The sequence below is a fragment of the Xenopus laevis genome, chromosome 4L, assembly GCF_017654675.1.
Source record: "Xenopus laevis strain J_2021 chromosome 4L, Xenopus_laevis_v10.1, whole genome shotgun sequence".
Lineage (NCBI taxonomy): Eukaryota > Metazoa > Chordata > Amphibia > Anura > Pipidae > Xenopus > Xenopus laevis.
In genome coordinates, this window is record NC_054377.1 from 4,828,563 (window position 1) to 5,116,920 (window position 288,358).

The window sequence follows — 288,358 nt, forward strand, 5'->3', positions numbered from 1 at the left end:
TCCCCAAGTAGAAGAAGGCGACAGTCGGTTTCTTGCCAATGAAGTCCTACAGGAGGTAAGTTATATATTATATTGTTATAAGTTATATTATATATTCATGTTTTTTTACATTAGTCAGTGTGGTGTGAGCTGCTCATTGACATGTGCCCTCCTGCTGTTTTATCAGGACTACACCCACTTGGCTAAAGCCGATATATTTGCCCTGGCGCTGACAGTTTGGTGTGCGGCCGGAGCTGAGCCCTTTCCTACCAACGGAGACCAGTGGCACGAGATCAGACAGGGCAAGTTGCCCCGGGTGCCACAGTTACTCTCTCAGGAGTTTGTGGACTTAATCAAGGTGAGGCATATTCCTTTATTATATATAGATAGATAATTAGATCGAGGGCGAGAGAGCGCGGGCGAGAGAGCGCGGGCGAGAGAGCGCGGGCGAGAGAGCGCGGGGGCGGCGAGCGCGGGGAGCGCGGGCGAGAGCGCGGGCGAGAGCGCGGGCGAGAGCGCGGGAGAGAGCGCGGGCGAGAGAGCGCGGGCGAGAGAGCGCGGGCGAGAGAGCGCGGGCGAGAGAGCGCGGGCGAGAGAGCGCGGGCGAGAGCGCGGGCGCGAGTGCAAGAGAGAGAGCGAGAGCGCAAGAGAGAGCGCGCGAGCGCAAGAGAGAGCGCGCGAGCGCAAGAGAGAGCGCGCGAGCGCAAGAGAGAGCGCGCGAGCGCAAGAGAGAGCGCGCGAGCGCAAGAGAGAGCGCGCGAGCGCAAGAGAGAGCGCGCGAGCGCAAGAGAGAGCGCGCGAGCGCAAGAGAGAGCGCGCGAGCGCAAGAGAGAGCGCGCGAGCGCAAGAGAGAGCGCGCGAGCGCAAGAGAGAGCGCGCGAGCGCAAGAGAGAGCGCGCGAGCGCAAGAGAGAGCGCGCGAGCGCAAGAGAGAGAGAGAGCGCGAGCGCAAGAGAGAGAGAGCGCGAGCGCAAGAGAGAGAGAGAGCGAGAGCGCAAGAGAGAGCGAGCGAGAGCGCAAGAGAGAGCGCGAGAGCGAGAGCGCAAGAGAGAGAGCGAGAGAGCGCAAGAGAGAGAGCGCAAGAGAGAGAGCGCAAGAGAGAGAGCGCAAGAGAGAGAGCGCAAGAGAGAGAGCGCGAGCGCAAGAGAGAGAGCGCGAGCGCAAGAGAGAGAGCGCGAGCGCAAGAGAGAGAGCGCGAGCGCAAGAGAGAGAGCGCGAGCGCAAGAGAGAGAGCGCGAGCGCAAGAGAGAGAGCGCGAGCGCAAGAGAGAGAGCGCAAGAGAGAGAGCGCGAGCGCAAGAGAGAGAGCGCGAGCGCAAGAGAGAGAGCGAGAGAGAGAGCGAGTGCAAGAGAGAGCGAGCGGGATGATTAGGGGGATGATAGACTGAGGGATGATTGATATAGATGATGGCGATATATCTAACCCCCAGCGGGGGCTTGTGGATATGATAGAGACCCAAGGACGACTCCCTCATCCCTTTATTTTCTGCCGACAGCTTATGATTTCGCCTGACTCAGAGAAAAGGCCCTCGTCCATGGCCCTGGTCAAGCATTCCGTTCTCCTATCCGCTTCTCGCAAGAACGCCGAGCAGCTGCGCATCGAACTCAACGCCGAGAAGTTTAAGAACGCACTTCTGCAGAAGTAAGTAATGGCTTCACTATAACAGTTTATTTCCTGCCTCTTGTATATTAAATTGCTAGTACAGGATCCGTTATCAGGGAACCTGTTATCCAGAAAGCTCTCTCTTCCATAGACTCCATTATAATCAAATCCAAATGATTTTAAAGTGATTTCCTTTTTCTGTGTAATAATAAAACAGTCGCTTGTACTTGATCCCAACTAAGATATAATTAATCCTTATTGGAAGCAGAACCAGCCTATTGGGGTTATTTAATGTTTACATGATTTTCTAGTAGAATTAAGGTATGAAGATCCAAATTACAGAAAGATCCCTTATACGGAAAACCCCAGCCCCCGAGCGTTCTGGATAACAGGTCCCATACCTGTATTTGTATAGACTCAATGGGGCTCGTTTATTTACACTGGGCCAACTTGCACCTGGGCGGTAACCTATAGCAACCAACCGGTGACTGACGTTTTTTCAGCTACCTGCAGGTTGGACTATGAACGAAACGCTTTGATTGGTTGCTGGTGGTTACTGCCCACTGTTCATTAATGAACCCCAGGAAGTTAAAGGGTTGGTTCACCGTTTAATATTGTTATAGAATGACCAACTTCAATTGGTCTTATTTTTTTTTTTTTTCTATTGTTAGTTGCCTTCTCTTTCCAGCTTTCAGATGGGGGTCACTGACCCCATGTCATAACAAATGCTCTGTAAGGCTACAAATGTATTGTTACTTTTTATTACTCACCTTTCTATTCAGGCCTCTCCTATTCATATTCCAGTCTCTTATTCAAATCAGTGTATGGTTGTTAGGCGAATTTGGATCCTAGCAACCAGCCTGCTGAAACTGCAAACTGGAGAGCTGCTGAATAAAAAGCTAAATAAGTCAAAAACCACAAATAATAAAAAATGAAAACCAGTTGCAAATTGTTTCGGAATATCCCTCTCTGTCATACTAATGGTTAATAAAGGGGAACACCACCTTTAAGGTAGAACCTTCCCTCCGCTTGTAGCCCGTCTAATGATCCAATTCTTCTTCTTTAGGGAACTGAAGAAAGCACAAATAGCCAAAGCAGCGGCAGAGGAAAGAGCCCTCTTCCCCGACCGAATAGCGACCCGATCCACGACCCAGAGCAACCGCACGACCCGCCTCATCGGGAAGAAGATGAACCGATCCGTCAGCCTCACTATATACTGACATTTAGTACTGACATTTAGTACCTGATAGTCGCGTTCACCTTGTTCCGCTTGGATCCATTCGAGCAGCTTTAGTTTCACAGACACTGCGTTAGTAGGTGTTAAAGCTCCGACGTCCCCCTGGTGGGAAATTTTGGATACTTCCGCTACTGAATTATGGTCCTGGAATAATGGAACCCGATCAATAACCGTCGAACCAAATGGAGCGGAGGGAGTAGTTGACCTTTTAGGCTTTTCTATGTCCAATTAGGACCCGCGTTGTAGCCTCTATGGTGGTAAATTTAGTCTAATCAAGACACGTGGTAGAAGGATTTAGGGGGGGCGCTAGGAATTAGTTTTTTAGTTCCCCTCCTCTACATACACTGGTGTAACCCCATGAGCTCCAGCACCGCCCCAAGCTCTGCTTCAGCCCCGTTTCTATTAAACATCTCCATTACTGTAATCGTTTACAGCTTTTTAGTTCCGAATTTACTTAATGCAGAATTCTTTCTTTTCTTTTGTAAATGTGTAAAATAGACGCGCCGGCGTGGGGGGAGGGTTGGGTCGCCAGTTTAGAATTAATGGCCGCCGGCGCCTGGAAATCGTACATTTTATTGTGAATTTTATTCAACTTTGAGCACTTTGTTGGCATCGGGCAATGTACGGGCAGAGTCTGTACCCGCCACCTGAAATTTGCTGCTATTAGTTAGTTTTTTTTGTTTCTCCCCTCCCCCCTCTTAATTTCTGTATAATTTGTAGCATTAAACAATCATTGTTGTACTTTGCCCCTCCCCCCGATGGTTGTAATTATGTCCATAACTCCCATGATGCAACAGGAAAATTTGCACCTTCTCACCCTCCCCCCCCAGCACCCGTTGTACAGATCATTCATGTCCCGTGTGTTCCTTTTATTTGTATGTAGAAATACATAATGTGACTAAATGCCAAAACCTTGCAGAGCAGCCGCCTCCCCTTCTGCACCCCAAATCCACCTGAATAGGAATCTTGTGCCATAATTGCACTAGAGACCCCCCAACTTTGTAAATTCTTTGTTCAGATCTCTCTCAATTAGGGATGTACTGAATCCAGAGGGGCGGGGCTTAACTACTAGCAGCCGCTCACCCATTGGCTGATTGATGAAAGCCGATTGGCTGTCTCAGTTCCTGCTACCATTCAGCAACTGTCAGTTTATTATATTAACATATAATTAATATACGAGCAACTGGGGACGCAGTTTGTTGCCGATCAAGTTTGTGGGTTCTGTACACAATGTTTGTTCACAAGATGATCTTTATTCTATATATATGAGAAAAACAAGCTGCGCCTCTTTGTAAATTCAGTTGTGAGTTTGTAATGGTTGGTTTTGTCTCTAAAACCCTGTAAATAAATTTCATGTGCCTTCCTCTTTCTTAAGAATCGTTTCCTTTTGTCTAATTGGGGGGAAGCAGGTGGTACAGACCCCGACAGATCAATAGATCTAATGATGGGAAATTGTACCTCTTACGGACAAAAGGGGATTAAAATGATCCTCAAGGGACTCCCTTTCATCTTCACTTTGATAAATTGCTTTTGGAATTCGAGATACAAGGCTGTTTGGTTATACAGGTAAAGGATCCGTTATCCAGAAAGCTCCCAATTATGGGAAGGTCTGCCATAGACTATACAGTCTTCCTTTCTGTAATAAAAGTGCCTTGTACTTGATCCTAAGTAAGATATAGATATACTTATTAATTAAAGGATAAGTAAACATTTAAAATAAGTCAGTATAAAATTAATGAGGGGGCTATTCTAAGCACTTCTCATTTACATTCATTTCATTCCAAGATATTAAGGGATACATGTGCTGTTAATATGAATGAATTTTGTTACAACAGCGCCACCTGCTGGTCATTTTCTCATCAGTCTGACCAGCAAGTAGTCAAGGAAGTTGTCAGGAGAAAGAAAGAGGCTGATGTTCTTCTGCTTAGGAATAAAATTAGAAACCTTTCTCACATCTTTCCTAAGCAGAAGAACATCAGCCTCTTTCTTCTCCTGACAACTTCCTTGACTACTTGCTGGTCAGACTGGTCAGAAACTGACCAGCAGGTGGCGCTGTTGTAACACAATTCATTCATATTAACAGCACATGTATCCCTTGAAATTAAAAAAGAATAATGAATGTAAAGTGCTTAGAATAGCCCCCTCATCAATTTTACATTCACTTATTTTAACGGTTTACTTATCCTTTAAACCCGATGTGATTGCTTTGCCTCCAGTGTTTACTTTAATTTTTTTAGTAGTCTTTAGGTATGGAAATCCAAATTACAGAAAGATCACTTAACCGGAAAATAAAATTCCCAGGTCCTCGGCTTTCTAGATAACAAGTCTCCTAATTGTATTCAAAATTCCTAAAGTCGCCACAAGGTGGTGCTCATACTTGTGTTATTCACCATAACTGCAATGAGAAGCAATAGGACTGATACAATGAGGTTACTTATCACATCTTCTGCCTTTTATCTACTGTACTGGTGACTTGGGGAGTCATAGCCAAGATTTGCAATATCCCTGAAATTATGTCGGGGGGAATTCTCATTTGTACCCCTGGAACTATAGCAGGGTGACTGTTAACCCAATGTTTCTATGTATCTGTAACCTTGTTATGAGCTAAGGGGGCCCAGTCTGAAGGTCAGTTAGGGGGAGATTTGGGGTGAGTGTTTATTTGTACCCTGGGTACCCCTGGAACTATAGCAGGGTGACTGTTACCCCAATGTTTCTATATATCTGTAACCTTGTTATGAGCTAAGGGGGCCCAGTCTGAAGGCCAGTTAGGGGGAGATTTGGGGTGAGTGTTTATTTGTACCCTGGGTACCCCTGGAACTATAGCAGGGTGACTGTTACCCCAATGTTTCTATATATCTGTAACCTTGTTATGAGCTAAGGGGGCCCAGTCTGAAGGCCAGTTAGGGGGGAGATTTGGGGTGAGTGTTTATTTGTACCCTGGGTACCCCTGGAACTATAGCAGGGTGACACCCCAATGTTTCTATATATCTGTAACCTTGTTATGAGCTAAAGGGGCCCAGTCTGAAGGTCAGTTAGGGGGAGATTTGGGGTGAGTGTTTTTGTGTCCTGGGTACCCCTGGAACTATAGCAGGGTGACACCCCAATGTTTCTATATATGTTACGTTATGAGCTGTATGGGGATATAAACATGGGGTTCATTAGCCCCTATAACCTTTGGCCCAGCCCCTAAATCTTGTAGCTTAAAATTGCTTTAATTTTCTACTAAGTCATGAGCCACATGATTCAAAAACAGCAGAACAGATTTCGGGGTTGGAATTTACTCCTCACTACTATATACGGCTACTGATCTTTTTACCCCCCACCTGTTGAGATGGGGAGCGTTGGGGGGGGGGGGGCCGGGTCCCACGGGGGGTTCTGGCGGGAGAACTGTGGGTGGCCCATTACTAAGAGCAGATCATGTGACATCCTCGACCGCAGTCTCAGAGGGAAGTGAAACCGCTATTCACTAAGAGCTGCACAAGTGAGTGTGAGTAATCTCTGCAGGAATTCACTAATTGGCACAATCACCCGTATGGGAAATCCTTATAGGGATGGGTTCATCTTTAATTTAACTTTTAGTATGTTATAGAACGGCTCGTTCTAAGCAACTTTTCAATTGGTCTTCATTATTTTTTTATAGTTTTACAATTATTTGCGTTCTGACTCTTTCCAGCATTCAAATGGGGGGTCGGTGACCCCATCTAAGTAACAAATGCTCCGTAAGGCTACACATTTATTGTTATTTGCTACTTTTTTTATTCCTCATCTTTCTATTCCGGCCTCTCCTATTCATATTCCAGTCTCTTATTCAAATCAATGCATGGTTGCTAGGGGAATTAGGACCCTAGCAACCAGACGGCAGAAATTGCAAATTGGAGAGCTTCCGAATAAAAAGCTAAATAACTCAAAAACCACATATAATAAAAAATGAAAACCAATTGCAAATTGTCTCAGAATATCCCTCACTACATCATACTAACAGTTAATTTAAAGGTGAACTACCCCTTTAAAGAGAAAGTATTTGTTTTACACTTTCTGATTTCTATTTATTCTCAATTTCATTGATGTAACAGTCAGTAGTAGCCGCCCTTTGCGTTTGCCCTTGTCCAGCAGGCAACACTGAATACAAATAAATTAAAGAATGGACAGTGTTACTTCCCCTTTAAGTACTCCTCGTGCTCTTGATGTTCAGCTCATTTTTGTCTCGACTCTCTGCTTGTTTGGCGCCAATCGGCAACTGCCATTTAAAGTGATAGAAACCTCCTTATATACTGTATATAAATTAATTGTACTGAGGGGTCCGGTCCCTATCAACCATATAACAGCGGTGGCCCCGTGTAACCACTACACAGGTTTGGAGGTTTCTTTCAGGTTCTTTTTGACAGAGAGAGAAGGTGCTAAGTTTTGTCTGGCAGCAAATCTGAGACATGAGCTGGGCAGGAAGCAGCTTTGGGGAATGAAAATGTGAGGTTAAAATTGTAACTGCTCAGAGGTGTTAGTGGTTGTGCAGAAACATTATATTTATATTTATGGGAGGAGGTGACATTGATTCCCTTAGACAGTACAGTATGAGGGTATAGCTTATTGTGTGCCCAGAACATTCCTTCTCTGTATATTTGTATTTATACATATGGGAGGAGGAGGTGCCATATTGATTCCCTTAGACAGTACAGTATGAGGGTACAGCTTATTGTGTGCCCAGAACATTCCTTCTCTGTATATTTGTATTTATACATATGGGAGGAGGGAGGTGCCATATTGATTCCCTTAGACAGTACAGTATGAGGGTATAGCTTATTGTGTGCCCAGAACATTCCTTCTCTGTATATTTGTATTTATACATATGGGAGGAGGAGGTGCCATATTGATTCCCTTAGACAGTACAGTATGAGGGTATAGCTTATTGTGTGCCCAGAACATTCCTTCTCTGTATATTTGTATTTATACATATGGGAGGAGGGAGGTGCCATATTTATTCCCTTAGACAGTACAGTATGAGGGTATAGCTTATTGTGTGCCCAGAACATTCCTTCTCTGTATATTTGTATTTATACATATGGGAGGAGGAGGTGCCATATTGATTCCCTTAGACAGTACAGTATGAAGGTATAGCTTATTGTGTGCCCAGAACATTCCTTCTCTGTATATTTGTATTTATACATATGGGAGGAGGGAGGTGCCATATTGATTCCCTTAGACAGTACAGTATGAGGGTATAGCTTATTGTGTGCCCAGAACATTCCTTCTCTGTATATTTATATTTATACATATGGGAGGAGGGAGGTGCCATATGATTCCCTTAGACAGTACAGTATGAGGGTATAGCTTATTGTGTGCCCAGAACATTCCTTCTCTGTATATTTATATTTATACATATGGGAGGGAGATTGAAAGGAAGCCATGATGCTCTGTCTCCGTCTCTCTGGGACCATTTCCCACCCCTTTAGGCCCAGAGAGTCATGCAGCCCCTCCCTCGCCTGGTCCCGTTCAGAAATGATGCATTCTGGGACTTGAAGTCCTTGTTCTTTGCATAGTGGGTGATGGGACAGATTGTTTGAAAAGCAGAGCAACTTCAGTCATGGGTGCAAAGCAAGTGAGAAATAAATGTTTTGCAATGGGGCTCTTTAATGCTCAAGAGAACTCAATGTACCAAGGAATCCACTTAATGCAAATCTTACTTTATTAGAGAGGTATGGCTGAAAAACCTTGGGTTGCAAAGGCTTCTGGGAATTGTAGTTCAGAAGAGCAGGGGGTGGCTAAGAATGCTGGGAATTGTACCTCTGCAGCTGCTGGCAGGTAGGTGAGTAATTACAGGCTAGGGATTGTGGGAGTTGTAGTTCAGTATCAGTTGGATGCTGCATGAGAAGCATTGGAGTGTGAGCTCATGAGCAGCTGGCTGAGGATGCTGGGTAATGTAGTGTTGCTACAGTGTAACTCTCTCTAGTGATTCTGTGTTACTTGGTTTCTTTTGTTGCATTTCCCGGTTACACTGAGCCGACAGGGAGCACCTTCACCCCATGATCAGTGAGAGGCACCCAGGGGTGGGCAGGTCAGAGGAAGGAACCTCATCACATGGTCAGTGGGAGGGGACAGAGCTCAGGGGGTGTCAGGGTACAATCAGGAACTTTGTCTATTTGGAGTCATGGCGCTGAAAGAGGAACTGCTCAAGCCCATCTGGCACTCCTTCACTGCCCTCGATGTGGATAAGAGCGGAAAAGTCTCCAAATCTCAACTCAAAGTAAGTCCCCTCCCCCCAGGGCAACTCCCAGCCACCTCCTTACTCTACTCTGCTGTGCTCTCTACTCATGGCACCTGCTCCTCTGTAACTTCTGCACCTCTGTGGCCAGGCAAGGGTTAAGGAATTTCTACAAAAAGTTACGGCACTGGCTCAGCCAATCAGTGAGCGTCTCATGTCCCATGTTATTCACTGTCCCTTCCTTGAGACTCTTATCTACTATATCCACCATCTCTCCCTACTATACCTGCTATCCCACAGTCACACTCCCTTCCCAGAGACTATTATCCACTGTTACTATAGGCACCATCTCTCCCTACTATACCTGCTATCCCACAGTCACACTCCCTTCCCACAGACTATTATCCACTGTTACTATAGGCACATCTCTCCCTACTATACCTGCTATCCCACAGTTACATTCCCTTCCCAGAGACTATTATCCACTGTTACTATAGACACCATCTCTCCCTACTATACCTGCTATCCCACAGTCACACTCCCTTCCCAGAGACTATTATCCACTGTTACTATAGGCACCATCTCTCCCTACTATACCTGCTATCCCACAGTCACACTCCCTTCACAGAGACTATTATCCACTGTTACTATAGACACCATCTCTCCCTACTATACCTGCTATCCCACAGTCACACTCCCTTCCCAGAGACTATTATCCACTGTTACTATAGACACCATCTCTCCCTACTATACCTGCTATCCAACAGTCACACTCCCTTCCCAGAGACTATTATCCCACTGTTACTATAGACACCATCTCTCCCTACTATACCTGCTATCCCACAGTCACACTCCCTTCCCAGAGACTATTATCCACTGTTACTATAGGCACCATCTCTCCCTACTATACCTGCTATCCCACAGTCACACTCCCTTCCCACAGACTATTATCCACTGTTACTATAGGCACCATCTCTCCCTACTATACCTGCTATCCCACAGTCACACTCCCTTCCCAGAGACTATTATCCCACTGTTACTATAGGCACCATCTCTCCCTACTATACCTGCTATCCCACAGTCACACTCCCTTCCCAGAGACTATTATCCCACTGTTACTATAGGCACCATCTCTCCCTACTATACCTGCTATCCCACAGTCACACTCCCTTCCCAGAGACTATTATCCCACTGTTACTATAGGCACCATCTCTCCCTACTATACCTGCTATCCCACAGTCACACTCCCTTCCCAGAGACTATTATCCCACTGTTACTATAGACACCATCTCTCCCTACTATACCTGCTATCCCACAGTCACACTCCCTTCCCAGAGACTATTATCCACTGTTACTATAGGCACCATCTCTCCCTACTATACCTGCTATCCCACAGTCACACTCCCTTCCCAGAGACTATTATCCACTGTTACTATAGACACCATCTCTCCCTACTATACCTGCTATCCCACAGTTACACTCCCTTCCCAGAGACTATTATCCACTGTTACTATAGGCACCATCTCTCCCTACTATACCTGCTATCCCACAGTCACACTCCCTTCCCAGAGACTATTATCCCACTGTTACTATAGGCACCATCTCTCCCTACTATACCTGCTATCCCACAGTCACACTCCCTTCCCAGAGACTATTATCCACTGTTACTATAGGCACCATCTCTCCCTACTATACCTGCTATCCCACAGTCACACTCCCTTCCCAGAGACTATTATCCCACTGTTACTATAGGCACCATCTCTCCCTACTATACCTGCTATCCCACAGTCACACTCCCTTCCCAGAGACTATTATCCCACTGTTACTATAGACACCATCTCTCCCTACTATACCTGCTATCCCACAGTCACACTCCCTTCCCAGAGACTATTATCCACTGTTACTATAGGCACCATCTCTCCCTACTATACCTGCTATCCCACAGTCACACTCCCTTCCCAGAGACTATTATCCACTGTTACTATAGGCACCATCTCTCCCTACTATACCTGCTATCCCACAGTTACACTCCCTTCCCAGAGACTATTATCCACTGTTACTATAGGCACCATCTCTCCCTACTATACCTGCTATCCCACAGTCACACTCCCTTCCCAGAGACTATTATCCACTGTTACTATAGGCACCATCTCTCCCTACTATACCTGCTATCCCACAGCCAATGTCCCTTGTTACCCTCAGTCTAAGGGTAGTTGAATTTTAAAGGACTGCAGTATAAATACCTTTTTTGCAGCTCTGACTCCCTAAGGGTGGCTGGGAGTTAAACTCCCTGTAGCTCTGCCTTCCCAGTGTCCTCCTTTCTTCACTTCCAGATCAGGACAGAGAAGGAAATGGGTAAAGAACCCCCAAATCCAGCAAAATCCCAGTTTTGGAGTGGGGGGGGGTCTGATTTACAGGTGCTACATAATAATTCCCAAACCTCTATAGTCAATTTCATTCGCCCTACCAGACGCTAAAGTCTCTTAGACTCCTATTGTTTAGATACTAATGGTTGAGGCTTGAGAATTTACACAAAGTTTAATAGGGAACTATTTAATTCTGGGGTCAGAGATAAAGGGGAAGGATCCCTGGGGCAGGGAAGCAGTTGAGTTGTGATTGAGTAACACAAGTGTCATTTTGTTGTGTTTCCTCCTTTCCACAACAACATGATCTTCTATGGGAGACAACACCGCCCCTTTAAGACCAACTCCGCACTGTGTGAGCGACTGACTCTCATTGTAGCTTTGGGGCTGGACACTGGTTCTGGTGAACTTGCAGATTCCATTGTGACTTATTTTGTTCCTGATACCGACAGTATAAAGACTTGTGTGTCCTACAGGGGGTTAAACCATTGCATAATCGCAACTGCCAGCGTGTAGAGAGAGGGTTAATCTATGGTACAGTCTTAAGTGCATTGCTTAACCCCAAGTGTCCCTGCTGACTGTACATTACACAGTTTTACCTGCCCTAGGGTACATTGCACAGCCCTCATAGTCCCTGCAGAACATCACACAGCCCTCATAGTCCCTGCAGAACATCACACAGCCCTCATAGTCCCTGCAGAACATCACACAGCCCTCATAGTCCCTGCAGAACATCACACAGCCCTCATAGTCCCTGCAGAACACTGCACAGCCCTCATAGTCCCTGCAGAACATTGCACAGCCCTCATAGTCCCTGCAGAACATTGCACAGCCCTCATAGTCCCTGCAGAACATTGCACAGCCCTCATAGTCCCTGCAGAACATTGCACAGCCCTCATAGTCCCTGCAGAACATTGCACAGCCCTCATAGTCCCTGCAGAACATTGCACAGCCCTCATAGTCCCTGCAGAACATTGCACAGCCCTCATAGTCCCTGCAGAACATTGCACAGCCCTCATAGTCCCTGCAGAACATCGCACAGCCCTCATAGTCCCTGCAGAACATCACACAGCCCTCATAGTCCCTGCAGAACATTGCACAGCCCTCATTGTCCCTGCAGAACATTGCACAGCCCTCATAGTCCCTGCAGAACATTGCACAGCCCTCATAGTCCCTGCAGAACATTGCGCAGCCCTCATAGTCCCTGCAGAACATCACACAGCCCTCATAGTCCCTGCAGAACATCGCACAGCCCTCATAGTCCCTGCAGAACATCACACAGCCCTCATAGTCCCTGCAGAACATCACACAGCCCTCTTAGTCCCTGCAGAACATTGCACAGCCCTCATAGTCCCTGCAGAACATTGCACAGACCTCATAGTCCCTGCAGAACATTGCACAGCCCTCATAGTCCCTGCAGAACATCACACAGCCCTCATAGTCCCTGCAGAACATTGCACAGCCCTCATAGTCCCTGCAGAACATTGCACAGCCCTCATAGTCCCTGCAGAACATTGCACAGCCCTCAGTGTCCCTGCAGAACATTGCACAGCCCTCATAGTCCCTGCAGAACATTGCACAGCCCTCACTGTCCCTGCAGAACATTGCACAGCCCTCTTAGTCCCTGCAGAACATTGCAGAGCCTTTGGTGCACTTTTATTACAATACACAGTCTGCTTTTGTATAACCTGTGTGAGCCTTTAAATGAGCCAATCAGGGGGCAGCGTGAGTGACCGGTTATAGTTACACTATGATGCAATGATGCAGCATCTGCCCCTTGTTTCGGTAATCAGCCATCGACAATCGCTCGCAGCAGGAAACCGGTTATTTTGTCATTGATTCACAGAGGAAATTGTGCAACGTTAGCAAACCGGTCACTGGATTGTAATCACCAGTATATAATATTTTTATTCTGGTGATTAACATGTCCCTGACTCTGTGTGTGTGTGTGTGTGTGTGTGTGTGTATATATATATATATATATATAGCAACAAACATATAAATATACAATTTTATTTCGGCTTCTGTACCATTGCAGAAAAAGGGGAAAGCCATGGAATGAGATGCGACCAATCGGCTGTCTGGTTTCATGATACTAACTGCTGATTGGTTGCTAAGGGTTTGCATTCACAAGGCAAAGAACAAGCGAGCTGCTGATTGGTTGTTGTGGGTAATTGTACCATTCTGAATCAGAATCTGGTTAATGCACTTGTAGTAGACAGAATAGTAACTAATTGCTGAAGATATTGCTGATATGCTCCAGTCTTGCGTCAGGATGATGTCATGAAGGTGATGTAATAACTGAACTGGTTTTATTACATTAACACTCCCTCCTCCAAGGTATTGACTTTCGGCCGAATCCAAAATAGTGGATTCGATGGATCCCTACTGTATTTATTGCCCTATGGCCCCCCCGGCAGGATTCAGATTCAGTCGAATCCTTCTGCCCGGCCGAACCGAATCTAAATCCTAATTTGCATATGCAAATTCGGATTCAGTATTCGGCCGAATCATTCACGGAGGATTCGGGCGTTCGGTAGTGGATTCGGTGGATCCCTACTGTATTTACTGCCCTATGGCACCCCCAGCGCTGCACAGTATAGGAGATAGCTGTGATTATTTGGGGTTCATTCTGCCCCTCTGCAGCAGAAGTAAAGGCTCTTCAGGCAGGGGAAGAGTTAAGAGGAGACACAATATGAACATTCCGTGTTTCTGGGTGTTTCCTGCAGATGAATGGGACCTGTGTGTGTATTTCTGGAAAACTATTTGCTGTTTTTGTTGGTTTTCAGCCCAAATCCTCCGCATTCATAAAAAATAAAAATATGATTGTTAAGCTGATTTCTAGCAGGAATTGCCCCTCCTCTCACTACGACAACCAACATCTGTCCCGAAATAAGCAGAGATTTCACCACCTCTTAATTCTGCTTTTAGGGTTAGTTGCCCTTTAAATCCAGTTCTGCTTCTCTGGCTAATTACCAGTGGGTTCCATGTTGATAATCTCATCGTTACGCTCGGCTGATTATGCTGAATAGCCCGTCGTCGCTCGCTGGGAGGTATATCAATAATGAGCAGCGCAGGAACGGCCGGGGGTGGGGTGCTACAGAATAACTGGGTGCCCAATGCTCAGCTTGACAATATACATCACCATGTGACCCTTTGCTATTTGTTTCCATTTTTTATTATTTGTGGTTTTTGAGTTATTTCACTTTTTATTCAGCAGCTCTCCAGTTTGCAATTTCTGCTGCCTGGTTACTAGGGACCAAATTCCCCTAGCAACCATGCATTGATTTGAATAAGAGACTGGAATATGAATAGGAGAGGCCGGAATAGAAAGATGAGTAATAAAAAGTAGCAATAACAATAAATGTGTAGCCTTACAGAGCATTTGTTTTTTTAGATGGGGTCAGTGACCCCCCCCCATTGAAAGCTGGAAAGAGTCAGAAGGCAAATAATTCATAAACTATAAAAAAGAAAAAATGAAGACCTATTGAAAAGTTGCTTAGCATGGGGCATTCTGTAACATACTAAGGGCAAAGACACATGCAAAAATTCGGGGAGATTTAGTCGCTTCGGCGACTAATCTCTCCGAAAAGCCTTCCCGACGGCTAGAATCTAAATCGCCAGCGGGATGGCACTCGAAGCGCTTCATTTTCCAAAGTGGCCTGAAGTTTCCTCGCGAGGAACGAAAGGGGAGTTTGATTCTAGCCGGTGGGAAGGCTTTTCAGGGAGATTAGTCGCCCGAAGAAGAGGCGATTTGACGCCGGACAACTAAATCTCCCCGAATGTTCACGTGTGTCTCTGCCCTTAGTATGTTACAGAATACCCCCATTTAAGCAACTTTTCAATTGGTCTTCATTTTTTCTTTTCTTTTTGTTATAGTTTTTGAATTATTTGCCTTCTTCTTTTGACTCTTTCCAGCTTTCAAATGGGGGTCACTGACCCCAGCTAAAAAAAACAAATGCTCTGTAAGGCTACAAATGGATTGTTATTGCTTCTTTTTATTCCTCCTCTTTCTATTCAGGCCTCTCCTATTTATATTCCTGTCTCTTATTCAAATCAATGCATGGTTGCTAGGGGAATTTGAATCATAGCAACCAGACGGCTGAAATTGCAAATGGCAGAGCTGCTGAAGCGAATTAACTCAAAAACCGGCGATTCGGTCAACTAAATCTCCCAGAATCTCGGAGTGTGTCTCTGCTCTAAGAGTTAACTTAAAGGTCCTACTCCCTGCAGCCTGTTTAGTTAATCTGCCCAGTCGGACTCTGATGTCCTATAAAGAGGAAGATAAAATAATTCAAAAACTATAAAGAAAAAGAAATTGAAGACCAATTGAAAAGCTGCTTAGAATTAGCCATTGTATAACATACTAAAGGTAAACCATCCCTTTTAACAGAACAAACGAAGGGTCCTGTTCCGACTCTTGAAACAATGTAGCAGCAGTCGGACTGGGGAATGTTGAACCTGTTACACCAACACTGCAGCTGAATTTTTGGCTGACTCCGCCCACCTGTATTTACAAACATCGTTGCCCATTCCCCATAAGGAGTGGCATCCAGATTTATTCTATTACAATTGCTACTGAGTGTGGCTTTATACATAACAAACCCTCTCTCTGTTCTCTGCTTCTGCCTCTTGATACAAAGTAGCACAATTCGGCCTCGCGTGTTTCTTCTCAGGCCTGTCAATCAGCTGCCTCTGCTACATTCTTTCAATAGTCGCGTCAAGGCAATGGCCGCACAGACAGACAGTGACGGACGCATACAATGACACATAACTATAAACCCGGTGAGGATTGGGAATAAATTGATATTAGGAAGCTGCTTAGAATGGCCTTTCTTTCATTAGCCATAACTTGTATTTTTGGGTTTGTTTCCCCTTTAAATTCTAAGCATTCGGCTACCAGAGACCAGTTGGCTATCAGTAGCCAGAGCCGACGTGTGTCTGTGACATCAGAGCTGGGTCTGACCCGGGCTGACTGGTCGGGGAGATTTACGAGAAATGTGACCGTGCGAGTTTAGTGAATTCACCCGGCGCTGGAGATGTTATTTTAGCTTTGAATAGAGGGGTGCAACGGGGAGTTGCCGACCCGGGACTGGGTTCCTGTTTCCGGAACCTCACAATATGCACTTTTCCCGTCCATTCATTCCCAATTCTCACTGCTTATAAAGTTATGGGCTGATTTTCTACCAAAAAGCACTGCTGCACTGCTGGTTCTGACTCACTGCCCACCAACTATTCAACCGGCTCATGTTGCTTTACAGACTTCCAAATGAAAGTGATGATGTTTTTTTCCCCCTTTCTCCCCATGTGTGATTTGCATTCGGGGTAAGGGTTTGCATGGGTGTTAGTGCTTAGGGCAGCTGCCGAGCAGTGATGAGCTCTAACACCCAATTGCATAAAATGAGTCTGAAAATGGCCGGTGTGCCAGGGACATATATTAATATAGACTTGATCGGAGTAAACTGCGAGTAAGGAGGCAAGAATGAGCACCCTGATTGGGGAGGCTTAACCTGCTCTTCTACAGGGGGGGAATGAAAGAAGATTGAGTGGTGGGACCCTATGCTCAGTGGGTGGAACCATACTGGATCCTGTTAAAGGACAACTAAACCATAAATTACAAATATTAATTTAGACTTGATCGGAGTAAACTGCGAGTAAAGAGGCAAAAATGAGCACCCTGATTGGGGGAGACTTAACCTGCTCCTCTACAGGGGGGGGGATAATAGAAGTTTGAGTTGTGGACCCTATGCTCAGTGGGTGGAACCATACTGGATCCTGTTTAAAGGACAACAAAACCATAAATTACTTGGGGACACCAAAAGGAACTAGGCTGGTGCACTGCTTCTATAAAAAAAAACAATCAGCTTGGGGTACGGCGATGGGGACCAGATTGCCACAGTTTTCTTCCATCTCCACGGAAATCCTTGTGGGGGCTTGGGCTGAGCATGTGGCCAGTATAATAAGTATTTGCAGTCAGATACTACAGTGCAGGCACCTGGCCCAAGGAGACCCTTGGAGATAATAGAGACCCCTTGTTCCCCATCGCAACAGCCATTTTAGAGAAATGGGATCATGTTCCCAACCTCTTTCCTGGAGACTCCCAATCCTGGGGCACCTCCCTGTGAATCCTTTGCACCCCCTGTATATCCCATAGGATTGACTTGGACAAGGGGTGGAACTTGATAGACATGGGCCTTATTTCCGCCTCCGCTACTCTGTAGCACGTTTAGATCTCAGCTTATTCTCAGGCTTCTTATCTCTATCACGAGACTTTCTTCTCTTCTCATGACCGAGGGAAGAATAGTTCAAACCTTGTTAGATTGGTCCCTGCCTTGTGATTGGTCGGTGCCGTGGAATGTTACTTCGTTATTCTTATTATTATCAAGAGGAGTTGTGTTATTAGTGGCACCCCCCTCCCCAATGATTCTGTGGGGGTCCCCCATGCACCCAAACAGCAGATAATAATCTTTTATTTGGTAGAACGTAGCCTTTATTCATGCTGCCTGCCGGGGCCCAACATTCATGTTTCTATAGAAGGGAATGTACTGAGTTACCCCTAGTGCTGACCTTGTATTTATCACATATTGTTATTATTGGAGAATGTAGAGGCCTGGGGACGGGCTATTTATGAAAACTGTTTTATTCCCTAAGTTTAGAGGGGCCCTAGTGGGGCCCATAACCACTGCCTGCTGCCCCTGTTTAGTTTCTCGTTCCCCACCTCCCGGCTGATTATTTCAGCTCCATGTATTTTCCTAGAGCACCCACTTGTGCCGGGCACCCAGGGTTGGGCAGACTTGAGGAAGGACTTGAGGAAGGACTTGAGGAAGGACTTGAGGAAGGAGTCCAGATATAGGTGGGAGGGGACAAAGCTCAGGGGACTGGCAGGAATAAATTTGGGATCTTTGTGCATTTGGAGGAGAGTCATGGCACTGAGAGAGGAGCTGCTCAAGCCCATCTGGCACGCCTTCTCCGCCCTGGAAGTGGGCACAACTGAGTGCGTCTCCAAATCTCAACTCAAAGTAAGTGCCACGTCTACGTCCCCCGGGGGTATCTGTGTTGGTACTTACCCGTGCCCACCTGTTTGTATTAAGGCACCATATTGGGAGTCCACCAAACGTTCACTCTTTGGTGGGGGTGACAGTTCACAAGGATAAGGGGTGAATCTGTGCCGCGCTCTGGAATATGTTTGTGCTTTCCTATTCTCGGAATGTTTGGCACAGGCATGGGGTGTGTTAGCCTTAGGGTCAGGGCACACTGGCAGATTCGGGGAGATTAGTCACCCGTCGACAAATCTCCTCTTCTTCGGGGCGACTAATCTCCCCCCGAACTGCCTGTGTGCCCTGACCCTTAAACTGGCAATTACATCTGCCCTCTGCCTTCATGGATTGTCTAAATAGTTGCACTGATTCCATTTCTGTCTGTAATAATAGGTCTTGTAATTAATACTAATTAACTCGACATGTTTATATTTATGTGTTTCTTTAATCTTTATTGTTCCCTCTAAATCACCCCCACCACCCAAATAGCAACTACCCTGAAAGATCTCCTGTTCTACATTGTCCCCCAAAAGGGCTCTAAGGCAAGGAAATAAGGCTGAAAACCCAATGTACTACATTCTCCTTCTTCCGCACCCTGCTATAATTTCAGGGCTACCCAGGTCACAAATAAGCACTCACCCCAAATCTCCCCCTAATTGGCCTTCAAGCTTGACCCCCTTAGCTCATAACAAGGTTACAGATATATAGAAACATTGGGGTAACAGTCACCCTGCTATAGTTCCAGGGGTACCCAGGGTACAAATAAGCACTCACCCCAAATCTCCCCCTAACTGACCTTCAGACTGGCCCCCCTTAGCTCATAACAAGGTTACAGATATATAGAAACATTGGGGTAACAGTCACCCTGCTATAGTTCCAGGGGTACCCAGGGTACAAATAAGCACTGACCCCAAATCTCCCCCTAACTGGCCTTCAGACTGGGCCCCCTTAGCTCATAACAAGGTTACAGATATATAGAAACATTGGGGTAACAGTCACCCTGCTATAGTTCCAGGGGTACCCAGGGTACAAATAAGCACTCACCCCAAATCTCCCCCTAACTGACCTTCAGACTGGCCCCCCTTAGCTCATAACAAGGTTACAGATATATAGAAACATTGGGGTGTCACCCTGCTATAGTTCCAGGGGTACCCAGGGTACAAATAAACACTCACCCCAAATCTCCCCCTAACTGACCTTCAGGCTGGGCCCCCTTAGCTCATAACAAGGTTACAGATATATAGAAACATTGGGGTGTCACCCTGCTATAGTTCCAGGGGTACCCAGGACACAAATAAGCATCACCCCAAATCTCCCCCTAACTGGCCTTCAGTCTCTCTCAGCAGTTGCTGTAGTGGCAGATACAGTAGATCATTTCAGGAAGGGTCGGATGCCTATTTAGCAAGTGAGGCAACACAAGGCTGCTGGAATTAGTAAGATACAATGTTGGAGCCTGGCAGAAATATTTTTTCATTTCATGAGCAAATTGGAGAGTCAGGGACTTTTGTTCCTTGTGAATCATCTAGAAGCGGAGAGAAGCGTTGACCTTGCTGAATATCTTTCTGCAACTCAGCGGGTTTGTATCTTGGTTGTTTCTCCCACGATTGAACACAACAAATATATGATAAATACGGCTCTATAATCTCTCATATGTGCACACGTAAAGGCTGAGGGGGTCAGTGGTCCCTCTTACATAATTACATAGTTAAATTGGGTTGAAAAAAGATCAAATTCCACCAAATTCAACCTGGAAAAAAAAGGAGAAAAGGCACAGGTTACATAGCAGGTAACAGATAAACTCTGTAGAATATAATGGTGTTTTACTGAGCTTATCTGTTATCTACTATGCATGCTGTGCCATTTAGCCCGATTCCAATTTGAATAGAGGCCCCCATAGCTACAGAGCAGCTTTTTATATATATAAATTATAGGAGTGATTTTTAACCAGTGCAAAAAAGCAGTACACTATATTTTAAGTACTTTGATACACTTTTATTTTTGGTGTTACTGTTCCTTTAAGTATATGTGTAACTCATATCTATGTTATTTCTACCTTGAGTCTATAAATATTGAGCCGCTTTTGCCTATTTGCTGCCCATTTTTTCCAATTTTATCCAAATCTCTCTGCAAAGTGGCAGCATTCTGCATGGAACTTATAAAAGTTGAGAATCTCGGCTTTTTCCCTGTTCTCATCAACCAATTGATCTCCCTCTCATATTAAGGGTCCCACATCTTCTGGATTAATTTTGTTTTTAACTATTTACACTATTAAATAATAATTTTGGATTCATTTTACACCTTAATGCAATTCCCTTTTCCATCTCTATTCTTGCATTTTTGCTGCTTTATTGGTCCCTTTGTACCTGGTAAAAGTCCCAGATAACTTGAATGTCATTAAAACAAGTTTTTAATTACCAATCTTAACAGCAACCCTTATATCTCTTGTAGGGAGTAAGAAATACAAAAAGGGGTGACCTTGTGGGGCAGAAGCTTCTCCAGGATGCACCCCCTCTCCCCACTGCTTGTGCTGGAGGCCTATTTAGCATGCATTTAAAGGGGAACTACACTTTATATTTTATCTGTCAATTTCAGATTTGTGAATAGGAACAGAGCTATCAAACCCAGTCAGTGACAGATTTTATTTGCACAGGGAACTGATAGGGTTAATTAAGCACACAGTCACACGGGGGCGGAGCTTTCTGCATCACTGGAGAGTCAAGTGATCTCCTGAAACCAATGCAAAACTTGGCTGTTCCATTCACTGGGTTTAGTGCTCAGTTAAATGAATATAATGCACACGTGGAAGGCTGGCAAATCCACCAACCGCCTCCCAATACCCCAAATCTGCTCCCGAGCCAAAAGTGCAGAAATAATCAGCAGACACTGCTTTCAATAGTGATCTTATGTTAAAGGGGTAGTTCACCTTTAAGTTAACTGTTAAGGTTAGTTCACACAAGGAGATTCGGGGGGGGGATTTTGTCGCCTGGCGACTAATCGCCTCGTCTTCTGAGCGACAATCTCCCCGAACTGCCTCAGCGTGTTTTCACATAGTTTATAATGAAAAGTCGCTTGCGCTAAAGCACACGCGGCGATGCGTTTTCCATAGTCGCCTGAAGTTGCCTCGTGAGGCGATTAGTCGCCAGGCGACAACATCTCCCGAATCTCCTCGTGTGAACTAACCCTTTGTATGTTACAGAATGGCCATTTCTAAGCAACTTTCCAGTTGGTCTCCGTTACTTATTTTTTTATAGTTTCTGAATTATTTGCTGTCATCTTCTGACTCTTTCCAGCTTATAAATGGGGGTCACTGACCCCATCTAAAAAACAAATACTCTGTAAGGCTACAAATGTATTGTTATTGTTACTTTTTATTCCTCCTCTTTCTATTCAGGCCTCTCCTATTCATATTCCAGTCTCTTATTCAAATCACTTCATGGTTGCTAGGGGAATTTGGACACTAGCAACCAGATGGCTGAAACTGCAAACTGGAGAGCTGCTGAATAAAAAGCTAAATAAGTCAAAAACCACAAATAATAAAAAATGAAAACCAATTGCAAATTGTCTCAGAATATCCCTCTCTACATCATACTAACAGTTCATGTAAAGGTGAAAAACCCCTTTAATATTAAAGATGAATAACGTAATTGTTACTGGTCGGCTATTGACAGTGTTCACCCGGGTGTTACTGGGAATTTCCTTCCCCCGGGGGGGGACAGACTTATTCACATTTCCGACAGTAACATCAGATCTACATTTTGTCATTTCTTTTTAAATGATACAAATGTTCTACTTCCCCTTTTCAAAGAGTTTCTGGTTATTTACTGCTAAATGGTTAAAAGGAAAAGCTTGACTTAAAGCTCAGGGCAGATTTAGCCTGATATTGTTATTATTTCCCTAATCCTTTACCTGCCCATCTGTAAGTGTGCCAATCAGTGGGTGTAAAGTCACTGTAACCAACTCTTTTCTGTTCAGCAGGAACAGTCCCTAAGTTTGCTCATAGTCTGTACAGAGAGATCCCATAAAACTATAGCAGCATAGGTATTCCCTGTACTAAGCACAATTCAGCAGGAACAGTCCCCTAAGTTTGCTCATAGTCTGTACAGAGAGATCCCATAAAACTATGGCAGCATAGGTATTCCCTGTACTAAGCACAATTCAGCAGGAACAGTCCCCTAAGTTTGCTCATAGTCTGTACAGAGAGATCCCATAAAACTATGGCAGCATAGGGTATTCCCTGTACTAAGCATAATTCAGCAGGAACAGTCCCTAAGTTTGCTCATAGTCTGTACAGAGAGATCCCATAAAACTATGGCAGCATAGGTATTCCCCTATACTAAGCACAATTCAGCAGGAACAGCCCCTAAATTTGCTCATAGTCTGTACAGAGAGATCCCATAAAACTATAGCAGCATAGGTATTCCCTGTACTAAGCACAATTCAGCAGGAACAGTCCCCTAAATTTGCTCATAGTCTGTACAGAGAGATCCCATAAAACTATAGCAGCATAGGTATTCCCTGTACTAAGCACAATTCAGCAGGAACAGCCCCTAAGTTTGCTCATAGTCTGTACAGAGAGATCCCATAAAACTATGGCAGCATAGGGTATTCCCTGTACTAAGCACAATTCAGCAGGAACAGTCCCTAAGTTTGCTCATAGTCTGTACAGAGAGATCCCATAAAACTATGGCAGCATAGGTATTCCCTGTACTAAGCACAATTCAGCAGGAACAGTCCCCTAAGTTTGCTCATAGTCTGTACAGAGAGATCCCATAAAACTATGGCAGCATAGGTATTCCCTGTACTAAGCACAATTCAGCAGGAACAGTCCCCTAAGTTTGCTCATAGTCTGTACAGAGAGATCCCATAAAACTATGGCAGCATAGGGTATTCCCTGTACTAAGCACAATTCAGCAGGAACAGTCCCTAAGTTTGCTCATAGTCTGTACAGAGAGATCCCATAAAACTATGGCAGCATAGGTATTCCCTGTACTAAGCACAATTCAGCAGGAACAGTCCCCTAAGTTTGCTCATAGTCTGTACAGAGAGATCCCATAAAACTATGGCAGCATAGGTATTCCCCTATACTAAGCACAATTCAGCAGGAACAGCCCCTAAATTTGCTCATAGTCTGTACAGAGAGATCCCATAAAACTATGGCAGCATAGGTATCCCCTGTACTAAGCACAATTCAGCAGGAACAGCCCCTAAGTTTGCTCATAGTCTGTACAGAGAGATCCCATAAACTATGGCAGCCAGGGCCGCCATCAGGGGGGGACAGGGGGGACAAGCGTACCGGGCCCGGGCATGAAGGGGGGGCCCGGCAGCGCTGCATTTTTTGAAGATCCGGGCCCCCCTTACGAGCGCCCGAGCCGTACATCTGCCTCTTGCGTTGCCGAATGCGGAAGTGCCGAAAAGCCGAAGCCGATGCGCCGAAAAGACCCGAAGTCACGGAAAAAGCCGAAGTCCCGAAGCGCCGAAAAGACCCGAAGTACCGAAGCGCCGAAAAGACCCGAAGTCACGAAAACAGCCGAAGCCGAAGTCCTGAAGCAGCGCAAAGACCCGAAGTCACGAAAACAGCCGAAATTGAAGTCCTGAAGCTGTGAAAAGACCCGAAGTCACGAAAGGAGGCGAAGTTGAAGTACTGAAGCCATGAGTTCAATTCTACTGAACACCAGTTTGTGTTTTTTTTTTTTTTTAATCCTCTGGCCACCAATGTATTATTTTAATATTCTATAGGCCCCTGCCACCGATCTTTTTTTTAAAACATTTTTTTTTGGGGCCCCAATTTTTTTTTTAACTCGTACGGGGCCCCTTGCCACCATTGTTTTTTTTGTTTTTTTTTTAAAAAAAATATATATTTTTTTGGCGGCCCCAATTTTTTTAACTTGTAAGGGGGCCCCTTACAAAATTTGTTTTGGGGTCCCAATTTGTTTTTAACTGATAAGGGGGCCCCTGCCGCCAATGGTTTTTTTTTTCAAAAAAAAAAATTATTTATTTTTCAAATTTTTTTTTGGGGCCCCAATTTGTTTTTAACTTATAAGGGGGCCCCTGCCACCAATGTTTGTTTTTTTTTTGTTTTTTTTTACATTTTTTTTTTGTTGGGGCCCCAAGTTTTTTTTAACTTATAAGGGGGCCCCTGCCACCAATGTTTTTTTTTACGGGGGCCCTGATCATCAATAGATTTTTACAACTTGTGTGGGGGGCTTACTTTTTTAGCGCTGATGTCTGTGTGGTCTTTTAACTGCGATGTGGAGTGGGCGGGATATGGGGTGGAGCTTGGTCGTCAGTGTGGGCGGGGCCCAGGGGGCCCCAAAAATTTTGTTGTACGGGGCCCCGTGATTTCTAATGGCGGCCCTGATGGCAGCATAGGTATTCCCTGTACTAAGCACAATTCAGCAGGAACAGTCCCTAAGTTTGCTCATAGTCTGTACAGAGAGATCCCATAAAACTATGGCAGCATAGGTATTCCTCTGTACTAAGCACAATTCAGCAGGAACAGTCCCTAAGTTTGCTCATAGTCTGTACAGAGAGATCCCATAAAACTATGGCAGCATAGGTATTCCCTGTACTAAGCACAATTCAGCAGGAACAGTCCCCTAAGTTTGCTCATAGTCTGTACAGAGAGATCCCATAAAACTATGGCAGCATAGGTATTCCCTGTACTAAGCACAATTCAGCAGGAACAGCCCCTAAGTTTGCTCATAGTCTGTACAGAGAGATCCCATAAAACTATGGCAGCATAGGTATTCCCTGTACTAAGCACAATTCAGCAGAAACAGTCCCTAAGTTTGCTCATAGTCTGTACAGAGAGATCCCATAAAACTATGGCAGTATAGGTATTCCCTGTACTAAGCACAATTCAGCAATTATTTGTATTTACTGATGAAACCGACTTATTTATTGTTCCCCAGGTTCTGTCCCACAATCTCTGCACGTTACTTAATGTCCCACATGATCCGGTGGCCTTGGAGGAACATTTTGGAGACAATGACTTGGGTCCGGTGTCCAATCAGGGCTACATGCCTTATCTCAACAAATTCATCCTGGACAAGGTAAGTAAATATCATCCCAGCACAGGTTCCCAGAGATGGTGGGGGAGATGCCGGGGGCAGGGTGGGGGTGAAAGGGGCTTCTGCTTGTTTCAAGGGGAAACACAAAGTACAGGTTAATGGTACCAATATATATTAACATGATGCCACTGCTTAAAGGGGGTTGTTCACCTTTAAATAAACTGTTAGTATAACGTAGAGAGGGATATTCTGAGACACTTTGAAATTGGTTTTAATTTTTTATTATTTGTGGTTTTTGACTTATTTAGATTTTTATTCGGAAGCTCTTCAGTTTGTAATTTCAGCCATCTGGTTGCTAGGGTCCAAATTCCCCTAGCAACCATGCACTGATTTAAATAAGAGACTGGAATATGAATAGGAGAGGCCTGAATAGAAAGAGGAGGAATAAAAAGTAGCAATAACAATACATTTGTAGCCTTACAGAGCATTTGTTTTTTTTTTAGATGGAGTCAGTGACCCCCTATTTGAAAGCTGGAAAGATTTAAAAAAAGAAAGCAAATAATTCAAAAAACTATAAAAATAAATAAATAAAGAAGACCAATTGAAAAGTTGCTTAGAATTAGCCATTCTATAATACAACTTAAAGGTGAGCCAGCCGTTTAAGGCAAAGGTTAAACTCATTTCAGCAGTTCCCCTTTGTGGCTGCACTAAGCCTATACCATATAATGCCTCTCACTGCACAAGGTGACGTCACAACGGGGTAGGCAGCGGCAATGGGTTTATAGCGACGGCCCGACTGGGCGAGATAGAATCTCCTCTCCTCCTTTGTTTGGAAGCTGGAGCCGATCCTTAGTTGCACTTAGCGAAACCTCCCTTTAACCCTTCTCACCCCCTTCTCTGCACATCAGGGTGGAAATTATTAGCCGGTGGCAGAACAATGGGATTGTGACGTCGTCTGGGAAATGCACAATAGCTGCTCTCCAGGGGAGATAAACTTGGCTCTGTGTAGGGATACTCCTATTACTGTGCTTATAAAAAGCAGCTCATTGTTGGGAAAGTGATCCGGCCTTCCTTATGTGCAGAGTGGGGGGCAAACGTCACCCCTCTGATCATTTTCCTTTGCGTTCTCTCATGTGGTTGTGTAATATAATGTGTGCTTTCCTATACATTCCCATACTGTACAATTGAGGCCTATCATTCACCTCCGTCCCTGCTGTAGAAGAGCTTGCAATCTAATACCCCAGCCTCAGGGACACCCATTGCTTTACAAGTTGTCTTTGGACTGGGGAAGGTACAGGGGGTTTGTACAGGGCCCCAACTGTGTAAGAGGCACCCAAGTGCGACCCTACTGGAGACCTCCATATGGTAAGTGACCCCTACACAATTGGCTCAGATAGTGGCCTGGTCAAACCTGAACCCAGAACCCTAGCTCTGCAGGGCTGAATAAAGAAGAGTGTTGGACTGGCCTCCTCAAGCACTTCACTAGCCGCTGGGCCTGGTGGTGGTTGCAGTTGCCATTAGCCCTTTCTGTTATAACAATCGTAGTTGTCTATAACACTTGTCACTGTAGTAATTGCTGTGAGACGGGCTCTGCTTGTCAGGTTCTTTGGTGGACCTGGTCCAAACTTGGTGGAGAATGCGGGTTCTTCGCATGACAAAATGTCACCGCTGATACTATTGGTGGGTGATTCCTATTCTCTGGGGCAAGTAGCAGTACAGATAAAAGCCATAGGCATTATTGTCCTCATCACTAGGAAGGGAGGTGTGTCCCAGAGAATAACTTCCCCCAGTGCAGTTCATTTAGTTTTGGGACTGGAGTTTGCAAGGTGGCCCTTTGGCTTTAAAACTCAGTCTTCCCATTCATTCTGCTTCACGTAGGATTTCCAGATTATTTTTGTCGTACATTCATTGCTCCAAAAATATCCCCAGGAACCTTCCTGTCACATGTGTGTCAGGCCACAGCCCAGGAACGTCTGAGCTTGGAAGCTTTAAATAACAAGCCATGAATCACTGTGGTTATGGCCTAAACTGGTGATCAAAAGATACTAAGTGGCAAAAATATGGGGGCACCTGTCTGGCCAACATCTCATCAGCCCCTACTCTTCTGGGGAGGTTCCTACTAGATGTTGGAACATTGTTGCTGGGAGTTGTTTCCATTCAGCCACAAGAGCATTAGTGAGGTTGGGCACTGATGTTGGGGATCAGGCTCACAGTCGGGGTTCCAATTCATCCCGTAGGGGTTCAGTTGGATTGCCCCACTTTGATGCTATAACTGCCCCTACTCTTGTGGGAGGTCCCATTAGATGTTGGAATATTGTTGCTGGGAGTTGCTTCCATTCAGACACAAGAGCATTAGTGAGGTTGGACACTGATGTTGGGGATCAGGCTCACAGTCGGGGTTCTAATTCATCCCAGAGGGATTCAGTTGGGTTGCCCCCCCTTTGATGCTATAACTGCCCCTACTTTTCTGGGAGGTCCCACTAGATGTTGGATCATTGTTGCTTTGAGTTGATGCTGGGAGTTGCTTCCATTCAGACACAAGAGCTTTAGTGAGGTTGGGCACTGATGTTGGGGATCAGGCTCACAGTCGGGGTTCCAATTCATCCCACAGGGGTTTAGTTGGGTTGCCCCTCCCTTTGGTGCTGTAACTGCCCCATCTCTTCTGGGTAGGTTCCCACTAGATGTTAGAACATTGCTGCTGGGAGTTGTTGCTGGGAGTTGCTTCCATTTAGCCACAAGAGCATTAGTGAGGTTGGGCACTGATTTTGGGGATCAGGCCTGGCTCACATTTGGGGTTCCAGTTGATCCCCTAGGGGTTCCGTTGGGTTGAGATCAGGGCTCTGTGCAGTTGGTCATAATAGAGGCTAAAGGTTTTAGAAGAAAGAGGTTCTACAGAAGCCGACTACTGAAGAGCATCAGATCTGTGCAAAGACCTAAGGACTTAAGAGCAGAAGAGGTTCTGCAGGAGCTGAGGCTCTAAGATGTTGCAGGCTGTGTTGTGTTATTCCCTCGCCAATACTGACTGTGAGAACATCTCAGTGGTCCGGTAGACTTCATTGACTTGCTAGTCACAGTCCAACTCAGCTGCCCGGCCGCATGAACCAAATTAGCATGACAAGGGGAACGTGGAGCTGCTCCGCTGGGGCTTTTTGAGGAACATCTCAGCCAACGTTGCTAAGAAGGTTCCCCCTGTGTTGCAGTTGCAAATAAATGATTGATTTAGGAAGAGGGGAAGTTCCTTTTCCTTTTACAAAGAGCCTGTTGTTTAGCCGCCCTCCCTCCGTGCCCATTGGCGCTTCTCCCAGATTTACAAATTTGCAGGAAAAGATGAAAAAATGTCCTTTGCATTCTGTGTGTTTCCAGTTATTCCTTCATTTATACCCCTGCCCTCTCTTCTTCTTTCCAGGGGGTGACACTCAGCTGTACAGTTATAGTCAGGGCAGATGTAATGGCAAATACTGAACCCCCTTCAGTTACAATACAGGACACCCCTGACTTCCTATAGTCACTGTCACTATAATTTACTAACGAGATCATCGTTACCCACTCATTTGTGCCCTTTGTGGCTAGTGGGAAATATCTCAGTTCTGACTAATAATGAGCTCAGTGTGTTGCACCCAAATAGAAATACACGTAGCAAATATAAATGTTATTATATTTATAGTAGTGCCCTGGGTACCCCTGGAACTATAGCAAGGTGACACCCCAATGTTTCTATATATCTGTAACCTTGTTATGAGCTAAGGGGGCACAGTCTGAAGGTCAGTTAGGGGGAGATTTGGGGTGAGTGATTATTTGTACCCTGGGTACCCCTGGAACTATAGCAGGGTGACTGTTACCCCAATGTTTCTATATATCTGTAACCTTGTTATGAGCTAAGGGGGCCCAGCCTGAAGGTCAGTTAGGGGGAGATTTGGGGTGAGTGTTTATTTGTACCCTGGGTACCCCTGGAACTATAGCAGGGTGACACCCCAATGTTTCTATATATCTGTAACCTTGTTATGAGCTAAGGGGGCCCAGTCTGAAGGTCAGTTAGGGGGAGATTTGGGGTGAGTGTTTATTTGAACCCTGGGTACCCCTGGAACTATAGCAGGGTGACACCCCAATGTTTCTATATATCTGTAACCTTGTTATGAGCTAAGGGGGCCCAGCCTGAAGGTCAGTTAGGGGGAGATTTGGGGTGAGTGTTTATTTGTACCCTGGGTACCCCTGGAACTATAGCAGGGTGACTGTTACCCCAATGTTTCTTTATATCTGTAACCTTGTTATGAGCTAAGGGGCCCAGTCTGAAGGCCAGTTAGGGGGAGATTTGGGGTGACTGTTTATTTGTACCCTGGGTACCCCTTGAACTATAGAAGGGTGACACCCCAATGTTTCTATACATCTGTAACCTTGTTATGAGCTAAGGGGGTCCAGTCTGAAGGTCAGTTAGGGGGAGATTTGGGGTGAGTGTTTATTTGTGCCCTGGGTACCCCTGGAACTATAGCAGGGTGACACCCCAATGTTTCTATATATCTGTAACCTTGTTATGAGCTAAGGGGGCCCATTCTGAAGGTCAGTTAGGGGGAGATTTGGGGTGAGTGTTTATTTGAACCCTGGGTACCCCTGGAACTATAGCAGGGTGACTGTTACCCCAATGTTTCTTTATATCTGTAACCTTGTTATGAGCTAAGGGGCCCAGTCTGAAGGCCAGTTAGGGGGAGATTTGGGGTGACTGTTTATTTGTACCCTGGGTACCCCTGGAACTATAGCAGGGTGACACCCCAATGTTTCTATATATCTGTAACCTTGTTATGAGCTAAGGGGGCCCAGTCTGAAGGTCAGTTAGGGGGAGATTTGGGGTGAGTGTTTATTTGTACCCTGGGTACCCCTGGAACTATAGCAGGGTGACACCCCAATGTTTCTATATATCTGTAACCTTGTTATGAGCTAAGGGGGCCCAGTCTGAAGGCCAGTTAGGGGGATATTTGGGGTGAGTGCTTATTTGTGCCCTTTTCTTGCAGAGCTAATGGGCTGATAACAATGAGGGGGGGGGGCTGCTGCAGATCTCCCAGCATGCCCCACTAAACATGTCAATAACTCAGATTTTCATTCATTTCCCCATTATGAAGGTTCAAGAAGGTTTCAACAAAGTGGAATTTAATAGGATGTGCTGGACCCTGTGCGCAAGGAAACACCTGCCCAACTCTCCTCTGTGTATCAGTGATGACAGCGCATTCAAAGTATGGACCATATTCAACTACTTGTCCGAAGAGAAATACCCGCTGGTCATTGTGCCCGAGGAGGTAAAGTACAGACAGGAGCTGCCATACTGTTTAACATCCCTGCACTTCATCTGGTCATTGTGAGCCTGAAACACACACGGCCTGTGTTTTCTCCTTTGTCGGCAGAGCAAAGTGATTTCATTGTGACATCAGTACATGTTGCAAGTCAGAGACTCGTGGGGTTTAAGCTCTGCAAGTCTCTACAAGTGCTCTGCAGCGTTGCCATGTGGCTGCCCCCGATAATTGTCTGCTGGAATGTCCAGTGGAACAGCGCGGGGCTGAATCTCTGTCTATCACGGGATAATGAAATAAAAAGCACAGAGTTTGTCCAGAGCTACTAACCCATAGTAACCAATCAGTAACCGCTATCTGCTGATTGGTTGTTATGGGTTACTAGACCAGTAGTAACATTGCACCTTTTAATACATTACTCACTATAAATAGTGTTGCCCTGCAGGTGGCACAAGAGGGACGGCTACACTGTAAAGCTGGCCATAGACGCAAAGATCTGATCGTACGAATCGTACGATTTTCAGTGGGAGACTGTCACCAGCTTTGGTTGGACATAGATATCGTACGATTGCTGTCAGGGGCAGAACATCGGCTGATCTGTTCTTTAACTAATCTGACTGGTAAGACTTTGATCTGAATGGTTAGTGGCGGGTCGGAAGATGGGAAAGTCCGATCGTACGATGATTCATACGATCGGATCTTTGCGTCTATGGCCAGCTTTACTCTCAGGAGCCCAACAAGCCCAACATTAAGACTTCCGGCAGCCTCATATTCTCACCCCATACCCAGGCCAAGAAGCTGCTGTAATGGCCAAACCTGGGCTGAGTACTGGGATAAGTGGTGTTGCCTTGCAGAGAGTTTAGGGGCAGGAGGCAGAGAGTTAAGGAAAAGGTGGCAGAGAATGAAGGGGAAGGTGGCAGAGAGTTAAGTGGAAGGTAACAGAGTTTAGGAGAAAGAGGCAGTGAGTTGAGAAGAAGGTGGCAGAGAGTTAAGGGGAAGTTGGCAGAGAGTTAAGGGGCAGAGAATTAAGGGCAGAAGATAGAGAGTTTAGGAGAAGGTGGCAGAGAGTTTAGGAGAAGGTGGCAGAGAGTTTAGGAGAAGGTGGCCGAGAGTTTAGGAGAATGTGGCAGAGAGTTAAGGGGCAGAGAATTAAGGGCAGAAGATAGAGAGTTTAGGAGAAGGTGGCAGAGAGTTGAGAAGAAGGTGGCAGAGAGTTTAGGAGAAGGTGGCCGAGAGTTAAGGGGCAGAGAATTAAGGGCAGAAGATAGAGAGTTTAGGAGAAGGAGGCAGAGAATTCAGGGGAAGGAGGCAGAGAATTCAGGCTAAGGTGGCAGAGAATTAAGGGGCAGAAGAAAGAGAGTTTAGGGGCAGGAGGCAGAGAATTAAGGGGCAGGAGGCAGAGAGCTGAGAGTTCAGGGGAAGCTGGTGTGTTACTAGTAATGGAATTAGAAAAATCTTGACTGAGGTGGAATCACATTGACGACCACAAACAGAGCTGAGCTGAGTTGGCATCTCACTTCCCCTTTAGATCGTTCTTTGAAATCTCCATTTCTTCTATAACAGGAGCAATTTGGTTGGCCTCTTACACCCCCATGATGTTTATTATCTCCCCCCCTACTCCTCCAGGCTCCCTATACTGTAAGTGAATGAAAACCCTCTCACCTACTGGTGGTTATTAGAGGAATCCTGTCTGACAGCAGGTGAAATAACCTGGGGAAATCCCTGTGTTGCCGATGGGAGAAAATAAATAAAAGATGTTTGGGGAGTTGGAGTCTGAGGTTTAATAGAATAAATATTGGTTTCAACTCAGGTTCCTCCGTCTGTTCTTTATTCTCCATTATAGTTAGAAAGAAGGACAACAGTTTCCTTTTCTAGTAAATACAAAGCAAAAGACTATGATCATTATAAGGCAGCATTTAGTGTGCCAGGAGTCGTAACTGACAGTGTCTAAAAAGCTTCTACTGGTGCAAATAAAGGACGAGATCCTTATCTGCCACTTCATCTGGTTTCTCTCTACAATGAACTGCCGTTTCCAGACACTTCCGTTTCTTATGGTTTCAGCAGTTTGTATAAAGTTCATGTTATTGTAAAGAAAGGGAGTGATTATGGGTCTGGCAGCCTTTAAACAGCAGGGGGCAGTGTCACAGCTGGAGGGCAGCAGGGTGGGCAGCCATTATCAATGGTCATTTCTGCCCAAGGTTCTAAATCTGATGGTCAGGGCATGCGCCATGTCTTTATGCAAAGGCAGAGTTCCCCTTTAAATGATTTCAGGTGGAACAAAGACTAAATGGCGCCCGTTGATGTTGCAGATCGAGTATTTGCTGAAGAAGCTGACGGAGGCCATGGGAGGAGGTTGGCAGCAGGCCCTGTTCGAGGACTACAAGGTGGCGCTGGATAAGAAGCAAAACGGCCTCTCGGTCTGGGAACTGATTGAACTCATTGGCAGGGGCCAGTTCAGCAAAGGCATGGACCACGCCACCGTATCCATGGCCATCAACGAAGTCTTTAACGAGCTCATTTTGGACATTCTGAAGCAGGTAAGCACATCATTTCCATTGGTCCTGTTTGATACTTGGGGCTTGGACTTTTACCTCCTTATAGTTGGAGTCACTGAACCTTAGTTATTAGAAATACATGGACCCCCCATGAAGGAGCCCTGTAGGGGCAACAAGTTTTGTTCAAGCTGATGATTGGCCTGGAATGCCATGTAAAACCTCATTGGCTTATCCACAGCACAATAAAAGGTGGCGCTGTTCTATTATAGACTTATGGGAACTGTCCAGCTTCTATAGATGGTGGAAAGGAGGTACTGCAGCCTCTCTTCGCAATCTGGTCCCTCCCCAACATCAACTGCATCTACCTTGGACCTTCCAATTGACCGGAAGATGTCTATTGTAGAAGAACAGGCTATCATTTGGATTTTGGCCCAACACACCACCACTTGGCCTGTACTGAGCCAGTACCAGAGCCAACCAGCCTACAAGTGTCTCTTAGGGTTGCCACCTGGCCGGTAAAAATTGTGGTTGATCTTAATGTTATTAATAGGGAATAAAGATAAATATATAGGAAGGCCAGTGATCCCAATGTTATTAATAGGGAATAAAGATAAATATATAGGAAGGCCAGTGATCCCAATGTTATTAATAGGGAATAAAGATAAATATATAGGAAGGTCGGTGATCCCAATGTTATTAATAGGGAATAAAGATAAATATATAGGAAGGTCAGTGATCCCAATGTTATTAATAGGGAATAAAGATAAATATATAGGAAGGTCAGTGATCCCAATGTTATTAATAGGGAATAAAGATAAATATATAGGAAGGTTAGTGATCCCAATGTTATTAATAGGGAATAAAGATAAATATATAGGAAGGTCAGTGATCCCAATGTTATTAATAGGGAATAAAGATAAATATATAGGAATGCCGGTATTTTTTTCCAGAAAAACTGGCAACCCTAGTGTCCCTATGAATAAATGGCACTGCCCATAATCATCATCATCATTATCTCTATGTAAATAAACAATGTTAAGCTTTGGAATCCGCAGATTGAGTCCTCAGCGGAGCTCACAATAGGGAATGTGTGTGTTGCACGGGGCACTACAAGGCTTTGTGCAATGTATTTACATGTTATTGAAATCAAATAAAGCCCCAAACTAAACAAACATTCTGCAGCGGGGTGGGGCCTCATTAGCCGACTCTTAAAGGAGAACCTAAGCCAAAGGAAAAATGCAGAAGGAGCTTCTTCATGAAGCCATGAACCATGTGTGGTTTCTCTTGCATAGCTTGGGCGGGAGTAGTCTTCCCTTTGAATGGGGGATTTTTAAGGCTTCATAGAAACTCTGGATATTCTTCACAGATAAATTCAATTTTAAGCTGAGGGTTAAGTGGCCCTTGAAGTGCAGATAACTCATGAAAACTGAGTACTTTCCACCTACCGGGATTGTGCAACGGTTACTGGACTTGTATCAATGCTCCTTGTCTGGGGAAGTTGGGAGGAAGATAAGAGAACAAATGGATAGACATCTTCCATGGGTTTGTCACCACAGCTGAAGGCAAATGGAAGGGCGTCTTCCATGATTTTATTTCCATCTTGTTTTTTTTCTTTTCAGGGATATTTGTTAAAAAAAGGGCACAAAAGGAAGAACTGGAACGAGCGCTGGTTCGTGCTGAAGCCAAACATAGTAACGTATTACTGCAGCGAGGATCTGAAGGATAAAAAAGGAGAAATTATTCTGGACCAAAATTGCTGCGTGGAGGTAACACACTGATCACAGAGGAGCAAGACTTGTAATAAAGGCACCTGATTGGCTGACGGGCTGTAAGGCTGGTGGCTTATCAATGGCATATTCTTTATATTTTGCCCCACCTACTGTTGATTTGCGCTATTGCTATCATCAGTCTTTACTGGTGCCATCTTGTCCTACTGTCTCCATCTTGTCCTACTGTCTTAATCTTGTCTTACTGTCTTCATTTTGCCCTACTTTCTCAATCTTCTAATACTGTCTCCATCTTCTCCTACTATCTCCATCTTTTCCTACTGTCTCAATCTTGCCCTACTGTCTTCATCTTGTCCTACTGACTCCATCTTGCTCTACTGTCTCCATCTTGCTCTACTGTCTCAATCTTGCCCTACTGTCTCCATCTTGCCCTACTGTCTTCATCTTGTCCTACTGTCTCCATCTTGCTCTACTGTCTCCATCTTGCTCTACTGTCTTCATCTTGACCTACTGTCTCCTTCCTTGCCCTACTCTCTCCATCTTCTAATACTGTGTCCATCTTGTCCTGCTGTCTCAATCTTGCCCTACTGTCTCCATCTTGTCCTACTGTCTCCATCTTGCCCTACTGTCTCCATCTTGTCCTACTGTATCCATCTTGTCCTACTGTCTCCATCTTGCTCTATTGTCTTCATCTTGACCTACTGTCTCCATCTTGCCCTACTCTCTCCATCTTCTAATACTGTGTCCATCTTGTCCTGCTGTCTCCATCTTGCCCTACTGTCTCCATCTTGTCCTACTGTATCCATCTTGTCCTACTGTCTCCATCTTGCCCTACTGTCTCCATCTTGTCCTACTGTATCCATCTTGTCCTACTGTCTCCATCTTGTCCTACTGTCTCCATCTTGCCCTACTGTCTCCATCTTGTCCTACTGTATCCATCTTGTCCTACTGTCTCCATCTTGCCCTACTGTCTCCATCTTGTCCTACTGTATCCATCTTGTCATACTGTCTCCATCTTGTCTTACTGTCTCCATCTTGTCCTACTGTCTCAATCTTGCACTACTGTCTCCATCTCCTCCTACTGGATCCATCTTTTCTACATTGCCTACTATGAGGGTGTGTAACAATACAGTTTTGCTCTTCTCCTCATTCTCTACTGTCCGCAGCTTGTTCTACTGTTTCACCTTGCACTAACATCTTCATGTTGCCAATTATTAAGGCTAATAGGGGCAATAGAAAATGTCTTGGGGAGAGTTAAGGAGTGTAAAGTGCCCAATGGTATTCAGTGTATGACTGTAAAAACAGATCTATTTCCCAAAGGTTTGGGGTATCTAAGTTCTCTGCCCTCTCCCCAGCTTGGCTTTGATTAATAATGTAGAATCTCTTTAAATAAATCTATTTATGTCTTTGACTCCAGCTACTCTAACCTGCCAGGCCTCTTGTGTCAAGTTAACTTCCCATTATCCCTTTTCATCATCTCATTCATTATTTAGAGGAACTGATGATCACTTTAATCACAGTCAGGGGAGGCCGAGAGCATCTCTATCATATAATACTTGGGTTTCCATCCCTCTCATTTTTGGACAATACAATGCACGAGCCATGGAGGACATTGTCAAATGATGTCTGGTTACATGTCGCCCAACTCTTCTGACCTTACCAACGTATTCCAAATAGCAACAAAGAGCAGGGCCAACATGTGGAGAGTTAGAGCAGGATCACTTGAGAGACCCTCTCTTCTTTATCTTTCTGTATCAGGGGGTTCTAAACCTGTGGGTCAATAAGTAAATTAAGTTCTCTTATATTTAACCCTAGTCATTGCCAGACAAAGACGGGAGAAAGTGTCTCTTTGTTGTGAAATGTCTGGAGAGAAGTTACGAGATCAGTGCATCAGATAAAAAGAAAAAACAAGAATGGATCCAAGGTGAGTTGGAAACCAGATATTGGGTCTAATGAAGTTCATGATGTCTCAAAGTTACTATTCATAGTATTCTATGGTAGGGTAGTTCTCAGGTTTCAGGCTACAGACCTTATTTTATACCCTTAGGGGGTATCCAGGTTTTCAGGCATTACAGGCCCTGCAAAATGACTAGGTCTGGTTCTACAGAAGTTGACCTACAACTTTAATCCAAAGCCGTTCTGGTGGTTCAAAGCCTACTTATATCTGACCGATAAATTGGCGTCTATGTGTCGTGCCTAAATGATGTCCACCCAAGCTGATATCTTTGGAAGCTAGGTCACATATCAAGCTAAAGGGCTACAAGGGCTCTCCTTGTGGGTCTGTAGACACCATAAACTATTGGGAGGCCAGCTGGAGAGCCATAATAGGCAAAGATCCATTCACTTGTTGACCTTTAGCCTAATGACATACCTGGAAGGCTGTTGAAGTTTAGAAGGAACATCTAGAACTTCTAGGGTGTCCCGCTGATGCTTATTTGGAGGATTAGAAAGTCATGGAAATGTTGAAGAGTGGTTCCTAAAGACCCAGTCTGTCTACTTGTTGGACCTATCTACTAACCTGCCTGATCTCCCCGCAGCCATACAGACGGTAGTAAATCTGCACAAGTTCCAACTCCCTCCGCCACACAAGGAGGCCCGTCAGAAACGAAGGGCTTTGCGGAAGAAATTGCTGGCGGAGCAAGAAGAGATGGAGAAGAAGATGAAGGAGCTACAGCTGGCCAACGAGACCAAGCAGCAGGAGTTAGAAGTCATGAGAAAGGTGAGAGCAAAGAAATGGAGGGTGGGGTCCTTTGTCTATGAGAAAAGTCTTTGACAATTGCCCTTAAACAATGATGTGAGCCACGGGCAGAGGGATTTACTGGATTTTAACTTGGAAAGTTCCTGTTAATTGCAAATTGACACTGATTGGCCAGACCACATGAGGTCCAGTTGGAGGCCCACAGGCAGGTGCAACCCTCCAGAACAGTTTTATGGCATTGGGTCCCTAAAGGCTTTATGAGCATTTTGATATAATTTGGCCTTCAGAAAATTTGGATCTCCTTAGATTATGGGCCTACACCTGTGGTCCTGACCAGCCTTGGAAACCCTGGAGCTACCACCATCTTCAAGCTGGCAGTGATTGATATCTAGCATCAAAACGCCAGTGTATTTGCCCAAATCGGTTGCACACACGGCTCTTGGGTTTGTAGACGAGTCACGCTTCATTTAAAAAATAAATAAATACAGATTTTATTGAGAAAAAAAATCAGCAATTTTATTTTTATTATCCCAGGAACTGAGGGAGGCAGCGGCTCAAGCAATGGAGGAAGAGAGGAAACGTCAGGAGACGCAAGTGCAGTTACAGGACCGATTCCAAACAGAAATGGAAAGAGAACTTTTGGTAAATAAATCCCTTGTACCCCATATATATATATACTGTATATACTATAGACACCCAGGGGTGCTAATTGGTTTCACTAGAGGTTGCCGCCATGTTGTATCTCAGTTGGGAATTTATCTGTTGGGTCAGGGACTGGCCTGGGCAATGGCGGATAAAGCAAACGGTTTCTTTTTGTAATCTGAACAGATCCGCCGGCAAATGGAAGCGCAGGTGGCACAGAAATCGAATGAACTACAACAGAATCTAATTCGGGTGCGGGAGTTGGAGGAAATGTACCAGAAGCTTCAGGAGGCGCTGGATGATGAGAAACAAGCGCGTCAGGAGGAGGAGAACGCCAGGCTTCATCAGGCACAGTATGGACTTCTTCTCCTCTCCATCTATTGGCTGCTTGTCTCTGCTCCTTCCCTCTCATTGGTGCAATCACAACCATAGCTTATAGCTACTTACCCTAATGTGTCCCCTAAGGCATCAAATGGAGCAGGTTTTGGCTGCTGCTTCCAAATGACAAGACCCAGGAACAGCACCAGATTTATGGACCTTGTGTATTTCACAGACTTTCCCTAAGGAAGAACTAGCATCAGAAATAGCAGCAACACACGTTGTACCCTAGATTAAGGCCTAATGTGTAATATACACACTCATGCATGCTTGTACACACTCAAATACACTGAGACATGCTCTTGCACACTTAAATTCACTCTCATACACAATCAAGTACACTGGACACAACTGTACATACTCGTAAACACTTGTGCACACTCAGACACAATCATGCACGCTCATACACACTCAGACACACTTGTATACACGTGTGCACACTCAAACAAAATCATGCATGCTCATACATAATTGTGCACACACAAGCACACTCCAACACACAATAATGCACACTCATACACACAGACACACTCATGCTCACTCAAACACACGTGTGCGCATTCATACCCAATCATACACACTCAGAAACAATGATACACACATGTGCACAGACACAATGCACGCTCATACATTATTGTGCAAACACAAGCACGCTCATGCACACTCACATGCACACAATAATACACACTCATGCACACTCACATGCACACAATAGTACACACTCATGCACACTCACATGCACACAATAATACACACTCAGATGCACACAATAATACACACTCATGCACACTCACATGCACACAATAATACACACTCATGCACACTCACATGCACACAATAATACACACTCATGCACACTCAGATGCACACATTCATACACACTCATGCACACTTATGTACTTTGAGACACACTTATCAATCCTCATCCCCCACAGTGAATCACTCATTATTACCAATGTACAATGTACAACGTCCCTGCTACATACTCAGTATAGTCATTTAAAATCAGAGCGTAACCCACTTTTTCCTTTTCATCACGACTAACGTTTTTGACTTCACGTTTATTTGACAAAATTATGGCTGCCCCTCTATTGTGCCCAAGGCTTCTGGTCATGATTAAATGTCGGCTTTACATAGTGATGAGCAACAATTACCCTCCATCAGTTACTCTGTATTTTGTGTTGAAGTTTCTGCAAAATATTGATGAAGACTCGCTGCCCAATTACAGGTCCCTGTGGTGCTTTTTATATTGTGGGGCAATGGCGCCACCTTGTGTGGAATAATAGGACTTCATGGAATGAGGATTTCAATGTATTCAAATTATACAGGGGATTTGTTCCCAAGTCCTTCCTCTCACCCAGATGATCAGAAATACTTATTATTTACTGACTGGGGAAAAGTCCTCATCTCAAATACTAAATTTTGACCTCTTTCCACTAATTTATATCAGTAATGCTAAAAAATACTTCTATAGCCCTAGGGGAGGGGCAGGCTCAGGGGTTGGTTCAAAGTCAGTAATTTCGGCCTTTTCAGTTTATAAAATAAATGTCTTCCTATATTCCTTCTTGCCTCTATACTGACAGATAGATAAATAGATGTATGACAAATAGATAGATAACAGATAGATGACAGATAGCTGGATGACAGTTAAATAACAGATATCTATCTGTTGACAGATAGATATCTGTTATATATAGATATGACAGATAATAGATTGATAGATAGATAGATAGAGAGAGAGAGAGAGAGAGAGAGAGAGAGAGAGAGAGAGAGAGAAAGAGAGAGAGAGAGATAGATAGATAGATAGATAAGATAATAGATAGATAGATGATAGAGAGAGAGAGAGAGAGAGAGAGAGAGAGAGAGAGAGAGAGAGAGAGAGAGAGAGAGAGAGAGAGAGAGATAGATGATAGATAGAGAGAGAGAGAGAGAGAGAGAGAGAGAGAGAGAGAGAGAGAGAGAGATAGATAGATAGATAGATAGATGATAGGAGATAAGAGATAGAGATAGATGTTAGATAGATACTTTAGAGATAGATAGATATATGATAGATAGATAGATAGATAGATGGATAGATACAATGAGCATTACTCACATGAGTTTGGGGTTTAGGCTTCTGGAAGAAGAGGCGGCTAAGAGAGCGGTGCTGGAGAAGCTCCATAAGGAGCAGGAAGTGGCCATTAAAATGACGGAGGCAGAGAAGAAGGAGCTGGAGCAGATCCATGAGGTGAAGGAGAAGGCCCTGCAGGAGGCAATGCAGCAACTGGAGCAACTGGAGAAGGAACGTATTCTGGCTCTAGAGCAGTACCAGGTGAGACACTCAGTTCCACCACTGGAAATCATGGGGCCAAATACTCCTAAGTAAATGTGACACCCACCCAGGTGGCCAAAGTTATTAGCTCAATGGGTGTTCTCTTAGCACAATGAGGTCCCAATTAAGAAAAATAAATCTTTATATTACACTTCCCAAACCATCCAGGACAAATTCTCCAGTGTCCCTATTTTAGTCCATGAATTGGACCACGGCACCTCTGGGCCCCCTACGGCCTCTACTAACCTGTCCTCTGTGCCTCGTGGCTTGAACCTCATGGGCCACCATACATCAAGGGATTCCAGCCAATATGACTGCCCGGTAATAATATTGTGCAACTATTCTACTTGCAGCAAGTGTCAAAGAACCTAGAGGAGGCCGCCTGCAAGACCAGATCTTGGAAAGACAAAGTCTTGCAACATGAAGGGTTAATGCGACTAATACAGCCAGGTAAGTGAAAATAGGTGAGTTTGGGGGTGAGGAATTGAGCTGGGAAGATTTTGAGGTTTCTTGACACCTTTAAATATAGATTTGCTACTTGCAATACCGCAATCTGCCTGTGTTTCCCCATAGGAAACAATGGAACAGCGCCACCTTGTTTGATTTCCTCTCTTTCTCTCTCTATTTTAGGCTCAAAGAATCCAGGGCATGTGACAAACTGGGGGCCTGCGTCGTTCACCCAAGGAGAACTGCAGCAAAGAGAGAAGTCTTGGCAAGAGAAGAGGAGCCCCAGTACGGACTAGCACCCAAGGGTGCCGGAACAATGGATTAGGGTGCAGGACTAACGGTGTGGCTTTAGTGTGTTAACGTCTGCGTTTCCGAGTTGCGTCAATAAAGTCAAAACTAAATCTGGATTTACGCCAATCTGAGCTCTAGCTAACGCCCCCGCGGATCAGTGGGCGGGATTTGCACGGAATAAAAGCCCAGTGACATCACATCAGAAATAGAACCGCCTGCTCCGCTCAACTCCACGGAGAATTGCGACTAATTTTATTACTGAAGGTTTTTTTTTACGTTCTAAAATAGTGTTTTTTTGTGATAATTTCCTGCAATGTAACAAATGACATGTATAAAATCTAATTTCTGTACATTTCACCAATTTCCTCTTTTTGTGTAGAAGATTTTTTGGCCACTCCTACTGTTGACCAGCCCCCTTTAGCCTCGCCCCTTTAAAGGCAATACTAGAATCTGCCATCACAGCATCACCTGGCAGGGTGTTCCACAAGCTAAAGAGCCCCACTGTCTGTCTGTCTGTCTGCGGCAGCACTAATATAAATCTACCACTAGATGGCAGCATTGCACTGGGCTCTGGAAATGCTAAACTGCATCTGATCTGTGTGCGGCTCAATGTCACTAGTGATCCTTTATTTATATAGAGCCAACACACCCTGCACAGGTCAGTCACTTCTAGAGATAGTGGGTCAGTGATTGTAAGTGGGTCAGTGAATTCTAGAGATTGTGGGTCAGTGAGTTCTAGAGATTGTTAGTGGGTCAGTGAATTCTAGAGATTGTTAGTGGGTCAGTGAGTTCTCGATATTGTTAGTGGGTCAGTGAATTCTAGAGATTGTTAGTGGGTCAGTGAGTTCTCGATATTGTTAGTGGGTCAGTGAATTCTAGAGATTGTTAGTGGGTCAGTGAATTCTAGAGATTGTTAGTGGGTCAGTGAATTCTAGAGATTGTTAGTGGGTCAGTGAGTTCTCGATATTGTTAGTGGGTCAGTGAATTCTAGAGATTGTTAGTGGGTCAGTGAATTCTAGAGATTGTTAGTGGGTCAGTGAGTTCTCAATATTGTTAGTGGGTCAGTGAATTCTAGAAATTGTTAGTGGGTCAGTGAATTCTAGAGATTGTTTGTGGGTCAGTGAATTTTAGAAATTGTTTGTGGGTCAGTGAATTCTAGAGATTGTTAGTGGGTCAGTGAATTCTAGACATTGTAAGTGGGTCAGTGAGTTCTTGAGATTGTTTGTGGGTCAGTGAATTCTAGAAATTGTTAGTGGGTCAGTGAATTCTAGAGATTGTAAGTGGGTCAGTGAGTTCTTGAGATTGTTTGTGGGTCAGTGAATTCTAGAAATTGTTAGTGGGTCAGTGAATTCTAGAGATTGTTTGTGGGTCAGTGAATTTTAGAAATTGTTTGTGGGTCAGTGAATTCTAGAGATTGTTAGTGGGTCAGTGAATTCTAGACATTGTAAGTGGGTCAGTGAGTTCTTGAGATTGTTTGTGGGTCAGTGAATTCTAGAAATTGTTAGTGGGTCAGTGAATTCTAGAGATTGTAAGTGGGTCAGTGAGTTCTTGAGATTGTTTGTGGATCAGTGAATTTTAGAAATTGTTTGTGGGTCAGTGAATTCTAGAGATTGTAAGTGGGTCAGTGAATTCTAGACATTGTAAGTGGGTCAGTGAGTTCTTGAGATTGTTTGTGGGTCAGTGAATTCTAGAGATTGTTAGTGGGTCAGTGAATTCTCGATATTGTTAGTGGGTCAGTGAGTTCTCGATATTGTTAGTGGGTCAGTGAATTCTAGAAATTGTAAGTGGGTCAGTGAGTTCTCGAGATTGTTAGTGGGTCAGTGAATTCTAGACATTGTAAGTGGGTCAGTGAGTTCTTGAGATTGTTTGTGGGTCAGTGAATTCTAGAGATTGTTAGTGGGTCAGTGAGTTCTCGATATTGTTAGTGGGCCAGTGAGTTCTCGAGATTGTTTGTGGGTCAGTGAATTCTAGAGATTGTTTGTGGGTCAGTGAATTTTAGAAATTGTTTGTGGGTCAGTGAATTCTAGAGATTGTTAGTGGATCAGTGAATTCTAGACATTGTAAGTGGGTCAGTGAGTTCTTGAGATTGTTTGTGGGTCAGTGAATTCTAGAAATTGTTAGTGGGTCAGTGAATTCTAGAGATTGTAAGTGGGTCAGTGAGTTCTTGAGATTGTTTGTGGGTCAGTGAATTTTAGAAATTGTTTGTGGGTCAGTGAATTCTAGAGATTGTAAGTGGGTCAGTGAGTTCTTGAGATTGTTTGTGGGTCAGTGAATTCTAGAGATTGTTAGTGGGTCAGTGAATTCTAGAAATTGTAAGTGGGTCAGTGAGTTCTCGAGATTGTTAGTGGGTCAGTGAATTCTAGAAATTGTAAGTGGGTCAGTGAGTTCTCGAGATTGTTAGTGGGTCAGTGAATTCTAGACATTGTAAGTGGGTCAGTGAGTTCTTGAGATTGTTTGTGGGTCAGTGAATTCTAGAGATTGTTAGTGGGTCAGTGAGTTCTCGATATTGTTAGTGGGTCGGTGAATTCTAGAGATTGTTAGTGGGTCAGTGAGTTCTCGATATTGTTAGTGGGTCAGTGAGTTCTCGATATTGTTAGTGGGCCAGTGAGTTTTCGAGATTGTTTGTGGGTCAGTGAATTCTAGAGATTGTTAGTGGGTCAGTGAATTCTTGAGATTGTTTGTGGATCAGTGAATTCTAGAGATTGTTAGTGGGTCAGTGAGTTCTAGAGATATTTAGCCCATCACTGACTCCACGTTAATCAAGGGTCACCTAGAGCTTCTCTCTATACTGTATGTGCAGAATATGATACTCCCTGTTATGTCTCTGCTAATCCTCCCATCTGATTGGACCCGACACTCATCACTCACCAGTAACACGTCCCTGCACCCAATACTCAGCCCCTCACTCTAACTGGGAGACTGGAGATTCAAGGGCAACTATTAATGTCAGAAATATAATTTCTCTGCCGCACGATTACAGGGAAGCGAGCTCGGCCCAGATGGGTTGATTGAGCATTAAATCTATTTTGGGAGTAGGTTCCCCCTAATATATCCCAGTGTTATGTTCCAATTGTGGGGGAATGTTAATAACCTGAGCCCCTGAGCCCCTGAACCCCCTCCCACGGCAACAAAGTGAGATTTGGGGTCTGTGTCTAATGTCCAAGATATTCTTGACATTATGGCCGAATGGCTGAACAATCCCAATACAAATATAATCATAAATACATTCGCCCTTGTAGAAAACTCACCAGTTCTTCTTAATAAAGATTTTTTCAACTTTTTATTAACCTTTCTTGCTGACCTGTCTGAGGATCTCCAGAGTGGCCAACACCTCTTCTTTGTTTCTATATGAATGGCTGATACACCGATGTTATCCAATGTCTGTATCCAGTTTATGAGCTAAATGGGGCCCTGACCAAAGGGTGGACCTTCAATTGGACAACGGCCTCCACCCCGACCTTCATACTGCTCAGCTATCTCAATCCTGCCCTTCTGTCTGCATCTTACTCTAATCTTGTCATCTTTCCCTACTGTCTCCATCTTGCTCAGCTGTCTCCATCCACCCTTACTGTCTGCATCATGCCCTACTGTCTCCATCTCACCCTACTGTCTTAATCTTGTCCTATTGTCTCCATCCAGTTTACTGTCTCCAATTGCCCTAATGTCTCCATCTTGCTGAACTGTCTTCATCCAGCCTTACTGCTTCCATGTTGCCCTACTGTCTCCATCTTGACCTATTGTTTCCATTTTACCCTACTGTTTTCATCCAGTCCTACTGTCTCCATCTTGCTCTACTGTCTCCAAATTGTCCTACTGTCACCATCTTGCCCTACTGTCTCCATCTTGTCCTACTGTCTCCATCTTGGCCTACCGTCTCCATCTTGTCCTACTGTCTCCATCTTGTCCTACTGTCTCCATCTTGGCCTACCGTCTCCATCTTGTCCTACTGTCTCCATCTTGTCCTACTGTCTGCATCCTTACCTATGGTCTACATTCTGCACTACTGTCTCCATCTCATCCTACTGTCTCAGTCTTGCCATAATATCTCCATCTTGCCCTGTCTCCATCTTGCTCAACCATCTTCATCCTGCCTAAAGTCTTCATCTTGTCCTACTGTTTCCATTCAACCTTACAGTCTCCATCCTGCCTTACTTTTTCCAACTCAAGCTTTTGTCTCCATCTTGCTGAACTGCTTTCATTCTGCCCTCGCATCTCATCTAGTCCTTCTGTTGGCATCTTGCCCTTTGGATTTCATCTGGCCCTGCTACACTAATATCCTTTTCATTTCTTACCTACAAATTTTGCTCTTTTGGGCTCCAGAACCCAAGTGTTCTACTGACTCTCCTCAAAACACCTCCGGTTATGAATTCCATACAGGATATCAATCTCAGACATTGTTTTTCTGTGTTACTTAATACACATTTGGTGCCATTAATGGTAAATACACTCTGCTGTGCAATAGAAGGAACACTTTGTTCTTGTGAGTCACTTTCCCTGCACGTTGTTTCTGGACGGGATGGGGCCCCTATTAGCACTGCCCTAATCAGGGCTCCTGTCAGTGTCCTGGGAAGAGAAATCTGTGCAAAGTACTGAACTTAATAGATCAGCTCCAGAAAGTTCTCTGCAGACTCACTGTCTCATTACTGAGATAATAACTGGGGGTTGCAAGATAAGTCTCATGATGGATCAGTCACGTACACATCTAATCGCACACAGGGCTGAGATATTATGTCTGTCTGTCATTCAGTCCATCATTTCCCCCTAACATAAACATTCCTGCCTTGTTTTTTTACATGTCATATGAAAATCCTGTATTGGGCCAAAACTTGCTCTGCCGCCATTGGGAGCAGGTCTAGAACTGGACAATGTGGTGATACGACCTTTCCCAGAAATTGTTGGTTCTTTTCTTTAAAGGTAATTCATGTCCTCAGTTCAAGAGGGTCATAGACCTTCCTTAATGATGTTCTTCCACCCAAAGGTTGGGAGCTGGAAGCAATATTTTTCTGAACTCAGATTGTTATTTTTTTCCATAAAAACAATGCGTTCTCTCCTCTTACCATGTTGTAACATCTCCAAGTCCTGAGTGGCCAATCTGCACGGAGAGCTCATCCTCTCAAAATCCTGTCGAAACCAGGCAAAACCAGTTTGACTCCATTTCTCAATATCTCGTCTCCATTGATTAGTATTTGGACACATTGTATTGAAAACTCCCTCGCAGCTGTACCGTCGGCCAGCCAAGATTCTTCCTCGTCTAACACAACCGTCCCATAGAGACCTTTCGGAAACAGAGCATAATGGACTTCCATGTAGTTCTTTCCCTAAAACAAACAAATGCTGTATTGCATTCCTCATGCTAAAAATACAGGAGAAATGAGCTGTACGGTGAAGAATGCGATGGAGATATTTTAGATGTTTCCTCGCAAATAAAAAAATTTAGCAGATGACTTCACACCTGTCAGCTGAAGAGGGCTTCACAAACTGCCCAGTAATTGTAGTTTCATAGGAAAGTCACATGTAAATATAATTACAGTGGTCATCATCTATGCCCCCAAAAGTTGGGAAAACCAACCAACCATCTACTGGGAAACTGTAGATAAGTAGTGGGAATTTTCTGGTTCTTATGGTGGCTTGTTCCTATCTTCTGAAGATAAAAAAGAAGCAAACAAGGTTAGTTTCATAGGAAAGTCACATGTAAATATGATTACAGTGGACTGATCATCATCTATGCCCCCAAAAGTTGGGAAAGCCAACATCTACTGGGAAACTGTAGATAAGTAGTGGGAATTTTCTTATGGTGCTTGTTATCTTCTGAAGACATAAGACAATACAAGGACCAAAACATTCCCAGCACTTATTCCCAGAAGACTTCCGCCTTCACCAACTTCTGGGTATATGTTAAATTCATTGTTATACACAAGGGAGCATTATGTATCTTCTCTTTGTACAGGTTGGTCAAGATAATGTCTGGAATTATCTATAACATCGGGAATATTTAGAGACATATGGGATCTTCTGATTTTTGTCGACAGTATTTAGAATGGTTGAAGGTTGGTCATGAGGTAAGGTTTGGAGATAAGTTGCATATATGCACAGATAAGATCTTAGAAAACGATTATTCGTATGGTTATCTATGCGTGTATGGTGGCCTGCCAGTCCCAACTGGTTTCCATGTGCTAAGGATATTGGTTGGTTTATGGATTGGGCAGGTCTTAATGTTGGACAGTGGTTGTCAATAGTTTCCTTTTGAACCAATAGAATAACAAAAGTTGCAATTAGCAGTGACTCAGTTTCTACGTTCAGTTGTTGGGGTGGGTGACAAAGGTTATCATGTCCTGAAAGCAGCCCTATCTTCTTACTGTGAAGCTCTAGTTGGCATTCCACCATGGATTCTAACTTTTTCTATCTCCTTGGTAGTAGAGCCATTGCCTCCAGATGAAAGCAACGTTGGCTTGTGGATCTGGTCTAGTAGTTGAATATAGCTTGCCCAGTATTGTCAAGGAACCTCCTCAATTCACTTATCTTAATGTGCATGTATGGTAATTTGTCCTACAAATTGTCTTTAGATACACAAGAAAGAGCATTTTGTTCAGAGGTTCCAGTGGGGTTATTCACGCCTTTTGTTATTCACTGCGTGATAACAGTTCGCTCCATCGGAAAGATGTTTTTCCCTCTGTTGTTAATTAAGATTTCTTGGCGACGTGATACACAAATATACAGTGACAACAGCTACATTTCGGCCAAATGTTAATCCGCTTGTGCCACAGGGGCCTGTGTTTTTGTGAATCTGGGCTGAGGACTTTGTCAAGACTCATGACTCTCTTCTGTTATTTTAGGAGCATCTGGTCACTGGTGGCTGCTCCTCCTTTGCACGCTGCACTCTATTACATTACATGCCCGATATTCCTCAGAATTATATAATCATTGGGAGATGGAATTAATGAAAGATATGGCTCATTGCATGCCAGAAACTATTTTCTGCCTTATGAAAAACAACAGGAGAGGATTTAATGGGTTCCATGCTAGGCTGCTGGTGGAAGAGTTGGTGTTTTCTGCTTAGCCTTGAGCCTGAGGATTCTTTGTCCTATTTTGAAGAGGTAGCTCTAATCACAAATCTTCTATCGATACAGCCCTGAATGGTGGTGAGGCCATCTCTTCAGGTGGGACTTAGGCCTATGGTACCCTACTTTCCTGGGCAATTGTTTCAGTCAATGGGAAGTGACCCGTGGTAGTTACAGGCTGTTTTACTAGTAATTCTTTCTTCTCAAGTTCTTTAATTTTTGGTCATAAATGAAAAAAAACACCACCAACCCAACATCAAGGTAAGCCCTGTAAGGTGGTCCTAACGACTTCCGTTTGGTCATATTTGTCATAGACTTTTACCTTCTCACTGAGTTACATTGTACCTTGACTGAATTAATCCAACAGGGTCTTCTAGGGTCCACCAGAGACACCATGGGCTGAACCTTGTAGCATATAGATAGTGGCAGCTTGGAGTAGGTTCTCATGTAGGTTCTCATATAGGTCCAAAGTGGATATAAGGATGGGCTGTTGGGCATTTTTCCTTTGCTGGAGCCCAATAAGCGCTTGCACCCACCAGGAAAGCCTCTGGTAAACGTGTTCGCCAGTCCAACAAGGTGATTGTCCATCAGCGTCAAGGATCTTCAAGAGCTTGTTTAAGGCATAAGACCACCATTAAAGGGTTGGATTTTGGGGTGCTACAATCAAATAGAAGCCTCATCTTCCTTCCTCCCACAAAGACGGTGGAGGCTTAACCATTTAACTTAAAACCCCTGCCTCTAAAAATATATGCACTTACAAATCATGACTTACTAGTTATGGGCCCATGGAATGTGCATAGATCAGCCCCCTCTTTTTGTGGTTTTGTCCAATATTAAGTCAAAGCATATGAAAACAAATGTGCACACATTGCAAATTCCGCCACCTATTGAGAGTTTATGTTTACTTGCTCTTTAATCTGTACTAACCACAAACGGAAACAACAGACTAAAATGCCAGACCTGTTTTTCCGCTCGTAGATAATGGACATAACAAATGGTACCAGTATCCAAGCCATCGCTATGGCGAAAATAGTGGAAATATTTCATGCGCGTGGGTTTGATGAGTCCCCCCTATTCCGGGCAGTTTATGGAACATCCAGAGAATCAGGGTCACATTTCACTCCCTGCCCTTGGAAAGTGACTTAGGTGATTAGTTAATTCCGGAAGTTGCAGAGAATGGAACGGGACACGCTCTGGATTCCCAGCCAATACGTTTCACGCATAAACTGATAATTGTCTACTGGAAGCTCCTCATGAGTTGGTTCCGACGCCAGATCCTTGTTTGTTTTTCAACAACAACTAAAAATAACCCGGAACATCCATATTTAGATTTGGTATTTTAATAAAAGGCTGAATAGTAAAAAAGTGAATTGGGAAATAGGGAGGCGCATTTATGGGGGACTAGATCATTTTTATGCAGATGGAAGATTAAGTTACTTGGTCAGATATGGCAATGAAACAGAAATTCTTTCAGCCTGTCGCTGTTGGAACGAAACTAATGTGTTTTGGGTCTGTAAGGGAAAAACATGCTGACTAGAAGATAAATAGATGGATCTATATACTATATATACTATATATACTGTATAATACTTTTTAGGTGGCTAAGTTGACCCATGGCCATCTAATACTCAAGAACCTTCTCTTAATTCAAAAGTTAAGATTAATTCAAATTGGTGCCAGTGGTTCTGGTCAACTGGTTGGTAATGTTTTAATATACAAAATATGTTTTTGAGTTCTAGTAGTCTCAAGGAACTATACTTGTTGAGAGGAGTGAAGGGCCTTCAGGTTCTCCAGTGGGTCCCAGGTGGACACAGGACTCGAACAGCCGTATCAGGGCACCTTGCCATCATGCATTGACACCAGTGGTTCTTAAGAGCTTGATAATTAACTAACACTGTTGTAACCAATAGTTTCATGTGATCAGGTTCAGTATCTGGTAATGATAAGTCTAAAGTAACTAGACTTGCTATGCTGGTAGAGCGTTCATCCAGGGAAATGATCCAACCCATTCTTGAAGCCAAGTGTTCTCTAGATGCTCTCACTGTCCTTACTCCCAGAGCATCTAAACATAGACTATAACCCTTCTGTAACTAGTTGTCCTTTGCATTGTGTCCTTGCCTTGGCTTTGGTTCTTCTGACATCTCCTACAAGGTTATGGACTACATCCTCCCTCCAAGGTGGCTTGTAGCCTCCCTTTTATAGACTTGGTTGGTCACCTAAGGAAGCACTATGCTTACATGGAGGTTCCATCCTATTCAACGAATAGGCAACTAATATTTAAGGTACATACTGTACTAATGTGGGGTACCCCTCTTTTACATGCTAGGTGAATGCGCAGACTTATTCGCTGGCTCCTGAGGTCCATTTTGCCTTCTCAAAGCCCCGAGAGCAGGGCAGCATTAGGAGGTAAAACTATTGATGGTGCCATGGAAGACAATATTTAGCATTTTTCTATATGATGCAGGGGCCAAACATTTTGTGATTGCATGGGGCCCCTTAGTAAAAATGGGTTTCCGGTGGCAGCCTGAGAATGGAAGCACTTGATACTCAACATAAGATAAAGGGGATAAAGTAGCTGGTTCATATTTAAGAAGAGTGCCAGCCCAGGGTAGCAGGTATGGGACTATAATAAATTGGATGTGGCACCCCCAGTGATTTTGTTCTTCCTTCTCCTTGAAAAAGAAGCCCCCCTGAATTTCTTTTCTAAGGATAAAACATTCCTATTAATTGAGCAGTAGCCAAGTCCCACCCGATCCCTGGGCATGTATTCAGAGGAGACTTCTCGGTCACCCTGAGGCTTTCCAGAACCATCTTTTATACATCATAAATACATCTTTTTTTGGCCCCTGCTGTGTGTGATGTTGATATAGTTGGTATTATACACAAACAGCTGAGCATATGCGTCTCTATCCGAGATAACGATGAGCCATTCCGTCCCAAAGTAAATGGGTGGAATATTTGCATTTTGAGCTCCCTTATAGGATCTTGTGGAATGGAATGTTCAGGAGGACATCTGGTGGAGCTATAAGCGTGTCCTCTCCTAGGAGAAAAGGAAGTTTCAACATCCACTTGGTGGATAGAGCAGCTGGCCGAGACATGGCTTCTCTGTGAATAATATTCTGCCCAGGAGGACAAGCAAAGTTCTTGCAGATCCATTCCTAGGATTGTCTTCATTCCATTCAAATGGTCACCCCTACCCAAAATGACACTCCATATAACCACCCTTACCCTAAGTCACACACACACCTTATAGTCACCCATATCCCAAATCACAGCTATGGACATACTGGGTGGGTTGGAGGTTTCCTTAGTAAAGTCTTTTTATTGACCAACAGGAAACGACCATATCCTGATATTTTATGATCCTCTACGATATTCTTTTTCCTCACTTAAGCCTTCACTGAGCAGGTGCAAAAATTGAAGGTTCAGCCGAGCTGCTTGTCTTTATTCTCAGGCTGTGGGGTGGCACGGAAACACTTTGGTACAATTTACTGCATGGTGTTGATAACTTCTGCCATGGATGTATATTGCTAATTTGACTAATAATGATGATATCTGGGTCCTCCTTATACCTCCTGAGTAGAGATGAAGCTTGGGATACAGCTGTTGGTCAAAGAATGAAATGTTTTTGCCAAGGAATGAGAGCAGCACTAGGAAAGGACAAACACAAACAAATACAAGCTCATAATTTCTGCATCTAAAATAGTTGGATGTATTATCATGGCTTTATAAGGTGGTGGGTTCCTACTGGAGATTTAGTGGGATCTCGTATAGGGTCATACGCTTACAGGCAATTTTGGAGAGAGGGAGACAAGTGGGTGCCAATTTCAGGGTGCTGGTGGAGAATAAGTAACTGCTTTGAAGCTGTAGTGTTTTAGTACAAATTGGGCTCGGTTGAAAGCTAAGCCGACTACCTATGAATGAGACATCTTCAAGATAACTGTGGGCCCTTACAACCAGGAATAACTCCAGAGAAGGTTCTGCAAAGTGCTTCCACATCAGCGAAGGCCTGAACTTCATTGGCAAAGTGGGGGCACCATCATCTATAACCTCCATTTACAATGCTCTATACCCAGACCTGTTAACTAACCCATATTTAGAACCCCAGCACGGGCAGAGCAACGTTTTTGGGATTGGTCATTACAAGGCATAGTCTAGGTTTAATAGGATGTGGTTGGGGTGTGTGCTGGTCTTGTCTAGAAATCACCTGGATTTGGTTCCTAGTAGGGTGATGTGTTAGACCAGAGGAACACAAGGCTTGACAATATTATATTTCAGACACCAGAGCAAGACGTAGCCTGTAGAACACATATGATTCCTCAGCTTTGGCCCCACATTCACCCAGTAACCTTCTCAATGGACCTGGCCAGTTCCCAACAAAGCACGTGGCATTCCTGTACAGACTTACGTCAATGCCCCAGATCTTTTCTCTCTTATTGTACCAGCGTGTCCTTGTCCTTATCTAAGAGTGAGAGCGCAAGGCATCTTGTATTTGATAATATTACACAGAAGGATTAATGCCTCCAGGGGTCGCAAGAACAAAGAGCCAGGAGCTGGGCTCTGCACATCATGGGAGCAGCAATCTCAGAGGAGGAACCTCAATGCTTGACATGGGCTGGTGGCCTTAGAGAACCAGCAGTGGTGGTGGTGACACCACTGGAACCCCATTTCTGTCTGCCTACAGTCGGGGGTGACAGTGATTACACTGGTGGTCTTTGTGCCGCTAGATCTCCTCTATACACAAGGAACATTCCCCAGACGTTGATAACTGTTGCCAGATAAATATGACAATACACCATTTACTATCCTGATGGGGTACTGCATTCAACTGGGGTTCACTCTGTGTTTTCTTCATCCTCTTTCCCATCTCACCAATGCGTCCGTGTGTTTCTCTATTGGAAGTTTAGGAATGAGCAGTTGTTTGGGGGTTGTTGCCCTTGGCCTGTACCCAAAACCTGCCTTTTGTGTTCAGTGTAATGTAATTTCTCAGGGGTGTGTTATTGGGTATTGAGCTTGAGAGACCCAAAATATTCCTGTTAGCCAAGGTATCGGGTAAGGGAGGGATTCACAATACAGGTGTAACAGTAACTCATAACAACCAATCAGAATGCTGTGTTTATTTCCCTTACTGCAGTTGAACCGTGAAAGGGAAATTGCCCTCCTCTTTCTGAGCTACAGCTCAGCTGTATTCACTCAGTAAGGGAACAGGTAAAGCTCAGCTGTATTCACTCAGTAAGAGAACAGGTAAAGCTCAGCTGTATTCACTCAGTAAGGGAACAGGTAAAGCTCAGGTGTATTCACTCAGTAAGAGAACAGGTAAAGCTCAGATTCATTCACTCAGTAAGGGAACAGGTTAAGCTCAGCTGTATTCACTCAGTAAGGGAACAGGTAAAGCTCAGGTGTATTCACTCAGTAAGGGAACAGGTAAAGCTCAGATTCATTCACTCAGTAAGCAAACAGGTATAGCTCAGGTGTATTCACCCAGTAAAGTAACAGGTATAGCTCATTTGTATTCTCTCATGAAGGGAACAGGTATAACTCAGGTGTATTCACTCAGTAAGGGAATAGGTATATAACGGCAACTGAGCTATTGAGGCCCTTTAGGACCTTGACCTTTACCAGAAGGAGGTGGCTCGTACGCCTGGGGTATAATCCATGGATATTGTGTTCATCGGATAGAAAAATAAAGCCATGAAGCAGTTTCTGCTAATGTTCCAGTAAATTGGGATTAGTGATTTCTTCACTTAATAAAGGCCAAACTATACGACCTCTCAGCTGCTCAGACTTCACGGGAGCGATTAGCACCTTCGGTTGTGCAGAAAGGAGAAGCAGCAGCCAGTGAGTTCTGCTCAGGATCTTCTCCCGCTGACAAGAGTTTGGCCACTGGGGGGTAAGTAGTGAAAACTTTCTGGCACCAGAGTGTAGAGTTTTCTGCTGAGATCAGAGAGCAGATATTTTTCTCTTTAGGACTACAATATGAAAGTATTTTGGCCTTTTTAACTTTACATTCCCCTTTGAAGCCCCAACATTTGGCCACAGCCCCAAGCTAAGGCAACAAATAACTGTTCCCCCCCTCAAATATCACCCGAATTATCCTCCAAACTTGGGTTCCAGGATTATGTCAGCATGTCATTCAGACACTACTCTGGATGACACCTATGGGGTCCAGTTCCACAGTTTGGGAACCGACAACGTAATGATACCACATTCAATCATGAAAAATGTTAAATTCTTGCTTTTTTTTGGGAGGAGGGTGGCCCATCTCTATATAAATACTATAATGAAAGTCCATCAAGAAAAGACCCAACTGGTTCACTGACTGGACATTGCCATGACAGGTTGACAAATCCCCTGGGGCAATGCCATCACCGATACAGAAAACCTTGAATCAAAGTCTTCAGTAAAGTGCCAAGTGTATGGGCCCCAGCAGATTGGGTGAATCTACTCATTGCCAGAAGACTGGCCACTTAATACTAGGGAATGTGTCTTTTAAGATCTCCTGTCAACCATTTTGGCAGCTGAAGATAGAAAGGTATCTATGGTCTGGTCTGCTTCAAGACATTGTTCCTTTTCTTTTGTCTTCTGTAAAGGTGCTGATCTGAAGTGATGGGTCTTGCCTGCAAGGTGGCCATTATGATGATGGAAGATGACATGGATGGAGATCTGCTCAAGTAATAGCCTAGCTTACATCCAAGGTTGGACTTATAGTCTTTTCGATCCTATGGGTTAGACCCATAACTGGCTTTTTGCATTGATTACGTTTTAGTTGCAAAAATAGAGATTCCCTTCATCCACTGCGTGTCTTCTACATCATGTTGGTCATGGAGCAGTCACATGTGGTTACTCCCAGGTCTTAAGCAACTCATTCCAAATGGTCTCCAAAGATAGAAACGCTCCAGGGAAAAAACTGATTCCAATTATGTTTAATTTGAAACAATATTTAGCTTTCATGTCAGTGTCTTTATGAATAATGGCCCCTTCTTGGAAGACCGTTGGGTGATTGTCATATAAATGACCACACGACAAAGGAATTCCAACAATCTGGTTATGTCATTCTTAACACTTATCATTGAGGTCTATCCCCTATGAGATACACAATGCAATACAGATAATATATAATGTGTATAAAAAGAGTAAATTGTAGATGGCAGAGATTAAACCTTTATGTGGGAGACCATTGTAAGCAGTGTCGGACTAGCCCACCGGGATACCAGGAAAACTCCCGGTGGGACCAGGTGTCAGTGGGCCCTCAGGCTGCTAAACACTTGGCCTATTTCATGGCCATTCCCTATTTCTATGAGAACAAAGAGGTTAAATAGATAGATTAATAGATTATAATATATAAAGAAAAGAGACTAGTAGAATAGAGGTTGAGTGAGGAGAGGAAGAAATTTTTGGCAAGGCCCTTGTCTAAGGTTTTTTGGTGGGCCCTTGGTGTCCCAGTCCGACACTAATTGTAACCAAGATTTCAGATGCCGTTGGGAGGAAAAATTGTGTATGGTTGCAAGAAATGGTGAAGTTGAAAGTATTCGTATTGCTTTAGGTTAGTTTGCGGGGCCTTGTCCTTCAGCTTCTAGAATTTGAGGATGGAGTGATTGCAGGGGTCCAACATTTCAGCCCATCTTTTGTAGGAGGAGGAGGCCATACCGGTAGAAAGTTCAGATTCCGTAGGTATATTGTAGTGCCAGTAGTGCCAGGCCATTTAGAAATTAAATTGTTTTTTATGTTCAGACCATATCGAAAGAGTAAGTCAGGTTGCTGATCGCATTGTAGTAGTGTTGGACCAAGTTGAGGTGGAAGTCGTTGGTTGCCCAGTTTGTAGGTGGTGATAGATGGACCAAGCTAAGAGCTGCCTCAGCTGTGCAGCCTCATATTACTTTGTAGGTTGGACACACCCAGAGCGCCACGCCTTACAGCAGATAACATTACTGATTTAGCAATTATATGCCTACGGTGATTCCAAATAAAATTATGGAATAATGCCTGGACATATTTCAATATATTAATCACCATTCTTACCAGAAGCGTTGTAACCATTAACTTTGGTTTTCTGTATTAAAAGCTTAAAAGTAAAATTGAATATTTGATTGTGGGTAGCAGGGATATAAATCCCGAGATATACGAGTGAGTCTACTCTCCATTTATAATTGAAGTTTGCCTTCAGAGAATCCAGCGCTTTCTGGGGGGGGGGGTATTTAATGGGAGAGCTTCTGTTTAACTTAGGAGCAATTTTTGTCCAGAAAATACACAATCTGATGTAGGTTTGGAAGTGAAACCGAAGTGTTAGTTAAGGTGAGTAAAACGCTGTCTGCGAGTAGAGCCACTTTATGTTGGGATGATTTTATTTGTACGTCTTTTATGTTCGGGTGGGATTTAATAGCCACTGCTAATGGTTCTATGCTTAGGGCATATAAGAAAGGTGATAAGGGGCAGCCTTGGTTGGTTCCATTCAAAATTGAGATGGGCTTGCCTGATTGACCTGGCAAGTAGGTTGTGGGAGTACTATAAAGATTCCCCAAAGCAAGTAAATAGGGGTGTGTAAGATTGAGATGCTCAAATAGGGCGAATAGATACGGTCAATTTAGTCTACCGGAGCCATTTCGGTCTTCAGACTTAGGACCAGGGATGGGCTTCTTTATCTATTTACTATTTCAATAAGATGTAATACCCATCTAGTATTGTCACGTTCCTTGGATGAAACCTACTTGGTCTCTATGTATTAGCCTTGTTAGGATTGGGGCCAAGTCATTAGTTTTTTCAGTAGAAAAAAACTTGAGGTTGGAATTTAGAAGAGCAATAGGTCTATAATTTGTACATTGAGTGGGATTTATTTGACCATTATTGATTTTAAGCAAATTTCCCTTGTTTGTGTTAATAAGTGCCAAAATCGATTGATCCATAACGATCATTGATAAATCTGTTTGGTTTATTATGTGAACTTTTACTGACAAACTTGAATTGTTGAATCACAACGGTATTAAAACGAATGTTTTCAGTATTAATCCTCTAGGTTTTTGTAGGAAAAGTCCAGCCAGACCACAGATGGAACATTTCAAACCACTGACACTCAATTCCAAGATCTGTTGTTAAAACACTTTTCTGTGAAATTAGAAAACTGTTTAGTACACAGCTCCCAAATGTTCGCTTCTCGGTATGTCCTGTTTCCTCGTGTTTTTGTTTTTGGGTCGTATTTGTGGCTTTTCAAAAAAGTAAATTAAAAAGAGACAAAAGAGAGACAGTTTCCCCAAGTCAGAGAATGGATTTGGCCCTTGGGGATGTCCCATTGTGCTGGACTTCATGGGAGCAACGTTGCATCTTGTACCAGTTCATCTGTTCCTCGCAGTGCGGAAGGACGGCCTGTACACACGCCTTGGCACCCGCACTCTCCATTTCACATGTCATTAGGCTGAGCTCACAGGTTCATCGCTGGTAATGCTGGATTCAGTACAGCCAGGCAGCAGGGGAGAAGGACGTTGAGGAGAGCATTATTGCCAACACATCATCTGTTTTCATTTTTTGGTCTCACCAACAGATACTGCTACAGTGAAGAATTTCAGCAATTAATATGAAATCCTGGAAGAAACAAGCAGCAATATGTAATGGTGCTAGAATGACCTTAACTAACAAGAATCTCGTGTTTTCAGAAATGTCTGTTGAGTAAGTGTATGACACAGGGTGCATATTATTATATATACACAAGATCTTCTGGACCTTGGAGAGAACAGGTCATCACCCACCAGTCTTTTATGATAGGCACGCTCCATGTTTTTGGGTTGCTATTTTTAGAAGAAACTCAAGATTCCCGTAAGGTGGGATTCCATTTTACTTAAACTTACTCTCATATATTATTAATATATTGACACAAATATGTGCCACATTCATCCTACATGGGACCAGGTCAACTGAGAAAACGCTGTTGTCTTCCTGAAGACAGTATTGCAGTAGGTGATCTCTCTTCCATATCTAGTGGGGAGAAGTCTAAAGCAACTGGACTTTTTGAGTGTTCTTGAATACTTTAGCTGCTTTAGACTTATCTCCACTAGATTCTGTATTCCATGACCTGGATGAATGAGAACCTTCAAAGACATATGTCTCTCCTCCTTATTATAAAGCCCCTTCAGTAATTTTAGCAGGTAACAAATACCAGAATGTCTTTCCCTTAAATATGTTGGTACTGTGGAGTAATGCTTATGGTTTGAAATTTTAGGAGGTTAAGTTCTGCCCAATTTGTATGTTGATTCAGAAGAGGTAGTGCTTCACAGGGACAATATAGTGAATGAAATGGGCATGTGATGTAGAAGGTTGTCTCTCTAATGTCATACAACCTATGGAAGAATATGTATGGAAGCTGGCAGTATGGAGTTTGGACCACGTGTTAATAAGGCAGAGCCGAAGAGATAAAATGTGTGAGGTGCCGTAAGAGAATACTGTAGTCAACCTGAGCTCCACCAATGATTGTTTTAGTGGTTTAGATACTTGGAGTAAATGGATACTTTGAATGGTCTGGTTCATTAAGTAGTACCTATATTGGCAAAAGGAGGAACCAAGCAGACCTGTAGTAATGACCTGAGGTCTAATGTGGTCTTCCAAGCCTACCCCAAAACTCCAACCAGCTATTGATCAGGGTGGTGATATTTTTTGGGTAGAACACAGAAAGATACATTGCTGACTAAAGCATGACAAAGTTACAGAGGATTCCACATAAGAGACCCAATACCTCTAATGCATGTAGTGTAGGTTAATGCATCTCCTCCGAAGAGCCGAGAGCTGTCGTGGGGGCAAAAGTCACCAAGTGCTACAATATCTTTAGAAGTGTTTTATCTGAAGCTCCTGTAAGAACCAAAGTAGACAAGACTTCCTTGACGCTGTACAACTGACAGACCATATGACTGGACCTCACTGGGTCATCCAGGTGAGCAGCATTCTAATTTTTTAGGGTGGTCTCAAGTAGAGAGTCTTACATTACAAAGAAATTTAAGGCAAACTTGAAACGATCACAGTGATGTATTTTATGGACAAGGCAAGGCTACGTATTTAGAAGCAGCTTCAAACCAGTTGAGGAACATCTCAGGTGGTTTCATCATCAACTTCCCTGAGTTTTTCCTTAGTAACATCCCATTCAAAGAGTAACAATCTCTGATTTTTTCATGTACTCCCAGTTTATTATGCCTGCTATATAGTTTTTCTATCTTTTTAATGGCATAAATTGAAGGTGCACCACAACTCATGGGATCACCATGCATCTCTTGTTGGTGTTGTGAGTCACAAAATCAATACAATACAACACAAACAAAGTCCTGGCACCATAGAGTCTACCTATCAGTTTGGCATTATTAGCAAGGGTGAATTCTATGCTCACATGGCAACAGGAAGCATGGATAACAGAGCCGGTTGCCACCACTTAAAGGGCATCTAAACCCAACGGAAAAAAAATTGCCTAATGAAAGTAATTGTAATTTGAAGCAATTTCCCAATATACTTTCATTACACATTTTCAGTGGCTTCGGTGTTATTTGTAAGAAATTGTTACTGAAAAAGCAGTGTCTGCCTGTTCCTTCCTGGTTTCTTGAAACAATGTTGCAGAGGTCAGCCTTGCAGGTCTGTTAATCAGCTGACTCTGTTACAATGTTTCAAATATCAAAGCGGCCAGGGCAGAGAACAGTAATGGAGAGACAGCTGCTGCTTTCAATATGATCTACATTTAAACATAACTTTAAAACCACTGAATATTTTTAATGACTGTATATTGGGAAGTTGCCTAGAATTCAATTTTCCGTCATTTGGCAAAACTTTATTTTTGAATAGACATCCCCTTTAAATCTTGCTATTTTGTGTGAAATAATCATTCTAGAACCGTGAGTTGTTCCATGTAGACTGTATATTTATTTACAGCACTTCTCTCAGTGGTAGATTTATTACAAGATGGTTAGCAGACACATCATTAACAAATACATAAAACTGTTAAAACGAGTTAAAAAAGAAACCATTGCGGATTTTCCCCCCATGGGTGAACTAATAAGCCATGGGATCTGTATATTACAAAGTACATAAAAAGGTACTTCATATACAAAGAAAAATACAAATGTGCAAAAAAAAGGGGGCCTGTTTTTTAATGGGTTACAAAATTTCACGGTGGAGGACATTTTAAAATAAAAATACAAAAAAACCCCAAAACTCTTGGTCCAATAGGGAAAATTATTTCAAGTTTTCGGCACTTTTTGGAGAACAAAAAAAAACCAAAAAAAAAACAGTGGCTTTAAGGAAAAGTGATAATATGTAACAAGGTCAGTTTGGTTAATTTAACCCCTGATCACGTTTATATTAAATTAAGTTTAATCCGAAACATCCGAAAATACAAAATTATTTATATACAGTACAAACCTTGAAATATAAGGTAACCGTATTGAAAATCCAAAGCGCTAGCTAAATACTCCAGTCAAGAATATCAGAAGTGGTTGTGGCAAAGACACGCCCTTTTTTGGGGGGGATTATGGACGCCATCTGTTTTTTGGAGGACGTGAGCATCCCCAGTGCTTTTTTGAATAAGAAAATGAAAAAGAATGAAATATGTACGGTGCTTTTTTTTCTTCCTTTTTTTAAAGTTATCAAATCACTTCACATTGGAAACAGACTATGCACATAGTGGATTTATTTTTTTGCAAATTCCTGAACATGGTCACGTGTCGGACGCCATATTTTACCTTCTGGGTGACGTTCATCGGAATAAGTGCAAGTGCTTGCTATAAGGGGTAGTGCAGTTATACGTTATTTACACTGAGGAGGAAGCACGTGCAATGGTTGCCTAGAAAGGGCAGTTGCACGGGAATGGACGTCCACATTACTCCACCATACGGAAAGCTGAGAGGTCGGCTGAACTGGATGTCCTCATACTCCACCAAATGCTGGCTGTCCGCATTCTCCACCAACTGCTGGCAGTCCGCATTCTCCACCAAATGCTGGCTGTCCGCATTCTCCACCAACTGCTGGCTGTCCGCATTCTCCACCAACTGCTGGTTGTCCTCATTCTTCACCAAATGCTGGCTGTCCGCATTCTCCACCAACTGCTGGTTGTCCTCATTCTTCACCAAATGCTGGCTGTCCGCATTCTCCACCAACTGCTGGCAGTCCGCATTCTCCACCAACTGCTGGCTGTCCGCATTCTCCACCAACTGCTGGCAGTCCGCATTCTCCACCAACTGCCAGCGGTCCTCATTCTACACCAAATACCGCCTGTCCTCATTCTCAACCAAATGCCAGCTATCTGCATTCTCCACCACACTTTGAGATGAGAAGCAGCTGCAATGGAACAGATGCCCAACTTCTCCACCATCCATTAAGCTGAGCACTTGGCACATCCTTAGTTTGAAGAGAGGCAGTTCCACCATTGCAATCTCCCAGTTCTAAGCAAGTCAAAACCATTTTAACGCACTGCACTTACGCTAGACCCAGGCTACCTGCGGTAATTCATTCAGATATCCAGAGGGGGTGGGGAAATTCAATTTGTTATGTAAACACAAACTATTTAAGACGTATATATTTATCCTTCCTGAAATGACCTTGAAGGAGTCATAACCCAATAAAGCCAAACTGGCCACAGGTCCATTGAGCTGCATCTCTCTTAGCAATAAAACGGGAGGGTTCCAGATTCTGCCACCGTGTGCTTTTACATCAATAATACTCAATATATGAAGCTTCCCTGTGCTGCCTCGGTGAAACAGACAATTGTTTAGCTCGGCTCGGCTGATTCCTTCATACCCCATTCCTTCAGGTGGGTAAGTACAAACCATATAACACTGTAATTCATGGGGTATTAAGCTCACAAAGGCGATGATGAGCACAATCTTTTCTCTTGGACTTTTCCTTGTTTTTTAGGCATCAGATATGCAGTTCTGTATCTTGTCCATCCACAGCTGGGCACTTTGAGCATCCTGAGCACAGAAGTTATATACCCGCTTACTGGTTTTTACCTGCAAGAGAGACAGGGGTAACTCATGGCTGTGTGTTCATTCCATGCTGATTCTCTGTTTGTATATTTGGGGTGGCTCTTGGTAGTTGGGCTGGAGTATTTACTTCTGTGGAAGCAGATTACAGGGGAAGGGATAGGGAGTCGGTGACTCAAGCAGTGGGTGGGACTAAAAACTCTGATGGCAGCTTAAATGGGGAGGGGCATGAAGTCAGTGACTCAAGCAGTGAGTGGAACTAGAGCACTCTAAAGACAGCTTACACGGGGGAGAGGCATGAGTCAGTGACTCAAGCAGTGGGTGGGACTAGAACACTCTAAAGACAGCTTACACGGGGGAGAGGCATGAGTCAGTGACTCAAGCAGTGGGTGGAACTAGAGCACTCTAAAGACAGCTTACACGGGGGAGAGGCATGAGTCAGTGACTCAAGCAGTGGGTGGAACTAGAGCACTCTAAAGACAGATTACACGGGGGAGAGGCATGAGTCAGTGACTCAAGCAGTGGGTGGGACTAGAACACTCTAAAGACAGCTTACACGGGGGAGAGGCATGAGTCAGTGACTCAAGCAGTGGGTGGGACTAGAGCACTCTGATGGAAACATACAATGAATGTTCGAGAGTGTACATCAAACACGAATATACACATACAACAGATTCCATAAAGGACAAATTCAAATCTTAATTGGCATTAAGAAGCATTAAATGATACATGGCATACATGAGACCGGTATCGTAGCCAGGATTATCCCGATCCCAGAAAATTTCCATGCTCTTCCCTTTGCCATTCCACAGTGATGTCACTGGTTGGAATTCAGGCCCCTCCCTCTAAATGCGATGGGTCCCAGATGGCATCTGGAAGGGAGCCCTAACATTTCTACATCTTGGAAGAATGTGTTTGTTTCACATTGTTATCTGTTTTCAATTATTCATTCAAAGTATTTTAGTTTTCCACCTTTGTTCTGTTTTCTTAGATTATACAAGAATCCCAAAACCGTGACCGTCTTTGCCCTCTGTGACTGCTGAAAATGGCACAGGACTGAGAGAGAGACAGAGATTGATTGAAGGTCAGTTAGGGGGAGATTTGGGGTGAGTGTTTATTTGTACCCTGGGTACCCCTGGAACTATAGCAGGGTGACACCCCAATGTTTCTATATATCTGTAACCTTGTTATGAGCTAAGGGGGCCCAGTCTGAAGGTCAGTTAGGGGGAGATTTGGGGTGAGTGTTTATTTGTACCCTGGGTACCCCTGGAACTATAGCAGGGTGACACCCCAATGTTTCTATATATCTGTAACCTTGTTATGAGCTAAGGGGGCCCAGTCTGAAGGTCAGTTAGGGGGAGATTTGGGGTGAGTGCTTATTTGTACCCTGGGTACCCCTGGAACTATAGCAGGGTGACTGTTACCCCAATGTTTCTATATATCTGTAACCTTGTTATGAGCTAAGGGGGCCCAGTCTGAAGGTCAGTTAGGGGGAGATTTGGGGTGAGTGTTTATTTGTACCCTGGGTACCCCTGGAACTATAGCAGGGTGACTGTTACCCCAATGTTTCTATATATCTGTAACCTTGTTATGAGCTAAGGGGGCCCAGTCTGAAGGTCAGTTAGGGGGAGATTTGGGGTGAGTGCTTATTTGTACCCTGGGTACCCCTGGAACTATAGTTGACAGGGGAGCTTGGAATGTTGTTCAGAAGAAAGGCTCTTTAGCGAGTTAGTAACAGATGATTGTACTCACATCAAAGAAAGCTTTCTCATTGGCATGTTTTGGGGCTCCTATAGTAGGGGCTGCAGGGACGACTGTTTCAACATCAGCCAGATCAATATACCCCTTACAGCTTGTATCTTCCCCTGAATCATAGTATCTCAGCTGAAAGAGAAATGCAGATTGCAGAATCCAAAAAAAAAAGGTTTTCTCCAACAGGTTAAACATAGAGCACCTCCTGCCCACCCAGCTAAATGCACATTCCAGATCCAGTACCCGTCCCAATATAACAGAGCCAGAGAAATCGGCTGTATATACCAATATAGTTTTAATGAAAGGGTAAAGCTGCTTAGGAAAAATGTGAAGAATGAATACTAAGCCAAGGATTTGCATAGAACCAAGGATTCTGGGTATGAAATGGCAACTAGGCCCACATTTGGGTAGTTTGGCTCTGATAGGCCTAAAGTTCTATAGCAGAACATGATTCAGTTATAAATGAACCAACCAAGAGACAAGATTGGGTGTATGGACAGCTTGGTTTCCATCATGTCCCAATATCTTCACAATGATCATGGCAGCCATCTTGTACCATAAACCCTGGACTCCTCAATATTAATGGGACATGATGGACACAAGTGTGCTGGGTTCCATGTTCTCTGGTTCAGTAGAGAATCAGGCTGAGCATTCACAGTAGGTATTGGATCCCATTGCCATCTCTTAATTGTAACCACTAATTCAGCTAAAGTTAAATGCTGATTGGTTGCTATGGCATGCCTTGTTTATCGAACAAGCAATAGGATCCCTAATAATTGTACCACCCAATGGGAGCAGACAAGGGTGTCAATCAGGTTGGGCATGTCTGAGCTCAGAACAACTAGCGAATAAAGGTGCACCAATGGTATGTCTAGAGGGGGCTGTTTGATGGGGGATAAAGGAACGTATGTTCTCAACTGGAATATCATGTGGTCAATTTATTGAAAGCCTTGAACAACACGGTGATGGTGAAGTTGCTCTGGCACCAATTTTGAAGACCCTCATAATACAATACAACCGTTCAGTAGATGGTTCTGTAAGGCTTTGCTTACCTGATGCTTCGTTATATCAAGTACAAACCAACGAGGCTTCCAGCCCTTTAGCAAAGCTCCTCTTTTGTAGAGTATGCCTTCATACGACCTGCAAAAGCACCATAACTGGGTCATCTCAGGAATCACTTAATACAATGGTAAATTGGACAATTAATGAACCTTGACTGCACTAGATTCATATTGAAGCTCTTAGACCTTCACAATCCTTAGTGCAATACCTGTTCTCCTCGTTCTTTGAGGTAAAGTGATTGTACAGTGTTGCAGTTCTTCTGTCGACTCCATTGGAAGGAGACGCGTTGAGGTTCTGTTCGTCTCCCAGCCCGCTGTCGGGAAGATGCACCATCGACCTCTTCTGATAGGACTGTAAATTGGCTGAGACGAGGCTTGCTGGATTGTTCTGAAAGTCAACAAGAAGATGGAAGGTCATGTCAAACAAACCTATAAAAAGAACAAGTCTACACAACTAAGTTGGGTACTGGCAACCAGCTCTTTTTTTTTACACAATGACCACGGTATATCTGTAGAAATAAGTCAAATCAACTGGACTTGCTGTGTTTTTCTTGGACGTTTCACCATTCATCCAACTGGCTTTCTCAATTCAGATTCCGACTGGGGAAACGTCCAAGAAAAACACAGCGAGTCCAGTTGATTTGACTTATTTCTACAGATATACCAAGACCTGGACGACTGAGAATCTTCACAATGATCATGTTAGCCATCTTGTATTAAAGATATAACCTTATCATTTACAGTAGGGGGTACATAATCCCTTATAATACACGAGTGATACTCAGAGTTCCCTGTATAACTCAGCCTGCAGCCTTGTGTCTTTATATGGTCACAGAACAACCCCTCAGTGACTTCTAATATCCTTATCATTTACAGTAGGGGGTACATTATCCCTTATAATACATGAGTGATACTCAGAGTTCCCTGTATAACTCAGCCTGCAGCCTTGTGCCTTTATATGGTCACAGAACAACCCCTCAGTGACTTCTAATATCCTTATCATTTACAGTAGGGGGTACATTATCCCTTATAATACATGAGTGATACTCAGAGTTCCCTGTATAACTCAGCCTGCAGCCTTGTGCCTTTATATGGTCACAGAACAACCCCTCAGTGACTTCTAATATCCTTATCATTTACAGTAGGGGGTACATTATCCCTTATAATACATGAGTGATACTCAGAGTTCCCTGTATAACTCAGCCTGCAGCCTTGTGCCTTTATATGGTCACAGAACAACCCCTCAGTTACTTCTAATATCCTTATCATTTACAGTAGGGGGTACATTATCCCTTATAATACATGAGTGATACTCAGAGTTCCCTGTATAACTCAGCCTGCAGCCTTGTGCCTTTATATGGTCACAGAACAACCCCTCAGTGACTTCTAATATCCTTATCATTTACAGTAGGGGGCACATTATCCCTTCTAATACAGAGTTCCCTGTATAACTCAACCTGCAGCCCTGTTATACTTCTGGGTACAAGTACTCACGTTCTCTTTCTTGGCGTTCTCCTTGAGCTTGACTTTTGCCCTCTCCCAAAGAAGCTGCCACCTCTCCGAGGTCTGGTTTAACTTGATTTCCAACCTCTCGATCTCCTGCAACGTGACACAGTGTTGGGAGCATATTTTATTACAAGATCCGTGCAGCAACAGGGTAAAAAGGTCAGGAGTTTTTATGGATCTGGGATGACACTGATAGTAACCGGAGCCAACGGTAACATTCATTTTGGTCTTCACCAAACAGCAATGAAAGAAGCCACTTAGAATGAATATTTATTCCTAACATAGCGATAGAATGTCCTTTGCGTGACCTATTGTTCTAGTGTTTTCATGAGAATAGTTGGACGGGTTCTTATAATGAACTGAGAAAAGGAATTGTTACACGGCAGAATATTAAATGAATCTGTAATTTCTGTTGTAATCTAAATATTCTTTTTTTCTGAGGAGCAAATAACATCCTGACAAAGAGAAATGGAGCAGAGACACACAGTGAGTGCAGCAAGACAGAAGATTGGGAATCAAATTGGAAGTCTGGGCCTTAAAGACTCAAATTAATAGAATGTTCTCTCCCGGTGCACCATGTTGGCTGGTGCATGGCACCTTGGAAGGTGAAGAAATGAAGATGAGATGCAACTCTATGGCTACAGGCTACTAGTGTAGGATCCGTTAGCATTGACTAAACACAGACCTTTACTTCCCCTTTAAAATGCTTTACAATTTGTTGTATCAGACAATAACTTTGCAGGCGTGCATGTTCATGGATAGGATCAATCAGCACTCGACCCCCTCCCAGAGTCATTTATTAGGCTTGCGTCTAAAGGAATTTCCTGGCCTGGGATCATGAAACACTATCTTGGAGGCCACAAGCATCAAGCAAATGATGGTGGATGGATTTGAAACATAATCATAACAAACCTGTGAAATGATTCAAAGTTTTTTTTTGTGTGGCCATGTGGAGGCGCGAGGCTGGAGTTTTATTACGACTGAAAATCGTGACTAAAATCGTGGCTAATGGGGCCAAATATCTGTAGAACATGGATCTTGCATTCCTGGTAACCTAGATTTACTGTCTTGTAAGCAATATACAGTCTGCAGATTCCCCGCTGCTAGCTGGAGCTTTGATTTGGCAGTGTTGACTCCATTAAGCATCAAAGTGTTATGTGTGGTTTCATATAGGTTGATCTAAAATGCTTTGCTACACCGGTGGACGTCATCCAGAGCAGTGATTGTTGGACTTTAGCTGTTGAAGTCTATCTTGGAGGAACCCACAGTTTCATAACAAGGTCACACATTTGTCAATCAGTCATTCAGACAAAGTTCCAAGATTAACCTTCAAGCTGGGCTTCCAGGTGTATCTAGGAGAGCAAACCCAATCTCGCCAAATCACACTTACATATACCTTCAGGACCTCCCATGTAGGACAACCCTGGAGGGATCTACATCAGGGATCCCCAACCTTTTTTTTTTTATTTTTTTTATTTTTACCAGTGAGCTACATTCAAATGTAAAAAAAGTTGGGGAACAACACAAGCATGCAAAGAATTCCTGGGGGGGGGGGGCAAATATGGGCTGTGAATGGCTATTTGGCAGCCTCTATGTGGACTGGAAGCCTACAGGAGACTCTGGCAGTTCAACTGGTGCCTTCAAGTCAGGGATTCAAGAATAAGAACCTGCTTTGAGGCCACTGGGAGCAACATCCAATGGATCAGAGAGCAACATGTTACTCACGAGCCACTGGTTGGGGAACACTGCTCTAGACACTAGGTCATTTAATGAACAATTTAATGACCATGGAGGCAGCCATTCTGGATCCAGAGCTGGAGGAAATGGAGCACAGGAGAATGACACACAGAGTGCTCTTGATCCAAAATGGCTGCACCCATGGTCATTGAATTGTAACATGACACCAACACACTGGCATGTGGCTTCTGAGCACTGAAACGGGTGCTGAAAGATCTGGTTTTAATGTCTGATTATAGGTCCTTCTGGCCAAGTTCTTGACCCATTTGACTCTTTCTGACCTGTCTATTCCATGCCAGCCCAACTGTGACTTGACTAAGAGGTCTTTTTGGTCTTTTCTCCCGAGTCTAGCTTCTTCTTCTTGATCCTGACTTCAAACCCAAAAGGCCTAGTGACCCTGACAGAGCGGTCCAACTTTACTTCAAGTATTTGTGGTCAAATAAGAATGTTGTATTGGAATTCTCACCAAGTTGTCATTATATTTGCAGATCAAAAACCCAGAGCTAGAACAACAGTGGAATAAATCACTGGCTATGATCTAATCAAATACCTGGCTCTGCTTTAGGAACTCAGCGGGCGAGCTTCAATTTACAGGGTTTTCCATAAAAATCAGAAAATTTCACTTCCCTCCTAGGACTTGTTATTTTGACACAGCATGAAAGCTACACATTTCAAATAATTACAAATCTGTATTTTTTTTCCCTTTGTGGTCAACAATTTGTGTGTGTGTGTGTGCCAGCTACTAAACTCTGTCAACCATACAATTCCAACAACTCGTTAAATCTCTTAGAGGCTTGTATTTGTTACTATTCACAGCAGTAGTAAAACCCCCGGAGGACACAGGTTCTACCACAGATCCTCGAGATGTGAAACGTTAATACAAACGGTGCCTGCTGTACGTATTTTGGGGACTAATCTTCATCACATAGAAAGAATGGTAATGTAACTTGATTAAGTGCAAAGTCTAACCATAATGAGAAGATGGGTTTGGGATTTATCGTCCTCTAAGTAATGGCGTTTTTGGGGCAAAGCCAAAGCTCAACAACTTTTTTCCTGTATTCCTAAGTCTTTTGGTGACTACATTACCATAACAAGGAGTTCAGTGACTTACATTCATAAGGTGAGTGATGGCATCAGGCTGTACTTTTTGGACATCGTCATAGCATGGCCAAACAATTTTCCTCTTCCCTTGCTGCTGGGCCTCTTCTCCTGAGTCTGTCTCATCTGAAGTGTTGAATCTGGAAGGGGTTATGATCCAGTCATAGGAAGGCCCTGACGCCAAGGTCTCCTCCATGTAGTATTCCCATTTTCTCAGGGTTGAGATGTTGGCACTTGGCTTCAGCGCCTGGTTGAGAAGTCAACGTTACTTAAGGACTTGAAAGATATTTTTCCAACACCAAGAAGTGTCCAAGAAAGAAGCCTTACCTCTAATTCAGTTGGAGCAAACAAATAATTGAAGAAAACTGTTTTTTTCTTGTGTATCCTCTCGATGTACTCCCAGATACAAATGCCTCTCCGTGAGTGTTTATCACCTTTGTCTTCAAACAATGTTCCTGTCATAAGTGGACAGCAAGACAAGATTTAGTCAGTAGTGTTAATTGTGGAAAGGTCTGAGAGAAGGGACTTTGAAGAACTTAGAAGGTAGCTAATGGATCTGTGGGGCAGGTTTATTAAGACAGCTACTGATGGTGTAGGATAGTCTTGGAGTAACTGCAGTATGGCTTTATGGGGACAAATGAGTAGTACCACCAAATATGATTCTGATCAAACTGAAAAGCTGAAAGCAGAACATAAGCATAACCTTGCCGTGAACAATGTGTCAACGGGAGAGGTGAGTGTAGGGGTTTAGCATATGGCAGGAGAATGGTACCTTCCTGAATGCCTAATGTCAAATATAACTTTTATAGGTGTCTTGGGCTGTTTTTCAGTTGTTCTAGGACCCCTGGTTCATCTGAAAGCAAGACTACGGGGTACAATGGCAATGCTATTCATGACACTCTATGCTTCCTACTTTGTGGAACAGTTTGGGGAAGGCCCTTTCCTGTTTCAGCAGAATGGGTTTGCTGAAATGGGAAAAAAACTGCTTAGAGCCCTGACCCAAGCTCAACCCAACTGGACCCCTGTGGGATGAACTGGAACCCCAACTGTGGGCCTGATCCCCAACATCAGTGACCAACCGCTCTTGTGGCTGAATGGAAACAACTCCCAGTAAAGGTGATTAAAGCCGATATCGGCCCTTTAGACCAGTTTATCTGCCCGTGTAGGGGGCATTCCGACGGGTCTCCACGATCAATATCAGGCCCAAAATCAGGCAGCTATAGATTGGGCAGGTTTGATATTTTTTGTCGATCGATGACCGCATTGGCTAGTTAATGTGGTCCTAGTCTAGTTGGCGCCCATTTCTTTCGTTCTAATTCGAATGTTCGGCCTGAGGGCCGAACGATCGGATTGCCCCGATATCACCCTGCCTTTGGTGGGCATATCAAGTTAAAATCCAATCATTTGGCGACCTTGCCAAACGAGCGGATCTTATCGTGTATAACCACTTAATGTTTCAACATCTAGTGGGAACCTTCCCAAAAGAGTAGAGGTTGTTATAGCAGCAAAGGGAGGGGCAACTTCATATTAAACCCCTTGGATTGGGAAGGAGATTTTGGACAGGCAGGTGACACTTTTGGCCATATAGTTTATACATATACACACTCAACTGACTAGGAAATGCCATATAATCATGACTACTGATATAAGGCTGTGTTTTCTTTTATATAACTGCAGATCCTTCATATAAACTGCTGGATGATAAAGTGCACTTGAATTCCGTGCGATCATCACTTCCAAAAAGCTTTTCTGTCTTTACTAATATCCCACAAAACATCAGCACTCTGGTGTTTGCTTAATGTCAAGTCAATCATGAGCTTATAATGTAATTTCTGGAACACTGGGTTCCCTCAGAATATCAATCATTCTAGTACATGCTCCTCATAGCTGTGGAGTTCATCAACCTTGACTTTCCCAAACATGACTTGCAATTATGCAGAGAGTCATGTAGAAATTGATTGCCTTCACAATATAACGAGCTGCAGGCGAGCGCTGTCACATACCATGCTCCAATCTCTCGTAGTCGGAGTCCAGCAGAAAGGTCTTGAAGCGGTTGGAGACGTGATGGTATGCTAGGAACTTCAGATAGTATCGATTGAACTCAAACTCTGTTGGGTACTGATTATGTATCTAGAAAGAGAAAAAGAAGCGGGAGATTCCAACATGCCATGAGTGATGGAGATGCTCTTATGGTCAGGTCGATACAAGGCGATGACATGATATAATGTCAAGTTGGACACAGTCAACAAGACCCTCTAACAAAGAATGAATGCAAGGCAGCGAGATTTGCAGCCAAGGGTTATAGGGTCTGTATATATTTAAACACACTTGTAATAACATCATGGGGTCAGCCAAACGATAAATGTTTAGAACCATTCAAAACAAGGCCAGCTAGTCTGGACATGACAGCAGCCCTAGACGGCACAGTTCCTATTCATTTCCTATAGACGGGGCTGTCTGGGGTGATCTCCTTAGTTTTTCCGAGAAGAAGGTGGTGATCAAAAATGGCCTAGTGCCATAAGCTTTAACATATCCAGTCTGCTCCGTATGGCTATATTCTAGAACAGGGGTCCCCGACGTTTTTTCTACCGTAAAAAGAGTTGGGGGAGCAACACAGGCATGAAAAAGTTCCTGACGATGCCAAATAAGGGCTGTGATTGGCTATTTGATAGCCCCTATGTACACTGGCACACTACAGGAGCTTCTGTTTGGAGGCAACCAAAACTTGCCTCTAGCCTTGATATTTCAAAAATAAGCACCTGCTTTGAGCCAACTGGGGGCAACATTCAAGGGGTTGGTGACCAACATGTTGCCCAAGAGACACTGGTTGGGGATCACAGTTCTAGAGGGTAGTGACGAAGCCTAGGCACAATGAAGCTAAATCTACACCATACATAAAATCCATTTTAAGGTGAATGGCTCCTTTAAATATTGATTTTAACGAGGTCCGAACCAATTAAATCATATTAGACCCTATCCCACTCACTTTATCCAGCTGCCCTTTTAATTCTCAATGGAAAGATTCTGGGTAAACTTTACCAAGAAAAGGTACATATTTTTGGCCATTACATCATTAGGCTATTGTGCCCCAGATGTTTGTCTCCTAAAACAAAATAGTTTGGAGCTAATAATTCAGCTGACACCTGGGAAATTTGGCATAAACAAGTTTTTATAAGCTGTTTTTTTTTTCTAGAAATAACTCCTTCTGTGTTTCCCTCAGCAGCGGAAAGGAACACGGGCATTGGTTTTCACTCATGCCCTCAGGGGTCGCGATTGATGGGATTAATAAATTGGACACTATGTTTTTGTTTCGCTCTGGGCTGTGGCTGAACGCATTTTTCCAATTGCAGGAACGTACCGGGATTAAGATCTAATCTGTTACAAAGCCCTCGCTTTGCTTGGAATTATTTTGGGTTTACGACGATTTATTTATTAGGGTCTTGCCTTCCATTCACCCACAATCATTGCTAGACTTGGTAAGGACACAGCTAAGAAGATCTCTGGCAAGAAACGGAAGCTCGTCATACTTTATAGTAGAGCTTCCGGATATACAGTCAGGACCAGAGCAGATCCGGAACATCTCTCAAGATGTTAACCTGGACCTGCTTCTGTTTAGCTCAATTACCTGGTTTTACCCTTTGTATTCTTAAAGTGTCTTGAACAATGAAAGCCAAGGACACTTGGGTCATCACTATGGTGCTCACCTGATGGACACAATCCAAAAACTGCAGAAAAATTGGTACAAATCCGGTTCCTTGGCTGCTGGGTGACAGATTACTCCGCTGGCTGAATTTATGGCCAAACGACAACCATTCCTTCTCAATCAACATGCGGAAACCTTCAAGAGTCCTGTAGAAAGGATCTCCCAGGATTTGCACCAGAGAGACAACCTGTAGCACATAAGAACGTTCCTCCATAAAACTTATTTATTCATTCCTCCCCCATCATAATTTCTCTTAGATATCGCGATTTATGGAAAGAGCTTGGCATTTCTGACTCTGTATAGACATGGCACAATCTGGCTGACTGAATTTCTCCTGCCTCCTTCCAAAAAGTGCTAAATATGGAAGGGGTTAATGGGTAGAATGAATAGGATGGAACAGAAGTGGGATGCAGACAGGAGAATATGTGAGGATAGTGAGAGAGAAGAGACTATAAGTAATATCACTTGGGTGGAATAGAGCTGGTATATGGGCTGGGAGGATAGTGGGTAATCTCATTAGGCTGCAGGAGAGGTAGACAAGAAGATGGTGAGATAGGGATTAAGGCAGGATTAAGGGATTACAAAGCAGGAATAGAGGGAGCTATTTAGGCAGGGAAAGACTAGAGGAACATAAGGTAGTAAGGAGATATTACTAAGCTCAAAACAGAGTGGTATCTTGGGGACAGCAAGCGGTGGCTTGGGCAACGTTTGTCCAGGTCAAGCACCTACAGCAACCAACAAATGCTTCCTACTGATTTGTTGCTACGGGTGACTTGACCTAACTTTGCACATTTTATTACAAGGGATGTAGTTCTGGTTATATTATGTTTAATGGTTACCTGGGTAGTGATATCCCATCCGTCCTCTAAGCAAATCATCACAGAGGAGCCACTTTCCATTAGCTCTGATATGATGACGGACAGCTGGATGATCCTGTGAATCTGCAGGGAAAGTATCACATTCATTCCTCTGAATTAAATAAGGGCAAGTTAAATAAGGCCCATGCCCATCTCCCCCAAGGGAGGAACAAATAATGTTATAAGGGTGACTACCTGCAAAAACCATTCCGATTCTCCCATGGCCTTCAGGAATGTTGATTCGGAATCCGTAGGGTTGCTGCTGGGGACACAGGCTCGCATCAGTTTTTTAAAACTAGTCTTCACTTGCCGTATGTCCCCGAACTCCACCGGGACAAATTCACAGTTCAGAGCAAAGTCAAACTTGAATCCCTGCAGAAAGGGAGGACATGGTCATCAAAGGTCTACACTTTATCAAAGTAATGCTACACACAGTGGCTAAAGGAACTGCTGTCCAGTTCGGGGCTGTTGAGGAATGTTGGGAGAGATAAATCACGCAGTTGAGTTTAAGTGAAGAGCAGTGCCTTTGGTTTGCCAGTTATGAATTAGAAGGACCCATGGAAATGATATCAAAGCAAGCTTTCTAGCCAACATGTAGTGCCATGTCAGCCATGCAATGTAAGGAGTAATAATACTGAAATACACCAAAAGTAATCTAAACATGATACCTACGTAGGCTGAGTAAGTGGCCAACACATGGTCAAGAATGGCTTAATTTCAACCTTCCTTCCAAACAATCTCTCCATGTATAGATACCACAGTCTCAATTTCTATGGACCTTCCTATCCTTCCATGGAGCTATCTATGGATTGTGGCTTATCACATGTGTAAGGCTCATTGGTGGACCCAAAAGTGAATGGTCCTTCTCACTTTCACTTTTCACCTTTGGAAAACAGCCTACTATGAACGTAGGGTAGCACGAGGTATATGCAAAACTCTGGACGCATATCTTTAGACGATACGGATCTCAACTTGGTCCGTCATAAACTCTGGGCACACAGCTTTTCCTTTTTTCTTAGAGAATTAGAAGTTTTCATGAGTTCACATTTGTTAAGTCTCCTTTAGTTGACGATTCTGTCATTTCCCACGAGAGCAGCAATGATCAAATCCTGGTTTCGCTTGGTATAACGGGGTAATATTGGGATTCTTAAAGCTCTAGCAGGGCAAAGGCGAGCCAGGCGTTCTCTGAATATCCCTTTAACATCTTGTCCGAAGGCAAATGGCAATTTCCTCAACTCCAAAAGCTCTGCTCTGGGCTCTCCCTTGTTCCCTCTGCTTTATATGCTTTCGATATTAATCGTTCTGGTGTGGAAACGGCATCCCAAAGTAACAGCTTAGAAAAGACCCGTGAAGGGGAGGAAAGACCAGATATTCCGCAACAACGAGAATTGGATATTAGAACATAATTGTTATGGCTGCGAGAGCCCCAGAAAGCTGTTGGGTTGTCCCAATATCCTGCAAAGCTAATAATAACCAGCCCACTGTCTCCTGGGCCATAACAAGCCAAACAAGAAAATTCCAGTAAATCCCCAAAGCTGGAGAAAGCTTCAAACCAGGTGTTTCTGGAACCTTATTCACGGTCAACTCTGATCTCTTCAAACAAAATATGAAAATAGTCCAAATAACACAGGCAATCACTCCATCCACAGAGGACTTCGAGGTGCAGTTGTACTTCATTTGCGGCCACTGGACCTGGTTAGCCTCTCGCTGAATCCTACTGATCCCTGAAAGCTCAATTCTGCCGACGGCAAGAGTTTTTTTTCGAAATGCGCAGGGACGCGCCCCCTTTTCTCATTGGATGGCTATAGCAAGACAGGGAAGCGAGCCTTAGATCAAGCAACTAAGGACACGGGATGAAGATCTTTTTCCTAAATAGCAGCGGTGGGTGTTGGAAAGAAGCCCAAAGTGGTTCAGATGGATTTCTTTATATTAAAAAAATCATCATTGGCTTTGCACTACGGACTATTAAAGGGTATCTCCATCTCATAACAGCTTTTTGTATAATAAAAGATAATGTAATTCTGAGCAAATTTCCAATATATAGTAATAAAAAAATATCAATGGAGTCATAGTTAAACGTAACTGTAGTCGGTGTTGAAAGCAGCATGTGGGGAGCCCTTTCTATTCTCTGGCTCTGCCTCTTGAAACAATGTAGCAAGAATCAGGTCTGTGAATCGGAGGCTTTTGTTACATTGTTTCAGAATACAGAGCAGAAGGGGCGGAGAATGTAACCAACCAGAGAGGCGTGGCTTTCAACGGCAGTTACAGTGACAGATAACTTTAAAACCATAGAAAATTTTTGATCAAATTATATTGGAAAGTTGCTTAGAATGATATTTGCTTTCATTATCCTACATGAGAGTTTTTTAGTTGAGAATCCCTTTAAGGGGATGGTGAGGCAATAGATAGAGGTACGGATTAACTGTCTTTAAAAGGAGACAATCCAGGCTTCGCTATTCCGACAGAAAAAGGAAAACAAAAGTTGCTTAGTTAATGTGTTTAGAAGTCTGTTTATTAACCAATCTGAAATATATTCAATAATATCGTTAAGAAGTCCTGGACCATATCACAGACCCCCGAGGAAGATTTTGGGATTCCAAGAGGTCTGACGTCCGAGTTTTACTCTGTCTCCGTATAATTCGTATTGAGCAAATCTAAACTGTTGTCAAGCTCTGAATATGCTCAGTCACGCCGTAAGGAATGAGTCCTGGTGATTGTATCCTTGTGTACAGGCAAATATAAGCCGAGATAAAACAAACGCCCAGATACTTGAGAGAGCAAAGCGCCAGAGGTGGAAACATAAACTAAACAATGTATATCCGCAAAACGGCCGCCATGAAAATTCCAATGAAGTAGCTGAAGTGATGCTTGTCCCAATAAGATGTAGACTTGGCTTGTGCCGACGCATTTCGCAGCACAGAGTGAGGGAAAGGCGTCACCGCAACCTCGGGGTCAACAATGCTGAACCGATAGCAGGCAAGGGAATAGCGCCAGATTAATCTGCCATGATAAAGAAAGTAAATGGGGCCCAACCTGTGAGCAGAGGTTTAATGGCTGTAAGAATGCTGCAGGTGATAAGGGCATGGAGGATGGATTGCATTCTTTTGGCACACGAGATAGTGCTGAGGTTACACAAACAATCTTGTAGAACGGAGCTTTTCCTGGAGAAATCGCTGCTGCTCCTGGAACGGCACCAAATGGCCCGAGATACGAACGAGAGACCAATGTCCTGTAAGCGGGAGGCAGAAATCTGCCCGGGTCGTGGGATTATCGCACTGTGTGTAGAACAGCAGCACTAATTTAAATTCTGCCAGAATATTTAAGTGTCGCTGGTGATTAAGACTTGGGTATAAACAAAGAGGCATCTGCGGAATTCTGAAACGGCACTGCAACAATTATAATGGTATTTAGGCTTTGGTTATTAACATTAAAATGATAGTGATCACGAGGCGCTCAATAGTCTTGCAGATACGGTATTCAGTATGGCCTATCAAAAGCAGGGGCTGTTAATGCTGACAACAGGGTTATATAGTTTTATAGTAAAGACTATGAGCAAACTTAGGGGGCTGTTCCTGCTGAATTGTGCTTAGTACAGGGAATACCTATGCTGCCATAGTTTTATGGGATCTCTCTGTACAGACTATGAGCAAACTTAGGGGCTGTTCCTGCTGAATTGTGCTTAGTACAGGGAATACCTATGCTGCCATAGTTTTATGGGATCTCTCTGTACAGACTATGAGCAAACTTAGGGACTGTTCCTGCTGAATTGTGCTTAGTACAGGGAATACCTATGCTGCCATAGTTTTATGGGATCTCTCTGTACAGACTATGAGCAAACTTAGGGACTGTTCCTGCTGAATTGTGCTTAGTACAGGGAATACCTATGCTGCCATAGTTTTATGGGATCTCTCTGTACAGACTATGAGCAAACTTAGGGACTGTTCCTGCTGAATTGTGCTTAGTACAGAGGAATACCTATGCTGCCATAGTTTTATGGGATCTCTCTGTACAGACTATGAGCAAACTTAGGGGACTGTTCCTGCTGAATTGTGCTTAGTACAGGGAATACCTATGCTGCCATAGTTCTATGGGATCTCTCTGTACAGACTATGAGCAAACTTAGGGGGCTGTTCCTGCTGAATTGTATTTAGTCCCTATGATGCCATGATCTTATGATATCTCTACACAAGTTGTGAGACCACCGATTGTCACTGCAATGCATTTACAACCTTGTTGTGTTGGGCACAAGACCATCTCCAAGCAGGCACAGCTTAACCTGTAAACCACCAAACTCACTTGGTACATTCCCTGCACAATCAGCAAGTTGGTTAAAAGACTGAATTAATTGCACTGCCAGACTGAGATGAAATTGATACGGCCGCTTTGAAGCCATATTTATAGGCAGCGCCCAGGACTATTAGAATAATTAAATACATATTAGGGACGGCACAAACATTCCAGGTCAAACTATTGTGCAAAGTTCTGGCCCGTAATATGTTTGGGGGGGGGGTGAAGACCAAAGACTGGAGGGCTCAGCAGAAAAACAAGGAAATACTTTCCCTAATGATCCATCCCGCTCTCTGTAATTATTCTAATTTTCTAGAACTGAATATGTCTGAGAACGGAGAAAAGTCAACAGTATTCTAGGTCCACTTGAAGGCATTTTTAAGAGGCCCATGTTTATTAGCATAATCCTCTATTGCACGTTCACGCAGAATATACGGCTTATTTTAAAGGGCTTGTATTTAAGACTAAATACCATATTGTTTCCTTTTGGAAAGTACAGTTTTGGAGTACAGCTTTTATACTAGAACTAGAAACCTTAATGAAGAATAAGAAGAGGAAAGTATCTCACCCGTAACTGTGATTTCTCGCCGAATATGTAGAGGGCAGCTTGGCGCTTCAGTAGTTGGCTTTGCAGGGCGGAATGGTCGGTGTAGGTAGTTTGGAGGTCCTTACCCACGAGCCGCGCTCCAACGTCAATAAGCGGCGTCTGGGTGGTGATTAAGCGATTGCTTGAGCGTAGGCTCGCCCATACTCCTACAAATATCAGCATAGTTAGGGTTGGAAATTGATGTTTGAAAGTGGAGGGTGGTAGGAACTTATGCTCAAGAACCTATTAAAGGTTGGCTAGATACATCTTAGCTGTCCATACATAGGCTGCCAACTAGTCACTATACCTTGGCAGATTTTTGGCAAAAGATACCTAACTAGGGCTCAGTCAGATACCGATTGGGAAGATGGGGCAAGGAATACATTGGGCTGTAGGTATGGTCCTATTCTGACAGATCTGCATAGGTTCCCCATGAGGTCTTATCTTTGACCTAGAGGTCAAATGATCCGATGGGGGGGACCACATCAGACAAAGAACCGCCTGTGTCAATAGAAGAAAATCTATCCACGTACCACTAGAAGTGGTGAAGCCAATGCCGTGGTGGCCAATAATGAACAATGGGAAACCCTACAGGGTCATGGAAAACTGTAAACAGTAAATGCAACAGGAGAGTGAAATGAGAAACTAAATGGCATAGCAGGGAAAGAGACAGTAAGGCAAGATGGTAACACTTTATTGCCTAGGAATGGTTGCTGAAGAACATCTAAAAGCATACATAGACTTCAAGGTCTTCAGGGTTTGATGGAATTTGTAGTTTGACAACAGTTGAAGGGCTATAAGCCACCACTAGAGGGGAACTATTGTTATTCTTCTGTGATTAGGAACCATTATGGTTGGTTAGAGCCAAAGGTAGGAGGACAATCCAGCTCAAACCAGAGGAGGCCTGTGCCTAAACCAGAGAAGAAGTAGTGGAAGCAAAGCTGTTTCAAGAACAGGCATGGAAACCTTATGGAACTTATTCCTTCTCTGGAAACTGCATTTTTATGGCCAGTGATATTGGCAGGGAGCAGAGCCACCACCAGCCAAAAATCAACCGTTTCTTTGCAAACTTGTGTCATCGTTTCCATTGAAAAGGTGACGTGAGTGCAATGATCATTAGCAATGGAATCTAGCGGGTTGTCCAAGAAAACAACTCTAAGAGCTGGAACTATAAGGGGGCTGGAAAGAGCGGTGGCTGTCAGGGGTGTAAATCAGAAAAACAATCGTAAAGTGCAAGTGCCAAGCTTTTATACATAATTTTTTTGTTTAATAGCATAAGGTTGATGGACAGCTTCTATAGAACGGCAGAACTTTACTCATGCACAACTTGTCAAACTGGGCCTTCTAGGGATCACCAGAGAACTGGACCTTGAGGGTCTACTCTCAGAACAATTATTTGTAGGCAGCCCTAGATGCTATAAGTGCGATATAGACTTATGGTGGAAGGGCCCTACCCTATAACCAACCTGTACTTAATCTGTGGGGTAAGAGACATGCAACCAGGCCCTTCTGAAATCTTGGGGTGTTGATGGTAATGGCAGTTCTCTAGTGATGATAAGGATAATGATTTAATGGTTTAGAAGGAAGATGGTAAGGAAGATGGTAAGTACCTGGATTCTCCATTCGTCCCATAGTAGCTGGTTTGGGATTTGAATGGGGGAAAAGCTTATCCCTGTACCCAAGGACTAGACGGCAGGATAAGAGAAGAAGAGAGAGAGAACAGGCAGATATTTGCAGTGAGAAGTGCAGAGAGAAGCAGGTACAAATCACTGTTACAGATTTACATTTCCCATCTCACCAATCAACAAACAGCAACATCTCCCCCCGCTCTAGAGGTTCTTTACCAATGCTCGGTGCAAAACAAGACTTGGGTTCTTCCCATGTGTTTCAGATGGTACTGAAGATGTGGAGGCTTAATTAACATTTCCTTTATTTTATTCTCAATTAAAAGAGAATTTTAAGGCCTAGATCTGTATTGCAGCTCTGACTCCTGTAACTGCTACATAACTGGTTATTGACTTACCTTCATGCAGGGAAGCTGCTTGTGATATGGGTCCTTTCTGAATTAAAATGCTTCAATAACGTCCTTATCCTGTATCAGTGCCCACCCCCCTCAGAGGCTCCAGCCAGTAAAAAGCCTCAAGCTATTATGACCATTTAATGCAACCCTAAAATAGTGACGTCATTGACTTAAAACTAAAGGCTACATTGGCCCCAGAGCCACGTATCATAGGCCTCGAGGTCAGCCACCCACCCAGCACCTATAAATAAATGAGAGAGGTGCCTAGAGGCTGGTTAGCACACAATGATGCCCTAAGTCAGACTTTATGGGAAACCTTTGAAGTGCTGGAATTTAAAGTGTTTAAAAGAAGTCCAACACCTGACAAGGAACATGGCTAGAAATGCTTTATTTTATATATTGAACTTACTGTACCAGCCCAGAAGTTAATCAGCCCTATAAAATTAATGATCCAGGCCTTCAAAATCATCCACAGGAGTTCGCCATCTTGGATCTTGCTAGGCCAACTTTTGCAAATAATCAGTATACTCTGGGCAGCTGATGACAAGCTAAGCTTAGGGGTCATTGGAGGGTCAAGTCTGCCATAGAAGCTGATTCTATGAAGGTGAATATTACATGTTGGTGGTTCTTTAAGCTCAGGTAAGTGACAGCAGCCGGGAGTAGGAGTTGTAAATAAAAGGAAAGAAGATGGGGAGCTACTGGGGTCATCTTTGGAGGAACAGATGTTCCCTGCTAAAGGAGCGTGAGGACTTTGGGCTAGTACAGAACCACCAACGCATAATATGTAGCATTTCTAGCCTCATTCTTACAACCACAAAACTACAAAGGGGTGGGGTGGAATATGTTAAAGTTATTACATGTGATCACAAGGACAATGTATAAGGATACAACACTTGGACACAAATGTTAATGTAATGACTGGAAACCAGGATGTTAAAACAAAGAAAGGGTCACTAATGAGCTTCCAAAAAACCAAACCTAACGATTATACTACATTCTATATAAACTGGTGGAGACGGGAGCTACTCTACGGTGAATGGTAAAGCTCTATGAGATCTCCGTATTCAGGTTGCTTCTGAGTTTGGAGAGGTTTTCTCAGCGCTAGGGCACAGCGTGTCCATGAAATGAAGGGTTTAAGGATAATTAGTTGCATCTGCCCCTAATAGAACATTCCATGCCTTATGGAAGATATTGATCTGTACAATCTTTTGTATCTGAGCAACGATCTATCATAGGAACATCTCAACCTGGAGCAAGGGTCTATTAATACAAAGTGTAGAAATACAGAATTCGTTTGACCCGATGTTGGTATTGGGGTGTCCCCTAGCCAGTGGTCTCTGGTTCTTACTGACCTCCGCGTGCAAAGCTATGGGACAGACTGCCATCCACGTGACTAGGGACAACGTGTTTAACCACACTGGACATTCTTGAAGACTTTCGGTCACTGCCTGGAGTTAGTTGAACACAGAAAAAAAAAACCAGAACATCAAAGGCGAAACAGACAAATATGAAATGTACATGTACACAACACATTTCAGCTGGTTTGGATAGTTTTGTTATGCAGAGATTAAACGTCACGCAATCGTTGGCTCATTTCTTGGCAAAGCTGTTAAAGGAGAACTTGCACTAGATATCCACAAAATGTTAAATAAATCTGCTGATTAGTCATCTCCCCCTTTAATTTATTTTTCCTGCTGCAAACATCTTACTCGTGCTGGAAGTTCTAGACTAGTCATCATGGTTCCCAACGAGTGGCTCCCAAGTAACATGTTGATTACCACCTCCTCTATGTTGATCCAGGTGGCCTCCATGCAGGGCTTGCACCGAGTGGTCATGGTTTGGGAGGATCATGGGTGGAGGTTGGCATAATTTGGGTAGTGTGGAGGTGTCTGCAAAGATTTTTTGCTTCTCATGGGGTCCCATTCTACTTCTTGGGAAGGTCCACCATACAGGTGGCCCAGGTAACCAGTAGGCTAATAACTGGGTCCAACTGAGTGGAATGTCCTGCTAACTTAGTAGTAAGGGTCCCATGATTGATGGCAGCCTGAATGTGGGTCATGGGCAAAAAAAACAAGGTTGCGGCACAGGTTCTAGACTAATGCTTGATGCCCTGGTATCTCAAACTTCCAGCAGACGTTGGTAATTTTGGAAATTACAACTGCGACACATTGTTTGCAGCAAGAATCAAATACATGCGCAGGCAGAACACTAATAATCCACAAATAAGATATTTGTGAGACAGATTTATTGCAGTTTTGGGCATCGTTGCGCCCATGGCAGTTCTCCTTTAAAGATGAAAGGTGCACACTCACGCGATTAAGGGATCAGGGGAGGCTGGTGCGGTGGAAGCGCAGGAGGTTAAAGCAACGCATGCATGATTTTATAGCAGCCTTAATGTACGAGGAGGTTGATAAAAGGAATAACTAAGCTGGGATTCCATCAGATGATCGAGATAAGTAGGCAACACTCTCAGTCACATGCGCCTGTCGGGCACACAGTGGTTACCTTCTCATGAACCCTATCATGGCTCAGCACATGACAACTGGAATAGAATAGGAATTTATTAATCCTCGCTCTGGGTAAGAGGGCGCACTACAGTTATCGGCTTAGATTCCCTATAGGAATAAGAGGAAGGGAGCTGCTCTCCTACGGAGGCCTTGGTGGGACATAGTGATGGGAGCCAACTTTGGTTCGACATCATCACACGGCACAACAATGGGATAATGATATAAATGAATCGGTAGAGTGAGCCGAATGTCTACATAAAGTCTTTGCCATCTGTATATGTTTCCTCTGCATAGATCTGCTGCTGGTTTTCAGATGTTCCCACCTACGGCGTCTGGTATCCATCACAAGAAGCTAAACCTGATTCTAGTTGGTGACAATTTATTTAAACCTGAAAACAATGTTTAAACTTCATAACCGTTATCTTTTGAATTCCATCCCTTAATCCCTTATCTCTTTAGGGATGGACAGGCCCACTGGGACACCGGGAAAAACCTTGGTGGGCCCAGGTGGGCTCCTGAAACACCAGGCTTGCTGCCCGTCGAGGGTGGAGTACGTTTGTGGCAGTTGTTGGGCTGATTTTTCAAATTGAAGGTGTGCCAGATAGCGGTAGCTGGGGCGGTTACACATTTTGGTGGGATTCAGGAACATTGGATCAATACTGAACCCCTCTCTTTATCAATAAAACTTGGACTCCTCTCTCAGAGACCTGGCATCACATCTGATTTATTCTTGGAGCTAACATGGTCAACTTTGACTGTAAGTTCCTCAGGACAGGGAGCTCCTTCCTCACTTCAATGTAATTGTATTTTTATGCAGCAATGTGTATACAATTAGCTAAATACACACATCTACAGGCCGGGGAGATAAGGGTTCAGGGCACGTGGCATCACCAACTACATTGATCTGTGCCACTCTATGTATTAATTGGCAATACAAAGCATGGCAGGATCTAAGCTTCCATGGATCTTGGGGGAAGACCCCTTTTTTCAGCACTAATCTCGTTCAATTAAACCATTGTTTTCAGGAAAAAACAAAATATATATTTATATCACACACCCGCATACAAATAGTTACACAGTAGTCGAGGTTGAAAAAAAGGACATGGGTCCATCAAATCCAACGCTCTGCCCAATAAAATCCCACCTTTATTTACAGCGAAACAGGGAATCGGATTGGTTTATGGCCCTTATTGTGCATGAGGCCGGTACCTACATTTATCTGTATGTGTCTCTCTGTGGAATGCTGTTCTGCCCCAAATCCTGAGACACACGCTCAGATTTGGGGAGATTAGTCGCCCAGCGACAAATCTCCTCTTATTCTCCCCAAACTGCCTCCCGCCGGATAGAATGTAAATCGCTGGCGGGATGACAATCGATGCGCTACGCTTTCCTCACGACTGGCGATTTACATTCTAGCCGGCAGGAACCAGTTCCAAGAGATTAGTTGCTCCGAAGAAGAGGCGATTTGTCACCGAGCGACTAAATCTCCCCGAATCTGAGTGTGTGTCTCTGCCCTAAATCTCCCCGAATCTTAGTGTGTGTCTCTGCCCTTATTGTCTTAAGAAACAGCACGAAGCTGTAGGTACAAATAGCAAACAGAAATTCGGAGTGTGGGTTGGGATCTCGATTCCGGCTTTAGGGCATATTGTACATATTTCCAGAGAAATGTAGAAGGATTACACTTTACTGAACCCATAGGGTTACTGGCTGTTACTACTGATTGAGTATTGTTACACCATATGGCCAACAGTATCTGGAGTTTCCACAGTAGTGAGACACCCTGTATTTGTGATCAGAAGCAAATATACCATGTGCAATGCTAAGTGTCATGATGTTGCACCTGGAACTGAAGCTCGAAATTTGGTGGAGATTGTATCATGGCTTTGGCTGTTTCCATGGCTTGGGCCTCTGGTTCCACTGGAACCTTAAGGCTACAGGGTCAGCGACATTCTTGGCGATGCTTCTTTGTGGAACACTTTAGGGAAGACCTTTTTCTGTTCCAACACAATAATACCCTATACACAGAGCCAGGTCCCTACAGAATGGGTTTGCTGAGATGGGAAGAACCTGACTGCACAGAGACCTCAACCCAACTGAACCCCTGTGGGATGAATTGGAACCCCGACTGTGAGCCTGATCCTCAACATCAGTGTCCAACCTCACTAATGCTCTTGTGGCTGAATGGAAACAACTCCCAGTAACAACTCCCAGCAACAATGTTCTAACATCTAGTGGGAACCTTCAGTTATAGCAGCAAAGGGAGGGGCAACTTTTTGGGAATGAGATGTTGGACATGAAGTTGTCCAGATACTTGGGGCCATATACTATATATTTTGGGTAACCATACTTTACTGTACCCACAGAGTCCCGTGTTTCCATTATCGTTCCATTATAATTCTGAAGTCTGAATAGGAAATAACGGTCTACAAACAACATTCCCCAATATACTGTTATTCATCAAAGAACAAGGAGACCTATTATTCTCCAGACGTTTCATACTTTGGATTTAGGAAAATCCCAGCAACTAAATTGGGAGATGATAAGTTACCTGGAGACAGAGCGAGCGTTGGTCTAACAGTGAGGGTACTGTTCCCATTCATCTTGTAGTGGACAGAGATAGCGTTGAGTAAGGCCTGTAGATACTTCTCCTGCTCGATACTGCTGGAAGACTCTAAAGAAGAGGCTGGCGCTAAGGAAAAGAGCAGAGAATGCAGTTGTTAGATTGGCTGCTTTTGGGTTCTCCTCTCCAACGGGATCTGCTGCAAGCTACTGGTAATGAGGTTGATGGTATACTGGGTGCGAAAAGTCAACCAAGACAGTGCACCCCATGTACCATAAGCCTCAACTATATATTGGAAAGGCTTCTTCTCTGTATCATGGTCCATCGCTCACCAGCTGTATGAGTGTTTTGGGATTTAAAGAGCCCAACCACCGTCTTTCCATGAAAGCCTCCGCCGCGGAGGAGCACGGCGCTGGTTTTGGCGTTTTTCCAGGAGACGACGGGAAGTCGGTTATGTCGGTAACATCGAGCGACTTTCTGCAAGCTGCTGTCCTGCACAGACTGAGGGACAACCAAGAGTCCCGGGTAACTTCAGGATCAAATGAAAAAGAAGGAAATGCAATGTCAGTAGGGTAAATATTGGAGCCCAAGTCCTTATGTGTGAGGCACAGCGATGTCCAATGGGAATGAGAAGCTCAGCGAGGTACAGACTTACCTTCTGCATAGCGAGTGCATCCTGTTGAGAGCGGTGACCCGGAAATGCTCCGACTTGAAGCGGGTGGAGCTGTTGCTAATGGTCCCCAGGGCCAGGCGCTGATAGTCTCGGAAGCAGGCCCTTTCCACCAGCTGCTCCATCGTGGACTTTTCTGAGGGTTTTAATGTTCCGCTTGGCAGCTCGTTATCATCTGAAACTGTGCAAATAGGCTTAACGGTTGGGTCACGGCAAAACACTAGGCCCCGTTACCACCATCATGGACCTTGCACTTGGGGGACATTACACTTTCAGGACCACTTAAAGGGGAAGCTGAGTTTTTAACAATAAAAAAATATATATAATATATAAAACAAAAGTTCAATTATCCATTTAATGGTTGAGATTTGGGCTGCCTCCCTCATGCCAGTGAATGGAAGCGGCTAAACAAAAGGTAACACATAGTATATAACCCACCAACTTTAGCCACGCCCACTTGTAACACCGCCCACTTTTAAACTAATGAGCATAGTTTCATTAATTTCTGCTAACATGCAGCATTTCATGATATAGTGCCCCAGCAATATATATATATATATATATATATATATGACAGTGGCCATAGCAAAAAAAAACCAAAAAAAAAAACCAAATATTTATATGGCCAGCTTGAATATATTGCAATATATGGACAAACAATCCCTGTTTTGTTTAAAGGGTAAGGCATTTGTCAGTAGCAGTAGCACAAAATGTCTCTGTCTTAAATATATTGATAATGGGTTGAGTGCAGAGGACTCATAAAATACATATTGTCTATATGTATTTTGTGGTCACAGCCTCATTGCACCCCCGCCTAATGGTTTTAAAAATTAGTGGTGAGCACAAGTTTCCCTTGTTTGTTATATATATTTATATATATATAAAAAACACAGCGATCGCAGCTATATATATATATATACACACACACACACAGTAAACCCAGCAATATTTATAACAGTGACCCCAGCAAAATATATATTCACAGGTATGGGACCTGTTATCCAGAATGCTCGGGACCTGAGGTTTTCCGGATAACGGATCTTTCCGTAATTTGGATCTTCATGCCTAAAGTCTACTAGAAATTAATTTAAACATTAAATAAACCCAATAGGCTGGTTTTGCTTTAAATAGGGATTCCTTATATCTTAGTTGGGATCAAGTACAAGCGACTGTTGTGTTTATTACACAGAAAAAGGGAATTATTTGTAAAAATTTGGATTATTTGTATAAAATGGAGTCTATGGGAGAGAGCCATTCCGTAATTCGGAGCTTTCTGGATATCAAGTTTCCGGATAAGGGATCCCATACCTGTATTGTATGTGTGTATATATATATATATATATATGGCCCCAGCTCAGGGAAGTGCTGCTCTCCACTGAATGACCACCCTAGGGTGGCACTTTGCAAGGTTGTAATAATACGGATGAAAAGAATTACATTTTTTAAAACCTATATATATATATATATATATATATATATATATATATATATATATATATATATATATATATATAGATATATACCTGATATGTCATCATCCTCATTGCCACCAGAACGGCTCCCCCTCTCCTCCAATATTGTGCCAGTCTTCTTTTTAGCAGCATACTGGCGCCCGATAGTCATCTTTCCAGCCCGCTTGGCACCTTTAACAATCGTTTTGGAGATCGTTCTGCAATTAATAAATATATAAAGTCAATTTAAAACAAAAGTAATTGTTTAAAAAAAAACAGGAGGGGGGGCATTATTCCCAAAGAAAGAAGGTGATAGCCGGGTAATTTGGGCAACAAGGGCAGAATGGTGGTGGTGTTCATAAAAGGCTCCGGGTAGATTTCCCAGCATTTTTTCATCCCAAGGCTGGGAATTCTAAAGCAGCTGCACCCCCCCCCTCATACCTGGTAACTAAGTTCGGGATTCGGCTTTTTTCAGTAGGATCTGGATTCGGACGAATCCTTCTGCCCGGCCGAACCAAATCCAAATCGTAATTTGCATATGCAAATTAGGGGTTGGAAGGGAAATCACATGACTTTTTGTCACAAAACAAGGAAGTAAAAAATGTCTTCCCCTTCCCACCCCTAATTTGCATACGCAAATTAGGATTCGGATCGGTATTCGCCCGAATCTTTCGAAGGATTCGGGGGTTCGGCCGAATCCAAAATAGTGGATCCCTACTGGTAACACCAAGCTCCAAAGCTCACCGGAAGGACGTGTTCTTTTCCTTTTGCTTGGGCAAGATTATGGGAGGAGCCGTCTGGCCGGCGGCGAAAGCGAAGGCGCTGAAGATGGAGAGCGGGTAGCGGAACTTCATCAGCTGCTTTTTGAACAAATCCACCATTTCTGCGCTCACCTCTTCATCAAACGCCACTTTAATTAACTGGAAGGCAGTAGAATAGAAAGTTACACTTATTACAATTAAAGGGGAAGTTAAAAAGGTCCATTTTAAATTAACCACTTGATGGTGTGTCATTAAGGCTGATAGAAACGAGAGCTGCTTTTAAAGCCGACTGAAGAGCAACTGAATTTGCCCTCTCCCGTCTCCCACAGTCTTGCACGGGGGACACCAGGTCCATGCTCTGGGCAGTATTAAAGCAACAGCGATTCTGGCGCTGGTACCTGGAATGTGGCAGATCGGATCTGGAGTCCTTCCTGCATGTTCTGGTGCAGCTGATTCTGGACGTTTATCTTCTTCTCTCGTGTTATTGAAGCGATGGGAACACTGCGAATAACGGTCTGTTCTCCCACTATGAAAAGATAAATAGGCTATAAAATGGGCCAAACACTGCCGGTGTCTAATGGAGGAACAGGGCCTGGTGAATGATGCAAACCTAGGGGGTTGTGCTTAGTACAGGGGAATACCTATGCTGCCATAGTTTTATGGGATCTCTCTGTACAGACTATGAGCAAACTTAGGGACTGTTCCTGCTGAATTGTGCTAAGTACAGGGAATACCTATGCTGCCATAGTTTTATGGGATCTCTCTGTACAGACTATAAGCAAACTTAGGGGCTGTTCCTGCTGAATTGTGCTTAGTACAGGGAATACCTATGCTGCCATAGTTTTATGGGATCTCTCTGTACAGACTATGAGCAAACTTAGGGGACTGTTCCTGCTGAATTGTGCTTAGTACAGGGAATACCTATGTGCCATAGTTTTATGGGATCTCTCTGTACAGACTATGAGCAAACTTAGGGGCTGTTCCTGCTGAATTGTGCTTAGTACAGGGAATACCTATACTGCCATAGTTTTATGGGATCTCTCTGTACAGACTATGAGCAAACTTAGGGGACTGTTCCTGCTGAATTGTGCTTAGTACAGGGAATACCTATGCTGCCATAGTTTTATGGGATCTCTCTGTACAGACTATGAGCAAACTTAGGGGACTGTTCCTGCTGAATTGTGCTTAGTACAGGGAATACCTATGCTGCCATAGTTTTATGGGATCTCTCTGTACAGACTATGAGCAAACTTAGGGACTGTTCCTGCTGAATTGTGCTTAGTACAGGGGATACCTATGCTGCCATAGTTTTATGGGATCTCTCTGTACAGACTATGAGCAAACTTAGGGGACTGTTCCTGCTGAATTGTGCTTAGTACAGGGAATACCTATGCTGCCATAGTTTTATGGGATCTCTCTGTACAGACTATGAGCAAACTTAGGGACTGTTCCTGCTGAATTGTGCTTAGTACAGGGGAATACCTATGCTGCCATAGTTTTATGGGATCTCTCTGTACAGACTATGAGCAAACTTAGGGACTGTTCCTGCTGAATTGTGCTTAGTACAGGGAATACCTATGCTGCCATAGTTTTATGGGATCTCTCTGTACAGACTGAGAGCAAACTTAGGGACTGTTCCTGCTGAATTGTGCTTAGTACAGGGAATACCTATGCTGCCATAGTTTTATGGGATCTCTCTGTACAGACTATGAGCAAACTTAGGGGCTGTTCCTGCTGAATTGTGCTTAGTACAGAGAATACCTATGCTGCCATAGTTTAACAGTTGCACATAGAAAATCCCTTGTTTATGAAACATAAGGGTTATACAACTCTAATCGACATTAGAATAAAAACAAGTAAATAATAACCCGATCCCGTTACAAACTTGCAACCTCTAATAAGCGCCAAAGAGTTTTGGGTCAGTACAAGATGTTCCTGGCTAATATATATACAAACGAGGAAGAAAATGGACAAACGAAAATAAATAGACAAATACTAAAACACAATCAAAACCCCCCAATCTTTCTTCATCCTCATTTGCCAACGAGCCGCTATTCTAAAGGCTACAAATCCCGGCTCTGGCATTGGGAACACGGGAGGAAGATGATTTGTGAGCAGATGTGGATGTCGGGGAACAGCTGATTTTCTCCGTAATTAAATTTAATTTGTTTCGTGTGAATCAAATGCGTAAGTCGGCTCTAATAAATCACACGCGTGTAAGTTCCCCCGGCCAAGTGTCCACTTATTCCTTTGAAGCGGATTCCCGGCCTCGCATTCCCAAAGAACTCCAGCCCGTCACATTCCATCCCTTTATACGGAACTTGGATCTGGACTGGAAATATAGAGAAATTGGCAACCTCTCCAATGATTACACCTTCTCATTTAAAGGGGACGGTTCACCTATAAGTTTTAGTATGTTATAGCTTATTCTAAACAACTTTTCAATTGGTCTTCATTATTGATCATTTACAGTTTTTGAATGATTAGAATTATTTCCAGCTCTTTAAGGCTACAAATGTATTATTATTGCTACTTTAAATCATCATCTTTATATTCAGTCCCTCTCCTATTCATATTCCAGTCTCTTATTCAAATCAGTGCATGGTTGCTAGGGTAACTTGGACCATAGCAACCGGATGGCTGAAACCGGAGAGCTGTTGAATAGAAATCTAAATAACTCAAAAACAGCGAATAATAAAATATGGAAACCGGTTTATTTCAATGGCACGCAGGTCCATGAACAATTCCAGAATATTCGGCGTGCCTGCATCTGGCTCATTGTCAATGTGTTGGTGCTCTATAAATACATGTTAATAATATAATATACTCAGCATGGAAGTGTTGCTGTTTTCATTGGATGATGGAGTGGCTCAGCTGTTCAGCTTTTTGAGGGTCTGGAAAGGCTTCACAGAGGGAAAATGGGTGGCCGGATAACTTAACCGCTCCGGGTCATGGAAACCAAACAAGAGTCAACTTTGGAGATGGTTCCAAGGGCAAGAGCAAGGTGAGGGAACATCTCATACTTCTATATGAATCGACACCAAGCTATGCTCTACCTACACCCACAGTCTGGGGTGCCAGGAATACCATTAGCCACTCTCTAGAGCAGTGGTTGGGGGTCTTTTTTGGTTCAAGCTCCCTTTTGAGTTCCAACGTGTGGTTGGATCAGCCATTTAGTCATAGTTAGAAGAATTTCTAGGAATCAAAGATCCATCTTCCTTTGATTGACCTCCAAGATGGGCTTCAAGAGTATCTAGGAGAGCAAATCTGGCATTAAGACTTGACCCATCCCCAAGCAAGGTTCTGAGCCCCCATAGTGAGGCCAGCCCCACAGTGTGGAACACATTGTTTTCTAAGATATGTCAACTCATCATTCCTCATCTATCTTGAGTACTGGGCAATTATTCATTCCCTAAGCCAGGGATCCCCTTTTGAACCTGTGAGCAACAGAAGTAAGAGGAGTTGGGGAGCAACACTAGCATGAAAAATGTTCTTGGGGTGCCAAATTAGTGCTGTGATTTACCATTGGTAGCCCCTATGTGGATTGTCAACCTACATTGAGACGCTGTTTGGCAGTGCACCTGATTTTTACGCAACCAAAACTTGCCTCCAAGCCTGGAATTCAAAAATAATCACCTGCTTTGAAGCCACTGGGAGCAACATCCAAGGGGTTGGAGAGCAACATGTTACTCACGAGCTACTGGTTGGGGATCACTGCCTTGGCTCTACTATGAGCTCTGCAACACTCAACTCTACAATAGACTCTATTTGGTTCACCAACCACATCATTGAAGGTCCTGATTCATGAACACGTTGGATGAGAAGTCAACCTCCATGGCCCTCAAGCTCCCATTCTTGAAGTCAATGGTTCTGAAGCTGTAGGGTCAACACCTTGGCTGACTTGGATCAGTGGGGGCTCAGAGTGTAACTGATTAAGGTGATAGGCCAATTGCTTATTTTCTCACCGACTTAAGGGGGCCGTAGACGTAACAATTACGATCTATCCTGGAAAAGATCTTCCCAGGAAAGATTGTTTGTTTCAATACACGCGTGTAGAGCAGCATCTTCAGTTATACAGTAGAAACAACTGTATCTGACGATTCAGCACTAGCAATGGCCGATTCGGATGCCTTCAATCCAAATTTTCCCGCCAGCCCGATCAACGAGCCAACCAATAACCAAGTCTTCTGCTGATATCGGTCGGCTCATCTCCCACCATACACGGACCGAATATTGTACGACAATATGTTTTGTACGAAATTATGAATGAGTCTATGGCCACCTTAAAGGTGGCCATCGCCAAACGAGTGGATCTCTCCCCGATATGCCCACATTGAGGTGGGTGATACCGGGCTGTTCCGATCATGGGCCCAACAATTGGATCATAATGCATCCGATAGAGGCGGTCGGATTGCGGGACCTCATACACGCATAGATGCGGCAGCGATCCAACGGGATTTTTTAACCTGCCCGATCGAGTTCTGCTCGACTTTCGGCCAGATATCGATTGGGAAAGCCCATCGGATGGCCCCACACATGGGCCAATAAGCTGCCGACTGTCTGTCGCAGCTTTTATGGGCCCGAGTATGGGGGCTTTAACTCCTGGGATCACAAGTTAAAGGTAAACGATGGCGAGATGTCATAGGAACAGGTACTTTCTGCCCTAGATAGTGATATCCCTCATATCTATCACTTTAATATGAGCTGATGGGGCCATGACCAAATGTTGGACCTCAAAAAGTGTCTTTAACTGAAGAAGCACCTGGAGGTTGTTGTATCCTTAATTTTTGTCTTTCCACATTCCAGACCATAACCACGACAACAATAAAGACTGAAAAGAAAGACTCAAGGCATAACGTACCTAGTGCATCATGGGGCGTGCCTTTAAATATGATCCTGTAAGTGGTAAGGAACAGCGCCCCCTCTGCTGGCAGAATGTGAGGTCCTCCAAGCATTCCACCGGTCGCTTCTTCCCTGCCATCGGGATCCAGGAGCACCCGCAAAGCTTCGCACACAAACTCTTCCCCGGGAAGCAAAGCCGGTCTCATGATTTTAGGCTATAAAACATAACGAGACATCGTATCACACCGGCATTTCCCGAGGGAGCCCTGCGGAATTCTGACGCGGATTCCAAGGAATGGGTTCAGGTGAGATCATCGATGACAAATTGAATGCAAAGAATTCTTCACTGAAGAGCGACTGGCCGGGGCCCCGTAAGGTCACTGTGGGCCACATATTGAAATTTTTATCTCTTTCCCAATGGCTGACACTTAGAGATGAATCAGCTGCCGGGACCAGAGAGGGGGGAATAAAACACAGCAATATGCTGATTTATCACATTAATGGGTAAAAAAATTGCATTCCTGGATCTAATTTAAAAAACAATGAAGAGTCACGAGCGGGGAAAGCAATTTTAATGCTTTAGTTCCCCTTTAAATAGAGTTAAGCATTATCTGAACAGCACATGTGACAAGACAAATGATCACGCACCTTCTTAATAGGAGGGAGCCTTCTGCTTTCTCGGTGTACAGCCTCCAGGGTTTCAATATGCATCGCTACAATCCCTAATAAGAATACAACAGTGAGGCACAAAGCAATGCATGAATGGAAGCTGCCATATTGCTTGCCTTGAGAGGGGGCACTTACCAGGGATCATGCAGTGCAGGCTCTTGATGTGGTCCTGCGTTACGCCGCTTTCAGTGCACACTTTGTCAATGAAGCGGGTGATGAAGCGCACCACCGAATTCGCAATGTCGTTCTCTGAATCCTCGAACCCACTTTCCGTGTCGTAGCTCTCGGCAACGCTCCCTGCAATGCTGAATGCACAAAATAAATATATTCATCACTGTTATTAGAAAACGTATTTATACATATGGGAGGAGGTGCCATATTGATTCCCTTAGACAGTACAGTATGAGGGTATAGCTTATTGTGTGCCCAGAACATTCCTTCTCTGTATATTTGTATTTATACATATGGGAGGAGGAGGTGCCATATTGATTCCCTTAGACAGTACAGTATGAGGGTATAGCTTATTGTGTGCCCAGAACATTCCTTCTCTGTATATTTGTATTTATACATATGGGAGGAGGAGGTGCCATATTGATTCCCTTAGACAGTACAGTATGAGGGTATAGCTTATTGTGTGCCCAGAACATTCCTTCTCTGTATATTTGTATTTATACATATGGGAGGAGGAGGTGCCATATTGATTCCCTTAGACAGTACAGTATGAGGGTATAGCTTATTGTGTGCCCAGAACATTCCTTCTCTGTATATTTGTATTTATACATATGGGAGGAGGAGGTGCCATATTGATTCCCTTAGACAGTACAATATGAGGGTTTATATCCCTTTGAAGCAGTCCCATTATTATATATCAGTGCAATTCCGTCCCTTGCAGCTGGAGAAACTGGGGAAGTATCACAAGTAAATGACTGACGGGATGATGTAAAACACGCCGGGGAAACTGTAAGAGGCCCGTTCTGAAACACAAGTGGGTCGCAGGGGTCAGCGGTTGGATACTGGGAGTCCGTGGTGGTTTTGCAGGGAATGAATAATTCCGTGTTTGACAGTTATGGCACCGAGTCATTTTGAAAGAATGAAACATAACAGTGTAAACAACGAGGTCATCCCGATTACCCTCCAATTAAGCAACGCAACTGTCATTGTTTATGGTTTCTCCATCAGACATTTAATCTAAGTGGCGACACAAGGATGCGCGGCGCATTCCAATGTGCATAAACAACGAGGTTGCACCCAATGGCTTGTGCTCCAATTAACTCTGCAAACAGTAACAGGCTTTCTATCTAAGTGCATCTATTGCAAGTGGGTGACACCGGCCCTTTAAACACCCACCTATTGGTTACAATGCTGTTGCTGCCGCTCTCCCAGTCGCCGGTGGCAGAGGTGCGTAGCAGTTTGTTCTTGCTGGTGTCCAGTGGTACCAGAAGATACACCATGAGGTTGGCAAAATGGATGGCTTGGCTGAACACCGTGCTCTCCTCGCTCTGGATCAGCTCCTGTTGGGTCTCCTTGCTGAGCGTTGGCCACAGGCGTAACTGTTCCGCCGCCAGGTCCATAACCGTTCTCTCCGGGTTTCCAGAATCAACTCCATTTTCCTTTAGTGGACATCAAAGAGAATGAAAAAAAAAACACAACATGCCATGGAGGAAATCCCAAGCGAACTTGGAAAAGCAGAACACTGGGGGTGAAGTTCCCCTTTAAAGAACGCTGTTCATAGAGCCCAGAAGCAATATGACTGCACATGAATGATTTATTATAGTTATATAGTGGTTCTAATAATACCAGTATATTGGTCATCAGATCCATCAAGGTTACACTGTTTGCTGGACATAGATTGTCCTCTCTTGACCTCTTTAGATATACTGACAGCTGATGGGTTCCTCTAGTCACCCTAAGTAACCCTCAAACCAGCCCTGCAGCTTGGATGAACAATTTAGAACCTCTCATCCTTTTTACCTGGATCTTTCTTAGGTGGTCCCAAGGTCTCCCGGAAGGCTAAATGAGATTATGGGAGATAAATTTAGATAATGGTTTGAGGGTTACACCTGATGCCCAATATGCTCACCTTGCACTAAATCAAGTCCCCATTCCTTCCAAATCAATCTAGATCTACCCAAACCAATCTAGATCTACCCAAACCAATCTAGATCTACCCAAACCAATCTAGATCTACCCAAACTAATCTAGATCTACCCAAACCAATCTAGATCTACCCAAACCAATCTAGATCTACCCAAACCAATCTAGATCTACCCAAACCAATCTAGATCTACCTAAACCAATCTAGATCTAGATTTACCCAAACCAATCTAGATCTACCCAAACAATCTAGATCTACCCAAACCAATCTAGATCTCCACAAACCAATCAAGATCTACTCAAACCAAACAAGATCTACCCAAACCAAACTAGATCTACCCAAACCAATCAAGATCTACCCAAACCAAACTAGATCTACCCAAACCAAACTAGATCTACCCAAACCAAACTAGATCTACCCAAACCAAACTAGATCTACCCAAACCAATCTAGATCTACCCAAACCAATCTAGATCTACCCAAACCATAAAGCACAACCTGTTTTATTCCAACCCCTGATTTGGAGAGGATCCCACATAAGACCTCTGCCTGTCCTCTCTCAACAACAGTCTTGTTTAGAGGACCCTAAAAACATTCTAAGAGTAAGGGGTTTTGTAGAGACACTCACCTTGGGCTCAGATGCTCCTTGGTTGCCGTTTTTAGTGGTCAGATAGAGGGAACGCACTTGGTTCTGCACATCATTATAAAACGTGGTCTCCCAAAACTGCTGATTTGCCCACACCCCGTGGTCTTGGACACAGGTATAGGCAAACTGGCTGACGGCCGCTGACAGTTTCTGCAGAAACGAGATTTAAAGAAACATTAACATTTAATGCACAAAGAGGGATAGAAATATTTGACTACTACCAATAATCATTACTGAACGATGAGCAAACTCTTAATATCAGGGTGACTGAGCATCTAGCCAGGCTTTTAGTGGTATCTAGAAGAGAATATGCTGAGACTTGTCCATTTGGGTCCAGTCTGGTCTTAAAAGACTCAGGGAACCTTGGTGTGAATTATAACTGGTGACTGCTCAGATGTATCATATTGGGAAGAAGATACTCCAAGATAAAGTGGGACAATCACTCCTCCAATGGACCCTGTAGAGTCACCTATCCCATTCAACGTAGATGGAGATACCAACCTTAGTGCCTTTACTTCTTTCTTGTTAAAACTCAACAAACCAAAAATATTTTTGGTTTCCCTTTCTAGAAGACTGGTAATGTGTCTCTTTCTGATACCAGTAAACCAGTAGTGGCACCAGCAGAGGGCAGGTTGGCACCAGGAATGTGGCAGTTTAACCTTGGGAGTCGTTAATCATGTCAGAGTTGTGTTTGAGTTATTCCCAGAATGCCGACCATAGATAGCCTCTAATGAGGACAAACATCTCCAAATCTCAATCTTTTATCTTCTTTATTCATTTCCTTTCTAGTCTTATCGGGGAAAGTGTGTACGTGGCCTTGGTGTCAGCTTTATTTAGCAGTCTCCAGCTCCATGGGCCGAAAAACAACGGTTTGCTGGAATAAAAACATGTCAGAACCAAGACTAATCCCTCTAATAAATTTAATATTAAACTTACTGGTACTGCATTCACTTTCCTAAGGGGTTGTGTTGTGCACAAAAATCAGCTTCATTCTACTTGGCCGACACATAAATGGTTCTCCCTAAGACTTTGCTATTGATGTTCTCCATAGTTTGCTGGAGATGTTCCTAAAGAACAGATATCGCTGGATTTAGGTTGAATCCATAAACTTGGCCAGACTCAACAGAAGGCAGCCCAGAGTGTTCCATACATTGTATTCGGCTGAGCCGCTTGAACTCTCAGCCCGAGTTAGACATTAGGTAGTGGAGTAAATACAACAGTACAGATTAAGGTCAGGTCAAGGTAAGTTGCTGTGTAACAAACGGGCCAGCCGTGCTCCAGGCACAAAGAAATGAGTCTCTTCTGCTCGGCATGAGAAAAGGAACCCAATTCAATGTACAGAACTGTCAGAAGGCTGACGATTCCCTTCACTAGAATTTAAAAGAGATCTTTTGTAACTAAGGGGTGGAATAAATATTATAGAATGTAAGTGGTCAAACTTACTATTAATCAGTGAGGAATATTAAGAAGCAACAATCACCTGCTAATTCCCACACTGAAGTTAATGGGTTACTACTGTTACTATAGACACCATCTTTCCCTACTATACCTGCTATCCCACAGTCACACTCCCTTCCCAGAGACTATTATCCCACTGTTACTATAGGCACCATCTCTCTCTACTATACCTGCTATCCCACAGTCACACTCCCTTCCCAGAGACTATTATCCCACTGTTACTATAGGTACCATCTCTCACTACTATACCTGCTATCCCACAGTCACACTCCCTTCCCAGAGACTATTATCCACTGTTACTATAGACACATCTCTCTCCCTACTATACCTGCTATCCCACAGTCACACTCCCTTCCCAGAGACTATTATCCCACTGTTACTATAGACACCATCTCTCCCTACTATACCTGCTATCCCACAGTCACACTCCCTTCCCAGACACTATTATCCCACTGTTACTATAGACACATCTCTCCCTACTATACCTGCTATCCCACAGTCACACTCCCTTCCCAGAGACTATTATCCACTGTTACTATAGGCACCATCTCTCCCTACTATACCTGCTATCCCACAGTCACACTCCCTTCCCAGAGACTATTATCCACTGTTACTATAGACACATCTCTCTCCCTACTATACCTGCTATCCCACAGTCACACTCCCTTCCCAGAGACTATTATCCCACTGTTACTATAGACACCATCTCTCCCTACTATACCTGCTATCCCACAGTCACACTCCCTTCCCAGAGACTATTATCCACTGTTACTATAGACACCATCTCTCCCTACTATACCTGCTATCCCACAGTCACACTCCCTTCCCAGAGGAAAGGTAAATAATAATCCTAATGTAATGATATAAGGTACAGATAGGAAAAGCTTTGGTAATGGTTATCCCAGTACTGACAAAGTTAAAGAGTCAGCCAAGTGTTAGAGCTGAGTTGTATAACAATATAATGCTACAATGGAATCTGTTGAGCTGAAATTGTTTTCCTCTAATTCAGTTAACTGATATAACACACACACTATACACAGTCTTTATCAAATATAATTGTTAACACCGATACACAATCATGTTTGCAGTTTTGTAAACAAAACATTTAAGCAGATGCCTTTGGAATACCTTGGGTTTGACTTTTTAATTAACTTTGTATTTCAAGAGACGTCTGTGCCAAGTATAAGGATTAGAAGATAAACATACTCAGCATTGCTACTAAACATAGGGGTTGTCAATCAGTGACCTGCTTCCTGCTTCAAACTTAAAGGGACACAACTGCCTAAAATGTTCCTGCTGAATTGTGCTTAGTACAGGGAATACCTATGCTGCCATAGTTTTATGGGGTCTCTCTGTACAGACTATGAGCAAACTTAGGGGACTGTTCCTGCTGAATTGTGCTTAGTACAGAGGAATACCTATGCTGCCATAGTTTTATGGGATCTCTCTGTACAGACTATGAGCAAATTTAGGGACTGTTCCTGCTGAATTGTGCTTAGTACAGAGGAATACCTATGCTGCCATAGTTTTATGGGATCTCTCTGTACAGACTATGAGCAAATTTAGGGACTGTTCCTGCTGAATTGTGCTTAGTACAGGGAATACCTATGCTGCCATAGTTTTATGGGATTTCTCTGTACAGACTATGAGCAAACTTAGGGGACTGTTCCTGCTGAATTGTGCTTAGTACAGGGAATACCTATGCTGCCATAGTTTTATGGGATTTCTCTGTACAGACTATGAGCAAACTTAGGGGACTGTTCCTGCTGAATTGTGCTTAGTACAGGTGAATACCTATGCTGCCATAGTTTTATGGGATCTCTCTGTACAGACTATGAGCAAACTTAGGGGCTGATCCAGGAATACCTGATACATAATTCCATAAAGAATCTGCTTTTTATCAGTTGTGTACGAGAGCAAACGCGCAGTTTTTGGGTAAAGGTGACAGGGGCAGTGAGAAGTGATTATTTACACAGGGAGAGGATAATGTGAAACTTTCCTGTTTTTCCACAAAGCCAGAAAACCCGGTGTCTGATCTATAGGAAAATCTCATCAATTTCAGAGCACGAGGGACCAATCGCCGTTCCCCATTGGAATGAATTCGGGTTTATTTTTTCTAGGGAAGCACCGAATCCTCTGTGAAAGATTCGGCCGAATACCGAACCTGAATTTGCATATGCAAATTAGGGGGGGGAACTGAAAGCATTTTTACTTCCTTGTTTTCTCAGAAAAAGTTACACAATTTCATTCGCTGCCCCTAATTTGCATATGCTAATTAGGATTCGGTTCGGCAGAACTGAAAAAGGCCGAATCCTGGATTCGGTGCAACCCTAATTTTTTCTCATCCAATAAATACTCCCGGGGGCAGAGCTTACACTTCAGTCTCCAGGGCCAAAAGTGGGGGAGATGATTCTGGACCCCCCCTCTCTCTTCAGTTTGGGGGCTTATTGATAGATGTCAGGATTTATCAAAATCTTAAACGAAATCCTTTGTCGCACCCCCTTTTTTATCTGCTTTTGGGTGACTGCCCCAATTGATGGGTCGTCAGTTGCCCCTGCCCTTGTACATTGGTTTGAAAACTGTAGAAACCCTAAAAAAAAAAAAATGGGGTAATTAGTCAATGTGTGTGAATGTTTATTGGCTACAGAGGTTGTTGACCAACAGGGCAGTCGCTATCAGGCCCAATGGAACGAAGGCTCTGACCCCCCCAGGATGATGATGGTATGTGCCAATATAAAGACTGACCCGCAGGACTAATGGGCCGGAGACCATTTAAGGCAAAGCTGTGGGGGTGAATTCCGCCGTTCTATTATGTCACTTTATAATGAAGCAGCTGCTCCCGAGGCTCAAGTCATAAATCCAATCTCCCGCTAAGTAGAAAAATGTCATCTTGTTATCATTTCCAGCCCTGAATACTCTCGGTTTCCCCTGTGCCAACATTTCTCTGCCCCGAGACTCACAGGGGCCCCCCGATAATCACTTGCACTTATGCAATGAGGCTATTATATAAAATGACCAGCAGCTATGGGGTTAATGAGAAAAAAATGCAAAAGAAACGGGATTATGTAAAATTTCTGATTTGAGTTAAGGGGTGGTTTTTAAGTTATTTAGCTTTTTATTCAGCAGCTCTCCAGTTTGTAATTTCAGCCATCTGGTTGCTAGGGTCCAAATCCCCCTAGCAACCATGCACTGATTTGAATAAGAGACTGGAATATGATTAGGAGAGGCCTGAATAGAAAGATGAGGAATAAAAAGTAGCAATAACAACCCGGATTCGGTGCACCCCGTAATATATAGTGAATAAAGTAACCCCTATTGTAAAATATAAGGATATTATAAGTCACAGAGGAGTTTCATGACCATATAAAAGTACCAGGCCAAAGGCCGACTGGGGGTACTTTATTTATTATCATACACAAGTTTCAGTGAGTCATGTGACAGAAATGACATCAGAACTCACCGTTTATAACTGATGACATCAGAACTCACCGTTTATAACTGATGACATCAGAACTCACCGTTTATAAGGATATAATTTACAGGATATTACAAAAGCCATGAATATCTTGTAAATTATAGCCTTATAAACGGTGAGTTCTGATGTCATCAGTTATAAACGGTGAGTTCTGATGTCATCAGTTATAAACGGTGAGTTCTGATGTCATTTCTGTCACTGAAACATGTGTATTATAATAAATAAAGTACCCCCAGTTGTAAAATATGAGGATATTAGAAGTTACCTCGGCCTTGTGCTTTTATATGGTCATGAAACTCCTCGGTAACTTTTAATATCCTTATATTTTACAAGAGGGGGCACGTTATTCACTATATATCACTCAGTACCCATGGGGGTATTGACATTGGGCATCCCAAGATGTCATAGAATTAGTCCTGCTATTTGCTCTTTCCAGGATAGTCTCGTCATTTCTGTAGTTTCTCCAATGGAAAGTTCCACTGGTTTTAAAGATAAAATAATCCCATTGCCACGAGGTCTGAGGAACAATTGTGGAACCCCCTGTATCTCATGGGGAACAATGGAGGGTTCTGTGCTTTGAAGCAAAACCAGTAATTACCAGTGAATCAAAGCGGCCTCAGTATTTCCTTCTCTCGACTCTTTTTCTTGGCAGTTTCCTATTTAGGCTCTTTCATCTGTTTATAAATAAATTCTCACTTTATTTCTTTTATTTGTTAGAGAGGCTGCTTGGCCTTTCCTTAATAATAAGGGGCAGTCACTGCATGAACCGGAATATTAACCGCCGGATTAGTATTAATGTCATTTACATTGGGACTAATTCAGAATCTCAATCAGCAGGAACAGCCCCTAAATTTGCTCATAGTCTGTACAGAGAGATCCCATAAAACTATGGCAGCATAGGTATTCCCTGTACTAAGCACAATTCAGCAGGAACAGTCCCCTAAGTTTGCTCATAGTCTGTACAGAGAGATCCCATAAAACTATGGCAGCATAGGTATTCCCTGTACTAAGCACAATTCAGCAGGAACAGTCCCTAAGTTTGCTCATAGTCTGTACAGAGAGATCCCATAAAACTATGGCAGCATAGGTATTCCCTGTACTAAGCACAATTCAGCAGGAACAGCCCCCTAAGTTTGCTCATAGTCTGTACAGAGAGATCCCATAAAACTATGGCAGCATAGGTATTCCCCTGTACTAAGCACAATTCAGCAGGAACAGTCCCTAAGTTTGCTCATAGTCTGTACAGAGAGATCCCATAAAACTATGGCAGCATAGGTATTCCCTGTACTAAGCACAATTCAGCAGGAACAGTCCCTAAGTTTGCTCATAGTCTGTACAGAGAGATCCCATAAAACTATGGCAGCATAGGTATTCCTCTGTACTAAGCACAATTCAGCAGGAACAGTCCCTAAGTTTGCTCATAGTCTGTACAGAGAGATCCCATAAAACTATGGCAGCATAGGTATTCCTCTGTACTAAGCACAATTCAGCAGGAACAGTCCCTAAGTTTGCTCATAGTCTGTACAGAGAGATCCCATAAAACTATGGCAGCATAGGTATTCCCTGTACTAAGCACAATTCAGCAGGAACAGTCCCTAAGTTTGCTCATAGTCTGTACAGAGAGATCCCATAAAACTATGACAGCATAGGTATTCCCTGTACTAAGCACAATTCAGCAGGAACAGTCCCTAAGTTTGCTCATAGTCTGTACAGAGAGATCCCATAAAACTATGATATATAGGTATTCCCTGTACTAAGCACAATTCAGCAGGAACAGTCCCTAAGTTTGCTCATAGTCTGTACAGAGAGATCCCATAAAACTATGGCAGCATAGGTATTCCCTGTACTAAGCACAATTCAGCAGGAACAGTCCCTAAGTTTGCTCATAGTCTGTACAGAGAGATCCCATAAAACTATAAATTAAGTTATTTTAAAAGATAAATTAAGTTATTTCAGAAACAAACCATGTACATATAAAACATTATTTTAACCACTCACAATTAGATTGTTATAAATCTTTTTCCCGTGTCTGGTCCCACATGGATATATCCGCACCCCCTTTTGAATGAGGCTCCAGAACTATAAGTACATGACTTCCCCCCTTATATAACAGTAAGAAGTATCATCTGTTTGGCCAGTGGCCGCATGTTTCAGTTGGACGGGGCAGTGTGGGGTAATTGGAAGCAGTTTGGTCAGATTTCTGTCTTTGATTCCGTTGCTAATCTGACCTTTTGCATAATATTTGGCAGGAGATGCGTCCAGGAGTCTTGTCTTTCATTATAATAATCATACGATGCTCCCCTTCCAGGTATCCAGTCTCAGCACGAACATGTAATGAATCCACACGGCTCTTTTACTCGGTATAACACGGATTCTAGTACAACAGTCTACAGTATGAAACTGTGTGCCCAGAGCATTCCTTCTCTGTATATTTGTATTTATACATATGGGAGGAGGAGGAGGTGCCATATTGATTCCCTTAGACAGTACAGTATGAGGGTATAGCTTATTGTGTGCCCAGAACATTCCTTCTCTGTATATTTGTATTTATACATATGGGAGGAGGAGGTGCCATATTGATTCCCTTAGACAGTACAGTATGAGGGTATAGCTTATTGTGTGCCCAGAACATTCCTTCTCTGTATATTTGTATTTATACATATGGGAGGAGGAGGTGCCATATTGATTCCCTTAGACAGTACAGTATGAGGGTATAGCTTATTGTGTGCCCAGAACATTCCTTCTCTGTATATTTGTATTTATACATATGGGAGGAGGAGGAGGTGCCATATTGATTCCCTTAGACAGTACAGTATGAGGGTATAGCTTATTGTGTGCCCAGAACATTCCTTCTCTGTATATTTGTATTTATACATATGGGAGGAGGAGGTGCCATATTGATTCCCTTAGACAGTACAGTATGAGGGTATAGCTTATTGTGTGCCCAGAACATTCCTTCTCTGTATATTTGTATTTATACATATGGGAGGAGGAGGTGCCATATTGATTCCCTTAGACAGTACAGTATGAGGGTATAGCTTATTGTGTGCCCAGAACATTCCTTCTCTGTATATTTGTATTTATACATATGGGATGAGGAGGTGCCATATTGATTCCCTTAGACAGTACAGTATGAGGGTATAGCTTATTGTGTGCCCAGAACATTCCTTCTCTGTATATTTGTATTTATACATATGGGAGGAGGAGGTGCCATATTGATTCCCTTAGACAGTACAGTATGAGGGTATAGCTTATTGTGTGCCCAGAACATTCCTTCTCTGTATATTTGTATTTATACATATGGGAGGAGGAGGAGGTGCCATATTGATTCCCTTAGACAGTACAGTATGAGGGTATAGCTTATTGTGTGCCCAGAACATTCCTTCTCTGTATATTTGTATTTATACATATGGGAGGAGGAGGTGCCATATTGATTCCCTTAGACAGTACAGTATGAGGGTATAGCTTATTGTGTGCCCAGAACATTCCTTCTCTGTATATTTGTATTTATACATATGGGAGGAGGGAGGTGCCATATTGATTCCCTTAGACAGTACAGTATGAGGGTATAGCTTATTGTGTGCCCAGAGCATTCCTTCTCTGTATATTTGTATTTATACATATGGGAGGAGGGAGGTGCCATATTGATTTAATTAGACAATACAGTATGAGGATATAGCTTATTGTGTGCCCAGAACATTCCTTCTCTGTATATTTGTATTTATACATATGGGAGGAGGGAGGTGCCATATTGATTTCCTTAGACAATACAGTATGAGGGTATAGCTTATTGTGTGCCCAGAACATTCCTTCTCTGTATATTTGTATTTATACATATGGGAGGAAGGAGGTGCCATATTGATTGCCTTAGACAGTACAGTATGAGGGTATAGCTTATTGTGTGCCCAGAACATTCCTTCTCTGTATATATATATTTATACATATGGGAGGAGGAGGTGCCATATTGATTCCCTTAGACAGTACAGTATGAGGGTATAGCTTATTGTGTGCCCAGAACATTCCTTCTCTGTATATTTGTATTTATACATATGGGAGGAGGGAGGTGCCATATTGATTCCCTTAGACAGTACAGTATGAGGGTATAGCTTATTGTGTGCCCAGAACATTCCTTCTCTGTATATTTGTATTTATACATATGGGAGGAGGGAGGTGCCATATTGATTCCCTTAGACAGTACAGTATGAGGGTATAGCTTATTGTGTGCCCAGAACATTCCTTCTCTGTATATTTGTATTTATACATATGGGAGGAGGGAGGTGCCATATTGATTCCCTTAGACAGTACAGTATGAGGGTATAGCTTGTGTGCCCAGAGCATTCCTTCTCTGTATATTTGTATTTATACATATGGGAGGAGGAGGTGCCATATTGATTCCCTTAGACAGTACAGTATGAGGGTATAGCTTATTGTGTGCCCAGAGCATTCCTTCTCTGTATATTTGTATTTATACATATGGGAGGAGGTGTAGGATGAGTAGGATTTATTTGCCCAGCACATGACTCTTGGTACTAGGACTATGTGGTTTAGAATTCCTGCTGCTCATTCTTTCCCCTCAGAATCAGGACCTGGAGCCATGAGGTGGGTACGTGTTGGAATGTAGAAGTAAAGCTCCCGGGCCCATGAGTCATGTTTGCACTGACAATGCCGTTTATTTGGGACACGGTAACATAATAATCACAATCAGGAAGAGAATTATCCCGGCAGAGACTCGTTATTCTTTAATAAGTTTGGGGAAGTGAGTGCGGCTGCTCAGCACCTCGTTATCTCACATGCGACCGGATTAACGAATTTGCAGTATTTAAACTAAATAAACGTGATGCTGATGTCACTGGATGAGTCTCCCCCATCCAATGATTAACAACAAGACCCTTAGATAAAGGGTAACTAAACCTACCCTGTGTTTTGTCATCCTATAGCTCTGATCCTGCAGCAGCCGTAAAGCAAGACTGAGCTGCTGCGATGGCTTGAAAACATCACTTACCCTGCAGAAGGCCGTCGCCAGGGGGAGCAGCTGAGAAGCGATGGTGTATTCCTCAGAACCGGAGCAATCCTAGTAAGAAAGAGAAAACAGGGAAAGTCTCAGACACTTCTGATACGGAACCGGGACTTTATTCTTGAGGCTTTTGTATTTGTTCTTTTGGGTGAATTCTTACCATAACGGGGAGGAATAAAATAAACAGGAGCAGCAGAGCCCATCCCGACCAGCTGCAAGTCTCCACCTGCTTTGTGTTGGGGGCTGGAGAGCAGGTGGGGCCCCCCATCGTAAATAAATGGGGTCTAAGCAAACCCAGATGTATCTGCTAATGGTGAGCCTGGGACTGGTCCCCTCAATGGAGTTTATTTACAGATGACTATAGTGTGTCCATGAATGGGAAATATCTAATGGCGCAATATAAATACAGAATTACTTCTTCTGTTTAATAGACTTGCCCTGTTGTCTTTATAGTGATGATGATGAGGGGTCTGGGTTGTTTTTTATATAAAATTGTGTGTATGGTAACACAACTTGTAATTATCTATTAGTTTTATTTATTAGAATGTATTGATGTTTACTACTATCCTTATCATTTACAGTAGGGGGTGCATTATCCCTTATAATACATGAGCGATACTCAGAGTTCCCTGTATAACTCAGCCTGCAGCCTTGTGTCTTTATATGGTCACAGAACAACCCCTCAGTGACTTCTAATATCCTTATCATTTACAGTAGGGGGTACATTATCCCTTATAATACATGAGTGATACTCAGAGCTCCCTGTATAACTCAGCCTGCAGCCTTGTGCCTTTATATGGTCACAGAACAACCCCTCAGTGACTTCTAATATCCTTATCATTTACAGTAGGGGGTACATTATCCCTTATAATACATGAGCGATACTCAGAGTTCCCTGTATAACTCAGCCTGCAGCCTTGTGCCTTTATATGGTCACAGAACAACCCCTCAGTGACTTCTAATATCCTTATCATTTACAGTAGGGGGTACATTATCCCTTATAATACATGAGTGATACTCAGAGTTCCCTGTATAACTCAGCCTGCAGCCTTGTGCCTTTATATGGTCACAGAACAACCCCTCAGTGACTTCTAATATCCTTATCATTTACAGTAGGGGGTACATTATCCCTTATAATACATGAGTGATACTCAGAGTTCCCTGTATAACTCAGCCTGCAGCCTTGTGCCTTTATATGGTCACAGAACAACCCCTCAGTGACTTCTAATATCCTTATCATTTACAGTAGGGGGTACATTATCCCTTATAATACATGAGTGATACTCAGAGTTCCCTGTATAACTCAGCCTGCAGCCTTGTGCCTTTATATGGTCACAGAACAACCCCTCAGTGACTTCTAATATCCTTATCATTTACAGTAGGGGGTACATTATCCCTTATAATACATGAGTGATACTCAGAGTTCCCTGTATAACTCAGCCTGCAGCCTTGTGCCTTTATATGGTCACAGAACAACCCCTCAGTGACTTCTAATATCCTTATCATTTACAGTAGGGGGTACATTATCCCTTATAATACATGAGTGATACTCAGAGTTCCCTGTATAACTCAGCCTGCAGCGTTGGTGGGAGGAACTAGATCCGCTGCTGTAGCCAATCAGAGCTTAGGAATGTTCATGGCAATAGGACAACCTGTAGAAAATCACAGAACAACCTGCGGCCAAGCAAAACACGGGAAGTTCTAGAGGGAGAAGGACAGAATGTGTATGTAGGAAAGTTCCTGCATGTGAGTAAATTGCGCAGATCTGTAGACCAGAGGGTATTTAATGAATTAACGACTGTATAATGAAACAATGAGTTGTGTTCCCAGGATTGTGCTGAGTAATTGACTGTACTGTGTAGGCAGAGCTCACACTCATCCCCTCCATCTCTAGAACAATAGCCAATAATGAGAAAACTAACCCCCCACACACATCTGACTCTCCTTAAGCCGACATGCCATGCGTGTTTGTAGCAACTGTCAGGAGGCCCCGTGGCAATAAAGTCCGGCCGAGCTCCGTCTCAAACCTTCTCCCAAGGAAATGGCTGGAATGCCGAGATGCCTGTGCTGTTTTCCCAGCGGGATGTTTGTTTGGAGCAAGAAATGTCCAAAGCCTTAAACTACACCAGCTGTGGGAGCGGGACGAACGATAAGGATCCCGCGTGGGGTAACGGGATGCGGAATACGGAAAGGGGTAATTATCAGAGGAAAGAAAAATTTTATAGAAGACGCACCTAATTATAAGGAACAAAGGATAAACAGGGTCAAACAGGAGCCTACCGGGGTTTTTCCGGTGTCCCGTCAGCCCAGTCCGGCCCTGAGGATAAACATAAGTAATGACTGCCCTAGCACAGACTACTAACCTTGTCTTTATATTAGGGATGTACCGGATCCACTTTTTTGGATTCGGCTGAACCCCCAAATCCTTTGCTAAAGATTCGGCCGAATACCGAACCCTAATTTGCATATGCAAATTAGGGGTGGGAAGGGGAAAACATTATTTATTTCCTTGCTTTGTAACAAAAAGTCACATGATTTGCCTCCCCGTCCCTAATTTACATATGCGAATTAGGGTTCGGATTCGGCCAGGCAGAAGGATTCGGCCGAATCGTGCTTAAAAAGGCCGAATCCTGGATTCAGTGCATCCCTACTTTATATTGGTATCTATACATAGGAGTGGGAGCTGCCATCATAATAATAATATCAATGGTTCCATCATGCAATGAAGGTGCAACTAGTATTAACTACACAATGCTTATTTACAGGGGAACTGCTTGTCCAAAAATATCCCCCCCCCTAAAGACTGCCCTCTATATTTATCAGTCCTACCTGTGACGGAGATACAAGCCGAGGAATAAGAGGCTGCAATTAGTCGAGGCATTTAATCTATATATGAATTCCACCACACGAGGAGCAAACTTATAAACCAAGTCCAGACGCATATCTGTCTCCCATTAGGAGCTCCAGTCAGCAACAAACACACAAATGCCTCTAATGACCATAAAACGGACATCGCTCCCCACTCCGAGCACATACATTTTAATTTCGGCCTACTTTCCTTATCTACAGGTTCATGTTGAGTAAGCCTGGTGCACAATGTACTGTCCTGAGGGACCAGAGCAGAATTCCAGCCCAGTAACGTTGGGGTTATATAGTAGTACAAGAGTTGTCTTGGTATGGTGGCCCATTGCTGCCACTGGCTCTTTACACTACTAAACACTGTTGAATAGTAGTCAAGGGTTGGTGCACCAGGACATATCATATCATGCAAGGAACATTCCTTCTCTGTATATTGTATTGGGTAGGAGGTGCCATTTCTATTTCCTTGACCTGGGTGGAGAGAACATCTGGTAGGACTACGTTAGCTAATAAAGACTGTTGATGAGATGCTTTGATATGGTTCTCTCCCCTGATATGGTTCTCTCTAGGTCAGTTATGTCCGTATCCTATCAAAAGGCTCAATAATCATACTTACGGCCCAGGCAGCCACCATGTCTAGAAGTCTTAAATATCATCTCAAGATCTCCTAACAGAAACAGCTTGCTATGGTACAAAGCTTCTCTTAGCATTCACCAAAGGACTACTTACTTTGTATGGTCTACGTTCTCATCAATAAAAACAAGAAGAGAGAATTATGGGTAAGAGGTTATGCAATGAGGATCATGAGGAGGACTACATGAGTGATAGCAAGGAACTGAGAAATGAAATGGAATGAAACCCAACTATCCCAAAGAGCATGGCTGGCACTTTATTGATAGCTGGAGGACATTTTCCAATGCGTCACAATCGGGTTCCATTGCGGCTGGTGAAGTTACCGTATGTAAGGGCAGTTCATTGCCTAAATTCAGTAAAGAACAATTTAATCTGCATCCAGATACGTAGATCTGGCTCTGGTGTTCCCTGGATATCAAAGGCCATATAAAATTTCACTATGTGCAAGTTAAAATAACTGAAGCCAACTGTGGCCTATAATTATCCAGCAGGCACTTATGAAGGGCGTTCTTCCCAAGCCGGGACACAAAGCTTTGTAGCATTAATGCCAACGTACAGAGCATTTTACTTCTGTTTTATGGGCTTACTGAAAGAATATATTAACAGCAGACTGAGAGAGAAGTTTACAGGAGAGGAATACAAGTTATATATTGAGCAGGTAATAGAGCTGCACAGAGCCAGACGCAGAGAGAAAGGGGCGAGAGGGAGTTTGGAGCAGAGACAGGCCAGAAAAGTAAAGAGGCTTATGGTCTGACTCTCAGAAAGGACACGATGTTGACTTTGGGTACAACAAAGGCCATTCCATGTGTTCCCATCTTTAGACACAATCCAGAATTAAAGTCCTACTGTATAACCCAGTTCTCCAGTGGTCTCAGCCTATTGACTCTCCTAGACAGCCCTAGAAGCCCTCTTTGGAGGTTAATTAGGGAGGGATTTGGGGTTAAAACGCATGAACTTTCCAATATTTTTTTCTTGGAACCATAGAGTTGAGTAGACAGATGTTCTCCTAGATTTCTAAGCTTATTATAAGCCTGTCTATTGTGCTCACACAACCTCATTACAACAATCACATATCTTGAGGAATCTGATATACCCTCATAACAAGTGTATGGCCTTTGCCTTTTACAAGATGCGACAGGCCGGGGGAATTCCAGATCCCAAATCATACAGAAAGCCCCGACTACAGAATTGGCATCTACACCAGAGCAGATCACCAGTCATGGAGAGGTGTTTACATTAATGATAGTTCTACTTTTTGTCGAAGGTCATTCTGCTGGTGAATGGCTTTGATTGAAATAAGGATCAATGCAAAACCAAAGTTTGGTTGAAACGGCTCTAATATTGAGTTGACCATTTTTGGGGGTTATGGCAACATTACATCATGATTCCAGGTCAAATCTACAAGTTGCAAATAAAAAGATGTTGGATTCCCACTGAATAAGCAAAGTTCACTCTGGAGAGCCAAATTAAATCCAGTGTACTTTATTCAAACACTCAAACACAACATGTTTCGGACAGACATGTCCTTCATCAGGTGCTTAGCACCTGATGAAGGACATGTCTGTCCGAAACATGTTGTGTTTGAGTGTTTGAATAAAGTACACTGGATTTAATTTGGCTCTCCAGAGTGAACTTTGCTTGTACCTTGGATATTGTGTGGCTTGGACGGTGCCAGTGACTCTGTCCGATAGAGCCTTGATGTCTTTGGAGTGAGGGACCTCCCGACTAATAATAGTATTCCCACTGAATAACCCTTTTAAGACAACAACATACCTTGAGGAATATAATATAGCCCCATAAAAATACATTTTTTACTACAGGTCTGGGGAATTTCAGCTCCCAAATTATACAGAAAGCGCTAGCTATAGAGCTGGCACCTACTGGAGAGCAGATCATCAATCACTGGGAAGTGTTTCCATTAATAATAGTTCTGGCATTTTAGGATACTTCTACTGGCTGGAGTTTGCAATAGAGTGGGCCAAACTCACAAAAATAGACTGAGTAGGAAAACTCTTACTACTGTGCACTATCTGCAAGTCAAATCTCCAGAATTGTAGATATAGGAAATTATGTACCCACTGGTGTGGAAATAGCAGGAGTGGCTAAGCCTGAAGGTCATTTAGGAGGATATTCCAGGACAAAGCCTACTTGCTTTCCTAGACAAAGACCAACTTGAAGGTTAATTCGAGTGAGATTTGGGGTGAAAACCTGTTTACTGCCCTAGATTTTCTAGAAACTATCGCTGAATGGCTGATATACTGTTTCCCTGGATCTCAAACTTTATCCTTATGATCTAAGGCAGTGATCCCCAACCAGTAGCTCGTGAGCAACATGTTGCTCTCCAACCCCCTTGGATGTTGCTCTCAGTGTTCTCAAAGCAGATGCTTATTTCTCAATTCCAGGCTTGGAGGTAAGTTTTGGTTGTATAAAAACCAGGTGTACTGCCAAATAGAGCCTCAATGTAGGTTGATAATCCACATAGGGGATACTAAATGGCCAATCACAGCCCTTATTTGGCACCCCAGGAACATTTTTCATGCATGTGTTGCTCCCCAACTCCTTTAACATCTGAATGTTGCTCACGGGTTCAAAAGGTTGGGGATCCCTGATCTAAGGCATGGGTCCTCAACCTTTTTTACCCATGAACCACATTCAAATGTAAAAAGAGTTGGAGAGCAACAGAAGCATGAAAAAGTCCCTCGGGGTGCCAAATAATGGCCGTAATTGGCCATTGGATTGGGACTGGAGGTTCTGTTTGGCAGTATACTTAGTTTTTATGCAACTAAAACCTGCTTCCAAGCCAGGAATTCAAAAATAAGCAGCTGCTTTGAGGCCACTGGGAGCAACATCCAAGGGAGAGCAACATGTGCTTACGAGCTACTGGTTGGGGGATCACTGATCTAAGAAGACCCCTGACCAAAAGATGGACCTCCAATGGGAGGTCACATTGAAAAATGATCAACAACTGCTGCACATTTTAAAATATAAGCATATTAAAAGACATCATGGAGTGTCATGAACATGCAAAGGCATAAGGTCACAGGTCATAGGCTGAATGTTTTTTATACAGGGTATAGAAGTTTCCATTAGTCATGTGGCACCACTTAGGTTGGTTCACAGACTATATCACCAACTGCTCTTCATAAGAATATTATTTACCGCACATTCATGGCTCTAAAATATCTTTTCTACGTAGAACCTCATAAAGAAGAACTTCTATTTATTACTTCTCTGATTGTCCTTAAAGCCAACATCAGACTGATCAATCACTCCTCATAGATCCATGACTTGACTGTTCACCAGTAGTCAGAACTTGTTTAGAAGCACAGCTGGAAAAGTCGCTAGAACTTTAGGCAACAATTTCCGGTCTTCCGTGGAGCTTCTGTTGCCGTCACATTACTAAAGGGATAGTTTGTTGAATCAAGGAATAGTCAGTGTGCTGGGAACTTATTTAATTCTCTCCAATAAACAAAGAGTCAGGGCCCCATGGTCAAACCATACAACACAAATAAGTCTCTATATTCTGAGTCACGGCTTTTAATTAGAACAATGTCAACCTTCAAAGGTTGTGCGAAACATATTTGCCGTTACATGACTACTGACTTGGCCCAAAATTGGAATAGCCATCATTGTTTGCGAGTCAATAAAGGTCAACGCCAGAAACCACAGCTACATTAAACCTTCCACCAACTTACGCATACTGGAACGCAATCTTATTAAAGAGCATCATGAGTCACATAAAGACACATTTTCGAGTACAGAGTTTCCTACTAAGCCCGTAGTAAAACCAACGAACAAACATGTCCCATTTCCAGAAACTAAGACGTGAAATATGTGAAATACAACTGCTGTCTAATGTGTTAGCTAAAATATTCATCCTGCTTTATTTATGCAAAAAGTCGCAACATCCCTTATTCTGTGTACACAGAAAACCTTAACTATTGACCTGGTGGTTAGTAATACTATGATGCAGAGCTGGAGTCATGGTTTATATTAAACCACTGCAATATCAGCCATTAAACCCTGCCTAGTTTCAAGGCTGTTGAACATAAATATCACTGTAACCGACCTACAGGATGGGCTTCTGGGCTCAAGGGAACCTTTTCAACAGTTTGAGAAACTTACCATGTATAGTAGTGATGAGTAGGTCAGAAATTTTTAAATCCTAACCCACTATTTCCAAATCAGAACCCAACGCAGACCAAAGTTTTCTTCTTTATGATCCTGTATGATGGTCCTGCTTGAAGAGCAACCCACCAAGTGCTGGAACTCGCACTTAGAGGCTCACCTTCAACCTTCACGGCCTGAACCTGCCCAAGGTTGGCCCAATCAACTTGATCGTCACTAGTTTGTGGTTTCCTCAAGAAACAATACTAAAATGTAAACTCTGGTGGGGTAAAGGCTGAAGAAGGCAAAGTTAATGGGATTCCAAAGAGTTCCATGGAAATCCTTAATTGGTATCTTTGTTTGAAGTCTCAAGATCTCCTCAATGCATTCTGAGCTTGACAAGGACCACATCTCCCATCAAGCGACCACTGGGAACCCTAACCACGCACCCTGGCTCACTGCATGTTAAAGGGACATTGTTCCAACCAATGATGAATTCTGCATTGTGTTCTTCAATAAAACAGGTTTACTTACATACTACCGTGCCTTCTTTCACATAATTCTGATAGGTAAAGACAAGAAAGTCTTCTGAAAATTTTGGCCAATGGGAACATGGTGTCACGTTTGTTTATCGATGATTTTAAAATGTTAGGAGGTAGGATGGAAGCTTCAAGTCATATAGAGAAATATACAAAAATACAGAAAGCGCACACACATAAACTGTGACGTAAAACCCGTCCGTATCAAAGATATGAAATGGGAGAACCAAGAAGTGACCCATTATAATCTAAATTACAGGTAGGACAAGTCAGACGCTCTGCTCTTCTCAACAACAGAAAAGGGACTAGATACCAGGATTTAATTAAAAGGGAGAACAACAACATATAACTTTCCCTTTATTACTTTTAAACATGGTGTATTCGCCCCTTTTCATTAGTTTTATTAAAAAGCCGGCACCAGATATCTACCCACAAGCGGTGCACACAAGGCCATGTTAGCCTTATGTTGAGAGAAGGAATGGACTATTTGTGCCCGTGTCCCACCTCCATTAACTCTTCCCATTGATGTCTCCTTAGCCAGGTCTCCAACCAATTAGTAGGAGACCCCTGATATCATTTTATTAGCATGTACCCTAGAAATCGAGAGCAAGCAGGGCTATGGCATAGAGCTGACAGGTAAAAGCAACGGCACTAAGAGAAATTTATAAACCAAAACTTTCTTATGGACCTTATATGACCTACGTAGTTGCCACGGTCAGTGACCCTACTATTTTCGATTTTCCAGTTTGTTGCCTGGTTGCTAGGGCTGAAATTTTTGGGAGCCACCTGTATTTATACCACTGGCGAATCAAAGGATGTTCCCTTGGGTATAGGCATGAGTGTGGTCAAACCCCTTCTAGATTTCAATCCTGGCCGGTGATGTTTCTGTGCCAGGGACAATCGACTGGCACAACCCTCCAAAGAGTTCTTCTGCTTAGGAAAGATGTGAGAAAGGTTTTTAATTTTATTCCTAAGCAGAAGAACATCAGGCTCTTTCTTTCTCCTGACAACTTCCTTGACTACTTGCTGGTCAGACTGGTGGGAAACTGACCAGCAGGTGGCGCTGTTGTAACAAAATTCATTCATATTAACAGCACATGTATCCCTTAATATCTTGGAATGAAAAAGAATAAATAATGAATGGTATTTATAGACCTGCGCCCGCCCGACGTCACAAAAGGGTCAGGCGGAAGTCTGAGCTCGACCCGCACCCGCCCACGACCCGCGCATTTTGTCCAGGGGTCGGCCCCAACCTGCGGGCCTCGGGTCGGCCCGCACATCACTAATCGAGATCCAAATTATGGAAAGATCTGTTAACTGAAAAAACCCAGGTCCCGTGCATTCTGGATAACAGTCCCATACTGTAATTTTCGGGTTGGGGTGGCCCAGGCTGGGAGCTTATAAACACCCAATAAATTCTTCCAATACAGATTTACTTCTTATTTAACAACTCAATGCTTTTGCTTCATTCCAATATTCCTATTTTCTTTCATAGGGAAGTTGCTCTATGCAGGGCCACCCTATGTTATCATTGAGCCCCACAGGGGGCGCCATTTATTATGCCGCTGGCCTCCTGAGCTCCAGGGTGGTGGGACACTCCAACAATTCGGTCGTTTGTGTCCAAAGACATTAGAAGCTGTTGTATAAAAAAAGCATCTCCAGATGGCCGGGCTCAGGAGCAGCTCAAGCCTTTTAGAAATGTGCGGAATGAAAGACTGAGCCATAAAAGCGCAGCCTGTAAACACTCATAAATCTCCCACTAATTGTGCAGCGCAGATATAGAGCCCAGTCCGTCTGCAGCCATTAAGGCATTTTATAGAATTGCGCACGGATCTGGCGGGATCTTTACCGGTTTTGTTCTAATATCAACTGTATCTAAACTTTACATCCACGAATATTTATTTATTATGCTGCCGGGCAGCAGCAGAAATATCTTGTTCCTTTCTGCTGAATCAGAGACATCCCTGATCGTTTATCGCCTGTAAACAGTAAATATTATTGTGTGCCCAGAACATTCCTTCTCTGTATATTTGAATTTATACATATGGGAGGAGGAGGTGCCATATTGATTCCCTTAGACAGTACAGTATGAGGGTATAGCTTATTGTGTGCCCAGAACATTCCTTCTCTGTATATTTGTATTTATACATATGGGAGGAGGAGGTGCCATATTGATTCCCTTAGACAGTACAGTATGAGGGTATAGCTTATAGTGTGCCCAGAACATTCCTTCTCTGTATATTTGTATTTATACATATGGGAGGAGGGAGGTGCCATATTGATTCCCTTAGACAGTACAGTATGAGGGTATAGCTTATTGTGTGCCCAGAACATTCCTTCTCTGTATATTTGTATTTATACATATGGGAGGAGGAGGTGCCATATTGATTCCCTTAGACAGTACAGTATGAGGGTATAGCTTATTGTGTGCCCAGAACATTCCTTCTCTGTATATTTGAATTTATACATATGGGAGGAGGTGCCATATTGATTCCCTTAGACAGTACAGTATGAGGGTATAGCTTATTGTGTGCCCAGAACATTCCTTCTCTGTATATTTGTATTTATACATATGGGAGGAGGGAGGTGCCATATTGATTCCCTTAGACAGTACAGTATGAGGGTATAGCTTATAGTGTGCCCAGAACATTCCTACCTCCAAAACATGACTAGACCCTCGGCAGCTGTTCTTTATATGTCTGTTTTCTGATTTATCCCCTCCAATGCAGAATGTTTATATTCTTTGCACTGTCGGATCTAACTCCTGAAATAATGGAGCAGAAGCAAGCTGCTTCACAGACCCGGAGGAGAACTGAGTCCTGTTACATTGTTTCAAGAGTCAGACCAGAGAATAGAAAAGGAAAGACATTGCTTTGAATTGCAATTACAATCATAAAGTTAAAAGCAATGAAAATGTATAGTGAATGGCTACTAATTGCAGGCAGTCGCATTCAAAGTAGAAATGCCAGAAATAGGACTACTGGAGTGCATCTGTAATCTCATGCGTGTGCTGAAATTAAATTAGAGAAGGGAGAGCCAAAAAATATGCGCTGGGATTGGCTGTGCGAAGTTTGGCAACGCAGCGTGCAATCATGTTGTATCGATTAAGTCCAGCTGATGGGCCGGCCATAAATCATAGTGAAAAATGAGCAGGTTTTACACACGCAGGACTCAGGGAAGAGAAAGAGAAGCTAAGAACTGCACTCTATAGCCCTGTTGCTGGCATAATAATTAGGGTTGGTGGTGTAGGTCTCAGTTGGGAGAGGGTTGGTGGTGTAGGTCTCAGTTGGGAGAGGGTTGGTGGTGTTGGTCTCAGTTGGGAGAGAGTTGGTGGTGTTGGTCTCAGTTGGGAGAGGGTTGGTGGTGTCGGTCTCAGTTGGGAGAGGGTTGGTGGTCTCGGTCTCAGTTGGGAGAAGGTTGGTGGTGTCCCTCTTAGTTGGGAGAGGGTTAGTGGTGTAAGTCTCAGTTGGGAGAGGGTTGGTGGTGTAGGTCTCAGTTGGGAGAGGGTTGGTGGTGTTGGTCTCAGTTGGGAAGAGGGTTGGTGGTGTAGGTCTCAGTTGGGAGAGGGTTGGTGGTGTCGGTCTCAGTTGGGAGAGGGTTTGCCGTGTAGGTCTCAGTTGGGAGAGGGTTGGTGGTGTCAGTCTCAGTTGGGAGAGGGTTGGTGGTGTAGGTCTCAGTTGGGAGAGGGTTAGTGGAGTAAGTTTTAGTTGGGAGAGGGTTGGTGGTGTAGGTCTCAGTTGGGAGAGGGTTGGCGGTGTCAGTCTCAGTTGGGAGAAGGTTGGTGATGTCGCTCTTAGTTTGGTAGAGGGTTGGTGGTGAAGGTCTCAGTTGGGAGAGGGTTGGTGGTGTAGGTCTCAGTTGGGAGAGGGTTGGTGGTATAGGTCTAAGTTAGGAGAGGGTTGGTGGTGTCGGTCTCAGTTGGGAGAGGGTTTGCAGTGTAGGTCTCAGTTGGGAGAGGGTTGGTGGTGTCGGTCTCAGTTGGGAGAGGGTTTGCAGTGTAGGACTCAGTTGGGAGAGGGTTGGTGGTGTCGGTCTCAGTTGGGAGAGGGTTTGCAGTGTCGGTCTCAGTTGGGAGAGGGTTGGTGGTGTCGGTCTCAGTTGGGAGAGGGTTGGGGGGTTTAGGTACTGGCGGGCCCCAGGTACCCAGTCCAGTGATGAGTGGAATATATTTATCTTTAAAGGTCTGCAAAGAAGAGGGATAGGGGCTTTCCTTGCCTAGTGCATATAAGCAACAATGTTCCACCCACATACATGTACTGGTCCATCATTAAAACCTCACGTGAGCTGTAACATAGAATGATATGAGACCAATTAATATAAGTAAAGTGAGAGGCACGGGTTGTGGGGGGAAAGGAATTATATCTGGTATAAATATGAAATATGTTCTACATTCAGACCAGTGAGGCTGCCATAAACCTGCCTTCCCTGCAGCGCTTTAATGACAGTGGGGGATTTCTTTATTTCCAGGGTCCTAGGTTTGATCTCAGCCTGGGCTGAATATTCTCCTTGTATCTGCGTCAGTTTCCTCTCATTTCTCACTATACAGGTATGGGATCCGCTATCTGGAAACTCATTATCAAGAAAGCTCCAACTTACGGGAAGGTTGTCTCCCATAGACTCGATTTTATCCAAATATTCCAATTTTTTTTTCTGTATAATAATAAAACAGTAACTTGTACTTGATCCCAACTAAGATATAATTAATCCTTATTGGAGGCAAAACCAGCCTATTGGGTTTATTTAATGTTTATATGATTTTCAATTAGACTTAAGGTATGAAGATCCAAATTACAGAAAGATCCCTTATCCGGAAGACCCCAGGTCCCGAGGATTCTGCATAACAGGTCCCTTACCTGTACACTAAAAACATACAGGCAGCTTAATTGGCTCCTGATTGGATGAAGTCTACTGTGTGTGTATTGGGTGAATAGGAACATTAGATTGCAAGCTCCATTGGGCCAGTGAGTGACTCACAATCTCTGGAAATCATATAGGTGCTAAATAAATCAGGGTAATAAATAATATCAGGGTGATTTATACATTAGGCCTGTGCTGGTACCTGTAGGGCGCAGTTCATCATCCGCACGATGTAGTCGAACTGCTGGTGGTTGAGCATGGAGCGGTTCTGCTGAACATGGAGCGCAAGCTCTTCTGTCAAACACTGTCTGGCAGCTTTTCCTTTCAGCGCGCGCAGCGCAGCCGGCAGGGTCTGGGAACAGAAACAAATCGCACTCGTTAAGCTGAAACCTTAACCAAGAGCCGTAATTTTATAGGGACTTGGCACGAAACGCACCATCGGAGAGCGACGGATTTCTAACAGTTTATTAAACTCTCCAACATCCAACATTTTTGCTACAAATTCCATAAATAGAACAGGCTGAACAAATATTTGTGCTGTGTTATAATGATCCCAATGCACAGCGGCTTTAATAATAAACATGTTGTTGTTTTTAGAGAAGAGGGTGTTTAATAACAGATACACTATACATAAACCCTATCTGATCCCCACCGGAAGCAGCAGTCCTGTCCTGCTTTATGGCAGCTGAGATTCTAGCTATCTGTATAACAGAACATTCTGTCCCAGTGGCTGCACAGATCCTATCTGATCCCCATTGTAAGCAGCAGTCCTGTCCTGCTTTATGGCAGCTGAGATTCTAGCTATCTGTATAACAGAACATTCTGTCCCAGTGGCTGCACAGATCCTATCTGATCCCCATTGTAAGCAGCAGTCCTGTCCTGCTTTATGGCAGCTGAGATTCTAGCTATCTGTATAACAGAGCATTCTGTCCCAGTGGCTGCACAGATCCTATCTGATCCCCATTGTAAGCAGCAGTCCTGTCCTGCTTTATGGCAGCTGAGATTCTAGCTATCTGTATAACAGAACATTCTGTCCCAGTGGCTGCACAGATCCTATCTGATCCCCATTGTAAGCAGCAGTCCTGCCCTGCTTTATGGCAGCTGAGATTCTAGCTATCTGTATAACAGAACATTCTGTCCCAGTGGCTGCACAGATCCTATCTGATCCCCATTGTAAGCAGCAGTCCTGCCCTGCTTTATGGCAGCTGAGATTCTAGCTATCTGTATAACAGAGCATTCTGTCCCAGTGGCTGCACAGATCCTATCTGATCCCCATTGTAAGCAGCAGTCCTGTCCTGCTTTATGGCAGCTGAGATTCTAGCTATCTGTATAACAGAACATTCTGTCCCAATGGCTGCACAGATCCTATCTGATCCCCATTGTAAGCAGCAGTCCTGTCCTGCTTTATGGCAGCTTTGGGAAGTTGCACATTACCTTTTCAGTTTCCAGAGTTTTATTTTCGAATATGTACATGATGCAGTTGCGGACGACTTCCAGCCTCCGTGCGCTGTTAAACACCGAGCTCGCCTTGTCCACTATCGAAACTGAAAAAAATAAAAATATATATTTAGAGTTAATTTAGCACAGTGATATTAGCACTCCGTGATTTAGGAACCATATTACTTATATCTCTCTAAAGCCTCGTAGAAGAGATTTACGGCTGATTTATCGCTGGGGTTATAAAGGCATTATTGATGCGTTATCTGATGCACAGAAATAATTACGTACAGCTCCATTGATGGGGTTAATATTTATGTCTGAAATAAGTGAAAACCAAATTAATGATGGACGTGTCACTGGAGTGAGGATTAGAACAAGCCCCCCAGCAGCTATACGTCAGCTATAAGAAACATGAGTAAAGGGGAAGTTTGCCTCCAGGTTCATTTTAGTAGGATACAGACAGGGCTATTGTACTTTATAGACCCGCAGTCCCCTGTTGGTCTGTACATGAATACATTGCCTTCTCTGACAATACTCATAGTACAGGTAGGGGGATCTGTTATCTGGAAACCCATTATCCAGAAAGCTCTGATTACGGAAGGGCCGTTTCCCATAGACTCTATTTTATAAATGATCGGAATTTCCTTTTCCTGTGTAATAATAAAACAGTAGCTTGTACTTGATCCCAACTAAGATATAATTAATCCTTATTGGAAGCAAAACCAGCCTATTGGGTTTATTTAATGTTTATATGATTTTCTAGTAGACGTAAGGTATGAAGATCTAAATAAAGGAAAGATCCAGTATCTGGAAAACCCCAGGTCCCAAACATTCTGGATAACAGATCCCATTCCTGTATTTGATCCCAACTAAGATATACAGTAATTAATCCTTATTGGAAGCAAAACCAGCCTATTGGCTTTATTTAATGTTTATATGATTTTCTAATAGACTTAAGGTGTGAAGATCCAAATTACAGAAAGATCCCTTATCTGGAAAACCCCAGGTCCCGAGCATTCTGGATAACAGGTCCCATACCTATATTTGATCCCAACTAAGATATAATTAATCCTTATTGGAGGCAAAACCAGCCTATTGGGTTTATTTAATGTTTACATCATTTTCTAGTAGACTTAAGGTATGAAGATCCAGATTATGGAAAGATCCGTTATCCGGAAACCCCCAGGTCCGGAGCATTCTGGATAACAGGTCCCATACCTGTACATGCAGCCCATGGGGTGATGATAATGAGATATTTAGGGAACTGTTTGTGTTTATAGACAAAGTTCCAGCGGATACAAAAAACTTCGGCAAACTTGCGAGAAAGGGACCTTTAACCCGTGAAAATTGCTGAATCACAGAATGGGAAAGCAGAGACGGAAACATTCCTAAATATTTGAGTACGTCAACGGCTTCACGGAGTGAAAAGTGCTTTAAAGGGCAAATAAAGAAATCAAGGCGAATGGCAGAACTGAAATACAGTTAAAGGGGTTGTTCGCCATTAAATGAACGGTTAGTAGGATGTAGAGAGGGATATTCTGAGACAATTTGCAATTGGTTTTTATTTTTTATTAGTTGTGGTTTTTGACTTATTTATTCAGCAGCTCTCCAGTCTGCAATTTCAGCCGTCTGGTTGCTAGGGTCCAAATTCCCCTAGCAACCATGCATTGATTTGAATAAGAGACTGGAATATGAATAGGAGAGGCCTATAAGTAATAAAAAGTAGCAATAACAATACATTTGTAGCCTTACAGAGCATTTGTATTTTTTAGATGAAAGCTGAAACCATTAAAAAAAACTCTAGAAAATAAACAATGAAGACCAATTAAAATGTTATTTAGAATTGACCATTCTGTAACATACTAAAAGTTACTTAAAGGTGGACAAATAGAGCTCGATAAAGAAGTAGTTCAGACATGCTGAAGGCAACCACAGCCCTAAGCAGGAAAGATCTGTGTCTCCAAAGATGCCCCAGTAGCTTCCCATCTTCTTTTCTGCTGATTCACTGCACATGCTCTGTGCTGCTGTCACTTACTGAGCTTAGGGACCCACTCACAATATACAGTACACATAGAATAGAAATGTCACAATATAAGGCTGATTAGTAATTAATACACATAATTACTACATGGCAGCACAGAAACCAGTGCAATTAGCATCAGAATTGAATAATCAGCAAACCTGTAGCATCAGCTTATATTACAGCCAGGGAAGCTCATTTTCTGCTGGATAATTAGTGACGAGCCCTAAGCTTAGCTTCTCAACAGCCAATCAGAGCCCACTGAGCATGTGAGTGTCACAGACTCACAAAACTGGATCATTACCGTTATAGTAAGATCAGTATATAAAATACAACATTTCTATATTAAGGCTTTATTTCTCCTTTAAACAGGACAGAGAGAGCTCCTATGCAGCGATGTAATTCCAATATTTTTTTTTTAAAGGATAATAAATTTAATATGAAGTTTCTTAGAAAAACACAATTATTATTCCCAATCTTCCCCGCTGCTCTATTTATTTATAGTCTATTGAAAGAACATTTCGGGGAATTCTGACACTTTGTTACATGCCAATTCAGGCAAAACACATTTGTTATGTGCCGCGTCTTCGAAAAATCTCCCACGTGAAGCAAATGGCGTGGGTGTCTGATAACTGGAGGCAGGAGCAGGAGGTATAGCGATTGGAATTGACCCTCTGAATATGTTCATGGTAATCGGATGGACCCTTCTTCTGAACCAAGCTGTTGTACATTTCTGCTCATACGCCAGTTTCTGTCGTCTTGGATCCCGTTTCTGTCGTCTTGGATCCCGTTTCTGTCCTCTTGGATCCCGTTTCTGTCCTCTTGGATCCCGTTTCTGTCCTCTTGGATCCTGTTTTTGTCCTCTTGGATCCTGTTTCTGTCCTCGTGGATCCTGTTTCTGTCCTCTTGGATCCTATTTTAGTCATTTTGAAACCTGTTTCTGTCATCTTGGATCCTGTTTTGGTCATCTTGGATCCTGTTTCTGACATTTTGGATTCTGTTTCTGACATTTTGGATCCTGTTTCTGTCATGTTCGATCCTCATCTTGGATCCTGTATCTGTAATCTTGGATCCTGTTTCGGTCATCTTGGATCCTATTTCGGTCATCTTGTATCCTGTTTCGGTCATCTTGGTCCTGTTTCGGTCTTTTTGGATCCTGTTTTGGTCATCTTCGATCATGTTTCTGTCATCTTGGATCCTCATCTTGAATCCTGTTTTAGCACTGCGATATTGGTGTTTTTGACCAGGCCTGTGACCTTGATTACGGTCTTGTCTCCTGATTGTATACTGCGCTGACTTTTGGAATTGACCCCGGCTTGTTTCACGTTGGCCTGACATGCGAAAGGTCCGCAGTTCAAAACGAGGCAGAAACACCAATATTGTAGTACAAAGCAGGATCTAAGAAAGTAGTCAATAAACAGGCAAAGGTCAGGGCAGGCAGCAAACTAGACAAGATCAGGGACAGGCAGGGTCAAGAACACTAGACATTGCATCCAGAAACTATTGAAAACAGACCTACATTGGGCAATGAGTAGTAGGTCGAGACGCCCTTTAAATATTTGAATTTCGTGTCACGCACCGGCACCGGGCATCAGATTGAAGGAAGCAGTGCGAGAGCCACTGCGGCAACACTGGACCCCCAAGTACCTTTACATAAGCTGAGTCGGCACAATGCCTGAGGTTTATAGATTTACAATCACAACCACTGTACATGCCTGAGTAACTGCTCACGTCCACTTTGCAAGTTATTGCCAAGACTTTACTTGTTTCGCTGACTTGTAAAGCACGGGACATACACGGGATCACTTGAGGACAGGGCACGGGGCACTTTCACCTCTTACACATGGAAAACTAGTCCCAACACGGATACAGGGGTAGAAGAAAACAAACAGGAGGAGCCGGATTCCCTACCTACGGGCGATCCAGCCGGCACCACACATTTCTTTTCCGCCCGGGGAGAAAGGATGGAATTCTGGTTCTTATTAAGTCCCTCCTGGATCAGCTCCTGAACTTTGAGGTCATTCATTTTGGAAAAGGGAAGAATATGGACTCGGAGATGTGAACCTTCCGTGGGTTTGGGGACTTTCTGGAAGGCCATGTGAGGGTTTGGGTTCTCCTGTTAAAAAAAAAAAAAAGAAAGGATTAGAAGCGTTGAATCATGGGAAATTGACTTTAAAGGAGAATGAAAGGTTACAAATAAGTAAGCCTTATCAGAAAGGTCTATATATAAATACACCAGTAAACCCTCAAAGTAATGCTGCTCTGAGTCCTCTGTCAAAAGAAACATCACATTTCTTTCCTTCTATTGTGTACTCATGGGCTTCTGTATCAGAATTCCTGTTTTCAGCTTAAACCTCCAGGGCTAGGGCTTGAGCATGCTCAGTTTGCTCTACTCTCCCTCCTCCCCTCCCTGCTGTAATCTGAGTCCAGAGCTATGAGTGAGCAGGGAGATATTCAGGCAGGAAGTGATGTCACACCAAGCTAATATGGCAGCTGCTGTCCTAAACAAACAGAGAGAGCTTCTAGAGCTGTTTACTCTGGTATGGTAAAACATTCTGCACAATAATATAGTGTTATAGCTTGCACTATAGCGGCTAATCTATTGGTAACAAACTGCCTCGATAGCTTTCCTTCTCCTTTTAAGCCCCCCATTATACAAAGACCCCTTATCTGGAAAACCCCATGTCCCGAGCGTTCCAGATAACAGATCCCTTACCTGTGTCGCTACATACTTACATTTTTGAAGAGCTGTTCGGCGAGCTCCCGGATGTGTTTCAGAATCTTGTGCGTGTCGTTCTGATCGTCGTCTTTTATTCGCTCGACCTCGAAAGAAACCAGCTACACCCGGGCGACAAAAGTGCGGAGTTAGATGGGGAACTGGCGTATTAGAAACAACTTGCAGCACATTGCACCCTAAACACTAATGCAATACCCCCGTGCAACCCATGTGCAGGCTGACTTGCTGTGCCAGTTGTAGAACACAGACAAGTGTGAATGTGATTGTGCGAGTGCACTGGCGTGCAAAGAATTCCGTAATGCCACTAACATGATTACCCATTTGTTCTTCATTAAGGCTGTAACCCAATATGAGAGGGCCGGGGGTCTGGCAACAGTTGTTGGACTGCAAGAAATTACTCTAGAGGCTGCAGGGAAAGTCAGTGCATGCATAGAGCCGACACATGGAATATATCTCATGCCGTCATGTTTTTATAGGCCGGAGCCAACAACATCCCTGCAATTGTTCACTTTCAGACTGATCTCTATGATCAATGATTGGCTAGAGCCAACGACATCCCTGCAATTGTTCACTTTCAGACTGATCTCTATGATCAATGATTGGCTAGAGCCAACAACATCCCTGCAATTGTTCACTTTCAGACTGATCTCTATGATCAATGATTGGCTAGAGCCAACAACATCCCTGCAATTGTTCACTTTCAGACTGATCTCTATGATCAATGATTGGCTAGAGCCAACACCATCCCTGCAATTGTTCACTTTCAGACTGATCTCTATGATCAATGATTGGCTAGAGCCAACAACATCCCTGCAATTGTTCACTTTCAGACTGATCTCTATGATCAATGATTGGCTGAAACCAAGAACATCCCTGCAATTGTTCACTTTCAGACTGATCTCTATGATCAATGATTGGCTGGAGCCAACGACATCCCTGCAATTATTCATTTTCAGACTGATCTCTATGATCAATGATTGGCCGGAGCCAACAACATCCCTGCAATTGTTCACTTTCAGACTGATCTCTATGATCAATGATTGACTGATCACACACTTTCCATCATTCATGATAGAAAAATTTGGACATTTTAAGCAATGCCCCTGATCAACCTGGCCACACCCAGTTAGGCACGGAATTTGGGATTACTTTGCTTAAAAGATGGGAGGTATGTGATTGTTTGGATCACTCAGCAGAAGGGCTGATCCAAACTATTTTGGTTGAGATCATTGGTCCATCACAAACACACATACCCAAAATCGTATTAAAGTTTATCTACAATTTTGGGTATGTGGTCCAATGATCCGAGCTGATAACAGACAGGTCCTCAGTCAATCCATTGCGTAGGACAGTATAGGGTACATGAACAAATGTAAGTCTGCGGCAGCTGTTCTGTAATGTTGTTGGCTTTAAATAAAACAATAAATGGGCAATTGGTGCACAGACTGGCCGGATCCTGTCTGGTGTGTTTCAGGCTATCCATGCAGCACGAGAGAACCTACATATTGGGCAGGTAATTGGCAGGTCCAGCACCTCTGCCTCTTCCAGTGTTCACTGCCCAGCTCAAGCCCAGCTGCCACTTGTAAATATTTGTGCCACCCACTTCTGGTGAATCAAGAAATGGGTGGGTCAGTGTTGGTTGGTTGGTATATAAGAAGAATAGTGTGTAAGGCCTGGTTGGAAGAGGACTGTGCTTCACCACCTACTACTCCGTCTATTTGCCCCACAGGACAACTGGATACAATATGGTGTAGGCGCATGCACAACAAAAAAAACAAAACTGTTTTTTGCAGTTATTTTTTTACTGATGGCCTAATGCTGGCCATACAGGGGGCACATTCAGCGTCTCAGGTAGGGTTGCCACCTGCCTGGTATTTTACCGGCCTGACCGGTAAAAATTATGCTTGACCCCCAATGTTATTTATAGGGAAAAAATCTAAATATATACACTGTAGGAAGGCCGGTATTTTTTTCCAAAAAAGGTGGCAACCCTAGTCTCAGGCTCACTGGAGCTACCACCATAGGGGCAACCTCCCTTCCAGCCCCCATGCATACTTTTCCTGTAGTTGTGGCCACGATCGGGCCCAGGGGGTAAGATCAAGGAGCAGCGGAGGTTGTAGACGGATGTGGGTGTCCTGCTGGCCCAGTCCGACCCTGGGCACATTTAGGCTACGGGCACATGGAGCTGTAGGCTCTGCTGCTCTCAGTCTGAACATTTTCAGAGAAGTGAACCTGCTCCATTCATCAAAGCTGTTTCAACTTTCGTGCAGTCACACGCAGCAGAGGTCAGCCCAAAAATGTCAATGACCTTTGTTTCCGCTCTGATTCGGGCAGATCTAATTCAGATTCATTTGAGATGGGGCATGGAGTGTATATGCCGGCTGACAGCAGCGATGCCTACAGCTCTGTGTGCCCATAGCCTTAAACTCTCCCCCTTACAGATATAGGGGTGACAATTGGCCGCCCATATCACCCCTGGAGCCAGATAATCGGATCAGCCCTGAGTGTAGGTGGCCAAATCAGTCAAAGGTTAATTAGGTTAGTTAGGCAAGCAGATCTTTGTGTGTGTGGCCAGTTTAATACTCACCCTGTTGCCAAACAAGACCAGTCTGGGGATATAAAGGTGTTGTTTGATGTGAGGTGCAACTAACCAAAATAAATCTCTCTAGAAGGAACAGACGTGTTTATCAGCTCCTACTCTTGCTCTGTATGTTCTCGTTAGTGTTTATATCTGACATGTCCTTTGTACAGGGAATACTTGGCCAACGATGGAAACATTTGGCTGCGAGACTCACTTCCTAGCAACGGAATGTTTCCCCTTTCATTTACATGAACAGAACTGACAGCGGCATGAGCGATACAGTACGAGCCTTGCGGTACAATACGGTACCTCGTCGAAGAGATCACACGGTCGGTACGGAGGCCCCCTCTCCGACACGAAGCCAGCGAATGACATTCCGCTCAGGACTTTGGTCAGGAAATCGTTCTCGATCAGACCCCGCTGCCCCAAGAAGGCGGCCTACGGAGACAGATAGAAAGGCTCGGTACATTCATCATGGCATTACATGGACAGACACACAACGCATGCCAAGCTATGGCTGACAGTTTATTGTGGGAAGGATTCAGGGACTTGCATAGAGGGGCCATCTGCAAATATTCAGCTGCAATTTTCCGCTAGTAAAATAGGTGTATATATATATATATATATATATATATATATATATAAAATCCCCAAAAAAGTGAGGTGCACACTGGGAACTTTTGTTTAGTTTAAAAGTTCATTTTATTAAATATAAAAGTTCGGCAGATAAAAGCTACCGAAGTCAATGTTAGCCTATGGGGAAGGTCCCCATAGGCTTGGCTAACTTTTGAGATCTGACTAAGGAGATAAACCTCAGGAGCAAGTCTCAAGTCCCAACGGGAAACAGTCTTTGTGGTTTCCATGATCGCCCTACATGGAGGCTCTACGGCTGCAGCTAAATCAGCCAACCCAGGAGGCCGTATGTTTTTCGCGTCACTCAGGGAGAGCAGAGTATGTCCTAGTGTACGGAATGCATATTAGGACATCGTCAGGGGAAATCGTTGTCCTAAGCAAGAGGAATGCGACATGGCATGCTTTTTTACTCACCCATCCTCTGAGGCTATTGTCACACCTCGCTCCTCCCACGTCAGCCGTCAGCTCTTGTTCCTCCCTCGTCAGCCATGCGTCCAGGGTCCTCGTTCCTCACTCCTGCCTCCTCAGCCATCTGTCCTGGGTCCTAGCTTCTCCCTCCTCAGTCGTCAGCTCTTGCTTCTCACTCCTCAGGGTGCGCATATTCAGCCCTGCGCCCTGATTATAGTTACTTGTTCTTGCCATTTGTTTTAGCCAATAGGTGTTTTAGGGTTTTTTAATTGCAGCAGTCAAATTCCAGCTACAGCTGATGGCTGAGGAGGGAGAAGCTAGGACCCAGGACGGATGGCTGAGGAGTGAGGAGCGAGGACTCAGGTTGGATGGCTGAGGAGTGAGGACTCAGGTCGGATGGCTGAGGAGTGAGGAGCGAGGACTCAGGTCGGATGGCTGAGGAGGGAGGAGCAAGGACTCAGGTCAGATGGCTAAGGAGGGAGGAGTGAGGAGCAGGACCTGACAACTGAGAAGGGAGAAGCGAGGTGTGACATCTGCTTTGAGGAGGGGCGAGTGAAAAAGCAGGCGACGTTGCATTCCTCTAGCATAGGAGATCTCATAAAGGAGATGGATTTCCCCTGACGATATCCTAATATGCATTCCGTACTAGTGTATTAGCCAAGGTTACCAATATCCAATATGGCAGCTGCCACCTATATGAATAAATACAAATCGTGTGTCTCTATCTTATGGGACACAATATGCAACATGTGCAGAAATACCATTATCCCGAGGAGGCATGTTCTGGGCACACAATAAGGCGCATAGTTTGCTGCTGCCCATTACCTTGTGAAAGTGGATGATGGGTTCCGCATGGATCCTGATGAGCTGGAGGCAGGACCTGTATCCCTGGAATATCTGGGCAAACAACCTCAGAAAAACAGCTCGCACTTCTTTATCCTGCACAAAGAGATGGGGGTAAGGGACAGATTAAAGACAAATGCCCTGGGGAGGATATTTAATGTTTATACCCAAACCACAAGCCTTGTAGGTGATGCTTTCCCTTATATACAGATTTATTTCAAATATTGGCGCATAATTCTGGTATAAAGGGTAAGTGCCTGCGAATACATCAGTCAGGCAGTGACTACAAGGGCTACAATGAGATTTTATGCAGCGTAAAGCCCATCCATAAAACAAACACTATTTACAGAATGTACTGTGTATATATATATATATAAACACCACATTATTGGTGACCACCTGCAGGTCCCTGCAGATTATATTAGACGGAAAGGGAATATAAAGGGGCAGTTAATTAGGATAAGCTGAACAATTTGATACTCACCAGCAACTTTATGTGAGGTACAGGGGTGCGCAATGGAGCAAACGCATTGTCGGCAACTTCCAAGTCAGGGTGCAGCACCTGCAGGTGACACGAATTAACTTATTTCATATAGAAACATCGTTTTCATTTACTGTGTAAATGCAACGATCTAGTAATTATTTCTGATTGGCCACAGGTTGTCTGTTTTATGCTCTGATTGGCCACAGGTTGTCTGTTTTATGCTCTGATTGGCCACAGGTTGTCTGTTTTATGCTCTGATTGGCTACAGGTTGTCTGTTTTATGCTCTGATTGGCCACAGGTTGTCTGTTTTATGCTCTGATTGGCTACAGGTTGTCTGTTTTATGCTCTGATTGGCCACAGGTTGTCTGTTTTATGCTCTGATTGGCCACAGGTTGTCTGTTTTATGCTCTGATTGGCCACAGGTTGTCTGTTTTATGCTCTGATTGGCTACAGGTTGTCTGTTTTATGCTCTGATTGGCCACAGGTTGTCTGTTTTATGCTCTGATTGGCTACAGGTCGTCTGTTTTATGCTCTGATTGGCTACAGGTTGGCACAACCCTGTAACTGTAATATACAAATACCCAGATAACACCAAACATTGCCCCAACAAAACCCTGAAAGAAGCCCCTCCCCATTAAAAGAGGCCCCCCCACTTCAACGTTGGCTACAGTTTGGTATAGCCGTGTATATATCCAAGTAGCATCAATGACTTGAGGTACATACGAGAGAGAGAGCAGCTTGGGTCTGGTGGAGCAGAGGTTCTGGGATCGGGGACAGATGGATGCATTCAGGAATTTTAATGGTTCCGCCGTCCAAATCTGCAATAATGACGTCTAACTGCAAGAAAGAAAGGAGAGGAAGGCGATAAACCCATAAAACTGGGAGCAGCTCAACAGGGGCCCCCCAAAAATAAAACACAACTGAAGGACAAGAATGAAAGTAAGTAACATAAGGGGAGCTGCATCAGGAATGACGTGCGCCCTGGTCTTAAAGGGGTTGTTCACCTTTAAATTAACTGTTAGAGAGGGATATTCTGAGACAATTTGCAATTGGTTTTAATTTTTTTATTATTTGCGGTTTTTGAGTTATTTAGCTTTTTATTCAGCAGCTCTCCAGTTTGTAATTTCAGCCATCAGGGTTGCTAAGTCCGAAATTCCCCTAGCAACCATTCACTGACTTGAATAAGAGACTGGAATATGAATAGGAGAGGCCTGAATAGAAAGAGGAGTAATAAAAAGTAACAATAACAAGCACTGATTGCCATCCCGCCGATTTACATCGGATTGGAGACAAGCCTTAAAGGTGCTAATTTAAAGGGGCAGTGTAAACTTTGGAACAGGTCTTGTATCCCATAGCAACAAATAATGAAATTCACTTTCAGGCATCAGTCCAGTAAATGATAGCAGCTGTTTAAATCTTGTCATGTGACCATGCATCCCTCATATAAATAATAGTTTGTGTTTCCTTACCAGGTCGTGAATCTCCGAGCAGAAGACAGAATGGACCCCGATAATGAAGGGAGTGGGGGAGCTGAGCACCTCGAGCAGCTGGGCGGGTAGGATTGGAATGTACGGATAACTGGAACAAAGAGAAAACTGGGATTAGCTCTGCACGGCTGAAACAGCGCCCCTTGTGGCTATGGGAGGGGATGTTATTAAGTGGGCAGAATATGGGAATTTTCTGGTATTTTTAGTAGGGATGCACTGAATTCACTATTTTGGATTCAGCCGAATCCCTGAATCCTTCATGAAAGATACGGCTGAATACCGAACCAAATCCTAATTTGCACAGGGGACAAGAAGGGAAAAGGATGAAAAACATTTTTTCACTTTGTTTTGTGACAAAAAGTTACGTGATTTCCCTTCCCACCCCTAATTTGCATATGCAAATGAGGATTTGGTTCGGCCGAATCAGAATCCTGCTGAAAAAGGCCGAATCCTGAACAGATTCCTGGATCCCTAGTTTTTATTCCAGTAAAGGTGACAAACAGTAGCATTGGGTTACAGAAAGAGGAGGAGGAGGAATGCTCTGGGCACACCATAAACAATATACTTTTATATTATTCTATTTCTAGGGGACTGTCTGCGTGTGGATCCAACATGTGTCGGGACATGTGTCGGGGTGGGTTGGGGTCCCCCCCCGATTCCAAAAACAGGTTGTTGAGACCAGTTTCAGGAATTAAACATATTGCAAGGCGGGAAAAACACATTCCAGAAATGACTATTAATCTGCAGGGAATTGAGGAAAATACTTTCTGAGCATGAGGAGAACTCAACAGATTCAGAGAGAAACAAAAAAAAAAGTAATTCGGTGGATGGGGTAAAAGGCGAGACCGGTAGAGTGAATACAGACCGGTGGAGTCATAGGGATCCGGGGCACGAAGCCAGAAGAAAGAGGGACCCCTATCAAAGGAAGGGTAACTACACTAGACTGCAGGGGGTCCCATGAGCCCTTATTAGCAATTGGAATATATATTGGTATAACAGGTCACCTCTGGATATTTTGGGGACCCTACAATTTAATTAGCTGTGGGGCCCAGTAACATCTATTTAAGCCGGAGGGACGTTTCCCAGCATCTTGTGCCATTAGTCTAACACTCCACAGAGCAACGAGGAGCATCAAAAGAATCCGAGCGGCGGCCATTGTGTTTTCGGGGGTACACTCACCTGTATTTCAGGGGGTAGATGAGCGCCTCCAGGGCCCGGCAGGCATCGCCGAGACGCTGGAAACTGGACGAGTGGAACAGAACTTTATTTTCAGTCAGCACGGCACAAAAGAGACTCAGAACATTTTGGATGCCTGGAACGGAGAGAGAAATACGTTAATGAAACGAAGACTTTATAAAATACCGGTTAAAAGGAAAAAATTATATATATTGCTCGGGACCTGGGGTTTTCCTGATAATGGATCTTTCTGTAATTTGGATCTTCACACCTTAAGTCTACTAGAAAATTATGGACACATGAAATAAACCCAATAGGCTGGTTTTGCTTCCAATAAGGATTAATTATATCTTAAATGGGATCAAGTACAAGCGACTGTTTTATTATTACAGGTTTGGGACCTGTTATCCAGAATGCTCGGGGCCTGGGGTTTTCCGTTTAATGGATCTTTCTGTAATTTGGATCTTCATACCTTAAGTCTACTAGAAAATCATATAAACATTAAATAAACCCAATAGGCTGGTTTTGCTTCCAATAAGGATTAATTATATCTTAAATGGGATCAAGTACAAACTACTGTTTTATTATTACACAGAAAAAAGAAATCAGTTTTAAAAGATTGGATTATTTGATTATAATGGAGTCTATATATATATATATACATACAGTATATATATATATACTGTATATATATATATATATATATACACACACAGGAGAGAGAGAGAGAGAGAGAGAGAGAGAGAGAGAGAGAGAGAGAGAGAGAGAGAGAGAGAGAGAGAGAGAGAGAGAGAGAGAGAGAGAGAGAGAGAGAGAGAGAGAGAGAGAGAGAGAGAGTGTGTATATATATATATATATATATATATATATATATATATATATATATATATATATATATATATATATAAAAGTCCAGTGAAATATGTGAGAGGCCCTTTGGGCCAGTTTAATGGGCTATAATGAGAACCAATGTTTTATTGCTCTGCATGTAGAATAAAGAGATAAGCCCCAGCGCAGCAGCTCTCGTCTCTCCTCATACCAGCGCAGGGGTTACAGGAGGCCCTGGGTATTATCTGGGTGATTATTATCAGAAGAAGGTGGCACGGAGGAAGAATTGCTAGAGCGCAATAAGTGTGCATTCATGTAGACAGGTAAGTCACCTGGCGTGGCCCTTATCTGCGCTCCAGTGAGCCGAGTTCAGACTGGCCAACCCATAGCCAGCAACTGTCAAAAGTAAACTTATCCCCTGCAGCTCATTATACAAAGGGTTTTATTTATTTGTCTTACTACCTGCTCCTCCACAAATACTGACTTAGCAGAACTAGGAAGTAGCACTGGAAGCCAAACTGGTTTTGATTTTAGTCTTTAATGCAAAAAACATACAAATATACAGAGAAGGAATGTTCTGGGCACACAATAAGCTATACCCTCATACTGTACTGTCTAAGGGAATCAATATGGCACCTCCTCCCATATGTATAAATACAAATATACAGAGAAGGAATGTTCTGGGCACACAATAAGCTATACCCTCATACTGTACTGTCTAAGGGAATCAATATGGCACCTCCTCCTCCCATATGTATAAATACAAATATACAGAGAAGGAATGTTCTGGGCACACAATAAACTATACCCTCATACTGTACTGTCTAAGGGAATCAATATGGCACCTCCTCCTCCCATATGTATAAATACAAATATACAGAGAAGGAATGTTCTGGGCACACAATAAGCTATACCCTCATACTGTACTGTCTAAGGGAATCAATATGGTACCTCCTCCTCCCATATGTATAAATACAAATATACAGAGAAGGAATGTTCTGGGCACACAATAAGCTATACCCTCATACTGTACTGTCTAAGGGAATCAATATGGCACCTCCTCCTCCCATATGTATAAATACAAATATACAGAGAAGGAATGTTCTGGGCACACAATAAGCTATACCCTCATACTGTACTGTCTAAGGGAATCAATATGGCACCTCCCTCCTCCCATATGTATAAATACAAATATACAGAGAAGGAATGTTCTGGGCACACAATAAGCTATACCCTCATACTGTACTGTCTAAGGGAATCAATATGGTACCTCCTCCCATATGTATAAATACAAATATACAGAGAAGGAATGTTCTGGGCACACAATAAGCTATACCCCTATATGGTACTAAAACAACATTGCATCTTTCACCTAGAGTATTTGTATAAGTTACTTCCAGCTTTATGGCGGAAAAATGCTGACTTGACATTGGAGTCGAGTTTCCCTTTAAATAACTATTTTGATTACCCGGTGAAATATTTAAGCTGGACAAGTTAGAGATTTTCTGTAGGAACAGATAACACGTCCTCAGCAGAACAATGAGTTCTGTTTTTGATCGGCGAGGAATTGTATATATAATCATTCCCTAAAAATAGCTTCCCTTATCACTTCCATCAACAGAGTTATAATACGAAACATTTCTAACAACCTCTCAGAGAAGTCAATGGGAAAGCGAGAAACGTGTTACATTCTACACACAGATTATAGAGCTCAGAATATTATTGGTACTGCCCAATAACACAGAAAGTTTCCGGGCAACATGTAGGAATATTGCAAAATCTTCATTACTTTTTTCAATATATTGTTTTTGAGGACAAAGTGTTTCTAACCCACAGAACAGAGACATGAAATCATGTACTTACTATAGATCAGATGATACATTGAGGTTATCAATTCAATTGGATCCTCTCAAACATTCACAGGGACTCAAAAACATTGAAGTGGTGATAGGACAGGATGGGAGGCAGGAGGCCAGGTTGGGAGGTAGTAAGACAGGTTGGGAGGAGAGAGGAAAGGTTGGGAGGCAAGAGGACAGGTGGGGAGGCGAGAGGAAAGGTTGGGAGGCGAGAGGACAGGTGGGGAGGCGAGAGGACAGGTGGGGAGGCGAGAGGACAGGTGGGGAGGCGAGAGGAAAGGTTGGGAGGCGAGAGGACAGGTTAGGCGGCAAGAGGACAGGTGGGGAGGCAAGAGGACTGGTGGGGAGGCAAGGGGACAGGTTGGGAGACTAGAGGACAGGTTGGGAGACTAGAGGACAGGTGGGGAGGCAAGAGGAAAGGTTGGGAGGCGAAAGGACAGGTTGGGAGGCGAGAGGACAGGTTGGGAGGCGAGAGGAAAGGTTGGGAGGCGAAAGGACAGGTTGGGAGGCAAGAGGACAGGTGGGGAGGCGAGAGGACAGGTGGGGAGGCGAGAGGACAGGTGGGGAGGCGAGAGGAAAGGTTGGGAGGCGAGAGGACAGGTTAGGCGGCAAGAGGACAGGTGGGGAGGCAAGAGGACTGGTGGGGAGGCAAGAGGACTGGTGGGGAGGCAAGGGGACAGGTTGGGAGACTAGAGGACAGGTTGGGAGACTAGAGGACAGGTGGGGAGGCGAGAGGAAAGGTTGGGAGGCGAGAGGACAGGTTGGGAGGCGAGAGGACAGGTGGGGAGGCGAGAGGACAGGTGGGGAGGCGAGAGGACAGGTGGGGAGGCGAGAGGACAGGTTGGGAGGCAAGAGGACAGGTTGGGAGGCGAGAGGACAGGTTGGGAGGCGAGAGGACAGGTGGGGAGGCGAGAGGACAGGTGGGGAGGCGAGAGGACAGGTGGGGAGGCGAGAGGACAGGTTGGGAGGCAAGAGGACAGGTGGACAGGTGGGGAGGCGAGAGGACAGGTTAGGAGGCAAGAGGACAGGTGGGGAGGCGAGAGGACAGGTGGGGAGGCAAGGGGACAGGTGGGGAGGCAAGAGGACAGGTGGGGAGGCAAGAGGACAGGTGGGGAGGCAAGAAGACAGGTTGGGAGGCAAGAAGACAGGTTGGGAGGCAAGAGGACAGGTTGGGAGGGAAACTGTGGAGGCAGAAGGATAAATTGGATCCAGAAGGACAAAGTGGTGGAAGAAAGACAACAGTGAGACAGAAGAATATGAGGGAGACAGCAGGACAAAATTCAGAATGCTAATTAAGATGTAGACTGTTGTGTCAGGTGGAGACAGCAGAACAAGATGGATAAAGAAGGGCAAAATAAAAATAGTAGGAAATAGATACTGACAGTAGGACAAGACAGAGACAGTAATACAAGAAAGACAGACAGTAGGATACGATTAATACAGAAGGACATGTTGAACACAATCGGATCAAAAAGTGGCAGTAGGACAAGGCGGTGGCAGAAGTACCATTGTCTTTGTAGTTCAATGACAGCTGAAGGACCAGACGTTGGAAAACCCTACTTAATATAAACGAGATTGGTGATAAGGATCCCTCCCTGAGGCCAGATCAGTAAACAGGGGCAGACAAACAGCTTGTTTTTCTGAGAAAAGAGCAGATGCACCACAGCAGCCATGAATGTTGACAGCAGACTGGTTTCCACTGACAGAAAACATCCTGTTGAATATCAGGCAGGAGCCCGGGAATTTTTGATTTGTTTCCTGAAATTTTTTTTTTTCAATAACAGAAGAAAAACATGGACCTCCAAGAGTGAAAAACATCCGTGTGATAAAAAGACACTAATCTAACATCTTCCTATTGTTTGTGAGGACAACGTGAAAGAGACACCCATGCTGATATGTCTATATCTATCTGAGCCGGGGACCCTCTACTGGTAATGGGAGGTTCATAGAGTACTTCCCTAGATCTGAGTCTTGAACTCTCTACTGGACATGAGAGATTCACATAGTACTGTCCTAGATCTGAGTCTTGAACTCTCTACTGGTCATGGGAAGTTCACATACTACTGCCTTAGATCTCAGGCTGGAACCCTCTATTGGTCATGGAAGGTTCACAGAGTACTGCCCTAAAGCGGAGTCTTAAACCCTCTACTGATCATGGGGGGTTCACAGAGTACTGCCCTAGTTCGGAGGCTGGAACCCTCTACTGGCCACGGGAGGTTCATAGAGTACTGCCCTAGATCTGAGGCTGGAACCCTCTACTGGTCATGGGAGGTTCACATAGTACTGCCCTAGATCTGAGACTTGAACTCTCTACTGGTCATGGGAAGTTCACATACTACTGCCCTCGATCTGAGGCTGGAACCCTCTACTGGTCATGAGAGGTTCAAATAGTACTGACCTAGATCTGAGTCTTCAACTCTCTACTGTTCATGGGAAGTTCCCATACTACTGCCCTAGATATCAGGCTGGAACCTTCTACTGGTCATGGGAAGTTCACAGAGTACTGCCCTAAAGCTGAGTCTTAAACCCTCTACGGATCATGGGAGGTTCACATAGTACTGCCCAAGATCTAAGGGTGAAAACCCCTCTACTGGTCATGGGATGTTCACATAGTACTGTCCTAGATCTGAGTCTGGCATTCTCTATTGGTCATGGGAGGTTCACATAGTACTGCCCTAGATCTGAGTCTGGTACCCTCTACTGGTCATGGTAGGTTCACATAGTACTGTCCTAGATCTGAGTCTGGCATTCTCTATTGGTCATGGGAGGTTCACATAGTACTGCCCTAGATCTGAGTCTGGTACCCTCTACTGGTCATGGTAGGTTCACATAGTACTGCCCAAGATCTAAGGCTGGAACCCTCTACTGGTCATGGGAGAGTCTTAAAACAATTTCTACAGCCAAGAACATTGCAAAATATACAATGTGTAAGAGAGGAAGTTCAAAAGATAGCTAGCAGAAGAAAAATAATGAGAGGGAAAGAAAATAGGAGACCAAAGAAGAGAAGGGAGAAGAAAAGGGAAAAAAAGAAGGAATGAAGAGAATAACAGTAAAGAATTTGAAGAAGGCGTGAGAATGGGGACTTGCAATATAAAGGGGACAGTTAGGAAGAGAAAGAGCAGGAACTTACACTACTAAATAGAATGAGGAGAATTGGAGCTTAAAGACATCAGGAAAAAACGGCCAATGGGGGAAAAAAAAAAGGAGAGGAGAGCAACGACAGCTATAAAAGAAAACTCGTAGTAGTAATGGGGCCCATGTTAGGCCATTTCTGGGATCCAGAGAAGCATTCAAGGGGTTGCTATTTCATTCTACACGTCCAGAATTCTGTCTCTGCCTCCGCTTTACCTTTCACATAATGTATCCCATTCTCAATGCCAGTACATCCACTAATGCTAAAATCTGGGACCGAGAACTCGTAGCCAAAACCCAAAAATTGTGAATATTGCGCCTTTTCATAAGGAGGAATGTGCTAAACTCTTGAACTATGTACATTGTGCATTGTGCGCTCGGCTGTCTCCGAGGGGAAGAGAAATGCTGCCAAGGACCAAAGCTTCAGGCCGAGCTGAGACGACATAAATAATAAGCTGAAAAGGTCAGATATTAACCATAATAATAAAAGCATCAGTCCTCCAGAACTTTGATTTATAAGCGGGAGTTGCGTACAGGGGATCTGGATATTCCCCCCAAGTGTCACGGATAAGGATTTAGACCATATGGTTTATGAAGGTTTTCTAAGAGTCAATAAATAATAGCAAGGACTTATGGGCAATAAAGAGGGGTAGGGTAAAATAGTTAATGCCCTACACCCGATACTTTAGGTTTGGAAGTCCATTTTCCGTTGATAATGGCGCCTGAAACTGTCGTGCAATGGAATAAAAATATCATGAGCTGGTCCACGATGATCATGTGATAGGAGAGCAGAAAGTGAGCCTGACCATAGAGGTAGATCTACAAAAGGGATATGGCAAAGATGAGAATATGAAATTCGGATACCAAGTACTCGGGTAGATAATGGATGAAATTAAAAAGAACCACATTCTAATTAGAACATTCTTGGCCCTGGGCGATTGGAGAGCAGAAAGTGAGCCTGCCCATAGAGGTAGACAGGATCTACGAAAGGGATATGGCAAGGGTCAGACTATGAAATTCTGATCCCAAGTACTTGGGTAGATAATGGATGAAGTTAAAAAGAACCACATTCTAATTAGAACGTTCTTGGCCCTTTTGTCCAGAATGAGGATGTGATTAGAGAGCAGAAAGTGAGCCTGCCCATAGAGGTAGACAGGATCTACAAAATGGATATGGAAAGATGAGACTCCAAAGTATTGTTACCAAGTACTTGGGTCGCTAAAGGATGAAATTAAAAAGAACAGACCACATTCTAATTACAACGTTCTTGGCCCTTTTGTCCAGAATGAGGATAAGTGAGCCTGCCCAAAGAGGTAGACAGGATCTACAAAACGGATATTGGAGAGCAGAAAGTGAGCCTGCCCAAAGAGGTAGACAGGATCTACAAAAGGGATATGGCAAAGATGAGACTCCGAGGTATTGTTACCAAGTACTTGGGTCGCTAAAGGATGAAATTAAAAAGAACAGACCACATTCTAATTACAACGTTCTTGGCCCTTTTGTCCAGAATGAGGATGTGATTGGAGAGCAGAAAGTGAGCCTGCCCATAGAGGTAGACGTTATGACAGTCCTGATGAGATCAGACTCTGAAATACTGAAACCTAATACTAAAGGATGAGATTAAAAAAAGGCCACGATTAAATTAGAACTTTCTTGGAACGTCTGTCCGCAATGTGACAGGAGAACTAAAAAAAGTGAGCCTGCCCATGTAGGTAGACAGGATCAAAATCTTCTCCTGAGGGTTAAGGAATAGCAGGAGAAGATGATGTTATTCTTTGGCCACTCCCATGATCCTGAGAGCAGGTAAGGTCTCTTTATGTAGGGTGTATGGCAATCGCATGGGTCCGGGTAATATAAATGAAAAGGGATTTTTTTTCTGGACCATTTTCTCACCCGCTGAGCTGACTCTCTGAATCGCCCGTGTGCCTTTAGGAAGCAGCAACGAGCAGCCCAGCAAACGTTTCCAATAAGGGATTAAAGTGATTGAGAGAGAGAAGAATATTCTGGTATGGCCCAAACCCAAAATAGAATGTGTCCAGCGGATCATTAATGACTCTGTAGGAATATATTATATATACACCGGCCACTTCCTCTAATTACTGTAAACAAAAGCTTCATTATTAACTAATAATGGGCATGGCGGAGTCATATGAGAACTATTAAACACTCCTCACGTGGGAACATCTTGGCACATTCCTGGCCCTGCCACGTCTCCCATGTCCCACTGCCCCCTGCTCAAATATTATATCTATGGGATCTGACTGATCTGTGTTTCCACAAGTTAATTGCACTGCATACGCCTGATCCTTATGTTTGTGCACAATAAGGGAATCAATATGGCACCTCCCTCCTCCCATATGTATAAATATAAATATACAGAGAAGGAATGTTCTGGGCACACAATAAGCTATACCCTCATACTGTACTGTCTAAGGGAATCAATATGGCACCTCCTCCTCCCATATGTATAAATACAAATATACAGAGAAGGAATGTTCTGGGCACACAATAAGCTATACCCTCATACTGTACTGTCTAAGGGAATCAATATGGCACCTCCTCCTCCCATATGTATAAATACAAATATACAGAGAAGGAATGTTCTGGGCACACAATAAGCTATACCCTCATACTGTACTGTCTAAGGGAATCAATATGGCACCTCCTCCTCCCATATGTATAAATACAAATATACAGAGAAGGAATGTTCTGGGCACACAATAAGCTATACCCTCATACTGTACTGTCTAAGGGAATCAATATGGCACCTCCTCCTCCCATATGTATAAATACAAATATACAGAGAAGGAATGTTCTGGGCACACAATAAGCTATACCCTCATACTGTACGGTCTAAGGGAATCAATATGGCACCTCCTCCTCCCATATGTATAAATACAAATATACAGAGAAGGAATGTTCTGGGCACACAATAAGCTATACCCTCATACTGTACTGTCTAAGGGAATCAATATGGCACCTCCTCCTCCCATATGTATAAATACAAATATACAGAGAAGGAATGTTCTGGGCACACAATAAGCTATACCCTCATACTGTACTGTCTAAGGGAATCAATATGGCACCTCCTTCTCCCATATGTATAAATACAAATATACAGAGAAGGAATGTTCTGGGCACACAATAAGCTGTACCCTCATACTGTACTGTCTAAGGGAATCAATATGGCACCTCCTCCTCCCATATGTATAAATACAAATATACAGAGAAGGAATGTTCTGGGCACACAATAAGCTATACCCTCATACTGTACTGTCTAAGGGAATCAATATGGCACCTCCTCCTCCCATATGTATAAATACAAATATACAGAGAAGGAATGTTCTGGGCACACAATAAGCTATACCCTCATACTGTACTGTCTAAGGGAATCAATATGGCACCTCCTCCTCCCATATGTATAAATACAAATATACAGAGAAGGAATGTTCTGGGCACACAATAAGCTATACCCTCATACTGTACTGTCTAAGGGAATCAATATGGCACCTCCTCCTCCCATATGTATAAATACAAATATACAGAGAAGGAATGTTCTGGGCACACAATAAGCTATACCCTCATACTGTACTGTCTAAGGGAATCAATATGGCACCTCCTCCTCCCATATGTATAAATACAAATATACAGAGAAGGAATGTTCTGGGCACACAATAAGCTATACCCTCATACTGTACTGTCTAAGGGAATCAATATGGCACCTCCTTCTCCCATATGTATAAATACAAATATACAGAGAAGGAATGTTCTGGGCACACAATAAGCTGTACCCTCATACTGTACTGTCTAAGGGAATCAATATGGCACCTCCTCCTCCCATATGTATAAATACAAATATACAGAGAAGGAATGTTCTGGGCACACAATAAGCTATACCCTCATACTGTACTGTCTAAGGGAATCAATATGGCACCTCCTCCTCCCATATGTATAAATACAAATATACAGAGAAGGAATGTTCTGGGCACACAATAAGCTATACCCTCATACTGTACTGTCTAAGGGAATCAATATGGCACCTCCTCCTCCCATATGTATAAATACAAATATACAGAGAAGGAATGTTCTGGGCACACAATAAGCTATACCCTCATACTGTACTGTCTAAGGGAATCAATATGGCACCTCCTCCTCCCATATGTATAAATACAAATATACAGAGAAGGAATGTTCTGGGCACACAATAAGCTATACCCTCATACTGTACTGTCTAAGGGAATCAATATGACGGCTTTTGGGATCCTTCCAGGTTAAGTACCATATAACCAAGGTCTATGAGCCACGGAGAAATACAACTGGGTTAATTTTATTGCAGCTGATAAGCAGAAGCCAATAGTAATACTGTCTGTGCATTAAGCCATTTTTAAGGAACCAGGGACAATTGCTCTGTGTCACAAATGGCTTAGTACATTTCCATTAGTAATATATAGTGTTTTGTGCTGATTATACTTCTTGCCTAATGTTTCCAACTTCCTGGATCTGTCGAGTCGCTGTTTTAGAATGAGAAGGTAGTAAAAAAAAATTAAAAAGTCTGCAGATAAGCCCTCTGTATTAAGAATCCTCATCTTAAAGTCTAGCATAGGCTGAGGATTTGAGAAAGGAGGGGGTTGTTTATTCAGAGCTCATGTTTCCAGTATGGGAATCAATATATCGAGACTTTCTTATGGGCGCAGGAACCACAGAATTACAGAAATTTGCTTAATTTGGGCTGCGAGGATAAGTGTGTAATAAGGTAACAAGGATATCAGATCGTACCCGGCCTTTACTAGACAGAAAATAAGTTCCAGATTTTCCAGAGCAAAGGATTCTGGGCCGGCAGTAACATTTGGTTAGAATGATACGCTGCGCTACTGTCACGGTCTGCTTCCTCCATATTGTTCTGGGGGGTCCGGTCAGGAATCGCTCCCCCATTGTTCCTTATAATTCACAGCTCGGAGCATGGAACATGCACTTCTATTAGTCCTACTCCCCATTCACGAGGAGGGGATTCCCTTCCCTTAAAGTGATACCGATGCCTATGCTTGTGTGGATAATTTGGTTTTTAAAGGGGAAATTAAACCTTATTTTTACAATTTACTGTCCAGCCAACAGGCCTCTGAAATGCCATATCTTACATTAAGGACTGCACCTGTGCTACATACCTTCTTCTGGGGTGTCAGAGAGTGTACCCCAAGTTAGCACACACTAGTCTTTGACTAGGAAAATAAGGAGGCAGGGTTGGTGGAACCTAGAAAATAAAGGAGGGATCTACCCTAAGTGGCTGCTGGTGGTGGGAAGCAGCACAGTAGAGAAGTCCTCATCATGGAATTTAAAGAGGGGGTTCACCTTTAAGTAGAGATGCACCGAATCCACTATTTGGGATTCGGCCAAATCCTTCACGAACATTTCGACCAAATATCCAACTGAATTCTAATTTGCATATGCAAATTAGGGACAGGAAAGGAAAAAGTGGAAACCGTTTTTTTTACTTCCTTGTTTTTTTGACGAAAAGTCGTGTGATTTCCCTTCCTGCCCCTGATTTGAATATGCAAATTAGGATTGGGATGCAGTTCAGTCGGGCACAGTCCTGCAGAATCCGGGTCGAATCCGGAATTGAATCCTGGATGAGGAGCCTCCCTACCTTTAAGTTGACTTTTAGTATGTTATAGAACTCTAAGAAACTTTTCAGTTGGTCTTCATTGTTTATTTTTAGCGATGAGCAAAAGTTTTTGCCTTGAAAATGAGCCCCTGGACTCTAATGGGTGAAAAACATTGTCAGAGTCAAAAAATTTGTTGCTCAATTTATCGCGTCAAAAACATTTTTGTCGCCCATAGACCAATTGATTTCGGTGAATTTTTTTGCCGTTTTGCAAATATTCGCCAAAGCGAAATGGGTCAGATTGGCCCATCATTAAAAACAAATGCTCTGTAAGGCTACAAATGTATTGTTTTATTTTTTTTACTCAGGCCTCTCCTAATCCAGTTTCTAATGCATGGTTGCTAGGATCATTAGGACCCTAGTAACCTGACGGCTAAAACTGCAAACTGGAGAGCTGCAATGAAAACCAATTGCAAAATGTCTTGGAATATCCCTCTCTATGTAATACTAACAGTGAACGCAAAGGTGAACAATCCCTTTAATTTAGGTCTTTAATTCTAGACAGGAGAGCTTACAATTCTCCATGCAGACTGTGCTTTCTGTTCTGTAGGGCGTCAAAGGGCGGGACTTCCTGTGTTGCTCAGCTCTGACTGGCAGGTGTCTCCTCCTACCTGTGTAACCCATAGATAGTCCCACCAGGACACACTACAGAGCAGAAAGCACATTCCGCATTCAGAAAACAAGGGCAAACAAAGTGCACAAGGAAGAAGTGTTTTTATTTCAGGCTCCTGATTATTGTGAGCCCAGAGCATTCCTGTGACGGCTGATGTATTATTCTCCATAGAGCAGCCCCTATAAGATCAAAAAGGGGGTGATCTATTTACCATGAATGGGGGAGAAGTATTTTGACAAGTGCAGGGGTGTTCGGTTCGGTATTCGGCCGAATCTTTCGCAAAGGATTCGGCTGAATCCAAAATAGTGGGTTCGGTGCATCCCTTGTTCCTCCACTACTCCGTGCGGTTGCTTTCTACACTTACAGGCCAGCGCCGAAATCTGCTGCATCACCCGAGTTCCATTCCGTTTGCTCATCGGCCAGTCAGCTTCACGTGTCCAAGGAATGCAAGAAAAACAGATTTGGATGAGATTTCTCCCAGCAGGAAAACAAAGAGAGTCGGCTGCGAGCGGAGCCATAAAACTGCCGTGTGAGATGCCATATAGCAGCTGGGAGATTGCTGGTGTGATAGATATGAGATAGCGAGGGGCTTACACTCTACTCAACACTAACCAGGCTTCTTGGGAGTCTTGTAGGACTGATTAGACATGTAAGTCCCCCCAAATGTGACCCCAACACTAACCAGGCTTCTTGGGAGTCTTGTAGGACTGATTAGACATGTAAGTCCCCCCAAATGTGACCCCAACACTAACCAGGCTTCTGGGGAGACTTGTAGGACTGATTAGACATGTACAGTCCCCCCCAAATGTGACCCCAACACTAACCAGGCTTCTGGGGAGTCTTGTACGACTGATTAGACATGTATGTCCCCCCAAATGTGACCCCAACACTAACCAGGCTTCTGGGGAGTCTTGTAGGACTCATAAGACGTACGCCCCCCCAAATGTGACCCCAACACTAACCAGGCTTCTTTGGAGTCTTGTAGGACTGATTAGACATTTACGTCCCCCCAAATGTGACCCCAACACTAACCAGGCTTCTGGGGAGTCTTGTAGGACTGATTAGACATGTACGTCCTCCCAAATGTGACCCCAACACTAACCAGGCTTCTGTTGAGTCTTGTAGGACTGATTAGACATGCATGCCTCCCCAAATGTGACCCCAAAATTTTATCCAGGATTCGGCTTTTTTCATCAGGATTCGGATTTGGCTGAATCCTTGTACCTGGCTGAACCAAATCCTAATTTACATATGCAAATTAGGGGTGGGATTAAAATTATCTGACCTTTAAACACAAATGAAGTTTAAAAAATTTTTCCCTCCCATAATTTGCATATGTAAATTAGGATTCAGTTTGGTATTTGGCCATAGGATTTATGAAGGATTCTGCCAAATCCCAACCAGTGGTTTCAGAGCATCGCTACCTGTTTTACCAATATATGTTGAAATAAGTAATTAATGCATCAAATCCAGGATTCGGTTCGAGATTTGGCCTTTTTCAGCAGGATTCGGAATCGGCTGAACCAGATACAAATCCTAATTGCATATGTAAATTGGGGAGCGCCGGATTTCAATGTGCGGCGCCCCTAGGCCGCGCGGTCCGACCAGGCGGCCGCGCGGTCCTAGCGCCCACCTCACCTCCCCTTCCCAGCGCGCCGGCGTTTTTTCGCCGGCGCAGCTGCTGTAATTGAATGGGGACGCACGCGTCCCCATAGTGCGGCTGGGCGGCATGCCGCCCCTATTTTTTTGCCGCCCTAGGCCCGGGCCTATGCGGCCTTGCCGCAAATCCGGGCCTGATTGGGGATAGGAAGGGAAATCACGTGACTTTTTGCCACAAAACAAGGAAGTAAAAACATGTTTTGCCCTTTTTCCTTTCCCACCCTTGCATATGCAAATTAAGATTCGGTATTCGGCCGAATCTTTCATGAAGGATTCTGGAATTCGGCCGAATCTCAAATGGATTCGGTGCATTCCTAGTTGAAATTGCTGATTAATTATGGCCTCATTGGGTCCCCTATATCTCCTGCAGTCACAGGGTCTGCTGCCTCTGTAGTTACGCCCCTGATTAGTCTGAAATCGCTAGATCTACGCTGGCCGCGACGCAAGGCTTTCCCGTAAAAGCAAACCCAATAAGCAGAACATTGGGCCAAAATATTTCCTGATCCTTTACACAATCAGGGAACCGATTTGCCGAAATTCCGCAGTGAAGTCTTCATTTTTTTGTTTGCAGGGATTTATTCAGTCCCCGCGGTCCAGTAAAGTTCTGGAAGCACCGGAGCGAGGTTCCGCCAGCACATTACTTCTCCGTGGAACAATCTGAACACATAAGGATCTGAATAAAGTCTCATTGAGCAACAGACCAGAGCATGCCTTGAGTTATAGGGTCCACATACTCTAATGCAGGGGTCCCCAAACACCGGGTCACGGACAATCCTGCACTCGGCCACCGAGCCTAGCCCGCAACTAACGCCAGCTCGCCAAATTGGACGCGCAGTTCCGCTGACAACCTCAGACCCCTTCCCTAAATCCCAGACTCCCCCCCAACCACCTTCCGACCCCTCCCGACCCTTGCAAAAAAAATCTCCATCAACACCGGTCCCTGGGCCAAGAAAGGTTGGGGACCACTGCTGTAATGTCTTCCCTTAAAGGGGTAGCTCATCTTTAAGTTAACTTTTAGTATGTTACAGAATGTAATATTCCTAGCAACTTTTCAATCGGCCTTCATTTTTTATTTCTTATAGTATATGTACAATTTCCTTCTTTTCTGACTCCTTCCGACTTTCAAACGGAGGTCGCTGACCCCATCTAAAAAAACGAATGCTCTTTAAGGCCACACATTTATTGTTACTGCTACTTTTTATTCCTCATCTTTCTATTCAGGCCTCTCCTATTCATATTCCAGTCTCTTGTTCATATCAATGCATGGTTGCTAGAGGAATTGGGACCCTAGCAACCATTCCGAACTGGAGAACTAGAGTCCTGCGCGGGTCCATTTTTTGGAACCTGTACCCAACCCATACCCGCAACCTGCAATCCGCAACCCGGACCCGCAACCTTACCCGCTTGGACCCTCTACCCGACCTGACCCGCAAGTACCTAATCCGCAACCCTGACCTGCAACCCGCTGACCATCAATAATCAAGAAGTGCTGTCATTGTAAGCCGGAAGTGACATCATAGGAAGTAGACGTGATCAGAAAAAAGTAGTAAAAATCACTATTGAGAAGACCTGCGGCCTGACCCACGACCCGCGTCTATACCCGCACCCGGACCTTCTACCTGCAACCCGCGGGGAACTGTAGGTATTTGTGGGTAACCGACCCGCTGCAAGACTCTATGGAGAGCTGCTGAATAAAAAGCTAAATAATAAAAAAATGAAAACCAATTGCAAATCGTCTCCGAATATCCCTCTCTACATCCTACTAACAGTTCATTTAAAGGGGAAGAATCCCTTTAAATGTATTTTAAAACCTAGGTCCCCCTCTCCAACCTCAGCACCCAGACTCCCCAAAACAGCCCCCCGCGACCCGGTAACTGATATTGAACGGCAAAGCTGCGCAGTGAGGTTATCCAGCTCCATCAACAGGCGCACGTGAAGTTGCTGCTCCTGGATTCCAGTGCACAGGCTCCTGCTGCTTCACCGACGCTCTGGCTATTTCGGGATAAGGAGATGACGGCGAGCAGCCCACGTGGTGGAGCGGGAATTGTGAGACGGATCAGCAGACGACTAATGCAAAGTAATTAAATCCATAAGGAGAGACACGGGGGCGGCTACTGGACATTGGGCTCCTGAGATATTCTGACCCTTTGTTTTTATTGGAAATCAGTTTTGCTTCCAGAAATAGCACTTTAGGCAGAAGGGGGCACATGCCTGGCCCAGCAGGAACCGCCCAAACTAAAAAATATTTGTATCCAGCAGTTCAGGCGGATTTATGTTGATCGGCCCCTAATGTGGAGGCCGCCGAGGGCCCCGGCGCTGGGAAATAAATTGATAATAAACACATTAATATGCTGGACTATACCGACTAAACTAACGGCTGTTATAGCGACTATAGAGAGCAGATATTGAATACTGCGACACCGGTACAAGTGGCCCCTGTATGTGGCCCCTAGAGTTCCTGCTTGCACCCCACGAGACAAAGCAGATATTTATAGTTCCGTTCCCCCTTTGCGGCACTTCTTGCTGGAGATCTCCAGAGACGTCTCTGTGTGTTACTATAAAAACCTTTACACTCTCAACATGGGATAAATGATTGTGAAGAATCTGGCGCGGTGTTACTAAAAAGGGGTTGTTCGCCTTTAAATTAACTGTTAGTATGATGTAGAGAGGGATATTCTGAGACGATTTGCAATTGGTTTTCATTTTTTATTATTTGTGGTTTTTGAGTTATTTCAGTTTTAATTCAGCAGCTCTCCAGTTTGCAATTTCAGCCATCTGGTTGCTAGGGTCTAAATTCCCCTAGCAACTATGCATTGGCTTGAATAAGAGACTGGAATATGAATAGGAGAGGCCTGAATAGAAAGATGAGGAATAAAAAGTAACAATAACAATACATTTGTAGCCTTACAGAACATTTGTTTTTTAGATGGGGTTGTGCTTCTGTACCAGCCCAAGGCAACCACAGCCCTTTAGCAGTAAAGATCTGTGTCTCCAAAGATGCCCCAGTAGCTCCCCATCTTCTTTTCTGCTGATTCACTGCACATGCTCTGTGCTGCTGTCACTTACTGAGCTTAGGGAGCCACTCACAATATACAGTACACATAGAATAGAAATGTCACAATATAAGGCTGATTAGTAATTAATACACATAATTACTACATGGCAGCACAGAAACCAGTGCAATTAGCATCAGAATTGAATAATCAGCAAACCTGTAGCATCAGCTTATATTACAGCCAGGGAAGCTCATTTTCTGCTGGATAATTAGTGACGAGCCCTAAGCTTAGCTTCTCAACAGCCAATCAGAGCCCACTGAGCATGTGAGTGTCACAGACACTTTCCAAGATGGTGACCCCCTGTGACAAGTTTGAAGTCCTGGATCATTGCTGCTATTGACAAGCTCAAACTTTAGCCTCGTGCAATAAGTTCACTCTATAAAATAGGACATTTTTAGCCACATTCATTTTTAGGCTTTAGTTCTCCTTTAAGGAAAGTAGCAGAGAGTGCTATTCAGATGAAGCACAAGAGATTGCAAGCTCTTTGGGTCAGTCGGTGGGTACTGGCACTTACCTAACTGTTGGAAGAGGAGCGCCACGCTGGTGCCGGTGACGGGGAGACTGTCATGGAGAGGAGTTTGGATCAACTGCCGGTCCCCCGCACCCAATGAAAACAGTTTCTGCAAAGGGAACAAACAAAAGTACAAATGAGTGATGTTTATTATAGACTCCCCTCACTGACACTATTATATATTCTGTTACATTGAGAATGAGAGGAAATTAGAAATCCGTGGGATTATTTTACACAGGGGTTACATCCGCCACCCTTTTAATACCTCCACCCCAATACTCAGACTGCGGGGGGCTTCAATGTATTAGACATGAAGAAGGATCCGGCAGGTTTAATTGCACGTCCAGAGGCCAAATATTCCTCTTAGGGTAAAGCCAGACGAGGAGATTCGGGAAGGTTTTGTGGGCGACTATTGAAAACGCATCGCCGCGTGTGCATTAGCGCAGGCGATTTTGCGCTGTAGCCTATGGGGAAAAAAACGCAGAGGCAGTTCGGGGAGATAGTCGCGCAAAAGACGGGGCGATAAGTCGCCAGGCGACAAAACCTCACCGAATCTCCTCGTCTGGCCTTACCCTTAAGGTGGCCATACACCGAGAGATCCGCTTGAGGAGGGCGATATCGGGCTGATCCGATCGTGCACCCTAGGGCCCAATGATTGGATCATAACGATGGGTAAACGGGCGGGAGCGCATGAACGCACAGATCCAGCCGCGATCCGACGGGATTTTTTACCCTGGCCAACTTTCGGCTTAAAGGTGGCCATAGACGTAGAGATCCGCTCGTTTAGTGATGTCGCCAAACAAGCAGATCTCTCCCCGATATGCCCACATTGAGGTGGGTGATATCGGGCTGTTCCAATCGTGAGCCCTAGGGCCCAACGTTTGGATCATAAGGCATCCGATACAGGCGGTCCGGCGGGATTTTTTAACCTGCCCCATCGAGATCTGCCCGACTTCCGGACAGATCTTGATCGGGAAAGCCCGTCGGATGGCCCCACATACGGCCAATAAGCTGCTTTTATCAGCCCGTGTATTGGAGTCTTTACGGACAAAAGTGCCCGACACCCTGAGCTTGTAACTCAACTCTCTCTCTGCTCAATGTCACTCACGCTTGATTGGTTCATCATTAGAGGCCACACCCCTCATTTACTTTAATCATGTCAATGACACTTGGGGGGGTTATCTACTAAAATCCAAATTAATCTCATAATTAAAATAAAATAAAAAAAAAGCTCAACCAAACGCCCGTGCTGGATTTTGCCTTATTTATTAATAAAATAACTCGAATAAATCAGATCGGGGAAAAAGACCCGATAAAATTCCAGAATAACTAATTCTAAGCAAATTTTTAATTTAAATACGTTTTTGCATTACAATGGGGGTCACTGACCCCACCTATAAAAAACAAAAGCTCTGTAAGGCTACAAATGTATGGTTATTGCTACTTTTTATTCCTCATCTTTCTATTGAAAACCAATTGCAAATTGTCTCAGAATATCCCTCTCTATATCATACTAACAGTTAATTTAAAGCTGAACACTCCCTTTCTAGATTAGGCACCGTAGACGCCTGTTCATGAGTCGTGCATTGGTTACGCTATGGGTGGTGACACACGCTTAGATTCGGGGAGATTGCAGCCATGGCGACAAACCGCCTCTTCTTCAGGCGACTAATCTCCCCGAAAAGCTTTTCCGCCGGCTTGAATCTTAATCACCGGTGAAATGGTACTCGGAGCAATTTGTTTTCCGAATCGCCGGTGGGATGGTACTTGCCTACCGAGGAAACTTCGGAAAACTATGCCCTGCGACTGCCATTCTGCCAGTGATTCAGATTGAAGCCGGCAGAAAGGCTTTTCAAGGAGATCGGTTGCCCGAAAAAGAGGCGATTTGTCGCCGGACGACTAAATCTACCCGAATATTCGCGTGTGTCTCTGCCGTAATCTCCCCAAAAAGCCTTCTGCCTACTAGAATCTAAATCGTCTGCAGAATGGTACTCGGAGCGCTTCGCTTTCTGAAGTCGCCAGAAGTTGCCTGACGAGGAACCTTCGGAAAACAAAGCCCTGCGAGTGCCATCCCAACTGCGATTTAGATTGTAGCCGGCGGAAAGGCTTTTCAGGGAGATTAGTCGCACGAAGAAGAAGCGACTAAATTTTCCCGAATCTTCGCATATGTCTCTGCCCTAATCTCCCAGAAAAGCCTTTTCGCCGTCTATAATTTAAATCGCCGTCGAGATGGTACTCGGAGCAATTTGTTTTCCGTAGTCACCTAAATTTGCCTCACGAGGAACTTTCGGAAAACAAAGCGCCGAGAGTGGCATCCCATCTGCGATTTAGATACTAGCGGCGGGAAGACTTTTCAGGGAGATTAGTCGCCCGAATAAAAGCCGATTGTTGCCGGGGCGACTAAATCTTCCCGAATCTTAGCGTGTGCCACTAGCCTTCAAGAAGATAAAGATACATGTCCGGCAGCTTTTGTTATTGTTCTAAAGAATATCCCCGATCCGTTCCCTTAAATCTGATATTATGTAACCCAACAAGAACTTGATTATATCCAGTTGGAGCCGCGACGATCCAGTTCAGCCGCTTTGCTATGTGGGTAACTCTGACACGGACAATTCTCCCCATAAATCACCCCCAAATGGAATATTCTGACTTTACTGAAGTGCCACCAGGGAATGGCTGTGGAATTCCCATTCAGTTGATATAAATCATGTGAGCGGGATTGTGAGGAATGGGTCGGCCCAATGATATACAGTCACCCGGGAGTCGCTCCTTGTGTTTCTGATGGGTTATAATTGGATTCTCTACCGGCTAAAAATATTTCATTTTAATGAAACCCATAGAGGTTCGGATTTCGATTGTGTTTATATTTAGTATTGACTTAAAGCGAGACGGACGCTAATGCAGAAAATATTTATTTACGAATTATGGAATTTGTATAAAAAAGGACAACATTTTCCACTTACTCTCTCTACTTTTCCTAGAAACTGGGAGATTTTGTGTTATGTATAATCAGATTTTATTTTCTCCCTGCCTCTACGGGGCTGTTACTGACTCCAAGATACTCCATTTTTCTCTGGGTGGCTGCCCATAACTCTCCTTATTACCTCCCACAAGCAGGAACAGCCCCTAAATGTGCTCATAGTCTGTACAGAGAGATCACATAAAACTATGGCAGCATAGGTATTCCCTGTACTAAGCACAATTCAGCAGGAACAGTCCCTAAGTTTGCTCATAGTCTGTACAGAGAGATCCCATAAAACTATGGCAGCATAGGTATTCCCTGTACTAAGCACAATTCAGCAGGAACAGTCCCTAAGTTTGTTCATAGTCTGTACAGAGAGATCACATAAAACTATGGCAGCATAGGTATTCCTCTGTACTAAGCACAATTCAGCAGGAACAGTCCCTAAGTTTGCTCATAGTCTGTACAGAGAGACCCCATAAAACTATGGCAGCATAGGTATTCCCTGTACTAAGCACAATTCAGCAGGAACAGTCCCTAAGTTTGCTCATAGTCTGTACAGAGAGATCCCATAAAACTATGGCAGTATAAGTATTCCCTGTACTAAGCACAATTCAGCAGGAACAGTCCCTAAGTTTGCTCATAGTCTGTACAGAGAGATCCCATAAAACTATGGCAGCATAGGTATCCCCTGTACTAAGCACAATTCAGCAGGAACAGTCCCTAAGTTTGCTCATAGTCTGTACAGAGAGATCCCATAAAACTATGGCAGCATAGGTATTCCCTGTACTAAGCACAATTCAGCAGGAACAGTCCCTAAGTTTGCTCATAGTCTGTACAGAGAGATCCCATAAAACTATGGCAGCATAGGTATTCCCTGTACTAAGCACAATTCAGCAGGAACAGCTGATAAGTTTGTTCATAGTCTCACTGAGTGTCCGTGATGCTCAGTACAGATGTTGGAAGTAGAGATTAAAGGCAACAGTAACACAAAGAAACAAGAGGGAAAGATCCAAATCAAGTGCAGAAAATGTCTTTAAAAAAGGGGCCAAACCATTCGATGTGCTCCTGTATCCACATGGGGAAATGAACCATTTGACCTTAACAAGGAAATTAATTTGGGTAGAAATCTTCAAATGGGAGGCACCTTTCAGCCGAAACTTCCCATTGTAAGCAAAGAATGCTCTTGCTATGTGCAACGTTGCAGTTGGTCTGACACTCACCTGGGAGCCGCCAGCACAGGGCACGATGCAAGTCACCAAGTTGGACACCAAGTTCTCCAGGGACACGTTCAGACTGTCGATATAAACGGTGTAGATCAAGCCGAGGCACGCCTGCGAATGACAAAAACACAGACATGGTTTCTTGGGGGCAATTTCCTTTCACAAACCTCCAAGTCACATTTTGGCCATCTTTGTTTTTCCTCCAAAAATGCTGCACATTTTAATCCTAATGTAAATTAGTGATGTCTCCCCCAACCCACCCGAAGCCCATATACAGTTTACCCTACTTTCTCTCATCTCCCATTGTAATGGTGTCTTGTCTCTTTAAAGGGGTTGTTTGCCTTGAAATTAACTGTTAGTATGATGTAGAGAGGGATATTCTGAGATAATTTGCAATTGGTTTTCATTATTTATTATTTGTGGTTTTTGACTTATTTAGCTTTTTATTCAGCAGCTCTCCAGTTTGCAATGTCAGCCATCTGGTTGCTAGGATCCAAATTCCCCTAGCAACCATGCACTGATTTGAATAAGAGACTGGAATATGAATAGGAGAGGCCTGAATAGAAAGAGGAATAATAAAAAGGTGCAATAACAATACATGTGTAGCCTTACAGAGCATTTGTTTATTTTATGGGGTCAGTGACCCCCATTGAAAAGTGGAAAGAGTCAGAAGCAAAAGGCAAATAATTCATAAACTATAAAAAAGGGAAAATGAAGATCAATTGAAAATTTGGCCATTCTATGACTTACTAAAAGTTACCACCCCTTTATAGGGATTGGTTTACCTTTAAGTTAACTTTTAGTATGTTATAGAATGGTGAATTCTAAGCTACTTTTCAATTTTTATAGTTTTTTTAATTATTTGCCTTCTTCTTCTGGTTCTTTCCAGCTTTCCAAGAGGGGGTCACTGACCCCATAAAAAAACAAATACTCTGTAAGGCTATAGATTTATTGTTATTGCTACTTTTTATTCCTCATCTTTCTATTCAGGCCTCTCCTATTCATATTCCAGTCTCTTATTCATATCAGTGCATGGTTGCTAGGGGAATTTGGAGCCTAGCTACCAGATAACTGCTAAAATGTCAACCAGAGAGCTGCTGAATACAAAGCTAAATAAATCAAAAACCACAAAAATAATAAACAATGAAGACCAATTGCAAATTATCTCAGAATATCCCTCTCTCCATCCTACTAACAGTTCATTTAAAGGGGAACAACGCCTTTAAAGAATGATGGGCAACAGTCTATCAAATACATGTCAACTGTGATGTCTCAAGGGTCACCCCTAGACCCCTGGAAGCTGCACTTACGGTTGTGTTTAGGGCCACAGGCCAAAGTACATAAAGAAATGTTTACCCGAAAGATTTCAGGATAGTCTAGTCTCGACACCAACACCAGGCTCTTAGGAGCAAACACTTGGGCAGGCTGAATCAGTCCCGAATCCTCCTCCTCCGTCTCGCTGTGCTCCCTCTTGGTTCCCTGAAAAACACAAATGCTTACGTGTCTCTTTAGGCCAAAAATATCCCCGGTCATTAGCCATTCTATCCCTACGGCAACAAGAGCAGTGTTGGCTATTGCCTCCAAAAGCCTCACTAGATCACAAGGTTTTGCTTCAGCAGCAGGAATACTGGGGCTAATTTATCAACACTGGGCTAATTTGCTTCTGAGCAGTAACCTATAGCAACCAATCAATGATTAGGGTTTTTTTTCAATCAGCAATCATCTGATTGGTTGCCATGAATTACTGCCCAGGAGCCAATTTGCCCTGTGTTTGTAAATGAGCCCCAACATTCCAGCTGAATTGTGCTCAGTCGATTGGAATAACTTTGCTGGACTATTAGAAAAATCCCTGGAATTGAAGAAGTGACCTCTGTGGCTAGTGAGAGCCACTTCCCTTGGCTTCTTAGAGGCAGAACCTGCCGTAATGTGAATGTGGGACAAATGGTGGGTCAGACACAGCGCCCGCTAGAGTCCTGCGCGGGTCCATTTTTTGGGACCCGAACCCGACCCGTACCCGCAACCCGCATTCTTACCCGCTTGGACCCGCAACCCGACCCGCAAGTACCTTCTCTACAACCCGGACCCGCGACCCGCTGACCATCAAGAATCAGGAAGTGCTGTCATTATAAACCGGAAGTGACATCATCGGAAGTAGATGTAAAAAAGGGAGTATAACCGGAAGTGCTGTCATTGTGTACCGGAAATGACATCATCGGGAGTGGACGTGACCAAAAAAAAGGAGCAAATATTGATATTGAGAAGACCCGCAGCCCGACCCGCAACCCGCAGAACCGCCGACCCGCGGGTATACCCGCACCTTGAACTTCAATGAAAAACCCGCATGGTACTGCAGGTTTTTGCAGGTAACCCGCGGGTACCCGACCCGATGTCTATCAGGCAGGGCTAAAAATTCCATTGGGAAGGCTACGATCGGATCAGCCCGATATCGCTCACCTCAATGTGGGCGTAACGGGGAGAGATCCACTCGTTTGGCGAAATCTCTAGTGGATCTCTACGTGTATGGCCACCTTTAGCAGGTCCAACCCCATCCCAACCCATTCACATTGAAGACACTCCCTTAAAGTGATACTGACACTAAAAAACTACTTTTTTTATATATGAATGTACGTTAAAAGTTACCTGTAGGTCTCGCTGAAAAGCATCGGGCAAATACTTTTATGGCAAAATTATAAGAAGCATGCAAAGTCAATTTTATGATGGATGTAAAAAAAAGGCATAATTTCTGGTGTCAGTATCTCTTTAAGGGACCTAAAACATCCTGAATGTGGCTTCAAACTAGGTATGCACCCACTATTTGGGATTCGGCCAAATCCCCAAATCCTTCATGAAAGATTCGCCCGAATACGGAACCGAATCTGAACCCTCATTGGCATATGCAAATTAGTAACAAAAAGTTATGTGATTTCCCTTCCAGCCCCTAATTTGCATATGCAAATAAGGATTCCGTTCAGCCAGGCATGAAGATTCGGCCGATTCCAAATCCTGCTGAAAAAGGCAGAATCCGTAACTGAATCCTGGATTCTTTGCATCTCTACTTCAAACATCAGAGGGCTAGTTGGCTTATACTAGTGATGTCCAATGGGAGAGCAACCTAGAGGACCCTCCTGCAGAGATTTCATTGGCTGCTGAGATATGTCCATATGCAAAATACTAAATAATAGACATTGCCACACTGCACTACATTAATGTTGGATTTATAGGTCTTGAGCATTGCAGTACTGTGCCCTATGGGTACTTTTTCCATTTCCGACCCCTACACTTCAGCTGTGGTTCAACCAGTTCCCCACGATTATATCCGGAATCAGTGAGCTTCATGATTGGTTAGGCCTCCTTATCTCCGGATCCGGCTGTTTGCGAGGTTACGCCCCCATTTTCATCTCTCATAACCTGATATAAACAGGAAGCTTTTAACTTATTTTACATTCATGAGAAACTGAATAGAGAGAATATCAGTCATTTAATTGGGTCACAAGGCCCCTTGCATGTTGCCCGGCTCAGGATATCAGAGCCCAGATGGTAAATACTAAACAGAGAAATTCCAGAAGCCATTATTACTAAGGCTTGTTCCTAAGCAAGATTTAACTCTTTAGCTCTGTCTTCGTGTTTCATACAAGGAGCCATGAATCAGTAAAGCTGAGCTCATTGATACATTGAACATGTAGAAGATCCCGAGGGTGGCCAAAGTCTACAGGCTACAGCCTAAAGGGAGACGCGAGCCACTGTAGGGCGGTGGTAGTAGTTGTAGTTCTTAGATAAAAAGATTTAAAAAGGATGATCTTTATTTGGACTGAAGGTTTGGCTGCTTGAGACTGAATCATTGAGAAGACTAAGTCCTCAGAAGTGCCAAGGAGAATTCCCACCAACAGATGGATCCACCAAGCTGAAGCTAAAATAATTCTTATAACTCTTCTGATTAATTAGTGAGCCCTTGGTCCTACTGATCTCGATGTATATATAATCAGCACCTTGGAGAGCGACGTATGTCATTTTCACATGCCATGATTTGGTCTCAGAACAGGAGGTGGCAACCATAAGAGCTTACTCTCTATCGCAGTAACACCCTAACACATTGTTTGGAACGTATGATATAGAGAAAGTGATTGGCCGCCCTCGAACTATCCTCAACTAGACATGGTCGGGTCCAGTAAAACCCTGAAGCAAGCTGCTGTCTGGGCTCGTCCTGGGTGGGAACGGAATAACAGACAGATGTACAGAACAGGCTTCTGGAATCTTAAAGGCATTCCCTCTCCCGCCCCAAAACAAACCTTCCCTTAGAGAGACGCTGGGTTTACTATTTCTCCTGGCACTTAAAAAGCATTAAAGTGAAAACTGATACCCAATTTCTACCCTCGTTACAAGATCAGACACCATGCACGGCTCATTATAGGCCAAAACATGTCAAGCCGATAAACCCCTGGGGAGAATGAGCAGACAGACTCGGCAGTCTCGGAGAGTGGAGATTTGTACCAGAGCACATACACCTGCCAGGGACCCTGTGTTCTGGATAAATACCTGCAAGTGTCTACATTAAGGCCACGCACACAGATAGACAGCAAGTCATGAACGTGTAAACAAAATCAGGCCAGTGGAATCAGGAAAAAAAAAAAAAAAACAATCTGGTTGCTATGGGTAACAAGCCCAGCTCAATATTTGCCCTTGTTGATGAATAACCGCCATTGATGTGGCTGTAATTTACAATACGGAAAACTGGTACGTTGGGCGATGGAACCGGTACGTTGGGCGATGGAACCGGTACGTTGGGCGATGGAACCGGTACGTTGGGCGATGGAACCGGTACGTTGGGCGAAGGAACCGGTACGTTGGGCGAAGGAACCGGTACGTTGGGCGACGGAACCGGTACGTTGGGCGACGGAACCGGTACGTTGGGCGACGGAACCGGTACGTTGGGCGACGGAACCGGTACGTTGGGCGATGGTACCGGTACGTTGGGCTATGGAGCCGGTACGCTGGCTGACGGAACTAGTAAGTTGGGCGATGGAACCGGTACATTGGGCTATGGAACCGATACGCTGGCTGACAGAACTGGTACGTTTGGCGATGGAACTGGTATGTTTGGCGATGGAACCGGTACGTTTGGCGATGGAACCGGTACGTTGGACGATGGGACTGGTACGTTGGAACCGGTACGTTGGACGATGGAACCGGTATGTTGGAAGATGCAACCGGTAAGTTGGAGGATGGAACCGATACGTTGGACGATGAAACTGGTATGTTGGCCAGTGGAACCAGTACGTTGGACAATGGAACTGGTATGTTGGACAATGGTACATCAGCCGATCAGAGTAGGGGGGCGAGAGAAGGACAGATGATTGCCACAGATTCTCATTGGCTTTATGCACCAAATCGAGGCTAGAAAACAGACGAGGGTTTAGCAAAATCTTATTATTCCTGGGAAACATTTGGTGAGAGGGAAAGTGACGTCTACCTTGGAATTAATCAAAGCCCCAAAGAATTCTATGGTTACAGCGGCTATCAATAGACACATCATTATGGATTACCCAGACCACAAACTGTAATAAGTGATTATGTTGAACTGCGAAATCTCAGTGTGTGCTCAACGGGGTCTCGTACCTGGACTCTATCTCAGCCGCGTTAGGACAACCAAGCGAGAAAAGTGCCAAAACACATCATAAAAACTAACCACAAGCAGATACCAATGAAAGACGCGCACAAAAACACATTGTTGGAGCCAGTTAAGATAGCACATCAACCTTTTACCTCAGCTGCTCTACAGATTGAAAGTGCCCAACCCCCCCATCTGAAACATCACACATTCTTATCAAAGTAACCACCAAAATACTTTACAGTGTTGGGCAGGGGGAGCCCACCAGAAGCTGCTCACCAACAGCAGAGACAGAAAGAACCTCGAGAATTCAATTAAGACTGAGGTTGAAGTAGAAGGAAGAAAGAGGTCCAAGCAGGAGCCTGGAAGAGACTAGGGCCACTATGATGGCACTTACGAAGCTTGCAATACAATTTTTTTTTTTTATTATTTTAAATGTTTTTCAATTTTCACCTACATACTTCATCGAATTGCACACATATTAGGAGTAAGTGAAGCAAAAGACGAAAAAAACAAAGCAATAACTGGTGGAATCACAATGAGCGTTCGATATGTAGAATCCAAGGGGTCCATAAATTTAGCCATAGTATCTTCTCCATCTCAAAATCAAACTCTGTGGAAAGATCTAATCAAGTCTAGAACCTAAGGGAATCTTTAACAACAATTAAAATTTTCCCAACATGTAGGGGTGAACTTCATCAGGAGACAGTTAAACTGACTGTAACCAAGGCTAACCCACTTAGGGGGAGAACATACAAACCCATTGTTGATTGTACCCACTGGGAATACTAAGCAGCTAACCCATAAGCTACCAGTTGTTGGAGAACTCTACCAGTGACTGGGTTGCCTGGGCCCAACTAAGGGCCACCACCACCCTATGGAGGACCACCACCTTAAGGGTTCTCTAGCCCAGCCCAAACCCCCTCTCCCCACCACCAACACATATCTTCTTGCTGTCACCACCTAGTGCTGACCTTCCTCAAAACAGATTTCCCCAGTGCTGCAGATCTGGAGAGGGTACCAGGGCCCACCAGGATGCTTCTTGGTGTCCCAATGACTCTGACCCTGAACACTATTAATCAATCGGTGTATTTGTTGAGGATAACCATCCTACATGCTATACTATGCAATGGACCTCTAAGAAACTCAGTTTTGTAAGGAAGAGAGAAACTCTTGGATCTCTAGATTCATTAGTGGATTCATCCAATGGGTATCTTGCAAAGGACCTAAAAAAATTACTCCAATGTAAAAACACTTTATTGAGCACAATTAACCTACGAAATATGCAAATGATGATGTATTTGCTCTCAAAAAGAAGCAGAGAAAAGAATGTTCCTCCACATCTTCAGGAGTTGATAGAAAATATTTAAGTGAACTGCCGGCAAGACGGGCAACAGTAATGGGTTTAAGATGTCACTTTGGCAATGTTACTTTTAGGATGATTTATCTACATCAGCATGCAGAGAATGTTAATGATCAATGGTTTCCACAAATATTTGAACTACAAACCTTTGGGGATTAGGATACATTCTTTTAAGTCTTTTTTTTTTTTGTTTTGTTTTTTGTTTCTATTACAGTGGACCTCTAAAACTCACAACCCTTATCCCCCTCCTCTAAAGCAGTCACACTAGCCTCAGCCTCATTACAGGCAAAATATCCAATACACTAAATATTTGGGGCTACGGAAGATCCCGGTAATCTGCAAATTAAAGATCTCATATAAAGAAGTACTTGGTCAGTTGTGGGGCGCATAAAATATCACTGCACGTTTTATAATCATGTGAACTTTTAAACATATGCGTCATCATGAAATTTGGGGTGAGTGCTTATTTGCTGCCCCTGGAACTATAGCAGGATGACCCCAATGTTTCTATATATCTGTAACCTTGTTATGAGCTAAGGGGGCCCAGTCTGAAGACCAGTTAGGGGGAGATTTGGGGTGAGTGCTTATTTGTGCCCTGGGTACCCCTGGAACTATAGCAGGGTGACTGTTACCCCAATATTTCCATATATCTGTAACCTTGTTTTGAACTAAGGGGGCCTAGCTTGAAGGTCAGTTAGGGGGAGATTTGGGGTGAGTGCTTATTTGTACCCTGGGTACCCCTGGAACTATAGCAGGGTGACTGTTACCCCAATGTTTCTATATATCTATAACCTTGTTATGAGCTAAGGGGGCCCAGTCTGAAGGTCAGTTAGGGGGAGATTTGGGGTGAGTGTTTATTTGTACCCTGGGTACCCCTGGAACTATAGCAGGGTGACACCCCAATGTTTCTATATATCTGTAACCTTGTTATGAGCTAAGGGGGCCAGTCTGAAGGCCAGTTAGGGGGAGATTTGGGGTGAGTGTTTATTTGTACCCTGGGTACCCCTGGAACTATAGCAGGGTGACACCCCAATGTTTCTATATATCTGTAACCTTGTTATGAGCTAAGGGGGCCCAGCCTGAAGGCCAGTTAGTGGGAGATTTGGGGTGAGTGCTTATTTGTGCCCTGGGTGACTGTTACCCCAATATTTCCATACATCTGTAACCTTGTTTTGAACTAAGGGGGCCCAGCCTGAAGGCCAGTTAGGGGGAGATTTGGGGTGAGTGCTTATTTGTGCCATGGAATAATGTATCCAAAGTGAAGTAAGATGCTTCAGAGGAATTTTATAGAGTCACTCATCTCAGGAGGTTAAGAATGACGTTAATGTAGGTCATTCAAATTTTAGCTTTGGGTAAATCTTGGGAGTGAACCTGGGGACACCTGCCCCATCTCATTCCAACCAAGGGGGTTTAGATGAAGTTGCCCCTCCCTTTGCTGCTGTAACTGCCTCTACTCTTCTGGAAAGGTTCTCACTAGATGTTGGAACATTGTTGCTGGGAGTTGCTTCCATTCATCCACAAGAGTATTAGTGAGGTTGGGCACTGATGTTGGGGATCAGGCTCACAGTCTGGCTTCCAATTCATCCCACAGGGGTTCAGTTGGGTTGAGGTCTCTGTGCAGTGAGGTACTTCCCATCTCAGCAAACCCATTCTGTATGGATCGGACTCTGTGCATGGGGGCATAATTGTGCTGAAACTGGAAAGGGCCTTCCCCAAACTGTACCAAAAGTAGGCAGCTGTACTTTGAGTGGAAGCCTCTATGTAGCTCCTACACAAAGTGACCAGCCACCTCATCTCCCAAATGGTCTACATCCGGCGTTTAGACATTGGAACATCCCATGTCACCAGTACAACAAATGAACGGAAAAACAAACTTTATAGTGTAAATAAATAGCTTTTAGGTACATGTTGATCTTTCTGTATACTAGAACGGAAGACGCCAAGACAAAAGAATCCAACATCGTTCTTGTAACCGTTTCCGCAATTTCTTTTCCAAAGAAACAAAGACTTCTTGGAAGAACTTCCAGTTTGTGACCATTCCCCCTGATTATTTCAACCATTCCTATTAGAGGAATAAAGCGCTCGGCTTCCTGTGTATCTCACATACTCTTTCACTCACTCATTAAGAGATTAGCTTCAGTAATGAAACGCCAAAAAAACTTTTCATTCTACAAAAGAACTGTTAATCGCCTGGAAAGCAAAAATAAAGCATAAAATTCTTGGGTTGCATCGTAATCGCTTGGGATTATACCTTTCCCGAAGCTTGTGATGAGATTTCCTACTGAAAGGAGAGGAAATCACGAGTTCATGTAGCCGAAGAGATAAATTATTATATTCCAGCAACAAAACACTCTACATACTGTTATCGTTCACAAGGAACCTGTAAAAAAATGGTGGTTAGTGAGATCATCAGTTGCAGACAATGCCTAGTGAGGTCACTGTCCTATCTTCTGTTCAATATGAGAATATCAGAAGAACCCACAATATTCCATTTGTCCAGGGCCCCACTAACCTCATAGGTCAACCACTGAGTCATAGAACCAAAAACATCTAGGACATACAGTACATACAAGTGCTCACCCCCATACTTGCTCTAGTTGACCTCCTAGACTAGCTTCCAACAGTCTGTAGGAAGGTAAATAGGCATTCCCCCAAATCTGTCCCTAACTGGCCTTCAGGCTGGGGCCCTCCCTAGAGAAGGCAGCATTGCCTGATTGTAGACAACCTCCTAGAGTCGGCAGCATTGCATATTTGTAGACAACCCCCTATGGTAAGCAGCACTGCATGGTTGTAGACAGCCTTCATATAGTAGGCCTAATTGCATGATTGTAGACAACCCCACCTAGAGTAGGCAGCATTGCCTGGTTGTAGACAACCCCCAATGGTAGGCAGCATTGCATGGTTGCAGACAACCCCGAATGGTAGGCAGCATTGCATGATTGTAGACAATCCCCCCAGAGTAGGCAACATTGCATGATTGTAGACAACCCCCCTAGAGTAGGCAGCATTACATGGTTGTAGACAACCTCCATAAAGTAGGCCTCATTTCATGATTGTAGACAACTTGCAGACTTATAACCTATTATATTTTACAAAAGGAGGTACATTATACCCATAATAATGTTTAGGTAGAGTAATGCCCCCACCCCTTGTGTATGCATATATGATAACTAGATGGGTATTACTGCACAAACCCAGCATCCAATGGCAGTTGGAGAATGTGGAGGACGATGGGGATTGTAGAGGCAGCTTAGGCATCTCTGACACAAGAAGTCACAAAGAAGCACCAAGATCTCTACTAATTAAAGCCCTCAGTTCCGTAATTTTGGACACAATACGAAAGAGAACAATAAGCACTTTGCTTAAAATTTTACCTGTAAGTTGATTTCGGCCTCGTAGAATGTCAGGCAGGCGCAGTAGTGCCGATCGGAGTCGATATCCGTTAAGACGACAATGAAGAACGTCGGCTGTTTCCGCTCTCGGGAAAGCTGCCACCCTCCTGGTTGGCAAAACTAGAAAGGAAGGCAAAACGGGACAGTGTCACAATGGATACAATTCAACCCAATACAACCTAGTGTCAAAAATGAAAGTTGTTATAATGAGGAGGTGGAACACTAGTGTTGAAGGGCTAGAAATGCTGTATTTTATATACTAAACTTATTGTACCAGTCCACAGTAGTGTTGTTTGGGCCGGCCAGACACCCCGCGGGTTCAGGCCGACTACTATACACCATTGTTGGGTCATGAAAAGGTTTGGGTTGAGATCTTCCTTCCGCTCTCCTCGCCCGCGACCTTCGTGTGCCGGCTTCTGCCTTTTATAGCCTTGTCCCAGCTTTGATTGGCCCACCTTGGCGTCAAAGCGGGGCAGGCACAGTCTAGAAAGTCAGAGGCTTGCTGGGTTAGGGTTGGGTGCAGGTAGGGTTGCCACCTTTTTTTAAAAAATTTTACCGGCTGCTGGGGGCGGGGACACAAAGGGGCGGGCCGTGACGTCAAAAGGGGTGGGCTGTGACGTCAAAATGGGCGGGGCCATGCCACGGATGCTAGAAGAGGCAAAAGAAAAGGTAAGTTCCAGGGGATTTGTAATACCGGCCGCGGCCTTGGCAGGTATTTTACCGGCTAGGCCGGTAAAATACCAGCCGGGTGGAAACCATAGGTGCGGGTGGAGGAGCAGCAGGTCTTGACCCGCCCGAGCCAGACTTCAGGCTTGCATTTATAGACCCGAGGTACAAGCAAAGTTCACTCTGGAGAGCCAATCCAAGGTACAAGCAAAGTTCACTCTGGAGAGCCAATTATAGACCCGCCCCACCGATGACATCACAAAAGGGGTGGGGCGATCAGGTGCGCGTCTATAAAGACAGAAGCCAGAAGTTGGAAGCCGGCAGTGCAAGGTGACGAGCGGGGAGAGCAGGAAGAAGAGCTCAACCCCAACCCGTCACCTGAAAAAGGAGGTGCGAGGTCGACCCGAACCCGCAAGACCTGCGGATATCGGCCTGGCCCGCACATCACCAGTCCAAAGGTTGAGCAGCCCTTTAACAGTAATGATCCAGACCTTGTAAGGCATCTTATGTGAGTCAGTGGCACTGCACATGCTCAGTGGGTTCTGGGCTGCTGAGTTTAGGGAGTGTGGGAAATCATCCAGCAGAACATGAGATCCATCTGTATGGGGAGCTACTGGGGGCATATTCAGAGGCAATGGTCTTCCCTCTTAAAGGGCTGTGGGGCCTTGGACCAGTACAGAGACCCACAACTAAAGGTAAAGCATTTCTACACTAGTTCTTAGGTGGGATTCAGTTTCCTCTTTATAAGGTTCTCCTAAGAAGTTCATCTGAACTCTGCGGGCGGCCGGATCTCTTGTAGGGAAAACCAAAGTCTCTTTGCTACCGTCTGTTACAGAGAACGGCTGCTTTGGAGGTGAAAGGGGAAGACGGGGCTAAAAGGTTGTGATTTGTGACTCAACAACACTCAGTGACAGCAACATGATAAGGAGTCGGCTCTACTGGCAAACATTTACTGGAATGTGATTTTCCCAAGAGAGAAAAATCTCATTAATCACTAGTGAGTCAAAAAAAACGCATTTCATGGTCTGGAAGCTGAAAGCGAGAGTCTCCGAGCGATTCCCAGGCGGCCTGACAGCCTATCGGCAGAGGAAAGGGTTAAAGTCCGTCCTTCAAGCTTGGGTATTATTAACCTGACAGAGGTTCTAAATAGAAAAAACACAATTCCTTAAATGCCTTCATGTTGTACAAAGCAAGTCACTGTTATTTAAATGCACCGCGGATCTGTGATCCCTCCAAGGTTAAAAGTGGTGCCTCTCCGGGGGGCCCTTTTCCCAAAAATAGCTCTTCCAGCTTAATGCAATTACTAGAAGATGAGAGATGGTTTGATAGCTTTGTCACCTTCTGATCTGAGGTTTGCACAACAAGTAAAGAGCAGGAATGCGCCACAGCCGTCATTTTTGGACTCAGCCAAAAATGATTCTTTCATCAAAGTTTCAGCTGAACACTTAACCGAATCCAAGCCCTATTCTGCAAATTCGAATCGGAGAGAAATATAAAGAACGCCAGGGTTTAATACTTCTAAAAACATAGGGTTCACAAATCTGTTCACCACTAAAAGTCAGGGCCCCTATGGCATAGGTGGGTCCAAGAGATGTAAAAGTGTGATTGACATATTACAGAGCTTGCACAAGAGTGGGTGGGGTTAAATCATAATGGGCGGGGTTGGTGTAGATTAGAGTCCTGCGCAGGTCCATTTTTTGGAACCCATACCCGACCCGTACCTGCAACCTGCAATCCACAACCCGGACCCGCAACCCGCTTTCTTACCCGCTTAGACCCGCTACCCAACCCGCAAGTACCTTATCTGCAACCCGCGACCCACTGACCATCAAGAATCAGGGAGTGCTGTCATTGTAAAACGAAAGTAACAACATCGGAAGTGGACATGATCAGAAAAAAAAGAGTAACAATCACTTGAGAAGATCCACGGCCCGACCCGCAAACCCGCAGAACCACGTCTCTACCCGCACCCGGAACTTCTACCCGCAGGTTTTTGCGGATAACCCGACCCACTGCAGGACTCTAGTGTAGATCATACAACCACGCATCCTTTTTTTTAAAAAAAAATTGGGCACCATTGTACTTTGTTGGCAGGGCCCTCTGCCTATGGGCTCAATGGGTTCATAATTGGGGGTTCCTTTGGAGGGTGGAGATCTTCTAACTTAGTGGTAGTAGTATGGGGTGCCACCAATCCTGCTGATGGCCCTGGTAAAGAACATCTAATTAGCGGATGAGAATTTTCAACCTGCAGACCCAAGTCTGACCCGCCACCTTCCCTCAACCCGCACCCGGGGGCACACTTTAGTAGCCCAAACTGTGGGTAAACCCATGGGTAGGGTTCAACTCAATTAAAACTTCACACCTGGAATCGCATTGCACCCACTCATTAGCTGAAAACCTGCTGAGATCATAAAAGGGCATGTAAAGGGAAAAAAATAAAATCCCATTTTTATTTTCTTTAATGAAAAAGAAACCTATCTCCAATAAACTTTAATTAAAAACGTGTATTGTTTTTATAAGTGATTGAACTGTATGCAGTGAAATTCTCCCTTCATTCACTGCTGTGGATAGGAATTGTCAGACGGTCCCTAACTGCTCTGCAGGGAAACAATCATACTTATGAACAGCAGGGGGAGCCCCCGCCTTACTTCCCAGCCATGCAGAACTCAAGCAGCTTTGTTTGTTTCCCTGTAGAGCAGTCGGCGACTGTGTAGAGATTTGTATTAGATTTTATTTTTGCCTTTACATCCCCTTTACTGTTTCCAACTCCAGCTGCAGGGACAAAGATCATGGAGCCAGATTTAAACAGATAAACTGGGATTCTATTTGGAGGATTATTTTGCTGCAGCCTTGCAGAGTTGGAGAAAGTTTGTACTAAACAATACAAAAACTATAAAATCCACATTAGATCACATGACAACACAGGACCCAGTGCAGTCTGTATATTCTGATTATTAATCAGTCTTGTGTATCGGCTTCTGGCAGATATTATTTGACTTGTGCTGTTTTGATCATTTATGACGATCCCTAAGCAGCCCAGATCACACTGAGCATGTGCACAGTCTTGGTCTTGCAAAGATGTATAACAAAGTTACAAGATGGTGACCCCCTGTGGCCAACTTTGAAAGCATAAATCATTTGTTTGATTAGGCTTGTGGTGCAGTAAGTTCATATTTATTATACAAAATACAGCATTTCTAGGCCAAAACCTCAGCCGCTCCAGACCAAGTCAGCAGCTGATTGGTCCAGGTATGGGGTCTTTCACATGGGCATCCGACCAATAGTTTGCTCAAAATTGTCCAGATATTTATAGGGCAAAAAATTGCAGCTGCACAAAGACAGGTCTCTGTAATCCTACAGTATGATATGATCGGACTACAAAATAGGAATATTCTTCATTTCACCACTTATTATGCTACTCTCAACTTGTATTATGTTTCAGTAGGATAAAAACAACAGCAAACTCTGTATACAGCAAAAAAAAAAACATTTAATGATGAAAGGGATTTGCATAAACTTCCATCTGCAAACAGGACAAATCTGAACAAATATTACTCAGCAGCTCTGGCAAACAGCACCCAATTTCCTGGCTCGGGGTGAATATTATTTTCCACTATCAGCCCTGTACATTTCTGAGCCCTCGATGCAATAATATCAGAGGCATGCTATATTATATTATATTACACAAAAGCCATGAATATCTTAAATAAATTATATCCTCTGATGTCATCAGTTATAAACGGTGAGTTCTGATGTCATTTCTGTCACATGACTCACTGAAATTTGTGTATTATAATAAATAAAGTACCCCCAGTTGCAAAATATGAGGATATTAGAAGTTACCTCGGAGTTCCATGACCTGTATAAAAACACTCGCCCTTCGGCCTCGTACTTTTATATGGTCATGAAACTCCTCGGTTACTTATAATATCCTTATATTTTACAAGAGGGGGTACTTTATTCACTATTTATTACTTGCTTCATATATCACACTGCAAATAGAAAAGGAATTGCCTCCCTTTAATCCAGGGGTCCGCAACCACCGGGCTGAGGATATACCTGAACCGGACCACCGAGCCGTGCCGGCCTTTTACGAGACGAATTTGACGCAGTGCGCGTGAAATTGAAGCGCCATGCACAGTTGACACCCCCCAGTCCTTGCAAAACAAAAAGGGCTTTACACCAGTCCCTGGGGCAAAAAAGGATGGAGACGGCTGCTTTAATCCACGACAGCGTTAGGCCGTGGGAGTCCTGTTTAGAGTGCAAGCCCACCTGGTGCAAAAAATAAAAGCACACTTCGCTGTGATCCCCAGTAGTGAAGGCCGGCACAAAGCTAAGAGGCACCCGTGAGTTTGGTGGGTTTGGGTCTACTTACGCACAATGGGGCCAATTCCCTAAGGGCGAAAATTCGCCAGAGACGGCAGCCATCGCAACACTTCACCAGGCGTAAATTCACTAGGACAACGGCAATTCCCTAAAGTGCGAAGTTGCGTCCAGGGTCGCGGAACGCTGGCGAATTTTCGCCAGCGTTACTTTGCCAATCAAAGCGAAGATGCGCTAGCGTTGCCTAATTTGCATAAGGCGGGAAATGATAACGTTACATGGACGTATATGTTGCAGCAAATACAACACTACACAAGTCCAGGGAAGCGTAATAAATAAAATAAAGTTGTTATAATGCTCCACACATGAGCCCACTGTATAGTTTATGTTCCATATGTTAGAAAAAAATTTTTTACGGACCTTTGCAGGCTATCACGCTGAAAAAAGTAAAAGGCGCCAGCGTTTTTTGGGACAGAAAAACGTTTTACTAAAAATTGACGATTGCACTTCGCCTGGTCTGAGCTGGCGAATGAGGTAACTTTCAGTAAAATCCGAATCTTAGTGAATTTGCGGAGTTACGTCCGTTCGTTAGAGCGAAAACTCGCCTGGTGTTAGCGTGAGAAGCAACGCTAGCGTCTTGCCCGTTAGGGAATCGGCGAAGTTCCGAAATGACGTCACGCTGGCGAATTTTCGCTAGTCACTTTGCTCTTTAGGGAATCTGCCCCAATGTCTTTGAGGGCTGAACTTTGGACGCAACCTTCTACCTCCCCACTTCTCCCTTCTTTTATATACTCGCACCAGACATGCTCCACCCCCTTCCGTGATGTCACAGTGGGGTGGGGGCAGAAATTCTCGACCCGCACCCAGTCCAGCCTGCCGTGCCCCCACTATTTATAGCAAGTTAGAAAATAGTAAAGGGCTGGCACATACCAGACCACACTCCGCGAATTGATGAAGTAAAAAAAGATTTTTATTGTGGCAAAAACATCACAGCAAAAGCCTTACGCGTTTCGTGCCTTGGGAGCAGTTAGCCGTCGGCTTCTATTTATAGACCCACCCCTTTTGTGACATCACTGCTGGGTGGGGCAGGCGCGAGTCTATAAATTTAGGGGTCGGAAGCCGGCACTGCTAGGTCGCGGGCAGGAGAAGAGCTCAACCCGGACCCGAAGCTTTTGTAAAGGAGCCGTCCGAACCCACGGGTGCGAGCCGGGTATATAAATCAAGGCACACCGGGTTAGGGTCGCCTGATAATAACAGAAAACAGAACCTTTTTGCAAGGTTCCCACGCACGGTATTCTTTTCAGCACTCGACGTCCGAGATACATAAACTATTAGAAGCCGTTAAAAAAAACCTTGCAGTGACCGTGGCCTCAAATAATCCTGTCCCCTGTGCTGGCAGTTTCTCTATATAAATGTAAATGAAGAACAGGCAATTTCAAGTCCAGCTCAGTAAAGTGTATTTGGCACGATCGGAGAATTGCACATTATTATATCAGTGGGTTCCGACCAAGTTCATCTCTCTCGCAGCTGTAAAGAACTTTTATTGTCCGCAGGAGAATCGTCCAACATTAAGCCGAGCACCCGGGCCAACATTCTTTCCCGAAAAACTAGGTCGAGGGTCCCGGTTATTCAGGCCAAGTGGAGAATTTATATTCACGCGAACAAAACAATTCCTGAAAGTCTATCGCACGTCATCCGTCCCTAATATTTCACTCGCGCAAACGCCCTCTTCTGTGTATGGAAAGCCTCGCAACATTAACCTGCGTCCGTAAAGGTGAAAATAAACGCGTTAAGTTAACTTTTAGGGGCGGTTTTATCAAAGGTTGAGTGATTTTCGAGTTTTTATGACCTCGAAACATGAATAGTATCTTATCTAAGAAAAAACGTCTAAAATTGAAATGAATATTACCGACCCGAAAACTCGAATCGAACTCGAATGTCAGGAAGGCTAGTAACATCTTCAAATGGGTCAACGGATCTCTGCCATTGACTTCTACACAAACTATCGAATTTGGGTTACTTCCAGGCTCGAGGTATAATAAATCTCAAATTTGAATTGAATTCAGGTTTCGATTTTTCCCAACTCGAGTTTTGTCCAAAAATGTCCAACTTGAAAATTCTAATTCAAATTTACCATTTGAACCTTAATAAATCTGCCCCTTAGTATGTTATAGAATGGATAAATCTAAGCAACCTTTCAATTGGCCTTTATTTATTTTTTAATTATTTTGCTTCTGACTCTTTCCAGCTTTCAAATCTAAAAACAGCTCAGATTCGGGGAGATTAGTCATCCAGCGACATATCTCCACTTCTTCGCCGGCTAGAATGTAAATCGCCGGCGGGATGGCAATCGGTGCACTTCGTTTTCCAAAGTCGCCTCCCGAGGAAACTTCGGGCGACTTCGGAAAGTGAAGCGCTACGAGTGCCATCCCGCTGGCGATTTAGATTAGGGATGCACCGAATTCACTATTTTGAATTCGGCCGAACACCCAAATCCTTTGCGAAAGATTCAGCAAAATACCAAATCCGAATTTGCATATGCAAATTAGGGGTGGGAAGGGGAAAACATTTTTTACCTTGTTTTGTGACAAAAAAAAATCACGTGATTTCCCTCCCCGTCCCTAATTAGGATTCGGAATTGGTTCAGCCAGGCAGATGGATTTGGTCGAATCCATCTGAAAAAAGCCGAACCCTGGATTAGGTGAATCCCTAATTTGGATTCTAGCCGGCAGGAGGCAGTTCGGAGAGAATAGTCGCCCGAAGAAGAGGTGGTTTATCGTTGTGCGACTAAATCTCCCTGAATCTGAGCGTGTGTCTCTGACCTAAGGCTACACATTTATCATTATTTATCATTACAAGTTAGTACTCGTCTTTCTTTTCAGTCCCTCTCCTATTCAGGTCTCATATTCAAATCAACGCATGGTTGCTAGGGGAATTTTGACCCTAGCAACCAGATGGCTGAAATTGCAAACTGGAGAGTTGCTGAATAAAAAGCTAAATAAGTCAAAAACCACAAATAATAAAAAATGAAAACCCATTGCAAATTGTCTCAGAATATCCCTCTCTATATCAGACGAGAAGTTAATTTAAAGGTGAACAAGCCCTTTAAGTATTCATTATAATTACAGTCAAAGGGGAACAAAACCCTAAACAAGGATATGGCTAGAAACGCTGCTGAATTTTACACAATGAACTTGCTATTGACAAATGAGTTTTAGAAAGAACAACAAACAAAAATGTTTCCAAATAAAAAGTAGCGAGGCGGGTAATAAGGAAGAAAGGGCGGAAAGTTGCTGTTTCATTGTTACATTACGAGAATGGGAAAAGGCAAAGCAAAGAAAGAAAAGCCCTATCACAGGAAAATAAAGAGGATTTTGTGCTTCATGGGGAATCCAGGGGTTTTTATAATGAAAGGGTGACGGCATATTTTATCGTAATAGTAGAAGTTGCGATAAGGAAGGAGAATTTTTTATTAAGAATTTCCCATTTTATAAAGGAGCGATAAACAGTTGGCAAAATAACCCCCTTTGTCTACGAAAAGAGCCGGAAATATTTTTCCTTCTTGTTTTTTTAGCCCAGCTTCAATGACTCAGCTTGGACAGCTTAAAGGAGAACTAATGCCTTAAAAAGGCATAAGGCTGGAAATTCTCTATCTTAAATATTAAACTCACTGTACCAGCCCAGGGGTTCAGCAGCCGATAACAGTAATGATCCCTATCCCTCAGCAGCTCCCCATCTTGGATCTCGTTAGGCATCTTGTGTGTGAGTCAGTGGCACTGCACATGCTCAGTTGCTGCTGTTGGGAAGCTGAGCTTAGGGAGCGTAGGGAAACCATCAAACCATTAGCTGAAAGGGAGCTTTACCTTCATAGAAGCAGATGTTTAAATTTATTACTTAGCAGCCTTGCATTGTGACTGTTATATTCTATATACATTGTATACTGCGAGTGGGTCCCTAAGCTCAGGTATCCGCAGAAGAGATGGGGAGCTACTGGGACATCTTCAGGGACACCGATTTTTACTGCTAAAGGGCTATGGAGGCCGTGGGCTGGTATAGTAGCCGTAAGGTCCTGTCTGCAATCTCCTTTTTTTGTAGGCTCCTTAAAATATGTTGGTAGATTCAAAGGCCAATTCCCTTATCGTGTTTATAGCTTCATATGATGTACTATGATGATAAGGGGGTGCTCACGTACAACCACTTGTAAACATGTCTGACCCAGTTTGGTTGGAATGCACCATTCCTCGGGGTGGAGAGGAGCTCACAGAAGCAGGATTTATTCAGCACAATAGAGCTACAGCTGCCCAGACCAAAAATGAACAGTCTTATCTGACGTACATATGGACAGAACTGGTACAAATGCATTTATCCTGGGTCATATGGGTCTGCGAATGACGACGCAGGGCTAGCAAATGTCTTGCTGAGAATTATTTCCGCTAAAACTTTGCTTTGTAATTCTAATATATGATATGATTTTGCACCCCCCCCCCCCAAAAAAAATACTCTATATGAGGGTTTCCTTGTTCTTAAGGGCAGAGACACACGCGAAGAATAGGGGAGATTTAGTCGCCGGCTGGGATGGCACTCGGAGCACTTCGTTTTCGGAAGTCGCCTGAAAGATTCCTTGTGAGGCAACTTCCGGCAACTTCGGAAAACGAAGCTCTCCGAGTGCCATCCCGCCATCGATTTTAGCTGGTGGGAAGGCAGTTCGGGGAGATTAGTTGCCCAAAGAAGAGGGGGTTTGTCGCCTGGTGACTAAATCTCCCCGAATCTTCACGTGTGTATCTGCCCTGAGGCTCATGCAGCTGGGGCGGCGGAGGGTTGCGGAGAGAGGGGTCCCTGAACCCAAGTCCAATGGGAAGGGATCTCAGAGCAGGGGCCTGGTTAATTAAAAAAAAAACACAAAGGGTAGAGCTGGTCATACACCTAAAGACCAACTTATTTGGGGAGGCACCAATCTTTACCAATTTGGCCACTCAAATGTTGGGCAGATCGGATCATTTGACCCCAAGCAAATAACCGAATCATACTACAGGCCTGTATGGAGAGGATCACATCAACTTTTCAGAGTGGTCCTTGTCTGAAGGAAATCCTTAAACCAAAGATAATATGAATTAAGGTGAGATTTGGGGTGACTGTATTTGCTGCCCTACATATACCTGGAACAATGGCTGAATAGTGACCGATACACTTGTATTTTCCCATATCTGTAATTTTATGAGCTAAGGAGGGTCCTGGTTCCTGGAAGGGGCCTTCAACTGGAAAGGTCCAACAATCATTGGTCTATACTGAAAGCCAATATAGTCAACTGCTCTTTTATTGCTCATTAAAACCAACATGAGGTTTCGCCGTGAGGTGCAGAGAAAGCCAAACTCACCTTAATGAGCCGGGGTGTTTTTTATTTATTTTTTACATAGAACAAAAGCGCAGATCAGAGAAAAAAAAATGATTGTTTTATTAGAGAAGAATAACACACGCCCCCCCCCCCCCCGGAGAGAGATGCCAGGTTGCCTCTGATAAGGCCCCAATCTGTCCAAACAGGAGGATAGACTGATATTTGGTTAGGAAAGTCTCCCTTTGAGCTTTATTATTGGAAGCCACCGGCAGTGTTTTGCTAAATTACACATTTTTTATTGCTGATCAGAAATGCTGCAGCACAAAAAATAATAATAAATAACATTTAAGGAAAGGGGCCTCGTTACCTCCTGTACTGGTCTTTATTTTATGTCCAAATGCTCAACGGCGCTTGCCCTGTATTTGTAGTATTCATATGTTATTTGTATCGGGTCTTGTAACCCACAGCAACCAATCAGATGCTTGCGTTCAACCAAAAGTGTAACCCTTAGTACATATACCCATAAAAATCCAAATCTGTTATTGGGCCCCATAGCAAATTATTTTTCAGCCCCTCAAAATGTCTAGAGATTGACCTGTTTTACCAATTTTTATTGAAATTGAATTAGGGCTTCATGAAGCCCCTATACTTCCTGGGCCCCCCAGCAGCCTCAGGGTCTGCTTTCTCCTTAGTTACGCCCCCTCCCTAACTACTTTCAACCTTACTAAGGCCCGGCATATTGAAAAAAGCAGAGGTTGGTGCCACTGATCACAGCTGCCATCTTGATCGACCTCACTTCCTGTTGCCAGTGTGGATCACCGGGATTAGTGACCTGAACACGTGCACAGGAACCTGACCCTGCTCCTTTTTTGAGCTTCAGTGGGTTCATCATTGTTTCTGGACCAGGAAGGGCCTACAAGCTCTACTGATGAATAATGGATCATACCAAGGATTTTCCAGGATTGTTGACCCCAATAAACACTTCACAATGTCCTAGGCGATTAGGAAATTCCACCAAATCTTTACACATATACAACATACACAATCCATAAATCAGCATTCATACCCCACGAGGCAAGAAAGTGGCCGGTCGGCTCTCATTACAGCTTCCAAAATTGATTCCCGGACCATTTATAAATCTGAGTCTCCCAACTATTTTATGGGAAGCCCCAGGAGGAAGGCAAGAGTTGCCCAACTGCCACTACCTTGGCCTATATATATATTTGAGTAGAGTCTATAGACAACATTTATTTGTTGCTCTGATGATCAGTGGTAGAGTAGCACCCGATGCATATGAATAAAATAAAAAAGGGGATACATAAGGACCCCTAAATGTTAAAATCTACATTTATAGAAAAATCTAGGCAATCTACAGTTCTAACTCATGCGCTGCGCTCTAACGCTCCATTTATGTTACTTACAAACTCTAAGAAAGCTCGCACTCGGGGCGGCCTGGACATTGAGTTTTTATTGAAAACATTGTTTTAGCCTTATTATAATGAAAGCTGCAGTGAAAATGAAACTTGCTTTCTAGTCAGTCGGCTAAGTGGGATCTTGGCGGGGGTCTTGCACGCTCCATATCTCCAGTGCCCAAAGCCAATAAACATTCCAGTTAGTGAGGAATCCACGGCTTATGGGGAAAAGGTAAACCATCAGATGGAAGGCAGATGGGCTCTCGGCTGCTCCTGTCAGCCTTTAGACTGATATATTGGTAGGTAACAGGGCTGGTTTTGGGGTAGGGTAGAGTGAGCTTTTCTCCTAGACCCTCAACATCATAGGAGCCCTTGAAAAATAAAGAGATAAATGCTCAAAATAAGTGTAACAATTCTTAGATATGATCAGTTTTATGTATTAGTGAGTTTCTATAGCTCCTGTTTGGGTCATGAGGCTGTTCCTACTGGATTCTGCTTAGGAGAAGGGGCTGTTCCTGCTTAATTCTGCTTAATAACGGGGGATACCTCTAGGAAATCCGATGTAGCATATATGGAAGGTTGTGGGCAGAAATAATTACTTCTCACAGATGCATAGATTTCAATTTCTGATCCTCAAGAAACCATTGGCCATCTTGAGTGACCATTGCAAGAACCAATTGCAAATCAGTACATCAAGCACCTAAGAGCGACACCACGTAAGCTCATTTTCCATTGGCTCCCATGCAATCCGTAGAGACCATGGCTGCCACTGGTATTGGTTTTAAGGTCAGAACTTCGCCCGTTACAAGAGAGGGAGAGTGGCTTATAAATATATATTATAATAGCTGTACTCTACTCTTTAATGAGGTTATATCAGTGGCACATGACTGATTCACGCCGGGAAACAATACCAAAAACTCAAGACGGTTTTCTTTAATGCCGCTACTCAGCATAGTTTAAATATAGCCACAACGAGCATCGGCGTCGAGACAAACAACTGCCCCCCCCCCCCCGAGTCACAGGAATTTCTACTAAAAATAATTATTTGCAAAACATTTTTTAATGTTTATTTGACGGTGCCATTCTGTTTGGAGATGTAAGAGCAGGAATACAGAGTACTCACATACTCTTGAAGAGCTTATGCATTCCTCTCAGAGCAGACACTCGCAGTCACATGCCGGCCAATGACTAAGCCACATGGCCGCCCCGCTGATAATCACTCACTTGTAAAGTAAACAGATATCAAACGGGCAGGAAAGCAGAACCAAACCATTCGCTTCTTAAGTGGTATCACCATTTGTTTTTGCGGTTTCCTGGGATATATGGGTAAATCAGTCTTATAGTAAGAAAAACAAGATGTAGAGGGAGACCAAAGCCTTGCCTTATAGCAGTGTTCCCCAACCAGTAGCTCGTGAGCAACATGTTGCTCTCCAGCCCCTTGGATGTTGCTCCCAGTGGCCTCAAAGCAGGTACTAATTTTTGAGTTCCTAGCTTGGAGGCAAGTTTTGGTTGTATAAAAACCAGATGTACTGCCAAACAGAACCTCAATGTAGGGTGACAATCCTACTAAATGGCCAATCACACCACTTATTTGGCACCCCAAGAACATTTTATATGCTAGTGTTGCTCCCCAACTCCTTTTACTTCTGAATGTTGCTCACGGGTTCAAAAGGTTGGGGATCCCTGCCTTATAGCAAGGCCATTCCTGGGGATACAGGTTGTTTCTTGAGGTACCTGCCCAATCCCATAAACTGGGTCGGATCCCCGCTGATGACTGTCCATATTGCTGCATTTTGACCATAGACCATATTTCTAAGTCAAAGACTTACATCACAAGAGGTACAGAGGTGGGACAGTGTTGGTGACCACCAGTAAGAACAATGTTCTACTAATGTACCGATGGTTTAAGCTTGATCACTTATGGGTATTTCAGAAGCATGGCCAAGGTTGGTTAGAACATTTTTTCCAGTATGGGGAATAACGCTCGGGCATCTTTGTTGAACATTATCAATGGACCATTGAAGGATCCATTCCAACTGGTTTTGGCGTTATCTAAGTATTTCTTTAGGCAGCTTTATCAAGGTCAGGTAGGCATCAAGAACTCTCTGCTGGCCAATCAGGAGACTGCCAAACAGAGTCTCAATGTAGGTTGACAATCCACATAGGGGGCTACCAAATGGCCAATTGCAGCACTTATATGGCATGCCAAGAACATATTTCATGCTTGTTTTGCTAACCAACTCTTTTTACTTCTGAATATTGCTCACAGGTTCAAAAGGTTGGAGATCCCTGCTCTAGACCAAGGAGGTGTGGATGATATTGAAGGCAAGTCTTGGTGGCACCAAAGTGGTGGAGGGTTTAACCCATAGGCAAAGATTTCAGTTTTATGTCTAGCGTTCACCTAAAATGATTCCTTGGGTTACCCCATGGCATATCTCATGCTATGCCAGAATGTTATGTCTCAGATACATTGGCAAACTTATGTTTCTAGGTGCAGCTCCACCAGACATGCCCAACATTGTCCCCATTTTGGAAATTAGAACTTCGACTATTAACTTCAAACTTACTTAACCAGAAGTAATGAGTGGGTCCGTTTTTCAACCCCAAACCAATCCTAGCCCCCTACTTTCCAACCCAGTCCTCTTCTTCTTTATAACCGACACCCAACTCCTCTCTAACGACTCAAGATATGGGTGAGATCAGCCACAATAGAGTAGGGGTCAGAACTATTACATCAGCAAATTAGAGGAGACCTCCTTGAAGTTTGACTCAACACCTGAACCAGGGGCTCAACTTCTTGGCTCAAATCCAACAAGCCACCAGCAAACACTATGATCTCAAGGGATTCATGTCAATCTACTCATCATTATTTCCCTGGAAGTCACACACAATAATAGAATCCCCAAAATGGTGCCCCTGCAGCCATTCAGGTGAGTCAGCCTTAAGAACCAGGTGAATTTTACATAAACTAATTAGCAGCTCAGTCATACAGCAGGGAGACTGAATTAAGTGCCTGCTAATCCTACACATATCAGTACCCAACCTGGCTCAAAGAAATCCACTATTAAGGGGATTTGAAGGGATTAAAGTGACAGTGCTTTATGTAAACCTATGATATGAAACAGCACCGCAAAAAACCATGTCAAACATGTGACACTTAATCCGCCCAAATGAGCCATGAATGTATGTACATGTCAAATCCACATTTAATTGCTCCAATGTAGTTTGCTTCATTAAACACTTTAATGTATCCTTTGGATTAGACAAGCAAATCAGACATGAAGGGGAACAAGTCACCCGGGATTATAAATGCTTAACCTGTCGGCATTATGAGCCAGGAGTGGCGGAACCAATCCCAAAACAGCCACGTTGCCAAGTTATTCTCCTCCTCTTGACCTAGCAGGTTATCATTTCTCTTCCCCTCTTGGGGTTCCTCAGCTCCAATTCCCACCATGCCTGAGGTCCTATGCATGTCCAATTACCAATACCCTGACCCACAACCCTAAGTTCATCCTCTTGGACCTGATCTGGTTGCAAGTAATGCCATATCCACAACCCAACTCACTACCGGCAGGACACCATGAAACGAGATGTTCCATCAACACAATCCAGAAGTTGCATCATCAGACGTCATCAGAAAATGCGGATTTGCAGATATCGAGACCCTTAAACCTGCACCTATACCCACAACCGGCAAAATACCTGGGATACAGCACTCTACTTTATAAAATTAAAAGACCTGTGAATTAGAAGGAGAGATGCATGCAAACCATTGTCTTGGCTGGAGGAAAGTGGTCTACAGATTCATTGTTTCAATGGTACAGTACATGTAGTCAGGATGAGCAGTGGAGGGAATATCTGCAATATCTGATGAGCGAAGTTTGCCTTCCCTTAGATCAGGGCTGTCCAACTGGAGGTCCATGGGCCCTTGAATATTTTAGGGGCACTTTCCTAGATTAAAGGGCATCAAAACATTTCTGTGATCTACTGTATATCCATTAATTCATTGTTTTGCCACACCGTTTCTAGAGTCGGAAATGCCAACTTGCCATTGGGCAAGATAAACAAATAAAAGAAGTAAAGAGCTTCCCTGTTGGTTACGAATGGCTCCTACTTTTTGACATCTACCATGAATTGCAGCAATTAAGGCGTCTTTGATTGGACTTTAGATCAACAAACAATGGAGTTGTTCCAACAGAAGTCATTTGAATGGAGTATTCATCCGAAAAAAAGGTTCCCCCGCACTGAATGATTTTTCTCTTCCTTATAACTTTATGCAAATCGTGGGTACAAAGCCTTCCGGGAGCCACACGTTATTGCCTGGAAGACACTTTGTGCAACTGCCACTTAATTTTCCCCACAGTTGTTAACTTAGAGGAAATATAAACCCTTTACATGAATTAACTTCCCTTTCATTTTCAAGATATTAGCAGTTGCATATAGAATGCATTTGAAACAAAAGCGCCACCTGCTGTCCATTTCGGTCGTCTGGACACAGTCGGCGGAAAATTAAAGGGATCCTGTCATCGGAAAACATGTTTTTTTCAAAACGCATCAGTTAATAGTGATACTCCAGCAGAATTCTGCACTGAAATCCATTTCTCAGAAGAGCAAACAGATTTTATTTATATTCAATTTTGAAATCTGACATGGGGCTAGACATTTTGTCAATTTCCCAGCTGCCCCTGGTCATGTGACTTGTGCCTGCACTTTAGGAGAGAAATGCTTTCTGGCAGGCTGCTGTTTTTCCTTCTCAATGTAACTGAATGTGTCTCAGTGGGACTTGGATTTTACTATTGAGTGTTGTTCTTAGATCTACCAGGCAGCTGTTATCTTGTGTTAGGGAGCAGCTATCTGGTTACCTTCCCATTGTTCTGTTGTTTGGCTGCTGGGGGGGGAAGGGAGGGGGTGATATCACTCCAACTTGCAGTACAGCAGTAAAGAGTGATTGAAGTTTATCAGAGCACAAGTCACATGACTTGGGGCAGCTGGGAAATTGACAATATGTCTAGCCCCATAACTTGATTTTCCAGTGATCACATGGGGCGGAAGAGATCTCTGACCAAATGGATTTATCAGCATCTCCATCGGCCTTAAAGGTGAAGGAAAGCTACCGAAGCAGTTTATTGCCAACAACAGTGCAAGCTATAAGACTATATTTATTCTGCAGAATGCTTTACCATACCTGAGTAAACAGCTCTCTCTGTTTGTTTAGGATAGCAGCTGCCATATTAGCTTGGTGTGACATCACTTCCTGCCTAAGTCTCTCCCTGCTCACTCATAGCTCTGGGCTCAGATTACAGCAGGGAGGGAGAGAGGAGCAAACTGAGCATGCTCAAGCCCTAGCCCTGGAGGTTTAAGCTGAAAACAGGAAGTCTGATACAGAAGCCCATGAGTACACAATAGAAGGAAAGAAATGTGCTGTTTCTTTTGACAGAGGACTCAGAGCACAGTACTTTGAGGGTTTACTGGTGTATTTATATAGACCTTTCTGATAAAGCTTACTTAGTTTATGACCAAACCCTGATCCTCCACGTGTGCAGCAAACAGCCAAATGTGCCCATGATCAACCCTTCCATTCTGTCCTGCTCTTTTTTTGCCAGAGGGATTAGTGTCAGTCCCATGGAAAGGAAAGCAAGATCTTCCCACCATGCCCACCGAGTCCTCCTCAAACACAAGTTCTTACTTCATCACCAACATCCTCATCATCATCATGTTCCATATTGATGGCAGAATATCTGGAGCCCCTAAACTGCAAATAACGACTGCTCCAGACAAGGAAGCAAAGCTGAGGGTTTATCGAAGTAATGAGGCTTATCTAAACTGCTCCACAGAGGGAGGGGGTAAGGGCTGCAGGCCGTCTGTCCAACGGCAAAAAGGTCCATCTGTCCCATAATGACAAGTCTACAGGCCTCCCTCCCCATCCCATCGCTTTCATAAACATTCCTGCACTGGTATTACTGTATATAAGATATGACTTCCGCCCGGGGGGATATTAGAAGAAGGAGGCCACAAATCATAAAGGCGTCTGCTTCTTATCTCCCGGGGCCTCTGGATTTGGGAACTGCTGCTGTGGTGATCCGGCACGGGAATGGGCCTTTCCTTTGATATCGTGGCAGGACTAATTGCAAGCTCTTTCACAATGATTTACTTTCTAGACAATTCATTCAAGAGCAGAAAAAAGGCATAAAAACAAAACTAGGGATGTACCGAATCCAGGATTCAGCCTAATCATTCTGCCGGCTGAACCGTATCCGAAGCCTAATTTGCATATGCAAATTAGGGGTGGGGAAGGAAATTGCGTGTCTTTTTGTCACAAAACAAGGAAGTGAAAAATGTTTTCCCCTTCCCACCACTAATTTGTATATGCAAATTAGAATTTGGATTTGGTTCGATATTCGGCCGAATCTTTTGAGAAGGATTCGGGGGTTCGGCCGAATCCACAAATAGTGGACCCGGTGCATCCCTAATAAAAACCATAGTCTCACAAGCTCTAAAACAACAAAAGGGCAAAGTACTCATTTTATTGCTGGAAATATGCCAAAAAACCTATATTATGTATTGGGGTCCCCCACATTCCTTCAATATGGAAGATCTGTGCCCCCGAAAACGCCGAAGTCGGATTCCCAGCACTTGCTCTGTGCTGATGTCACTTACCTGAACTTAGGGACCCACTGACAATATATCCGGTATATATAGAGTATACAATATATTAGGGATGCACCAATTATTTTGGATTCGCTCGAACACCGAACCAAACCCAAATCCTAATTTGCATATGCAAATTAGGGGTGGGAAGAGGAAAACATTGATTACTTCCTTGTTTTGTGACAAAAAAAGTCACGTGATTTCCCTCCTGGGCCCGAATTTGCATACACAAATTAGGATTCGGTTTGCCCCGGCAGAAGGATTCGGCCGCATCTAAATCCTGCTGAAAAAGGCCAAATCCTGGTCGAATCCCAAGCCGAATCCTGGATTCGGTGCATCCCTACAATATATCAGTGATAGCAGTGCAGCCTGCATCAGAACTGATTAAGATCAATCAGCGCTGTAGCATCAGTTTCTAATGCAGATGAACCTCACTTTCAGCTAATGGTTTGATTATTTCCCCACACTCCCTAAGCTCAGCTTCCCAACAGCAGCCCACTGAGCATGTGCAGTGCCACTGACTCACACACAAGATGCCTAACAAGATCCAAGATGGGGAGCTGCTGGGGGAAACTTTGAAGGGCCGGATCATTACTGTTATCGTCCAGTGAACTCCATGGCTTGTACAGTGAGTTTAATAGATAAAAAACAGCATTTCTAGACTTATATAAGTTTAGAATTTAGTTCTCCTTTAAGCAAAGATGATCCAGTGACAAAACGGAAGAGGAAAAATAATGTTTTTAGTACTTCAATGAAAAAGGAGAAACTTTGCACATTGTTTATTGCTCCTTGACATCATTTGGAATTCAGTAGCAAAGTCTGAATATACGACACTAGCAGCAATCTCCAACCCAGGTTCCTGCTTCCTCATAAAACTTCCTTAATATGACTCGCCCTTCATAAAAAGATGCTTTCACCATGTCATTATAAATACCCCTGGAATCCATCATTAAACAGAAACAAAACTAATTTATCACCTTTATATTTCCGTGAAGGCTTCAATAGGCTGTTCTGTTATTGCTTTGCTTTCTCCAGTGTTATAATGTAACAATTAACATCTACGGGGCTGTTCCTGCTGAATTGTGCTTAGTACAGGGAATACCTATGCTGCCATAGTTTTATGGGATCTCTCTGTACAGACTATGAGCAAACTTAGGAACTATTCCTGCTGAATTGTGCTTAGTACAGGGAATACCTATGCTGCCATAGTTTTATGGGATCTCTCTGTACAGACTATGAGCAAATTTAGGGACTGTTCCTGCTGAATTGTGCTTAGTACAGGGAATACCTATGCTGCCATAGTTTTATGGGATCTCTCTGTACAGACTATGAGCAAACTTAGGGACTGTTCCTGCTGAATTGTGCTTAGTACAGGGAATACCTATGCTGCCATAGTTTTATGGGATCTCTCTGTACAGACTATGAACAAACTTAGGGGCTGTTCCTGCTGAATTGTGCTTAGTACAGGGAATACCTATGCTGCCATAGTTTTATGGGATCTCTCTGTACAGACTATGAGCAAACTTAGGGGCTGTTCCTGCTGAATTGTGCTTAGTACAGGGAATACCTATGCTGCCATAGTTTTATGGGATCTCTCTGTACAGACTATGAGCAAACTTACGGACTGTTCCTGCTGAATTGTGCTTAGTACAGGGAATACCTATGCTGCCATAGTTTTTTTTGGGATCTCTCTGTACAGACTATGAGCAAACTTAGGGGCTGTTCCCGCTGAATTGTACTTAGTACAGGGAATACCTTTGCTGCCATAGTTTTATGGGATCTCTCTGTACAGACTATGAGCAAATTTAGGGGACTATGGCAGCATAGGTATTCCCTGTACTAAGCACAATTCAGCAGGAACAGTCCCTAAGTTTGCTCATAGTCTGTACAGAGAGATACCATAAAACTATGGCAGCATAGGTATTCCCTGTACTAAGCACAATTCAGCAGGAACAGTCCCCTAAGTTTGCTCATAGTCTGTACAGAGAGATCCCAAAAAAAACTATGGCAGCATAGGTATTCCCTGTACTAAGCACAATTCAGCAGGAACAGTCCCTAAGTTTCCTCATAGTCTGTACAGAGAGATCCCATAAAACTATGGCAGCATAGGTATTCCCTGTACTAAGCACAATTCAGCAGGAACAGTCCCCTAAGTTTGTCCAGAAACTACTACAGTAAGTATTAAATAGGCAAATTATTTTCCCACTGACAAATGGTCAAATTTAATCACAAATACTGGTTTGGTTATAAATGTAAAAACAAAAGCCTCCCATTCCAGAACAGAATAACAAATCCCTCGAGTTTCTTTTTAAGGTTATTTTCCTTTAACGGAAGATTATTTTCCGTGACCCTTTCACATTGGGGCAGATGGGGGGCGGCTTTACAGACATAATGGGACAGACGTGACTGACAGGGAGCAAATCAAATGGCCTTGAAGAGAAATGGCAGAGGGAATAACGGGAGCTGACACTCTTGTTAAACTTGAGAGGGGGGGGTCAGACACAGAGCGGCCCATTCCCTGGTACCAGGGGGATATCCCTCCGACTAACACAACAGATAATATAGAAAACTAAAGTCTTGTTTGGATTGGGTAATAAACACTGCAAAAAAATGCCATAAAATGTACCAAGGTAACAAAAACACATGGCAACTCCCGTGTGACCCTCCAACGTGCCCGTCTGCATGTGGAGCTCCCCCGTGCCAAGGATTTAATACAATCCATTCACTTGGTACCTTTCCAGTCCAGAATAAACTCACATAAACATCACATAAAACTTCTACAAGTGACTCTCACAGCTACGAGTCCAATGGGGAAAAACACTAACATCTTGTTAAAGGGGTTTTTCCCCTTTAAATTAACTGTTAGTATGACGTAGAGAGGGATATTCTGAGATAATTTGTAATTGGTTTTCATTTTTTATTATTTGTAGTTTTTGAGTTATTTGGCTTTTTATTCAGCAGCTCTCCAGTTTGCAATTTCAGCAGTCTGGTTGCTAGGGTCCAAATTCCCCTAGCAACCATGCATTGATTTGAATAAGAGACTGGAATATGAATAGTAGAGGCCTGAATAGAAAGATAAGGAATAAAAAGTAGCAATAACAATATATTTGTAGCCTTAGGGCAGAGACACACGCTTAGATTCGGGGACATTAGTCGCGACGAATCTCCTCTTCTTCGAGGCGACTACTTTAGAATGTAAATCGCCGGCGGGAGGCAGTTTGGGAAGATTAGTCGCCCCGAAGAAGAGCTGAAGTTGCCTCACTAATCTCCCCGAATCGGAGCGTGTGCCCTGACCCTTACAGAGCATTTGTTTTTTTAGAGGGGGTCAGTGACCCCCATTTCAAAGTTGGAAAAGTCAGAAGAAGAATTGAAATAATTCAAATACATAAAAAATAAGTAATGAAGGCCAGTTGAAAAGGGGCTTAGAATTAGTCATTGTAGAACATACTAAAAGTTTAATTAAACGTGAACCACCCCTTTAAAGATAAATAAAAAATAAAGTATATATATAAAAAAAATATATTATATATATATTATATATATATATATATATATATATATATATATATATATATATATATATATACAGACAGTCACAGGGAGCGCACACCATAAGCCAGGGAAATAACCTGGGTGCTAATCCGTAGAAAATAATATAACAAAGCAATGTGACAGCACCAAGGATTTATGACATAGACATCAGTCAAGCAAAAAGGTTTATTGTATCCGACGTTTCAGTTCCAGTGCGGAACTTTCATCAGGGAAGAACCGGTGGTGTGTACAGTGGGACGTTTAAAACGTCTATTTGGCGCCAAAAGCCGTTGCCTGGCAACCAGTAAACAATGTGAACATCGTGCAATTGATTACATAGTGAAAATACATGGCAGACATTATGTACGTATCTGACATAGTATACAAAGAGTTACAGACCTATTCACAAACACCTCTCTCTGTACAACTCACAGTCAACACGTATATAGTGATACTGCATCAGGAGGGCGTGATTACCCTAAGTGGGCGTGGCCGGAGCTCCGTCCAAGGTCCTGTAGCGGCGGAGTAGCGCTCATTAGAGCTAAGGGCCGCAGTGGGACTGGATAGCGCATAACGTATGGGACACGCCTCTTGGTAACCATGCACAGACCTCATAGCAGCGGCAGTAGCGCTTCACAGCAGTGAGTTTGGGACATCGCGGTATAGTAGTCAGTCTGCGGAAATCCGCCGGCTGGCCCACATCTCCACATTTAGTCCCTTAGAAAGTGCGGAACATAGGCGGCCCAATAATAATTTGTATATTAGCGTACCACCTCTTGTCCATATCCACATACCCAGACTAGGACGGAGCCATATACGGGGGAGCCCATTGTTAAAGGGTAACACCTCTAGGTAAATGCTACAATTACTGGAGAACAGAGGGCACAGTTAGTGCCAGGGTGTATAAGGAATCATTGGTCTGAAAAACTGATAAAAACAATTAAAACCAAAGTAAGCAGAATACTGTCACTTAATGGGTCCAGCAAGCAAGCTGTCGGTGTGAGGGCAGCAGAACATTAATACATACGGAGTAATGTTTGTTTAACAAGGAAAGAAAACTTATATGTAGTCCAAGATATATTGAAAGAAAGCAGCCCAAAGGTAAAGTCTCATTCAATCCATGTGGTGTTACAGTATTCAGTTTATGGATCCATCTGGATTCTCGTCTTAGGAGCGCTTGATCTCTGTTACCCCCTTATATATATATAGAGACAGTATAAATATCCAGAGACTAAATATAAAGGCAAAAAGGATGCACCAAAATGTTTCAAGTGGAAGTGCTTTAATCAAGAGCTACAGGCTAATTTCTTGCTCTAAACTTTAAAAATTGAAACCACTTTCACTTTGCAAGTTCCTGCCAAAAGCTGTTGAAAGGGGTGTAACTAGAGTGTCCCCTCCCCCGCAAAACAAATCCTCAGAGGGGCCCAGCGCACTCCAAACCCCATCCTCCAGCCCAATCCCCGCCTCCACCCCCACCCCAAACAGACTCCGCCCACTATCTGCCCAGACTGCGCAAACTATCCACCTAGACCCCGCCCACCATCCACCCTTGTCGTCACTCTCTGCTTCCCCACCCCAGTTAACAGAGCGGCTCAGGAAGGGGAGGGGTGGTTCTTGTTGGCTATAGAGGAAGCAGACCCCACAGTCCTGGCCCTCTTTTTTCCCCCGAGTGACAGCAGGGTCTACTTCCTCTATAGTTACACCACTGGCTGCTGCTTAGGGAAGGGAGGGGGTTTGGTTAAACAGAGCTCATTATCTCAATTTAAACCAATTGCTCTGGGGAGAGAAGGGGTGGTCGCAGTGCATGTGTTGAGGTTTATACTGTATACTGCCTGTTTAATAACCCAACTGCAATTACACTTCGTCCTTGGATCCTGGGGAAAGTGTGGAGTTAGGGATCAATTATTGCTTTTATACAACAAACACATCCTGCAGAAAAGCCCAATAAAGGAAAGTGACGGGAAAAACGGCAGCAGGTGCGAGGATTTCAGATGACACTTGTATTGTTGCCCTTTGTTTCTTGTTTCCAAGATAAAACTTGGTTCTTTCCCCCTGGATGTTTCCAGCATGGAAAGGAAAAACCCAAATCCAAAAACTGTCGGGAGACTTTTTATTCAAAGAAACGAGTGACCGACGGCCAAACATATCCATTTCCTAAAAAGTGAAAGTAATATCTTAATTCCTCCTGTTACACCTCCTCACTGGAATAGGAAGAGCAGCACTAATGGGATTATTCCACTGTTTATCACTAATATAAGATATGAACTTATTGTGTGCCCAGAACATTCCTTCTCTGTGTATTTGTATTTATACATATGGGAGGAGGAGGTGCCATATTGATTCCCTTAGACAGTACAGTATGAGGGTATAGCTTATTGTGTGCCCAGAACATTCCTTCTCTGTATATTTGTATTTATACATATGGGAGGAGGTGCCATATTGATTCCCTTAGACAGTACAGTATGAGGGTATAGCTTATTGTGTGCCCAGAACATTCCTTCTCTGTATATTTGTATTTATACATATGGGAGGAGGAGGTGCCATATTGATTCCCTTAGACAGTACAGTATGAGGGTATAGCTTATTGTGTGCCCAGAACATTCCTTCTCTGTATATTTGTATTTATACATATGGGAGGAGGAGGTGCCATATTGATTCCCTTAGACAGTACAGTATGAGGGTATAGCTTATTGTGTGCCCAGAACATTCCTTCTCTGTATATTTGTATTTATACATATGGGAGGAGGTGCCATATTGATTCCCTTAGACAGTACAGTATGAGGGTATAGCTTATTGTGTGCCCAGAACATTCCTTCTCTGTATATTTGTATTTATACATATGGGAGGAGGGAGGTGCCATATTGATTCCCTTAGACAGTACAGTATGAGGGTATAGCTTATTGTGTGCCCAGAACATTCCTTCTCTGTATATTTGTATTTATACATATGGGAGGAGGTGCCATATTGATTCCCTTAGACAGTACAGTATGAGGGTATAGCTTATTGTGTGCCCAGAACATTCCTTCTCTGTATATTTGTATTTATACATATGGGAGGAGGTGCCATATTGATTCCCTTAGACAGTACAGTATGAGGGTATAGCTTATTGTGTGCCCAGAACATTCCTTCTCTGTATATTTGTATTTATACATATGGGAGGAGGTGCCATATTGATTCCCTTAGACAGTACAGTATGACGGTATAGCTTATTGTGTGCCCAGAACATTCCTTCTCTGTATATTTGTATTTATACATATGGGAGGAGGTGCCATATTGATTCCCTTAGACAGTACAGTATGAGGGTATAGCTTATTGTGTGCCCAGAACATTCCTTCTCTGTATATTTGTATTTATACATATGGGAGGAGGTGCCATATTGATTCCCTTAGACAGTACAGTATGAGAGTATAGCTTATTGTGTGCCCAGAACATTCCTTCTCTGTATATTTGTATTTATACATATGGGAGGAGGTGCCATATTGATTCCCTTAGACAGTACAGTATGAGGGTATAGCTTATTGTGGGCCGTGACATAGAAAGGGGTGACCCGTGATGCAAGGGGGTGGGGCCTAAATGCACGATTGGCCAGAAGACAGGAAAAAAGGTAAATTCTGAGCAGGTTGGGGGCGGCCGAGGGCTTTTGTTAGGAGTATTACAAATTATCGGCAGCTACATTGCTGGTAAATTTGTAATACCGGCCCTGGCCTTGGCAGGTGTTTTACTGGCTAGGCCGGTAAAATACCGGCCGGGTGGCAACCCTAGATCCCAGTAAAATCTCTATATACCCACACACATTCCTGCTGTTACTTTTTAGTCTGTTATATGAAAGTCCCATCTTATCCCGTCCTATCATGCTATTAAGTGAGTAATTGCCGGGATAATCACATTAGCAGATGAATTAGGCAACTCATCCCGGCCCAATACGTTCTCAGAAATCCCAAGCGCCGTGTGCACCCCAAATGGGTATTAAGAGGATAAGCCGACCACAGCGGGGCAGTTATAGCAGGACACAAAGGGTTACAGCGCCTGCATTGCTTTACATTATCTTGGCACGCAGATAAGGTTACAGGGCTAAGGACAGATTATGAAGGGACGTGCCACGACTCACATCAACCCAGAGCTGCTTATTCACCCAGACAAGCCAGCGGCCAACAATGAGCGAGGCAACGTGATTCTACTCACGTCTCCTTAAAGGACAACTAAACCCTAAAAACCAACATTGCTGGAAATGCCACGTTTCATAGGGTGAATGTATTGCACCAGCCTTAAGAGTTCAGCGCGTGAATAGTACTAATGATCCAGAGCTGACACAGGAATCTCCCATCTTGGATCTTGTTAGGAGTGTCGGTGGCACTGCACATGCTCAGTGGGCTTCGAGCAAAACTTAGGGGTCATTGCAAATGAAGAAGAAAACGAGGTTTGTCTGTCGTATAAACTGATGCTTCAGGGCTGATAATTAAATTCTGGTGCTAATTGTGCTGGTTTCGGAGCCGCCATGTACCACTGATCTCAGTTATTTACTAATCAGACTAATATTGTGACATTAATATTATATATACTCAGTATTTTGTGTGTCAGTCCCTAAAACAGGGCAGAGCTGGGCTGTGATGGCAGGGGGTGGGGCAATGACATTGGGGGCGGACCGGATGATGTCAGGGGCATGGTGGGTAAAGTAGGGGCGGGACAGATGAAGTAGGGGGCGGGACGGATAAGCGATTGGCTGATCACCATGTCATTCCTGTCCCGATTTCCTAATTTGGAAATCCTGACAGGCACTTTTCACACCAGGGTGGCCCTTCCAAAAACCGGGCTGTCCGAGTGAAATCCAGACAGGTGGCAACCCTAGTCAGCAGCACAGAGCATGTGAAGGGAAACAGCAGAAAATAAGATGGGAAGCTACTGGGGCATCTTTGGAGACACAGATCTTCCCTGCTAAAGTCTTGTGGTTGCCTTGGGCTGGTACAGAAGCACAAAGCATTATTTTTTTGTTATAAAGAAACATATACAGCTCAGCAGCCTAGCATGGGGCCTGTACAGTCCATGCACCTCTTCCCCTATCAAGGCAGGAGTCCATGTCAGCAGTGCAGGGGCGCAGTACTGAGCTATAACCAGCAGTGCAAGACTGGAGCCAGTGATCCCCTGACTCTCAGATTGATAGTCTTGTTCCTAGATAGGCTCCCTGCCCCGCAGCCTCATTCTTCCCTCTCAAGGCAAAGTTATGCACTTCCCGGAAGTTCCCACATCGCATTCCACAAAAGCGGAGCAATGAAATGTCACACATTCCCGGCAAATAACTGTTCTATCTGCCAGCGACACAGGTCATGTACTGGGGCCCCCCAAACTCCTGACTCACAGCCACTCCTCTGCTCTATCACTGCAGCATCCGCACAGCAAGATGGGAGACAGCGAGACTATTTAAAGGGCAAATCAACCTCGTTACACAAAACTTACAGCACGAGCAGCCTTTATTCAGAGAACAATCTTCTCTTGTACTTTTACATATGGAAAGGAGGTGCCATATTGATTCCCTTAGACAGTACAGTATGAGGGTATAGCTTATTGTGTGCCCAGAACATTCCTTCTCTGTATATTTGTATTTATACATATGGGAGGAGGGAGGTGCCATATTGATTCCCTTAGACAGTACAGTATGAGGGTATAGCTTATTGTGTGCCCAGAACATTCCTTCTCTGTATATTTGTATTTATACATATGGGAGGAGGGAGGTGCCATATTGATTCCCTTAGACAGTACAGTATGAGGGTATAGCTTATTGTGTGCCCAGAACATTCCTTCTCTGTATACAGTATTTGTATTTATACATATGGGAGGAGGAGGTGCCATATTGATTCCCTTAGACAGTACAGTATGAGGGTATAGCTTATTGTGTGCCCAGAACATTCCTTCTCTGTATATTTGTATTTATACATATGGGAGGAGGAGGTGCCATATTGATTCCCTTAGACAGTACAGTATGAGTGTATAGCTTATTGTGTGCCCAGAACATTCCTTCTCTGTATATTTGTATTTATACATATGGGAGAAGGAGGTGCCATATTGATTCCCTTAGACAGTACAGTATGAGGGTATAGCTTATTGTGTACCCAGAACATTCCTTCTTTGTATATTTGTATTTATACATATGGGAGGAGGAGGTGCCATATTGATTCCCTTAGACAGTACAGTATGAGGGTATAGCTTATTGTGTGCCCAGAACATTCCTTCTCTGTATATTTGTATTTATACATATGGGAGGAGGTGCCATATTGATTCCCTTAGACAGTACAGTATGAGTGTATAGCTTATTGTGTGCCCAGAACATTCCTTCTCTGTATATTTGTATTTATACATATGGGAGGAGGAGGTGCCATATTGATTCCCTTAGACAGTACAGTATGAGGGTATAGCTTATTGTGTGCCCAGAACATTCCTTCTCTGTATATTTGTATTTATACATATGGGAGGAGGAGGTGCCATATTGATTCCCTTAGACAGTACAGTATGAGGGTATATCTTATTGTGTGCCCAGAACATTCCTTCTTTGTATATTTGTATTTATACATATGGGAGGAGGGAGGTGCCATATTGATTCCCTTAGACAGTACAGTATGAGGGTATAGCTTATTGTGTGCCCAGAACATTCCTTCTCTGTATATTTGTATTTATACATATGGGAGGAGGAGGTGCCATATTGATTCCCTTAGACAGTACAGTATGAGGGTATAGCTTATTGTGTGCCCAGAACATTCCTTCTCTGTATATTTGTATTTATACATATGGGAGGAGGAGGTGCCATATTGATTCCCTTAGACAGTACAGTATGAGGGTATAGCTTATTGTGTGCCCAGAACATTCCTTCTCTGTATATTTGTATTTATACATATGGGAGGAGGAGGTGCCATATTGATTCCCTTAGACAGTACAGTATGAGGGTATAGCTTATTGTGTGCCCAGAACATTCCTTCTCTGTATATTTGTATTTATACATATGGGAGGAGGAGGTGCCATATTGATTCCCTTAGACAGTACAGTATGAGGGTATAGCTTATTGTGTGCCCAGAACATTCCTTCTCTGTATATTTGTATTTATACATATGGGAGGAGGAGGTGCCATATTGATTCCCTTAGACAGTACAGTATGAGGGTATAGCTTATTGTGTGCCCAGAACATTCCTTCCCTTAATTCAGAGAGAGAGAGAGAGAGAGAGAGAGAGAGAGATGCCCCCTCCTGAGGACCACAACTCCCAGCATCCTCGTGACACGACTGGTGAGTGTAAATAAAGCGAGAGTGTATAGTATGAGACAGAAGCTGTTAGTACACATGGGTGCACAATAGTATAACCTGTATCGTTACACCCCGTCCACTGAAAGGCCCAGAGGGCTCATTATATTGTTTTCACTGCTGTTTCTGACTCATGAAGAACAAATGCGGGGGTTTACAGTCATTTTTTCAAGCTGATCTGGAGATAAATACACAAAGCTTCAAATAAAGCATTAACATCTGTAGCACCGAGGGGCTAAAAAAAGGAACAGATTCAACTGCCAGATTCTCGCTGCCAATTGACTAATGTATCACAGAGGGGCTGAGCCGGAGTAGGAAGGCAGAGTATGACCAAGCGAAATTTGTCTTCCCCCATTAGTTTCAATCTTTCCTGACACCCTAATCAATCTGATCCTTACAATCCGCATTTTACAGTTTAAAATTTCATAGAAACCTAAGCCTAATGTTGCCCAGTGCAACCAGCCCCCCCCATTACTATGACCCCCAGCCATCACCCCTCAGGAGCGCACCCCATCTTGCCTCAAACAGGATTGGCCGACTATAGAGACCAACTGAGAAAGATGAACAGAATGTAGCAGAACTACTGATAGAGCTGTGATGGGACCTGTTCCTAAACTAATAATCATACAATAATAATAATAATAATAATAATAATAATAATACAATATCACTGCTATTATTCCAGGCAGGAGAAACATGAAGCTGCAGGATTTCCGGAAGACTTTCCTTTCATTTACACTTGATCTTATCAGTGAAACGCCACCAACACACACACACAATGAGGCCACTCCTGAGACAACTGAGATTTAGTCTTTTGATTGGCAGATGAAACAGGGGAGAGGGGGGGTCACCTCTCTGGCCAAATACAGCTGGGACATACTAAAGTGGTAGGGGGGTTCATTAAAGGAACAGTAATACCAAAAGTGTTTAGGGCAGAGACACACGCAAAGATTCGGGGAGATTTAGTCACCCGGTAACAAATCCCCTCTTCTCCTTCCAGCCAGCTAGAATCACTGGCGGGATAGCACTCGGAGCGATTTGTTTTCCTCATGAGGCAACTTCGGAAAATGAATCTCTCCGAGTGGCATCCCGCTGGCGATTCTAGCCAATGGGAAGGCAGTTTGGGGAGATTAGACGCTCAGAAGAAGAGGCGACCCATCTCGCAATTTATCTATCCATCTCTCCATCTATATCATCTTCCTCCGTCTCTCTATCTCGTGTCCGTCTCTCTATCTCGTGTCCGTCTCTCTATCTCGTGTCCGTCTCTCTATCTCGTGTCCGTCTCTCTATCTCGTGTCCGTCTCTCTATCTCGTGTCCGTCTCTCTATCTCGTGTCCGTCTCTCTATCGCGTGTCCGTCTCTCTATCTCGTGTCCGTCTCTAACTCTATTCCTGCTCTGGACTGAGAATCAAAATAGGCCCTAGCATTTCATGAACACCGAGGCCCAATCAGCCCACTAAATACTGACTTTCTATGGCACCTTATAGCAGCCCCTCTGGCATTTGCCAGAACCCACAGATTGCCAGTCCGGCCTGAATGTTTCTATATATCTGTAACCTTGTTATGAGCTAAGGGGGCCCAGTCTGAAGGCCAGTTAGGGGGAGATTTGGGGTGAGTGCTTATTTGTACCCTGGGTACCCCTGGAACTATAGCAGGGTGACACCCCAATGTTTCTATATATCTGTAACCTTGTTATGAGCTAAGGGGGCCCAGTCTGAAGGCCAGTTAGGGGGAGATTTGGGGTGAGTGCTTATTTGTACCCTGGGTACCCCTGGAACTATAGCAGGGTGACACCCCAATGTTTCTATATATCTGTAACCTTGTTATGAGCTAAGGGGGCCCAGTCTGAAGGTCAGTTAGGGGGAGATTTGGGGTGAGTGTTTATTTGTACCCTGGGTACCCCTGGAACTATAGCAGGGTGACTGTTACCCCAATGTTTCTATATATCTGTAACCTTGTTATGAGCTAAGGGGGCCCAGTCTGAAGGTCAGTTAGGGGGAGATTTGGGGTGAGTGCTTATTTGTACCCTGGGTACCCCTGGAACTATAGCAGGGTGACACCCCAATGTTTCTATATATCTGTAACCTTGTTATGAGCTAAGGGGGCCCAGTCTGAAGGTCAGTTAGGGGGAGATTTGGGGTGAGTGCTTATTTGTGCCCTGGGTACCCCTGGAACTATAGCAGGGTGACACCCCAATGTTTCTATATATCTGTAACCTTGTTATGAGCTAAGGGGGCCCAGTCTGAAGGTCAGTTAGGGGGAGATTTGGGGTGAGTGATTATTTGTGCCCTGGGTACCCCTGGAACTATAGCAGGGTGACTGTTACCCCAATGTTTCTATATATCTGTAACGTTGTTATGAGCTAAGAGGGCCCAGTCTGAAGGTCAGTTAGGGGGAGATTTGGGGTGAGTGTTTATTTGTATACAAGAAAATTTAAAGCTGCACAGTCTCGGAGAGGGTCATATGTGAATAAATGAAAAGAATTTCTTTGGATGAGAAAAGAAAATCTTGCTCACCCAGCAACAAACGTGACCTGGGTGTAAAAACCCCAGGTCCAGCACTTAAACGAATGGTCAAAGGAAAAGTCGCTGATGTATAAATGGGAAAGCACTCACCCGTAGTCTTTAGTGGTCCGGGTGCGTCGCCCCGAACCCGTAGCAGGGGGTGTGTGCACTGTCAAGTATAGGAGAATAGGCAAGCACTACCGGACGTCACTTCGAAATGGGTAAAATACAACTTTTATTTCAAATCATTAAAACCAAACTGTCCTGACATGCCTATGACTACGTATCGCATGGATACGAAACGCGTCAGGACAGTTTGGTTTTAATGATTTGAAATAAAAGTTGTATTTTACCCATTTCGAAGTGACGTCCGGTAGTGCTTGCCTATTCTCCTATACTTGAGTGTTTATTTGTACCTTGGGTACCCCTGGAACTATAGCAGGGTGACTGTTACCCCAATGTTTCTATATATCTGTAACCTTGTTATGAGCTAAGGGGGCCCAGTCTGAAGGCCAGTTAGGGGGAGATTTGGGGTGAGTGCTTATTTGTACCCTGGGTACCCCTGGAACTATAGCAGGGTGACTGTTACCCCAATGTTTCTATATATCTGTAACCTTGTTATGAGCTAAGGGGTCCCAGTCTGAAGGCCAGTTAGGGGGAGATTTGGGGTGAGTGATTATTTGTGCCCTGGGTACCCCTGGAACTATAGTCGGGTGACTGTTACCCCAATGTTTCTATATATCTGTAACCTTGTTATGAGCTAAGGGGGCCCAGTCTGAAGGCCAGTTAGGGGGAGATTTGGGGTGAGTGTTTATTTGTACCCTGGGTACCCCTGGAACTATAGCAGGATGACACCCCAATGTTTCTATATATCTGTAACCTTGTTATGAGCTAAGGGGGCCCAGTCTGAAGGTCAGTTAGGGGGAGATTTGGGGTGAGTGCTTATTTGTACCCTGGAACTATAGCAGGGTGACTGTTACCCCGATGTTATGACCTTGTTATGAGCTAAGGAGATATCTTACAAAGTTGAAAAATAAGAGGCTTTGTCCAAAATTTTTGGAAAACCAAAATAACAACAAAATCCTCAGTTGAGCTGTATGAATGTCATTCTCTTTAATAAAAATAAACCTTCTGGCATACATAATGTTGGGAAGATAAATGAAGGTTTCTTTTGGAAATTATCAAATAAGTTTTGACGTTTACAGGCAGAAAAATTAAACTGTGGTCAGAGGGAGTCTTGTGCTGTCAAGTCTGTCTTTCCCATTATATTTATATTATTTCCCATTATAGTGAGATAACTAAATCCCGAAACTGAGAGCAGATTGTGCAAGAAAAAGCACCTAAGACTGTGAAAAGGATCTTCTTGACCCAAAATGTAAAATAACAATAAAATTAAGAGGTGCAAGCTACACTCCGTATAACATTCAGTTTCAGATAAACAGATTTTAAGGGACTTTTTCCAATTTGGGAATCATTCTTTTACCAACAACAATAATATTAAATATAGATAAACAGGAAAATGAATCAGTGGGTGGAAATGTTGGCTGCAGTCCCTTCACAATATACAGTTGGCTAATTGAACCGATGTCTTAATCATTTGAAAAGTATATCTACATCTGAAACAGAAGAATCAGCCAAATGTGTTTTAGAGTTTGTACTGTACTCTTGTTCTTAAGAGGTACCCAGGGAACAAATAAACACTCACCCCAAATCTCCCCCTAACTGACCTTCAGACTGGGCCCCCTTAGCTCATAACAAGGTTACAGATATATAGAAACATTGGGGTGTCACCCTGCTATAGTTCCAGGGGTACCCAGGGAACAAATAAACACTCACCCCAAATCTCCCCCTAACTGACCTTCAGACTGGGCCCCCTTAGCTTATAACAAGGTTACAGATATATAGAAACATTGGGGTGTCACCCTGCTATAGTTCCAGGGGTACCCAGGGAACAAATAAACACTCACCCCAAATCTCCCCCTAACTGACCTTCAGACTGGGCCCCCTTAGCTCATAACAAGGTTACAGATATATAGAAACATTGGGGGTCACCCTGCTATAGTTCCAGGGGTACTCAGGGAAGACAATATCTGCTCAACCAAACTCCACTGGTTTGCCACCCACCCATTTTCAGTTTGGAAGACTCTGTACTAAGGGAAGTATCATATTTTCTGTATTTATTTTCCAAACAGCTGAATAAAGGCTCCCCCCATTGTGGGGAAGAGAATAAACACCAATAAATGTCGACAGTTCACAAGGGACACAGGACTGACCAGAATAAGTCTATTTCCGCTGGACTCGTTGAACGGAAATGTAGTGGTTTCGATTCCCTACTACTATTAGTTCTACCTCCCTCAGTGAATTTACTGGACATATCTTTGTTTACAAATTCCTAAAAGGAACACAATGGGAGACTCATGGGTTAAATGAACATCCCTCATTTCCATGTTACACAAGGTTGTGTTATTGGAACCTCAATCAACATCATATTTATTTTTAAAATACAATCACATTTGAACAAAAGCAAAAACAGTGACTCAGAGGAACAGAGGAATGAGGCACTACAACCAATCTGAGTTGGCTGTAAGCACTGAGAACCCGTAGTAAAGTGGGTTAAAGCTTTAGCCCCGCCCACAGTTAGCAACATGGCTGCCCTCGTGGCATGAAGATCACTTAAAATATTTATTTTTATTACCATTATCTTCTCAGTTTCCAATCGTGTGTATATATATATATATATATCTAAGCAGCAACGTTGACCAACACCCAAATAATTTCATTAACCATCACTGAGCCAAGCTAGGATTCAACAGACTGAAAATGGTGGAACCTTGTACTAGCCCTCATCGGTCTCCTCAATGATGTTATTTTGAGTGCAAGCTCACAATCACATGTTCGCCTCTTCATGCACGGAGGCACACTACTTATTTCCGACGAGAGGCCTTTCCTTCAATGGAATGTGTCCAATGAAAGACACGAATATAAGGGGATTAAAGAAGGGAGAACACAATATTTCAGCCGGCAGGATCAAAAAAGAACGTCTCCTGTAGGAATCGATCAATCAAATCTGGTGTAATCTGGTTTTTATCAATAATAATCTTGTAGGACATCAGATGGACCAATAAGAGCTTCCCTTTGAGAGGGGTTTCTTGTTCTTGGCACTTAGTCCCTCAATTACCCCAGGATTTTTCCCCAACAAGCTGTCTCTTGGGGAGGTGGGTGAGGACATGGTTGTTCTCCTGTACATGATGGAGCCTTGTAGACAATATTGTAGGCATAACAGGGTGGAGCCATGGTTGTACCCCATAAACTAAAGAGGGGTTTCTTGTTCTTGGCACTTAGTCCCTGAATTACCCAGGATTTTTCCCCAACAAGCTGTCTCTTGGGGAGATGGGTGAGGACATGGTTGTTCTCCTGTACATGATGGAGCCTTGTAGACAATATTGTAGGCATAATAGGGTGGAGCCATGGTTGTACCCCATAAAGTAAAGAGGGGTTTCTTGTTCTTGGCACTTAGTCCCTCAATTACCCAGGATTTTTCCCCAACAAGCTGTCTCTTGGGGAGGTGGGTGAGGACATGGTTGTTCTCCTGTACATGATGGAGCCTTGTAGACAATATTGTAGGCATAATAGGGTGGAGCCATGGTTGTACCCCATAAAGTAAAGAGGGGTTTCTTGTTCTTGGCACTTAGTCCCTCAATTACCCAGGATTTTTCCCCAACAAGCTGTCTCTTGGGGAGGTGGGTGAGGACATGGTTGTTCTCCTGTACATGATGGAGCTTTGTAGACAATATTGTAGGCATAATAGGGTGGAGCCATGGTTGTACCCCATAAAGTAAAGAGGGGTTTCTTGTTCTTGGCACTTAGTCCCTCAATTACCCCAGGATTTTTCCCCAACAAGCTGCCTCTTGGGGAGATGGGTGAGGACATGGTTGTTCTCCTGTACATGATGGAGCCTTGTAGACAATATTGTAGGCATTATAGGGTGGAGCCATGGTTGTACCCAATAAAGTAAAGAGGGGTTTCCTGTTCTTGGCACTTAGTCCCTCAATTACCCCAGGATTTTTCCCCAACAAGCTGCCTCTTGGGGAGATGGGTGAGGACATGGTTGTTCTCCTGTACATGATGGAGCCTTGTAGACAACATTGTAGGCATAATAGGGTGGGAGCCATGGTTGTACCCCATAAAGTTCCTTAAGCTTGGGGCATGAAGCTTGCAAACAAAGCCCAATATCTACAGAGCTAATAGAAACACTGGTCTCTCTCAGTCACTTCTCTCTCCTTCTCAAATCTGAGGGACGCCCCAGGCAGGTCAACCTCCAACATCCTACGTGTCCCATGACACACGGACAACTGTAGCTGGAGGCAAAATGACTCACCGACTATTATATCCCGGCTGCCATTATTTCTGTGTTTGGTCTCCCAGCAACACGGAACAAAGGCAATAATCCCAAAACTGGTTTCTATTAAAAAATGGATTACATGATGGAAAAGTAGGATCTACCATTTAAGCACTGGCACCTGCCTTATTACATCTGCCCTCCTTCTATTCACATTAAATAAAGCAGAAGTGGATCTAATGAGTGCAATCGGGCATTGGCTTAAAGGGACACTGCCATCATATATAACCGAATATTCCCAATCTTTGTTGCTTTCCGACTAGGGTTTCCAACTGGCCGGTAAAAATGTTGCACGAATGCAATGTTAAGTATAGGGAAAAACCGTAAAAACATAGGAAGGCCGGTATTTTTTTCTAGAAAAGATGGCAACCCTATTTCTGACCCATAAGAGATTTAAACATTTTCATGCAAACAACTTAAGTGGCCCTAGCCTAAGGTCAGTGTTGGGATTTGTAGTTCAAACTGGGTCACTGACAACAATGACTGGTTCATTCTCGTGCCCCAGTAATTCCCATGTAGTTGCTCTAACTCCGAAGCCTCGAGCTTGGCAAGCATTCCTCCGGCACAATGTAAACTTAGGGAAAGGTGTCCCAGACGGCGCATGCGGATTCAATTAAGCAATCGTTTATGGGAAGAACCCTCTTATTTTCAGAAGCCGTCTAGTTGAGATGCATCGGCAATGGAAGCCAAAACATTAGCATTTTTATCATATTTATTTCTTCTATTTACAACATACGTGTTCTCTCCTTCTATGGGAAGGTTCCCATTAGATGTTGGAAAACTGTTGCTGGGAGTTGTTGCTGGGAGTTGCTTCCATTCAGCCGCAAGAACATTAGTGAGGTTGGGCACAGATGTTGGGGATCAGACTCACAGCCGGGGTTCCAATTCATCATACAAGGGTTCAGTTGGGTTGCCCCACTTTGATGTTATAACTGCTCCTACTCTTCTGGGAAGGTTATCACAAGATGTTGGGACATTGTTGCTGGGAGTTGTTTCCATTCAGTCACAAGAGCATTAGTGAGGTTGGGCACTGATGTTGGGGATCAGGCTCACAGTCGGGTTCCAATTCATCCCACAGGGGTTCAGTTGGATTGCCCCCCTTTGATGCTATAACTGCCCCATCTCTTCTGGGAAGGTTATCACTAGATGTTGGGACATTGTTGCTGGGAGTTGTTGCTGGGAGTTGTTTCCATTCAGCCACAAGAACATTAGTGAGGTTGGGCACTGATGTTGGGGATCAGGCTCACAGTCGGAGTTCCAATTAATTTAGCGAGTGGAGTCAAAATACTTTTGGTCAACAATGTGCCCAGATACTTCTGACCATATAATGTATTCGCCAGCCTACTGTAGGGTTTGGAATGAGCCAAAAAAATGACAGAAGGGCAGCTCAGTGGGAAATACAGTGTTGCACATGGAAATACAGAGAAGATCTCAGTGTTGCACATGAAGGTTTCAACAAGCAGGAAAACACTTATGTGTGAAATCTCAGCTAAGGGAAATTCACTTCTACTAGTATAACATTCTTATCTAAGATAGATAGATAGATAGATAGATAGATAGATAGATAGATAGATAGATAGATAGATAGATAGATAGATAGATAGATAGATATAGATGAGAGAGAGAGAGAGAGAGAGAGATTGATAGATAGATGAGAGAGAGACAGACAGAGAGAGAGAGAGAGACAGATAATAGAAAGAGAGAGAGAGAGAGAAAGAGAGACAGACAGACAGACACAGACAGACAGATAGACAGAAAGATGATAGATAGATAGATAGATAGATAGATAGATAGATAGATGATAGATAGATAGATAGATAGATAGATAGATAGATAGATAGATAGATAGATAGATAGATAGATATAGATGAGAGAGAGAGAGAGAGAGAGAGAGAGAGAGAGATAGATGAGAGAGACAGACAGAGAGAGAGAGAGATAGAGACAGATAATAGAGAGAGAGAGAGAGATAGAGACAGATAATAGAAAGAGAGAGAGAGAGATAGAGACAGATAATAGAAAGAGAGAGAGAGAGATAGAGACAGATAATAGAGAGAGAGAGAAAGAGAGACAGAGAGACAGACAGACAGACACAGACAGATAGACAGATAGACAGATAGACAGATAGACAGAAAGATGATAGATAGATAGATAGATAGATAGATAGATAGATAGATAGATAGATAGATAGAGATATAGATGAGAGAGAGAGATTGATAGATAGATGAGAGAGAGAGACAGACAGAGAGAGAGAGAGATAGAGACAGATAAGAGAGAGAGAGAAAGAGAGATAGAGACAGATAATAGAAAGAGAGAGAGACAGAGAGACAGACACAGACAGAAAGATGATAGATAGATAATAGATAGATAGATGTATAGAAAGAGAGAGATAATGGTAGATAGACCGACAGACAGACAGATAATAGATAGATAGATGATAAATGGTAGATAAAGATGGAGTCTCAGAGATCTATAGAGAGATGATAGCGAGAAGGAGGGAGAGGCGGAGAGCGATGTTTTCTCAACACCTCTCTCTCTCTCTCTCTATCACATATTTAACCCATACAGTCCCAATCATGTGTTTTTTGGGGCAGTTGTACATATTACACGTACCAGTTCTATTCCTTGGGGGAAGGGAGTGTCGCTCCAATCTGTCATAGGAAACCTCTGGATTATTTTGCCGAATCCTTCAGAGCCTAAAATAAAAGGGGAAGACTTTGAATTCATCTGTTTAGACAAAGACCTACATTTAAATTCCTTCTTTATGAGTCAAAAATCAGGGTTTAAACTGCCGCCTCCATCCTAGAAATGAAGAGTTTGTATTTGGGTTTAAAACATATAATCTTCTGCGTCGTCAGTCTAATTCTAGGGTTTATTAATGAGTTACTTTCCCAGTTCCTTCCTCTGAGTGTAGGTGCAAAACCACCAGCAGCTGTGAGACACGATGAGCTTTGCCTTTAATGTGGCTGCCAGTTGTGATCTCCCCGTGGTTAACACGTCTTTAACCTCACGGCTTGTGAGAATACACGGAATCAGCTCAGTTTCATTACAAAGCTACTGCCATTTACACTGAATAGGGGGGGAACATGGTTTAGTTTAATTGTGCATAGAGCAGTATTATTTTATTGCCACTACTGGCCCTTTAAGAAGCCGCAACTGTATTTCCAAATCTTTGGTCATTTATTTTGCCAGGTGAGCAGCACAAGGATTGCACATGCCACATAAACATATACATGTCACGGCTAAATAAGGAAAGAGGATACTGGCCGTTATTGGGAATAATTGGGGGCACATGTGACCCCAACGCACTGCCACGAGCAAACAAAGGCTTAGGGGCAGATATATCAAGGGTCGAATTTCAAAGTTAAAAATACTTCGAAATTCGACCATCGAATTGGAATACTCCGACTTCGAATATCGAAGACAACGTTTCTTTCATCGAATTTGGGTATCCTGCGGTCGAAGTAAAATCGAACGATTCGAAGGATTTCAGCGATCGACCGAATGATTTTAATTCGACTTCCAAAAACTTAGAAAAATGCTCTAGAAGGTCCCTATAGGCTAACATAGCACTTCGGCAGGTTTATATTGGTGAAGTATTGAAATTGATGTTTTTTTAAAGAGACAGTACTTCGATTATCGAATGGTCAAATATTCGAACTATTTTACTTTGAGTCGAAGTCATAGTTAGGGATGCACCGAATCCACTATTTGGAATTCGGCCGAATACCGAACCGAATCCCTAACTTGCATATGTAAATTAGGGGTAGGAAAGGAAAAAGTGGAAAAAAAATTTATTTTGTGATGATGTCATGTGATTTCCCTACCCACCCCTAATTTACATATGCAAATTAGGATTAGGATTCGGTTTGGCCAGGCACAAAGATTCGACTGAATCTGAATCCTGCTGAAAAAATCCTGGCCGAATCCCGAACCGAATCCTTGATAAATCTGCCCCTTAATGTGTCAGTTACATAAAGTCCTGGTACGTACCCAAAAATAGCTCTAGGACGTCAGATAAATACCATGTATGTACATACTTGAATCAATTAGGGATTCACCAAATCCAGGATTCGGTTTGGGATTCGGCCTTTTTCAGCAGGATTCGGTCGAATCCTTGTGCCTGGCTGAACTGAATCCGAATCCTAATTTGCATATGTAAATTAGGGGCGGGTAGGGAAATCACATGACTTTTCATCATAAAAGAAGAATTTTTTCCACTTTTTCCTTTCCTACCCCTAATTTACATATGCAAATTAGGGTTCGGAATCTTTCACAAAGGATTCAGGGATTTGGCCGAATTCCAAATAGTGGATTCGGTGCATCCCTAGAATCAATACAGGTTTAAATGCTAATTCATCCATGCAGAATATAGAGTCACATGACTGCCGATTCATTCCAATCAGCCAATCCAAGGACTGGACAGGCTGATGTATGCAGGAAGCCGTATAGCAGCCCTAGACACTTTTATTTATTTATTTTTTTAAAATAGTGGTGGCTTGGTTTGCCTTTAAAATTAAAGAAAGTCAGCGAAATAACTGGGGTTTTCTGTTTTATTTCTGCAAGGAGACACGTGGATGTAGCTGTTCCTCTCCCAATCCAAGGCCCATGCCGCTTCTCCCAGCTAATTCATTTCGCCTTCGCCCTGCACCCATAACATAAACGTCTGTCTCGCATCAGCGCACAGTTTAGGAGTCACAATAATGTTGGTGGCCACGTGACTTAAGTGCTACTGTGCGTGCACTTGTTACAGCAGCATTACAGGGGTGGTACACCTTTAAATTAACCTTTAACATGCTGTAGAGAGGGATATTCTGAGACTCCATCTAAAAAAAAGCTGGAAAAAGTCAAAAGAAGGCAAATTATTAAAAATACTATAAAAAAAAAAAAAGTTGCTTAGCATTAGCCATTCTATAAAATACTAAAAGTTAATTTAAAGGGGAGTAATATTCTGAGACTATTTGCAACTGGTTTTCATTTTTATTATTTAAGGTTTTTGAGTTATTTAGCTTTTTATTCAGCAGCTCTCCAGTTTGCAATTTCAGCCATCTGGTTGCTAGGGTGCAAATTCCCCTAGCAACCATGCATTGATTTGAATAAAAAACTGGAATATGAATAGGAGAAGCCTGAATAGAAAGAGGAGGAATAAAAAGTTGCAATTTGTAGCCTTACAGAGCATTGGCTTTTTAGATGGGGTCAGTGACTCCCATTTGAAAGCTGAAAAGCATTGTAAAACTATTAAATAATAAATAATGAAAACCAATGGAAAAGCTGCTTAGAATTGGCCATTCTATAACATACTAAAAACTTACTTAAAGGTGAACCGCCCCTTTAATGGCAAAATCTGATTTTGGGGGAAAAAAATGAAATTAAAATATTGTGCCAAACAACGATAAGGGAGGCATGCAGGTGTAATTACTAGCGCCTGGGACAGTTAAAAGTTTAAGTTGCCCTTTAATCTGCTTGGGGAGGTGAGAGTTACAGTTCAGGCTTAACTTTGCCTTTAATTTCAGAGCATTTGGAACTGAATAGTACAGAACTTTCCCTGGTTATGAAGTTGTAAATGTCATTATTGTAAATATATCGTTTTTGGTTGCATGGTTCCGACTCATGAAACAATGTAGCAGGAGTGAGTTCTTTTCTATATCTGCTTCTGGCTGGGGAGTCCACCTGCTGTTTAATACATTAGGGTAAAATATTCAATAAACAGGAGTGTTGGAAGCAGGTTTGGAAGTTCTGATGATATTTTTCCCTTTATTCGGCTGATATTGGAGTTCACACTGTGGTGAGGCACAAGCCCAGACTCATAAAACTTTGTACCCTGAGCAGCTCCAGCCCAAACATCTGTCACTCACTGACTGCTGCTAATTCTCCAATCACTCAGCACTTGATATAGGGGCTCATTAATACGAATGGCATTTAAAGGAGAACTAAACCCTAAAATTGAATATGTCTAAAAATGTCCTACTTTATATAGTGAACTTATTGCACGAGGCTAAAGTTTGAGCTTGTCAATAGCAGCAATGATCCAGGACTTCACACTTGTCACAGGGGGTCACCATCTTGGAAAGTGTCTGTGACACTCACATGCTCAGTGGGCTCTGATTGGCTGTTGAGAAGCTAAGCTTAGGGCTCGTCACTAATTATCCAGCAGAAAATGAGCTTCCCTGGCTGTAATATAAGCTGATGCTACAGGTTTGCTGATAATTCAATTCTGATGCTAATTGCACTGGTTTCTGTGCTGCCATGTAGTAATTATGTGTATTAATTACTAATCAGCCTTATATTGTGACATTTCTATTCTATGTGTACTGTATATTGTGAGTGGGTCCCTAAGCTCAGTAAGTGACAGCAGCACAGAACATGTGCAGTGAATCAGCAGAAAAGAAGATGGGGAGCTACTGGGGCATCTTTGGAGACACAGATCTTTACTGCTAAAGGGCTGTAGTTGCCTTGGGCTGGTACAGAAGCACAAAACATCATGTACAACATTTCTACCTAATTCTTTAGTTTGGCTTTAGTTCTCCTTTAAAGAGACACAATCATTCTTTAGCAGCCGCACCCTGTATTTATTTACTTCCTATAGCCCCCCTCCCATCAGCCCCACTGTACTACGCCATTATCTGCAGAGTAGATCTGACTCTATTTATCCCCATTGACTTGCCCAGAGGTCACATACACAGTACAGTACACGTGGCCTTGCTGAGTGGGGACTTTTCTACTAAGCAATGAACAAACATGAGAGTATGAGCCACATACACGACATCCCAATATTTAACTTCTTCCTAAATCCAAGGTTACAGGTCAATGAGACAACCAATGGCTCACACACAAATCAATATGACTCCATTGCAGCCAGCCAAATCTAGTTTTACATGGTAAAAAGTCTACTGCTGGCTGTTCCTGCTGAATTGTGCTTAGTACAGGGAATACCTATGCTGCCATAGTTTTATGGGATCTCTCTGTACAGACTATGAGCAAACTTAGGGGCTGTTCCTGCTGAATTGTGCTTAGTACAGGGGAATACCTATGCTGCCATAGTTTTATGGGATCTCTCTGTACAGACTATGAGCAAACTTAGGGACTGTTCCTGCTGAATTGTGCTTAGTACAGAGGAATACCTATGCTGCCATAGTTTTATGGGATCTCTCTGTACAGACTATGAGCAAACTTAGGGGCTGTTCCTGCTGAATTGTGCTTAGTACAGGGAATACCTATGCTGCCATAGTTTTATGGGATCTCTCTGTACAGACTATGAGCAAACTTAGGGGCTGTTCCTGCTGAATTGTGCTTATTACAGGGGAATACCTATGCTGCCATAGTTTTATGGGATCTCTCTGTACAGACTATGACCAAACTTAGGGGGCTGTTCCTGCTGAATTGTGTTTAGTACAGGGAATACCTATGCTGCTATAGTTTTATGGGATCTCTCTGTACAGACTATGAGCCAACTTAGGGGCTGTTCCTGCTGAATTGTGCTTAGTACAGGGAATACCTATGCTGCTATAGTTTTATGGGATCTCTCTGTACAGACTATGAGCCAACTTAGGGGCTGTTCCTGCTGAATTGTGCCTGTACGACTGAGGACAATACAAAGCTGTAAGGGATTGTTGTGCATGTTATTACTCACTAGACCAGCGGAGCATCAGGTGTAAGTGGTGATTATGAGAAGCACATGTATAGGGGGGAATATTTTGGGAAAGAGGACAGCATTCCCTAAATGTCAGGGGAGAGCATTCCAATGGCTTGTTCCCTGTTCATTTTCCTTTTATTTCCCTTTTATGGGTCCTGGTTCCAGACATTTTTTTTCTGTTGTGCAAAATACACAACACAACACGTTTAGGTCAAGAAACCGCGCGCTGTGCTCCCTCCGGCCCCCCATATGGATGGAATTTGCTGCAGAATGTTTATTTAAAACAGACCGGCATTTTATTGACCCGTCTATTCGCTGTCTGAGTGTGGGGCCCACGGCGCAGCCAATCACAGGACTGAGTAGCAAAGGGAAAACAGTTATTTGTTATTGAATATGCTCATATACACAATAAGCTATACCCTCATACTGTACTGTCTAAGGGAATCAATATGGCATCTTCCTCCTCCCATATGTATAAATACAAATATACAGAGAAGGAATGTTCTGGGCACACAATAAGCTATACCCTCATACTGTACTGTCTAAGGGAATCAATATGGCACCTCCTCCTCCCATATGTATAAATACAAATATACAGAGAAGGAATGTTCTGGGCACACAATAAGCTATACCCTCATACTGTACTGTCTAAGGGAATCAATATGGCACCTCCTCCTCCCATATGTATAAATACAAATATACAGAGAAGGAATGTTCTGGGCACACAATAAGCTATACCCTCATACTGTACTGTGTAAGGGAATTAATATGGCACCTCCCTCCTCCCATATGTATAAATACAAATATACAGAGAAGGAATGTTCTGGGCACACAATAAGCTATACCCTCATACTGTACTGTCTAAGGGAATCAATATGGCACCTCCTCCCATATGTATAAATACAAATATACAGAGAAGGAATGTTCTGGGCACACAATAAGCTATACCCTCATACTGTACTGTCTAAGGGAATCAATATGGCACCTCCTCCTCCCATATGTATAAATACAAATATACAGAGAAGGAATGTTCTGGGCACACAATAAGCTATACCCTCATACTGTACTGTCTAAGGGAATCAATATGGCACCTCCTTCTCCCATATGTATAAATACAAATATACAGAGAAGGAATGTTCTGGGCACACAATAAGCTATACCCTCATACTGTACTGTCTAAGGGAATCAATATGGCACCTCCTCCTCCTCCCATATGTATAAATACAAATATACAGAGAAGGAATGTTCTGGGCACACAATAAGCTATACCCTCATACTGTACTGTCTAAGGGAATCAATATGGCACCTCCTCCTCCCATATGTATAAATACAAATATACAGAGAAGGAATGTTCTGGGCACACAATAAGCTATACCCTCATACTGTACTGTCTAAGGGAATCAATATGGCACCTCCTCCCATATGTATAAATACAAATATACAGAGAAGGAATGTTCTGGGCACACAATAAGCTATACCCTCATACTGTACTGTCTAAGGGAATCAATATGGCAACTCCTTTAAATATATATATATATATATATATATATATATATATATATATATATATATATATATATATATATATATATAATAAACAAAAGCCATAAATATCTTGTAAATTATATCCTTATAAATGGTGAGTTCTGATGTCATCAGTTATAAACAGTGAGTTCTGATGTCATTTCTGTCACATGACTCACTAAATTGTGTGTATTATAATAAATAAAGTACCCCCAGTTGCAAATTATGAGGATATTAGAAGTCACCTCGGAGTTCCATGACCTCGTGTTTTTATATGGTCATGAAATTCCTCAGTAACTTATAATATCCTTATATTTTACAAGAGGGGGTACTTTATTCACTATATATATATATATATATATATATATATATATATATATATATATATATATATATATATATATATATATATATATATATAGTATATGTTTAATGGGAACACAGGGACTATTTAGGTTTTTATAGACAGATTTACACAAATATGAGAGATGGAATTTGGCCCTACAAGTACAGATAAATGAACGGCAGAATAATTTGTTCTCATGTCACCAATCACGTCGGCCGATAATTCAGTGAGCAGTGAAAGCTGCCGTTCATTCCAAGTGGTTCCTATTATATCAAATTGCGCAGAGCAGAATGTGATCAGCACCTAATTAGAGCTGGCTGTAAGGAAGAGCCGAGGGCCAAGTCCTGTCCTTCTGGCAGTTGAACACAAGACAGATGAAGTGTCCTATTGAGTGAAGGAGCTGGAAACAAAGACTCCGACGACGGTTTGTGGGCCGAGAAGGGGTGAAAATATGACACCGAGAAGAATTTGTTTTTATTTTTCATGCTAACCCTGCCTGTGCATTTTTTTCCTCTTCAACTGACAGTTGGTCACGTCAGCCAAAGGGTAACTACACTGTTCTAAAAGGGACAGTGTCACCAAAATCTAAAAAAAATAGCGTTGGTGACCCTAGCAACCACATACCCATTTAAAGGACCCCCAGTGGGCTTCCCTTTAGTGATGCTAGTTGCTAGGGTCACCCATCCTAACAACAAAAAGTTTTGAGATTGACAGGAGGCTTGAAAAGAATCATTAAACACAGTTAAAGGGGATGTTCACCTTTCAATGAACTGTTAGTCTGATGTAAAGATAGATGTGCAATTGGTTTTCATTTTGTATTATTTGTGGTTTTTGATTTATTTAGCTTTTTATTCAGCAGCTCTCCAGTTTGTAATTTCAGCCATCTGATTGCTAGGGTGTAAATTACCCTAGCAACTAGGAATGCACCGAATCCAGGATTCGGTTCGTTATTCGGCCATTTTTTAGCAGAATTCGGATTCGGCCGAATCCGTGTGCCTGGCCGAACTGAATCCGAATCCTTAAAATCATGTGACTTTTCATCACAAAACAAGGAAGTGAAAAAATGTTTTAACCGTTTGTGCGCGGCACGCTTTTTCCCTCCCCTCACTGATTTGCATATGCATATTAGGGTTCGGATTCGGGATTCGGCCGAATCTTTCACAAAGGATTCGGAGGTTCGGCCGAATCCAAAAAAGTGGATTTGGTGCATCCCTACTAGCAAACTTGAAATGATTTAAATAAGAGACTGGAATATGAATAGGAGAGACCTGAATAGAAAGATGAGGAATAAAAAGTAGCAGTAACAATATATTTGTAGCCTTACAGAGTATTTGTTTTTTAGATGGGGTCAGTGACCCCCATTGGAAAGTAGGGATGCACCGAATCCAGGATTCGGTTCGGGATTCAGCCTTTTTTAGCAGGATTCGGACTTATCCTTATGCCTGGCAGAACTGAATCTGAATCCTAATTTGCATATGTAAATTAGGGGCGGGAAGGGAAATCATGTGGAATTTTTTCCACTTTTTCCTTTCCTGCCCCTAAATTAAGGTGGCCATACACGGGCCGATAAAAGCTGGCGACAGACCGAGTCGGCAGTTTATTGGCCCGTGTATGGGGCCCCCCGGCGAAAGTCGGCCAGATCTCGATCGGATGGGACTAAAAATCCCGTTGGATCGCGGGCGCATCTGTTCGTTGATGTGGTCCTGCGATCCGACCGCCCGTAAAGCCACCGTTAGGATCCGATCGTTGGGCCCTAGGGTCCGCGATCGGATCAGCCCGATATTGCCCACCTCAAGGTGTATGGCCACCTTTAGGACTCGGATTCGGCCGAATCTTTCACCGGGGATTCGGCCGAATCCCAAATAGTGGATTCAGTGCATCCCTGTAAACTGTAAAAAATAAATAAAGTTTCCTAGAATTGCCCATTCTATAACATACTAAAAGTGAACTTAAAGGTGAACCACCCCTTAAAGTCTGACAGGGGCAAATATTAAAAGTAAATATATGATTTTAAAACTCCTGTTTCGGGCAGAATAAAGAGGGAGTAGGAGCTTATACAGAGCCGTACGCTGTGTTTGTGGGGCGGCCGTATCCAGGAGACTGAAGGTGGGTCACACAAACAGATCCGAGTGGTACCAACACCAGGGAAGAAGCGCCTGATGTGCGTCACTGGGAGAATATTTACTGCTAAATTCTTAGATAGAGAGAGATGAAAGATCTAATGGGCTCGGGCGAGTGAGCTGATGCCTCGGGTTTTATCACCGTTATCTGCCATCGCTCGCTCTCATTTACTATAAATCTCGGATCAGCGCCAAACGACGCAGGTATGAGCCGGAATACCAGCCTTTCTGATAAAGCAGCAAACTCCAATCAGGTAAGTCACGGTGACCCCGGAAAATATATGAATTCAGCCGTTCCTCTAACCCAAAATGTCCAAAATATGTTTAAAGGTACAGTTCTGTTTTAAATAAAAACTGGGTAAATAGATAGACTGTGCAAAATAAACAATGTATCTAATATAGTTAATTAGGCAAAAATGTAATGTATAAAGGCTGGAGTGACTGGATGTGTAACATAATAGCCAGAACACTACTTCCTGCTTTTCAGCTCTCTAACTCTATAGAGCCCACATGGGACATAACTGTTCAGTGAGTTTGCAACTGACCCACAGCATTCAGCTCATATTCAATGGCAATGTCCCATGTGACCTCCCCTCAAGTCACTGATTGGTTATTGCCTGGTAACCAATCAGTGGAAAGCAAGAGAGCTGAAAAGCAGGAAGTAGTGTTCTGGCTATTATGTTACACATCCAGTCCCTCCAGCCTTTATGCATTACATTTTTGCATAACTAACTATATTTGATGCATTTTTTATTATGCACAGACTAATTACCCAGTTTTTATTTTTATATTGTACAATTCATTTAAAGGGCAAAAGGCACGGCCCATTTTTACTTATGCCTGAAACCAACGTCTAACTGCAGCAAATTGTTTTACTTGGCCTTGACGTGGTATTATTGTGGCATTTTACCCAGGTTGCCCCAGTCCAAAGGAGATACGCGACTTCCCAACAAGTCCCATCAGATTTATAGCGGTTGTTCAACTTTAAATTAACTGTTAGTATGATGTAGAGATGGATATTCTGAGACAATTTGCAATTGGTTTTCATTTTTAATATACATTCCTTCTCTGTATATTTGTATTTATACATATGGGAGGAGGAGGTGCCATATTGATTCCCTTAGACAGTACAGTATGAGGGTATAGCTTATTGTGTGCCCAGAACATTCCTTCTCTGTATATTTGTATTTATACATATGGGAGGAGGAGGTGCCATATTGATTCCCTTAGACAGTACAGTATGAGGGTATAGCTTATTGTGTGCCCAGAACATTCCTTCTCTGTATATTTGTATTTATACATATGGGAGGAGGTGCCATATTGATTCCCTTAGACAGTACAGTATGAGGGTACAGCTTATTGTGTGCCCAGAACATTCCTTCTCTGTATATTTGTATTTATACATATGGGAGGAGGGAGGTGCCATATTGATTCCCTTAGACAGTACAGTATGAGGGTATAGCTTATTGTGTGCCCAGAACATTCCTTCTCTGTATATTTGCATTTATACATATGGGAGGAGGGAGGTGCCATATTGATTCCCTTAGACAGTACAGTATGAGGGTATAGCTTATTGTGTGCCCAGAACATTCCTTCTCTGTATATTTGTATTTATACATATGGGAGGAGGAGGTGCCATATTGATTCCCTTAGACAGTACAGTATGAGGGTATAGCTTATTGTGTGCCCAGAACATTCCTTCTCTGTATATTTGTATTTATACATATGGGAGGAGGTACCATATTGATTCCCTTAGACAGTACAGTATGAGGGTATAGCTTATTGTGTGCCCAGAACATTCCTTCTCTGTATATTTGTATTTATACATATGGGAGGAGGAGGTGCCATATTGATTCCCTTAGACAGTACAGTATGAGGGTATAGCTTATTGTGTGCCCAGAACATTCCTTCTCTGTATATTTTTATTTATACATATGGGAGGAGGAGGTGCCATATTGATTCCCTTAGACAGTACAGTATGAGGGTATAGCTTATTGTGTGCCCAGAACATTCCTTCTCTGTATATTTGTATTTATACATATGGGAGGAGGAGGTGCCATATTGATTCCCTTAGACAGTACAGTATGACGGTATAGCTTATTGTGTGCCCAGAACATTCCTTCTCTGTATATTTGTATTTATACATATGGGAGGAGGTGCCATATTGATTCCCTTAGACAGTACAGTATGAGGGTATAGCTTATTGTGTGCCCAGAACATTCCTTCTCTGTATATTTGTATTTATACATATGTGAGGAGGGAGGTGCCATATTGGGGGAAGGAGGGTGCCCCCAAAAAAATTTGCGCTATTTTTCATACTATCACCCTTAAAAAAGTAAAAGACGCAAGCGTTTTTTGGGACTTCGAAAATTGTTTAAATCTTTTTGGACAAATTCCTATCTATTGTATTGAACCTCACCTGGTCTGGCGCAAGAGGCAACGTTCAGTAAAATGCGCACGTTAGTGAATTAGCGTAGTTACGTCCAACAAGTCCCATCAGATTTATAGCGGTTGTTCAACTTTAAATTAACTGTTAGTATGATGTAGAGATGGATATTCTGAGACAATTTGCAATTGGTTTTCATTTTTAATATACATTCCTTCTCTGTATATTTGTATTTATACATATGGGAGGAGGAGGTGCCATATTGATTCCCTTAGACAGTACAGTATGCTTCTCTGTATATTTGTATTTATACATATGTGAGGAGGGAGGTGCCATATTGGGGGAAGGAGGGTGCCCCCAAAAAAATTTGCGCTATTTTTCATACTATCACCCTTAAAAAAGTAAAAGACGCAAGCGTTTTTTGGGACTTCGAAAATTGTTTAAATCTTTTTGGACAAATTCCTATCTATTGTATTGAACCTCACCTGGTCTACTTAAAAAAGTAAAAGACGCAAGCGTTTTTTGGGACTTCGAAAATTGTTTAAATCTTTTTGGACAAAGAGGGAGGTGCCATATTGATTCCCTTAGACAGTACAGTATGAGGGTATAGCTTATTGTGTGCCCAGAACATTCCTTCTCTGTATATTTGTATTTATACATATGGGAGGAGGAGGTGCCATATTGATTCCCTTAGACAGTACAGTATGAGGGTATAGCTTATTGTGTGCCCAGAACATTCCTTCTCTGTATATTTTTATTTATACATATGGGAGGAGGAGGTGCCATATTGATTCCCTTAGACAGTACAGTATGAGGGTATAGCTTATTGTGTGCCCAGAACATTCCTTCTCTGTATATTTGTATTTATACATATGTGAGGAGGGAGGTGCCATATTGGGGGAAGGAGGGTGCCCCCAAAAAAATTTGCGCTATTTTTCATACTATCACCCTTAAAAAAGTAAAAGACGCAAGCGTTTTTTGGGACTTCGAAAATTGTTTAAATCTTTTTGGACAAATTCCTATCTATTGTATTGAACCTCACCTGGTCTGGCGCAAGAGGCAACGTTCAGTAAAATGCGCACGTTAGTGAATTAGCGTAGTTACGTCCCTTCGCCATAGCGCAACTTCGCCTGGCGTAAGGGTGCGAAGTATCGCTAGAGTAGGTCCACTTCGCTAGCTAATTTACGACGGCACCCGTTAGTAAATCGGCAAAGTAACGAAATGACGCTTCGCGCTTTAGTAAATTTGCCCCTCTGTATATTTGTATCTATACATATGGGATTAAGTAGTAATTGAAGAGGAACAGCAGGAAACAAGAGAAGCGGGGGCAGTAGTCGGTACCAGACAAGTTAATTAGTGGGATGAGTTTAATAAATACCATTTAAGATGATAAAAACTTTCAGCTATTTAACCGCCCATGTGGCCCAGGGCCAGGCCACAAAATTAGGGGAAGTGAGAGAAGCCCCTTCCCCATAGGCCGACTTACAGTAAGGACACAAATACATGGTGTATTTATAGAAAATAATGCGGCTGATTCAGAAGTAAATAAGCAGTTATGGGCGAGGGATAATATTCTAGCAAGGGATGTGGGTATTTCATTTCTCCATTGGGCCAAATACGAAATATCCCTATTTAAAGGACCCGTAACATCAAAAACAAATATAAAAAAATTCATTAGTATACATTGAAAAAAAACACAAGGACAAATTAAACTTTAAAATCGCAAAGCCTTTATTAAGAAATAACTGACCAAAACGATCCATCGTGCGGCGCTCGATTTCTCCTCCCTGGCTATTTCCCATCAGGAGGAGAAATGGAGCGCCGCACAATGGATCACCTTTTCTGAAGAGGAGCGCAAACCGACTTTCGGTCAGTTATTTCTTAATAAAGACTTTGCGATTTTAAAGTTTCATTTATCTTGGTGATTTATTTTTCAATGTATACAAACTAATTTTTTTTTTAAAACAAAATGTTTTTTAAAGGGACAGTGTCATCAGATCTGCATAACAGAACCCACACCTGTATATATTGAAATGGCTCATTAATTAGGGTCCCTTATAGCTCCTGCCGCCGCAGGGTCTGCACCCTCCCTCCAGCAGACAGCATGTAGATTAAGTGATGGAAATTAAAGGGCAAATAACTTGAAAAACAACAGGAAATTTAAAAAAAAAAAGGCCTGATTGCAGATTAGTTCAAATTAGTGAACTCCCTAATGTTATCACTTGTGTTAGGTACCGGGCACAGACGTCGATAGCTCTCGTTAAACTGGAACTGTGAGCCCACGGGTTGGACAGATATTTGCACTCCATTGTCCCAATTTTCATGACTCATGAATTCTTCCAGGCTGGTTCTGAACTGGCTGTAACCATGCAAATACCGTCTTCTTCCATATATCTGTACCTGCAAAAACACCTATTATATCGGCTGAGGTTCAAGTTCAGAGGAGGCTTTACTTGCCCTTTAAACTGGACACAACACAAGCAGACAATGTGGCAGGCAGCTGATATTTCGGCAGACAATTTATTGCCCGTGTACTTGTTTAGATAGAAGCTTGCGGGGGATGTTATGGGAATTCTGAGGATGTTTTATAAATATATATATATGTGTGTTATACTCGATTTTAACAGATGGTATGGATTTAATGGCCGTCGTGCGACAACACAAAATTCTAGGTTGCTGGAGAGCAGGCTGCCTATCAATGTTTCCGTTACAACCCCAAAACAATAATATTGTGATTTGTCCTGATGAACAGCTGTTAAAACCGCAATGACTGCAAATAACACGCACATGTACCACACTGTGATTATCTACATGTCCCATTTCATACGGGGTTGCTCACCTTTGAGTTCATTTTTAGTATGACATAGAGAGTGATATTCTGAGACAATTTGCAATTGGTTTTCATGTTTTATTATTTGTGGTGTTTTAGTTATTTAGCTTTTTATTCAGCAGCTCTCCAGTTTGTAATTTCAGCCATTTGGTTGCTAGGGTCCAAATTCCCCTAGCAACCATTCACTGATTTGAATTAGAGACTGGAATATGAATAGGAGAGGCCTGAATAGAAAGAGGAGGAATAAAAAGTAGCAATAACAATACATTTGTAGCCTTACAGAGCATGTGTTTTTAGATGGGGTCAGTGACCCCCATTTGAAAGCTGGAAAGAGTCAGATGAAGAAGGCAAATCACCAAAAAACTTAAAAAAAAAAAAAAATAATGAAGATCAATTGAAAAGTTGCTTAGAATTAGCCATTCTATAACATACTAAACATTACCTTAAAGGGATCCTGTCACCAGAAAACATGTTTTTTTTCAAAATACATCAGTTAATAGTGCTACTCCAGCAGAATTCTGCACTGAAATCCATTTCTCAAAAGAGCAAACAGATTTTTTTATATTCAATTTTGAAATCTGACATGGGGCTAGACATTTTGTCAATTTCCCAGCTGCCCCTGGTCATGTGACTTGTGCCTGCACTTTAGGAGAGAAATGCTTTCTGGCAGGCTGCTGTTTTTCCTTCTCAATGTAACTGAAGGAGTCTCAGCGGGACCTGGATTTTACTATTGAGTGTTGTTCTTAGATCTACCAGGCAGCTGTTATCTTGTGTTAGGGAGCTGCTATCTGGTTACCGTCCCATTGTTCTGTTGTTAGGCTGCTGGGGGGGAAAAAGGGAGAGGGTGATATCACTCCAACTTGCAGTACAGCAGTAAAGAGTGACTGAAGTTTATCAGAGCAAAGTCACATGACTGGGGGCAGCTGGGAAATTGACAAAATGTCTAGCCCCATGTCAGATTTCAAAACTGAATATAAAAAAATCTGTTTGCTCTTTTGAGAAATGGATTTCAGTGCAGAATTCTGCTGGAGCAGCACTATTAACTGATTTATTCTGAAAACAAATTATTTTCCCATGACAGTATCCCTTTAAAGGTGAACCGACCCTTTAAGGACAATAGTAGCCATGACAACAGATCTTTTTTTGTGCACAGGTAACTACTCCCACTACAGGTATCAATGCAGAGACACTGAGCAGTCTCTAGTGAGCACAGAGAAGGCAGAGGGCAGTGCTTGCAGGTGAAGGTTAAACTGATGAATGCAGACAGGAGAAGGTTTGTCCTGTTTGTCCTGCAGCACAATTAGACACTTAAATACTACAGGTTGAACGATTGGCAACAGTAACAACCTCTGCACTGGATTCTTTCATTCTGAGCACTACTGTGCAACAAAAAGTCATTTTATAACAATTTAAAGGGTAACGAAAAACTGTTACATTGAACCTGAGTCTGCAAGGATGTGGCTATTCAACCCCTTCTTTGTTCCCCCAGGAGGACAGGAGGCTGAAGGTTCGCACTTTCCATTTAGTCACAGGGACTTGTCGTACTGGAACTAATCAACGTGCAGCAGGTGGGACGGGGTTAACGAAGAGGTGCTGGAGCCACAAATAGACAAAAACGCGGTCTCATGACACCGCTAACCTGGATTTTACGCATCTTGTCAACTTTCCTCTATTTATGATCCGTAACAGGTGAACGGGACGCATTAAGGGATTCACCTCTCACCCAAATCCTGAAAATAAACCGGCCGTGTGATACTGATTTCAGCACTATATGATATACGATGTAAAGGGGATTATAGGGACACACGTGTGCACATATGCAGCCACTGGGACAGAATGTTCTGTTATACAGATAGCTAGAATCTCAGCTGCCATAAAGCAGGACAGGACTGCTGCTTACAATGGGGATCAGATAGGATCTGTGCAGCCACTGGGACAGAATGCTCTGTTATACAGATAGCTAGAATCTCCGCTGCCATAAAGCAGGACAGGACTGCTGCTTACAATGGGGATCAGATAGGACCTGTGCAGTTACTGGGACAGAATGCTCTGTTATACAGATAGCTAGAATCTCAGCTGCCATAAAGCAGGACAGGACTGCTGCTTACAATGGGGATCAGATAGGATCTGTGCAGCCACTGGGACAGAATGCTCTGTTATACAGATAGCTAGAATCTCAGCTGCCATAAAGCAGGACAGGACTGCTGCTTACAATGGGGATCAGAAAGGATCTGTGCAGCCACTGGGACAGAATGTTCTGTTATACAGATAGCTAGAATCTCAGCTGCCATAAAGCAGGACAGGACTGCTGCTTACAATGGGGATCAGAAAGGATCTGTGCAGCCACTGGGACAGAATGTTCTGTTATACAGATAGCTAGAATCTCAGCTGCCATAAAGAAGGGCAGGACTGCTGCTTCGATCGGGGATCAGATAGGATCTTTGCAGCAATATATAAGGAAAATATAAGAAAACAAACGTTTGATCAAAATCACAACATAAAAGAACACAGCACTAATGTATAAGACGAGGGGAGGTTATTAAGCAAATGAACACACTCGTGTTGTGACAATTACCGTTGTGCTTGATTTTAGTAGGAAATATCAGTACAGGATCTCTCGCTCATTCTGGATCAATCAGAACTTGGTACGGTCCATGGGCTTTCAGCTGATTTTCTCCTGATACAACTGAGCAGCCTATATCTGTCATGTTAATGCTGGTCATTCCCAGTTCCCTATATTCAGTTTTATGTGAGTCCCAATAAGAACAAATTAAAGGGCATATAATATAATACTATAAGTAATGCCCGCATGAAAGATATTTCAATTGTGAGCAACTTCCCCATATACAATCATTACAAATTCTCAATGGTTTTGTAGTTATTGGGCAATGTGATTGTATGGACAGCAGCGTCGGTCTCTCCATTGCTACTCGACCCGGCGGCTCTGACTTTGAAAACAACGTAACAGAAGCAGCTGATGAAAAGAGCAGATTTGCTGGAGGGGAACTGAAACTTGCAACATTGTTTCAAAAGTTCAGAGTCAGGAGCATAGAAATGGCCGGACAGATGTTTCTTTTGATATAAATTACATTTATGTATAACTCTAAAACCAGTGAGAATGTGTAATGAATTTATATTGAAAAGTTGCTTAAAATGGCATTTTCTTTAATTCGGTACAATTTTATTTAGGGGTTTATTTCCCCTTTAAACCCCCAGTGAATTCTATGAAACACATACAAAATGTAGCTCATAGCGAAAAATTAGCCCAGTTTTGCAATAGACAAGGCTTACTTCCCCTTTAAATCCTTAAAGCAGACAGTCAGCTTTACAGTTGACACAGAGGTTAATAGAACAGGCAGATTTCGGACTGGTCTGGAATGTGAAGTTATGAAAAGAAGACCCTGTGCTCGTATGAAAACAAGACATGGATTATTGGAGCCATTAAAGCTAATTTTTGTTCAATCAACGTGACTTTATGGTCCTGCTCCTGATTAATGTCTGTACCCTGAGATAGTGACAGTAACTCATCCATGAAAAGCTCTGCCCCTGTCATAATGCATCTCCCACACTGACCCCTTCTATAACAAGTGGCTGCTCACTTACCCTTTAAAAGTGTCTGCTCTAAAGCGGGGATTTGTTTCGTCCAGTGATAAATCTTCATTGCTCCTATTTGTTTTCAGATAACAGTGAGGCGCATGGGGTAAGAGGGTAAAACCCCGAACTTTATGGGAAGATTTATTTACTCAATCAGTGTAAAGTGAGAAATGCATTAAGGAATTATGGAAACACAATAAGCTATACCCTCATACTGTACTGTCTAAGGGAATCAATATGGCACCTCCTCCTCCCATATGTATAAATACAAATATACAGAGACGGAATGTTCTGGGCACACAATAAGCTATACCCTCATACTGTACTGTCTAAGGGAATCAATATGGCACCTCCTCCCATATGTATAAATACAAATATACAGAGAAGGAATGTTCTGGGCACACAATAAGCTATACCCTCATACTGTACTGTCTAAGGGAATCAATATGGCACCTCCTCCTCCCATATGTATAAATACAAATATACAGAGACGGAATGTTCTGGGCACACAATAAGCTATACCCTCATACTGTACTGTCTAAGGGAATCAATATGGCACCTCCTCCTCCCATATGTATAAATACAAATATACAGAGAAGGAATGTTCTGGGCACACAATAAGCTATACCCTCATACTGTACTGTCTAAGGGAATCAATATGGCACCTCCTCCTCCCATATGTATAAATACAAATATACAGAGAAGGAATGTTCTGGGCACACAATAAGCTATACCCTCATACTGTACTGTCTAAGGGAATCAATATGGCACCTCCTCCCATATGTATAAATACAAATATACAGAGAAGGAATGTTCTGGGCACACAATAAGCTATACCCTCATACTGTACTGTCTAAGGGAATCAATATGGCACCTCCCTCCTCCCATATGTATAAATACAAATTTACAGAGAAGGAATGTTCTGGGCACACAATAAGCTATACCCTCATACTGTACTGTCTAAGGGAATCAATATGGCACCTCCTCCCATATGTATAAATACAAATATACAGAGAAGGAATGTTCTGGGCACACAATAAGCTATACCCTCATACTGTACTGTCTAAGGGAATCAATATGGCACCTCCCCCTTCCATATGTATAAATACAAATATACAGAGAAGGAATGTTCTGGGCACACAATAAGCTGTACCCTCATACTGTACTGTCTAAGGGAATCAATATGGCACCTCCCATCCATACCTATAAATACAAAGGTCATAAATATAAAACAAAGGTTCGGGACAGCACCATTTGCCTCGAGTAACAAACTGAATTTTGAAAATAAACATTACGGGAACAAAACAAATGTGTATTGGGTTTAAGCGGCTTATTTTTGTTATTTTTTGCTTTAAGAGAATTCTTTGATGCCAATTCGGAGAAATCCATGTAGCCTGGATTAGCTGGCTCTCTCCGATTAATTGTGGGCTGCCTCTTTCTAGAGAGCGATTAAATGGGAAGGTCGCATTTAATGCGGGTCGAAATAAACACATCGACAACTGAAAACGGGGAGTCGTTTTGCAGCGGGTGCTCAACGGGGGCTGCGCTATGATGCCCAACTTTCCGATTAATTGCAGCGTTTTAATGTTGTGGTCAATTTTAGCGAGGGGCAAATGGAGCTGTTGGGTGCAGTGGGAATTGGGATTAAAACGAGTGGATGGAAAAAAAAAAGTAATGCGGGAAACCAGCATGGGAGTGTGGGGGTCCCTAGAGGAGTAACGTCCAAGAGCAAAGGAAGTGGGTTTGAGAGTTCAGCCGAGGTCTGGGTCCATCGGGGACAACACAAGGGAAAAATCCACTGTAAATTTATATATATGTTTATTGTCCTCTCGACTATAATCCATAACATTTCGGATATAGTTATGGTACCAACATGATACTGGTTGCTATGGTTATACTTAACATGGGACTGGTTTGCCCATCTCACGACTTCTCACGACTCAAGTTTACAGATAAGGAGGTGCCAATTATACAGGAATTTTAACGGAGGACTCGTCATTTGATTAACTGCCATCTCCTCTTTCTCCCCTGACTGCTCTAAAGAAATATGGGGGTTGAAATCAAGAAACTATGTCCAACCCATGCTTCCTTAGTTAAAAACTAGGCTAGAGATATATAGAAACATTGGGGTGACAGTCACCCTGCTATAGTTCCAGGGGTACCCAGGGTACAAATAAACACTCACCCCAAATCTCCCCCTAACTGACCTTCAGACTGGGCCCCCTTAGCTCATAACAAGGTTACAGATATATAGAAACATTGGGGTAACAGTCACCCTGCTATAGTTCCAGGGGTACCCAGGGCACAAATAATCACTCACCCCAAATCTCCCCCTAACTGACCTTCAGACTGGGCCCCCTTAGCTCATAACAAGGTTACAGATATATAGAAACATTGGGGTAACAGTCACCCTGCTATAGTTCCAGGGGTACCAATAATCACTCACCCCAAATCTCCCCCTAACTGACCTTCAGACTGGGCCCCCTTAGCTCATAACAAGGTTACAGATATATAGAAACATTGGGGTGTCACCCTGCTATAGTTCCAGGGGTACCCAGGGTACAAATAAGCACTCACCCCAAATCTCCCCCTAACTGACCTTCAGACTGGGCCCCCTTAGCTCATAACAAGGTTACAGATATATAGAAACATTGGGGTAACAGTCACCCTGCTATAGTTCCAGGGGTACCCAGGGCACACATAAGCACTCACCCCAAATCTCACCCTAACTGGCCTTTAGGCTGGGCCCCCTTAGCTCATAACAAGGTTACAGATATATAGAAACATTGGGGTGTCACCCTGCTATAGTTCCAGGGGTACCCAGGGTACAAATAAACACTCACCCCAAATCTCCCCCTAACTGACCTTCAGACTGGGCCCCCTTAGCTCATAACAAGGTTACAGATATATAGAAACATTGGGGTGTCACCCTGCTATAGTTCCAGGGGTACCCAGGGTACAAATAAACACTCACCCCAAATCTCCCCCTAACTGGCCTTCAGACTGGGCCCCCTTAGCTCATAACAAGGTTACAGATATATAGAAACATTGGGGTGTCACCCTGCTATAGTTCCAGGGGTACCCAGGGTACAAATGATCACTCACCCCAAATCTCCCCCTAACTGACCTTCAGACTGGGCCCCTTAGCTCATAACAAGGTTACAGATATATAGAAACATTGGGGTGTCACCCTGCTATAGTTCCAGGGGTACCCAGGGTACAAATGATCACTCACCCCAAATCTCCCCCTAACTGACCTTCAGACTGGGCCCCCTTAGCTTATAACAAGGTTACAGATATATAGAAACATTGGGGTGTCACCCTGCTATAGTTCCAGGGGTACCCAGGGTACAAATAAGGGAGGGAAAACAGTGGTTGAGTCGCTTCTCATTAGCCCCTCACACCCTGGACACTACACAAAAAGTAATAATTCTAGATACGTTTCCAAAATATTCAGTACGATATTCAAAGATACCGGTTTTTCAGCCGAACTGGCAGGATTACATGGAGCACCAATACATGGACCATGAAACTGTCATCTCGGTGGGCAGCTGACAGTGTGCCATGTATGGGCAGGTTAAGACGACAACATTAAAGGGGTGTGTTTCACCTTTTATGATCATTTTTAGTAACTTTCCAATAGGTTTTCAATTTTCTATACTTTGCCTTCTTCTTCAGACTCTTTCCAGCTTTAAGGTTGGGGGTCACTGACCCCGGAAGCCCATAAACTGTTGCTCTTATTGCTTATCTTTATATCCAGGTCCTCTCCTATTCATACTTCAGTCTCAACTTGGTTGCTAGGGTAAATTGGACCCTAGTAACCACATAACTGGTTGCTATCTGGTTGACTGACTCTTACCAGCCTTCAGATGGGGGCCAATGACCCTGGCAGCCCTTCATGAAGCTACAATTTTATTATTATTTTTTAATTGCTTATCGTTCTATGCAGGTCCTCTCCTATTCTAGTCTCGACCTGGTTGTTAGGGTTATTTAGAACCTAGCAACCAGATAGCTGGTTGCTATCTGGTTGACTGACTTTCCAGCTTTCAGATGGGGGTCACTGACCCTGGCAGCCCAAAAACTGTTGTTCTGTGAGGCTACAATTTTATAGTTATTTTTTTTATTGCTTATTGTTTTATCCAGGTCCTCTCCTATTCCAGTCTCAACCTGGTTGCTAGGGTAATTTGGAGTTTGACTGACTCTTTCCAGCTTTCAGATGGGGGTCACTGACCCCAGCAGCCCATAAACTGTTGCTCTGGGAAGCTTACATTTTATTGCTATTTTTTTTATATTTTTTTGCTTATCTTTCCATCCAGGTCCTCTCCTATTCATATTCCAGTATTGACCTGGTTACTAGGGTAACTTGAACCCTAGCAACAAGATAGGGTTACTGACCCCGGCAACCCATAAACTGTTGCTCTGTGAGGCTACAATTTTATTATTATTTTTTAATTGCTTATCGTTCGATGCAGGTCCTCTCCTATTCTAGTCTTGACCTGGTTGCTAGGGTAGTTTGAAACCTAGCAACCAGCTGGTTCACCAGATAGCTGGGGGTCACTGACCACAGCAGCCCATAAACTGTTGCTCTGTGAGGCTACAATTTTATTGCTATTTTTTCTATTGCTTATCTTTCCATCCAGGTGCTCTCCTATTCTCCAACCTGGTTGCTAGGGTAATTTGGACCCTAGTAACCAGATGGGCTCACTGACCCCGGCAGCCCATAAACTTTTGCTCTGCAAGGCTACAATTGTATTGTTTGTTTTTTTTTTATTGCTTATCTTTCTATACAGGTCCACCCCTATTCATATTTCAGTCTCCAACCTGGTTGCTAGGGTAATTTGGACCCTAGTAACCAGATAGCTGCTGAAATTGCAAGCTGCTAAAGCAGTGAAACAAAGACCTAACTAATTCAAAAACCGCAATAAAAAATGAAGACCAATTGCCTCGGAATATCACTCTCTACATCGTACTAACAGTTAATTTAAAGGGGAACAACGCCTTTAAACTGCTTTGTGCAGTGATATATAGAAAGTATTCCGTCCTTTATGGACACTGCATTTTGCCCAGAACACTAGAAAGTGTCAGCGTCATTGGAAGGCCAATAGCAAATAACGAAAAGCAAAGGCTCGCAGAATACAAGGGCTCAGGGCAGTGTATGAAATCCATAAAGGATACCCAAATGAATCGCTGTCACTTTAATATCCTATTATATAACACATCCCAATTGAATCACATTTTCCCCAAAGAGAGACTGGGAAAATCATATTTTAACCACACAGTGATTTTCTGAGAATTCTGTGGGCAGCGCCGGGGCCCGATGTTAATGGTTCTGGCTCAGCTATTGTTTATTGTGGTCTAAATGCCACTCAGGATTACCGCTTTCCCTAAACCCTCTCATACGGACTGCTTTTATAGGGAGGAAAATGCTTCCCAATTAGCATGTTCTCTTAAAGGTTTTTTCAGCAATCCAATTTAATTTGGAGGCTTCGTTAGTTGTCGGTTACGCAAGAGTTCCGGGTTACATAAAGCAACGCTGTGGGGTTGGTCGCTCTGCTTTTAAGGGTACCTGTCTTCTACGTATAACATTATAGGAAATATATAACTGCCCAAATCAGAATTCTGATCCAAATTGTAAGCAGCAGTGCTGTCCTGCTTTATGGCAGCTGAGATTCTGTATAACAGAACATTCTGTCCCAGTGGCTGCACAGATCCTATCTGATCCCCATTGTAAGCAGCAGTCCTGTCCTGCTTTATGGCAGCTGAGATTCTAGCTATCTGTATAACAGAACATTCTGTCCCAGTGGCTGCACAGATCCTATCTGATCCCCATTGTAAGCAGCAGTCCTGTCCTGCTTTATGGCAGCTGAGATTCTAGCTATCTGTATAACAGAACATTCTGTCCCAGTGGCTGCACAGATCCTATCTGATCCCCATTGTAAGCAGCAGTCCTGTCCTGCTTTATGGCAGCTGAGATTCTAGCTATCTGTATAACAGAGCATTCTGTCCCAGTGGCTGCACAGATCCTATCTGATCCCCATTGTAAGCAACAGTCCTGTCCTGCTTTATGGCAGCTGACATTCTAGCTATCTGTATAACAGAACATTCTGTCCCAGTGGCTGCACAGATCCTATCTGATCCCCATTGTAAGCAGCAGTCCTGTCCTGCTTTATGGCAGCTGAGATTCTAGCTATCTGTATAACAGAACATTCTGTCCCAGTGGCTGCACAGATCCTATCTGATCCCCATTGTAAGCAGCAGTCCTGTCCTGCTTTATGGCAGCTGAGATTCTAGTTATCTGTATAACAGAACATTCTGTCCCAGTGGCTGCACAGATCCTATCTGATCCCCATTGTAAGCAGCAGTCCTGTTCTGCTTTACGGCAGCTGAGATTCTAGCTATCTGTTTAACAGAACATTCTTTACTGCTTGCTTTACGGCTGATAAATCATTTAGGGAGCTGTTTGAAGGACGGTATCCCTTTAATAAAGATTAAAGGCTCTTTATGCAGATTAGACATTGAGGAGAAAGCTGTGCAACGGGTAAGTATTTATCAGACACCAATAAGAAGATTAAGGAAGGTGCCGACATCTAGAAACACAAAGAGGCTAAAGCGCTTGGTTGGGTTAAAGGTGACAACTCGGAGATGACAAACAGCTGTGGGAGCAGTGAGGGCCCCGTGTGGTTCCTCGTGGCTTGAGAAGTCATTAAGTCAAGTTGGAAGCCCTTTCCCATGTCCCCTGTCCACTTGCCACAAGCCCATCTGCCTCCCATCATGAACATGGGAAAGGGAAGATCGGAAATAATACAAACGGAGCGCAGAAATCCCAGAGGCACCGCACAACCTGGGCCAATACTCTGCTCCATACAAACCCCATTTTCTCTTCTAATTGGGATTTAAAATAAACACTTTGTACTGGTGACTTAAAGAGAAAACACACACCAATCCTAAGAAGCCATTCATTGTTAGCCATGCTTTAAAGGGGGTTGTATACCTTTAAATGAAATGATGTATAGAGGGATATTCCAAAAAAAATTGCAGTTAATATTATTTTTTTTGTGGTTTTTGAGTTATTTAGCTTTTTATTCAGCAGCTCTCCAGTTTGTAATTTCAGCTGGTTGCTAGGGTCCCAATTACCCTAGCAACCATGCATTGAATTGACTGGACTATAAATAGGAGAGGCCTGAATAGAAAGAGGAATAATAAAAAGTAGCAATAAATAAAAATAAATTTGTAGCCTTACAGAGCATTTGTTTTTTAAGATGGGGTCAGTGACCCCCATTTAAAAGCTGGAAGGAGTCAGAAGAAGAAAGTGAATAATTAAAAAAAACAAAAAAAGAATACATGAAGGCCAATTGAAAAGTTGCTTAGAATTAGGCCATTCTATAACATACTAAAAGCGAACATAAAGGTGAACCACCCCTTTAAAGGTGAACTCCACCCAAAAAATGCGAAATTTCAACAAGTTTTCAATATAAGTTTTACAAAATCTATACTGGAAAAGTAATTATTCCTGAAAGCAGTGTCTGCCTGCTGATATTCTCTGACTCCTGAAATGTTTTAGCAGAAATCAGATGATTAAAGGGGTGGTTTTTAATTATTTACTTTCTTCTTCCGACTCTTTCCAGCTTTTAAATGGGGGTCACTGACCCCATCTACAACACAAATACCCTGTAAGGCTACAAATGTATTGTTATTGATACTTTTTATTACTCGTCTTTCGATTCAGGCCTCTCCTATTCATATTCCAGTCTCTTATTCAAATCAGTGCATGGTTGCTAGGGTCATTGGTCCCTAGCAACCAAATGGCTGAAATTGCAAACTGGAGAGCTGCTGAATAAAAATCTAAATAACTCAAAAACCACAAGTATTAAAAAATGAAACCTAATTGCAAATAGTTTCAGAATATCACTCTCTACATCATACTAAAAGCTAACGCAAAGGTGAACAAATCCATTAAAGGGGAACGCCACCCAAAAAATAGGAAATTCCAACCAGTTTTTAAAAAACATCTTTATAAAAGCTATACTGAACACATCATTATTCTGGGGCAGGGTCCACGTTGCTATGTCATTTCCAGCGTTTGGGTCAACCTGCTCATCACTAATTCTTAGCTATAAGATTGAACAATGATGTCCAACTTATATAAATATATAGGGAAAGTTACATTTGTGAATGTGAGCCAATTCATCCTCATTTTCCCACTGCTCTGCCCTGTATAACTGGATCATCTCATTATCTGTTGAGGTTTGGGGATGACTTTGCTCATTATAAAACCCACAAGCCCCAGAGATGATCATACACGGAGCTGGGAGCACACGTCCTACACTCATTCACATGATATTGCTTTGTACGTAAATCCCATTCCCTCCTACTGTAAAGTCTGACTCTGCAGCTGAGACGTCATCCTCCGACCTCTGAGCTCTGCTCTCACTCGCACTGCTGCCCATATGGCCCCGAATTGGGAGAATCCGCAGAATTAGAATTGGAAAAGCTTGTCTGGAAGTCACGTACATAATGCTGGGACTCTTAGCATTACACTGAATTTGCAAAGCCTAAGGGAATCAATATGGCACCTCCTCCTCCCATATGTATAAATACAAATATACAGAGAAGGAATGTTCTGGGCACACAATAAGCTATACCCTCATACTGTACTGTCTAAGGGAATCAATATGGCACCTCCCTCCTCCCACATGTATAAATACAAATATACAGAGAAGGAATGTTCTGGGCACACAATAAGCTATACCCTCATACTGTACTGTCTAAGGGAATCAATATGGCACCTCCTCCTCCTCCCATATGTATAAATACAAATATACAGAGAAGGAATGTTCTGGGCACACAATAAGCTATACCCTCATACTGTACTGTCTAAGGGAATCAATATGGCACCTCCTCCCATATGTATAAATACAAATATACAGAGAAGGAATGTTCTGGGCACACAATAAGCTATACCCTCATACTGTACTGTCTAAGGGAATCAATATGGCACCTCCTCCTCCCATATGTATAAATACAAATATACAGAGAAAGAAGGTTCTACGCGGAGAATAAGCCATTCTGAAGAGAAAACAAAATACACACGCCCTGCTTAAAGGGTGTAGGATATCTGACCTTTAAATTATGGCCCACAAAGGAATTTCTCTGTGTCTAATGCTCAGATCTGAAGCCTGATCATTCTGCCCAATCCTATGAACAAAATTAATGCTATTTCTTCAATCTTCCCGGATCATAATGTTGTGACTTGTTTCCCCCCAAAATGAAAACATCTTTCAGTTCCGACTCTGCGGCTGATACATTTTATACTTCCCCATAGGCATTTGCAGTCAGTCATCTACATGTATGAGCCACAGAGAATGTGTATACAGATATACATAATTATATAAATACACTTAAACTCAATATACTATGGAATATAAACACCTGCTGGCAGTCAAATAATATACATCCATACATCTCTCTCTCTCTCTCTCTCTCTCTCTCTCTCTCTCTCTCTCTCTCTCTCTCTCTCTCTCTCTCTCTCTCTCTCTCTCTCTCTCTCTCTCTCTCTCTCTCTCTCTCTCTCTCTCTCTCTCTATATATATATATATATACTATAACAAGGGAAAGTTGTGCTCACCACTATTTTTTAAAAACATTATTGTGTGTATATATAGATATAGATATATGTGTATATATATATATATATAGATATAGATACATGTGTGTGTATATATATATATATATATATATATATATAGGTATCGGACCTGTTATCCAGAATGCTTGGGCCCTGGGGTTATCCAGATAACAGATCTTTCCGTTATTTGGATCTTCATACCTTAAGTCTACTAGAAAATCATATAAACATTAAATAAACCGAATAGGCTGGTATTACTTCCAATAAGGATTAATTATATCTTAGTTGGGATCAAGTACAAGCTACTGTTTTATTATTACAGAGAAAAAAAAGGAAAATCAATTTATAAAATTTGAATTATTTGAATAAAATGGGGCCTATGGGAGACGGCCTTTCTGTGGTTCGGAGCTTTCTGGATAACCATTTTCTGGATCCCACACCTGTATATGAACTCAGAACTCAAGCCCTAGCAACCAGATTGAAGATGCCAATATAAATTACCCTAGCAACCAGACAGCGGTTGGGAAGTCAGGATGACAGATGAATAGACACAAGAGCAATAAAAACTACCAATAACATCAAAGGGGTTGTTCACCTTTAAATTAACTGTTAGTATGACGTAGAGACTGATATTCTGAATTTGTAATTGGTTTTTATTTTTTATTATTTGTGGTTTTTGAGTTATTTAGCTTTTTATTCAGCAGCTCTCCAGTTTGCAATTTCAGGCGTCTGGTTGCTAGAGTCCAAATTCCCCTAGCAACCATGCACTGATTTGAATAAGAGACTAAAATATGAATAAGAGAGACCTGAATAGAAAGAGGAGCAATAAAAAGTAGCAATAACAATACATTTGTAGCCTTACAGAGTATTTGGTTTTTTTTTAGAATTTCTAGCAACTATGAAATTGTAACAGTTTAGAGCCTGGGAAACAAGGGAATTTTCAATATCTACGGTATTCCCAATACTAGCCGAATAGATATTCTCGTAGAGAGCAAAACCCGATTGGATGAGTCACAGACGTCCCTATGAGCCTTCACCCTGGCCCGCTGCCGCCGGAACAGAACCGAGCGCATTACTGAGGTATTTCTGCTAATTATGGGCCGGCGACAGTTTCTGAAATATCTCCATGGCAACGTCATACACCATCTTGCCTGACACTTCCACGGGAACCAGGTCGTGGGCGTCAATGATGGAGAGAATGAACATGTACCAGATCCAATACCTCCCCTGGAATGGAACAGTTAGGGGCTGTGCTTAAAGGGGAATTATCGCATAAATGAAAATTTAATATAAGCTTCATCATACTGAATTAAGAAACTGTCTAAATACAATCAATTAAATATTCTGCATTGTTTCTGAAATAATCAAGTTTATCTTCACTATTCCTTTCTCAGCATCTGTTTCTCTTCATTCTCTCTTCATGCAGCAGTTGGGTGTCAGATATTCACTGACAGTTAGATCCAATATATCTTATAGGGGGGCTCCTATCCTAGCAGATGTATTAGAGGTCACTCAAATAACTGATTCCAGTACAAACAAAATGTAACAAAATAACTGCCTTTTGCACAAATCCTGCATGTAGAGAGACATGATGTCTGGTGAGTTTAATAGAGTGACCTCTAATACATCTTCTAGGCAAAAGGAGCCCCCCTATAAGATATATTGGATCTAACTGTCAATGATTATCTGACACCCAACTGCTGCATGAAGAGAGAATGAAGAGAAACAGATGCTGAGAGAGGAATAGTGAAGATAAACTTGATTATTTCAGAAACAGTACAGAATATTTAATTGGATTGTATTTAGAAAACGTCTTATTTCAGTATGCTGAAGCTTATATTACATTTTCATGTTTGCGATAGTTCTCCTTTAAAGGGGTTGATCACCTTTGTGTTAACTTTAAATATGATGTAGAGAGGGATATTCAGAGATAATTTGCGATTGTTTTTTATTTTTTATTGTTTGTGGTTTTTGAGTTATTTGGCTTGTTATTCAACAGCTCTCCAGTTTGCAATTTCAGAGATCTGGTTGCTAGGGTTCAAATTCCCCTAGCAACCATGCACTGATGTGAATAAGAGACTGGAATATGAATAGGAGAGGCCTGAATAGAAAGAGGAGTAATAAAAAGCAAGCAATAACAATACAGTTGTAGCCTTACAGAGCATTTGTATTTTTAGAAGGGAGTCAGCAACACCCACTTGAAAGCTGGAAAGAGTCAGAAGAAAAAGGCAAATAATTAAAAAACTATGGAAAATAAATAATGCAGACCAAATGAAAAGTTGAGTAGAACTGGCCATTCTAAAACAAACTAAAAGTTAACTTAAAGGTGAACCACCCCTTTACGTTATTTTGGGGGGTATGTAGAATCAGTATCACACAGCAGCAGGAGCTGCCATACTGTAAATACTACAGGGACTCAGTGGATCAAACCAAAAGTCTGGGCTTGCCAGTGACTCCCTCGACATTCTTATGCGGTTCTTGCCATTGGGTGCCCCCCACCCCAAGCAGAGCACTCACTATTATTCCTGGTGTAAACTGAATGCACAATGTCAGATCCATTAGCACCGGCCCCGTGTATGTGAGGGCCACATCAAGGGTCCGGAATGAGCTCATAAGCCCCAAAGGCAACTGCCGCCCCCTGCCCGACGCATGTAACAAGCCAAATACATTTTTAATAAGAGCTAACCATTCACTCTTTATATAATGGGCGGCTTTGTTCCCAGGTTATTTCCCTCTCTGAACCGACCAGCTGACAGTCTGCGCATGATCTGACACACACAGATAGGACGATAACCCGGGAGATGGAATTTAAAGGGGAAACAAAGTCAGATTATAAAAACGCTGCCTAATGAAAGAACATTTTAATTCTAAGAAACTTCCGAACTCCCAACGTATCCTCATTTTAAAGATATTTGTAAAGGCAGTTGCTACTGAGAGCAGCACCAGTATTGTCTGCACGACACTGCAAAAGCTGCTGCTATATATTTTGAGATATATCTATCTATCTATCTATAGATATCTATCTATCTATCTATCTATCGATATCTATCTATCTATCTATCGATATCTATCTATCTATCTATCTATCTATCTATCTATCTATCTATCTATCTATCTATAGATATCTATCTATCTATATAACCTTTAAATGCAAACAACCACTCGCCATCTGCATAAGAGCCATAAGGATGCTGTTCTGTTTCTCAGCTGGCAGAGCAATATGGCCGCCCCTACGCAAAAACAGAGATGCAATCTGGCAGTAAAGGAATGTTCCCGGCAGATTATTCTGTTCCTAAAAGGGGGAAAAAATGGAAGCTGAGCCCTGAGAATAAATAAAGCGGGTTACAAGTTCCCTGTTCAGTTTCGGTGGAATGTATTATATTATTGTATATCCACAGCACCCAATCTACAGGCTCTATACTGCTCCTCAGCATCTCGCTGCCAAACAGGGACAGATAAGAGAACACAGGCGGGTTGTCTGGCTATTCCCCTCTCTGTTTCTCTCCAGCTCTTGTTGGACTACAACTCCCACAGGCCACTGGAAACCACAGACGTCACCGACCGTCCTTTCCCGCTCCACAACCAAACACAGAAACCGGTTTAGCAGGTGTCTTTGCACAATGTGCAGTTCTTACTCTACAGACAATAACCCTGAGCCTGCAGCTGGGTGCATAGAGATCTTGGCTTCCCATACAGGTGAGCTTACAGCCAGCACCCCAACAGCAACAGACAGGATGGGAATAGGTTAATCCTTTCTTCTAGAGGGGGTAGAGACTAAACTTAAGACAAACCATTATTAGTTTGAGGGTACAATCTTTTCTGCCCCCTGAGGCCTGCAGGGTGGTTTAGGCCTTCTCCTCTGTTTGGACACAGAATGTGAGGGTGCAGAGTTTATAAGGCTTCCCTACAGTGGGGTGCCCACCTATAAAGAAGCGGAATAGTCAACACTTCCCTCCAATAAGAGGGGGGAATGTCACTCTCCCTTATTGTAAGGGGTGCATTGTGGGTTCTCTTTCCCCCCTGTACAGGTGCATTGAGGGTAACAGTGGCAATGCATTGTGGGTTCTCTTTCCCCCCTGTACAGGTGCATTGAGGGTAACAGTGGCAATACATTGTGGGTAACCGTTCCCTCCTGTAGGTGTATTGTGGGTAACAGTGGCAATGCATTGTGGGTTCCCTTTCCCTCCTGTCGAAATGCATTGTGGGTTCCCTTTTCCTCCTATAGAGGTGCATTGTGGGTAACCTTTCCCTCCTGTCGAGGTGCATTGTGGGTAACACTGAGGATACAGAGGAATAAAGTCTGTCCGTGGGGCAGGCAAGGAGGGGTGAATATGGGGGAACATCAGGCTGCTTCCCTCCCTTCCCACAGCTCCTCGGTCCTGTGTTGTGCTCGGAGAGGAGGAGGACATCCCCCTGTGCGTCACTCAGGATGTGACATGAGAGTTGGAGGGACACAAGCCCAACTTTAACTAAACACTGGGGCACAGGCGCCCCATCTCCCCGCCGCACCCCTACTTGTATCACATGGTACGCCCCAAGTCATGCCCGGGGTACGAGGGGGACTTTGCATGTGCAGAAGTGTAGGGGTGTCCAGGCTGCCAACATCCCCCTCCAGTGCCCAGGGAACAATCCCACTGCCTCGGCCGCAACGCTCACACCACTTACCCGTCTTCTCATGGTCGTATCCCACCACAATGAAGTAGTCGGCCAGCCTCGCCATGGCTGCGCTCGTTCCTCGCTTCCAGCGGAAAATCTCAGCATCTTCGCCGCAGCTGCTCGGCCATGTTTGGGGCGCAGGGAAAGCTGAGCGATGCGCGTGCGCACTGGAGAGCTTCCCTGGAGTGGGCGGGATCGAGTTTCCCAGCGCTGAGGCCCAGGATTCTGCTTCTGTCAGTGGGTTGTAAAGGGATTGTTCACCTTAAATTTAACTGTCAGTGTAATGTAGAGAGGGATATTCTGAGACCATTTGTAATTGGTTTTCATTATTTGTGGTTGTTGACTTATTTAGCTTTTTATTCAGCAGCTCTCCAGTTTGTAATTTCAGCCATCTGGTTGCTAGGATCTAAATTCCCCTAGCAACCATGCACTGATTTGAATAAGAAGAATACGAGAGGCCTAAATAGAAAGGTGAGGAATAAAAAGTAGCAATAACAATACATTTGTAGCCTTACAGAGCATTTGTTTTTTTAGATGGGGGTCAGTGACCCCCATTGAAAAGCTGGGAAGAGTCAGAAGAAGAAGGCAAATAATTCACAAACTATAAAAAATGAAAACCAATGGAAAAGTTGCTTAGAATTAGCCATTCTATAACTTACTAATCGTTAACTTAAAGGTGAACCGTCCTTTTTTTTTTTTTTAAGAAACATTTTTTATTCGAGCAATAGTTCAATATAAATCTTCCATTTCCAAATACATGCTTTTGTTTTTTTTTGTTTTCTTTCACATCTTTACATTGTATGCATGACATTGACAGTGATTTGGATTCACAGAAATTATTACCAGATAAATCCTGTGCAGGTCATAGTTTGTTCCGTCTATGTTGGCTTTGTGCATTCTGAGTTTCCGTCAGAATTCTGATACAGAAAGACATTAGCACCTTGGTATAAGGCTACACGTGTTCATGGTGTGACGGCTATAAATAAATATATAGACACTGAATCCATTGTTTATTAATGAGGCAGAATACCGGCACATTTACTGCTGCAGTCCTGGTACCAATGAGCTTCACAAACTGAAAATTCTATGTTTACTCTAATTCATTTCCACTTTCACTTCCTTTTGGTTGTGCGAGTGTTTAGTAAATCACTAGGGCACAGGGCAATTCTGCAGAGGCAGCTGTATATATATATATATATATATATATATATATATATATATATATATATATATATATATATATATATATATATATATATATAATATATAGGGAATAAAGTACCCCCTCTTGTAAAATATAAGGATATTATAAGTTACCGAGGAGTTTCATGACCATATAAAAACACGAGGCCGAAGGCCGAGTGTTTTTATACAGGGCATGAAACTCCGAGGTTACTTCTAATATCCTCATATTTTACAACTGGGGGTACTTTATTTATTATAATACACAAGTTTTAGTGAGTCATGGGACAGAAATGACATCAGAACTCACCGTTTATAACTGATGACATCAGAACTCACCGTTTATAACTGATGACATCAGAACTCACCGTTTATAAGGTTATAATTTACAAGATATTCATGGCTTTTGTGTATTATATATATATATATATATATAATACACAAGAACCATGAATACCCTTAGAAACGGTGCTTAGTGATGTCATTGGTTATAATCGGAGCTTAGTGATGTCATTTCTGTCACATGACTCACTGAAACTTGTCTATTATAATAAATAAAGTGAAATATGAGGATAATAGAAGTCACCTCGGAGTTCCATGACCTTCGGCTTTGTGGTTTTATATGGTCACGTAACTCCTTGGTAACTTATAATATCCTTATATTTTACAATAGGGGGTACTTTATTCACTATATAATACACAAAAGCCATGAATATCTTGTAAATTATATCCTATAAACGGTGAGTTCTGATGTCATCAGTTGTAAACGGTGAGTTCTGATGTCATTTCTGTCACACGACTCACTGAAACTTGTGTATTATAATAAATAAAGTACCCCCAGTTGTAAAATATAAGGATATTAGAAGTTACCTCGGAGTTCCATGACCTGTATAAAAAAACTCGGCCTTCGGCTTTGTGCTTTTATATGGTCATGAAACTCCTTGGTAACTTATAATATCCTTATATTTTACAATAGGGGGTACTTTATTCACTATATATCAGCTTGGCTCTATTGATTCCTATGTGTGCAAGCTGCCATGCTAATAATTCCCCTGCCAGGCCAATCAGCAGTGCCTAAATTATCTTATTGGCAGAAAAGTCACTGATACCACAAAAAAAAAACCCTTGGTTGCCTCTATTTTATTGGACTGCAGCTCCCAGAATACTCCAACATATTACCAAGGGCTGGGAGCTGTAGTTGAGCAATAACGGAAACTGTCCTTAAAGTGACACAGCTCAATGAAATGTTTCCCCAGGTCTCCAGGGCAATGTTAGGTTCACCTTTTAGTTCTCTTTTAGTAATTCTAAGCATCTTTTCAATTTCCCTTCTTTTTTTATCTTCTTCGGACCCTTTCCAGCTTTCATATGGGGGTCACTGACCGCATCTAAAAACAAATGCCCTGTAAGGCTACAAATGTATTGTTATTGCTACTTTTTATTACTTGTCTTACTATTCAGGCCTCTCCTATTCATATTCCAGTTACTTATTTAAATCAATACATGGTTTCTAAGGTATTTTGAATCCTAGCAACCAGATGGCTGAAACTGCAACATGGAGAGCTGCTGAATAAAAAGCAAAATAACTAAAAAATAAAAAAAAATTAAAACTAATTGCAAATTGTCTCAGAATATTACTCTCTACATCATACTAACAGTTCGTTAAAGGTGAACAACCCCTTCTAAAGTTTAATTATAGTTTAACAGGTAAGTGCTACACAGTAAAATGCGCGAGCCCCCAAAATTCTTGCGGCATTTTCCCAAACCCAAGCAACCATATAAAATATACAAGACAACTGTTTAATAGGTCTTGTGGAACAATATTAATTTTATGATCATTCCTTGTGTCAGCTTGCCCTTTAATCTTTAAATGACTGTAATTGGGCTGTGCTGGGAGACACTGGTTTTGGATACCTGTTACCATAATAGAAGCACAAGCCAGTGGTGATTAATCTTGTGCCAGGTGCAGAGCGGCAGTTGGTTTGGTGGGTACTGGACTAGAGTCCGTTCCTCCTGGTATTATAATCTAATCATATAGTAACATATGAGTAACTTCCCTTGCTTGCTTGGAGGGTTAGTGCTGCTACTACTGTGCCTCTACCCCTGGGTCACTTACAGCCAATATATGTCTCATTCTTTGCCATAACTATTGCCCAAGTATTAGGCTCCTACCTGTACCCATAATGCACCAACCCCCTCTGGGCTGAGCTATTGTATGATCAGTCTTGGGCCCCAATGATAAGAAAGGCTGTATAAAAAATCATATTGCCTCCTGCACTAAAATACTAAACAAAGATTTATAGTACCACCTGCACAGGTAAGTACTAAAGGCACCATGGCCGTGCTAGTTGTGAAAGGCAGCATCACAATGCCTCCTCCAAAGATAAGAACTTTAGGCAGAATCACAGTGTCACTTAGAATCTAGAATCACAGTGCTACCTGCTCAGGTAAATACTAAAGGTACAATCATATTGTTACCTGCTCAGGTAAGTGCTAAACTAGAGTCACAGTGCTACCTGCTCAGGTAAGTGATAAACTAAAGTCACACTGCTACCTGCTCAGGTAAGTACTAAAGGTAGAACCACATTGCTACCTGCTCAGGTAAGTGATAAACTAGAGTCACAGTGCTACCTGCTCAGGTAAGTGATAAACTAGAGTCACAGTGCTACTTGCTCAGGTAAGTGCTAAACTAGAGTAACAGTGCTACCTGCTCAGGTAAGTGCTAAACTAGAGTCACAGTGCTACCTGCTCAGGTAAGTGCTAAACTAGAGTAACAGTGCTACCTGCTCATGTAAGTGCTAAACCAGTCATGCTACCTGCTCAGGTAACTGATAAACTAGAGTCACAGTGCTACCTGCTCAGGTAAGTGCTAAACTAGAGTCACAGTGCTACTTGCTCAGGTAAGTGCTAAACTAGAGTCACAGTGTTACCTGCTCGGGTAAGTGATAAACTAGAGTCACAGTGCTACCTGCTCAGGTAAGTGCTAAACTAGAGTCACAGTGCTACCTGCTCAGGTAAGTATTATGGCTAGAATCACTGTGCCACCTGCATAGTTAGTTAGGTAGAATGACCAGGCTATCTGTGCAGGTAAGTAGCATCATCATGACACACCTGCATGGGCACAGTCTCCAGGCTGCGGCTTGTTTTGCCTCTGTGCTGAACGTGACACACGTGGAGACTGGGGAATCCTCACACCCACGGATGATGTCACAATTGAGCTGGGCTGCAGCTCTATATATGGCGCTGTGCATGCTTGGGTGCAAGGCTTAGGGTGGCATTTCCTGACTGTGACTTTAGGCGAATTACACTCTAATTACACTCGCATTGTGCAACACTCTCTGGTGAGACAACGTGGGGCCCGTTGTGCACGAGAGTCTCACTTCCTGCCAGTTACTGCTCACTAACTGTCATCCCACGGCCCTGCACTTAATAAACATACAGTGTGTTTGTGTGTATAGATACAGTGATACCATGAGTTGGAACATTCCATCGAGATGAGGTCCCTGTCTCAAAGAGCTTACAGTATTGATGAAAGCACCTCTGGGTGCAACACTGGTGAATCCTTTGGAGAGCACCCCTCTGATTACAGTGCTCCCTATAAAACAATGGGTGCTCCTCTCTGAGTGTCAGTTAGTAATGATGCACCTGCTGCACAACCAGTTTGGCATAAGAAGCTGTTCCCATACCCCGAGGGAGGGCAATGGATTCCAAGCGGAATATTCGGCACCTCCTCTCTGCTCAAGCTGGCGCTTGTCTCTGGGTGCCGCACCCCGTACCCCACATGTTCACCCTGGGAGGGGATCCCGCCGTGTTACCGTAATTCCCAGACAACAGGCTGCTTTGTCGCCCTTGTACTTCTGCCAACCTCAACTTTCTTTCATCCCGGTCCAACAACAAATAAAAAAATGTAAAAAAATAAAAATCACTGTTATTATATTCGTTCTGTTATTCTAAGAGATTTTTACTTTGATAAAAGCTTTAAAGGGGTAGTTTACCTTTAAGTTAACTTTTAGTGTGTTATAGAATGAAGAATTCTAAGCAACTTTACAATTGGCCTTCATTATTTATTTTAAATAGAATTTGAATTATTTACCTTTATCTTCTGACTCTTTCCAGCTTTCAAATGGGGGTCGCTGACCCCTTCTAAAAAACAAATACTCTGCAAGGCTACACATATATTGTTATTATTACTTTTTATTATTCATCTTTCTATTCAGGCCTCTCCTATTCATATTCCAGTCTCTTATTCAAATCAGTGCATGGTTACTAAGGGAATTTGGACCCTAGCAACCAGACGGCTGAAATTGCAAACTGGAGAGCTGTTGAATAAAAGCTAAATAACTCAAAGCCCACTAATAGTAAAAAATAAAAAAAAAAACTGCAAATAAAAATGAAAACCAACTGCAAATTGTCCACATCATACTAAGGGGCAGATTTATCAAGGGTCGAATTTTCGAATTTGAAAAACTTTGAAATTCGAATTCAAAAAGACCAACCGAAATTTAATCAAAGGTTTTTTTTTTTTTTTGGTTTGGCAGAATAGGTTCGTTTTCGATTGAATTCGAAATGTACGTAGCGCAAAAAAAAAAAAACCTTGATTTTTCCAGTCCACCAATTGACTCCTAATCGGTTCTAGGAGGTCCCCCATAGGCTGAAACAGCAATTCGGCAGGTGTAAGATGGCGAATGGTAGATCTCGAATTTTTAAAGGGACAGTACATGATAAATTTCAAAATTCGAATTTTCAATTTTTTTTTGGACTTTAATTAAAATTAACTTGAAATTCGAATTTTCACTTCGACCTCTGATAAATCTGCCCCCAAAAGTCAACTCAAAGGTGAACAACCACTTTAAATGCATTCATTAGTTGGGGGGGCAGCCAGGGCAGTGTGATTGGGGGACGGACTACACTATACTCACCTCTTATTGGATAAGGAATAAACCTGAATAAGCCAATGAATCAGGCTACTGGAAGTTCTCCCCCTTACCCATGGCTGGAGGAGGATGCTGGGAGTTGTAGTTTGGAACAGCACAGGGCACAGTTTCCGTCTCGACACCATATTTGGCAGAATAACCTGTGAGCACAACCTGAGATTCCCATGAAACTCTATAGAAATATTGGGAGTTGAGTGGCTTTAGGTTCCGACATTGAATTGCATTTTGTATTTACAGCAGCTATTTGTGGCTTTATGGCGTATTCCATCTAGATCATGTCAAAGCAAATTGTACCTTTTATTATAGTTCTGCTGTGCGTGCTACACTCATCTCATGTTTTATTGTGTTTGTTGGAGGAGACAGAGACTCTGAGCCCACTCAAAAACCACAGGCTCAGCCAATGGAAGAAATTTCCTAATTTGGGGGTCCGCGTCTTCCCCTTTATTGTCCTTCCATCGACAGGGAGGAATTTCTGTTGCATTAGAGGGGCAGCTCACCTTTAAGTTAACTTTTAGTATGTTATAGAATGGCCAATTCTAAGCAACTTTTCAATTGGTCTTCATTATTTAAATTTTTATAGTTTTTAAATGAATTGCCTTTTTCTCCTGACTCTTTCCAGCTTTCAATTGGGGGTCACTGACCCCAGCAGCCAAAAAAAAAACAATTATGCATTTTTATTTTTATTATTTTATTATTCATTATCTTTTTATTTAGTCCCTGCCCAATTCATATTCCAGTCTCACGTTCCAACTGCTGAGTTGCTAAGGTAAACAAGACCCTAGCAACTAGATAGACCCCATCTTTAAAAAAAATGCTCTGTAAGCAGGGCTTCTTGTGTATTTTGTTATTGCTACTTTTTATTCCTCATCTTTCTATTGAGGCTTCTCCTATTCCTGTTCCAGTCTCTTATTCAAATCAATGCATGGTTGCTAGGGTAATATGGACCATAGCAACCAGACGGCTGAAATTGCAAACTGAATAAAAAGCTAAATAACTCAAAAAACACAAATAATAAAAAATTAAAACCAATTGCAAATTGTCTCAGAATATTACCCTCTACTTCATCCTAAAAGTTTATTTAAAGGTGAACAACCCCTTTAGGGATCTGATGCAGCTGTAGCTGTACTATAACTCCCTACACTGGTTGCTGCTGCAACAACTGGAGAGCTACAGGTAGAAAAATCACTGCTCTGTGACTGGATGGGAATATCCTTTTTTTGCTGTGACCTGTCAGCTTTTAAAGCCTAGGGCCCTTTAAATTCTAGGGGGCCCCACCAAAGCTAGGGCAACAGCAAAAGAACAGGACCATTGAAACAAGGGGGGCAGTGATACCCTGATGTGAACCCCTTTAGGCATGTACATGATGTCAGAGGAGGCACCGAGTAACCATCCTTATGCACTAATAACAACTACTTAGCAAAACCTTTGTCTGAGGCTTTAGTTCCCCTTTAAAAATCACATTGACAATCAAGATGAAAATCAGCATTGACACTTACGCACAGTGGTAGAACAACACCAGGGTGAGCTGCTCTTCAAAGCAATGACAATAATAAAGCAGCAAGGTTTGCTGTTGGTCTAGTAACCCATGGCAACCAATCAGCAGTAGATTAAAAACACACATCAAAGTCACTAGACCTGGGCAAACTTTGCACCTTTTATTGCATTTCTCTGCTAGGCTACGGTCTGGGGCACCCGCCTTCAACACAGAACCTGCACCCCCTGCCTCCACCCAGGGCAGCACCCACAATAACATCTCCCTTCCCCAATGGAAATGTGACACTGCAGCATCCCGGGGGTTAAACGTGCCAATTCTCACGTTTGTGGCTCAGGGATTGGATGCAGTAACCGTGTCTCGTGATGTCGTAAAACTTAACAAATAACCAAAGAAAGGGCAAATAGAACAGGCGGGTGCTATTAATACACCCAGACGGGTCAATTATACCTTTCCCTTTCTCTGGGAAATAAAAGCTTTCGCTTGATGCGGATTCCTGGGCCAGACACACCCTCACCTGCCCTCGCTATTCACTAGAATAAAATCCACAAATGGAGAAAGCTGAGCCTGGTTACACACAACCTGATCCAATGGACAGGGCAGGAGGGTCCCGCGTTCCCATAGCTTCTTTATTCACTGTATGGAGATTTGTCAGAAGCCTAACAACGAGTGTCAATGGAAGAAACAAGTGGGGGTTAACAATTTATTTAGGAAGAGCAAGAGCTTACAATCTAAATTCTGTGCTTGCCCCATGTCTAAGTGCTGGAGTTGGACAGATAACAGTTAAACAACGTGTCCCCCTTACTGAATTGCTCCAACTAAGCTCCACAAGAAGCCCTGCTTGCTCTAGTGCTTGAGATCAGTGGTTCCACCTATTGCCCCCCCACCCATAGCTCCAAATTAATTAAACCCGTATGTGCTTGAGATAAAGACAACGGGATGAAGCTCAGTGTTTCATGCTACATGCTAAATTAACCCTCAACCTATTCTGAGACCAATAAAGAGAAAGACACAGTACAGCTCCATGGGTTTCAACCCTTGTCTAGAACTAGGGACCACTCACTCTAATGGGGTCTACTGGTTTCAAGACCCTCTATTTTACCAAGGAAACCCTGTGCAAACAGGTGAGTTTGGAACAATGTTCCACTATTGTCCTCAACCCAAATGCCTTGACTGCTTGGGATCAGAAGCTCCACAGATGGTCGCACATCACGTTAACGTGAGACTCAAGCAGTAGGTGGACGTTCCAACAAAGTTCTTGTCCCACCACCACTTTCCAAGTGCTTGAGATCAGATGGTGATCAGAGCATGAGGGTCCAGTCTCTTACACCCTGCCTACCAGAAGGTTCGGATCAGTATTACCATTTCTCAACAGCACCCCCCACCTGCATCATAGAGGAACAGTGGAGCTCCATTTAGTTGAGCAACATGCCAACAAAGTCTCAGAATGAGTTTGGAACGATGTTCCACTATTGTCCTAAACCCAATCGCCTTCACTGCTTGGAATCAGAAGCTCCACAGATGGTCGCACATCATTTTCATGTGAGACTCAAGCAGTAGGTGGATGTTCCAACAAAGTTCTTGTCCCACCACTACTTTCCAAGTGCTTGAGATCTGATGGTGATCAGAGCATGAGGGTCCAATCTCTTACCCCCTGTCTCCCAGAAGGTTTGGATCAGCATTACCATTTCTCCACAGCACCCCCTGCCTGCATCAGAGAGGAACAGTGGAGCTCCATTTAGTTGAGGAACATGCCAACAAAATCTCAGAATGAACTCCACTGCTAGAGAGAAGAAAAAGAAGAAGAAGAAGGGAGTTCTGTTCCCCGGAATACCACAGGGTGGTCTCACTGAAGCTCAGAGTTAGCCTCCTTGCCTGGTCAAGGTTACAACCCCTTAGAAGAACAACCCCCAAGTCTTGGCATGTTTTAAAGTTCTACAGTAGACCCACGTTGGTCCTGCTCCCCCTTTGAGGATCTGAGTGGAATCTCCCAATGTGCTGAAAGCCGATTCTCTCTCCCTGTGTCTTAGCCCAAGACTTGGATAAAGATCCAGAACTAAATGGAACACCCAAAAACACAGAGAGCAAGGGATCAAGTCTGGAGAGATACTTGGGGCTCCTACAATAAACAGCACCATAGAGCTTGGAAGGTGCAAATACCATTGCCTTTACTCACACTGCTGATTTATTTCCAAATCACAAGGGAGACTACATCTGCCCCCCTCCTCCCTATCTACCCAACTATCTGTATGACAACACGGGGTGACTCACCCCAATGGTATGACACTTATAGATACCATGTCATGAGCCTCTCAGCATAACCTCACACCTATATGCCCTCTTGGTAATGCACAATAACTAACAAACAAAGGGAGGGGAGTACAGTGCTGATATCCATACACCATTGAGTACAGTGCTGATATCCATACACCAGTGAGTATTGCTGATATCCATACACCAGTGAGTACAGTACTGATATCCATACCCCAGTGAGTACAGTGCTGATATCCATACACCAGTGAGTATTGCTGATATCCATACACCAGTGAGTACAGTGCTGATATCCATACACCAGTGAGTACAGTGCTGATATATATACACCAGTGAGTACAGTGCTGAATTGATATCTTTACACCATTGAGTAGTGCTGATATCTATACACCAGTGAGTACAGTGCTGATATCTATACACCAGTGAGTACAGTGCTGATATCTATACACCAGTGAGTACAGTGCTGATATCTATACACCAGTGAGTACAGTGCTGATATCTATACACCAGTGAGTATTGCTGATATCTATACACCAGTGAGTACAGTGCTGATATCTCTACACCAGTGAGTACAGTGCTGATATCTATACACCAGTGAGTACAGTGCTGATATCTATACACCAGTGAGTACAGTGCTGATATCCATACACCAGTGAGTACAGTGCTGATATCCATACACCAGTGAGTATAGTACTGATATCCATACACCAGTGAGTATTGCTGATATTCATACACCAGTGAGTACAGTGCTGATATCTATACACCAGTGAGTATAGTACTGATATCCATACACCAGTGAGTATTGCTGATATCCATACACCAGTGAGTACAGTGTTAATATCCATACCCCAGTGAATATTGCTGATATCTATACACCAGTGAGTAGTGCTGATATCTATACACCAGTGGGCAATGGCAAACAACATGGCATGGCTCTGACATGGGCATAACCTAGAGATGCCTGATTACTTTTAATAAGTAGCCCAGGAATGCTAGAAATGTACCCTACCTTTTTAACTCCTTCCATGCCACGAAATATGGTGGAAGCTGTAGTTGAACAACAACTTTCTCCATGCCCTTTATAAAAGCACCACTGATATCTGACATTAATGTATCTGTGACCAGTATCTGGCTCCCCTCAATGCTTTAGGTTGGCGGGGGATCAAGTTCTTATTTATTTACTGCCCTGGATACTTCTTCTATAGCAGGGTCAGCATTACATTGATTATTGTATATATTTGTATATATTATATTGTAGCCTTTGTCTGGGGGGGCTTGAACCCACAAACTTTCCCTCCAGATCATGAAATGTTCCTTTTCTATCCCCCTAACCCCCAAATATTCCTACCTTAGCTCAGTCTTGCTCCCAAGTCTTTGCAACCTGTGCATTAAAATATACAGAAATTTCCATACAACTTGCAAGCGAGCTGCAGACAGAGCAGAGCTGTCACTCACCCTAAGCCCCGCCTCCACAGTTCTGTACATAAGGCAGCGGAGCAGCCCTGAGAGCCAGTAGTTACTAAATTGCAGCCAACAGAAAGCAGCTCTCTCTCTCCAGCTCTCTATATTAGCAGCTTGGAGGATTCTGATTGGAAGAACCTTGTTGGATTACACTTTTTCTCATTACACAGAACAGGTACGGCAGCTTTTAAGCTTAAATTTAAGCATTTAAGGGCAGGGATTTTTTTTTTAAAATAATTTTAAATAGAATTTGGGTGGAGGGTAAGTGATTCCAGTGCACTTTGTTTTTGGAGAAAAAGATACAATGCAGGTGACTGATAGCCCCACCTGCACAGAAACATCCCCGTGTTTATTAAATTGTTATCTGTGGTTTCATTTATTGCACATGAATGATAATTTGCAATAATAATAATAATGTCTATTTTTTGCCTCTTTCCCCCACCCAAGAATCCAGTCCACAATGGATCTGTGTCAAGCTATTCTCCTGCTGCACTTCATTTGCCTGACCTTTTTGGGATTAGTTGCGGGCAGAATGGAATTTATCCCGGGAGACAGAAAAAAGTAAGTATCCCCGCTTTGGCTGTACTTGCCCTTTATTAATAGAAATGTCAAGTCCAGTTCAGCTGGAATTCTTAGAAGGACCATGTCACTTACAAAAACCTGTTGGGTGCCCTTTGCAGATGGAGCTCTCTTGGGATGAACAGGCTAAGAAGAGACCTGAAGGTGGCCGTCCAATCAGCTCCGGCGACGGATGTAGCCTCAGAATCCTCATTCGTCAAAAACGAGGACGTTAAGGGTCCCCTAAACTCCCAGCACAGCAGGTGAGAGAGTGTGCAAGTATACGGCCGCCCTGCACTATCTGCAGCCTAAGCACAGTCCATTTACTAACCTGCTGGGCAAGGGTCACCTCTGTTATTTTAAGTGTAAGCATATTCCTGAATGAGCCAGTAATAGGGATGAAGAATGAAGGGGGTTGGGATGCTGAGTTTTAAGAGCTTTGGGTGCTGGGGGATGATATTTCCATGCTTTGGGTTGAAGGGTGTACAGTTCTTCTGCAGTTCTCCGTTGTGTAGGGTGGAGGTGTCTTTATCTCCATGCTTTGGGTTAAAGGGTATACAGTTCCTCGACAGTTCTGTGTTGGGTAGGGTGGAGGTGTCTTTATCTCCATGGTTTGGGTTAAAGGGTTTACAGTTCTTCTGCATTTCTCTGTTGTATAGGCTGAAAGTGCCGTTATCTCCATGCTTTAGGTTGAAGGGTGTACAGTTCCTCTGCAGTTCTCTGTTGTGTAGGGTGAAGGTGCCTTTATCTCCATGGTTGGGGCGGAAGGGTGTTCAACTCTCTATCGGGTTCAGCTCTCTTAGAGTTCTTAGTTATGGTTATGGAGTGGTCATTTTGGATCATTAAGGCTTTTTAGATACATGGAGTTAGTCTGCTTTATATCCAAATCCAATGGTTCCAATTCTCTGCTATGGAGGGGTCTTGGCTTTATGTCTTTCCTCTACTCTATAGGGTGGTGGGTTCCCTGGTCTGAAGAAGGTTCAGTTGTCTCACCATGATCCTTTTTCCTTTGCAGCAATGATGCCCACATCCGTGTCAAGAGGTACAGACACACCTTCCACCACCTGCAGTCGGTGAGAGTGGGCTGCAGATTTGGGACCTGCACGGTGCAGAACTTGGCACACCAGATCTTCCAGTACACAGACAAAGACAAAGACAGCACAGCCCCGGTGAACAAGATCAGCTCGCAGGGGTATGGCCGGAGGAGAAGGTCTCTCCCTGACAAGAAGCTCCAGTTGACTGTTATGGATGGTCACATCAAGCCACATTGGGTGAGCACCAGCACATCACGAAACCAGCCTGGTGGCCACCAACCAAAGTTCCTGGACGTTATTTCCGCAGGAAAACCCAGCCAAGGCAGGGAAACCTGGAAAAAAGGCAAAATGTTGCAAATATTGCTCAAGACTTAAAAGTAAAAAAAATAAGAGAAGAAGAAAACATCCAAGTGGAGATGTAGCAACTTCTTCCGAAAGGTCTTCTGCTCAGAGGAGCTCATGGAATTCCTGCTGTGAATCCCTGTCGAAGGGACAGGAATGCTGTAAAAGTGTTAGAAAGATGGGGGTCCAGGTGGACCGTAACCTGTGGACACGGCAACAAAGAGAACCAAGGTCTGCCGATTGGATTCTGCTGTTTTATTTTGCACTTTTTTGGACTTTTGAAAGACGGCCAAGGGCCATAGAGGGACGTAGAGTTGTATATTGGATACAGACTTGGGTTGGGTGTTCCCTTGAGCTAAATGAAATGACACTCACCCGGTGGGACTGGCTGGATGCTGAAACATCGGGTTCACCTTGCCTTGGATCTGCAGAGTCATGCCTCCGGGCTTCTCAAGTTGAACTACCAACCTCAGTGCAGGGACCAGGAGGTCCCAATAGCTCCACCTTGTGGTGGCCGGAGATTTCTAGACAATCCTGCTTTCTGGTTACCAGGGGGGGGAATGTGTTTGTGCTATTTGCTCCCCTTTCCCCTATTCCCTTACTGCCCTCAGACTTGTTACAAAGACTCATTAATGGATTACTCTTAAAGTGCCACCCGGGTGGACCTGGTTCCTCGGTGATCACTGTCTGATACTTGAACTTCAAACCTAAAGTGCAATCACTGTCGTCTTAAAGAGACACACACACACATATATATCTATATAACTATATTTAAATTCTACTGTTTATGTTTTGTATTGTATTAACAAAGCCAAATTTTTTTTTATTTTTTTACGTGATTTATTGTATACGGGCATTGTGCGCTTTATTTTATAACCGGGTTGGTTGTGTGAGTGGGTTCGAAGGATGGCGTCTACTTATTTGTTGTCTTTTGTTTTACATTCCGTTGTGTGAAAATGACGTATTGTTTAATTGTATCAGCTACTATTTGAACGACAATAATAATAAAAAAAAAAAATCCAATTTCTGTTTGTGTCATTCCTTCTCTTTTGTATTTCTGGAGAGATCCTCAGTGACTTCTAATATCCTTATCATTTACAGTAGGGGGTACATTATCCCTTATAATACATGAGTGATACTCAGAGTTCCCTGTATAACTCAGCCTGCAGCCTTGTGCCTTTATATGGTCACAGAACAACCCCTCAGTGACTTCTAATATCCTTATCATTTACAGTAGGGGGTACATTATCCCTTATAATACATGAGTGATACTCAGAGCTCCCTGTATAACAGGACTATGGAGCAGACCATTGAGGGAACAACGTAGGGGGGTATAAATATCATGCTGGTGTTTTTTTCCAAAGCAGAGTGGAAAATTCCAGAGGAGATTCAGCAGATTTCGGGCAGGAGGACACGCACCGAGTTCTGTTTTTCAACATTGTATTTATTTTGTATCGGCTCATCCAAAGAATTCCAAGTATTTCGCAAGCAGAGAGCCTATTTATTAACTCCCAATAAGCCGAAAACGGTTTCATTGTTAAAATGACAGCCTAAACCCCCAGGATTATTAATCACCCAGATGGATCTAATTCAGGTGTTTTCAGCCTTTGGCATTCCAGTTCTTGCAGAACTACAGCTCCCACCATGTGCCCACTGAAGGTTCTGGGAAGCCCTAATAATGTAAATGATCTAGTCCTGTTATTAGTGATAGACTGATATAACTGGTGCTCTGCTGTCATCTAATGGTAAAAGGCAATAATGCAGGTGACAACGTGGGGAATTATATTTATTTTCTATAGAACAGACCAAGAATGTCTACAGTGGAGCCTTCCTGTTGTTAAAGGATAAGCAAAACTTTAAAACAAGTGAATGTGAAATTAATGAGGGGGCTATTCTAAAACCTTTGCAATGTACATTCATTATTTATTTATTTTTAATTCCAAGATATTTAGGGATACATGTACTGTTAATATGAATGAATTTTGTTACAACAGCACCACCTGCTGGTCAGTTTCCCACCAGTCTGACCAGCAAGTAGTCAAGGAAGTTGTCAGGAGAAAGAAAGAGGCTGATGTTCTTCTGCTTAGGAATAAAATTAGAAACCTTTCTCAAATCTTTCCTGAGCAGAAGAACATCAGAGCAGCCTCTGTTCTAGCCCCACCTACTGCTTGAGTCACAGACTCCTGGCTCCTCTTCTTGTAGGATATCATCAGAGTGTTATAGTCTCACCCATTGCTGGGAGTTACAGATTCCCTGCACCTTCGCTTATAAGCGGCCGTCACATTGTTCTAGTCTGAGCAGCCCAGGGGGGTCTCTATCAATAGAACCCAGTAGGAGAATAAAGCCTGGGATGGACTTGGGGCCCCCATAGACATGGAGCAAACCTGCACCTTGATGATGTTTCAGTAGAAAGAGTTGACTGAATTTTCCATATATCTGGGTTTCTATGCAAAAGGTAATGTTTATCCCGGTCGCTGAGCAGGTATCAGGTAACCCGGCCTTGTCTGACCCACATGAACGCAATCCCTCATCTTGTGACCTTGGCTTATCGTCGCCTTATCGGCTTCTGCTTTCCATGATTAGATTGCAAGCTCCTCATGACCCGGCACCAATGGAACAAGCTAAATTCTTTATACATAAAGAATTTAGTGGTGTTACATAAGAACAGAGGCATTCGGTGCCACTGGGAACCACTTGGAGCGCAGCCATCATCTACATCACAGCTGGTGCCCCTGGTCTAGGAGAGGTGGCATCTTACTGCTCAGTTGTTCTCCCAAAGGTCCTTCTACATCAAGGATTTACCTATAGACCCGTGGATCACTTCCTCACTGCAGATGTCAAGCTTGCCAGTCTATGATTGTCAGGCTGAAACCGTTTTAAAATTGAAATGTCATCAATGTATCCAGCATTTCTTTATGCCTACACCAGAGAAAAGGGGGTCAGAGAATCCTAAATAATGGCCTAGTTCCTGGGTACCCCTGGAACTATAGCAGGGTGACTGTTACCTTGTTATGAGCTAAGGGGGTTCAGTCTGAAGGTCAGTTAGAGGGAGATTTGGAGTGAGTGCTTTTTTGTGCCCTGGGTACCCCTGGAACTATAGCAGGGTGACACCCCAATGTTTCTATATATCTGTAACCTTGTTATGAGCTAAGGGGGCCCAGTCTGAAGGTCAGTTAGGGGGAGATTTGGGGTGAGTGCTTATTTGTACCCTGGGTACCCCTGGAACTATAGCAGGGTGACACCCCAATGTTTCTATATATCTGTAACCTTGTTATGAGCTAAGGGGGCCCAGTCTGAAGGTCAGTTAGGGGGAGATTTGGGGTGAGTGTTTATTTGTACCCTGGGTACCCCTGGAACTATAGCAGGGTGACACCCCAATGTTTCTATATATATGTAACCTTATGAGCTAAGGGGGCCCAGTCTGAAGGCCAGTTAGGGGGAGATTTGGGGTGAGTGCTTATTTGTACCCTGGGTACCCCTGGAACTATAGCAGGGTGACACCCCAATGTTTCTATATGTCTGTAACCTTGTTATAAGCAGCTCCTGTTATGGAATGTTCTGTTTTATTAACCTTGTTTTGATGTAAAGACAAAGAAAGGGAAGATTATTCTCATATAAATACTGTACCTGTTGCTGATAAGGAAACACTGGATTTTATTTCCGGTAACTCACGGCTGTATTTCTCCCCGAGTTTTCCTGCGATTCTATTTTGGCCATAAAAGGGAACAATTAATGCCATTTTGCCTTCAATTTCTTCCTGTGACATTTACAGATTTGAATTCTTCCCATTCAGTAACAGCTTTTCCCCAGCTGGGGGCCCCCCAATAACAGCATCAGCCCCCTGACCACTCATAATTCCTGGGATTGGGAAAGCTGTTGGGGGGATATTTAATATGTTTATTATACACACAGAGCTTCTATTTCTGTACAAGTACCCGCGTGGCATCATGACTTGCTGTACAGGCAGCGTCCGGCCAAATACAAACAAATCACAGCAGGAAGGAGTAATGGATATTTGTACAATTACATCTGCTTTTTTGGCCCTGACTGTACTCAGGGGGGCGATAACTCATTGTAAAACACAAATTCTGCTCTTATTTACATAATGGGGATCATATATCAGGGTTATTGGCCAATGGGACCCAAGTGGAGCTCCACCCAAGCCCATTAGACCCCCAACTCCTCTGACTTGCTGGTACCAACAGAACAGTCTTCCATCAAACTCCACGTCTTTGTTCCCTTTGCAGAATGAAACACAATAGTATTTTCTTTCCAGTACAATTAAATATAGAGGAAAGGCTGCACTTTGCTACATTGTCTCAAGAGACAGAACCAGCAGTGCACAAAGAGACAGACGGACACCGGTTTTACAGCAATAACAATGAGGTTAATGTATTACTCTCATTAGGCAAACTTTTTGGGTTTACATTGCCTTTAATATTCTGATCTCCGACACTTATACAGCCCTGACACCTAGTGGCCAATCAGAGTATTGCAGCTCATTACATAATCTCATAGAAATACATGGCAAGGGGCTCCAACTTTTTTCCACTGGGGCATGGATCGGGGACCAAGAAGATGATGGGGAGCTACTGGGGCATCTTCAGGGGCACAGATCTTCCCTGCTAAAGGGCTGTTGGGGCCCTGGGCTGGTAACCCCGAAATAAAGCAGACGATTCTTTTTCAGATATTGTCTGCAAGGTTCCTGTGGGGCCCCTTTGTTTTATAGAAATTCCACAAGAAGAATCTCGCCCGAGTTTTCCAATGCACCACCAACTGGGAGATGGAGGAAACTTAAATTGTATGTAAGTTTAATAAGAGATTCAGCAAAAAGGAACAATCGGATGATGAGGGAGGAAGTTTATGGGGAGCAGGTCACCAATTCCTTGTTGTCATCATTGGGTCCCTTACAATTCATGATACTGTAGGTCTGACTAGTCCTGGGTTGAATTTATTGGGATTGGTGGGTATCAGGCTTGAAACCAACATTACCAGTTGGGATGGGGGCATTAGAAGATGGCAAGATGATTCCTTGGGGGCACTTTTTCAAAGCTTCTCCAAAGCTGAAACATTAGGTGGTGCCAATGTGTTGGGCTTCAACCAAATCTCTAACTTTTTGGTCAGGAGTGGTGCTCCTCAAGGTTCTCACTACCTAATGGCAGGAGCACCCCTGAAGGCAATACTTCTTCAATGAGCACCCTACCTGCTCGCTCACCATGTCCGGCACCCCTGGTCTTCATGGTCCTCTCTGGCTCTTGATCCTCCAGTCTACATGGCACCCCCTCTGGCTCCCCTGTTCTACACACCCTTGATATCGCTGGTCACACCGACCCTTAGCTGCCCCTGAGACACCGGCCTAACCTGCCTACCCTTAGTTCTGGTCCTTCTTGTCTTCCATAAAGATGACCTTTGGCCATGGTATCTACCGACCAAACCTCTGCACCACTGTGTTTTTTCTTCTTACCAATTACCAGGGCAGGGTATACTTGGTAAGAAGATTAAACATGGCAGCATAGTTCTCCAGTAGAAAGTACCCCGAGCCAGTGATGGAAGACACACCTGAAGGTTAGTGATTTGCCTCACTGGGGGTGCCCAACCAAACCAAGTATTTTAGCATTTACTTGTCCTTTAACTGAAGGGTTGCAGGTCGGACATCCCAGATCCATATAACAGTAACTGTTGAAACCAGCAACGCAACTGTTGTTCTGTTTTGTGTCCCTGCCAAGGGGTGGCTTCCGATTTAGGAACTAGGGAAATAATTAGTGGTGCCGGGACTCACATAAACTGTCAGTAGTTACTCCATTATCCGCCTCTCGGTGCCGTTGTTGGCAGCGGGCAAAGCTCTCCTGTTGCACATTAATCACTTCCACGAAGAAGCTCATTAGCAGTCTAATTAGATCTTCATGGGCTTCGCAAGATCCCACAGCCAACGTTATATGAGGGAGCCATGATTTTATTGGTCTGTTTGTCACTCTCACCTTTACCTGTCAACTTACTTACCTACCAACCTATCAGCAGAAGACACCCCAGATGAAAAGTCTATACAGGTTGGAATAGTATAGAGAAGTCCCAGCATCCTTTTTGGATCATTTGGAATTTATTGGCCTGTTCTACTCTCCTCATTATAATGGGCCATTTAATTCTGTTGAGATTTAAATGATTGTTTATATTTGGCACGTTCGTTATTGTCACTGGCCTCCGGCTTTTGGCTAAAAGAAGATTTATATTAAGCACCGTGTTCCTTACATTAAATATAGCCGGTGTCTCAGCTGGAGCGTTGGGCTGAAGTAAGACAGTTAGATGATTCTTATTCTTTTTAATCCCCATGTCTGGCGTCCTTCAACCCTTTCCCATTCCTTGGATCATGGAAGCTTTGGATGGAAGGACCAGTATAGGTTCTCTGATGCCAGGTTACAGGTTATGAGTGGTCAAGTGCCCTGTTTGAAGGTCCAACCTTTGGTCATGGCCCCCTTAGTTCATGAAATGAATACAGATATAGGAATATATTGGTGTATGGTGTGGAGAACATCTAGAGTAGCAAATAAATATTCACCCCTTTCAGGTGTTTTCTAGAAGTGTGAATGGCCAACCTTCCAAGGTTGGTTATCGCTGAGGGCTATTCTGTAGGAGAACCCCTTTAGATTGGGATGCTTACATGCATGTTCGTCCTTCGAGAGGCTGCCCCAATGGTGGTCTTGAGACAATAACTGGGGCTTGTAGGTGCGCAAAAAGGTGATCCTGCAATATTTGATTAGACTTTGGATTCTCCATTGATAGAAGTCAATCTTTGTGTTGGTGGAGGCTGTAGAAAGTCAGAAGAAGTCAAAGGTCCTCACGTCCACCCCTAAACAAAAATAATTCTTTCCCGATTTTCCAGATATATCAGAATGAACCTCTACGGAATGGGGAGAGCCCAAGTGATGACTTGGAAAAACAAGTTGAGATGGTTGAGACAATTTTTGAAGCTCATCAAGTGGCCAAAGATTCATTCATCTTGGTAGGGATGGCAAATATTTATTGAAAGGAATATCTTTATGGATCGATAGTCTGGATCAAGCTATTTTGAAGGGTACGGAGACTGCTGGCATCAGTATGGGGCTTGCAGAACTATGGCAATAGTTTTTATGTTGGAGGCAGCAGTAGAAGTAACCTGTTTGGTTTCCAGATCAGTGGCATTATCGTTACCTACTAGGTGGCGTAGATACAGCTTCTAAACTGCTCATGTTGAAACTTCCTTATGTTGGGGGTTGAAGTCTCTTTGGTCACATGAGATCATCTCAAAAGGAGAGATAGAAGAAAGAGCTACCTTTAACTTCAAGAAAGAAGGCAGTCACAGGCACAACAAAGGCACATTATCTATAGGGTATGTATGATTGGACATGTTCTCTCATATCTACTGTTGGTGGTAACGCATCAACGTCAACCATGTTGGCTCAATAAATGACCCCAAGAAGATCTTGAAAATGCTAATTGAATCCAGTTGATAGTGGCCTCACGTGGGACATCAAGAGTTTCAGCTCCCATTACAGACCTTCATGTGAAGATAATACTCTTCAAGGGTCTAAAGCCAAAGTTTGAGTTTCTATTTCTTAACCTCCTGGACCTTCTCTCTGGTTTTGAGGCTTTTGAGGTTTGTTTACATGGTGGAAACCCATAATGAAGCATCATACCCTTCTATCTGACTGTCTTTGCCTCTGTCCATGCTGGGTCTTCTTCTTCAATTTCCGTTGCTTTGAGTTCTGTGCCTCCTGTATGGGAGAAGCAATAGTCTCACTAGGCCTCTGGATGGAGAGGCATCAGTGATGGGTGTGTGTGTGGGGGGCGGGTGCCAGTGAGGTCATTATCCCTCAAATACACCCCCACCCACACATCGCTGGTGCCTCTCCATCCAGGGGTGAAGTGGAGGTAGATTGAGCTCTGTGTGTTAAGGGTCTTATGTTATGTGGAGGGCCCAGTAAGTGCCATAGGGAGATGTGCCTCATCTCCCCATCACTTGGTCTGGCCCTGGCTCTACAAGGAGGTTCTGATCCCTCCATGCCACCATATAACTGGTGCCCCCGTTGTTATAGGCTTAATTTCTGCAAAGATGGCCACCTACAGGACAACTTACCTACACTAAATCTAAACTTTCTGAATGGTGCTGTTTTATAGCTGAGAACCAGCCTCCCAAAAAAAGCCCAGGGGAGGCATAAAAGGGAACCATAGATGTATTAAAGGGATCCTGTCATCAGAAAACATATTTTTTCCAAAATGAATCAGTTAATAGTGCTACTCCAGCAGAATTCTGCACTGAAATCCATTTCTCAAAAGAGCAAACAGATTTTTTTATATTCAATTTTGAAATCTGACATGGGGCTAGACATATTGTCAATTTCCCAGCTGCCCCTGGTCATGTGACTTGTGCCTGCACTTTAGGAGAGCAATGCTTTCTGGCAGGCTGCTGTTTTTCCTTCTCAATGTAACTGAATGTGTCTCAGTGGGACCTGGGTTTTTACTATTGAGTGTTGTTCTTAGATCTACCAGGCAGCTGTTATCTTGTGTTAGGGAGCTGTTATCTGGTTACCTTCCCATTGTTCTTTTGTTTGGCTGCTGGGGGGGAAAAGGGAGGGGGTGATATCACTCCAACTTGCAGTACAGCAGTAAAGAGTGATTGAAGTTTATTAGAGCACAAGTCACATGACTTGGGGAAGCTGGGAAATTGACAATATGTCTAGCCCCATGTCAGATTTCAAAATTGAATATAAAAAAATCTGTTTGCTCTTTTGAGAAATGGATTTCAGTGCAGAATTCTGCTGGAGCAGCTCTATTAACTGATTCATTTTGAAAAAATTTTTTTCCCATGACAGTATCCCTTTAAGTTCTGCATCCGCTCGCCTAGTGCCCCATACATACAAGCATGGCATGCTGCATCTCTAGCATACGGCCTAGGGGGAAATATTATGGACTTTGCATTCAGAATAACACACAAAATACTAATCACTCCTCATTAAAAAAATCTGCACTTCCCCTTTGATAAATTTGCCAGCAGAAATTTCCCTTGTTCCCTGGGAGCATTTAAAATAGAAAAAGGCAGGGACTAGAGAATTTATTGGCTGCTGCTTATTATTATTATGATGATATTTTTTTATTTATAAAGCGTCGCTCTCCCTGGCCCCTCTTGTGTTCCTACACCAGCCCTATAATTTGGGAAATTCCATTGAGGGTTAATATGAGCATTTGCCACCAGAGGGCACTGTTGCTCCATCCCTTAATGAACATTGACAGTGGTAATACTCGTTATTCCAGCAGTCGCAGACAAAGATGTATTTTAATTAGTTAACATAATACTTATACTTGTTATTACATTCCAGAAAAAAAAAAAAGAAGCTCCCAACGCGTTCTTTCTACAACAGCGCTCCAGGGACGCGAGATAAATTCTGCTCCAGCAAAACGGGCTTATTCCTGACTTCCCAATATCCGTCCAGTTCCAGCGGCTTTTAATGGTATGTGTAAATGTAATTGCTATAGAAAGCTGTGTTTGTTTATCCCTTTCTGCTCTGACTCAAAATAACAGAGCAGAAGTCAGTTTTCTTTTTCTGGGTCAGCTTCTGCTACATTGTTTCAGGAGCCAGGAGCAGCAGTGCAGGGGACACAAAAGGGCCGGGCAGCTGCCGCATGCGATAGCAACAACACTTACAAATAACTGTATATTGGACTTTTTGATCATAATGATATTTGCTTCCTATGCTGATGGTGAAATCTCCTTTCCTCGAGTCTTGTCTCCGGTCTGCAGACAACATTTTATAGTTGTATGTGCTGATCCTATTTGTATAAGAAGAAGTCTCTTCCCATTGGCAGTTTTAGAATTCATTGTGTTCATTAATTTGATTGCCGTTTCCTGTCTTTTTTTCGATGTCTTTTATGACCTTTTATAAGTAGCTGCAAAAACTGCTCCTTATTCTAAAGACCTCATCCAATGACAATCCTGCTTGCTTGTTGCCAAAGGCATTAAACTATTTCTCTCTCTAGTAATTTCAGCCCTTTACAAATCCCACCTGGAACCAGAAATCCCTTCCCTTGATGTTTCCTCCAAGCCCTTTAGATAAAGGCTCAGTTTGACTGATAAATGGGCGTATAATTGGCCCTGTGGGACCTAATCCTGGTCTTGTCCACTGTGAAATCAGCCAGTGGAAAGGGAGATCATTATGTAAAATAAATTCTCGGCGGTTCCCCCCCTCGGCATGATGGGAATCAGCAGTCGGAACTGCACTTGCAGGGAAGAGCTTGGGGCCGGAGCTTGGGGCCGGGAGCAACAGAATAGGGAGCAGTGTTTCAGAAATAAAGATTTTATACACTTAGGTATCAGGTCTGGCCACATAGGGAGAACAGCAGTGTATAGCTACACAGGGCATTGCATTGTGGGTAATTGATTTAAGGGCATAAGTTGGGGGCACGTCAGAGTAGACCAAGGACAGAATAATGGGCAAGCCTACATTTTTTGCATGTAAATTGCTGGGATAAATGATAAAATCAGCCCTGGCCTCAGCAGTTGTAAATAGCATCCCGGACCACTTAATATGCATAGGAATCCACCAATGAGAACCCCAGCTGATCTGTGCTGCATTTACTCAATGCTTTTTGCTCCTGCAAATGGAGCGGGAAGCTTTCATCCCCATTTTCCTATTACAGAACAACTAAGCCTCCCTCCTGATTTGTTTCCACGGCCATGAAGGCAAATTAACCCAATAATCTCCCTATGTGAGATAAAAGCAAGATGGCTGACATAGTGCTGGGAAGCAGCTTTCTCAATGGTCTTTTGCATCGCTTTAAAAAGTAATAGTTTCCAGATTTATGCCGCATTCTTAACTGAAATTTCCCAATAACGAAACTCTCCAATCACTCAGGTATCAGGTACCACATAGGGAGAACAGCAATGTATAGCTACACAGGGCATTGCATTGTGGGTAATTGATTTAAAGGCATAAGTTAGGGGCATGCCTGGGTAGATCAGGTGCAGAACAATGGACAAGTCTACATTATTTGGTATGTGAATTGCTGGGATAAATTGTAAAATCAGCCCTGGCCTCAGCCGGTGTAAATAGCATCCCGGACCACTTAATATGCATAGGAATCCACCAATGAGAATCCCAGCTGATCTGTGCTGCACTTACTCAATGATTTTTGCTCCTGCAAATGGAGCTGGAAGCTTTCAATCCCCATTTTCCTATTACAGAACAACTAAGCCTCCCTCCTGATTTGTTTCCACAGCCATGAAGGCAAATTAACCCAATAATCTCCCTATGTAAGATAAAAGCAAGAGGCTGACATAGTGCTGGGAAGCAGCATTCTCAATGGTCTCTTGCATCCCTTTAAATACTAATAGTTTCCAGATTTTGGACATTGCATTGTGGGTAATTAGTTTAAGGGCCAATTCAGGATTTATATGGGCATAAGTTGGGGGCATGCCTGGATAGACCAAGGGCAGAACAATATTCTGCAAATGGAGCTGGAAGCTTTCATCCCTGTTTTTCCTATCACAGAACAACTAAGCCTCCCTCCTGATTTGTTTCCACAGTCATGAAGGCAAATTAACCCGGTGATCTCCCTATGTAAGATAAAAGCAAGATGGCTGACATTGTGCTGGGAAGCAGCATTCTCAATGGTCTCTTGCATCGATTTAAAAACTAATTGTTTCCAGACTTCTGCCATATTCTTAACTGAAACTTCCCAATAATGAGTTGTTAAACTCTCCATTTACTTAGGTATCAGGTCAGCCACATAGGGAGATCAGCAGTGTATAACTACAGAGGGCATTGTATTGTGGGTAATTGGTTTAAGGGCCAATTCAGGATTTATATGGGCATAAGATGGGGACATGCCTGGGAAGACCAAGGGTAGAACAATGGGCAAGCCTACATTTTTTGGTATGTAAATTATTGGGATAAATTGTAAAATCAGCCCTGGCCTCAGCAGGTGTAAATACCATCCAGGGCCAATTAATATGCAAAGGAATTGACCAATGAGAATCTCAGCTGATCTGTGGTGCATTGTCTCAATGCTTTTTGCTCCTGCAAATGGAGCTGGCAGCTTTCATCCCGTTTTCCTATCAAAGAACAACTAAGTCTCCCTCCTAATTTGTTTCCACGTCCATGAAGGCAAATTAACCCAATAATCTCCCTATGTAAGCTAAAAGCAAGATGGCTGACATAGTGCTGGGAAGCAGATTTCTCGTTTGGTATCTTGCATCCCTTTAAAAACCAATACTTTCCAGATTTTGGACCAATAATTGGTCTCCAATTCCGAATCGGTTCTGAGCATCGTTAGGACTGAGAAGGTTCTGTGTCCGTTTTCTGAAAACTTTCCGGTGACCTCGGCTGAAAAATTCTGAATCACGGAGATGTCTGTGTTTGCAATCGAAAAGCCTCCCCCCCGTCCACTTCGAGCGGCACTTACTGCTGATGGAAATGTCATACTCTGGATGGTAATTTCGCCTTCTCTCTTCCCTCTCTCTCCGTTTCCCATCACTCTCGGGTCGGACTCCCTCGTATTTTCTGCCTTTTGCGACTCTCGCGTTGGAGACGTGTGATTTTTTTAGTGACAACATAATTCTTCTGTTTGTAAATGAATTCTTAAAAGTAAGGTTGACAGGAAAGACAAAGCATAAAATAGATATGGAGCTGGCGCGTGTAGCTCTTTGAGTGGTAGAAACAGAAATAGATATTTGAGTTATGGAGATAGAAATAAATGGAACAATTTTTTTTTCAGGCCAAAAGATCATGGGGGTGACCCAAACGGCCAGGGCCATTGATAATGGGGGCTTGTGTCATAAAGTGAACCAAATGTGTAGTTTATGTGATTGTAGGTTGGATAAATTCCCATGATGCTCAGGATGTCTCCAAGCTGTAACCCAACTGGCCCAGGAGTAGTGTGACCCATTTCTGTGCTGGAGCACCTTAGGGTTCAAAACTTGCCACTGGTTCCTTCTGCTCCAAGTTCTCCAACATATTCACCTCTGGTATTAGGTGGAGACCAAAGAGGATGAGCCATGGGGAGGATGAGCCCTAAGGTGACCAACAACCTTAGTGAAAATGGGTTGGTCTCCACTAGGGATGCACAGAATCCACTATTTTAGGATTCAGCCAAATCCCAAATCCTTTGTGCAAGATTAGGACGAATCCTGAATCCTTTGTGAAAGATTCGGCTGAATGCATATGTAAACTAGGGAAATGAGGAGGGAAAAAGAACTGCACACAGTAAAAAATGTTTGAAATCCAATGTTTGGATTTGGTTCAACTAAGCACTTGGATTTGGACAAATCTGAATCTTGCTGAATAAGGATTAATTGCATCCTTAGTCTCCGCCCTGGTACTAGGTGGAGATCAAAACGGACCTTTGGTGTTCAACTGGTACCAGGGGTAGTACTAAGGTTACCAATACTTAGTGAAGTTGGTTGATCTCTACCCTGATACCATGATGCTCAGGAAGTCCCCAAGCTGTAACCTGCCAGAGAGATATAAGGGTCTGGAGCACCTTAGGGTTCAAAGCTTGATACTGGGGCCTTCTGCTCCAGGTTTTCCATTGCATCCACCTCTGGAGCTAGGTGGAGACCGAAGAGGATGAGCCATGGGAAAGATGAGCCTAAGGTGGTCAACAACCTTAGTGAAGTTGGGTGGTCTCCACCCTGGTACTAGGTGGCAAACAAAATTAATCTTTGGTGTCCAGCTAGTACCAGGGGGGTAGTACCATGATGCTCAGTAAGTCCCCAAGCTATAACCTAGAACCTGCCAGAGATGTTTCCCAAAAATTATTTTATATAAGGGGCCGGAGCACCTTAGGGTTTAAAGCTTGATTCTGGGGCCTTCTGCTCCAGGTTCTCCAATGCATCCACCTCTGGGACTAGGTGGAGACCAAAGAGGATGAGCCATGGGGAAGATGAGCCTAATGAGACCAACAACCTTGTGAAATTGGTCTCCACTCTGGTACTAGGTGGAGAACAAAATGGATCTTGCAGCTAGTACCAGGGAAAGTAGTACTAAGGTTATCAACAACCTTAGTGAAGTTAGTCTCCACCCTGATACTAGGTTGAGATCAAAGTGGAACGTTGTAATAGTATTACTGAGGCCCAATTTACACCCAGTTATGGCCTGACAAAGATAAATTATACACAAACCATGCCACTAAACGAAACTGGTTTAAAAATCTGGGTGACACCCATCTGATCAATCTGGTTGAGAACTCATGGGCAACTGAAGGGCTCCTTGGCCAGCCATCTGCTAGTGTTGAGTTGGCTAACAAGCTGCAGATTTAGCAGCTTGTTAGCCAGTGTATGGACCCTCCTGACAGTTTGCCTGACACATGGCTGAAAATTGACCACAATGGGCCAGTGATGCAGTGATGGGTCTCTGTAGGCCTCCAAAATGCAATCAGATAAGATCTGTGCAGCCACTGGGACAGAATGTTCTGTTATACAGATAGCTAGAATCTCAGCTGCCATAAAGCAGGACAGGACTGCTGCTTACAATGGGGATCAGATAGGAACTGTGCAGCCACTGGGACAGAATGTTCTGTTATACAGATAGCTAGAATCTCAGCTGCCATAAAGCAGGACAGGACTGCTGCTTACAATGGGGATCAGATAGGATCTGTGCAGCTACTGGATATTATTTAAACTTTAAATAAGGGAATCACTTGACTTTCACCCCCAGTTATATATAATACTGCACCCCTTGGTTTCATCGTCTCCTCATTTCTTTTGTGGGCTAAACAGCATATTAGCCAATCAGGCGGGTTCAGTTCTGCCGCGCAGCATTCGGAGGGATATAAAATGCTTAGGATTTATGAGAATGAAACTGCTGCCGGGGAGAATTAGTGCTGCTTCTTATCCATGAATGTTCAGATAAGATGTTTCTCTATCGGGAGACTCAGTAGCAGCCGGGGACGGCCATGGGCACCTTTTTAGCTCTAATTTAATGCTCCCTCCTGTACTCGCCGGGACTCACATTATTCTGAAAGGTTAGGCCTCGTCATGGCACAGAAACAAATTTGTGTTCCACCCTATTGTCGCCGCTCTGCATAACATGGAAATGTCATTACGTGGAATCTGTTGGCTGCAGCCCCGTCCCATTCTATTAGTTCCGTCAATGAAAGGCTGTTCTTCTGCCGAGAGAAATGAAGTCTGCGGGAAAGAGATAGGGACTTTACCATAGAGAACAGAGACTGCCGTGACCCCCGGGATAGAGAGAGATCAGCCGCTGGCATTAGGGGAATGAGCCCCCCTCATTGTGTGAAATGTACCTTATATATAGGGTTACTGTCTGCTCTCTCTCATTTCCCTACAGAAATAGGGATTGGTAGCACTAGATAGGTACCTAATATATAGAGACAAGAGGAAAGTGTTGGAAGGGTTACTGTCTGCTCTCTCTCATTTCCCTACAGAAATAGGGATTGGTAGCACTAGATAGGTACCTAATATATAGAGACAAGAGGAAAGTGTTGGAAGGGTTACTGTCTGCTCTCTCTCATTTCCCTACAGAAATAGGGATTGGTAACACTAGATAGGTACCTAATATATAGAGACAAGAGGAAAGTGTTGGAAGGGTTACTGTCTGCTCTCTCTCATTTCCTTACAGAAATAGGGATTGGTAACACTAGATAGGTACCTATATATAGAGACAAGAGGAAAGTGTTGGAAGGGTTACTGTCTGCTCTCTCTCATTTCCCTACAGAAATAGGGATTGGTAACACTAGATAGGTACCTAATATATAGAGACAAGAGGAAAGTGTTGGAAGGGTTACTGTCTGCTCTCTCTCATTTCCCTACAGAAATAGGGATTGGTAGTACTAGATAGGTACCTAATATATAGAGACAAGAGGAAAGTGTTGGAAGGGTTACTGTCTGCTCTCTCTCATTTCCCTACAGAAATAGGGATTGGTAGCACTAGATAGGTACCTAATATATAGAGACAAGAGGAGAGTGTTGGAAGGGTTACTGTCTGCTCTCTCTCATTTCCCTACAGAAATAGGGATTGGTAACACTAGATAGGTACCTAATATATAGAGACAAGAGGAAAGTGTTGGAAGGGTTACTGTCTGCTCTCGCTCATTTCCCTACAGAAATAGGGATTGGTAGCACTAGATAGGTACCTAATATATAGAGACAAGAGGAAAGTGTTGGAAGGGTTACTGTCTGCTCTCTCTCATTTCCCTACAGAAATAGGGATTGGTAGTACTAGATAGGTACCTAATATATAGAGACAAGAGGAAAGTGTTGGAAGGGTTACTGTCTGCTCTCTCTCATTTCCATACAGAAATAGGGATTGGTAACACTAGATAGGTACCTAATATATAGAGACAAGAGGAAAGTGTTGGAAGGGTTACTGTCTGCTCTCTCTCATTTCCCTACAGAAATAGGGATTGGTAACACTAGATAGGTACCTAATATATAGAGACAAGAGGAAAGTGTTGGAAGGGTTACTGTCTGCTCTCTCTCATTTCCCTACAGAAATAGGGATTGGTAACACTAGATAGGTACCTAATATATAGAGACAGAGACAAGGGAAGGGCTGAATGCTGGGATATACAGGAATATTATGGGATAGGGATGGGATAAAACACAGATTATTGCCGCTGTCGCATCATGATAATGACAGACGATTTATTCCTACTCTGTTTTCTAGAGGGAGTTATTGACATTCGGAGAAACGTCGGTGTTATTACATTTGGGCAGATGGGGAGGGCGTCTGAGGGACACGTAATATTCCCTGGCAGCGCCCGGGCTCGGTGGTTGGGTCGAGTGTTGCAGCATTAACATTTTCTTCTCAAAATCAATAACATTTATTTATCTTCCCCATGTCAGCGGCAGAAATGTATTTTTTTTGTATTAAGGGCAGGAGGGGAGTGAACATGGAGATAATATACAGACATAGCCGGGAGTTGTAACAAGGGTGTTGGGGATAACTGGGAACAGTTCAGGTTCGGACCTCTCTCAGATACAGGGGTTGTTCCCCTTTAAATTAACTGTTAGTATGGAGTAGAGAGGGATATTCTGAGACAATTTGCTATTGGTTTTCTTTTTTTATTATTTGTGGTTTTTGACTTATTTAGCTTTTTATTCAGCAGCTCTCCAGTTTGTAATTTCAGCCATCTGGTAGCTAGGGTCCAAATTCCCCTAGCAACCATGCATTGATTTGAATAAGAGACTGGAATATGAATAGGAGAGGCCTGAATAGAAAGATGAGGAATAAAAAGTAGGAATAACAATATATTTGTAGCCTTACAGAGTATTTGTTTCTTAGATGGGGTCAGTGACCCCCATTTGAAAGCTTGAAAGAGTCGGAAGAATCATTTAAAAATTAAAAAAAAAAAATGAAGACCAATTGAAAAGTTGTTTAAAGGATTGGTGCACCTTTTTATTAATTTTTAGTATGTTATAGAATGGCTAATTCTAATCATTATTTCAAAAGGCCTTCAGTTTTATAGATTTTGAATTATTTGCCTTCTTCTTCTGACTCTTTCCAGCTTTCAAATGGGGTCACTGACCCCATCTAAAAAACAAATGCTCTGTAAGGCTACACATTTATTGTTATTGCTACTTTTTAGCAATAAAAACATATTCCTTTTCCTTCCCAGTGAATGAAACAATTGTTGCTGAAACGATAAAGTGGAGAATTAGCCCAAAATATCTCGTTTCCGCTTGGTGGGAATTATACAATTCTTGCTCCGACGCGGAACCCGAGAGCTGGGGGCGGGGGTATTTATAGCTATAAATGGTAGATACATGGAAATAGTGTCTCTTTTTGGAGATTGGAGATGATAAAACAAAATAAAGTTGCTCCTGACTATTAGATTTGATAGTTTTGTTCCTTGCAGTACCGCATCTCACCTGTAGGGAAAGAAAACAGATCTGTTGATGGGTGCTGGGAGTTTTATTTCATTATGGACTGAAAGTTAGGCAATCCCAATATCGATTGTTCTTTGGGTTGTACCTGAACAGTGTGCAGAGAACAGCACTAAACCCTATTGTCTCCATCTTACTCTACTGTCTCTATCTTCTCCTACTGTCTCCAGCTTCCCCTACTGTTTACATCATGCCCCACTGCCTCCTTCTTCTCCTACTGTTTACATTTTGCCCAACTGTCTCCCTCTTGCTCCGTCTCCATCTTGTCCTACTGTCTCCATCTTCTCCTACTGTCTCCATCTTGTCCTCCTGTTTCCAGCTTCCCATATTGTCTCCATCTTGCCCTACTGTCTCCATCTTGTCCTACTGTCTCCCTCTTGCTCCGTCTCCATCTTGTCCTACTGTCTCCATCTTCTCCTACTGTCTCCATCTTCTCCTACTGTCTCCATCTTGTCCTGCTGTCTCCAGCTTCCCATACTGTCTCCATCTTGTCCTCCTGTTTCCAGCTTCCCATATTGTCTCCATATTGCCCTACTGTCTCCATCTTGTCCTACTGTTTCTATCTTACCCCACTGTCTCAATCTTTTCTTACTGTCTCCAGGTTCCCCTACTGTCTCCATCTTGACCCACTGTCTCCATCTAGTCCTACTGTCTCCATCTTGTCCTACTGTCTCCATCTTGCCCTAATGTCTCTATCTAGTCCTACTGTCTCCATCTTGTCCTACTGTTTCTATCTTACCCCACTGTCTCAATCTTTTCTTACTGTCTCCAGGTTCCCCTACTGTCTCCATCTTGACCCACTGTCTCCATCTAGTCCTACTGTCTCCATCTTGTCCTACTGTCTCCATCTTGCCCTAATGTCTCTATCTAGTCCTACTGTCTCCATCTTGTCCTACTGTTTCCATCTTGTCCTATTATCTCCATCTTTTCCAACAGTCTCCATGATGCCCAGCTGTTTCCATCTTGTGTTTTTTTATTATCGTAATTAAAATGGTGTTTTGTGTATGGTTGGGGGTGTGTTGTAGTTCAACAACACCTGCATGGACATAAGTTTCTCAGACCTAAATCAACACATTACAAAGTTCACAGCATTTGAGTTTTCAATGAGCCATGACAAGCAGCCAATCACATCATTATAATGGGCATATGGTTAGAGCAAGCAGCCAATCAGAAAATTAGATTCTGACTAGTGAAATAGCAGAACTACCAGATCCAATAGGAACAAGAGGTCCCTGTGTGGAATTAAGTTACATAGTAGCTGAGCTTGAACAAAGACACTTATCAAGTTCAATCTGTTTTATTGATGTGAAACTTGCATCTCAATTATGAATAAAGCCCAGAATTTCATCACGTCCTATTTAAATAAAATACCACTAAATCTGCATTTCCCAGCACAGCCCCCGTACTTTTTATTCTAATGCGGAATGATAAATCCAACGTCCGGAACAAAGAGACTCTGACGTTCTCTGAGGCTGAAACACAACTTGCCGATCGATGGGATTAGGAAGTTCTTGAAGCTCCCGCTTTGGATTTCCCTATTTGCATGAAACGCGCCGTTCCCTCTGCAATCCAATGGGAGGATTTAAAGGGTCGCTTCACCTATACGTTAACTTTTAGTATGTTATTGAATGGCCAATTCTATGCAATTGGCCTTCATTATTTATTTATTTTATTGTTTTTTAATTATTTGCTTTCTTCTTCTGACTCTTTCCAGCTTTGAAATAGGGGTCACTGACCCCGTCTAAAAAAAACAAATGTTCTGTAAGCCTTCATATATATTGTTATTGCTACTTTTAATTCCTCATCTTTCTATTCAGGCCTCTCCTATTCATATTCCAGTCTCTTATTCAAATCAGTGCATGGTTGCTATGGCAATTTGGACCCTAGCAACCAGACGGCTGAAATTATAAATTGGAGAGCTGCTGAATAAAAAGCTAAATAACTCAAAAACCACAAATAATAAAAAATGAAAACCAATTTCAAATTGTCTCAGAATATCCCTCTCTACGTCATACTATACATTTTATTTAAAGGGGAACAATCCCTTTCAGAAAGGGTGCCTGTTGCCATGACGCTGTGTGCTCTTTTATCTCTGCCCTCCCCCCGCAGTGGTAAGTAATACGTTTAGCAGAGCTCAATACAAATAAAAAAGGGGCGATTGAGGCTTATTACATTGGTTTGGCCCCCTCTGAACTCCGCGTGCCTAATATCCCAGGGCCGGTTTTATTATCATTTTGTGGCGATTGATTTGTCAGTCAGCGGGAACGGCCTCCATATTACAGCGGGTTAGAGGAAATCAATGCAGACTCACAGGGCGGCAGTTTAGACAGGACAAGAGAATGAGGAGGACAATGGGCAGCGAGGCCCAATAACAGTAAAATATTATTCTGCTCCTTCCCTTTTAACAAGGACATTTATGCTTTCCCACGGCCTCTTTTATAGCTGCCCATAATGTAAGAAGCACCTGCAGGACATGGGAAATATCCCTGACCTGAGATATTAAACACAAGCTGCTTTTATATAAGAACACTGAGTATAATGTGTAGTTACTCTTCATATACCACAAACAAGCACAATTCAGCAGGAACAGCCCCTACGTTTGCTCATAGACTGTACAGAGAGATCCCATAAAACTATGGCAGCATAGGTATTCCCTGTACTAAGCACAATTCAGCAGGAACAGTCCCCTAAGTTTGCTCATAGTCTGTACAGAGAGATCCCATAAAACTATGGCAGCATAGGTATCCTCTGTACTAAGCACAATTCAGCAGGAACAGTCTCATAAGTTTGCTCATAGTCTGTACAGAGAGATCCCATAAAACTATGGCAGCATAGGTATTCCCTGTACTAAGCACAATTCAGCAGGAACAGTCCCCTAAGTTTGCTCATAGTCTGTACAGAGAGATCCCATAAAACTATGGCAGCATAGGTATTCCCCTGTACTAACCACAATTCAGCAGGAACAGTCCCCTAAGTTTGCTCATAGTCTGTACAGAGTGATCTCATAAAACTATGGCAGCATAGGTATTCCCTGTACTAAGCACAATTCAGCAGGAACAGTCCCCTAAGTTTGCTCATAGTCTGTACAGAGAGATCACATAAAACTATGGCAGCATAGGTATTCCCTGTACTAAGCACAATTCAGCAGGAACAGTCCCTAAGTTTGCTCATAGTCTGTACAGAGTGATCTCATAAAACTATGGCAGCATAGGTATTCCTCTGTACTAAGCACAATTCAGCAGGAACAGTCCCTAAGTTTGCTCATAGTCTGTACAGAGAGATCCCATAAAACTATGGCAGCATAGGTATTCCCTGTACTAAGCACAATTCAGCAGGAACAGCCCCCTAAGTTTGCTCATAGACTGTACAGAGAGATCCCATAAAACTATGGCAGCATAGGTATTCCCTGTACTAAGCACAATTCAGCAGGAACAGTCCCCTTATTTGCTCATAGTCTGTACAGAGAGATCCCATAAAACTATGGCAGCATAGGTATTCCCTGTACTAAGCACAATTCAGCAGGAACAGCCCCCTAAGTTTGCTCATAGACTGTACAGAGAGATCCCATAAAACTATGGCAGCATAGGTATTCCCTGTACTAAGCACAATTCAGCAGGAACAGTCCCCTTATTTGCTCATAGTCTGTACAGAGAGATCCCAGGTCTCTATAGAGAACAGAGACAAAGCTGCTGTCCATGGTCCTGAATGAGTCTTTCATAGACTATATACAATGCCTGTTTGTATTAGTAATTATTATTGATGCATTATGAGTAAATAAACCAATATTGTAAGAACAGTATCCCCTCCCCAACTGCACCCCTCAGATCCGATGTACCCATATCTCTCGGCATCACTTTCTGTCCCCTAGATCCCTGGTGCTGATCCATGAACTGGAAGCTCCACGAGTATTGTGGGAGTTGTAGTTCAGCCATTGTGGGGGCTGATAAGGAAAAGCATCTGTTCAGCCCCAAAACAGACACATGATCTTTACCTACATCGACGCCTTCATTTTTCGGTGGGGGTAACTGCCAATCAAACCTCATACTAATCCTTAAATAATCTGATTTGGAATTCACTCTTCCTGCACCTCCCCCTCCCCATTCTGAATTCCGTCAGCCTTTAAATATTCATCCGAGCGAAATTCCTCACCGGCAAAAACTTTTTCAACATCTGTTAAAGTAAACGTAGAAAAAAATAATTCAGCCTTAGTTTGAGGGAAAAAAACGGCGTCTTCTTCATTAATATGTTAAATAATGTATAACCCGTGGGCGTGAGAACTGCACAATGTCAGAGCTCAATATGTGTGAGAAATGGGAACGTTCCCAGGGAGAGCGATAGGGAAACAAGTCCGGGGGGTATAGACTCAATATACAGGGGGAGCAACTGGGAGACCCCCGCCCTCTCTCCAGTAACTAATATTACTTATAGAAAACGATGCAGCAAAGCTTTCGGAGCCTTGTTTTAAAGTTTGGAGTCTTGTAACCCGTAGCAACCGACCAGCAGGTGAATTTCTCTCTGTTGAAAGTCACGGTGCCAAGTGTGGGCTTTGGTTGGACAGACTGGAAGATAAAGACACAAGAGATGCTCAGCAGGGTCCAACTCAGGCCTGGACTGGCCATCGGGCCGTTCGGGCAAATGCCCAGTGGGCCGCTCCATTAATGGGCCGAGGAAGTGGAGCAGAATTGGAAGCTGGAAGTCGCCAAAATAAACCGAAGTCACTGAAGTTTCCATTGACTCAAATGTTTTTTACTTTCATGGGGGACCCTGGGCACTAATATATATTTTTTTTTTCATTTTATCGGGGGGGCCCCCTAGCAACCAAAGCCTGGAAAAAATTGAGCAATTTGGGGGGGGAAAAAATCGATTTTATCGAGTTTTTCCCCGATCTGATTAAATCGTGTGATTATTAAAAATAATAAATATGGTCAAATCATGGATTCTAGTTTGGTCGGGCTATTTTATTTAAAAATAATCAGATAAATTTGGATTTTGATAAATAACCCACTTAGTGTGATGTAGAGAGTGATATTCGGAGACAAGTTGGGTTTAATTATTTTATTATTTGCGGTTTTTGAGTTATTTAGCTTTTTATTCAGCAGCTCTCCAGTTTGCAATTTCAGCCATCTGGTTGCTAGGGTTCAAATTACCCTAGCAACCATGCATTGATTTGAATAAGAGACTGGAATATGAATAGGAGAGGGACTGAATTAAAAGACAAGTAATAAAAAGTAGCAATAACAATAAATGTGTAGCCTTACAGAGTATTTGTTTTTTTAGATGGGGGTCAGTGACCCCTGCTTGAAAGCAGGAAAGTCTCGCCTTAAATTTTAATGTTATGCTACTGAAAATTACACCCCCCCACACAGGGACTTAACCCTCTAGAGTTGCCTCATTTCCAGTTCTGCTCCCATATGAGAGATGTCACAATGACTGTATGATTGTGGTATCATTGACATCATCTCGAGTTTTTCTCCCATATGAGTGATGTCACAATGACTGTATAGTTGTGGTATCATTGACATCACCTCGAGTTTTTCTCCCATATGAGTGATGTCACAATGACTGTATAGTTGTGGTATCATTGACATCATTTCCAGTTCTGCTTCCATATGCGTGATGTCACAATGACTGTATAGTTGTGGTATCATTGACATCATTTCCAGTTCTGCTTCCATATGAGTGATGTCACAATGACTGTATAGTTGTGGTATCATTGACATCACCTCGGGTTTTTCTCCCATATGAGTGATGTCACAATGACTGTATAGTTGTGGTATCATTGACATCATTTCCAGTTCTGCTTCCATATGAGAGATGTCACAATGACTGTATAATTGTGGTATCATTGACATCATAACCGTAATATTATCATTTCCCCAGGACATAATTACTGCACAACCATTGTTTCTAAATATTTTTGTTCTTTCCTGTAATTCCCAGGGTTAAACCATTTTGCTATTGTCGTTCCACGGGGATCCTTGGCTGCGGAATATTCTGGTGCCGACCCCAGTGGATACCGGATATTTCTGGTTCTAGTACAATGCGGAAAATAGAGTGACCTGATCCCTGGAACCCCCCACAGCTCCATCTTCTAATTACATTAAACACATGTCCGGCCGAGGCGTAACCCACTTTGGGAACAGCGGCAGCTCCTTTACAAATCCCATTTCTTAAAGGAGTAGTTCACCTTTAAGTTAATGTTTAGAATGTCATACAATGGCTAATTCTAAGCAACTTTTCAATTGGTCTTCATTTTTTTTTTTATAGTTTTTGAATTATTAATCTTCTGACTCTTTACCACTTTCAAATGGGGGTCACTGACCCCATCTAAAAAACAAATGCTCTGTAAGGCTACAAATGTATTGTTATTGCTACTTTTTATTACTCGTCTTTCTATTCAGGCCTCTCCTATTCATATTCCAGTCTCTTATTCAAATCAGGGCATGGTTGCTAGGGGAATTTGGACCCTAGCAACCAGATAGCCAAAACTGCAAACCGGAGAGCTGCTGAATAAAAAGCTAAATAACTCAAAAACCACAAATAATAAAAAATGAAAACCAATTGCAAATTGGCTCAGAATATCCTTCTCTACATCACACTTGGGGGCAGATTTATCAAGGGTCGAATTTCGAATTCACAGGAGTTTTCATAAACTCCCATGAACTTGAAATGCGCCCGATCTAAGTTTATTAAAAAAAAATCGAATTTTCAAAACTCGGATGAATAGGATCAACTCGAAAACTCGATTCGAGTTTTTTCTCTGACAAAAACTCGAATGTCAGGAAGGCTGCAAACAACTCAAAATTGATCCCAGGACGTCTTTCATTGACTTAAACAGCAATTCGGCAGGTTTTAGGTGGCCAATAGTCGAATTTGAGTTCTTAAAGGGCCAGTGTATGTTAAATCTCGAAAATTACATTAAACACATGTCCGGCCGAGGCGTAACCCACTTTGGGAACAGGGGCAGCTGCTTTACAAATCCCATTTCTTAAAGGAGTAGTTCACCTTTAAGTTAATGTTTAGAATGTCATACAATGGCTAATTCTAAGTAACTTTTCAATTGGTCTTCATTTTTTTTTTTTTTTTTTTAAAAAAAAAATCATTTTTGAATTTTTTGTCTTCTTCTGCTGACTTTTTCCAGCTTTCCAATGAGGGTCACTGACCCCATCTATAAAACAAACGATGAACAACCCCGATAAATAATCCCTGTTTTGGGGAGAATTGCTGCTATTCCTACATTTTATTTTCGGACTTATTTTGGTACAAACCCCCATTCCCTCGCCTGGGATCCCTTCTCTCTTTTTGTTTAGATAACATTAAAAAAAAAAAAAGGCAGTAAATCTAATGGAAATCACTCGTCGAAACCTAAGGGGAAATCACAAACAGTCCGGGAAAAACTTTTCTACTTTTCTACTTATTGCGTCGGCAAAAGAACCATTTTTTAAACAACTAATTTTTTTTTCTCCTTTCTCTCTCGGAGAGATGATTTTCTGCGTTCCCAGAGCCTTTGAAGTAATAAAGTGTTCCGCAAGCTTCACTCGGAGCCCTGAATCCCGGCCAACTTTTTCATATTCTCTAATCAGGTTCTGCACAATTCTGTGAAGCTGCCACGTCGGTTGGGGACCCTGCGAGGAAAATCCACTGAAATAGATGAGACCCCAACGCTCGCCCCTATATCCGAAGCTTATGCAAATTCTTGTTTATTATTCGCCAGTCCTGTAATTGAATAGGGGCACTGGGAGTCCGATAATCACATTTGGGAGGGATAAGGTTTTCCTCAACTCGTTGAGCTGAACGTATTCAGGAAGTTTGGGAAATATCTCAGTAATTCGACTTCAGTATTAGACAAGGTGCTTCATTGCTAAAGGATGTGCTATGAGGTCATTAGTAGAGGTATGGGATCCGTTATCCGGAAACCCGTTATCCAGAATGCTCCGAATTACTGAAAGGTAGTGATGGGCGAATAAATTTGGCAGGCACGAATTTGTGGCAAATTTCAGCGTTTCGTTGCTGATAAATTTACAAAACTGCAGTGAAAAGTCGACAGCGTCAAAAAATCATTACAACATTATTCGGACGGCCATTGACTTTAATGCGGACTTCAAAATTGACACGGTCATCAAAATTTGCGTTTCGCGAGTTTTGCTGCAAATTTACGAATTTTTCAGCGAAGAGGGACAAATTTGACAAACTGCAGTGAAAAGTCACCAGTGTCAAAAACATTTTACAACATTATTCGGACGCCCATTGACTTTAATGCGGACGTCAAAATTAACGCGTTTCACGAGTTTTGCTACAAATTCACGAATTGTTCAGTGAAGAGGGTCAAATTCGCCAATGACCGCGGAAAGGCCGCCTCCCATAGTCTCCATTTCATTCAAATACAGCAGCTTGTACTTGATCCCAACTAAGCGATAACTAAAGGGGTTGTTCACCTTTAAATTAACTCTAAGGGGATTATCTATTAAAGTCTGATTGCTAAAAACTTGACATATTCAAGTTTTTCTGCTAGAAATTCGTAGTGGAAAAAAACCCTAACATTTTTCAAGATATATTATACCCTGAGGCTGCAAAAAGTCCAAATCCAAAGATCCGACATCTTAGACCTGCCGGGATATTTGGGAGAGTTCCTTATACAATATGGAAGTTTCTGTGGTCTGCACTGGAATTAGCCTGAATTTCGGGCAAAAATATAAAAAAATTCAGACTTTTTGGGAAAAATCCCGAAAAAATTGAGTCATTAGGAAAAAAATAAAAACAATCATACGATTTGGGTTTTCACTCAATTTTATTGAGTTTTTCCCCAATACGATTAAATTGTGCTTTTTTTAATAATAAATAAGGTCAAAGCGTTGATTCTAATTTGGTCAGAATTTTTTATTTTAAAAAATCAGATCAATTCGGATTTTGATAAATAATCAGCTGGATATCCAGTAGCTAAATCTATGGGGCTGATTCACTAAGGGTCGAATATCGAGGGTTAATTAACCCTCGATATTCGACTGGGAATTGAAATCCTTCGACTTCGAATATCGAAGTGGAAGGATTTAGCGCAGATAGTTCGATCGAATGATCGAAGGATTATTCCTTCGCTCGAACGATAAAATCCTTCGAATCGAACGATTCGAATGGATTTTAATCCTACGATCGAAGGAATATCCTTCGATCAAAAAAAGTTAGCCAAGCCTATGGGGACCTTCCCCATAGGCTAACATTAACTTCGGTAGCTTTTAGATGGCGAACTAGGGGGTCGAAGTTTTTTTTAAAGAGACAGTACTTCGATTATCGAATGGTCGAATAGTCGAACGATTTTTAGTTCGAATCCTTCGATTCGAAGTCGAAGGTCGAAGAAGCCCATTCGATGGTCGAAGCAGCCCAAAAAAAACTTCGAAATTCGAAGTTTTTTTACTTCGAATCCTTCACTCAAAGTTAGTGAATCGGCCCCTATGTGTCCCCAAAACTGACTTGAACTTGATGGTCTTACATACAGCCAGTAGGTATCATCAGTGATGACATCATGGTGGGCTCAGTGGAATGGTCACGAGAATCACATTGACCAGAGCCTGAATTATCATGAAAAAACTTTAATATAACCCCGCCCCCTTTTTCAATATGAGCTTGGAAGATAGGTCTTGCACTGATTGTACTTTTTGCCTATTCTTCTCATTAATAAATATCTATGGTTTGCGTTGTTTCTGGCCGAGTCACTGTTTGCAGAGGAGAAGTTAGTAAAGCCAATGACTATCCCACAGAGAAGCCCTAGGAAGAAGGAGCTGCTCCTTGTCTCAGACAGATCTTATTGTCTCCCTATAGGCACCTTGGCCATGAATGCCTTTTCTGGAGAGAAGTATTTGCGCTGGTTGTTCCAGGATGAGTCTGAAGTGGCCAAAAGGTCTAAATACTCCACTTGGAAATGGAGGTAGGAATTCCTGCCCCACGATTGTTGAAGGTTATCTCCCTAATTTAAACCTTTGATCAGGTGCTTTTGTGGTGAGGTCCCTTCATGGAACTTCATGGACTTGAACAAGTGGATAGTCAACAACATCCAACCAATTACTGTGCTGGACCTTCAGCTGGATATCCAGTAGCTAAATCTATGTGCCCCCCAACTAGGGATGCACCGAATCCACTTTTTTGGATTCTGCCGAACCCCCGAATCCTTCGTGAACGATTCGTCCGAATACCGAACCGAATCCGAACCTTAATTTGCATATGCAAATTAGGGGTGGTAAGGGGAAAACATTTTTTACTTCCTTGTTTTCTGACAAAAAGTCATGCAATTTCCCTCCCGCCCCTAATTTGCAATGCAAATTAGGATTCGGATTCGGTTCGGCTGGGCAGAAGGATTCGGCCGAATCCGAATCCTGCTGAAAAAGGCCGAATCCTGGCCGAATCCCGAACCGAATCCTGGATTCGGTGCATCCCTACCCCCAACACTGACTTGAACTTGATGGTCTTACATACAGCCAGTAGGTATCATCAGTGATGACGTCATGGTGGGCTCATTGGAATGGTCATATGAATCACATTGACCGAAGCCTGAATTATTAAATTAGGGAGGGAGTCTTCAACAATCTTGGGGCAGAAATTCCTACCGCCATTTCCTAATGGAGCATTGGGGCCTTTTGGCCACTTCCGACTCATCCTGGAACAACCAGCGCAAATCCTTCTCTCCAGAAATGGAGAGAACTGCAGAGAAAACTCATGGCCAAGGTGCCTATAGGGACATAATAAGCTCTGTCTGAGACAAGGAGCAGCTCCTTATTCCTAGGGCTTCTCTGTTGGATAGTCATTGACTTTACTAACTTCTCCTCTGCAAACAGTGACTCGGCCAGAAATAACACAAACTATAGATATTTTTTAATGAGAAGAATAGGCAAAGAGTACGTTCATTGCAAGCCCTATCCTTCAAGCTCATATTGAAAAAGGGGGCGGGGTAATATTAGGTAGGGATGCACCGAATCCACTTTTTTGGATGCGGCCGAACCCCCGAATCCTTCGTGAAAGATTCGGCCGAATACCGAACCGAATCCGAACCATAATTTGCATATGCAAATTAGGGGTGGGAAGGGGAAAACATTTTTTACTTCCTTGTTTTCTGACAAAAAGTCATGCAATTTCCCTCCCGCCCCTAATTTGCATATGCAAATTAGGATTCGGATTCGGTTTGGCTGGGCAGAAGGATTCAGCCGAATCCGAACCCTGCTGAAAAAGGCAGAATCCTGGCCGAATCCCGAACCGAATCCTGGATTCGGTGCATCCCTAATATTAGGGGTTTTTCACATTGAGTTACATGGGACACAGTTTCCCTACCTGACCCAATGGACTGATCTTAGTTCTGCTTTTCCCATTTATTGATTCTCTCCCATTCCGTCCTTGTGTTCCGCACTTCTCCCAATCCCGCCCCCCCCACAGCTTTCAGCGCTGTCAGATGTTCCTCGTTATATTAACGTTAAACGTTCTTAGCCATTTTAAGCTGTCAACTTGTCAGACGTTAATAGCTGCGTTATTTTAACTCCTCGGCACTATTCTTATTTGCATCATAACGTCTTCTCTGCTGTATTTCCCGCCCAGCATTTCTGCTAACGAAAAATAAAAAAGAGCTTTTAATAGAGGGAATTTGGCAGAATTTGTATCTAGGGAATGAACCGCTAGCGATGACGCAGGCAGAACGATTCGGATCATTATATAGTCAATTTTAAAGACGTAGTTCACTGTTTGCCGAGTCACTGTTTGCAGAGGAGAAGTAGTAGTAGTAACGCAAAGGTCTGGATAGAAAGATAAGTGATACAGATGAACAATACTAGAGTTCTTTTGGCTGCCGGGTCCATTTGGAAAGATGCATAATCGGAATCCTTAAAGGATAAGTAAACCTTTAAAATAAGTGAATGTAAAATTGATGAGGGGGCTATTCTAAGAAATTTTGCAATTTACATTCATTATTTATTCTTTTTTCATTCCGAGATATTAAGGGATACACATAATGTTAATATGAATGAATTTTGTTACAACAGCGCCACCTGCTGGTCAGTTTCCCACCAGTCTGACCAGCAAGTAGTCAAGGAAGTTGTCAGGAGAAAGAAAGAGGCTGATGTTCTTCTGCTTAGGAAAGATGTGAGAGAGGTTTCTAATTTTATTCAGAATATGTACTGACATCTCCCAAATGTACAAAGAAAGAAAAATAATTGCACCAAATGAGGGATTGCCCTATCATATCATATTCTGTACAGAGAGATCCCATAAAACTATGACAGCATAGGTATTCCTCTGTACTAAGCACAATTCAGCAGGAACAGTCCCTAAGTTTGCTCATAGTCTGTACAGAGAGATCCCATAAAACTATGGCAGTATAGGTATTCCTCTGTACTAAGCACAATTCAGCAGGAACAGTCCCTAAGTTTGCTCATAGTCTGTACAGAGAGATCCCATAAAACTATGGCAGCATAGGTATTCCCTGTACTAAGCACAATTCAGCAGGAACATTCCCCTAAGTTTGCTCATAGTCTGTACAGAGAGATCCCATAAAACTATGTCAGTATAGGTATTCCTCTGTACTAAGCACAATTCAGCAGGAACAGCCCCTAAATTTCCTTATAGTCTTTACAGAGAGATCCCATAAAACTATGGCAGCATAGGTATTCCCTGTACTAAGCACAATTCAGCAGGAACATTCCCCTAAGTTTGCTCATAGTCTGTACAGAGAGATCCCATAAAACTATGTCAGTATAGGTATTCCTCTGTACTAAGCACAATTCAGCAGGAACAGTCCCTAAGTTTGCTCATAGTCTGTACAGAGAGATCCCATAAAACTATGGCAGCATAGGTATCCCCTGTACTAAGCACAATTCAGCAGGAACAGTCCCTAAGTTTGCTCATAGTCTGTACAGAGAGATCCCATAAAACTATGGCAGCATAGGTATCCCCTGTACTAAGCACAATTCAGCAGGAACAGCCCCTAAATTTGAGATTGTGTGAATGGTACTTATCAAGTGGATTGATAGTGAGTGTGAGTGTGAGTGAGGTTGGTTCCAGTACATATTGGGCACATGCAGGTTTATTTGTGGCTACTGGACTGCAGTTCAATTTTTAATTAGGTTGACGAGGATTCTTTGTCCCGGGGCTTCATTAATTTCTTCTTTTCTTGTTAAATTGCAAAGAGAAAATAAAGCAGAGGGAACTGACACAATCCCTGACACCCAGTGATCATTTCTCTTGTGAGAAGGAAAGTGTGAGGGGAAGGTTGGGGGGCGCAAGGAGCGGCCGGAGGGGAGAATAAATGGGGTTTGAGTACGTGGAGCAGACAGAGAGGAGCCGTATATTAGAGACTAATCAGGAATCCATTGAGGAGAGATTCCGTGACAAGTTAATTGCTCAAATATGAAATCATGCAATTAATCCGATTATACATGTAAATGGGGGTTCGTTTGCAATGTCCTTTTAACTAATTACTTAATGATGGATTTCGTAATTAATATCTAGGTTACACCCCCGCTGTTCTGCCGCAGACGTTAACCTCTTCAGCTCAGTGCTCCGGATCATTAGCAGGAACGACGACATCCGCCATAGGAATGTTTCACATTTGGGCAGAAACAATGGAGATGCTGGGGAAACCAGGCTGGTGGGGAATGCAGGGAGTTGTAGTTCTGAAACAGATTAATCACACAAGGGAGTTGTATTGTATGTATAAAGCTCTCTGCACACAGGAACATCTAAAGAGTCAACCAAATCAGGCAGGTGCTCAGGGGCGCCATCAGGGGGTCACAGGGGGGTACTGCAGTCAGGAGTCCCATGGTAGAGGGGGCCCCCAACAACAGAAAAGTGTGATTTTGGGACAATCATGGACAAGGGTTTGGCATGATGGAGCATAATTGGGACAGATTTGAGTCACGGTCAATGTGTGGGGCCCATTTTACTTCTAGACAGGACCCTCAATCCAGGGATTGATTGATCAGTGGACTAATAACTGGGGCCCTCTGAGGGGGAGGGCCCTGTTAACTTTATATGGGGCCCCGCCATTCCTGATGTGGTTCCTGATAGAGCCAATATGTCCTGATATCACCGAGGGTCGCTGTGGTTTTGGTGCTACAGACTAGTTAGTAAGCTGCCGACTCTTCCAGGAATGGACATTATCAGTCTAAATCCAATCAGACCAATCAATCAGAGTGCCAATACTTTCTTGTATTAGGAATTGGGGTTTCTTTAGGGTTTAGACTGGGGGTTTGGTGGTGGTGGTGGTGGAACCAACTGAAGACATTGAGTAAATCCCTGTTAACCTGGGCAAATGCCTTTCTTTAGGAACTTTCTAAGGAACTACTTAGAAAGTGTCTGCAGAAGACTATCATCTCATCCCCAAGGGTTAATATGAAGTTGCCCCTCCCTTTGGTCCTATAACTGCCCCTATTCTTCTGGGAGGTCCCACTAGATGTTGGAACATTATTGCTGGAAGTTGTTGCTGGGAGTTGCTTCAATTCAGCATTAGAGAGGTTGGGCACTGATGTTGGGGATCAGGCTCACAGTCGGGGTTCAAATTCATCCCACAGGGGTTCAGTTGGGTTGCCCCTTGCTTTGGTGCTATAACTGCCCCTAATCTTCTGGGAAGGTTCCCACTAGATGTTTCAACAGTGTTGCTGGGAGTTGCTTCCATTCAGCCACAAGAGCATTTGTGAGGTTGGGCACGAAATTTGGGGATCCGGCCTGTCTCACATTTGGAGTTCCAGTTGATCCCAAAGGGTTTCCATTGGGTTGAGATCAGGACTCGATGCAGGTCAGTCAAGACTATTTTCACTTCCCTAGACCATATGACTCCTCCACCCATGCTAAGAATTGGTATTGGCATTCAGGCTGGAGGTGTTCCTCTGGGATCCCCCTAACTCAAACTGGGGTAGTATGATCCAACCCTCCAGAGATCTTGTTTCCACTGTTCCAGAGTCCAGTGAGTCCTACCTTTGGCAAACTCCAACGCTTGGCATTGTACAAGGTGTTGTTAGGCTCATCCTTGGCCGTTTCCTCCTAAAAATCCATGTTTAAGACAAATAATTTGTGTGCAGACCTGGAACATCCAGAGACACTTTGGACCTAGTGATGGTTCCAACTGAGTAGAGATGAGTTTAGTGTAGATGTCTGTTAGTGTTGCCACCTTTCCTCCTGACTAACTCTGGGCAAGGAGGTGGGACTTTGATGGAGTGAGAGGCGTGTCCGTGATGTAATAGGGCAGAATGTAACTTTGAGGGTGGGGCTATGACTTGGCGATTGGCCGCGTCAATCTCAGGGAATCCTGCCCAGTTTTTCAAAGTATTTGTGTGTCTCTGAGCTTGTTCTTTCCATTGTTCTTGGGCCTTGGACAATGATGTGCTTCATATATGTATCTCCAGGGACATTATTCCCATATATTTTGGGCAGATAAACAGTGGAGTTGTTGTGTCTCGGCTGCAGAAGTCACTCCGAGTTTCATCCTTAAGGTGGCAGCAGCCAATCAGAAAATGATCTCCTCATCTCAACAGGATCCTGCGCTCATAGAGAGTATAAACCCTCATTGGAGTTCTGTGCAATCACATCCAATGGCAGATAATTCATTATAAGATCTTATATTTGTGTATAAGGAGATTCAGATGAAGAGGGGAGATTAGCTGATTCAGTCACCAGGGAGGGTCATTATAAGATTTCCTAATAATATTCACGTGCGGATCCTCATCAACATCAGTCATTAGAATGGAAATGTTTCATGTGGACAGAATATTAATCGTCCAATAGATCAGTGATTCCCAAACTGAGGCATTAGCCTGATGACCGGTTGGGGTAAGTAGGGGGTACATTATCCCTTATAATACATGAGTGATACTCAGAGTTCCCTGTATAACTCAGCCTGCAGCCTTGTGTCTTTATATGGTCACAGAACAACCCCTCGGTGACTTCTAATATCCTTATCATTTACAGTAGGGGGTACATTATCCCTTATAATACATGAGTGATACTCAGAGTTCCCTGTATAACTCAGCCTGCAGCCTTGTGCCTTTATATGGTCACAGAACAACCCCTCAGTGACTTCTAATATCCTTATCATTTACAGTAGGGGGTACATTATCTCTTATAATACATGAGTGATACTCAGAGTTCCCTGTATAACTCAGCCTGCAGCCTTGTGTCTTTATATGGTCACAGGACAGCCCCTCAGTGACTTCTAATATCCTTATCATTTACAGTAGGGGGTACATTATCCCTTATAATACATGAGTGATACTCAGAGTTCCCTGTATAACTCAGCCTGCAGCCTTGTGCCTTTATATGGTCACAGAACAACCCCTCAGTGACTTCTAATATCCTTATCATTTACAGTAGGGGGTACATTATCCCTTATAATACATGAGTATAACACATTGAGATATAATGAATGCTTTTCTCTTCTCTTCCCCTGCAATGTATGATCAAGGGGGGAGCAATTAAAGCAGATTTGGAAGGAAACTTGGAGTTACAGGTTACAGGGATTTTTCGACATGAGACTGTTTAATAATCACAGGCAGTTGATTAAAATAGTGGAGAGTGAAGAATATTTACAGGTCAGTGGAGCGCAGGAGAGAGAATAATCGGTTTATAAAGACGACAGAACTTGGGATTTCCGCTCTATTGACAGGCGGCAGATAAGTGAGAATATTATTCCGCGCTCCTCGCACATAAAATATTAATATATCAATGTACAGTAAATAAGGTCTAATATAGAGCGGAACTCCTTTCATGATGATAATATTATACTGCCAATATTAGGGGACATCGGATATTCATTTTTTAAGCTTAATTAGAGGCTATTAAATATTAATGAATAATTCAAATGTATATGACATTTGCACCCCATATAAACAACCGATTGCAGAAAGAAATAGTTCTTTTGGTGCTTTATTTAATTGAATAAATTTGCTTTTTTCTACACTCAAGGGCATAATGTCCTTAGAAGTCCTGGCGCCGGCGCAAGGGTCACGTTTCCAGGTTCCGCGGAGCCGCTCGGCTGAATAATTTCCAATTAATTTGCCCTTTACCCCTCCCCTTTGCTTTAATGTAATTTGGTCATTTATTGATGCAGATTTCACGGTGTATGTGCAAGTGAATAGAATAAATGGCAGAAAATGTCAAGAGTGTTTACACTTTTGACTTCCCCTTTGATGGTAATTGAATTAGAACTATTTACAAGTTGGTTCCCTTAATTACTTCATTTATTCAACATCATTAGTATTGAATTAAATATCAGATATCAGTGGAAAGATGTATTTACCATTCTGTGCCCTCATATACCAACTGTTACACTGGGATAATAGTCTCTGGGAAGGGAGTGTGACTGTGGGATAGCAGGTATAGTAGGGAGAGATGGTGTCTATAGTAACAGTGGATATTAGTCTCTGGGAAGGGAGTGTCACTGTGGGATAGCAGGTATAGTAGGGAGAGATGGTGCCTATAGTAACAGTGGATAATATTCTCTGGGAAGGGAGTGTGACTGTGGGATAGCAGGTATAGTAGGGAGAGATGGTGTCTATAGTAACAGTGGATAATAGTCTCTGGGAAGGGAGTGTGACTGTGGGATAGCAGGTATAGTAGGGAGAGATGGTGCCTATAGTAACAGTGGATAATAGTCTCTGGGAAGGGAGTGTGACTGTGGGATAGCAGGTATAGTAGGGAGAGATGGTGTCTATAGTAACAGTGGATAATAGTCTCTGGGAAGGGAGTGTGACTGTGGGATAGCAGGTATAGTAGGGAGAGATGTGTCTATAGTAACAGTGGATAATAGTCTCTGGGAAGGGAGTGTGACTGTGGGATAGCAGGTATAGTAGGGAGAGATGGTGTCTATAGTAACAGTGGATATTAGTCTCTGGGAAGGGAGTGTCACTGTGGGATAGCAGGTATAGTAGGGAGAGATGGTGCCTATAGTAACAGTGGATAATATTCTCTGGGAAGGGAGTGTGACTGTGGGATAGCAGGTATAGTAGGGAGAGATGGTGTCTATAGTAACAGTGGATAATAGTCTCTGGGAAGGGAGTGTGACTGTGGGATAGCAGGTATAGTAGGGAGAGATGGTGCCTATAGTAACAGTGGATAATAGTCTCTGGGAAGGGAGTGTGACTGTGGGATAGCAGGTATAGTAGGGAGAGATGGTGTCTATAGTAACAGTGGATAATAGTCTCTGGGAAGGGAGTGTGACTGTGGGATAGCAGGTATAGTAGGGAGAGATGTGTCTATAGTAACAGTGGATAATAGTCTCTGGGAAGGGAGTGTGACTGTGGGATAGCAGGTATAGTAGGGAGAGATGGTGTCTATAGTAACAGTGGATATTAGTCTCTGGGAAGGGAGTGTCACTGTGGGATAGCAGGTATAGTAGGGAGAGATGGTGCCTATAGTAACAGTGGATAATATTCTCTGGGAAGGGAGTGTCACTGTGGGATAGCAGGTATAGTAGGGAGAGATGGTGCCTATAGTAACAGTGGATAATAGTCTCTGGGAAGGGAGTGTGACTGTGGGATAGCAGGTATAGTAGGGAGAGATGGTGTCTATAGTAACAGTGGGATAATAGTCTCTGGGAAGGGAGTGTGACTGTGGGATAGCAGGTATAGTAGGGAGAGATGGTGCCTATAGTAACAGAGGGATAATAGTCTCTGGGAAGGGAGTGTGACTGTGGGATAGCAGGTATAGTAGGGAGAGATGGTGCCTATAGTAACAGTGGATAATAGTCTCTGGGAAGGGAGTGTGACTGTGGGATAGCAGGTATAGTAGGGAGAGATGGTGTCTATAGTAACAGTGGATAATAGTCTCTGGGAAGGGAGTGTGACTGTGGGATAGCAGGTATAGTAGGGAGAGATGGTGCCTATAGTAACAGTGGGTAATAGTCTCTGGGAAGGGAGTGTGACTGTGGGATAGCAGGTATAGTAGGGAGAGATGTGTCTATAGTAACAGTGGGATAATAGTCTCTGGGAAGGGAGTGTGACTGTGGGATAGCAGGTATAGTAGGGAGAGATGTGTCTATAGTAACAGTGGGATAATAGTCTCTGGGAAGGGAGTGTGACTGTGGGATAGCAGGTATAGTAGGGAGAGATGGTGTCTATAGTAACAGTGGGATAATAGTCTCTGGGAAGGGAGTGTGACTGTGGGATAGCAGGTATAGTAGGGAGAGATGGTGCCTATAGTAACAGTGGATAATAGTCTCTGGGAAGGGAGTGTGACTGTGGGATAGCAGGTATAGTAGGGAGAGATGTGTCTATAGTAACAGTGGGATAATAGTCTCTGGGAAGGGAGTGTGACTGTGGGATAGCAGGTATAGTAGGGAGAGATGTGTCTATAGTAACAGTGGGATAATAGTCTCTGGGAAGGGAGTGTGACTGTGGGATAGCAGGTATAGTAGGGAGAGATGGTGTCTATAGTAACAGTGGGATAATAGTCTCTGGGAAGGGAGTGTGACTGTGGGATAGCAGGTATAGTAGGGAGAGATGGTGCCTATAGTAACAGTGGATAATAGTCTCTGGGAAGGGAGTGTGACTGTGGGATAGCAGGTATAGTAGGGAGAGATTTGTCTATAGTAACAGTGGGATAATAGTCTCTGGGAAGGGAGTGTGACTGTGGGATAGCAGGTATAGTAGGGAGAGATGGTGTCTATAGTAACAGTGGGATAATAGTCTCTGGGAAGGGAGTGTGACTGGGATAGCAGGTATAGTAAGGAGAGATGGTGTCTATAGTAACAGTGGATAATAGTCTCTGGGAAGGGAGTGTGACTGTGGGATAGCAGGTATAGTAGGGAGAGATGGTGTCTATAGTAACAGTGGGATAATAGTCTCTGGGAAGGGAGTGTGACTGTGGGATATCAGGTATAGTAGGGAGAGATGGTGTCTATAGCAACAGTGGGATAATAGTCTCTGGGAAGGGAGTGTGACTGTGGGATAGCAGGTATAGTAGGGAGAGATGGTGTCTATAGTAACAGTGGATAATAGTCTCTGGGAAGGGAGTGTGACTGTGGGATAGCAGGTATAGTAGGGAGAGATGGTGTCTATAGTAACAGTGGATAATAGTCTCTGGGAAGGGAGTGTGACTGTGGGATAGCAGGTATAGTAGGGAGAGATGTTGTCTATAGTAACAGTGGATAATAGTCTCTGGGAAGGGAGTGTGACTGTGGGATAGCAGGTATAGTAGGGAGAGATGGTGCCTATAGTAACAGTGGATAATAGTCTCTGGGAAGGGAGTGTGACTGTAGGATAGCAGGTATAGTAGGGAGAGATGGTGCCTATAGTAACAGTGGATAATAGTCTCTGGGAAGGGAGTGTGACTGTGGGATA

At 43.2% G+C, this 288,358-nt stretch overlaps 4 protein-coding genes across 6 annotated transcripts in view; 3 read left to right on the forward strand and 1 right to left on the reverse strand.

The window, feature by feature from the left end:
• wee1.L (WEE1 G2 checkpoint kinase L homeolog) overlaps positions 1-4,191 on the forward strand; it is a 15,138-nt gene extending 10,947 nt beyond the window's left edge. For both annotated transcript variants that reach the window (XM_041589209.1, NM_001088837.1), the window contains 4 exon segments: positions 1-55; positions 167-337; positions 1,474-1,619; positions 2,647-4,191. The exon segment at positions 1-55 is cut by the window's left edge and continues 31 nt beyond it. In XM_041589209.1, coding sequence (XP_041445143.1) covers positions 1-55; positions 167-337; positions 1,474-1,619; positions 2,647-2,800 — 526 coding nt within the window. In that variant the 3' untranslated portion in view covers positions 2,801-4,191.
• A 4,720-nt stretch (positions 4,192-8,911) lies between these two features.
• Positions 8,912-42,043, forward strand: swap70.L (switching B cell complex subunit SWAP70 L homeolog). Of its 2 annotated transcripts, none has more exons than XM_018257296.2 (12): positions 8,912-9,055; positions 25,325-25,465; positions 30,535-30,708; positions 33,009-33,236; positions 34,814-34,960; positions 36,737-36,845; positions 37,459-37,640; positions 38,154-38,261; positions 38,448-38,614; positions 40,752-40,950; positions 41,304-41,400; positions 41,581-42,043. In XM_018257296.2, exons 1-12 carry the CDS (start codon positions 8,960-8,962, stop codon positions 41,691-41,693), a joined length of 1,761 nt encoding a protein of 586 aa, XP_018112785.1. In that variant the 5' UTR covers positions 8,912-8,959; the 3' UTR covers positions 41,694-42,043. The 2 variants fall into 2 exon arrangements, with proteins under 2 accessions (XP_018112785.1, XP_018112786.1); XM_018257297.2 differs by lacking the exon at positions 8,912-9,055 and adding an exon at positions 18,283-18,395.
• An 18,566-nt stretch (positions 42,044-60,609) lies between these two features.
• On the reverse strand, positions 60,610-237,123 carry sbf2.L (SET binding factor 2 L homeolog). Its single transcript, NM_001091038.1, is given in 41 exon segments — positions 60,610-62,713; positions 64,439-64,570; positions 65,491-65,578; positions 65,709-65,887; positions 66,994-67,098; positions 69,854-70,087; positions 70,168-70,295; positions 71,844-71,970; positions 73,545-73,730; positions 74,383-74,484; positions 74,596-74,772; positions 79,256-79,440; positions 82,646-82,741; positions 86,349-86,489; positions 86,693-86,889; positions 87,016-87,211; positions 88,554-88,699; positions 89,226-89,401; positions 89,641-89,768; positions 94,104-94,299; positions 94,733-94,806; positions 94,889-95,058; positions 96,101-96,363; positions 97,476-97,643; positions 107,429-107,497; positions 120,638-120,787; positions 121,870-121,979; positions 125,807-126,011; positions 126,632-126,733; positions 129,523-129,651; positions 131,080-131,193; positions 131,582-131,659; positions 132,306-132,419; positions 133,052-133,160; positions 134,249-134,381; positions 151,563-151,668; positions 155,745-155,855; positions 157,101-157,223; positions 166,087-166,224; positions 204,812-204,894; positions 236,922-237,123. Coding segments are annotated over 41 exon segments (5,622 nt in total). The 5' UTR covers positions 236,977-237,123; the 3' UTR covers positions 60,610-62,614.
• An 11,167-nt stretch (positions 237,124-248,290) lies between these two features.
• Positions 248,291-251,210, forward strand: adm.L (adrenomedullin L homeolog). Its single transcript, XM_018257298.2, has 4 exons — positions 248,291-248,424; positions 248,697-248,810; positions 248,930-249,070; positions 249,823-251,210. Exons 2-4 carry the CDS (start codon positions 248,710-248,712, stop codon positions 250,214-250,216), a joined length of 636 nt encoding a protein of 211 aa, XP_018112787.1. The 5' UTR covers positions 248,291-248,424; positions 248,697-248,709; the 3' UTR covers positions 250,217-251,210.
• The last annotated feature ends 37,148 nt before the right edge of the window (positions 251,211-288,358 follow it).

What these genes read in the sequence shown, in the direction of transcription:
- swap70.L (XM_018257296.2), top strand. Translation starts at nt 8,960, where the DNA reads ATGGCGCTGAAAGAGGAACTGCTCAAGCCCATCTGGCACTCCTTCACT. An exon ending in TGGTCATTGTGCCCGAGGAG is followed by an intron (nt 30,709 to 33,008) that starts GTAAAGTACAGA and finishes TTGATGTTGCAG; the next exon opens with ATCGAGTATTTGCTGAAGAA. An exon ending in AATGCGACTAATACAGCCAG is followed by an intron (nt 41,401 to 41,580) that starts GTAAGTGAAAAT and finishes TCTCTATTTTAG; the next exon opens with GCTCAAAGAATCCAGGGCAT.
- adm.L (XM_018257298.2), top strand. Translation starts at nt 248,710, where the DNA reads ATGGATCTGTGTCAAGCTATTCTCCTGCTGCACTTCATTTGCCTGACC. An exon ending in ATCCCGGGAGACAGAAAAAA is followed by an intron (nt 248,811 to 248,929) that starts GTAAGTATCCCC and finishes TGCCCTTTGCAG; the next exon opens with ATGGAGCTCTCTTGGGATGA. An exon ending in CTAAACTCCCAGCACAGCAG is followed by an intron (nt 249,071 to 249,822) that starts GTGAGAGAGTGT and finishes TTTCCTTTGCAG; the next exon opens with CAATGATGCCCACATCCGTG.